Source organism: Somniosus microcephalus, chromosome 2 (genome assembly GCF_052327205.1).
Source record: "Somniosus microcephalus isolate GS21.2 chromosome 2, FLI_Smic_1.0, whole genome shotgun sequence".
NCBI classification, from domain to species: domain Eukaryota; kingdom Metazoa; phylum Chordata; class Chondrichthyes; order Squaliformes; family Somniosidae; genus Somniosus; species Somniosus microcephalus.
This window is the reverse complement of record NC_140988.1, coordinates 205,774,710-206,063,067: the sequence shown is the minus strand read 5'-3', so window position 1 is coordinate 206,063,067 and position 288,358 is coordinate 205,774,710. Positions and strand designations below refer to the sequence as shown.

Sequence of the window (288,358 nt, the reverse complement as noted above, 5' to 3'; positions counted from 1 at the left end):
TCCTGGTGACGTCACTCTTGGATTACTTTTTACCTCTCTCCCCTGCTGTTGAATTGGTCCGCCTCGCCTCACCTCACTGCTCACCCCCAGGTCCGATGCTGTGGTTGGGCCTCGGGTCGCTGCCGGTTTTAAGCTCCGCCTCGCCTCACCTCACTGCCCTCTCCCAGGTCCGATGCTGTGGTCGGGCCTCGGGTCGCTGCCAGTTTTAAGTTCCGCCTCGCCTCACCTCACTGCTCACTCCCAGGTCCGATGCTGTGGTCGGGCCTCGGGTCACTGCCGGTTTTAAGCTCCGCCTCGCCTCACCTCACTGCTCACTCCCAGGTCCGATTCAGGTTCAATAGAAGCCTAAGATGCCGGCTGGATTTGATCAAGCCAAACATCAGAAGGGACGTGGAGAACCGGCAATTTCAAGGCATGAATGAAAGGCCAACTAGAACCTTCCAGATAGGTCAACAAGTTTTGGCCTGGGACTACCGTACCGAGAAATGGCAGCCTGGAACTATTTGCACACGACTAGGACCGCTGATGTATACCGTGGACATTGGAGAAAGCATAATAAGGCGCCATGCTGACCAGATCATAGAGTCATCCGAAAAGGGACAACCTACACCACAACTCAATACGCCTAATGATGAAGCAGAGATACCCATAGTATCTACCTCCGATCCGGTGATACTGGAACCAGATGAACCCGACACTGGCATTCAAGCCGAATCGACCTTGCCAAAAGAACCTACGACACCACCAAAAACTACTACACCACCGAGGCGTTATCCGGACCGAGTCAGGAAGCCTCCAGAGAGACTGACTTATAATTGATTAACTGCAGCAAATGTGTAGATTATTGTTCTTGTAACATATTAATTAATGATTACTTAAAATGTTATGTACTGGTTGTCTTGTGATGAAATATGCCATTCATCACTCATCTGTATTCTCTGTGTGTGATTGTGCCTGTGACTGTGGTTTAGTTTCAGTTTCATTTCCCTTACCTCAGTTCCATTTCCTCACCTGTATTTTATTGTGTGTAGGGCTCCGCCCATACCTGGCCCCTACTTAAGCAGGCCCAGCGTGTCTCACATCCAGTACAGCCGACCTCTGGATGGGAGACACTTCTCCACTGTGTGTTACCTTCTAAGTTAATAAAAGCCTTGCTTTGTTCAGTTAACATTGAGTCTCGGATTTATTGAGGCACATCATGTCTAAAAGGGGAGGATTTGTGGTCTATGTGCCTTTAAGAGCCCCCTGTGTACTGTAATGCCGGTAATGGCCACTCGGGCTATATAAGCCTGTATAGTGTCTTGTATCTGTTAGTTCACCTCCAGACTTTGTTCAGTAAACACCTGTGAAACCAACTCCTGCATTCCGTGTCTCCATTAACACATGGATACAACACCAATGAAATGTCCTATGGAACAGGGAAGTGTTATCGCTGCGGCAGAACAACACACGACCAGAAGGATTGTTGGTTCAAGGACCAAGTGTGCAGAAAGTGTGGAAAAGCAGGACACATAGCAAGAGTCTGCAGGTCTGAGAAGAAAACCAACAGCAAGAAATCCCCACAGGAGAAGTACAAAAAGGTACACAAGATGATGGACAGTAGTTCAGACGAACAGAAAAGTGACACAGACTCTGGAAGCAAGGAGCTGGGTTGTCTGAAACTGCATAAGGTAACCAAAATGGAGGATCACCAGACTATCTGGGTTACACTCAAGATAGACGGAGTGCAAGTGAAAATGGAATTGGACACAGGATCAGCCCTAACAGTCATAAACCAAAGGGACTACCAGCGGCTATTTTCACATATACCCTTGAAAGCTACAGAGATTGTCTTGAAGACGTACACGGGGCAAAAAGTCTACCCCAAAGGAAAAATAAGGGTGAAAGTGATATACAAAGACCAGGAAATACCTAAAATGGACTTATATGTATTGCCAGATGGAGGACCACCACTGCTAGGACGTGAATGGATCCGGAAGATACAATTAGATTGGCATTCCATACAGGCACTGAAGGTTGAGGCCAAAAAGGATGACGATGTCACACCTGGACGACTGTCAAAAATGCTAACTGACGCAAAAGGAGTGTTCCAGGAGGGACTCGGAACACTATAAGGCATAACAGCAACGATTAAAATAGAGGAAAATGCAAGCCCAAAGTTTCTTAAGGCCAGACCAGTGCCTTATGCGATCAGACCAGCCGTCGAAGCAGAGCTGGAAGGGTTGGAACGTTCAGGAGTACTGTCTAAAGTAGACTGGAGTGAGTGGGCTACACCCATCGTTCCTGTAATGAAGAGGTCATTGAGTAATACGCCTGGGGAACCAAAGAAGGTCCGCATCTGTGTGGATTTTAAGGTGACAGTGAACCCATTCCTTCACACGGTACAATATCCGCTTCCACGAATTGAGGATATTTTCACCTCGCTATCTGGAGGTAAACGCTTCACCAAAATTGATCTAGCCCAGGCGTACTTGCAAATGGAGGTAGAAGAAGCCTCGAAACAATAGCTCAGGATCAACACTCATAAAGGTCTCTATCAATACAACCGGCTGGTGGTTGGGGTAGCATCGGCTCCGGCTATTTGGCAAAGGGCGATGGATCAAGTCCTGCAAGGGATTCCAGGGACCCAGTGTTATTTGGATGACATCCTGGTCACGGGCGAAAATGACAGTGATCACCTCGCCAACTTGGAGAAGGTGCTCACCAGATGAAAGGAATATGGGCTACGAGCTAATCGCCACAAGTGCGAGTTTTTCCAGAATCAGATCTCGTATTGTGGCCATCGATGAAGAGGGGTTACATAAGTCCCCTGAAAAGATTGAGGCAGTAGTCAAGGCTCCAGCACCGGAAAATGTGTCACAACTGAGGTCGTTCCTCGGGCTGGTAAACTACTACCATAAGTTCTTACCAAATTTGTCCACGGTATTACACCCACTGAACACCCTACTGCAAACAGGGGTACCATGGAAGTGGAATGACGAACGTAGACGAGCTTTCCAGAAGTGTAAAGAATTGATCACATCAGAAGAGGTGTTGGCCCATTTCAACCCAGCACTACCAATTCGTTTGGCGTGTGATGCATCACCCTATGGTATTGGAGCGGTGCTGTCGCACAAATTCCGAGACGGGTTGGAGAGGCCAGTAGCCTTTGCGTCTCGGTCACTAACCTCAGCCGAGCGCAACTACGCCCAGATTGACAGGGAGGCCCTCAGCCTAGTATGGGGAGTAAAAAAATTCAACCTCTATCTGCATGGGCAGAAGTTCACCTTGCTGACTGACCACCAACCATTTGTCTCCATCTTTAATCCTAAGAAGGGCGTGCCAGTAATGACTGCAAAGCGGTTACAAAGATGGTCCCTGTTTCTAGGGGTGAATCAATATGAAATAGAATATAAAGGCACGAAACAGCATGGAAATGCTGATGGGCTATCACGCCTGCCACTGCCTACTGTGGAGGAAGCACCAGCAGTGGATCCTATCGAGATATTTTATTCGTCAATAATTGAACGATTGCCAGTAACGAACGCGGATATAGAGAAGGAGACCCGCAATGATCCGACACTGACTCGGGTATATGAATTGACGGTGAGGGGATGGCCAACACATGGCGACTCACTGTTGCCAGCATTCTCATCCAGAAGAGAACAGCTGTCAGTATGCTAGTGGACAGTGATGTGTGGATCCCGAGTGGTGATTCCACCCAAGTTAAGGGAGAGAGTGCTAAATGAGCTTCATGAAGGTCATCTGGGAGGGGTGAAAATGAAAAGCCTTGCTAGGGCTTATGTGTGGTGGCTGGGGATCGATCAACAAATCGAGGACCTAACCAAGAGCTGCTCAGGATGCCAGAAGGTCCAGAATGCACCACCACATGCCCCTCTACACCCATGGGAGTGGCCCTCCTCTCCATGGCAACGGGTTCAAATTGATTTTGCTGGTCCATTCATGGACTCAATGTTCTTAATAGCAGTGGATGCTCACTCAAAATGGCCCGAGGTAATAAAAATGTCCTCAACCACTACAGAGAAAACGATTGCAGTCCTACGGACCATATTTGCCAGGAACGGCTTGCCAGAGCAGATTTGCTCTGACAATGGACCACAGTTTGTGTCTGAAGAGTTTCGGAAATTTATGAGAAGGAATGGGGTAAGGCATTACACATCCGCCCCGTATCATCCAGCCACAAATGGATTGGCTGAGAGGTTCGTACAAACCTTTTAAAAGGCGATAAAGGCCATGTGCGATGATGAAATTCCACTACAGCATAAGGTGGACAATTTCCTATTAGCCTACAGAAATGCGACACATGCAGTCACCAACCAGACCCTGGCCATGATGTTCTTTTACCGAAGGTTGAGATCTCGTCTGGATTTGCTCAGACCAAATGTGCGAAGAAATGTTGAGGATAAACAATTCCAGCACATCAATGAGAAGCCGACAAGGAGCTTCAATGTAGGACAACCAGTCTTGGCCCGTGACTACCGAACAGAGAAATGGCAACCCGGAACGATATGCACAAGGCAGGGGCCATTAATGTACACAGTGGATGTCGGGGATAATATTATGAGATGCCACGTTGATCAGATCTTCGCGTCACAGGAGCGAGTCAACCCCATGTCTCGAGTACCTGGGGATGAACCCGACATACCGGTAGCATCTACCTCCGAACCAGTAGCAGTGGAAACCGATGAACTAACCGACGAAAAGGGGCCAGAATCGCCTCCACACCAAGAACAAGAACCTCAGGAAAGGCGCTATCCCGAAAGGATCAGGAAGCCGCCCCAAAGACTGAATCTATAAATGGACTATTGTTGTTTAATGTACATGTTAAAGTGTTAATTGTTATTTGAATATTATGGGTACTGCTAATCTAAAAGGGGAGGAATTGTAATGTATGTACCTTTAAGAGAGAACTACTTTTACAGCTCCTGTATACTGTAGTACTGGCAGTGACCACACCTGTATATAAGCCTTGAGCATGCCTCTGTACCCCCAGTCTTGAGACTACCCTTCTCCAGTAAATACCTGTTGATTGTTAAGTTACAGCATCCGTGTGGTTATTGAAAAACATCATACTCTCAGAATCACGGATCGAACACCCGGCCCTTACACTCCCCCCCTGTTGATACTAAACTTGATTTAAGTATCATCCTGATAAGGTGAGCAAAATTTCCGACCCTCCATAGTCAACCTTCTCCTGTAATTATCTATCTAAGATACCCTTGTCATATGCATTTCCCATTCTGTAAAGATGTAGTATACATAAGCATACATAGAATAAATTACAGTCGTTTACACACATCCAAGCACGGAGGGGGTCCGACACCCCTGCACCACTTGGTACACATCATCTTTATTACAAACAACACGCTGAACATCTTTATTAAAAACAATAAAAGAACATTAAAAAAACAACAATCTTTAATCAATAATACAAACAGCAAATTCAAACAGGTGTATCTCCCTCCACCTTAACATAATGTTCCTTCCAAGTCCTTTGGTTTCAGAATTCCAGTATCTGACCCACTCCCCTGCACTGAGTGCATACTAGGCACAATACTATCCCCAACTGGAAAACCAGAGAATGTGGGAAGCCAGTCTGATCCACGAAGGGACCTCTATATTATTGAAAATGTTCCACCAGGGTGGGATTACAATGTCCAATATCTTAGCCCCTATCTCTACTGTTTTCTGCTCCAGAGTGTAAAAATGTTTCTGTGAAACTATAACTGCTTTGAGTATTTTGGTAAGATGTTCTGGGAGAGGGGGAATTTCATAGCCGAAATGCGCTACATACTTTTGCAGGTTCGTAAAATTCTCCTTTACACTGAGGTGAACAGTGGAGGGTTCAGGAATGGGGAGAATTCGTTCCTGGGCCACTTGAACTTCCGCCTCGGGTTTAAAGCAGAAGCTGCTGTCATTAAACAGACACCAGCTATGCTGTCCATGCTGGTAGTGGGACGCGCCTGTGGTGACACAATATGTCCCACCTCCTATATATGCTACCTGCGGGGGAACATGGCCTTGTGCCATTGCCTCCATGGTACAATTTATAGGTTTCACGCCAATAGCTCTGAACCTGCACTGCAGTTTTGAAAAGGCGTTCAGGTGCTAGGGACACAGGATTATGTGTGCTCCCCGGCTCCGGCACCCTGAGAGGTCAGTACCTGTCATAGCATGCTCCCACTTAATGACGTAAGGTGGGACCACTGTGAAATGAATGTGTGCACCCCCTTGAATGACTCCAATGTTCTCTACCCTATATACCGGTGCGGATTGGGCTATCCTACCCAAGACCGGCATCCTAACTACTATACCCATAATGGTGTGGTTAGAGCGTCCACAATCCACTGGGACTGGGTAGGCTCCAGAAGGTAGCCGGAGTTGGCACGAGCTTAATGCATTCTCAAATGGATGGAGGACTGCGAGGTGCTTGTTGCTGATCCAGGAGGGGACTAAACCCTGTTTTAGGTCCTCCAGGTTACTGCGGCCCTTGCCCAGCAACCACGCCCCGTACAGCACACACACCTCGTTCTGCGCAGCCTGGTCAGAAGCATTTCTCTCCTCCCTTATGAGGGCATTTACAGCCTTTGCGTGCTTCTCCAACTCCGCTATAATCTCTTTTAAATGGACCGTCATGGCCTGATCCTCATGTAACTCTGAGCCCACTACCTTGTTCTCATCCATTAGGATTTTCTTTAACTGTGTTTTTGAACCGTTTATCTAGGTCTGTAATTCTATGTCATCCAAACTGTTGATGACAGAGGACCCAGTGTTAAACGCAATAAAAACATCATTCCATGCTCCCCTTCTTTGTCTCCCTACATTACCCAAAAACTCATGGGGTGTGCTGTACAGTTCGGTTTTGTCGACATTGGCGAAATCGAACTCATAAAACTTTCTGAACATCTCCTTTAATAGGGCCTGGTATAGCAGCTCTGTTTCTTTGGGGCACCACTCTGGTAAGTGTACCTCAGTGAGGTTTAAAATCACGGAGGTTACCGTGTAGTGTACCCCCGGTACAGCACCTGATACGTAGGCACTAGTACCAGCCCATTCCCTGGTCCTTTGGTGGTGGCGGGGCACCCTTCCTTGTGTGTCCTCGCTGCCTGGGTCGTGGGCAGGGGCGGGTTACAAGCTCAGTGGCATTGACTGGGATCGGGGAGCATGGGACCGTGCACGCCTTCAGACTGGTATCCCACTTCATCCCCTCCCCGGCGTCTTGTCCCTGCCGGTGGAAAATGATGGATATGCCTGCGGGGCAGACCCTCTCTGACCCCCACATACAGACAAAAATCCCTTGATCCTGTTCCCACCACTTGTCCCAGCACACACTTAATCCCCCGCGAGTCCCTGTAATCGTCCGGTGGATATTGTTCCCCAACCGTTCCCACTCGACTGCGGGGTCTTTCATATCTTTGCTCAGCTTTCTGAGCCACCACCAGCTATCCAAAGGAATGTGTCACTTGCACGTTAAACATACACGTTTCCCTACGGTGACGCTGACCCTTGTGGTGACGACCTGTACCCTGGGGCACAGGAGGGAGGCCTCCCTGTACGTGAACCCGGTCTGGCTGGAGTACTGAGACGAATTGGACCCCAGCCACCCTGGCCACCTTCCCTCGTGGACATAGACGGCGGTCTCCTCCACGTCCCGTTCGCCGCTTCCGTCGGTCACTATAGGTGCTCTCTCTCCTGAGCACCCATAGGTGTGGGAGTCCCCCACATCACCTCGCTTTCCAATGCTCAGTCCTATCAGGGCGAGTAGGATTACGCCCCCCTTCATCCTGAAAGTCCTTCTGCAACAGATACAAAAACATACAGCCAGGTCCCCAAGAGATTCTCTGGCTTGGGTGAAGCATAGTCGGGTCTCGCGACCTCGACTCAAATACACACACTCTTAGCAGATTATTACTTATTTAAAACTACCCATCACCTTACTTAACTTAAGCTAAACACCCAAACTTAAGCTAAATACATAAACTTAAATTACCTAAACTATGTATATTCGCCGCCTATTCTCCGGGCGGCCAGCCTAATCCCTGTTAGGGCTGCGGCACACCGCTCCCTTCAGTGTGGCCGCACTGTCCTTCACTTCCGGTCCCTCGCAGCCTGCGGCTGCTGGCTGGGGTCCTCTGTCTTTGGACTTACCCCTGACTCGGGAGGCTGCCCCTTTAAAATGGGGAGCCGGTGACCAGGGTTTCCTTGGCTGGGGCGTCCGTGCGGACCTTCTAGGGACTTTAGCAGGTGGAGTTTTCTTGGCTGGTGGGCCTTTAACCCGAACCGCTGTCCCCTCCGGTGCGGTCTGTGGGCTTACCACTGCCGCTGGCCGGGGATCTTCTTCCTCAGGCTTTACATTTCCCGAACCTGGGCTGGGGGCAGGTAACTCTTCGCAGCCTGGTGCTGCAGGCTGAGGGTCTCCGCCCCCAGGTCCCAAACCTGGGTCCGGGGCGGGGTCTTCGCCCTCGGGTCCCTCCTCCTCTAAGCCTGGGTCAGGGGGTGGGGTTTTCGCCCTCGGGTCCCTCCTCCTCTAAGCCTGGGTCAGGGGCGGGACCTTCGCCCTCGGTTCCCTCCTCATCTGGATCCCAGAAGAGTGGAGGAGTGTCCCAATCGGTGGGCGGGATGGCCCCTCCCCTTAAACAAGCCACAGCGCCTGCCTGTGCAGTCAGTGAACTTGTTCCCACTGCAGGCTGAGGATCTCTATCCTCAGACCTTACCCCAACTGGCTGTTTTCTCTTTTCAGGTTTAAACAGTTTACACTGATTAATATAACTAGCAGCCTGTTTCAAAGTCTCGTCCACTGCCCCGAACGGGCCTTTTATGGACTCCCCATTCTCTTTCCTTACCAGGACGGTCCTACAGATGGGTTCTTGGGCTTGGACCTGCTTTAAGTCCGGGGCCAAAGCTACCCCCTGTGTGCCTCCCTTGTCCCAGATTGCGGCTACCGGGCCTGTTCTACAGGGATACCAGAACTCTCCTTCCCAGGCCCCCTGCTTGGCCACCTCATCGGTCTTTTGGTTACCCTCCCACGTGGTAGGGAGAGATCCTAAAACTATGGCCAAAAGTTTGGCCATTTCCCCAGTCTGCTCTTTCCCTATGAATCCCATTGGACTAAATGGGACCTTGTTAGACCGGGGTGAATTGGTCGGGTCTTCCGAATGGACCACCGTGCTGGAAGCTCCAGTGTCCACCGAATATCTCCCCTGCACCGTCTCCACCCACATCTTAACACAGGGCCTGCTCCCCTCATCGTTTTCAAGGGGATACTTATCGACAGGATGCGCTGGTTCTAGTCAGGGCCATGGGTCGGACGGGGCTGAGGGGGTCAGCGCACCTATAGTGGCTGCTACCCTTCCCTGGCCAGTCAATATGGACCTCATGACATCCAGCACTGACTCGACCGCGGCGGGAGGGATCCCTGCCTTTACCTTTTGGGCTGGGGCTGCGGAGTTCTTTCCCTTGTTGTCTTTCCAAGGGTTTTTGCACTCCTTCCTCCAGTGACCGTCCTTCCCACACCCGTAGCAATTCATCTTTGTGTTGGGGGGGGGTTATTCCCTTCCTGATGCCACTCTTTCCTACCCGGTCCAGGTTTTACCTCATGCCCCTTCCCCTTGGGTGGGTGTGCATCGGTTCCCCTACCGTTTTTATAGGCTAGGGTCAACTGTCTGATCACCGTAAGTTCGGTGGTCTGGGGATTCTTGGGGTCGAACCAGACTTCCGCCTTGGCCCGGACCTGTGGCAAGCTGTTTGCCACCAGGCAACGGAGCCAGTGGGCCAGTGGATCCCCGTTCAGGAATGCCCGGTACACCGGCCATAACCTGTCCGCGAAGGCTTGCGGGGTTTCCCCTGCAAGCTGCACCATCTTCTCCACACAGGAGAAAGGACTTCCCTTATTCATCCCCATGGCCTCCAGAACTTCATCCCCGAGCTCCTCATACCCGCCCTGCCCCCTCTTACACTCGTCAGAGAGGGATTGGAGGAGCCTACTCTCCAGGGAGAATAGCAGCATTTTGGCCTGCTCCGCGCTATCGCAGTCGTTGACGCTGGCTGCCTGCTCTACTTCCCTGAAGTGGATCGAGGGGTCCCCTTTTTCGGAGAGCTTAGGGATATAGCTCACCATAGCCCTAAGCTGTTGGGTGCTATAGGGTAATACGAACTGTTTTTTTAGGGGTCCCTCATTGTCGCCATTGACGGGTGGGCCGAACCTCCGATGCCGGGCCGGGCACATTGGTCCCGGCTCCGGCCTCTCTGGCGGCGGTTGCTCCACCTCCACTCCCACCTCTGACTCCGCCCCCCCTTGCCGACAGACCTCGCTGAAACCTGGCGCTACGGGTGGTGATCGTGAGACCTCCTGTTCCCCAACCGGGTTGTCCCTGGGCACTACCAGTGATGTTTGAACTGTCCTCCCCTCGTTTCCCATAAAATCCGCCTGGCCTGCCTTCGGGCTTATGAGGCACACCATGCCTTTTGCCCACCAGGGCCAGGCTCAGATTCTCTATCTGTTCCTTGCAGGGGCCATGATCTGCATCTTCAAACCCCTGTTCACTCGCTAGCTTGTAAGCTGCCTTTACCTCTTTTACTTTCTCCTCCTGCTCTCTAACTTGCCTTGCTAGGCGGGCGTTCTTTTCCCGCAACCTTAACTCATTACCCTTGGCTTCGGTGACTTGGTATTGTAGGTATTCCAACTGGGCCTTATGTTCTCCCATTAAATGCAACCTCTCCTGATTCAGGGCCTGCAATGCTACCAGTAACTTTTCCCCTGCTAGAGCAATATCCTGGATCTCCAGGGCTGACTCCTTTAACTCAGCTGCCTGTGCTGCAACGAGCCTGTCCAAAAGCTGGACCTGCTTTTTGAAACACATTAGCCAGACTGCCTTCTCTAAGGACTTCTTGTGTTCCCTCCCCTCTGTCCACTTAGCTGCTGCATCTACCGGACGCCCAGCCCTTAACAGAGTGGTGATCCACTTCTTTGTGATATTCACCTGCTAAACACATAATCCAGAAATCCTTTCCTCCATCATGGTTTGCTCATCCGAACCATTGTCTACTGTATCGCACCTCTGTTGCCGGAGTCCTGCCATGGTCGCCATTTCTGTAAGGGGTGGCGTGTTGTGCCCAGTCAGCTTCGCCTCTGACTGTCCTTTGAGCAGTTCGAATCGCTCCCACACCCCTGGGTTCTAGACACCGGACTTAGGTACAGGCGGCGATACAGAAAATCGAGTAGACAAGTGGTTTGCTGTAAGAAAACCAACATTTTATTAAAAGCAGAATAAAACAATCTTATGAAAATGACTGGTATGAAAAATACAGGCATAAACAATTACACTTATATGGGAATGGGGAACACATGGCACATCGAGGGAAGACAACTACATTAAACAATCCCCTTATCCTTATACCACCCCCTATACCTAACTAGATTAAGCTATGAGGGGCCAGGAATTCATGCTCACCAATCCAAAACCTGTTGCTTAAATGGTTATGAGTTTTGAGGTCCGCTCCCGCTGTCCTTTGGGGTACCCCGTCGCCACGTGGTCTCAGGGCGCGGCGTTGAAGCTGTTGATGCGAAGCACCCTCCTTTTTCCTCAGCTACCATCATCATCTCGTCACGATGGGTTTTCTTCTTCTTCTCCCTCGGGCGGTCGGCGGCGGTAATGTTACAGTCGGGGGTCGATTGGCGGTCTTTATCGTCTAAAAGATTTTACTGCCCATGCTTCGAACGCCAGCTTATTCGTACTGTCCCCGCATGCAATGCCAACTTATTCACCAAACGCCAGCTTATAACTAGGCGTTTGGTTTTTCCCAATGCGTCTTTCTCTGCCCTTCTCTGCTTTTATTCATTTACCGTCTTCTTCATCTCATCTCATCTCGTCTGCCCGTTTGTGGCCTGTGTGTCCTGTGTGGTTTTGAACTCGGGTCTCGTTCTCCTCCCACGTTTGGCCCCGGTGTAATGGGCGTCCTTGGTTGTTGAGCGGCACGGGGAGTGAGAAGAGAGCCCGCCACGAGGCCAGGGCATGAGTATGAGCAGCAGCAGGCCAAAAGCCAAACGATGAGAGGCCAGAGCAAGAGGGCGATTGCTACTGATGGGCCTACAATTATACCCGTTCTTCAACTCCTTATCTGCGCGCCAAATCAGGTCAGTCCTTTGTTTAACTTTTGGCGGGCTTTTTTAAATGATTACAACCATTTACTTTAATGACTTTTGGAGTGGTTGTCTCTGGGTCTAATGGCCCCGATGTCATGGTTGTTTGTCATGGATAAGACTTAATTGTCACCATCCTGACTTGATGGCTACTGTGAGCTGTTACCGATTAAATATGCAGAAATCTAGTGGCCTCGATTCTAGGCCCATTCTAGCTTGATCTATTCCAAGTCGAATGAATGCGTATTCTGTGTTTACTTTGTCTGGCTGGCTCCAGAGAGCCCTTTTCACAGATTCCTGCATTTTAAGTTTCGTCTCCGGGCCTGCCTGTCTGCAGAGCCTTGCTTTAAAAATACTGTCGGTTTTGGTCACGAGGTTACAGAAGCCATTTTGGGTACCCTGTTTTTAATAATATGTCCAAACAGGGTCCCTTGATCCATAATTTGGGGAGTGCGAGAATTTTGATAACCCTGCACTTACAACCCTAAGCAGATTGGTCAGTCAGGAGATCCTTTTAGAGATTAGAATCCAAAGCCTCCCCAAGTAGAAGTGGAAGCATTCATGGTAAAGGCACTTCTCGTACCTACAGCCTCACATATGTCAACCTATAACACTTGGAAAAGCTGAAAAACAGCTTCAAAGAAGTGGACACAGCTCCAAAAAGCTGATAACACAACAAACAATCTACAACTGAGAAATATCTTTGAATAAAGGTTAATGACCAACACCACAGTGTCAAGGTGAGTAAATTGAATTGCCTTTGATTACATTGGATTGCAGGATTTTTATTAGCCTTTTGGGGTCACATCCCACAATTCAGTTTGTTTTCTGATGAAATCTGAAGCTTCATGTATGGCTTCATGTATGTCATATGAATAGAATTAGTGGAGTGCGGTGGAGGCAAGGGGGGTGGCGGGGGGTTGAATTTGTCATGGCTTAAGCTGCAGCTCACCCAGGATTTAATAAACTAAAGTACACAGAAGTGTGATTTTTGAAGTGTGGGATTTAGAAATCTTTGAAGGGAGAAATGAGTTCTAGTCGTGCAAAATCTATTTTCCATTTGCTCTGGAGGCATGCTCCCCCAAGGAAATTTAGATTTTTAGCACTTTTTGGGTGCATTTGCCAGTATTGTAATCTATACTGTGGATCTGTTCAACCAGCTTTCCTAGAAAGGAAGTTACTTCATTCCATTAAGTTCTTTAATAACGAAGCAGATGGTAAGAGATAAAAGACTTGTGTACTTCGCAGAAAGTAACTGCAATGACAATCCATAGCTGCTCATAAGCTCCAGACAGGAGGTGATTCATCCCAAACTAATGCTGGAGGACCAGTTCTCCATCTACTATCTGTTCTTTCATCCACCTTTGGAAAGCAGGCCCAAAAACATTTGTTTCCCGAGACAACTAAGGAGTGGCGCTCAGCATGCAGGATCTCTGCCCTGCACCTGCTGAACTTTCATCAACCTCCGTCACTGTTCACCCTTCAGCATTATTATCAAAGAGCCGACACAGGTACGACGGTCCGAGTGGCCTCCTTCTGTGCTGTATGATTCTATGATTAGTTTGTAAACCCCTTGAGAATCTGTAGCCCAAGGCCTTTGAGGGCATTCATCCTGAGTAAATCCACAATTTTCTCCTTGCATTCAATGTAAGATTTTAGCTGCTTTGCTCCATTTTGTTCATTGTTTCATGGGTGAGTTTATCATTTAAACATAAGAGCATGTCGATTCAGACAAGGTCTTTTGGCTCACAGAAATTCCGACCTGCAGTATATTTTGACAAGCATAATGTCATTTGCATAAACCTTACCATTTGCACTGATGTTATTACTTGCTACATCTCTGCAAACATTTTGGAGTCTAAGTACAGTGTTTTTTTGTACATTGTCTTTAGCAACTGTGACTTTCCTTCATCTCTATAAATGTCCTCTGCGGCTGCGTTACAGAAATATTATTTCATTGCTTTACTGCTGTTTTTTCAGCTATACAACTTTTTCTGTGCCTCCCACCAGGTCCTCATAGTAGTGCAAATGGAGTTCACATTCTCTCGGATATATTATCATGCTGGTTGCCTCTGTAACATATTAGGAGGATCTGCTTGCACCAAAAGGAATTCTGTTTCTCCATAATGCAGTTGGCAAAGGCATCATGGGAAAAACCAAGCTTTTTAAACTTGGCACTCGGTAATTTTGCAAAAATGTTGCAAGCTCCACAGCTGGATTCACTTTTTCTGTTATTTAATTGGCCTATCAGTTAGGTAGCTCATTAGCAGCTTAAGAATTGTTCAATTATTACATGTATATTGTGATTGGTTGCTTTTGTAGTTCTCATTAATGAAATTCCATTCCACAAAATTTTAATATTGCAAAACCATGCATTCCAGCCATCAATAACAATGACAACAAAAAAATTAACATTTTTTAAATGAAAATCTAGCAGCCAAAAATCTATTCGGGGTTAAGTTGGATAATGGGTGTAGAGATCACGGTACGCGATTAACCCACAACTGTTCATAGAATGGTTACAGCACAGAGGAGGCCATTCGGCCCGCCAGCCTATGCTGGCTCTCTGCAAGAGCACTTCAGCTAGTCCCACTCCTTTCCCTGTAGCCCTGCAAAATTCTTCCTTCAGGGACTTAATCAATTCCCTTTTGAAAGCCACAATTGAATCTGCCTCAACCACCCTTTCAGGCAGTGCATTCCAGATCCTCACCATTCGCTGTGTTAAAAAGTTTTTCCTCATGTCGCCTTTGGTTCTTCTGCCACCTCTGTGACCTCTGTTTCTCAATCATTTCCACCAATGGGAGCAGTTTATCTCTATCTACTCTGTCTACACCCCTCATGATTTTGAACATCTCTATTAAATCTCCTCTCAACCTTCTTTGCTTTAAGGAGAACAATTCCAGCTTCTCCAGTCTATCCATGTAACTGAAGTCCCTCATCCCTGGAACCATTCTTGTAAATCTTTTCTGCACCCTCTCTAAGGCCTTCACATCCTTCCTAAAGTGCGGTGCCTGGATTGGACACAATGAGGGTGATTTTGCCAATGGAGACGTGCTGAGGCGGGACTGCTGCTTGTTGGCTTTTAGTCCCGCCTCCATCAACGTCCGGCCAACCCACGCTATTTTCCCTTCATTGACCTTGTTATGCCCGCCCAGCGGGTTTCGCAGGCCCATTAAGGGAAAGCTGGTGACAGAGATCGTCAGCGTATGACATTTCATCTGTCAAAAATTTTTGACAGATGAATTGTCATCGTTTGACAGCTTTGACATTCTCTGTTGTTTGGCGAGTCCTTGTATTCAAGACTCACCAAACCTATTTCCTGAGCAGAAATCAGATGGCTGGTACATCGGAGAATGCAGCAGCCATTCTGTCATCTCTGCCGTGGAGATGCCCGAGCCTCTGGATCCCCAACGATTGAAGCCTGCAGGAAGAAGCAAAGGTAAGGAAACTTTTTCTAAGACTTTTCACTCACCTCTCCACACTTGCACCCATCACTCACCTCCACAGCGCACTTTTCAACCCCTCTGGCCCCCGCAGACCCACTGCTCGCCTCGCTGACCCTGGTGGGATTTCCCGACATCAGGAAGCCCGCACATGTGTTGGAAAAATGAGGGTAACAGTTAAGTGGCTGCAATCTCCTTCCCGCCTCGAGGTGACAGGTCCCAGCGCGAGTCGGGGACCCGCATCCTGTGAAGATGGCACGGAGGCGGGTTGGGGGGGCGGGTTCGGTACCCGCTCCCAGTTTCTGCCATTTTCCCGGCAGTCCCGCCTCTATACCCGCCTCCCCAGGGCTGGCAAAATTGCCCCCAACACTACAGTAGAGGCTGAACCAATGTTTTATACATGTTCATCATAATTTCCTTGCTTTTGTACTCAGTATCTCTATTTATAAAGCTCAGGATTCCGTAAGCTTTTTTAACTGCTTTCTCAACCTGCCCTGCCACCTTCAATGATTTGTGCACATATATCCCCAGGTCTCTCTACTCATGCACCCCCTTTAGGATTGTATCCTTTAGTTTATATTGCCTCTGCTCGTTCTTCCTAACAAAATGTATCACTTTGAAATTTTCGTCGTTAAATTTCATCTGCCACGTGTCCGCCCATTCCACCAGCCTATCTCTGTCCTCTTGAAGTCAATCACTATCCTCCTCACTGTTCACTATACTTCCAAGTTTTGTGTCATCTGCAAATTTTGAAATTGTGCCCTGTGCACCCAAGTCCAAGTAATTAATATATAACAAGAAAAGCAGTGGTCCTGGTACCGACTCCTGGGGAACACCACTGTATACCTTCCTCCAGTTCGAAAAACAACCGTTCACCACTACTCTGTTTCGTGTCACTTAGCCAATTTCGTATCCATGCTGTCACTATCCCTTTTATTCCATGGGCTTCAACTTTGCTGGCAAATCTATTATGTGGCATTTTACCAAACATCTTTTGGAAGTCCATGTATACCACATCAACCATATTGCCCTCATCAACCCTCTCTGTTACCTCATCAAAAAATTCAATCAAGTTAGTTAAACACGATTTGCCTTTTACAAATCCATACTGGCTTTCCTTAATTAATCCACACTCATCCAAGTGACTGTTAATTTTGTCCTGGATTATCATTTCTAAAAGCTTCACCACCACTGAGGTTAAACTGCCTGGTCTGTAGTTGCTGGGTTTATCCTTACATCCTTTTTTGAACAAGGGTGTAACATTTGCAATTCTCCAGTCCTCTGGCACCACCCCCATATCTAAGGAGGATTGGAAGATTATGGCTAGTACCTCCGCAATTTCCACCCTTACCTCCCTCAGCATCCTAGGATGCCTCCCATCTGGTCCTGGTGACTTATCTACTTTAAGTATAGCCAGCCTTTCTAGTACCTCCTCTTTAGCAATTTTTATACTATACAGTATCTCAACTACATCCTCTTTCACTATGACTTTGGCAGCATCTACTTTCTTGGTAAAGACAGATGCAAAGTATTAATTTAGTACCTCAGCCATGCCCTCTGCCTCCATGTGTAGGTCTCCTTTTTGGCCCCTACCCCTCCTCTTACTATCCATTTATTATTTATATGGATTCCCTCTTATGTTAGCTGCTAGTCTATTCTCATATTCTCTCTTTGCCCCTTTTATTTCCTTTTTTACTTCCCCTCTGAACTTTCTATGTTCAGCCTGGTTCTCACTTGTATTCTCAACCTGACCTCTGTCATACGCCCCCTTTTTCTGCATCATCTTACTGTCTATCTCTTGCATCATCAAGGGAGCTCTGGCTTTGGTTGTCCTACCTTTCCCCCTTGTGGGAATGTACCTCTACTGTACCTGAACCATCTCTTCTTTAAAGGCAGCCCATTATTCGATTACAGTTTTGCCTGCCAATCTTTGATTCCAATTTACCTGGGCCAGATCTGTTCTAAACCCATTGAAATTGGCCTTCCTCTAATTAAGTATTTTTACTCTGGATTTCTCCTTGTGTTTTTCCACAGCTATTGATACTATGATCACTGTGTTCATTGTGATGCAGGCAGCAAACTAAAGTTGTGCTGCCTGCTGCTTTATATGATTGCTGCATGCAACCAGCACTCCCCGCTCTGTTCATTGGCTGCACGCATCAGCAGGAGGCCCAATATCACAGGTTGCTAGCACTACATAAAAGCAGCCTGCACCTCTTAAAGGGGAGGTGGATTGTGGCTGGAAGAAGTGGTGGGAGTCATTTGAAAAGTGAATCTGTGCTGTGATACTTTGAGGAATGGCTGAACATGCGAGAGAGCATGCACCAAGGTTTTCTAACAATGCACAGGAGGTCTTGGCACAAGACATGGACAGAAGAAGAGGCTTCCTGTATCCACAGGGTAGCAGGAGACCCTCCGGACATATGCTCAGAAGGCAGTAGGAGGAATTGCGGTGGAGGTCATTGCCAGAAGAATAGCTCCAAGATCATGGATGCAGTGCAGGGAAAGGTTTAAAAATCTGTCACGAGTTATCAAGGTGAGTGAGTTCAACCTCCAAATGGTATTTCCTACTAACTGCATCAGTAGCCTCATCCACTGCTCAATCACGATACCCCATCTCCCACCTACCAACAATCTCTATTAATCAGTACACAACCCTTCCATTCATTTGCTTTACCTCACCCTCACACACTTAGCGCTGTTGCAAGCCTCTCACCTACAACACACAGCTCACACACACTGGCAGCAATTCAACCATGAATGCCACATCACCCAAACATGTTGCAGGGCACTCACTGACACACTTCCCTCTTTCTCGCAGGAGAAGGTGGCGCATAACAGGAGGCATCAGGAAAGATCTGGAGGAGGACAATCGCTCCGGCATGCTTTAACACCCATGGAGGAGATAATGTTGGCTATCATGGGAAGGGTTATCGCTGAGGCCTTGGCCACTGGTGGCGCTGGAGGGATCGTTGATGAGGGTATCTGCTACCTAATCACTCTTCTCTCTTCCCACTTCTCTGTCATCCCACAATCTCTTCAGACTCACAAGCAACAGAAAGTGTAAGCAGACACTTCTTAATTTCTCCTCTCCCCTCTCCACAACCCTCACCACAGCCCAACCCTTGTCATTTTTACATTTCAGATGCCAAAAACTGGAACTTCCCAGTCAGAGGAGGAAGAGGAAGAAGACAGTGAAGATGAAGAGACACCATCACTCGATCTTACACTCGCAGCAAGCAGTTCAGAGGCTGACACTGCATGTATTTTTGAGACTAGGATAGAGTAGGGATCTGCACATGGTGAGAGGCACCGGACACAAGTGCGCAGGGGCCAGGGTGGGGGGAAAGGATCACGCAGGTGCCAACTCGCTGGAACCCGAGGTTGCACACTAGTTCTACTGCAGAGGACTCAGATGAGGACTTGGATGGGTCAGGCTACAGAAGAAGGCTGATGGGTGTACATAACAGAGAGGCCGTAAAACGTGGAAAGTGCGGCTGAGAGGAGTGGCTAGAAAGCATGGCAGGAGCGGCTGAGAGGAGAGGCCATAAAATGCAAGAGGAGTGGCTGAGAGAAGAGCTATAAAATGCAGAAGTAGCGGCTGTGACATGAGGTCACTTCGTGTCACAGGGAAGAATCTGAAATAAAAGTACTGAATCTGAAAAAGTGACCTCAGAGGAACAGTGGAGCCCAAGGGATTACAGCTAAGTGTTTAATTTATTATATAATTAAGATCAGTGTTTAACTCATTAGATCTAAGGGGTTAAAAATAAGTAAATAGAGGATACTAACATTAAAGGGTTCTGAAAGTCATTAAATTAAAATCTGATTATATATATATATATATCTATATATATAAATCGGTACTTCTGTCTGTCATTCTGTCATTCTGTCTGTCATTCTGTCATTTTGTCATTCTGTCTGTCATCGCCTGTGCGTCTGGCGGGCTATGCGCTCGAAAGTTACAGGGCGTACCTACGCGCGCGTTACCTCCAAAGAAAGCTTACGCTTCCGAGACAGTTTTAAGCGTATTTAAGTTTCGGCCGGGCTAAAATCGCACCCGCGGTATCCCAAAAACCTTCAACGTTCCGCTCATTAGCATCTCATTATCCGCTCATTAGCGACAGAGTGACCTCGAGGTCGACCAATCGTACGGCGGCTTGCTGCCGCGTGCGGCTGGGCCCTCCTACGGTCGAGTGACGGGACGATTGACCAATCCTACGCTTTGGTGACCTGACGGTCGACCAATCGGTGCGTGTGTGGGCGGGCCTTATCGTTCTGAACCGAGGTGAGTCGCCGCCATCTTGCTTCCATTCTTTTTCCTGCTTTCTGCGTCTTTCTTTTCTAATATACATTTCCAGCAAAATAAAAATCAATAATTAAATTCTTTCAAAATAAATCACTCATTTGTAAATATTTTATCTAACCTGAACATTCTTTTTCCTACCATTGCCAGTTTTTTTCTTAGGCCTCAAAGCCTGTGCCTTTCTTGCGCAGCCAGTCCCGAGCTAGGTGATTACGCTTCTACTAAGCTCCTCACCGCCACCCCCCCCCCCGCCGTGTCACATTACCCAGGGCAACGGGGTCAGCCACGAGGGTCAGGGTGCGCGCGCAGCAGGAGCAGGTGAGACGCGGTGTCTCTGTTCCGCGCTCGGCGGGGGGGGGCGGCGGGGCTCGGCTGCCGGCCGTCTCTCAGAGCCGCAATCGGGCTCGGCCGCCGGCCATCTCTCAGAGCCGCAATCGGCCTCGGCCGGGGGGGGGGCGGGGCTCGGCCGCCGGCCGACTCTCAGAGCCGCAATCGGGCTCGGCCGGGGGGGGCGGGGCTCGGAGAGCGGGGCTCTCTGCCGGGGGGGGGCGGGGCTCGGAGAGCGGGGCTCTCGGCCTGGGCCCCCCCGCCCCCCCTTCCCCTTCCCGCCCATCCCCGCCGCCCCCCCCTTCTCCCCCCGCCCCTTCCCCCCCTTCCCCCCATTCCCCCCCGCCCCTTCCCCCCTTCCCCCCCGCCCTCCCGCCCTCCATTCCCCCCCGCCCTCCCTTCCCCCCGCTCTCTTCGCCCCACCCGCTCTCTCTCTTCCCCCCCAGTCGCTCTCTCTCTTCCCCCCAGTCGCTCTCTCTCTACCCGCCAGTCGCTCTCTCTCTACCCGCCAGTCGCTCTCTCTCTTCCCCCCCAGTCGCGCTCTCTCTCTCTCTTCCCCCCCAAGTCGCGCTCTCTCTCTCTCTTCTCCCCCCCCAGTCGCTCTCTCTCTCTCTCTCTCCAACAACAACATGCCCTCCGGCCGCACTGACCGCGCATGCGCCGGCCGCACTGACCGCGCATGCGCCGGCCGCGAGAGCCCGCTCCCGGCGCCGGCTGCCGCTCAGCATTCCCGCTCTGGCAACGGCACCGGACCTCAGGTAGGCAGGGGGAAGGGCCGGAGAGAGGGACAGAGGGGAGCGGGGGAGGGAGGGACACAGACAGGGGAGGGGGTGGGGGTGGGCGACGGGAGGGGAGGAGGGGAGCTGGAGGGGAGGAGGGGAACGGGGGTGGGGAGGGGAGCGGGTGGGCGAGGCGAGGGGAGGGAGGGAGGGAGACAGGGGAGGGAGGGATAGGACAGGGAGAGGACATGACAGGGAGAGGGGGGACACACAGGGGCAGGGAGACCAAGCGCCCCAAAATTGCCCTCGCGCCCCAAAATTGCCCTCGCGCCCCAAAATTGCCCTCGCAACGCGGGGCTCCCCAGCTAGTATAGATATATATCTTATATATATAAATCGGTACTTCTGTCTGTCATTCTGTCTGTCATCGCGTGTGCATCTGTCGGACTATGCGCTCGAAAGTTACAGGGCGTACCTACGCGCGCATTACCTCCAAAGAAAGCTTACGCTTCCGAGACGGTTTTAAGCGTATTTACGTTTCGGCCGGGCTAAAATCGCGCCCGTGGTATCCCAAAAACCTTCAACATTCCGCTCATTAGCATCTCATTATCCGCTCATTAGCAACAGAGTGACCTCAAGGTCGACCAATCGTACGGCGGCTTGCTGCCGCGTGCGGCCAGGCCCTCCTACGGTCGAGTGACGGGACCATTGACCAATCCTACGCTTTGGTGACCTGACGGTCGACCCGCGTGTGTGGGTGGGCCTTATCGTTCTGAACCGAGGTGAGTCGCCGCCATCTTGCTTCCGTTCTTTTTCCTGCTTTCTGCGTCTTTCTTTTCAAATATTCATTTCCAGCAAAATAAAATTGAATTTATTAAATTGTTTTAAAAAAAACTTCATTCATTTGTAAATATTTTTTCTAACCTCAACATTCTTTTTGCTACCTTTCCCCGTTTTTTTGTTAGGCCCTGAAAGCCTGGGCCTTTCTTGCCAAGCCAGGCCCGAGCTAGGGCTTCTGCTAAGCTCCTCACGCCCCCCGCACCCCCCCCCCATGCGTCACGTTACCCGGGGCAACGGCGTCAGCCACGAGGGTCAGGGTGCGCGCGCAGCAGGAGCAGGTGAGACGCGGCGTCTCTGTTCCGCACTCGGCTCCGGCGGGGAGGGGGCGGGGCTCGGCCGCCGGCCGTCTCTCAGAGCCGCAATCGGGCTCGGCCGGGGGGGGGCGGGGCTCGGCCGCCGGCCGTCTCTCAGAGCTGCAATCGGGCTCGGCCAGGGGGGTGGCGGGGTTCGGCCGCCGGCCGTCTCTCAGAGCCGCAATCGGGCTCGGCCGGGGGGGGGCAGGGCTCGGAGAGCGGGGCTCTCGGCCGGGGGGGGGGCGGGGCTCGGAGAGTGGGGCTCTCGGCCTGGGACCCCCCCGCCCCTTCCCCCCCCGCACCCCCTTCCGCCCCCCCCCGCCTTCCCCTTCCCCCCCGCCCCCCCTTGTCCCCCCCCGCCCCCCTCCCTTCCCCCCTGCCCATTTCCCCCTCCCTTCCCCCCTGCCCATTTCCCCCTCCCCCGCCCTTCCCCTCCCCCCGCCCGCCCTTCCCCCCCCTTCCCCCCACCCGCCGGCCCTTCCCCCCCCCGCCCTACCCCTCCCCCCCGCCCTCTCTTCCCCCCCATTCGCGCTCTCTCTCTCTCTCTCCCCCCCACCCCAGTCGCTCTCTCTCTCTCTCTTCCAACAACAACATGCCCTCGAAAAAGCCTCGGCACCGCCGGGCACGTCAGCTGGTCTATATATATAAATCGGTACACCTGTCCTTCTGTCCTTCTGTCTGTCTGTCTGTCAACGCGTGTGCGACTGGCGGGCTATGCGCTCAAAAGTTACAGGGCGTACCTACGCGCGCGTTACCTCCAAAGAAAGCTTATGCTTCCGAGACGGTTTTAAGCGTATTTACGTTTCGGCCGGGCTAAAATCGCGCCCGCGGTATCCCAAAAACCTTCAACATTCCGCTCATTAGCATCTCATTATCCGCTCATTAGCGACAGGGTGACCTCGAGCTCGACCAATCGTACGGCGGCTTGCTGCCTCGTGTGGCCGGGCCCTCCTACGGTCGAGTGACGGGACGATTGACCAATCCTACGCATTGGTGACCTGATGGTCGACCAATCGGTGCGTGTGTGGGCGGGCCTTATCGTTCTGAACCGAGGTGAGTCACCGCCATCTTGCTTCCATTCTTTTTCCTGCTTTCTGCGTCTTTCTTTTCAAATATACATTTCCACCAAAATAACATTGAATTTATTAAATTGTTTTTTAAAAAATCACTCATTTGTAAACCTAACCTGAACATTCTTTTTCCTACATTTCCCCGTTTTTTTCTTAGGCCTCAAAGCATGCGCCTTTCTTGCCCAGCCAGGCCCAAGCTAGGTGATTGCGCTTCTGCTAAGCTCCTCACCCCACCCCCCCGCCGTGTCACTTTACCCAGGGCAACGGCGTCAGCCACGAGGGTCAGGGTGCGCGCGCAGCAGGAGCAGGTGAGACGCGGCGTCTCTGTTCCGCGCTCGGCGGGGCCCGGCCGCCGGCCATCTCTCAGAGCCGCAATTGGGCTCGGCCGGGGGGGGCGGGGCTCGGCCGCCGGCCGTCTCTCAGAGCCGCAATCGGGCTCGGCCGGGGGGAGGGCGGGGCTTGGAGAGCGGGGCTCTCGGCCGGGAGGGGCGGGGCTCGGAGAGCGGGGCTCTCGGCCGGGGCGGGGCGGGGCTCGGAGAGCGGGTCTCTCGGCCGGGGGGGTTGGGGCTCGGAGAGCGGGGCTCTCGGCCTGGGCACCCCCCGCCCCTTCCACCCCCCCTTCCGCCTCCCCCCACGCCCCCGCCCCCCCCATTCCCGCCGCCCCCCCCGCACCCTCTCCCCCCCGCCCCCCCTTCTCCCCCCTGCCCCTTCCCCCCGTTCCGCCCCGCCCCTTCCCCCCCCATTCCTCCCCGTTCCCCCCCGCCCCTTCCCTTCCCCACTCTCCCCCCCGCCTCTTTCCCCCCTTTTTCCCCCCTTTTCCCCCTTTCCCCCCCCTCCCTTTCCCCCCTTCCCTTTCCCCCCTTCCCTTCCCCCCTTCCCTTTCCCCCTTCCCTTCCCTTCCCCCCTTCCCTTCCCCCCTCCCATCCCCCCACCCTCTTCCCCCCACCCGCTCTCTCTCTTCCCCCCACCCGCTCTCTCTCTTCCCCCCACCCGCTCTCTCTCTTCCCCCCACCCGCTCTCTCTCTTCCCCCCCAGTTGCTCTCTCTCTTCCCCCCCAGTCGCTCTCTCTCTTCCCCCCCGTCGCTCTCTCTCTTCCCCCCCCGTCGCTCTCTATCTTCCCCCCCAGTCGCTCTCTCTCTTCCCCCCCAGTCGCTCTCTCTCTTCCCCCCCAGTCGCTCTCTCTCTACCCCCCAGGCGCGCTCTCTCTCTCTCTTCTCCCCCCCACCGCCCCAGTCGCTCTCTCTCTCTTCCAACAACAACATGCCCTCGAAAAAGCCTCGGCACCGCCGGGCACTCCAGCTAGTCTATATATATAAATCGGTACTTCTGTCTGTCATTCTGTCATTCTGTCTGTCATTCTGTCTGTCATCGCGTGTGCGTCTGGCGGGCTATGCGCTCGAAAGTTACAGGGCGTACCTACGCGCGCGTTACCTCCAAAGAAAGCTTACGCTTCCGAGACGGTTTTAAGCGTATTTACATTTTGGCCGGGCTAAAATCGCGCCCGCGGTATCCCAAAAACCTTCAACATTCCGCTCATTAGCATCTCATTATCCGCTCATTAGCGACAGAGTGACCTCGAGGTCGACCAATCGTACGGCGGCTTGCTGCCGCGTGCGGCCGGTCCCTCCTACGGTCGAGTGATGGGACGATTGACCAATCCTACGCTTTGGTGACCTGATGGTCGACCAATCGGTGCGTGTGTGGGCGGGCCTTATCGTTCTGAACCGAGGTGAGTCGCCGCCATCTTGCTTCCATTCTTTTTCCTGCTTTCTGCGTCTTTCTTTTCAAATATACATTTCCAGCAAAATAAAATTGAATTTATTAACTTCTTTTAAAATAAATCACTCATTTGTAAATATTTTATCTAACCTGAACATTCTTTTTCCTACCTTTGCCCGTTTTTTTCTTAGGCCTGAAAGCCAGGGCCTTTCTTGCCCAGCCAGGCCCGAGGTAGGTAACTGGGCTGCTGCTAAGCTCCTCACCCCCCCACCCCCCAGCCGTGTCACGTTACCCAGGGCAACGGCATCAGCCACGAGGGTCAGGGTGCGCGCGCAGCAGGAGCAGATGAGACGAGGCGTCTCTGTTCCACGCTCGGCGGTGGAGGGGCGGGGCTCGGCCGCCGGCCGTCTCTCAGAGCCGCAATCGGGCTCGGCCACGGGGGGGGCGGGGCTCGGCCGCTGGCCGTCTCTCAGAGCCGCAATCGGGCTCAGCCGGGGGGGGGCGGGGCTCGGCCGCCGGCCGTCTCTCAGAGCCGCAATCGGGCTCGGCCGGGGGGGGCGGGGCTCGGCCACCGGCCGTCTCTCAGAGCCGCAATCGGGCTCGGCCGGGGGGAGGCGGAGCTCGGAGAGCGGGGCTCTTGGCCTGGGCCCCCCCCGCCCCTGCCCCCCCCTTCCTCCACGCCCCCCCTTTATCCCCCCCGCCCCCCCTCCCTTCACCCCGCCCCTTTCACCCCCTCCCCCTCCCTTCCCCCCCTTCCCCCCACTCCTCCCTTCCCCCCTCCCTTCCCGCCCCCCCTCCCTTCCCTCCCTCCCCCCCTTACCCTCCCCCTCCCTTCCCCCCCTTCCCCTCCCCCCCTCTTCCCCCCACCCGCCCTCTCTTCCCCCCCAGTCGCTCTCTCTCTCTCTCTTCCAACAACAACATGCCCTCGAAAAAGCCTCGGCACCGCCGGGCACTTCAGCTAGTATCTAATAAATGGGAGTTGAGGAAATAATAAACGAAGTTAATATAAAAAAGACAAAGCTAATTAGTTACAAATTAATCTGAAATCAAGCTAAATCGAAACATCTAAATATAATCTAGATCTCAAGTAATTATATTATATCTAGAACTAAAATAATACAAATAAATAATAAATAAAAACTAGAAATGGCAGTGTAGGTTGTGTGACACGGCAGTAATATGTGAAAGTTTGTGGACAGCGAGACTGTCCCGGATACACAACATCTGCAGTAAATGGCCTAGAAATTGGCCCACTTACCACCACCCATTTGCAGAGTGATCTGGTCTAAAAATGGCAGCTGCCACTCTCGTGCCCTTCTGTGGCCATCTTGGTGAGTGCCTTAGCGCTGCCGATAGCAACGCTGGCCCTGGAGATGTAGATTAAGAGAGGGTGACGTCAGTCGGCGTGCAATGCCGATTTAACATCCGGAATGCTCCTTACCTTGGCGGGTCCGGAGCGGCCGGAGTCCGTGGCGTGTCCTGACCCCGCTGCTGGCTCCATCCCACTGTACAAAATGAACTTACCTTAATGGCCAGCCCAGCACGTTATCTGGCCCAATGAGATGGAGCGGGCCTGGTGATGTCTCTCCTGACGCGTTTTAAGTCGGGATCCTTAAAGTGACCCTGGCCACATTACATTTTAAGTTCAATCTATCATAGAGGGTATTGAATCTTTACTGTACAGTCATATAATAAAAGTTACATATGAGTGAAAAAGAAATATTTAAATAAAATTATTAAGTAATATGACTCCATCTCTCTTAGGCAGTCCCTCGGAACGGAGGACGACTTGCTTTCACATTAAAAATGAGTTCTCAGGTGACTGATGAGTCCAATGCGGGACCTACAGTCTCTGTCACAGGTGGGGCAGATGGTGGTTGAAGGAGTGGGTGGGTGGGGTGCTTTGGTTGACGTTTGCTCCTTGCGTTGCTTGCACTTGGCTTCTGCATGCTCCCAGCGAAGAAACTCGAGGTGTTCGGCACCTTCCCAGATGCTTCTCCTCCACTTTGTGCGGTCTTGGGCCAGGGATTCCCAGGTGTCAGTGGGAATGTTACACTTTTTCAAGGAGGCTTTGAGGGTGTCCTTGAATCATTTCCTCTGCCCACCTGGGGCTCTCTTGCCGTGTCGGAGCTCCAAATAGTGTGCTTGTTTTGGGAGTCTTTATCGGGCAATACGGACGATGTGACCCGTCCATCGGAGCTGATCGAGCGTGGTCTATGCTTTGATGCTGGCCTGAGCAAGAACATTGACATTGGTGCGTCTATCCTGCCAACGGATTTGCAGGATCTTGTGGAGGCAGCGTTGGTGTTACCTCTCCAGTGCTTTGAGATGCCTGCTGTACATGGTCCATGTCTCTGAGGCATACAGCAGGGCAGGTATCACTGCTACTCTGTAGACCATGATCATTTAGTAATATGGCTCCATCTACAAATATGATTGAGCACATAATTAAAAAAGTACATTAATTTGGAAGTTATTGGTGCTTTAGTCACAAATCTATAGACTTTTGTATCAGTAACTGGTACAAATAAATGATGTGTGTGTATATAGGTAAGACATAAAATTAAGAAGATTTTAAATGTAATTGTAAAGGGGTGGATTTACAATCTTATGCAAGTTCAGTGGAACAGCTGCGGAATCCCTGACAAACAGTGTAAGTGGTGCTTACAATGTGTTTCTGGGATTTCTGCAGCTCTACCATTGAAGTTAACAATGGACAAGTGAGAGAACCTCCATGGAAATTCATCCTAAAGTCTCAGACTGAAAAATTAAATTAGTCACATTCAGGGTCTGAAAGCAAATTGAACCAGTGGAATGAGTGATGAGAATGAAATTGTTATGGTTGCTGACTTGATTTTATTAATGTGTAACTGGACAATCACAGTATACTATGAGAAAAACCTGACCAGAAATAACACAAACATTTATTGAAATGGTATATGTCATTTTTTATTGTGCAGATCAATTCACTGCAATTACTGTTCAGTTGGAAGGCAACAGCCAAGAATGGTCGATGACAAATTAACATTTATCAGTAGCTTTTCAAAGTAGAACAGAATCTCCATCAATCGGTTAGCTGATGTAACCAACATGTTTTTATTTTGCTGAAAACACTCAGCAGGCCAGGCAGCATCCATGGAGAGAGAAACAGAGTTAACGGTTCAGGTCTGGGACCCTACATCAGAACCGTTAACTCTGTTTCTCTCTCCAAGATGCTGCCTGGCCTGCTGAGCGTTTCCAGCATTTTCTATTGTTATTTCAGATTTCCAGCATCCGCAGTACTTTGCTATTGTTTTTATTTTGGTTTGTTTCCCATGCTGTCAAGTAATCAGCTAGAGCAATGGCCACGGAATTTACACCTAGTTCGTGGTTCCCGAGCTGGGTGAATCCCGTGGCCAAGCAGGGAAATTTAAAAAGTAGGGGGAGAAAGGCTCTTCAGTACCTGTAAAGTACCTCATAATGATTTCAATTGGGTCCCCCGCCACTGCAGGTCGGGTCGGCTCCATGCTGAGACGTGCCTGTGGGAAAGGCAAATCGGAGCAAGTTGACAGCGGGTTCCCGACCCACTGTCAAAAAAAACCTTTCCCACCAACCTACCACCAATCGCACCTGCTACCACCATGGAAAATTCAGCCCAATGGCACCTCAGTGAACTTGAACCTTAGCACTGAGTTCAGCGCTGGGTCCTAAACTCGCCATGAAAACCCAGCGTTCAGCAGTGACAGACGCTGTCAGCACCTCTTAAAGGGACATACACAACTTTCAGGTAAGTTTGCAGTTAAGTTTCTTTTCTTTCCAGTTTTGAAGAAGGGTCCAACCCGAAACGTCAACTCAAATTTCTCTCCACGGATGTTGCCTGACCTGCTGAGTTTTTCCAGCATTTTCTGTTGTTATTGCAGTTAAGCTTTTGGAATGGATTTTTTTTATTTTATTGAAAATGTTTTTTAAGGTGGAATATGCTTAGAGGCGCAGGGCAAGGCTAGAATACTCAATGAGAACTTTGTATCGGTGTTTACTAAGGAGGTGGATGCTGACAAAATAATCGGTAGAAGTGGAAAAGGTAGAAGCACTGGAAGGGGTGAAAATTGAAAGACAGGATGTGCTAGAAAGGCTGGGTATGCTTAGAGTGGACAAGTCGCCTGGTCCCGATGGCTTGCATCCCAGGTTGCTAAGGGAGTTGGGGGAGGAGATAGCGGAAGTGCTTGCCATAATTTTCCAATTTTCCCTAGATGCGGGAGAAGTGCCTGAGGATTGGAAAGTGGCAAATGTGACACCATTTTTCAAGAAAGGGTGTAACGACAATTCTAGTAAATACAGGCTGGTCAGTTTAACATCAGCGGTGGGTAAATTTTTAAAAACATAGAAAATTGGAGCAGGAGTAGGCCATTCGGCCCTTCAAGCCTGCTCCGCCATTCAATATGATCATGGCAGATCCTCTATTATTTTTCCTTGATTATTGTTAGAAACAATAATAAAGGAAAAAATTAACGGGCACTAGGAGAGATATAAGCTAATTAACGAGAGCCAACACAGATTTGTAAAAGGCAGATCATGTTTGACTAATCCAATTGAATTTTTTGATGAAGTAACAGGGAAGACTGATGAAGGGAATGCAATGGATGTTGTCTACATGGATTTTAGGAAGGTGTTTGAGAAAGTACCACATAGAAACCTGGTTAACAAAATTGAGGCTCATGGAATAGGTGGGTCAGTGACAGCTTGGATAAGGAATTGGCTTAAGGACAGAAAACAGCGAGTTGTGGGAAATGTCTGTTTTTCAGACTGCAGGATGGTGGACAGTGGTGTTCCCCAAGGGTCAGTGCTGGGGCCACTGCTTTCTTTGATATATATAAATGACCTGGAAATTGGAATACAGAGTAGAATTTCTAAATTTGCCGATGACACCAAACTTGGGAATCTGGCAAACAGTGAGGATGATACCAATCGATTGCAACAGGACATAGAAAGGCTAGCAGAATGGGCAGACAAGTGGCAGATGGAATTTCATACAGAGAAGTGTGAGGTGATGCATTTTGGCAGAAGGAACAGCGAGAGACAATATACACTTAATGGCACAGTTTTAAAGAGTGTGCAGGGACAGCGGGACCTGGGAGTTAATGTGCATCGGTCCCTGAAGGTGGCAGGACATATTGAGAGAGTGGTTAACAAAGCATATGGGATCTTGGGCTTCGTAAATAGAGGTATTGAGTACAAAAGCAGAGAAATTATGCTGAACCTTTATAAAGCGCTGGTTAGGCCACAACTGGAGTATTGCATCCAGTTCTGGTCACCACACTTTAGGAAGGATATGAATGCCCTTGAGAGGGTGCAGAGTAGATTTACCAGAATGGTTCCGGGGATGGGGGATCTTTGCTACAAGGACAGGTTGGAGCAGCTGGATTTGTTTTCATTAGAGCAAAGGAGAGTGATGGGTGATTTAATAGAGGTGTACAAGATTATGACGGGCTGTTCCCACTAGTTGATGGTACTGTAGGAGTCTACGTACTCCTAGCAAAAAATACTGAACTCGGAGAGGTTCAACAGAAAAGGTTTAATTGTTGAGACTGCATGTTGAACACAAAATGGCGTCAGAGCCTACACCAAGTCCGACTGCCTTTCATCAGTCCACAGCTTCGACTGCCCCTCCCCCGCTCTGGGCTTAACTATGTTGCAGATCGAGCTTCTTAAAGGTGTGATCCTTCTTAAAGGCATGACGCCTGATTTGTAGTCTACGGACTGAAAAGCGGATTGTGTCCTTTCTGTGATCGGTACGCCACAGTACAAGGGCTAGGGGGACACAGATTTAAGGTTTTGGCAAGAGATATAGGGGGGATGTGAGAAAAAACTTTTTTTACGCAGCGAGTGGTGAGGACCTGGAACTCGCTGCCGACAGAAGTGGTGGAAGTGGACACACTCAATGTTTTCAAGGGGAGACTGGATAGGGATTTGAGGGAAATAAACTTGCAGGGCTACAGGGATTGAGCGGGGGAATGGAACAGACTGGATTGCTCTACAGAGAGCCGGCACGGATTCGATGGGCCGAATGGCCTCCTTCTGTGCCATTATGACTCTATAACTAAGTGTGCAGGGAGTGCAAGGAGCGCTGCTGAATGCTTGAAAGGGCTCGGATGGTAAAGGAAGGCCTCTGAGAAGACAGAAAATCCTGGAAATCCTCAGCAGGTCAGGCAACATTTGTGGAGAGAGAAACAGACTTTACGTTTCAGGTCGTGATGCTGTCTGACCTGCTGAGTATTTGTAGCATTTTATGCTTTTATTTCAGATTTACAGCATCCGCTCGCAAAGGGAAGAGGAAGATGCAAAAGAGGAAGATGCAGAGAGGAGGAAGCAGAAGAGGAAGAAGCAGAAGCAAAAGAGGAGGAAGACAAACAGGATGAACGGAAGGAAAGATACAACCCAGACAGCCCCTTTCTGGCCGGGATATCTGGGATGGAATCATGCACCTGCAGTACCAGTAACCACAACCCCAATTCCCCTTTCAATATTTGTCCCGCACCTCACCTTCCCTCTGTTACTGACCATCACAGCGTCCTCTTGACCACAGTCCTGAAATACCACCACAAAGTAAACTTTCCAATCCAACTGTATACATCTATCCAGCCACTATGACGTCAAGAAATCAACTAATCACCCTTATGCATTCTCTTAGTGACTGTCTTGTGTGTGCCTTTGCCTATCCTATGGAAGAGCCAGGATGGATTTGTAAATGATAGGTCATGCCTGACGAACTTGATTGCATTTTTTGAGGAGGTGACTAAAGTAGTGGGCAGGGGAATGTCTATGGATGTTATTTATATGGACTTCCAGAAGGCATTTGATAAACTCCCACATAAGAAACTGTTAAGTAAGTTGAAGCCCATGGAATTGAAGACAAATTATTGACCTGGTTAGGAAATTGGCTGAGTGGCAGGAGACAGAGTAGGGATAATGGGCAGGATGTGGCTCATGATGTCCCACAGGGATCTGTGTTGGGGCTTCAACTATTCACAGTATTTATTAACGACTTAGAAAGCCACAGATCTAACTTTGCTGATGGCGGCATTGTAGGCAGAGTAGATGAAATGATAAAATTACAAAGGAATATTGATAGATTAAGTGAATGGGCAAAACTGTGGCAAATGGATTTCAATGTAGGTAAATGTGAGGTCATCTACTTTGGACCTAAAAAGGATAGAACAGGATACTTTCTAAATGGTGAAAGGCTAAAAGCAGTGGATGTCCAAAGAGACTTGGGGGTCCAGGTACATAGGTCATTAATATGTGAACAGGTACAGAAGATATTATAAAAAGGCGAATGGAATGCTGCCTTTGTATCTAGAGGACTAGAATACAAGGGGGTAGAAGTTATGCTGCAGCAGTACAAAGCCCTGGTTAGACCACATCTGGAGTACTGCGAGCAGCTCTGGGCACCACACCTTAGGAAGGATATATTGGCCATGGAGGGAGTGCAGCGTAGGTTTACCACAATGATACCAGGACTGCAAGAATTCAATTACAAGGAGAGATTACTCACATTAGGATTGTATTCCCTAGAATTTAGAAGGTTAAGGGGTGTTTTGCTCAAAGTTCAAGATATTAAGGGGAGCTACATGGTTTTTAAAAATTTGTTTATGGGATGTGGGTGTCGCTGGCATGGCCAGCATTTATTGCTGATCCATAATTGCCCTTGAGAAGGTAGTGCTGAGCCGACTTCTTGAACCGCTGCAGTCCGTGTGGTGAAGGTACTCCCCCAGTGTTGTTAGGTAAGGAGTTCCAGGATTTTGACCCAGCGACAATGAAGGATCGCAATATATTTCTAAGTCAGGATGGTATGTGACTTGGAGGTGATGGTGTTCCCATGCGCCTGCTGCCCTTGTTCTTCAAGGTGGAAGAAGTCGCGAGTTTGGGAGGTGCTGCCGAAGAAGCCTCGGCGAGTTGATGCAGTGCGTCATGTAGATGGTACACACTGCAGCCACGGTACACCGGTGGTGGAGAGAGTGAATGTTTAAGGTGGTAGATGGGGTGCCAACCAAGCGGGCTGCTTTGTCCTGGATTGTGTCACGCTTCTTGAGTGTTGTTGGAGCTGCACTCATCCAGGCAAGTGGAGCGTATTCCATCACATTCCTTACTTGTGCCTTGTAGATTGTGGAAAGGCTTTGGGGAGTCAGGTGGTGAGACACTTGCCACAGAATAACTAGTCTCTGACCTGCTCTTGTTGCCACAGTATTTATGTGGCTGGTCCAGTTGAGTTTCTGGTCAATGGTGACTCCCCAGGGTGTTGATGATGCGGGATTTGGCGATGGTAATACCTTTGACTGACAACGGGAGGTGGTTAGACTCTTGGTTGTTGGAGATAGTCATTGCCTGGATCTTCTGTGGCACGAATTTTACCTGCCACTTATCAGCCCAAGCATGAACGTAGTCCAGGTCTTGTTGCATACAGGCACAACTGCTTCATTATCTGAGGAGTTGTGAATGGTGCTGAACACTGTGCAGTCATCAGCGAACATCCCCATTTCTGACCTTATGTTGGAGGGAAGGTCATTGATGGAGCAGCTGAAGATGGTTGGGCCTAGGACACTGTCCTGAGGAACACCTGCAGTGATGTCCTGGGGCTGTGATGATTGACCTTCAACCACCACAACCATCTTCCTTTGTGCTAGGTCCGACTCCAGCCAGTGGAGCATTTTCCCCCCGATTCCCATTGACTTCAGTTTTACTAGGACTCCTTGAAACCACACTTGGTCAAATGCTGCCTTGATGTCAAGGGCAGTCACTCTCATCTCACCTCTGGAATTCAGCTCCTTTGTCCATGTTTGGACCAAGGCTGTAATGAGGTCTGGAGGAGAGTGGTCTTGGCGGAACCCAAACTGGGCATCAGTGAGCAGGTTTTTCGTGAGTAATTGCCACTTGATAGCACTGTCGATGACACCTTCCATCACTTTGCTGATGATTGAGAGTAGACTGATGGGGCGGTAATTGGCCGGATTGGATTTGTCCTGCCTTTTGTGGACATGACATACCTGGGCAGTTTTCCACATTGTCGGATAGATGCCAGTGTTGTAGCTGTACTAGAACAGCTTGGATGGAGGCTTGACAAGTTCTGGAGAACAAGTCTTCAGCACGATAGCTGGGATGTTGTCGGCGCTTGGGGCCTGTAGCCTTTGCTGTATCCAGTGCACTCAGCCGTTTCTTGATGTCAGGTGGAGTCAATCGAATTGGCTGAAGACCGACTTCTGTGATGTTGGGGACCTCAGGAGGCCAATATGGATCATCCACTCGGCACTTCCGGCTGAAGATGGTTGCAAAGGCTTCAGCTTAGTCTTTTGCACTCACTTGCTGGGCTCCACCATCATTGAGCATGGGGATATTCATGGAGCCTCCTCCTCCCGACTGGATGTGGCAGGACTGCAGAGTTTTGATCTGATCCGTTGATTGTGGGATCGCTTAGCCCTTTCTATAGCATGCAGCTTCCGCTCTTTAGCATGCATGTAGTCCCGTGTTGCAGCTTCCCCAGGTTTGCACCTCATTTTTAGGTACACCTGGTGCTGCTCCAGGCATGCTCTTCTGCACTCCTTATTGAACCTGGGTTCGGCCCCTGGCTTGATGGTAATGGTAGTGAGGGATATGCCGGACCATGAGGTTACAGATTGTGGTGGAATACAATTCTGCTGCTGATGGCCCACAGCGTCTCATGGATGCCCAGTTTTGAGCTGCTGGATCTGTTCTGAATCTATCCCATTTAGCACGGGGGTAGTGCCACACAACGTGGAGGGAGTCTTTAGTGTGAAGACAGGACTTTGTCTCCGCAATGACTGTGCGGTGTGGTCACTGCTACTAATGCTGTTATAGACAGATGCATCTGTGACAGGTAGATTGGTGAGGTCGAGGTCAAGTAGGTTTTTCCCCTCATCTTGGTTCTTTCACCACCTGTCGCAGGCCCAGACTGGCAACTATGATCTTCAGGACTTGGCCAGCAGTGGTGCTATCGAGCCACTCTTGGTGATGGACATTGAAGTCCCCCATCCATAGTACATTCTGTGCCTTTGCTGCTCTCAGTGCTTCTTCCAAGTGTTGTTCAACATCGAGGAGTACTGATTTATCAGCTGAGAGAGAGGGCGGTAGGTGGTATTCAGCAGGAGGTAGCCTTGCCCATGCTTGACCTGAAGCCATGAGACATGGGGTCTGGAGTCAATTGTGAGGACTCCCAGGGCCACTCCTTTCCTCCTGTATACCACTACCCCTGGTGGGTCTGGACATATGCAGGACCTACCCAGGGATGGTGATGGAGGAGTTTGGGACACTGGCTGAAAGATATGATACTGAGTGTATGACTATATCAGGCTGTGGCTTAACTAGTCTGTGGGACAGCTCTCCCAATTTTCACACGAGTCCCCAGATGTTGCTGAGGAGGACTTTGCAGGGTCGACTGAGCTGGGAGTGCCGCTTCCCCGTCTTCTTCGCCCAGCACCTTCCCGTGCAAGCGAAGGAGATGCAACACCTTATACCTCCCCACTTCCCACTGTCCAGGGCCCCAAACACCCCTTCCAGGTGAAACAGCGATTTACTTGTACTTCTTGCAATTTAGTATACTGTATTCGCTGCTCACAATGTGGTCTCCTCTATATTGGGGAGACCAAACGCAGATTGGGTGACTGCTTTGTGGAACACCTCCGTTCAGTCCGTAAGGGGGACCCTGAGCTTCCGGTCGCCTGTCACTTTAATTCACCGCTCCACTCCCATTCAGACCTCACCATCCTCGGCCTCTTGCATTGTTCCACGGAAGCTCAGTGTAAGCTCGAGGAACAGCACCTCATCTTTCGATTAGGCACTTTACAGCCTTCTGAACTCAGAGTTCAATAATTTCAGATCATAACCCTGGCCCCGATCATATATATATTTTTTATTCACACTTGTTCTGTTCTTCTCCCCCACATGGCAGCTGTCTGTCATTCTGCCAGCACAATTTACACTTCATCAAGAGCCATCCTTTGTTTCTTAACCTGTTCCATTACCATCTCCTTTTGCCTTGAATATCTCTTAATGGCCTAGAAATTCAGTATAGCCACTTTTGGGGCGGTAAAGTCAGGCGGCCGCTAAAGTTTGCGCCCGGCGCAAAGTCGCGCCCCCTTCGCCGATATTCAGTCGCAACGCCCCAAGAGGTTGCTGCTGCGCTAAAACAGGCGATGCACGACTATCTTTAGGCGCTAAGCCGGCAGTGCTGAGCGATACCACCGAGGCCAGGCGCAGCGCAGGTGCGGCGAGTTTTTGATTGACGGCAGACACTCTGGCGCCGGTCAGCTCTTAAAGGGGGAGGGTGGATTTGTTTGCCTGCCACGCCCTGCACACTGCAGCCCTCAACCTAGGCCTGACCACTTCAGCTTCACCTGTACAACGCCCAGGACTATGGAGAAGGCCAGGGAGAGAGCGCAGCGCTTCAGCGACGGTGACCTGAGGGTGCTGGTTGGCGGAGTGGAGCGCAGGCGCCATGTTTTGTACCCAGAAGGTGGCAAGAGGCCGCTGCCCAGTGCCTACTGGAAAGCCTGGAGGGAGGTGTCCAACAGGGTCTCTTCCAACAGCGTGGTTGCCAGGACTGCTGTGCAATGCCGGAAGAAGTTCAACGACCTCACTCGGGTTGTCAGGGTGAGTACCCTTTCCAGTGTCCTCCTCATCCTTGCATGTGCACCTCACATTATGGGCAAAGGGACCTGAAAGCCCTAATGGCCAGCCCTCATCCAGCAGCTATGGGACTGGCATAAAAATCACTTGCACATTCAGCACTTTACACACTGTCCAAGCTATTCGACCATGGGAGGCAGTGCAGACAAGATCAGGGCTACACACTGTCCAAGCTATTCGACCATGGGAGGCAGTGCAGACAAGATCAGGGCTACACACTGTACAACTATTCGACCATGGGAGGCAGTGCAGACAAGATCAGGGCTACACAATGTACTTAGAGGCCGTCCTTTCTCTTGCAGGCCAAGGTGGCGCACAACCGGCGCAACCAAACTGAGACCGGGGGAGGCCGTCCTGACATCAAAGAGCTCTCCGACCTCGACCAGCGTGTGGAGCGCATTATGGGAGGCCGGCTGATTGGCCCCGTCGCCACTGGAGATGCCGACCCTGTTCTGGGCACCAATGGTAAGGGCATGACCTTTTGGACCTCTCTCGTTCCACTTGCGCATCAGATCAGCATCCTTTGCCACTGTCCGACCAATGCGGTGAATGGCACCACTCATGCCTCCCTCGCTGCCGCCCTGTCCTCACTCTAAAGCTACTCTTGTGCCTTCCTGCTTTCAGATGGTGAATCGCCAGGTGAGGAGGCGGGCCCTCAAGCTGCCACTGTCAGGCCTTCGGAAGACGAGGAGGAGGAAGAGGAAGCCGGCCCATCAGTGCCACCCTCAGCCGCGCCAGCCCATGCCGATGTAGGGAACACGTCTTCCCTGGAGGGGAGCCGGGGGGAAGGGTCGGAGGAGAGTGAAGCTCCGGGGCCCAGCGGCCTGCAGCAACACGGGAGGGGTGGGGAAGCTCGGCGGACTTCTCCCCAGAGGGTGAGTGCGGCCTCCAGTCCTGCGACGGTCAGCGCAGAGGAGGTGCGCCTCCTAGAGCAAATGGCCGTCCAGGCTGAGCGCAGGCACACTGAGCTCATGGCTGCAGTGGCACGGATGCCTGACTCCATAGAGTCACTGGCAAGGAGTGTGCAGGAATTCGGGTCAGCACAGGCCAGGAGTCTGCAACAATTCAGTGCAGCACAGGCCAGGAGTCTGCAACAATTCAATGCAGCACAGGCCAGGAGTGTGCAGGACATCAATGCAGCACAGGCCAGGAGTCTGCAACAATTCAGTGCAGCACAGGCCAGGAGTCTGCAACAATTCAATGCAGCACAGGCCAGGAGTCTGCAGGACATCGCAGCAGCACAGGCCACGAGTCTGCAGGACTTCACGGCAGCACAGTCGGCTTCTAGCCAAGTGCTCAGTCGTGCCGTCCATTCACTGGCTGGTGTATTGCGGACACAGACCAGGGCCACACGGGCACTAACTGCTGCCACCCTCGCTGGATCAGCCAGGCCTCGCCAGGGCACTCGCCGCGCAGCAGCAGCCCAGCAATCTGTCCTTCAGCTGTTTGCTGCGCATGCTGCACTGCTGGCCCGTGCGAGTGCCAATGTGTCAGGCGACCAGCGAGCATCTGCGATCTGCCAGGTTGCCACCATTCCTGCAGCCGACACTGCCACTCCGCCATTGCAGCTGCCACGAGCTGCTGGACAGACTGCTGCCGCCCAGCCACAGTTGGAGCAGTCAGCAGCCGGCCCCTCCAAGGCCAGAGCTGGTGCAGGCCGACCCCCAAGGGCATCTGCCGTCTCGCCATCTGCCCCTCAGCAGCCTTCCCCCAGCCTTGCTGCAGCCACTGGGCTCCCATTGAGGAGCAGCAGCAGGGCGGTCAGAGGCCAGGCAAGGATGCGCAAGGCATCGCCCTCGCAGGGCAAAAAGTAGAGGTATGCACAAATGCCTGGTGCTTGTTGGAAGGCCGACACTTGTGCAGTTGTTTGGGTGTAAGGCCGAGACTGGTGTCTATCTGTTTTTGTGTAAGGCCGAGACTGGTGTCTATCTTTATCTGTGTAAGGCCGAGACTGATGTCTTTCTTTCTTTTTGTAAGGCCGAGACTGGTATTTTTGTGTTTTTGGAGGGGGCTTCGCCACATGAGCATGTAATGTGGGAAGGGCAGAGGTTTTCAATAAATTTTTGTTGTTAAATTGCAGTGTGCATGGTTTTTTGGTTAAGTCCTGGTTGCCCTGCTCGGCTGAGGGCTTGTGGAGTGGCTACATTCATCTGCTGACATTGGCACAAGCCAGTCCCTGAGAGGGGGCCTAGAACCGACGTTCAATAAGCCGGCGACGGGCGGCCCTTGCACTTTGTGCCTCCCTCCTGTGCTGGTCCTCCTCCTCCTCCTCCTCCTGCTCCTCCTCCTCAGGTGGTCCTCCAATGTGTGGTGGCAGTGGCTGAGTCCTGCGGATAGCCAGTGTGGTAAACCACTGTTATCGTTCACAACCGTTCACTATTGTTACACTGTTGTTATCACTACACAAGGTTACCTCTTGCCACGCACGCTGTTATACCTAGGCATACCTCAGCTGACTCCGCCCATGGCTCCGCCTGCATGCCCAGGTATAAAGGTGACCGCTTGGCTAGTATTCTTCCTTGTTGGAACCGATCACCCACGAGGGTGGGCTCTGTTATTTAGCCAATAAAACCCTATAGTTACTATCTTAACTCGTCGCTTTTCTTGGAATGAATTGATAGGCATGTCAATTTTATTGGCTAAATTTTGAAATGACTGACCAGCCCCAGCAGCCGACTTGGCTGTGAGCCCTCCGACCGCCGTACCTGGATCTAAACCCACAGGCAGCAAATTCAGCCCTCGACTTCGATCACTGGCTGAGCTGCTTTGAATCCTACCTGGCAGCCTTCGGCGTGCCATCGGAAGCCGACAAACTAAGAGTTCTGACCGCCCAGGTGAGCCCTAAAGTATTTGCACTCATCCGGGACCTTGATACATACGAGGAGGCCCTCGACCTGCTAAAAGAGCAGTACCGGAGCCCAGTAAATTCAATGTATGCCAGACATCTCCTAAGATCCCGCTCGCAACAGCCAGGAGAGTCTGTAGATGAATTTTTACGGGCGCTACCAACACTCGGCAGGGACTGTGACTTTAAAGCTGTATCGGCTGCACAACATTCTGAAGGAAATATCCGTGATGCCTTCGTGAAAGGCCTTCGGTCCGACTACTCACGGCAAAGACTGCTTGAATCAAAGGACCTCGACTTGAAAGCAGCTACAGCCCTCGCTCGCTCCCTGGAAGTGGCCCATCGGGACCTCGAGGCGTACTCCGGGTACAGTGCTGCGCGACCGTGGGACTCGGGCCCGACTCCGGCCGCAATACCCCTCGCACCGCTGCCCCTGGGACCTACTACGGCGTCGGTGTCCTGGAATCGATCGGGACCGCCACCCCCGGGACCTGCTGCGGCAGTGGAGCCCCGCGATCGGGCCGCCAGCTACTATTTCTGTGGCCAGGCGAGACATCAAAGGGCACGCTGCCCTGCAAGGAACGCGACCTGCTCCGGCTGCAGAAAAAAAGGCCACTTCGCGAACGCCTGCAGAGGGAAAGCCACAGACGCCAGCAGTGCCTCATGTGAGTTGTGGGGGTGGCCATCTTTGATCAAGGCCACAGACACCAGCAGTGCCTCATGTGAGTCGTGGGGGCGGCCATCTTCTCCGCCATTTTGTTTGCCGCACTCGGCCGCCATGTTGTCTCCAGACCTGACCACCGCCTCACCTGCCGACGACAGCAGCTCACTCAGCCATACACTGGCCTCCGTCACGCTTGACCAAGCTCTCCCGCATCATCTGTCCAGGTCCATGATGGACATCGAGGTAAACGGCCACGCCACGACCTGCCTGTTCGACAGCGGGAGCACGGAGAGTTTTATTCACCCAGACACGGTGCGCTGCTACTCCCTCACTGTCCGGCCAATGCGCCATCGGATCTCAATGGCGTCGAAGTCCCATTCAACAGACGTCAGCGGATACTGTGTGGTGACCCTGTCGGTTAGGGGCACGGAATATAAAAACTTTAAACTTCTCGTCCTGCCCCAACTCTGCGCTGCCATCCTACTAGGGCTGGATTTCCAATGCCACCTCCAAAGTGTCACTTTGGCATACGGTGGACCCCTCCCCCCACTCACAGTCTACAACCAGCAGTTTTTAAACCGCCCGCCGCATACCACCTGCGGCCTCTCCACTCTCAAAGTCCCGCCCCCCTCCTTGTTCGCTAACCTCACCCGCGACTGTAAACCCGTCGCTACCAAGAGCAGGCGGTACAGCGCCGGGGACAGAGCTTTTATTAGCTCTGAGGTGCAGCGTCTCCTGAAGGAGGGCATCATCGAGGGGAGCACCAGCCCCTGGCGTGCCCAGGTCATAGTCGTTAAGACCGGCAGTAAAAACCGCCTGGTCATCGACTACAGCCAAACCATAAACCGGTACACCCAGCTGGACGCATATCCCCTCCCCCGCATATCTGACATGGTCAACCAGATTGCACAGTACCGGGTATTCTCCACCATCGACCTTAAGTCGGCCTATCACCAACTCCCTATCCACTCTGAGGACCGCCAGTATACCGCCTTCGAGGCGAATGGCCGCCTCTACCACTTCCTTAGGGTTCCCTTCGGCGTCACCAACGGGGTTTCGGTCTTCCAAAGGGAGATGGACCGGATGGTTGACCAGAACGCGCTGCAGGCCACGTTTCCTTATCTAGGTAATGTCACCATCTGCGGCCACGACCAGCAGGACCACGATGTTAATCTGGAGAAATTCCTCCGTACGGCCCAACGGCTGAACCTCACTTACAATAAGGAGAAATGTGTGTTTAACACCTCGCGCCTTGCCATCCTCGGCTGCGTAGTAGAGAACGGAGTCATCGGCCCCGACCCCGAAAGAATGCGCCCCCTCATGGAGCTTCCCTTTCCCCACTGTCAAAAGGCACTGAAGAGAACCCTGGGGCTCTTCGCTTACTATGCCCAATGGGTGCCCAATTATGCGGACAAAGCCAGACCCCTCATGAAGTCCACCTCCTTCCCCCTGACAGCAGAAGCATGCGCAGCCTTCTCCCTCATAAAAGGAGACATTGCGAAGGCCACAATGCACGCAGTGGATGAGTCCATCCCTTTCCAAGTGAAGAGCGATGCATCCGACTTCGCCCTAGTTGCAACCCTTAACCAGACGGGGAGACCTGTGGCCTTCTTCTCAAGGACCCTCCAGGGCCCTGAGATCCGACACTCTTCTGTCGAGAAGGAGGCCCAGGCGATTGTGGAAGCAGTACGACGCTGGAGGCATTACCTGGCAGGCAAACGATTTACCCTCCTCACCAACCAGCGTTCGGTTGCTTTTATGTTTAATAACAAGCTGAGGGGCAAAATCAAGAACAACAAGATCTTGAGGTGGAGAATTGAGCTCTCCACCTACGAGTACGATATCTTGTACCGGCCTGGTAAACTCAACGAGCCCCCTGATGCTCTATCACGAGGTACATGCGCCAACGCGCAAGGTGATAGACTGCGGACCCTCCACAACGACCTCTGCCACCCCGGGGTCACTAGACTTTACCACTTCATTAAGGCCCGCAACCTGCCCTACTCCATCGAGGAGGTCAGGACCATGACCAGGAACTGCCAGGTCTGTGCCGAATGCAAACCGCATTTCTATAGGCCGGACAGAGCAAACCTGATCAAGGCCACCCGCCCCTTCGAGCGCTTGAGCATCGATTTTAAGGGGCCCCTCCCGTCCTCTGACCGTAATGTGTACTTCCTCAACATTATTGACGAGTACTCCCATTTCCCCTTCGCCATCCCCTGCCCAGACATGACCAGTACCACGGTCATCAAATGCCTGAATGACCTCTTCGCCTTGTTCGGGTTCCCGAACTATATACATAGTGACCGGGGCTCATCCTTCATGAGCGAGGAACTTCACCAGTTCCTGCTCGCGAGAGGTATTGCTGCGAGCAGGACCACCAGCTACAACCCCCGGGGGAACGGCCAGGTGGAAAGAGAGAACGCGACAGTTTGGAAGGCCGTCCTCTTAGCCCTAAAGTCTAAGGGCCTCCCAACCTCTCGCTGGCAGGAAGTCCTCCCGGCAGCGCTCCATTCCATCCGGTCACTGTTTTGTACCGCCATTAACGCCACCCCTCATGAGCAAATGTTCGTTTTCCCCCAGGAAGTCGACTACGGGAACCTCGCTACCAACATGGCTGACTTCTCCGGGGCCCGTCCTGCTGCGGAAGCACGTGAGGACCCATAAAATGGACCCCCTGGTCGAGAGGGTGAACCTCCTGCACGCCAACCCCCAGTATGCCTATGTGGAATACCCAGACGGGCGGGAGGACACAGTCTCCTTGCGAGACCTCGCACCCTCGGGCACCCCTGAGACACCACCATTATCCCCCACCACTCCCCTAAATCCAGCTCCTGTAGGCGGCATGCCGGAACCCCAGGGGCCTTCGTCGACCACGCAGACACCAGCATTAACATCGGATACTACACCACCGCCGCCGCTGCTGCGCCGGTCAGAAAGGCTTACGAGGCCTCCTGATAGACTGACATACACGAACTGGTAGTACACTTCACCCCGCCGGACTCAATTTTAAACAAGGGGTGAGTGTGGTAAACCACTGTTATCGTTCACAACCGTTCACTATTGTTACACTGTTGTTATCACTGTTTACACTGTTGTTATCACTACACAAGGTTACCTCTTGCCACGCACGCTGTTATACCTAGGCATACCTCAGCTGACTCCGCCCATGGCTCCGCCTGCTTGCCCAGGTATAAAAGGTGACCGCTTGGCTAGTATTCTTCCTTGTTGGAACCGATCACCCACGAGGGTGGGCTCTGTTATTTAGCCAATATAAACCTATAGTTACTATCTTAACTCGTCGCTTTTCATGGAATGAATTGATAGGTATATCAGCCAGGTTGTGCAGCATGCAGCAAACAACGACGAAATGGGAGACTCGCTCCGGTGAATACTGCAGTGCTCCCCCGGAACGATCGAGACAGCGGAACCGTTGCTTCAGGACGCCGATTGTTTGTTCGATGATGTTCCTGGTCGATTGATGGCTCTCGTTGTATCGCTCTTCAGCAGGGGTGCTGGGCGCACGGAGCGGGGTCATCAGCCAGGTACACAAAGGATAGCCTTTGTCCCCGATAAGCCATCCTCGTGGGTGAGGCTGGGCCTGGAACATGTCTGCCACAGAAGTCTGTCGGAGGATGAAGGCACCGTGGCTGATGCCTGGAAAGCGGGCATTGACAGCTAGGATGAGCTGCCTGTGGTCACACACCAGCTGTATGTTCAGCGAATGGTAGCCCTTCCAGTTGCGGTAATCCTCGGCATTCTCCAGAGGTGCCCGCAAAGCCACATGCGTGCAGTCAATGGCGCCCTGCACCATGGGGAAGCCCGCGAATGCTGCAAAGCCCATTGCATGCTGTTGCTGCTTGGCAAGGGCCATGGAGAAGGAGATGAACTGACGTCTCCTTTTGAAAAGGGCATTGGTCACCTGGCGGATGCAGCAATGCACGGCGAACTGGGAGATGTTGGCAATGTCGCCAGTAGCGGCTTGGAAGGAGTCGGTGGCATAAAAGTTGAGAGCCACCGTCACCTTCACTGCCACCGACAGAGACGTCCTGCACCTCAGCTGTGGCTGCAGATCACCGGCAAGCAGCTGGCAGATCTCTGTGACCACCTCCCTTCTGAATCGCAGCCTCCGAACACACTGCTCCTCAGACATCTGGAGATAGGAGAACTGCTGGCGGTATACCCTGGGTGGGTAAGGCCTCCTTTGCCGACGCCTGCTGCCCCCTCTCCGTCTAGCCAGGGCTGCCAGTCTCTCATGGCGTCTGAGTCCTTTGGATGTAATTGAGAAAGCCAGCGTTTACACCCATTGCAGCCCCCATAATATGCTGGCAAACAATGAGATGTCAATGAAGGCAAAAACTTTTTGAAAGCTGTGGCCTGAAGCCAGAAGTACCTGTCCAAGTGTTGGGCCAAAGCAGAAAGCTATCTACCTTGGTCTCTCTCCAAAGATCCGTTTCGCAAGAAGGTGTGCTGCAAAATGGCAGCGTTTTATATTGCAGGATGAGTGCCCTTTAATTTGCCCGTTCCACTTCACAGTCGCTAGGGGCGCCAGGCGCACAATGGGGTGGCGTGACTGAAGTTCCGGTTGGGGGCGCACAAAGGGCGTTGCACGAGGAAATGATGTCATGATCTGCGCGCACAGCTGAGAGCGCGCAAAGACTTTGCGCCGCCGCTAAATCTCTAGTGAAGTTGGGGCGAGGCGCAGTTCGCGCTTCGCCCGGGCGCAAGCCGCCTCGCGCCCGGAATCTACTCCTCCTAAGGCGCTAATGGCTGGCGCAACCAACTGAATTTCTAGGCAAATGTCTCTTAATCTCTCCTGCCTTCTATCCTATCACAGGCCTTCCCTTTTTTTTTCTTTCATCCTCTCCCCCATTTCCCAGCCACTACACTTGCTTAAAAATCTGTTCCATTTCCTGCTTTTTTCCAGTTCTGACGAAAGGTCATCGACCTGAAACGTTAACTCTGTTTCTCTCTTCACAGATGCTGCCTGACCTGCTGAGTTTCTCCAGCATTTTCTGCTTTTATTTGGGAGTGCCGCTGCTGTCTCATATGGAGTTCGATCGCAGATCAGCCATTGAATGGAAGAACAGATTCGAGTGGCTAAATAGCCTACTCCTGTTCCTATGTTCCTATGGTGATCAAGAGAGTCCAGGAGAAATATATCCCATTGAAAAGCAAGAATAAACAATGTCACACCGTGGATGAATAAAGAAATAGGACAAAATTGAAACTAAAGAAAAAGGCATACACGAAGTACATAGACAATAAAGGAGAGGATGACAAAAGAGAATAGGAAAAGATTAGGAAAGAAGTCAAAATCAATTAGGAAGGCAAAGAGAAACTACAAAATCAAATTATCAAGGAATATAAAAAGAAATAGTAAAGTATTCTACAGACACATAAATAACAAAAGAGAAATCAGGTTAGGGATAGGGCCGCTAAGGGGTGCACATAATAAACTCACTGGTAATGACAGTGAAATGACAGAAATATTAAATAATTACTTTGCCTCAGTATTTTTGATCAACCTGCCATGTGGGACCTTGTCAAAAGCCTTGCTAAAATCCCTAGGGGGGAGAAATTGGATAGCGTTCCTTTTGGAGCCCCATCAAATGCACTACCCTCATCGACCCTTCTCGTTATCTTCTCAAAAAATTCAGTCAAGTTAGTCAGACATGACCTTCCCTTAACAAATCCATGCTGACTGTCCTTGATTAATCCATGACTTTCTAAATGATGATTTATACTGTCCCTCAGAATTTTTTCCAATATTTTCCCACCACCGAGGTTAGACTGACTGGCCTGTATTTACTCGGTCTATCCCTTTCTCCTTTTTTAAACAATTCTTCTCTTATTAGGCAGTCCCTTGGAACCGAGGATGACTTGCTTCCACATTAAAAATGAGTTCTCAGGAGACTGATGAGTCCAATGCGGGACCTACAGTCTCGGTCATAGGTGGGGCAGACGGTGGTTGAAGGGGCGGGTGGGTGGGGTGCTTGGGTTGACGTGCGCTCCTTGCGCTGCCTGCGCTTGCTCCCGGCGAAGAGAGTCGAGGTGTTCGGCGCCTTCCCGAATGCTTCTCCTCCACTTTGTGCGGTCTTGCGCCAGGGATTCCCAGGTGTCGGTGGGGATGTTACACTTCTTCAAGGAGGCTTTGAGGGTGTCCTTGAAGCGTTTCCTCTACACACCTGGGGCTCGCTTGCCGTGCTGGAGCTCCGAGTGGAGCACTTGTTTTGGGAGTCTTGTATCGGGCATGCGGACAATGTTACCCGTCCATCAGAGCTGATCGAAGCTCTGACCACGCTCAATGCTGGGGATGTTGGCCTGAGCAAGAACACTGACGTTGGTGCGCCTATCCTGCCAATGGATTTGCAGGATCTTGCGGAGGCAGCGTTGGTGGTACCTCTCCAGTGCTTTGAGGTGCCTGCTGTACATGGTCCATGTCTCTGAGGCATACAGCAGGGCAGGTATCACTGCTGCCCTGTAGACCATGAGCTTAGTGCCGGGTTTGAGGTCCTGGTCTTCAAACACTCTCTTCCTCAGGCGACCGAAGGCTGCACTGGCACACTGAAGGCGGTGTTGGACTTCGTCGTCGATGTCTGCCCTTGTTGACAGTAGGCTCCCGAGGTATGGAAAGTGGTCCACGTTGTCCAAGGCCTCGTCATGGATTTTGATAATGAGGGGCAGCACTGTGTGGCGGGGGTTGGTTGGTAGAGGACCTTTGTCTTACGGATGCTTAGTGTAAGGCCCATGCTCTCGTAAGCTTCAATGAAGGTATTCACGATGGTTTGGAATTCGACCTCCGAGTGAGCGCAGACACAAGCATCATCTGCATACCATAATTCGACGACAGAGGATAGGACGACATTGGATCTGGACTGGAGGTGACGGAAGTTGAACAGTTTCCCGTTTGTTCTGTAAATTAGCTCCACTCCAGTGGGGAGCTTACTGAGGGTGAGATGGAGCATTGCAGCAAGGAAGATTGAGAAGAGTGTTGGTGCGATGACACAGCCTTGCTTGACCCCGGTTCGTACGTGAATTGGGTCTGTGGTGGAACCGTTGGTCAGGATCATGGCTTGCATGTCGTCGTGAAGCAGGCGGAGGATAGTGACAAACTTTTGAGGGCAGCCGAATTTGAGGAGGACACTCCATAATCCCTCACGGTTGACAGTGTCGAAGGCCTTTGTGAGATCAAAGAAGGCCATGTACAGTGGTTGGTGCTGTTCCCTGCATTTCTCTTGTAATTGACGTGCAGTGAAGATCATGTCCATTGTGCCCCTTAGTGGGCAGAATCCGCATTGCAACACTGGGAGGAGCTCTTCGGCCACTGGGAGAAGGCGATTGAGGAGGATTCTTGCGATGATGATTTATACTGTCCCTCAGAATTTTTCCAATAATTTTCCCACCACCGAGGTTAGACTGACTGGCCTGTTTTTACTCGGTCTATCCCTTTCTCCTTTTTTAAACAATGACACAACATTAGCAGTCCTCCAGTCCCCTGGCACCACACCTGTAGCCAGAGTGGATTGAAAAATTCAATGCATGTTCATGATGAGGCAGAAACCAAAATGTTGATTTTGCAAAGCTAATGGCGGAGCGACACAACTCAGGCAGCAACTTTTGGATATTTGAGTTTAACCACGCATCTGCCTCTCGCCTGAAGTTGCTGTACCACCTACGCATAAATAACAGCGAGCGCCATTAGCCTCATCATTATTTTGACAGCAAATTCTAGCCCATAGAGCTGAAATCCTGCCACACTGAGGGCTGATTTCAATGGCTGCTGCTTTCCTACCCCACTGCACGTAAATGACAGCGAGTAGGCATGTGTTACAGCAGTGGCCAGTTTCCCTCTCCAGTTGTCCCTGGTTTGCCTCCTAAAAAGAACTCAGTGGAAGAGGTGCTGAGGCCTGCTTATGATGGGTCAGTGCTGCTGCAGAGCTGAAGGCGCAAGGGACCTGAGCAAGTGGCAGGTATGGTTTTAAGAACTTATTTAAATCTTTTTCAAGAGTTTCTTAAAAACAAGTTTAAACACAAATTTAAAGTTTAATCTTGCAGACTGGACCTCAGGAGCCAACTCATGCTTCCCCCATTCCTCCGCTATGATAATGAATAAAAGAATAATCAGGAGGAGCCCAGCAAAGATGCCAGGCTGAACAGGCATGTTAGGGGGCTCTGGCCCTTACCTGTGGTTACTCATGGCTCCTTGTCTGCAGATACAGGCGGGGCTACATCACTGTGATCTCTCAGCAGTGCTGGAGAAGGCTGCACTTCCATTGTGGAGCAATAACGGAGTTGTCCAGCTACCAGACAGTGGCAGGCACAACTCATGGCAGACTGTCAGCTGAGTAAAACCTGTGCCCACTGCCAAATGAGTCCTGTCATCACAGCGCCCCTTTGGCAACAAACTCAACTTACTCACTTGCTGACACGCAGCACTCCTACAGGACTATTAGGGCTCCAATTTGAAAATCATTCCCCAAATCCACCACATAGGCATAAGAACATAAGAATTAGGAGCAGGAGTAGGTCATATGGTCCTTCGAGCCTACTCCACCATTCAATAAGATCATGGCTGACCCTCAACCTCAACTCCACTTTCCCACCCGATCCCCATATCCCTTGATTCCCTTAGAATCGAAAAATCTATCTATCTCAGCCTTGAATATACTCGATGACTCAACATCCACAGCCCTTTGGGGTAGTGAATTTCAAAGATTCACAACCCTCTGATTGAAGAAATCCTCCTCAACTCAGTATTAAATGGCTGACCCCTTATCCTTGCCCTAAATCATTCTGCACATATCCCAGTGACAAAATCATATCACTGCAAAAAATATGACTACCTTTGCACTGTTGAAGATCATTGTGCCTCCCTTTGGTGCCCACTCTTGTGTTCCCATTCAATCCTAACCTCCTACTTCTCTTATAGTGGCAGGAGGTTCTGAGGTGGCTGACTGATGATTTGCAGCAGGAGCCTTCGGGATTGAGGTGGTACCGCTTTGTCACTGGTTGTGGGCCATTTCCCCTTTAAGAAGCCGTCGGAGTGCTATTATATGGATTCAGGTTTCAGAAGGCATTCCTTATGGGGATTGAGAACAAGTGCTGGTATTTTTTTTTCAGCCTACCTCTTATTTAAATCTGGTAGTACTTGTTACAACTCATCAACTACATGATAAATCCATTACATTCATTAACCACAAACAGCTTTAAGATTAACAGTACAAATACAATAATACATTTTTTCAGACAAAACAATGTCAACAATACAGGTACCCATAGTAAAAAACAATACATACCAGTCCTACTGACAATCTAGTAACTCTTCATTTTTGCTTGGTATAACCTGTTGTCCTTTTTTTTAAATGTTAGCATTCAAGTACAATAGTACTTATACAACTCATCAGTTACATAGTAAATCCATTACATTCATTGACCAATTATGGTCACAAGTGCTGGTAATGAATGTGATACTTCCATTGCATTCCTGCATGTTCAGCTGTGAATAAAGGAGCACTTGCAGGAGAAGGAAAGGGTATGAAGGCAACGATCTGGTAAATTGCAGATGGTGTTCAACACAGTATGATTTCACTTCAATGCGAACTTTGCTGTCAGGCACTGTGACACAAATTATGCAGATTATGTTTACAAACAGAAAAATGTTTACCAAACACCTTTCATTAGGATATTACCCCTTTAAGTAGACTCCACTGTATTTCCAACCCCCGTTTACGAGAGCTGTGCCCAATTATCACATATCTGCTTAATTAGATCCTAATCAATTAAATTGGATTCTGAGCAATGTTCCACCTTAAATTTGTCAAAAATGAAAATATAACTTTTTTTTAATAAATGCATCACTTGTTTTTCTGAAGGTCAATTAGTTTAAGTCGGGTTGTTTAATTTCTCACAAATAAATTGGACATGTAAATTAATGTGGTGGCTTTCTAATGAATCAATTAACTTAATAACCATCATCATGTAAACTGAATTGGGAAAGGATGGCACACCATGGTCGCAGACACAAAGGTTGTCATTGGTGACTTTGAACAAGGCAGTTGCAGTGCATTGGGTAGGATGGAAACTGGACTGCGGAGATTTGAATAGGATTGACTGGTAGAAATGAATATGTAGGTAGGTGAAAACAAGTCTGAGGACTTTAGAGAGGAAAAGGTTGTTTAAAATATGCTAGTAGTTTGTAAGAATTCGCAATAATTTACAGTTCTGAAGATTAATTTTTTTGATTAAAGAATCCCTGAGCGTTGTGCTTTTAAATTTCCAGGGATAAAAATGGCTGTCACACCCCATGGCCGAAGACAAAGGACTTGGAAAGCAGCTTTCTGTGTCTGGGAGTAAGGTTCAATGGAGCTACCAATCAAAGAGGTGTCCCCACCCCCCCCTGCAGCAGGACAATCGATGCCTGTTTACAAAACGTTCTACAATGTTGACTCTAAGATGGAGTGCTTGAAACTGCCAGCATGAACAAAGGAACTTTGTTTGCTAAGCACTCAAGACTGTCAATCAATTGTGGGTCCAGATGACCACAGGACAATGCTTTGTTTACAAAGCAATTGAATGCTATTAGCATTTGTTTGTATATTGAGTGGATACATCTAAACTGCAGAAGAGACTTTTGGATCTTGAATGGGAACCATTTAAGAACTGAATGGGTTTAAATCACCTAGCATTCTGGACAATAGAGCAGTTGTATTTCCCTTTTGTTTTAGCCCAGGTGAACTCCGGATGTGGGCGGGATCATTTCGGCCCCACAGTGCAGACTCTAACCCAGTCCAACCACTTTCAGTTAGCCAATCACAGCTTTTCTCTTGTGAATTGGAACTTTTTGGGCGCAAATTTCCCAGACAGGCAAACAGCAGAGGGGGGAGGGGGCTCACAAGGTATATATGATAGCTCCTGAGAAGCTGTCGCTTTCTCTTTACTTCCTGGGACCAGAGGTGAGCAGGGTGTTCTGACTCCTCGGCAAGGCAACCTAGCAGTAGTTTAGGGTGGTGATTTAAGGGTAATTGCTAAGATTGTTTAAGTAACATTGGAGCCATTGTATCCCTCATTTTCACTGTCTGCAACCCCCTGTTATATAGTTTTACTGTAATTACTGTGTTTGTGTGGTATAGTTTATTCTTTTGATTGTAGTTTATTTAGGTAATAAAACTTGATTTTTCTCTCATCCAAACCACTTGTCCATTTTAATATCATTAATTATAAGTTCCTCCACTCAGAACTGAAGGAGGGGTAGCGATTCAAAACCGCTGTTTGTAAATTGGTTTAGAGTGCAGCAGCAAAAGGCTGCTGACCAGGTGAATTACCGTAAACCAGGTAAAAGGTTGGAATTGGTCAGAGCTCAGAGGCAAAGGCTGCTGGCCAGGTAAATTACCATAAACCAGTTAAAAGATGCCCCCCTTACAAGTTCGACAGGATGGAGGATCAAGATGGCTTTTTTGAGGCGGGATTGACACTGGGAGTCTTGAAGGACATTTAGGGAGATGCTGAGGAAATAAAGCCATTGACAATGGGCCCAATAATAACTCAGAGCCAGGAAGGGAGTGAGGGGAGGATTTTTTTAAAATTTTATTCGATCCTGGGATGTGGGTGTGGCTGGCAAGGCCAGCGTTTATTGCCCATTTCTAGCTGCTCTTGGGAAGGTGGTGGTGGTGCTGGTTTCCCACAGGTCCTGCCGCATTTAATGGCAGGACCTGTTTTAAATGATCTTAACAGGCTTCCCGTCCGATAGCCAGTCACATTCACAGAAAGTAGCTCGGGAGTGGATGGGAGGGAGGTCCCACATCACGGGGGAGGGGATGAGGGGACTCTGACATCACGGCACGGGGAGGTGGAATTCAGACATTGTGGGGGACGGGGGGTCAGGACATTGTGGACAGGAGATCAAACATCGTGGGAGGGATCGAACATTGGGTCGGGGGATCAGATATCGGTGGTTGGGAGTCGACTGAAATTGGGGGAGGGGGAAATCGGATATCGCGGGGGGTGGGATCTAACATCACGGGTGTGGTCGGACATCTGGCAGGTGGGTGGGGGTGCAGAGAAATGTTTCAGGTCGATGCTCTTTCATCAGAACTTTTTCTTTTCTTTTTTACTCTAAAATTTCCAGTGACTAATTTATGTAATATCATAAAGAACAGAAACCCCAAACCTGGTCTGGACTATTTAGTCAGTTTAGTACTGATCGAATCTTGAGTTCAATTTGTTTCGACGTATATTTTGGAAGTATGTAAAATATATCAAAGTTCAGTCTTAAGTGGTATTAGAAACTAAATTATTTTAACAAAGCAAATTGTGGAAATTGTTCTGATAATTAACAACCTGTTTTTAATGTCTTCAGTAGAATGGTATCTTACGCTGTGAAATATTGAGCACATTTTGGAAATCTACACCATAGAGAAAATGCACAAGACCTATTAGCATACGTAAATAAGCAGATTTCCTGCGTATTGCTTTTCAAGTAGAGAGATCTAATTGCATATGAAAGTTTATTTTCTACGTGGGCTAGTCATATCCAGCTTGATAACCATTTTAGCATATATCTATATATGACTGACTTTCTAGTGCGATCCATAAAGCTGCAATATTCAAATGTGGATATCCTTCCATAAACTACAATTTTACTTCATTCCTGATGTAATAATATTAAGTGGGAAAAAACACTTTACCTAAAGATCATTTAAACTGCTTGTAAATAATTCTACTAGTGACAGTCATGTTAGGAGAATCTATTAGTAAAGCAATTAACCACTAAGTAATGTTTTCTTGAACAATAACATGACTAATAGATAGCTTATGTATGCAAGCTGTGTTTAGCATCAAACAACATAGCTTTTTTCTTGCCAATTCTCTCCCTTCCACTCTGGAAGATACGCTCATTGCCAACAAATTTATTGATGGGGTCCTTCAACAGGCGTTAGGCCCCAATTTACATATTTAAGGGGCCTAACATAAAAAAGGGCCCCACGATCAGGTGTAGGTCATCCCACTGTTAAATTGGTATGCTTTGCGCCCATTTTACACCCGAAAGACGGGCGCATCAATAACAACAACAACTTGTATTTATATAGCTCCTTTAACGTCATAAAATGGCCCAAGTTGCTTCACAGGAGCGTTATCAAACAAAATTTGTCACAGAGCCACATAAGGAGATATTAGGACAGATGACCAAAAGCTTGGTCAAAGAGGTAGGTTTTAAGGAGCGTCTTAAAGGAGGAAAGAGAGCTAGAGAGGCTAAGAAGTTTAGGGAGGGAATTCCAAAGCTTAGGGCCTCGGCAGCTGAAGGCACAACCACCAATGATGGAGCGATTAAAATCGAGAATGCGCAAGTGGCCAGAATTGGAGGAGGGCAGAGATCTTGGAGGTTTATAGGGCTGAAGAAGAACATAAGAACATAAGAAATAGGAGCAGGAGTAGGCCAATCGGCCCCTTGAGCCTGCTCCACCATTCAATAAGATCATGGCTGATCTGATCCTAACCTCAAATCATCTATCACTCTCCATCCCACCCGAGCCCATGTGATCTCCCGGGAGAGGCGAAAAACCAGATAAAAAACCCAATGGCCAATTTGGGAGAAAAAATCTGGGAAATTCCTCTCCGACCCATCTAGGCGATCGAAAATCTTCCAGGAGATCACTCTGTCCCTATATTTTCTACAGTACTTACCTTCTGTAAAGGCGATCTCCACCCCAGCCAGGAACAGCAATAAAACCATCTCCTGAAATCTAACACAGAATTAGAACACAAGAAGTAGGAGCAGAACCAGGCTACATGGCCCCTGGGCCCGCTCCACTTCCCACAGGGCCATGACCATTCCGAACCTAGACTCATGTCCAATTTCCTGCCCGCTCCCCGTAACCCTTAATTCCCTTTACTTCTAGGAAACTATCTATTTCTGTTTTAAATTTATTTAATGATGTAGCTTCCACAGCTTTCTGGGGCAGCAAATTCCACAAACCTACCACCCTCTGAGTGAAGAAGTTTCTCCTCATCTCAGTTTTGAAAGAGCAGCCCCTTATTTTAAGATTATGCCCCCTAGTTCTAGTTTCACCCATCATTGGGAACATCCTCACCGCATCCACCCGATCAAGCCCCTTCACAATCTTATATGTTTCAATAAGATTGCCTCTCATTCTTCTGAACTCCAATGAGTAGAGTCCCAATCTACTCAACCTCTCCTCATATAACCACCCCCTCATCCCTGGGATTAACCAAGTGAACCTTCTTTGTACTGACTCGAGAGCAAGTATGTCTTTTCTTAAGTATGGACACTAAAACTGTATGCAGTATTCCAGGTGCGGTCTCACCAATACCTTGTATAACTGCAGCAATACCTCCCTGTTTTTATATTCTATCCCCCTAGCAATAAAAGCCAACATTCCATTGGCCTTCTTGATCACTTGCTGCACCTGCATACTAACTTTTTGAGTTTCGTGCACCAGGACCCCCAGATCCCTTTGTACTACAGTACTTTCCAGTTTCTTGCCATTAAGATAATAACTTGCTCTATGAACTTTGGCAGGAAAAATCATAACCTCACACTTTCCAGTATTGTATTCCATCTGCCAAATCTCTGCCCACTTACTTAGCCTGTCTATGTCACTTTGCAGGTTTTTTATGTCCTCCTCACTCACTACTTTCCCTCCCATCTTTGTATCATCTGCAAACTTTGATATGTTACACTCGGTCCCTTCCTCCAAATCGTTAATGTAGATTGTAAAGTGTTGGGGACCCAGCACTGACCCCTGCAGAACACCACTAGTTACTGATTGCCAGTCTGAGAATGAACCATTTATCCCAACTCTCTGCTTTCTGTTAGAGAGCCAATGCTCCACCCACGCCAGAATATTAACCCCAATCCCGTGATTTTTTATCTTAAGCAATAATCTTTTGTGTGGCACCTTGTCAAATGCCTTTTGGAAGTCTAAATACATTACGTCCACTGGTTCTCCTTTATCCACCCTGTATGTTACTTCCTCAAAGAACTCAAGCAAATTTGTCAAACATGACTTCCCCTTCATGAAACCATGCTGAGTTTGTCCTATTAAATTATGTTTATCCAAATGTCCCGTTACTGTCTCCTTAATAATGGACTCTAACATTTTACCAACCACAGATGTTAGGCTAACAGGTCTATAGTTTCCAGCCTTCTGCCTACTACCCTTTTTAAATAAGGGTGTTACATTAGCAGTTTTCCAGTCTGCCGGGACCTTTGCTGAGTCCAGGGAGTTTTGGAAAATTATTACCAATGCATCCACAATCCCTACTGCCACTTCCCTCAAGACCCTAGGATATAAGCCATCAGGCCCAGGGGATTTATTCGGCTTAAGTCCCATTATTTTACCAAGTACCACTTCCTTAGTGATTTTAATCGTATTTAGCTCCTCTCCCCCTAGAGCCCCCTGTTTGTCCAGTGTTGGGATATTCTTAGTGTCCTCTACCGTAAAGACGGAAAGGTTACAGAGATAGGGAGAGGCGAGGCCATGGAGGGATTTGAAAACAAGGATGAGAATTTTCAAATGAAGACATTGCTTAACCGAGAACCAATGTAGGTCAGGGGTGATGGATGAGTGGGACTCGGTGCACTCTATACCAATTTCTACCCTATTGAATCCTTGCTGGGTACTGAATCCTGTTACTTCATCCAAGTGATCATTATTCACTTGTAAGCCTTGACAGTGAAGGACCGATTTTGTGAATTTGAACTCCTAGTGTCGAGCCTTGCCTACCCTGAGCACATTTTGAGAAATCACAAGTGCTCTTCCCTTGATTTTCTGTCCATTGACCTTAATGGACAGAAAATCATGGGAAGTAGCCCAGAATTTCCCAATATGCAGCCAACAAATCAGCCCTGAGTCTCAGAAGATTATTTGACTGCTAAGGGAAATCACAGCTAAGCCAAATCTTGTTATCACCTGTATTCACAAACATGCACTTATATCAGAGTCGCAATCAAGACCAATTTTTCCTTCCCAAACTCTAGCTAGCTAAGGTCAAGTATAACACACTCATCATCATCCTGTCTGAGATCTACTAACCCAGCACAGAGCTGTGATCTTACCTGGGACCTTTCTGGTCTGTGTAGTCAGCAACTGGATGCATTTTCTGGCCATCAGGGTAGCCTCCCTCACTGGCATCACCAGCATAAAACATCTCCAGGTCAGACAGTACTTACTGAAAGAAAAAAAATAGTTTCAGTGAATACTTTGAGGGTGATTCCACAATCTTGCTCTCGCAGCAAAGAATCAATGGTTACAAGGAACACGGGTCGGAGAAAGAGCTGCAACATTGTAATCGGCTTTCTGTTGGAAATGTTGGATTGTAAGACCACCCCTTATGTTCAAATTTCTAACATAAAATTTTGAGACATTACTCCTGAAGAAAAACCTGTAATTCATAAAGCATTCAGTTATTAGATGATTTTTATAAAATTTACCTGTATCACTCCTCATTTCCAATAGTTCATTTTTTTATTGCATGTTTTAAAATCTCATTTTGTATATAGAACGAATCTGAGCTGGCTTAAACTATTGGATGGATAGGGCCAGAATTCAACCTTTTGTTTAACAGTTCAGACATGGGACAGGTACTGTGGGGAAAACGTTAAATTTGAGCATAGAATCTGGTCCAAATGGAGAGATGCTCACAAGACCTAGGGTGGCAGAAAATCATAATTATAAACAAGAGTACCCTGTTAAAGGTGTGATAAGTGTTAATGATTGTTAAACAACCTCTCTGGCACTGAACATGAACAATTCAAGTGTGGATTCTCAACCCTTCAGGTTTTGAATTTTTTGGGGAGATTTTAAAAATAAAACCTTTTAAATTTAGAATTTTTTTCTTATATTTCCTTTCTGTATCTTTCTCCTCTTTCCCTTAATGCAATCTTTCTTTCCCTCTCTTTATTTCTCTTTCTGTACCTGATTTACATTGAATTCTCCCTCTCAGTCCTTGCATTGTTTTTTTCCCAATCCTTAAATCTCATTGTTTAAGGAGATATCCTGTTGGTTGCCCTCTTTAATCAGGTCCCTGATGGCCTGTTTCCCTCGCTGCGCCATTATCAGCTGGCACTTTAAACAACTTTAAGGGCAAAAATATTTTGAGGTGAAGAATGCAGGGGAACATCTAACTAATGGCAAATTACATTAGATGCCCTGCTACAGCAAAACGGGGCTCATTGTCTCCCCAACCCAATTTCCTCTGTTCTGTGCTCCAGGATTTAAAATCAGACAGACAACCCGGCATCGACCTGAAGATCATAGCTGCCAGTCTGGGCCTGCGGAAGGTGGTGAGTGAACCAAGATGAGGGAAAAACCTACTTGACCTCGTCCTCACCAATCTACCTGTTGCAGATGCATTTGGCCATGACAGCAATGGTAGCAGTGACCACCGCGCAGTCATTGTGGAGACGAAGTCCCGTCTTCACACTGAGGGCTCCCTCCATCGTGTTGTGTGGCATTACCACCATACTAAATGGGATAGATTCAGAACAGATATAGCAGCTCAAAACTGGGCATCCATGAGACACTATGGGTCATCAGCAGCAGCAGAATTGTATTCCATCAAAATCTGTAACCTCATGGCCCGGCATATCCCTCACTCTACCATTACCATCAAGCAAAGGGACCAACCCTGGTTCAACAACGAGTGCAGAAGAGCATGCCAGGAGCAGCACCAGGCGTACCTAAAAATGGCGAGCCAAACTGGGGAGGCTGCAACATAGGACTACATGCATGCTAAAAAGTGGAAGGAGCATGCTATAGACAGAGCTAAGCGATTCCACAATCAACGGATCAGATCAAAGCTCTGCTGTCCTGCCACATCCAGTCGTGAATGGTGGTGAACCATTAAACAAATAATGGGAGCAGGAGGCTCTATGAATATCCCCATCCTCAATGATGGTGGAGCCCAGCACGTGAGTGCAAAAGTGGAGGCTGAAGTGTTTGCAACCATCTTCAGCCAGAAGTGCCGAGTGGATGATCCATATCGGCCTCCTCCTGAGGTCCCCACCCTCACAGAAGGCAGTCTTCAGCCAATTCGATTCACTCCTCGTGACATCAAGAAACGGCTGAGATCACTGGATACAGCAGAGGCTATGGGCCCCGACAACATCCCAGAATCATGCTGAATACTTGTGCTACAGAACTAGCCGCACGTCTAGCCAAGTTGTTCCAGTACAGCTATAACACTGGCATCTATCCGACAATGTGGAAAACTGCCCAGGTATGTCCTGTCCACAAAAAGCAGGACAAATCCAAACCAGCCAATTACCACCCCATCAGTCTACTCTCAATCATCAGCAAAGTGATGGAAGGTGTCATCGACAGTGCTATCAAGCAGCACTTACTCACCAACAACCTGCTCACTGATGCCCAGTTTGGGATCTGCCAGGATCACTTGGCTCCAGACCTCATTACAGCCTTGCTCCAAACATGGACAAAGGAGCTGAATTCCAGAGGTGAGGTGAGAGTGACTGCCCTTGACATCAAGGCAGCATTTGACCAGGTGTGGCGTCAAGGAGCCCAAGTAAAACTGAAGTCAATGGGAATGGGGGGAGAACTCTCCACTGGCTGGAGTCATACCTAGCACAAAGGAAGATGGTTGTGGTGATTGAAGGTCAATCATCACAGCCCCAGGACATCACTGCAGGAGTTCCTCAGGGCAGTGTCCTAGGCCCAACCATCTTCAGCAGCTTCATCAATGGCCTTCCCTCCATTATAAAGTCAGAAGTGGGGATGTTCACTGATAATTGCACAGTGTTCAGTGCCATTCACAACTCCTCAGATAATGAAGCAGTCCATGCCCGCAAGCAGCAAGACTGGGACGACATTCAGGCTTGGGCTGATAAGTGGCCGTTAACATTTGCGCCACACAAATGCTAGGCAATAACTATCTCCAACAAGCAAGCTTCTAACCACCGCCCTTTGACATTCAACGGCATTACCATCGCCGAATCCCCCCTCCATCAATATCCTGGGGAGTCACCATTGACCAGAAACTTAACCGGACCAGCCACATAAATACTGTGGCAACAAGAGTAGGTCAGAGGCTAGCTAATCTGCGGCGAGTGTCTCACCACCTGACTCCCCAAAGCCATTCCACCATCTACAAGGCACAAGATGGAATACTCTCCACTTGCCTGGATGAGTGCAGCTCCAACAACACTCAAGAAGCTTGACACCATCCAAGACAAAGTAGCCCACTTGATTGGCACCCCATCCACCATCTTAAACATTCACTCCCTCCACCACCGGTGTACTGTGGCTGCAGTGTGTATCATCTGCAGCAACTCACCAAGGCTTCTTCGGCAGCACCTCCCCAACCCGCGACCTCTACCACCTAGAAGAACAAGGGCATCAGGTGCATGGGAACACCACCACCTCCAAGTTCCCCTCCAAGTCAAACACCATCCTGACTTGGAAATATATCGCCATTCTTTCATGTCTTCCATTCTTACAGTCCGTAAGGATGACCCCAAGCTTCCAGTCGCCTGTCATTTTAATTCACCGCCCCATTCCCACTCAGACCTCACTGTACTCGGGCTCTTGCATTGTTCCACGGAAGCTCAGTGTAAGCTCGAGGAACAGCACCTCATCTTCCGATTAGGCACTTTACAGCCCTCCGGACTCAATATCGAGTTCAACAATTTCAGATCATAACCTCGGCCCCTATTACATTTTTACTTATTTTTTATCCACACCTGTGTTTTGGCCCTTTCCCCCCCCCCCTTTTGTCTCTCCCACATGGCAGCTGTCTCCCATTCTGCCAGCACATTTCACACCTAATCTAGAGCCGTCTTTTGTCTCCACTTGTCCTATCACCATCTCATCTCGTTTTGAATACCTCTTAATGTCTCTTCACTTCTCTTTTGTTCTCTCCCAGCCTGGCCTCTTAATCTATTTCATTTCCTGTGCTTTTCCAGTCTTGACAAAGGGTTTGCCCTGAAACGTTGACTCTATTTTCTCTCCATGGATGTTGCATGGCCTGCTGAGTTTTTCCAGCATTTTCTGTTGTTATTTCGGATTTCCAGCATCTGCAGTATTTTGCTATCATGCCATTCTTTCATCGTCACTGGGTCAAAATTCTGGAACTCCCTCCCTAAGAGCACTGTGGGAGTAGCTTCACCACACGGACTGCAGCGGTTCAAGAAGGCGGCTCACCACCACTTTCTCAAGGGCAAATAGGGATAGGCAATAAATGCTGGCCTTGCAAGCAACGGCCACATCCCAGGAAGAAATTTAAAAAAGGATCATCTGAAAATTGGTGGAGTCCTGCATAAAACTGTAGCCCTTAAAATGCATGGTTATACTTTCTGAACTGTTTCTATTTATCTCTTTTTTGATACTGTTTCCAGTCTTTCTATTTTCAATTTAGGGATGGAAACCTGCTGTCCTTACCCGGTCTAGCCTACAAGTGACTCCACTTGACTATATATGGCATGGTTGACTCTTCACTGCCCTCTGAATTGGCAAGCCATTCCATTGTATCAAACCAACTAGGGATGGGCAATAAATGCTGGTCTTGCCAGTGATGCCCACATCTTGAGAATGCATAAAAAAAGACAATTTGGTGATTTTTAATATTTTAGGTCAATTTGAAAGGCAATTTCAATGTTTTTATTTAGGTTTACAATATTGTTTACTGACCTCTGCAAATCTTAATCGCCTTTAGGACACAACTGATATAATTTACCAGTAACTCTATTGGCTAATCTTGTTATCAGTTGCTTTTACAATTAATCAAAGGAATTTGGAAAATCTGTTCTTGCATCTGTTTTGAATCTGGTTGAACCTTTTTAAGTTATAAACACATATGCCTCGGTGGCGAGCAAAACCATCCCTTTGTCCCATTGTTCCTTTTTATGCAGAACACTGTTAAATATATAGAGAATGAAATGGTTTGTGAAGAAAATGATGCCCTTAAACAAACATTCTAATTGTTAGAGAATGTATTGGCTGGCAAGCATTGTACAATTCGAGAGTTAATGGGCTGTACAATCAGAATATATCTAAGATGCAAATGATTCTGGCACTCAACTAATGCAAAGGTTATTAACTCCCCACTGATGATGTTATTTTTTTTCTCTGTTGGAAACTTACGTGACATTTTATTCTAAGGGAATTTTTCTCCTTTCCTCCCCACTCTTTTGGCCACTGAATTGCACTCCCCGCTGTCTACAAATGCAAGCAGGTGAAGAGTCACGCAGAGGCTGCTATTCAGAGATAATCCCTTTTCAAATTTCACTTCCTCCACAGTCAATTACATTTACCATCTCATAATTTTTCCATAACACAGCATTAATTTTCCTTTAAATCTCTTATGACTCGTCTTCCTGTGTGCTTATCTGACATTTCTTAATGACAACAGATAACCATGATAAAGATACATTTTGGCCTGGGAAAAGGGGAAATCTGAGGTAATTTAACATGCCTAATTGTGGGTAGTTAATAATAATGCTGTCAGTATTCCTATACTTACATAAAAACATAGAAACATAGAAGATAGGAGCAGGAGTAGGCCATTCGGCCCTTCGAGCCTGCTCCGCCATTCAATGAGATCATGGCTGATCATCCAAATTCAGTACCCTGTCCCTGCCTTCTCCCCATATCCCTTTAGCCTTAAGAAATATATCCAACTCTTTCTTGAATATATTTAATGAACTGGCCTCCACCGCCCTCTGTGGCAGAGAATTCCACAGGTTCACCACTCTCTGGGTGAAGAAATTCCTCTTCATTTCAGTCCTAAATGGCTTACCCCTTACCCTTAGACTATGACCCCTGGTTCTGGACTCCCCGGCCATCAGAAACATCCTTCCTGCATCTAGTCTGTCCAGGCCTGACAGAATTTTATAGGTTTCGATGAGATCCCCTCTCAATCTTCCAAACTTCAGTGAGTATAAGCCCAATCGACACAATCTCTCCTCATACGTCATTCCTGCCATCCCAGGTATCAGCCTGGTGAATCTTCGCTGCATTCCTTCCATGGCAAGAACGTCCTTCCTCAGGTAAGGCGACCGAAACTGCACACAATACTCAAGGTGCGGTCTCACCAAGGCCCTGTACAACTGTAGCAAGACATCCTTGTTCCTGTACTCGAACCCTCTTGCTAGGAAGGCCAACATACCATTTGCCTTCTTAACCGCCTGCTGCACCTGCATGCTTACCTTCAGCGACTGGTGCACAAGAACACCCAGGTCTCTTTGCACTTCCCCTTCTCCCAATCTATTGCCATTCAAATAATAATCTGCCTTCCTGTTTTTGCCACCAAAGTGGATAACCTCACATTTATCCACATTATAGTGCATTTGCCATGTTTCTGCCCAATCACCCAACCTGTCCAAATCGTACTGGAGTTTCACGACATCCTCCTCACAGCTTACCCTCCCACCCAGCTTTGTGTCGTCTGCAAATTTGGAGATATTACATCCAATTCCCTCGTCCAGATCATTAATATATATTGTGAACAGCTGGGGTCCTAGGACCGATCCTTGCGGTACCCCACTAGTCACTGCCTGCCACTCGGAAAACGACCCGTTTATTCCAACTCTTTGCTTTCTGTCCGCCAACCATTCCTCTATCCAAGTCAATACCTTGCCCCCAATCCCATGTGCCTTAATTTTGCACGCTAATCTCTTATGCGGGACCTTATTGAAAGCCTTCTGAAAGTCCAAATACACCACATCCACTGGTTCTCCCTTATCTATTTTACCAGTTACATCCTCAAAAAATTCCAGTAGATTAGTCAAGCATGATTTACCTTTTGTAAATCCATGTTGACTTTGTCCGATCCTGTCACTGCTTTCCAAGTGCTCTGCTATTACATCTTTTATAATAGACTCTAGCATTTTCCCCACTACCGATCTCAGGCTTACCGGTCTATAATACTTACAATATTAACTATTCGTGGTATGCCTTCATTGTTCATCTTAAGACCTGGTCTCAGAAAACTGTCCTCGGCCATTACAGTTTTAATTTTCTAATGGCTCTAACCAGAGAATGGTGCTTTGATGTTATACCTGGATGGATCCCATTTTACCTGTCAGAATGAGCAAAGCTATCAGTGAAAAGTCATCATTTATTGGGCTGAAATCAACTCAAATTTTCAGGAAATGTATTATTCCAGATAATTTGCTCCACCTAATCTTGTGCACAATATACTAGAAACAACTTGATTAATTACATTTTTATTACAAGCGCCATCTTAATAATGATGTTGATGTTTGGCACTCTTGCCTCTGAGTTAGACAGATTCAAACCCCACTCCTGAAACTGAGCATATATTCACGGCATCATTGGAGGTGCTGTCCTCTGGATCAGATGTAAACCAAGGTCCTATCTACTTGTAGTTTCACGTGCACTTTAAATATCCCGTGATATTATTGGAAGAAGAGCAGAGAGTTCTCCCAGTGTCCTGGTCAATTTTCTTCCCTCAACTGAAATCAAGAAAAACATATTGGGCTAGAAATTCTTCTGGGCCCATTTCCATTTCCATTTGGAAAACCGAGGCAACAGTAACCAATTAACGGGAACGTAGCATAGTGGTTATGTTACTGGATTAGTAATCCAGCGGCCTGGACTAATGGTTCGGAGACGTGAGTTCAAATCCTGCCACGGCAGCTGGGGAATATAAAGTTCAATTAATTAAATAAATCTAGAATAAAAAGACCATGAAACTATTGGATTATCATAAAAACCCATCTGGTTCACTAATGTCCTTTAGGGAAGGAAATCTTCCATCCTTGCCTGTGTGTGACTCCAGACCTACAGCAATGTGGTTGACTCTTAACTGCCCTCTGAAATGGTCCAGCAAGCCACTCAGTTGTAAAAAAAAAAGCTACTAAAAACAATAAGAATAAAACCAAACAGACCACCCGGCATCGACCGCAGCACTGGCTATGGAGGCGACAATGGCGCATCTAGGACAGTCGATCCTGCAAAGTCCTCCTCACCAACATCTGGGGACTTGTGCCAAAATTGGGAGAGTTGTCCCACAGACTAGTCAGCCAATGTCCCAAACTCCTCCATCACAATCCCTGGGTATGTCCTATCCCACCGGCAGGACATACCCACCAGGGCTGGCGGCACACTGGTATACAGTTAAGAAGGAGTGGCCCTGGGAGTCCTCAACATTGGCTCTGGACCCCATGAGGTCTCATGGCTTCAGGTCAAGCATGGGCAAAGAAGCCCCCTGCTGATTACCACCTACCGCACTCCCTCAGCTGATGAATCAGTATTCCTCCATGTTGAACAACACTTGGAAGAAGCACTGAGAGTAGCAAGGGCCCAGAATGTACTCTGGTGGGGGACTTCAATGTCCATCACCAAGAGTGGCTCGGTAGCACCACTACTGCATGAACTGGTCGAGTCCTGAAGGACATAGTGCCAGTCTGGGCCTGCGACAGGTGGTGAGAACCAACATGAGGGAAAGACCTACTTGACCTTGTCCTCACCAATCTACCTGTCGCAGATGCATCTGTCCATGACAGCATTGGTAGCAGTGACCACCACACAGTCATCGTGGAGATGAAGTCCCGTCTTCACACTGAGGGCACCTACTATCGTGTTGTGTGGCACTACCCCGTGCTAAATGGGATAGATTCAGAACAGATCTAGCAGCTCAAAACTGGGCATCCATGAGGTGCTGTGGGCCTTCAGCAGCAGCAGAATTGTATTCCACCACAATCTGTAACCTCATGGCCCGGCATATCCCTCACTCTACCATTACCTTCAAGCCAGGGCACCAACCCTGGTTCAATAAGGAGTGCAGAAGAGCATGCCAGGAGCAGCACCAGGTGTACCTAAAAATGCAGCGCCAACCTGGGGAAGCTGCAACACGGGACTACATGCATGTTAAGCAGCAGAAGCAGCATGACATGGACAGAGCTAAGTGATCCCACAACCAACGGATCAGAACAAACCTCTGCAGTCCTGCCACATCCAGTTGTGAATGGTGGTGGACCATTAAACAACTAACGGGAGGAGGAGGCTCCATGAATATCCCCATCCTCAATGATGGTGGAGCCCAGTATGTGAGTGCAAAAGACTAAGCTGAAGCGTTTGCAACCATCTTCAGCCAGAAGTGTCAAGCGGATAATCCATATCTACCTCTTCCGGAGGTTCCCACCACCACAGAAGCCAGTCTTCAGCCATTTTGATTCACTCCACGTGATATCAAGAAATGGCTGAGCGCACTGGATACAGCAAAGGCTGTGGGACCCAACAACATTCCGGCTGTCATGCTGAAGACTTGTGCTCCAGAACTAGCTGCGCCTCTAGACAAGGTGTTCCAGTACAGCTATAACACTGGCATCTATCCGACAATGTGGAAAACTGCCCAGGTATGCCCTGTCCAGAAAAAGCAGGACAAATCCAATCCAGCCAATTACCGCCCCACCAGTCTACTCTCAATCATCAGCAAAGTGACGGAAGGTGTCATCGACAGTGCTATCAAGCCGCAATTACTCACCAATAACCTGCTCACTGATGCCCAGTTTGGGTTCCACCAGGATCACTCGGCTCCAGACCTCATTACAGCCTTGCTCCAAACATAGACAAAAGATCTGAATTCCATAGGTGAGGTGAGTGTGACTGCCCTTAACATCAAGGCAGCATTTGACCGAGTGTGGCATCAAGGAGCCCTAGTAAAACTGAAGTCAATGGGAATCTGGGGGAAAACTCTCCACTGGCTGGAGTCATACCCAGCACAAAGGAAGATGATTGTGGTTGAAGGTCAATCACCACAGTCCCAGGACATCACTGCAGGAGTTCCTCAGGGCAGTGCCCTCAGCCCAACCATCTTCAACTGCTTCATCAATGATCTTCCCTCCATCATAAGGTCAGAAGTGGGGATGTTCGCTGATGACTGCTTAGTGTTCAATGCCAATCGCAGCTCCTCAGATAATGAAGCAGTCCATGCCCGCATGCAGCAAGACCTGAACGACATTCAGGCTTGGGCTGATAAGTGGCAGGTAACATTCGCACCACACAAGTGCCAGGCAATGACTATCTCCAACGAGCGAGCGTCTAACCATCGCCACTTGACATTCAACGGCATTACCATCACTGAATCCCCCACCATCAACATCCTGGGAGTCACCATTGAAGCATGACACCATCCAAAACAAAGCAGCCCACTTGATTGGCACCACATCCACCACCTTAAACATTCACTCCCTCCACCACCGACGTACCATGGCTGCAGTGTGTACCACATACATGGTGCACTGCAGCAACTCGCCAAGGTTTCTTTGGCAGCACCTTCCAAATCCACAACCTCTACTACTTAGAAGGAAAAGGGCAGCTGGTGCGTGGGAACACCACCACCTCCCAAGTTCCCCTCCAAGTCACACACCATCCTGACTTGCAAGTACATCGCCGTTCCTTCATCATTGCTGGGTCAAAATCCCAGAACTCCCTCCCTAACAGCACTGTGGGAGTACCTTCACCATATAGACTGCAGCAGTTGAAGAAGGTGGCTCACCACCTTCTCAAGGGCAACTAGGAATGGGCAATATATGCTGTCTTTGCCAGCGACACCCACACCCCATGAGCGAATAATAAAAAAATTAAAAAATCCCCACCATCAACATCCTGGAGGTCATCATTGACCAGAAACTTAACTGGCCCAGCCACATAAATACTGTGGCAATAAGAGCAGGTCAGAGGCTGGGAATTCTGCAGCTAGTGTATCACCTCCTGACTCCCCAAAGCCTTTCCACCATCTACAAGGCACAGGTCAGGAGTCTGATGGAATACTCTCCACTTGCCTGGATGAGTGCTGCACCAACAACACTCGAAGCTCGACACCATTCAAGACAAAGCAGCCCGCTTGATTGGCACCCCATCCACCACCTTAAACATTCACTCCCTCCACCACCAGTGTACCGTGGCTGCAGTGTGTACCATCTACAAGATGCACTGCAGCAACTCGCCAAGGCTTCTTTGGCAGCACCTCCCAAACCCGCAAACTCTTCTACCTAGAAGGATAAGGGTAGCAGGCGCATGGGAACACCACCACCTCCAGTTCCCCTCCAAGTCACACAACTTCCTGACGTGGAAGTATATTGCCGTTCCATCATCGTCGCTGGGTCAAAATCCTGGAACTCCCTCCCTAACAGCACTGTGGGAGGACCTTCACCACACAGACTGGAGCGGTTCAAGAAGGCAGCTCACCACCACCTTCTCAAGGGCAACCAGGAATGGACAATAAATGTCGGCCTTGTCAATGATGCCCCCAAGAATGAATTTAAATTTTTTTTGGCTCAGAGCAGGGAGAGCTAGAACGATGTACATATTTTAAAAAATATTGTGGAAGCTTCATCAGCTAAGCCTCATTGAGAAATTTTAGCCATTGCAGTTTTTCTACAATATCAAAGAAAAAGAATGAGATTGAAAATCTGAAACAAAACAGAAAGTTATGGAAATCTGAAATAAAAACAGGACATGCTGGAAATACAGAGCTTGTCCGTCGATATCTAAAGAGAGAAAATACAAAGGAGAGGAATTCTAGTGGCACCCTACTGCTCCGAAGGTGAGTGCAACAGGTTGGTGTGGCCAACGACCTTGATACCTCGATACACTGACTCCATATTCAAACAGCAGCCCTGCCATTAATTTATTTCACAGAGTAATGTTCTTGTAGAATAGGATCCCACCAAAAGCAGTTAATTGTGTACTAATTAACTCCTTTAATAAAATATTGAAGAAATATCTGTTTCTGAATAACTTGACATTTATAAGGACAGAAACAAACATATATTATCAAATACACTGTCAAATAAGTTTGTTTATGAATTGATGGCACCATGGATGAGTTACATATGGAATATAACTGGTGGAATTAATCTGCCTTTTGTCTTTCAGGATGCTAACTAAATTGCTGTGTATTTGCCAGCATTTTCTCTTCTAACTTCAGATTTCCGGTATTTGCTATTTTTTCTTGTTTTATTTGTTTGGTTACTGCTGGGTTTGGATGGAAATGTCACAGAGATTTATCTTCTTGGAGACTTGGAGATTTACCTGTGATTGGTTGCCTCCCTGAGGAGGCTGAATGGGTTGATGTAGCTCATCTGTCAACTGACTCTGTTGTGACAGGAAATCCACATGCAGTCAGTCTGCTCAGCTAACAAGCAACCGGTAAGGGAATGTAATACAAGAGGGAAAAGAGCAAGGTAAAAAGATTAGACATATACAAATTTTAGTGTTATCTTAGATCATAGAAATAGTACGGAGCTACAAAATGCACTTTATTACAAGAAAACAATTTACTTTCAATGGGAATGTAATAGAAATTTAAACGTGTCAGCTGTGGCTCAGTGAGAGTACTCTCGCCTCTAAGTAACAAGGTCCGAGTTCAATTTCCACTCCAGAGATTTGAGCACCAAATCTAAGCTGACACTCCAGTGCAGTACTAAGGGAGTGATGTACATAACAACATAAAAATAGTACTGTCGGAGGTGCCACCTTTCGTATGAGACGTTAAACCAAGGTCTCGTCTTCCTCTCTCAGGTGGATGTAAAAGATCCCATGGCACTATTCGAAGAAGAGCAGGGAAGTTCTCCCACTGTCCTGGCCAATATTTATCCCTCAACCAACACCAAAAATAGATGTTCTGGTCATTTATTTAATTGCTCTTTGTAGGAGCTTGCTGTGTACAAATTGGCTGCCGCATTTCCTACATTTTAACGATGACTACACTTCAAAAGTATTTAATTGGCTGTAAAGCATTTTGGGATGTCCTGAGGTCGTGAAAAGTGCCATATAAATGAAAGTCTTTTGTTAAATGATCTTTACATCAAACTCCTCATACACTATATGCAGTAGAAATTAAACTTATCCAAATTGGTGTTCAGTGCACTAGGTTGTGCACAATATGATCAATCCAGTGGCTAACCCTGTAGCTAAAAAGAACAAAAACAATACTTTATCCACCATTAATGTAATTTACTCCTTACACATTTTGGGATTGTGGCCAATTAGCCATGGAAGAAGCTTGGTGTAATTTAAATGAAAACAATGAAATTAAGTCAAAGTTAGTTTAGAAAATATTTTTGGTTTAAGCCATAATATGTTATATAATATGTACTGAAGGCAATGGGGCTGCCTGAAAGGACTTAATGACAGGTAATTGCAATTTAACAAGCTGCTAAATTGCCCAATATAGCCGAACCACTTACAATGGTTTTGGAATTGACTTGTATGATAATGGGAAATGGTTAGCACCATTTGCCCAATATAGGTGCTGTCCAGGGTGAAAGAGTTAAAAGAGCTAAAATAAAGGAATTAAGGAACCAAGCATATATCCAATGTACATGTCCCATAGGGAAGTATGGTGGAATGTGGCCAAATGGTCAAACTGTCAGCTGCTACCTGAATAATGGGCACAAACTGTCAGCTAATAAGTGAGGAATGTGGTAAAGATAACATATGGGATCACAGGACTATGTAACGGTCAAAATGTACACACAGGTCACAAGAATTTGCACCTGAAATCAACTGCATGATGTAAGCCACGACTTAGAACAAAAAAAGGTACATAAGTCAGGGGATCTTAGCGATCGGAGAGCATTCATCCCAGCATGAGTGTCTCCCCTGTCGGCTTGTAAATAAAGTTGCTTTACTGAATGAACCTCCAGACTCCAAGTGATTGATTGGGAATAAGGCGGACGTCGACCCTTTATATCAGAGAGTCCGTCTCGGGGAGAAGAAGCTCTCCCGATTACCCTTACACAGGGTAAAGGGGGACAGTATAAGTGGTGGGGGCAGTAATTCTATTCTAGAAAATCTGCTGAGAGAGGCAGCCAGGCATTCCTTGAGATAGAGCTGGTCAGATCCAAAGAGGGACAGTGTGGCACTTTTGTTATTTTCTGTGCTATGAGGAGGTTTAGTGAATTCATTCCAAATGAGGTAAGATTTAATATTCCTCTGTATGTTCACTTAATGAGGAGAAACTGATGTTGATGATGGAGGCCTGAGGCTCGCTACAAATTAGGCCTCTGGCCTCTTTTCCACAATGCCAGTGAGCTGTGGTGCCCGGGTGTCCCGATGCAGCTCAATGGTCGAGTGCTTCATAAAATAAACCAGCTTAGATGCTGAGCCAGCATGCAGGTAAATCCTTGGGGGTGGATGGTAAGTGAATGGAACAGGGCGAGCATGGGCTGAAAGCGGTCCGCAGTATTACTGTGGAGTACTCCTGAGTCTCCTGACTCCACTTTAAGGTAAGTGAAAGAACAAAAACTTAATTCTTCTTTGGGAGCCTCCGGTGCTCACTTTATGGATGGCTGGTTAGGTCACGGTCGGCCCAGAGAAAGGGAGCAAAGCATGCACGGTGCACGCTCCACCCAGTTTTTGCCACCAGAGTCCTGAAACAGGTGTTTTGCCCCTTATAAGCATGTGCAAGAATGAACCCCCTGCTTTAGGCTAACGCACCTGGCACTTCCGGGGGGATTGGAAGCTAGAGACCATGATTGGAAATTGACCCCTTCAATATGAATTTTGCGCCCAAAAAACAGATACGATGGGGACCAATTTCTGCCCTACCAAGCGGAAAAGAGATCTGTTTGTTGATTTACATTTGACTTCATCCAACTAAAGTGTGAATTAATCTGCCTTTTGGAAGATTGGAGAAGTGCTCATGGAGGTACCTATGAAATTATAGTATTCATTTTATTTAATAAGGGGGTTCCATTGTTATGATAGCCCAGGTCACATGACTAGATATTGGGCAGTAAAGGTAAACACCTGAACATAAGGACACAGAATCTGTTTATAGGAGAGAAGAGGGATGTTGAGCCCAGGGAATATCTCATGTTGACACCTGCTTATGCCAAACATATCATATGACAAATAGTCTTAACACTGCTTTTACTAATCATATAGTGTGAAAACTATTTTCATTTACTTAAGTGCACCAATCCTGCTTGTCCATTTACGATAGCAAAATACTGCAGTTTTGAAAAAGGGTTTCAACCCGAAACGTCGACTCTAATTTCTATCCACGGATGTTGCCTGGCCTGCTGAGTTTTTCCAGCATTTTCTGTTGTTATTTCTGCTTGTCCATTTGTCCAGTTGAGACACAACATTCAGAAAATTTGGCACCTTAATTTGGCACCTATTTTGTCATGATCAGTAATTTTCTGTACCCCACTATTTCCCTTGTAATCTGTGTCCTTTTATTTTGTATATTTTCTTATGTACACAAAGGACTGAACCCTCCAAGAAATAATGGGCCTGAAATGACAGTACCTCTGACAGCATATATTATTGGAAGCCTTCAGAATGACCCCGCAGGTTCCAGGCTTCCACATGCGCTGCGCATGCGTGAAAACCCGAAACTTGCAATCTGTCAAGTTTCGCTTGGACAGATCCTTCGCACCCGCTACTAAAACACCTTCACTGGTGCAGAGTTGGGTTATTTGCCTAACTACTGCCCAGCGAATGCCCACAAAACCCTTATGCCTGGTAAAAGCAGGCGTAAGGCCTTCTTTTATCAACATTAGGGTTCATATAAATGTTAAAATAACATTCTTTAAATGATATAAGCATACAGATATATTTAAAATTAGTTTACGTAAATTTTGGCCTGCTTCAAATGTATTTTTCAAAAAATTAAATTTTTATTTTAAATGCTTAATTAAAGGGTCATTAATTAATTTTGAATGTGTGAGCATTTGTTTTTATTTAAGTGCTGTGAATTTTTCTTTATTTGGGGATTCCTATTCATGCTTATGGGGATTCCATACGTAAATGGAATCCCCATAAGCATCCTAGGAATCCCCCTTTTTGATTGGTTGGCCTGGCCCACATGATCCCAGGGACGCTTGTGAACTGCCTGCGCCCCTGGGATCCATGGGCCTTTACACTGGCGTACGCCTGTAGGCCTAGGACCGCAAGAGTCTGAAGCTCCGAGACACCAAGTAAGTTCGTAATTTGTTGCGGTTCGGAGGCATATTCTTCTGGTATGCCTCCGACCACAAATTCAGGGCCAATATTGAGACAACTCCACTACAGCCAAACATTTCTTTATGCACACTCAAATGTGTGCGTACTGGATAGTAATTACTTAACGTTTACATTATTTATTGTTTCAACACAACAGAAAATGTGTGTAGGCCTGTGTTCCCAAGTACTTCTCCAATTTACCCAATGATTTGAGATGATTTCAGAGGCACTGTTATATAATGGTTTCAAAAGTCATACTGTGCCCACATCAACAATACTAAAAGAGCTGTTCTACAATGTGTTTTAGAAATCAACATGGTTGTTTCCAGTAAAGTTCAATTTTGCTTTCCCCAATCAATACAATAAGCCTTTGCCTGTTCTGTAAAAGAAACAAAGAAAGAAATGTAACTTTGAGCCAGCAAGATGTTGTGTCAACACAAAGCTAAACCAGACTCACAGAAGGCCTGTTATGAAACCTCACAGACTGAGAATCTGCAAAGACTGAACCAATCCAATTTGTTGTCTGCAGACTCTGTATACCTTTCTTTTACTTGATTCGCTTTGTCATCCTGCCAGGTACATTTATCTTCAGTGTTTCCAGTATTCAGTGTTCCATCCTTCCTAAAACTATAATTCATAATACCTTCCTATGCTTTATCACTCAAGGAGGAAACATTAATGATTTCCAGTATGTTTTCTAATATAATTTCAGTATTCATTTTGCTCTACTTTTAAGATGCGGATATTTCATGCACAAATGGAGAATTAAAAACTCTCCAGTGTGCAACTGTGGCCACCCAGATCAGACCATGGAACATATAACGACTCTGCCCGATTCACAAATATGAAGGAGGCACCACAGCGATACACTCTGCTACTCCTGACGCAAGTATCTGGCTTAACCACCTAAATGTAAAATTATAGTTGTTGCTCTACATCTACATCAGCCATACAAAGTAGTAGTAGTGAAGTCTTATATACATTTGGTGGGGGAGGGGAACATTTTCAGAGGAGGTATTGCTGATAATGAGTTTTCTACATCATAGGTTAGAAGGAAAGTGACCAAAAGGATATGAATGTTGTCTATCTACAGCCACCAGCTATCGTTTTTGAGTAAATGAGTATGCTACTGTAGAAGGTTTTAAAAATATCACCAGGTGCCTGTCAAAATGGACCAGAAGGATCTATAACAATAATGGGTAATTGCAATAAAACCCAAAAAGGATGATTGAAGTTTAAAAAAAAAAGATTTCCAATAAAATACCTCAGAAAAGAAAATGGGCAAAGTGCCTTCAGCATTCTTACACAAATCAGATGCATTTCCTCCTACATTTTGTTGTTTCCCGTATGGGGATTATCGACAGGTTCCTTCATTTGGAAATCATTGTGGGTGTCCATGCCACTAGGGGCACATCTCGGGCACCGGCCTTGTTCCTCAAGTTGCAGTATATGTACCTGGGCTTAGGGGGAAGGGTTGTTGGCTGGGACCCCCAAAACAGCCTGCAAATCCTTACACGACTTCACACTTGTCTCCAAGGGAAGAGTTTGAAGATACAAAAACAAGAACCCTGCCCTGCATTACAACAGTGACTACACTTTGAAAATACGTAATTGGCTTTATTTCTTTTACTCCAGTGGTACAATACACCAAGTGAGATATTGGACAGCTTAGCAGCTCAAAGACATCTGACAAACAAACCAGACAGTCCTCCTTACATTAGATTGAGTCTGAAACAGAGGCCGGTACATGATGTAAAAGAGAAGCTATATCTCAGAAAAAGCCAAACAGGCTGTGTTCTACAATAAGAGTACCAAAGAGCTGTCAGAATTCAGCCAGTGGAAAAAGGGAAATGGCTGTCAGTAAAATTGCAACACCAAGTGGATATAAGCTGCGACAACATGGAACTGAAGACCGATGGCGCTTAGCATCTGGAGATATCTGCAGAAAACATAACCGCCATTTAAGGAGAAGCATGAGTGTCCACTTACACAATCTGGGCTTGATTTTGTCAATGGGGAGCTTTTGGAGGCGGGACTCCCACTTTTTGGGTTGTAGTCCTGCCTCCATCGACTTGTGGCCAACCCACGCTATTTTCCCTTGATTGACCTTGTTAAGCCTGCCCAGCGGGCTCAGCAGGCCAATTAAGGGACACCTGGTTACTGATGACATCAGCGATTGACATTTCATCTGTCAAGCGCTTTTGACAGATGAAAAATCAGCATTTGACAGCTCTGTGAAGCTGTCAGACACTGACAATCTGTCTTCTAACTTGAGTCCTACTCAGACTCAGTTAGATAACTCTCCAGACCAGAAAGCAGAGGCTGCAGCTTTTGACAGTTCAGCGGCCATTCTGCTTTCTGTGCCGGTGAGCTGAGGGACTCCCGAGAACTGTAGGAAGGAAGCCTGCAGGAGAAAGTAAAGGTAAGTAAAACTTATTAAAACACTTTACACTTACCTCACACTCTGCACACATGCACCCATCACTCACCTGCACAATGGACATCTCGACCACTCCAACCCCTGCAGACCGACAGTCCGCCTCGCTAACTTGGCATGGTTCGGAGCTGTCGGACAGTCCACACTTCAGGGCTAAAAATGGGGATTAGGCCAGAAACTGCCTGTTAACTACCTGTTAACAGGCAGTTAATTGGCACTAATCCCCTTCCCGCCTCGGGGAGGTGGCTCCCAGCACAGGTCGGGTACCCGCCTCCTGGGACATTGGCACGGAGGTGGGTTGGGGGCGGGATGGTTTCCTGCCCCCTGATTCTGCAATTTTCCCACCACTCCCACCTCCAAACCTGCCTCCTCAGGGCTTGGAAAATCGAGCCCTCTGTATCACAAGTGGAGCTGCCCAGCGAGCCCACAGTAAACAAACCACAGTCACAATACAAGAACAGAACGTGGTCGGGAGCCAACGGAATAGTGAGGCATGCAGCTAAATTGGAACTTCTGATGAAAAAGGCTCCCATCAACATTGTGAATAACAAGGCTCCTTCTCTAGCAATAGCAACAGCAATGACTTGTATTAATATATCGCCTTTAAAGTAGTAAAACATCCCAAGGCGCTTCACAGGAGCATTAGCATCAAAATTTGACACTGAGCCACGTAAGGAGATAATAGGGCAGATGATCAAAAATTTGGTCAAAGAGATAGGTTGTAAGGAGCATCTTAAAGGAGGAAAGAGAAGTGGAGAGGTTTAGGAAGGAATTCCAGAGCTTAAGTGCCTTGGCAGCTGAAAGCACAGCTGCCAATGTGGAGCGATTAAAATCAGGGATGCTCAAGAGGCCAGAATTGGAGGAGAGCAGAAATCTCAGAGGGTTGTAGGGCTGGAGGAAACTAGAGTTTAGAAGAATGAGAGGGGAACTCATTGAAACATATAAAATTCTGACAGGGCTAGACAGACTGGATTCAGGGAGGATGTTTCCCCTGGCTGGGGGATCTAGAACGAGGGGTCACAGTCTCAGGATACGGGGTAGGACATTTACGACTGAGATGAGGAGAAATTTCTTCACTCAGGGGGTGGTGAACCTGTGGAATTCTCTACCACAGAAGGCTGTGGAGGCCAAGTCACTGAATATATTTAAGAAGGAGATAGATAGATTTCTAGACACAAAAGGCATCAAGGGGTATGGGGAGAGAGCGGGAATATGGTATTGAGATAAAGGATCAGCCATGATCATATTGAATGGCGGAGCAGTCTTGAAGGTCTGAATGGCCTACTCCTGCTCCTATTTTTCTATGTTTCTATGCATAAAGGAAGGGGCAAGACCATAGAGGGATTTGAAAACAAGGATGAGAATTTTAAAATCGAGGCGTTGCTTAGCTGGGAACCAATATATGTCAGCAAGCACAGGGAAGATGGGTGAACAGGACTTGGTGCGAGTTAAGACATGGGCAGCAGAGTTTTGGATGACCTCAAGTTTACGTAGGGTAGAAGGTGGGAGGCCAGCCAGGAATGCGTTGGAATAGTCAAGTCTAGAGGGAACAAAGGCATGGATGAGGGCTTCAGCAGAAGGTGAGCTGAGGCAGGACTGGAATTGGGCAATGTTTCAGAGGTGGAAATAGGCGGTCTTAGTAATGGCGTAGATATGTAGTAGGAAGCTTATCTCGGGGTCAAATATGACACCAATGTTTTGAACAGTGTGGTTCAGCTTCAGAAAATTGCCAGGGAGCGAGGTGGAGTTGGTGGCAAAGGAACGGAGTTTGTGGCGGGGGCTGAAGACAATGGCTGGAATTTTCCTCTAAAAAAAATTGGGTGTGTTTGGAGTGTGGGGGCAGTTAATGGGATTCCCAACCTGATCCTGCCTCCAACCCGCCCACTTCCGGTTTTGCTGGAGGCGGGACAGGGGCAGGATGGGAGTGGGGTGGAGGGAGGGGGCGGTGAGCAACCAACCCACTCCCAGGGGGCATTACCTCAATTTAAATATTGTAATGAGGCTGGAAGCCTCTTTTTCCCCATCCACTTTGTGTTTAAATGCCTGTGGACGGGTTTCACACAATTCTTCAAACCCAGCAGTTAAACCAAAATGGGGACTGCTGCATCCAGGAGGTAAGTGGATTTACACCTACTTCCTGGATCTAGGATCCCTACCTAACCCATCCCCCATGATCGGAGAGCCCCCTCACGAGGCCTTCCCAGGCCTCCCCCCGCCCCCACCCAGACCTCCCAACAATGATGATGAGACTGGCCACAATCCTCTGGTGGTCGGACTCGATCCTCTCTCTCCCCCTGCCGATCCCTGCACTGATCTCCCACCCCCGCTCCACCCCAGATCCTCGGCAGAACTCCCCACCCTCCCATGAACCCTGGCCGACACCCCGCGCGATCCTTGGCCGATCCCCAACCCTGGCCGATTCTCTCCCGCCCCTCACGCTCCCTGACCCTGGCCGATCCTCTCCACTCGCCCCCCATTCCTGATCCCTGCCAATTGCTGACCACTCTCCTGATCCATGACCCGGCCAATCTTCTCCCCCCCCACTACTGATCCCCGACCCCTGCTGATTGCCGACCCCCCTCCAATGATCCCTCCCCCGGACTGGCCCCTCACTTCTGAGGCCTACCAGCCCGCAGTGAGCCAGTCTCAATCTGGCTGGCTGCAGGCAGGAATCCGAGGCCTCACATTCAAATCAGGTTCTGCTGTTAAAGTCGGCAGGGCCTGCAGGAAACCCGGCCTCCCAGATTTCCCGCCTGCTTCGGATGCCCCCCGCCCCCTAACCCGCCCCCCTTGAGAAAATTCCAGCCAATGGCTTTGGTCTTCCCAATATTTAGTTGAAGGAAATGTCTGCTTGTCCAGAACTGGATGTCGGAAAAGCAGTGTGACAATTTAGAGAAAGTGGAGGGGTTGAGAGAGGTGGTGGTGAGGATTGTTGGAACAGTGTGTAAAGTCACTAAGATGAAATCGTTGTTATGTTTGAACTGTTGGGCTTTATGATCAATATAAATTTAATTTCTATTGATAAAGTGCTCTTATTTAAATGTTTTTTCTGTTGAGGAGGGGAATGTGTCAATTTTTATGTAACTTTCTATCCATGGTCAATACAAGAACCATTTTTACCACTTTATTCATTCATGGGATGTTTGCATCACTGGCAAAGCCAGCATTTATTGCCCATCCCAAATTGCCCTTGAGAAGGTGGTGGAAACCCACCTTCTTGAACCGCTCCAGTCCATGAGGGGAAGATACGCCCAAAGTGCTGTTACGCAGTGAACTCCAGGATTTTGACCTGGTGACAATGAAGGAACGCCGATATATTTCTAAGTCAGGATGCTGTGTGACTTGGAGGGGAACTTAGAGATGGTGGTAATTTTTTGGGGGATTTTTGCCAGCCCTGGGAGGTGGGTATGGAGGTGGGACTGCTGGGAAAATGGCAGACACTGGGAGCGGGTATCGAACCCACTCCCAACCCGCCTCCGTGCCATCTTCCCAGGAGGCGGGTCCCCGACTCGCGCAGGGACCCGTCTCCTCGAGGCAGGAAGGGGATTACAGCCACTTAACTTAACAGGCAGTTAAGAGGCTTATCCACATTTTTCCAACACAAGTGCAGGCTTCCCGACGTCAGGAAACCCCGCCAGGGTCAGCGAGGCAAACAGTGGGCCTGCGGGGCTGAAAGGGGTCGAAAAGTGCGCTGTGTAGGTGAGTGATGGGTGCAAGTGTGGAGAGGTGCGTATGGGAGGTGAGTGACAAGTGTTAGAAAAAGTTTCCTTTCCTTTGCTTCTTCCTGCAGGCTTCAATCATTGGGGATCCGGAGGCTCCTCATCTCAACGGCAGAGATGACAGAATGGCTGCTGCATTCTCCGATGCAGCAGCCATCTGATTTCTGCTCAGGAAAGAGGTTTGGTGAGTCTTGAGTACAAGGACTCAATAAAGAAGAGAGTGTCAGTGTTTGACAGCTTCTCAAAGCTGTCAAACGATGACAATTCATCTGTCAAAATTTTTTGACAGATAAAACGTCATACGCTGACGTTCTCTGTCACCAGCTTTCCCTTAATTGGCCTGCTAAGCTTGCAGGGTGGGCTTAACAAGGCCAATCAAGGGAAAATAGCACAAGTTGGCCGGACGTCGTTGTGGATGGGACTAAAACCCGACAACCAGCAGTCCCCCCCCCCAACGCATCCCCATTGGTAAAATCCAGCCCTTTGTTTTTATTTCAGATTTCCAGCATCCGCAGTATTTCACTTTACTATCTGCAGTACTTTGTGCAGTCAGTGGGGTAGATATTAGTATCGCATCAGCCACTTTTCGGGAGTAAAACAGGCACAACACTAACAAATTTAGCAGTGGGATGGCCCGTGCCCAATCTGCGCGTGTATTCGGGCCGATGCTAAGTTTGGCCCAGATGGCTCCCTGAAACAGGCATTTGGCCTCTTGTATATGTTAATTAGGGCCTAAATTTGTTTACGATTAGAGGAGCAGCGGCTGGCAACAAGAGTTTTTTTTTAATATAATATTTTTAAAACCTTCCTGTTGCGCCAGGAAGAGCCGGAGTACTACCCGACTCCACAGTCACCCTCCACCCTGTAGCCCACTGAAACCCTCCTCCCAGAACTCACCTTCGGGCCGCTGCTGGTGAGGCAAGTGGCCCGACATTCGTAATCTTCAATGTGCGAGCTGCCTGTGGAGGCGCAACAGGCGCTGGCAACTCGCATGTAAAAGATTAATGAGGCCCGAGGACCAATTTGGGGCCAGCCTCAGGCCTCCTATTTGGAGTGTGCACTGCCTGTGCACAGTCAAGTCTCTGCTTGAAAATGAGCCTAAATTAATTTGTACCTCAGTATGTTTCGATCAGATACGAAAATTGAATCCTGACCCAGTTAAAATAACACAACTATCTTTGATACTGGAAAGCAACTGCACTTTATGTTCTAAAAAACAGTCGGGTTGATTTTCCAAACAAGCCCTCCCAGCGAGAAGCAGTGCTTGGAGGGAGTGCTGCCCAGGAAATTGGGAGTGCGCAGGGATTGATTTTCCATCAGTTCATTTAAATGGATGGAAAAATCAGGGTTTGCAGGTCCACAATTTTCCAAACAACCCTCACAATGAACGTTGTTCATTACCAGGCAAAATCAGCTACATAGTGCAATATAATTGTGAGACTTTGCCAGGAAAGTAATCAAGAGTGAAATAATACTCTGCTACTGGCTGTGCTCTGCCTGCTAATAAAGGGTGGTTGAATTGGAAAAGTTGTTCCATTCCCCAAATATTAATAGCCCTCATCTCAATGAGCACACTGACCTGGGAAAGGGTAAGGAATGGCACAACAGGGGAGAGTGGGCTCCAAGATTTTTGGATACATAGGCCGAAATTTTAATCTGGAAGCAAGTCGGGAGGGGGTCAGGGGGTGGGTGCGGGCTAGAAAGCAGTCGTGAAACCCAGAAGAACCTGTTTCCTGCAGGCCCTGCCAAATTTAGCGGCAGGGCTTGCTTTGCATTTCAAACCTCTGTTTCCCACCCACAGTCAGCCAGATGAACAAGTTGGCTGGCTGTGGTCGAGTAGGCCTGCAGCACTAGGCCGTAGAGAGGAAGAAGGGCGGGATCGGGTGGGGGCCAGGGCAGTTGTCAGGGGCCAGAGGAGGATCATATGGGGGGAGGGAAGCGGGTCTGACCGGAGGAGGATCAGGGCGGGGGGAGAGAGGATCGGGGCCAACCGGAGGAGGATTGGGAGGGGGGGAAGCATCTTGGCCGACCGGATAAGGATTGGTGGGGGAAGCATCGTAGCTAGCCAGAGGACCATCAGTGGGGGGAGGGAAGTATCAGGGCTGGAGGGGGGAGTCGGGAAGGCAATTGGATTACGCGTGGGGGGATCGAAAGCCTTGGGGGGGTCTCCGGTCACAGGGGGTGGGTGAGGTAGGGACGCTGGATCCAAGAGATAAGTGTTAAGGGATGTAAGGGGTGGTGTGGGGGTGTTGTTTGTCAGCTTCACCTCTGACTCCTTTGAGCGGTTCGAATCGTTCCCACTCCCTTTTGTTCTAGACTTTGGACTTATTTGGGAGTTGCAATAAACTTGCAACAGACACCTTGGTTAGTCAAAAGAAATCAGATCTTTATTTTGAGACAGGAAAATATACAATACAATAAAACTTATACTTTAAAAGGGTGGGGAACACTCGGAAATAAGTGAGGGAGAACTACAATACACACAAACTCTTACCCTCCCAACCCCACTACACTAGCTAGACTGGAATCCAGAAGACCAGGAAATGCTGACCAAAACGACTTCCTTGACAGATGTAGAGGTTCGCGATTTCGGGATTCTCTCTAGTTGTGCCGGTTAGGGCCTGCCGTACTTTGGACGTGGTAGAAGACTGCACCTGCGTTGGGTCTTCAGTTTTGGGTTTATCCGAAGATGCGGTTAGTCGTGCGGTTGGATCTATCGGGTAAGTACCCAATTTTCTTTGGTTAGGGCTAGTTTTAGGGTCTTTTATGTCCAAATCTTACCCAGGGGTAAGTCAGACTAGCCTGTAGAGTGGAAACAAGTCTTTGGTTCGTGAGTTTTTCAGCGGTTGGTTTCTTGTTGGTCGCAGTGGCCCAATGTTACCTGGTTGGTGGTAATATTGGCGGTTGTTGGTTTCTGTAGGCCTTTGGTTACCGCGATCTCTGTTTTTCTTTCTTCCTTCGAGTCTCCGATGATGATCTCTCTCTTGAGCTGGTTGGCTGAACTTGAACCTCTGTCTCCTGAGCTGACTCGAACCGGTGACGAAATTGACTGTGCTTTTCTCTCGACTGTACTGTTGAACAGAAAAGGCAGGCCTCAATTATACGAATTTGGGGCCTGGCTTATCTGACCGCCAAATCTCGGGTATCTTTGTTAAATTTGGCGGGCTCGTTATTTTTAATGTGTTTTAAAACTTTAACGAGCTTCGGGGATGGCCCATCCAAACTTAACGAGTTTAGGGAATGGCTCATCTAAACTTAATCGGCCTTTAACTTTCACATGTTTGCACATTCTCCCCGTGTTTGCGTGGGTATCCTCCGGGTGCTCCGGTTTCCTCCCACAGTCCAAAGATGTGCGGGTTAGGTTGATTGGCTATGATAAATTGACCCTTAGTGTTAGGGGGATTAAATACGTGGGGTTACGGGGATAGGGTGGGATATGTGTTGGTGTAGGGGTTACGGGGATCGGGTGGGATATGTGTTGGTGCAGGCTCGATGGGCCGAAATGGCCTCTATCTGCACTGTGGGGTTTCTGTGATTTCTGTGATTTAACTGGTTTCGGGATTGCCTTGAAACCAGTTTAAAATGCAAAAGGTTTGTCAATCTCTTTAAATTGACTTTGGACTGTGGTTTGCTTGAGGTAACCTGCAGGGCTAGTGTTCCTTCCTTTGTATTCCAGGGGACATGTCCTGTTTAATCAATATCTGGTTCTGCGAATTCTTGGCGGGAAAACAGGCTTCATTGTCCTTATGTAAAACAGTGGCGGCCCTGGACATTCCTTAGACAGTCCAATATCTAAACCTTGGTGGGCCACCCCGCCTCCCCGTTGTTCCAGCCTTTTGCAAGCCTGAACATAGAAACATAGAAACATAGAAGATAGGAGCAGGAGTAGGCCATTCGGCCCCTCGAGCCTGCTCCGCCGTTCAATGCGATCATGGCTGATCATCCAAATTCAGTACCCGGTCCCTGCTTTCTCCCCATACCCCTTGATCCCTTTAGCCTTAAGAAATATATCCAACTCCTTCTTGAATATATTTAATGAACTGGCCTCCACCGCCTTCTGTGGTAGAGAGTTCCACAGGTTCACCACTCTCTGGGTGAAGAAATTCCTCCTCATTTCTGTCCTAAATGGCCTACCCTTTATCCTTAGACTGTGTCCCCTGGTTCTGGACTCCCCGACCATCGGGAACATCCTTCCTGCACCTAGTCTGTCCAGTCCTGTCAGAATTTTATACGTTTCAATGAGATCACCTCTCATTCTTCTAAACTCCAGCAAGTACAAGCCCAATCGACCCAATCTTTCCTCATACGTCATTCCTGCCATCCCAGGTATCAGCCTGGTGAATCTTCGCTGAACTCCTTCCATGGCAAGAACATCCTTCCTCAGATAAGGCGACCAAAACTGCACACAATTCTCGAGATGTGGTCTCACCAAGGCCCTGTACAACTGCAGCAAGGCATCCTTGTTCCTGTACTCAAACCCTCTCGCTACGAAGGCCAACATACCATTTGCCTTCTTAACCGCATGCTGCACCTGCATGCTTACCTTCAGCGACTGGTGCACAAGGACACCCAGGTCTCGTTGTACTTCCCCTTCTCCCAATCTATTGCCATTTAGATAATAATCTGCCCTCCTGCGTTTGCCACCAAAGTGGACAACCTCACATTTATCCACATTATATTGCATCTGCCATGTTTCTGCGCAATCACCCAACATGTCCAAATCATCCTGGAGTTTCTCGACATCCTCCTCACAGCACACACGCCCACCCAGCTTTGTGTCATCTGCAAATTTGGAGATATTACATCTAGTTCCCTTGTCTAGATCATTAATATATATTGTGAATAGCTGGGGTCCAAGGACCGATCCTTGCGGTACCCCACTAGTCACTGCCTGCCACTCGGAAAACGACCTATTTATTCCAATTCTTTGCTTTCTGTCTGCCAACCAGTTCTCTATCCAAGTCAATACCTTGCCCCCAATCCCATGTGCTTTAACTTTACACGCTAATCTCTTATGCGGGACCTTATCGAAGGCCTTCTGAAAGTCCAAATACACCACATCCACTGGTTCTCCCTTATCTATTTTACCAGTTACATCCTCAAAAATTCCAGTAGACTAGTCAAGCATGATTTACCTTTTGTGAATCCATGTTGACTTTGTCTGATCCTGTCACTGTTTTCTAAGTGCTCTGCTATTACATCTTTTATAATGAAATCTAGCATTTTCCCCACTACCGATGTCAGGCTTACTGGTCTGTTATTCCGTTTTCTCTCTACCACCTTTTTTGCATAGTGGGGTAACATTAGTTACCCTCCAATCCATGGGTACTGTTCCAGATTCCATCAAATGGTGGAAGATGATTAGCAATGCATCTACTATTTCTAGGGCCACTTCCTTAAGTACCCTAGGATGTAGATTATCAGGCCCTCGGGATTTATTGGCCTTCAATCCCATCAATTTCCCTTACACCATTTCCCTACAAATACTGATTTCTTTCAGTTCCTCCCTTTCATTAGACCCTATGTTCCCCGGCATCGCTGGGAGGTTATTTGTGTCCTCCTTTTTGAAGACAGAACCAAAATATGTATTTAGTTGGTCTGCCATTTCTTTGTTCCCCATTATAAATTCCCCTGATTCTGACTGCAAGGGACCTACGCTTGACTTCACCAATCTTTTTTCTCTTCACATATCTACAAAAGCATTTACAGTCAGTTTTTATGTTCCCTGCAAGCTTACTCTCATATTCTATTTTTCCCTTCTTAATTAATCCCTTTGTCCTCCTTTGTTGACTTCTAAATTGCTCCCAAGCCTCAGGATTATTGCTTTTTCTGGCCAATTTATAAGTCCTCTCCTTGGATCTTATGCTATCCCTAATTTCCCTTGTTAGCCACGGTTGAGTCACCTTTTTTGTTTTATTTTTGTGCCAAACTGGGATGAACAAATTCTGTAGTTCATCCATGCGGTCTTTGAATGTTTGCCTTTGCCTATCCACCGTCAACCCTTTGAGTGACATTCCCCAAACAATCCTACCCAACTCGCGCCTCAGACCATCGTAGTTTCCTTTAGTTAATTTATGACCCTAGTCTCTGAGTCAACTACTTCATTCTCCATCTTAATGAAGAATTCGATCATATTATGATCGCTCCGACCCAAGGGGCCTCATACAACATGATTGCTAATTAATCCTTTCTCGTTACATAATACCCAGTCTAAGATGGCCTGATCTCTGGTTGGTTCCTCCACATATTGGTCCAGGAAACCATCCCGTAAACACTCCAGGAATTCCTCCTCCACAGTATTGTTACTAATTTGGTTAGCACAATCTTTATGGAGATTAAAGTCACCCATGATAACTGCTGTGCCCTTATTGCACGGATCTCTAATTTCCCATTTAATGCCATCCGCAGCCTCAGCATTACTGTTTGGAGGTCAATATACCACTCCCACTAATGTTTTCTGCCCCTTGGTATTTCTCAATTCTACCCATACAGAGTCCACATCATCAGAGCTAATATACTTCCTTACAATTGTGTTAATCCCTTCTTTAACCAGTAATGCTACCCCAGCTCCATTTCCTTTTTTGCCTATCTTTCCTGAATATCAAATACCCTTGGATGTTGAGTTCCCAGCCTTGGCCATCCTTGAGGCACGTTTCCGTAATCCCAACCAAATCATATTTGTTTACCTATATTTGCGCAGCCAATTCATCCACCTTATTACGAATGCTCCTCGCATTAAGACACAAAGCCTTCAGGCTTAATTTTTTAACGCTCTTAGACCTATTAGAATTATTATTTACTGTGGCCATGTTTGAATTAAACCCTTGATTTCTCTGACTGCGACTTTTGTTTTTCTTCTTCCTTTCTTTTGCTTTTATCCTTGTTTCCCTTTCCTCTGTCCCCCTGCTCAGGTTCCCAAACCTCTGCCATCTTAGTTTAAACCCTCCCCCAGAGCACTAGCAAACTCACCCCCTAGGACATTGGTTCTAGCCCTGCCCAGGTGCAAACCATCCGGTTTGAACTGGTCCCACCTCCCCCAGAACCGGTTCCAATGTCTCAGGAACTTGAATCACTCCCCCTGGCACCATTCCTCTAGCCACGTATTGATCTGAAGTATCCTTCTATTTCTACTCTGACTAGCACGTGGCACTGGTAGCAATCCTGAGATTACTACCTTTGAGGTCCTGTTTTTGAATTTACCTCCTAACTCCCTAAATTCCGCTTTTAGGACCTCATCCCTGTTTTTACCTATATCGTTGGTACCTATATGCACCACGAGAACTGGATGTTCACCCTCCCCTTCCAAAATGTTCTGCAGCCGCTCTGAGACATCCTTGACCCTTGCACCAGGGAGGGAACACACCATCCTGGAGTCTCGTTTGTGGCCGCAGAAATGCCTATCTATTCCCCTTACAATTGAATCCCCTATTACTATAGCTCTACCACTCTTTTTCCTCCCATCCTGTGCAACAGAACCACCCCTGGTGCCAGGAAGTTGGCTGCTGCTGCCTTCCTCTGATAAGCCATCCCCCCCAACAGTACTCAAAGTGGTGTATCTGTTTGAGAGGGGGATGTCCACAGGGTACCCCTGCACTACCTGCCTGTGCTTAGTACTCTGCCTGTTGGTCACCCATTCCCTTTCTGCCTGTCCAACCTCTACCTGTGGTGTTTCCAACTCACTAAACGTGCTATTCATGGCGTCCTCAGCATCGTGAATGCTCCAGTATGCATCCAATTGCAGCTCCAGCACCGCAATGCGGTCTGTCAGTAGCTGCAGCTGGATACACTTCCTGCACACGTAGTTGTCAGGGGCACAGGAAGTGTCCCTGAGTTCCCACATAGCGCAAGAGGAGCATATCACGTGACCGGGCTGTCCTGCCATGACTTACCCTTTAATTAATTGAAATTAAATTAAATCAAATCAATCCCACCAATTACACTTCAGTTAAATGGCTTACCAACAGTCCCCGCTACACCAGCGAGACCTCAGTAACTATAAACCACAGAGTTAAAGTTTAAAAAGAGAGAAATACTCACCAACCAATCACTTACCTGCTTTCTGGTGACGTCACACTTTGATTACTTTTTACTTCTCTCCCTCCCTCTGAGCTCGGAGAATGCAGATTAGTACGCCTACCTGGTCTCGGAGCCACTTTTAACCGCCGCCGCTCAGCCGCCTCGTCCCTCGCAGGTCCGCCCGCCTGCCGCCGCTGCTCTGAGGTCTACCTGGTCTCGGAGCCGCTTTTAACCGCTGCCGCTCAGTCGCCTCATCCCTTGCAGGTCCGCCCGCCTGCCACCGCTGCTCTGAGGCCTACCTGGTCTCGGAGCCGCTTTTAACCGCCGCCGATCAGCCTCCTCATCCCTCGCAGGTCTGCCCGCCTGCCGCCGCTGCTCTGAGGCCTACCTGGTCTCGGAGTCGCTTTTAACCGCCGCCATTCAGCCGCCTCCTCCCTCACAGGTCTGCCCGCCTGCCGCCGCTGCTCTCTTTTAAACCAGCCAAACTTCCTGGAATTTTTATTTTAAATCCCTTTTGCCCATTAACTCTTTAAAACAGTTCAAAAGTCTCTTCCTTAATCAACTCTTTGAAATCTTCTGTTTGGCCTAACCACACTTTTACCACTTTTTCAAATTTCTTCCGTGATGTTCCCAAAAATCATTTAAAAAATGACTTTCTTTGTGTTCTGGGGTTGTGCAGAAATTTTCGAACCTTACAGGGACTTACCTCCTAGATCCAGCAGTCCTCACCTTACTTTAGATGTCAGGTTCCCCAAGGCCTGCAAAACCCGACCAGCCAGAGTTAAATTGTAATGGTGGTTAAATATGAGGCATGCCACCCTCATTATAATATTTAAAGAGGCTGCCCCACTGACCACCCACCCCCCCCTCCCCCCACCCCCGCGCCTCTGTTAAAACCGGAAGTGGGCGCGTTGGAGGCGGATTGAGTGTTTTTTTAACACTTTAACCTCCCAACCTACCCCTGTTTTGGGGTTAAAATTCTACCCTGACAGGCACCATTTTACAAGAGCTACTCATGTCCTTGGGCTGAGAAAATCCTGGAAAACTTTCACTTGAATATTCTGCCACCCTGTGTCAGCTGTGAAGTATTACACATGAGCAACAGATTATTATTGTGTTAAATTTCTCAAATATTTCATGATGGTATCAATGGATTGCATAACTCACAGTGCGGACCTGAGCGGGAGCAGAGGCAGTGGGAGTGGCGGCTTAAAGGAGCACCAGAGAAGGCCCAGGACACAGCATGGACCTGAGCGGGGGCAGAGGCAGTGGGAGTGGCAGTTTAAAGGGAGCACCAGAGAAGGCCCAGGACACAACGCGGACCTGAGTGGGAGCAGAGGCAGTGGGAGTGGCAGCTTAAAGGAGCACCAGAGAAGGCCCAGGACACAGCGTGGACCTGAGCAGGAGCAGAGGCAGTGGGAGTGGCAGTGTAAAGGGAGCACCAGAGAAGGCCCAGGACACAGCATGGACCTGAGCAGGAGCAGAGGCAGTGGGAGTGGCGGTTTAAAGGGAGCACCAGAGAAGGCCCAGGACACAGCGCGGACCTGAGTGGGAGCAGAGGCAGTGGGAGTGGCAGCTTAAAGGAGCACCAGAGAAGGCCCAGGACACAGCGTGGACCTGAGCAGGAGCAGAGGCAGTGGGAGTGGCGGTTTAAAGGGAGCGCCAGAGAAGGCCCAGGACACAGCATGGACCTGAGCGGGAGCAGAGGCAGTGGGAGTGGCAGCTTAAAGGAGCACCAGAGAAGGCCCAGGACACAGCATGGACCTGAGCGGGGGCAGAGGCAGTGGGAGTGGCAGTTTAAAGGGAGCACCAGAGAAGGCCCAGGACACAACGCGGACCTGAGTGGGAGCAGAGGCAGTGGGAGTGGCAGCTTAAAGGGAGCACCAGAGAAGGCCCAGGACACAGCGCGGACCTGAGTGGGAGCAGAGGCAGTGGGAGTAGCTGCTTAAAGGAGCACCAGAGAAGGCCCAGGACACAGCGTGGACCTGAGCAGGAGCAGAGGCAGTGGGAGTGGCGGTTTAAAGGGAGCGCCAGAGAAGGCCCAGGACACAGCATGGACCTGAGCGGGAGCAGAGGCAGTGGGAGTGGCGGTTTAAAGGAAGCACCAGAGAAGGTCCAGGACACAATGTGGACCTGAGCGGGCGCAGAGGCAGTGGGAGTGGCGGTTAAAAAAAAAAAGGAGTGACGTCACAGGACAGCAGGTAGGTGATTGCTTGGTGAGTATTGCAGCTCTTTTGCTGTCTGCTATGTATTATGTGTTCTGCTCCCACCTGTGGTGGCGCTGCCACAGCAGATAAATGGTTGGGTTTGTTCTCTTGGTTGTTTTTGTTCTCTTTTGTTTTGTACTTTCTCTGGAACTTTCCTTTTGAATAAAGAAGCAGCATGTTTGCAATCTCAGGATTCTGAGCACTAATTGTGTTTAAGTATAACGGCACAGGTACAGATACAACAAAGTGGTGATGAGGATGGGATGAATCTGCGTTGTGGGAACTTTCTTGTTTTCGACTACAAAACACACGGAACAGAGATTGCAGCATTACATTAACGTTACGAGTGCAGTGAGTAAACAGAAATTAAAATTTGAAACGTGAGATGGCTGCTATATTCAGAAACATCGGTGCTTTTGATGAAAATGTTGAGCAATGGAGCGCTTATATGGAACGTTTTGACTATTTTGTTTTGGCGAATGCGGTGGCAAACGATAAGGTCGTGCCTATCTTTTTGAGTATAATCAGAGCAAAGACATTTAATTTACTGCGCAGCCTTGTACAGCCAGTTCAGCCAGGAACTAAAACATTTAACAACTAGTGGAAATGCTTGGAGCACATTTTTCACCGAAACCTCTGGTTATTGCTCAGAGATTTAGATTTCACAAACGGAATCAAGAGGAGGGGGAAACAGTGACTATGTTTGTTGCTGCTTTGAAAAGGTTGTCAGAACACTGCGAGTTCAAGGAGGTGCTGAATGACACCATTAGAGACAGACTTGTGTGTGGTCTGCAAAGTGCAGCCACACAGAAACGCCTTCTTACTGAGGACAACCTTACTCTTGAAAAGGCCTTTGAAGTTAGTGTCTCTATGGAGATGGTGGAAAAGGAGGCTCACCAGTTGAGTTCAACAGGGAGAGTTCACAAGGTGTCATCTGAACCTAAAGGTGCGCAGAACGGCACATGTTACCGTTGTGGAAAAACGGGCCATCACGCTAATGACTGCTGGTGTAAGGAGCTGGAATGCCGAAACTGTGGCAAAAAGAGTCACATTGAACGTGCCTGTAGAGGTTAAAAAAAGAACAGACAGAGCTGGGAAGCATGAAAACAAAATATCTGTATTTGGACAAGGGAAGAAAAAGAGTGTTCATTCAGTGCAGCATGATGGAACAAGCAAAACAGAGGGGAGCGATACCTCTGAGGAGGAAGAGGTGCACATACTGACGGTTGCAGGTGGTCCAAATGGCTACTGGGTGTCACCACTGGTGGAGGGACAATCAGTGCAGATGGAAGTGAACACAGGTGCGGCTGTGTCCCTTGTTTCAGACACTGTCTACAACAAAATGCTAAAGCACCTTACCCTTCAGCCAACAAACATTGTGCTAAAGACGTATACCGGCGAACCTGTGGCCATGAGAGGCGCCATTGAGGTGACAGTTAATTTGAATGGACAGACTGCGAAACTGCCACTATATGTGGTAAAGGGAAACTACCCATCTCTACTGGGATGTGCGTGGCTAGAGAAAATCACGCTGGACTGGCCTGCAGTCCGCATGATGTCAAAAGGGGAGTCAGGTCTGACTGCAGTTTTAAACAAACATCCAGAACTCTTCAATGGTGAATTTGGGAGCATGAAAAAGGTCACGTGAGACTGAACATTAAACCTGACAGCAAGCCGAAGTTTCACAAAGCCCGACCTGTACCCTATGCAATTAGGCCAAAAGTTGAGGCTAACTTGGAGGCCTTAGTCGAGAATGGAGTCCTGGAGCCTGTGAGCATGAGCAAATGGGCCACACCCATTGTTCCTGTCCTGAAAAAGGATGGATCTATTCGAATCTGCGGGGATTTTAAAGTGACTATTAACCCGGTGTTGTCTGCAGAACAGTACCCTCTTCCCCTCATTGGTGATCCCTTTACGGGCCTGGCCGGAGGGCAAAAGTTCAGCAAAATAGACTTATGCCAGGCTTATCTACAAATGCATGTCGATGACAAATCAAAGGAGTTGCTGACAATTGTGACACACAAGGGGCTATATAGGTGCTGCCACCTTCCGTTTGGAATTCCGTCGGCTCCTGCTCTATTCCAAAGGGCAATGGATCAGATTTTGAGTGGACTGCCAGGAGTCCAGTGCTACCTGGACGACATCCTTGTCACTGGGACAAATGAGGAGGATCATCTTCGAACTTGGATGCGACACTACAGCGACTGAAAACGTATGGACTCAGAGTTCGTAAGGACAAATGTGAATTCTTTCAGTCTTCAGTTGAGTACCTGGGGCATGTGATTGACGCTACTGGCCTGCACAAGGTACCATCAAAGGTCAAGGCGATCATGGAGGCCCCAGCACCCCAGAATGTGAGCCAGTTACGTTCATTCCTGGGGCTACTTAACTACTATGGAAAGTTTATTCCAGACTTAGCAACATTGCTGAAGCCACTACATCAGATGCTATGTCAAGGCAAACCATGAAAATGGACTGAACTGTGCAACGAAGCTTTCGCCCAAGCAAAGAAAGCATTGCTGAAGTCGGAGATCCTGACACACTTCGACCCAAAGCTACCCGTGCAGTTAGCATGTGATGCATCACCATATGGTGTGGGAGCAGTCATATCCCACATCAAGCCTTCTGGTGAAGAGAAACCTATCGCCTTCGCATCACGCACTTTGAACAAGGCCAAGAGTAACTATGCACAGATTGAGCGCGAGGCCTTGGGAATCATTTTTGGAATTCAAAAATTTCATCAGTACCTGTTTGGGAGAAGGTTCACACTCCTGACGGACCACCGTCCATTGACTTCAATCTTCGGGCCCCACACCGGAATTCCGTCTCTTGCTGCAAGCAGGATGCAAAGGTGGGTTTTACTGTTGTCGGGACACACATACGACATCAAATATCGCAAATCAGACTTGCACGGCAACGCAGACGGTCTCTCGAGGTTGTCCTTGCCTGTTACACTGCCAGAGCCTCGTCTGATAGATATCTTCTACTTCAGACAAGTGGAGGGAACACCTGTCACTGCAACTCAGGTGCGAAGGTACACCCGCAATGATCCAGTCCTGTCTGAGGTAATGGGTGATGTCATTCGAGGGAGAGCTACAGGAGATTGTCCTAGTTTGAAACCTTATGTTTCAAAAAGAAATGAGCTCTCCGTCCAGGCAGGCTGTCTTCTCTGGGGACACCGTGTCATCATTTCGCCACCTCTGAGGGAACCTATACTGCAACAACTTCATACAGGCCACAGTGGGATGGTTCGGATAAAGGAAATGGCAAGAAGCTACTTCTGGTGGCCAGGTCACGATGGAAATATTGAAGAGAAAGCCAAAACATGTTCCCCGTGTCAAAGGGGGAATGTTCCACAGCTGGCAACCCTACACCCCTGGGATTGGCCTGAAGAAGTGTGGCAGCGCGTACATGTGGACTTCGCCGGTCCTTTCGAAGAGAAGATGTTTATGGTGGTTGTGGACGCTTGTAGCAAGTGGCCAGAGGTCGCTGTGATGAGGTCTACCACGGCAGCGAAAACAATTGAGAAACTTGGTGATATGTTCAGTCATTATGGCTCACCGGAACAACTCGTAAGTGACAACGGTCCACAATTTGTGTCACAGGAGTTTGCAACCTTCCTGCAAGTGAATGGTGTCCAACACATCATGTCTGCGCCCTACCATCCCTCTACTAACGGCCTGGCAGAAAAGTTCATGCAAACTTTGAAGCACACCTTGAAGGCATCGCAAGGTCAGGACTCAATCCACCAACGTCTGTACAGCTTCCTGTTGTCCTACAGGAACGAGCCGCATGCCACAACCAAAACTTCCCCCACTTCGCTCATGATGAAGAGGCAGTTGCAGACAAGTTTTGACTTACTCAAACCTCCAAGGACAGAGCAGGTTGTCCAACGTCAACAACAAGCTCAAATTGAAAGAGAGAGAAAAGAGCCAAGGAGAGATGGTTTCATCCTGGAGAGCACGTCCTAGCTCGAAACTACAACACTGGACCGAAATGGGTTCCTGCTACGGTGATCGCGCAGGCGGGCCCTGTGTCTTACATGGTTGAGACTGCTGAGGACGTTGTCTAGAGAAGACATGCTGATCAACTGTTGCTAGGAGCAGAGACAGCCACAGAGGCTCCCATGGCCGGTTGGCCTGAACTGTTTCCGGATGATACCACAAACCAGCATCCTTTGCCACAGTGCTCTTCTCCAACACAGGAAGTCAAAGAGACTGTTCCACCTGTGCAAACTCCTGACTTTCGACTGACAGAGGCACCTTCTCCATCCAGGCCTGTGTCTATGCCTACTGCTGTGGAAGCCAGCGATGACCGCCGGTATCCTCTCAGAGAGCGGCAGCCTCCAAGACGCTTGGATCTGTAGGCTTAGCGACTTACCCACAAGACTGGGGCAGAATAAACCCCAGGGTAAAGTCAGGGTTTGAGGCAGTCTATCTCTACCCTTGGTTAGTTGAGTGCATTGAAAGTAACTTACCTGTTGAGGAATAATGTGGACATTTCATTTAAGAGGGGAGGAATATGTTATGTATTATGTGTTTTCCTCCCACCTGCAGTGGCGCTGTCACAGCAGATAAATGGTTGGGTTTGTTCTCTTGCTTGTTTTTGTTCTCTTTTGTTTTGTACTTTCTCTGGAACTTTCCTTTTGAATAAAGAAGCAGCATGTTTGCAATCTCGGGGTTCTGAGCACTAATTGTGTTTAAGTATAACAGCACAGGTACAGACACAACACTGTCTAGGTTTGGTAAGTAGATTAAATTCAGAACTGGGAAAGTATCAACTACTATAACTTTATTGAAGTAATAACTTAATTTTTAGTTTTAATTGTTAATTTAATTTAACAGTAAAAATAATTGTTTAAATAAATACTGTAACTAATTATATAAATGAAATAAGCTTAGATAGAGATGGCAGTGCAGGTGGTGTGTCGTAACTGCAGCATGTGGGAGTTGGTGGAAACCAATGAGATCCCGAGCAACCACATCTGCGGTAAGTGTCTGCAGCTCAAGTAACTCGGCTCAGAGTTGTTGAGCTGGAGTCTGAGCTGCAGACATTGCGATGCATCAGGGAAGGGGAGAGTTACCTGGACACTTTGTTAAGCAATACTTTTGAAATAGTCAATAGTCGGGGACAGGAGGGTGTATTTGCGAGTCAGGAAGGTATGGGGACCCAGGATGTAGCGATGGAGGAGCCTTTGACCTTGTCCAATAGGTACGAGGTGCTTGCTGCCTGTATGGATGAGAACAAGGACTGCAGGGAGGATGGGCAAACTGACCACAACAGAATGGTACAGGAGGAGTAAAAAGGAATGTGGTCATTGTAGGCGACAGTATAGTCAAGGGGATAGATATTGTTCTCTGCAGCCACAAACGGGAGCTCCAAAGGTTGTGTTGCCTGCCCGGTGTCAGGGTTAAGGATACCTCCTCATGGCTAGAGAAGAACTTGGAGTCGGAGGGGGAGGATCTAGTTTTCATGGTCCACATTGGAACCAACGATGTAGGTAGAACTAGGAATGAGGTTCTGCTGAGGGAGTTTGAGGAGCTAGGATCCAAATTAAAAAGCAGAACCTCACAGGTAATAAACTCTGGATTGTTACCTGAGCCACGTGCAAATTGGCATAGGGACAAACAGATTAGAGATTTAGATGTGTGGCTCAAAGAGTGGTGTAGGAGGAAGGGGTTTCAGTTCATGGGACACTGGCACCAGTACCGGGGAAAAAGGGAGCTGTTCCGTTGGGATGGGTTCCACTTAAACCGGGCTGGGACAAGTGCCCTGTCAAACCAAATAACTTGGGCAGTAGACAGAGCTTTAAACTAATGAAGGGGTGTGAGAGGATTTAGGAAAGAGCAAAGTTAAAAACAGCGAGAAAAATGTCAAGGCTCTGGAGCAGAGTTGAGTTTTGGGTATAAATAAGCAGTGTGGGTCAGGAAGAGAGAGTAACAAAGGTAATAAGGCATCAGTGACGAAGGTGGCATCAGAGCAAAATAGAAATAAGTCAAAGCTAAATGCACTATATCTGAATGCGTGAAGCATTCATAACAAAATAGATGAATTAATAGCGCAGATAGAAATTAATAGGTTTGATCTAATAGCCATTACGGAGATGTGGTTGCAAAGTGACCAAGGTTGGGAACTAAATATTCCAGGCTACTTAACTTTTAGAAGAGATAGGCAAAATGGAAAAGGAGGAGGGGTAGCCCTCATAAGAAAGGATGGGTTAAAGACAGCAGAGAGAAATGATCTTAGCTCCGAAAATTAAGAAGTAGAATCAGTTTGGATGGAGCTAAGAAACAGCAAGGGGCAGAAAACATTGGTGGGAGTTGTTTATAGGCCCCCAAACAGTAGTTGTAATGTAGGGCAGAGTATAAATCAGGAAATTAGAGCCGCATGTAACAAGGGTAATACAATAATCCTGGGGGAATTTAATCTACATATAGACTGGGCAAACCAAATTTGCAGTAATAGTGTCAAGGACGAATTCATGAAATGCATACAAGATAGTTTTCCAGATCAGTATTTTGAGGAACCAACTAGGGAACAGGCTATTTTAGATTGTATTCCTAGTATTGTGCAATGAGAAAGGGTTAATTAATAACTTTGTAGTAAAAGAGCCTTTAGGGAAGAGTGACCATAATATGACAGAATTTTATATTGAGATTGAATGTGATTTAGTTAAATCCGAAACTAGGGGTCTTAAATCTAAATAAAGCAAACTACGTAGGTATGAGGGGCGAGTTGGTGAAGGTAGATTGGGAAACTACATTAAAAGGTATGCCGGTAGACAAGCAATGGCTAGCATTTAAAGAATGAATACATAATTAACAACAAATATACATTCCTTTAAGGCACAAATATCTCACAGGAAAATTGGTCCAACCGTAGCTAACAAGAGAAGTAAAAGATAATATTAAATCAAAGGAAGAGGCTTATAACGTTGCCAAAAAGAGAAATAAGCCTGAGGATTGGGAGGATTTTAGAATTCAGCAAAGGAGGATCAAGAAATTGATTAAGAAAGGGAAAATAGAATATGAGAGTAAACTAGTGAGAGACATAAAAACAGAATAAAATCTTCTATAGGTATGTAAAAAGGAAAAGATTAGCGAAAGTAAATGTGGGTCCCTTACAGGCCGAGACCGGAGAAATTATAATGGGGAATAAGGAAATGGCAGAGAAATTAAACAAATACTTTGGCCACGATTTTACCATTGGCGGCAGGTTGGAGCCGGGTTGGCTGGTCGGTGGGTTCTGGTCCTGCTGCTGGTTTCAGCCGCTCTGAATTAACTATTTTCCCTTAACTGGGCTTATTAAGCCCGTCATGTGTGTTAACCGGCCCAGTCAGTGAGTTCGGATCTGCTGCTCACCTCTGCTGATGTCTTCCATTCAGCTGCATTTAAGGGGCCCATGTAGCCTTGTGGTTTTTCATTCATATTCTGATGCTCTCAGTGTGGCAGATAGCAAAATGACTGCTTCAAGAGCAAAGGCCTCTCCAAGATTCGATGATGACTCCCTCCATGTTCTTGTGGAGGGAGTGAGAGTGCGCCAAGAGGTACTGTTCCCCTCAAATGGACAGAGGAAGCCTCCTCAGTAAATCAAGGCAGCCTGGCTGCAAATTGCTGAGGAGGTGAGCGCCAGGTCTTTGTGTTCACGTACCTGGGTTCAGTGCCAGAAAAGGTTCAATGACCTGCTACGCTCAGCAAAAGTGAGTATAACATCACACTTACCTTCAATCTGCTCCCCATCTCCTCTCATCACCAGCACTCTGCATTGTCAACCTACTCCTGCACATCCCAATTTACCCTTACATCCCTTGCACCCTTAACCATCCCTCCCTCTCTATGTACAGAATCACGCCACCATTCTACTATGCACCCCTCACACTCGCTCTCACACTGTTATGCAATGACAACAACTAGCAACGCACAGGGAGGGCCCTTGGTATTGGCATCTCACTCCATCTTTGTCTCCCTCTAAGCATCTATGTTATGGATTCTCTACACATTCTCACTCAAACTCCACTTGTGTCCCTCATTGCAGGAAAAGAGAGCCCACAATCAGAGGGAGAGGGGCAGGACAGGAGGAGAGCCACCTTCCATGGCGCACTTGACTACCGCTGAGGAGGCTGCTATCGACATCGTCGGAGGTGCTGAGGAGCTGGAAGTGGGGGATGGAGAGACGGGTGCAGTAGAGCAAACTGGTGACAGAATAGATTTGCAACCCTCTCATTTAGATTGCATGAGTGACAGACATGGCATCTGATGTTCATACAGATTGAGTTCTGATCATCTGCACAATTGCATGTGTCTGCTACGTTAATATCACATGTCTAACTCATGCCTTTACCCCCCCACAGGACCATCGAGAGCCCCCCTGCCCACTGTCCAGGAGGAAGAGCCGGAAGACTCCTCAGAGGAAGCTGCAACCTTTGAGGGCGCAGTGTCAGCAGAATTCAGCGCACCCAGCACCAGCACTGAGATGCACACCTCGGTGGGTCATTCGCGAGATAGATTAGTGTTATCACCTGGTGTATCACAGATCACAAGTAAGCATCAGCAGATGGTGGAGACAAGGACAGCAGTGGAGAGTCCTCGTCGGAGGCCGCAGGGCACTCCTAGCTCTCTCAGCTGCATGTGGAACCTGTGCCTATGGGGCCATCTAGAAAGAGAGCAGGCTGGAACTTCAGCAACAAGTACAGGAGTCTCTGACGGGGTTTGCAACCACGGTAACTGCGAGTGTGCAGAGAATGGCGGAGTCAATCTCAAACATAAGCAATGTGGTGATGCACTCAATGGCGAATGTAGATGCCGCCATGGAAAGGATGGCAACCTCCATGAAGGACATAAATTGCCAGATGCAAAAGAACATGGTGACTCTTCTAAATAGATGGTCTGCTATGGAGTATAGATGGGCATCTATTGAGGAGAGGAACCAAAGGTACATGGATGTTTCTGTTAAGAGAACTGTCAGAACAGAGACGGGTCCTCATGGCCCCACTGGTGTTCAGCAAAGTGCTCTCCAGCTACTTGCTAGCAGTGAAGTGCGGATGATCCATGAGAGGAATGTTGGTGGTCGACAACAAGGAAGTGTGGGCTCCTCTCCAAGCGCTCACACTCCTATGCCACTGCGTTAGCCCTCGTTCAGTGCCCCAGATTCCTCACCCAACTGAGATGGCCATCTCAGTCCCTACACAGCCACAGGAGGAGCAGACTGTTGCCAAGCCCTCCTAGGTTCCCAAACCCAGAGAACACCCGCCAAAGGTGTCAAAGCAGGTGCAGCATGAAAGTGAGCAAGGTGCCTCAACATCTGCTGAAGCCACAGGGGAAGCACCATGTAGAAGCACGCATAAGAGAAAGTTAACATACATATAGTCATAAGGGTAGTCACTTGGGTGTTTTGATCTAATACAAAGTGAAGATTCTCATTGTTATTTCAATTGTAATAAAGAAATGCGATGGCAAAGATTCAAAGAGTTGGCCTATGTGTGTCCAGAAATGGAAGTGTCACAGTGAGGGGTCAGGGTGCCTTTCATCTGTAATGATGGTGGTGAGAGTGATAAGAACCCACAGTTTACTGTACAGATGCTGTATGGTGTGTTAAGAAGGTCGGCCAGACACCCATTTCCATGTGGTAGCCACATGTGTTTGCTTTGTAAACTTACGCGAATCTGCTCATGGCCAGCAATGTACTCGCGTGCTGGTGGAACTGGCACATCCGCCTCCACAATGTCTTCCTCCTCTGAGGAGGAGGAGGAGGCTGTGCACTGAGCCACTTGTTCCTCAGGCAGCGGTAAGCCATGCTGCTGTGCGATGATGTGCAGTGCATCGCAGACCACAATGATTCTGGAGACCCTGGCTGGTGAGTACTGTTGGACAACACAAGATCTGTCGAGGCATCTGAATCGCATTTTGAGCAAGTCGATGGTTTGCTCTATGATGCTTCTGGTGGAAATGTGGCTCACATTGTAGCGCTCCTCGGCTTCATTTGATGGCCTCCTCATCAGTGTCATTAGTCACATCTTCAGGGGATAGCCCTTGTCTCCAAGTAGCCATCCATAAAGTTGGGTTGGCGGATTGAACAGCTGAGGCACAGTAGACTGCCGCAGGATGAAGGAGTCATGGCAACTGCCAGGGAACTTGGCGCAAACATGCATGTTGTTCTTCTTGTGGCTACACAGCAGCTGGACGTTAAGGGAATGGAAGCCCTTGTGGTTGACATACAGCTGGGTTGTGATGGGGTGCCCTAATGGCCAAATGTGTGCAGTCTACGATGCCCTGCACCCTTGGGAAGCCTGCCATATTTGCAAAGCCAACCGCATGCGCGGTTACACTTGCTTTATCCGTGGAGAAGTGAATGTAATTGTGCGACTTTGCAAAGAGGGCATCGGTAACCTGCGTGATGCAAGTGTGTGCAGCTGACTGGGAGATGCTGCTGATGTCTGCTGCTGATCCCTGGAAGGACCTTGAAGCAAAAAAGTTGAATGCGGTGGTGACTTTGACAGCCACTGGCAAGGCATGTCCACCTGCTCCTCTGGGATCCAGGTGTTGGTGTAGCATTGTGCAAATGTCAGTGACTACCTCTCGCAAAAGTCTCAGCCGGAACTTTGGCAGTGCTGCTCACTCATGTCCAGGAAGCTCATCCTCGGCCTGTAAACCCTGTGTTGGGATTATCTCCTGCGGCGGGGTGCAGCCCTGCGCTGACGCCCTCTGCCCTGTGCAGCATCAGGTGGCTGAGCAGGAGGTTGCCGCTCCTGTTGTTGCTGCTGCTGTTGTGCCTGGTCCTGCTGCTGCCGCGGCTGCTCTTCCTCTGATTCTGAGGACCAGAATGAGAGGGTATAAATGGTTCCCATTCCGCTAGTATCTATCTCAGTTGAGGAATATAAGCGCTCAATCACTGTGGGGAGAGGGTTTTCCAAGGAGGTCACAGTGCATATGGATCTCAGCTTAAACACTTACAAGTTCAATAGACCTGCAAAATATGTTCTAAAACCTCAAAACACAAAATTCTGGCAGCTGAAAGTCAGCCATGTTACAGGTCTGCTTTTATGCTGCAGGAGCAGCTGTCAAGAATTCAGGTAGTTCCTGAACCCGGCACAATCAGCTGGCATGTTTTGCGAATGTCCTAAAATGGGAAGAACCAGTTAAAATGGGATTATGTAGGCAGTTAACAAGCTGTTAACTGCCTTAAGTGCCTCTCCCGCTGCTTGGTGTCGGGTCTGATCGGGACTCGCAGACCTGACACTTTGCAAAGTTACGTGGAGGAGGGATGGAAGCGGGTTCACAACCCATCATCAAACATTGAGACTTTTACTCCTGACACGCCTCCAAACCCGCCCTCTGAGCACCGGCAAATTCATGGCCTTTGTGTCTGTCTTCACGGAAGAAGACATAAAAAACGTCACGGAAATAGTGGAGAACCAAGGGCCTGGCAAGAATGAGGAACTGAAAGAAATTAGTATTAGTAAAAAAAATAGTACTGGAGAAATTAATGGGACTGAAAGCCGATAAATCCCCTGGACCTGATGGCCGACATCCTTTGGGGTTTGAAAGAGGTGGCTATAGAGACCGTGGTTTGTCATCTTCCAAAAGTCCATAGGTTCTAGAACAGTTCCCGTAGATTGGAAGGTAGCAAATGTAACCCCACTATTTAAGAAAGGAAGGAGAGTGAAAATGCGGAACTACAGACCAGTTAGCCTGACATCAGTAGTAGGGAAAATGCTAGAATCTTTTATTAAGGACATGGTAACAGGGCACTTAGAAAATAATAAAAGGATTGGGCAGAGCCAACACAGATTTATGAAAGGGAAATCATGTTTGACAAATCTGTTTTTTGAAGTTGTAATTAGTCGAATAGATAAGAGGGAACCAGTGGATATGATGTATTTGGATTTTCAGAAGGCATTTGATAAGATGCCACATAAGAGGTTATTAAACATATTCCTCATCATTTGTGCTAAACAACAGGAATGCCCGGCATTGCTGAGGCACAAATGATGAGGAATATGTTATTGATGTTTTCCCATCATTTACATGTATATATAACATGCCCATATTTGGGCAGACACTTTGTACACCCAACATCACTTCAAGGTGCAAATGCCAGAAGTGGCAGGCGTTTGCATGGAGCAGCCAGAGTGGATCCCAAAGAATTTTCACCCCCATTCTGCTTGAGTTATGCCTGGGAGCTGACATAAGACAAGCAGAAATCTAGGCTACTTTATCTTGCTCGAGATGGGATGAGCAATAAATGCCTGCCTTGCCATTGACGACCAGATCTGCCATGATCTAATTGAATGGCAGAACAAGCTTGAGGGGCTGAATGGCCTACTCCTGTTCCTATATTCCTATGACCACCTCCCGAGACGGAATAAAAAGAAAGATAGGATTTGGATTATGCAACTTAAGTTATTGTGAGCTGGAAAGAGAGTAGGTGAGCAAAGTCCTACACCAATTAATATTGCAGGCAATAATGCTCATGTTCCAATTTCATGCTTCAGGAGCGGAATGTCTCATACTGGGAGCGGATATTGGAAAATCGGGCAATAATTTGTTGCATTTAACTCCCTGGATTGTTATTTTTTGGTGTGGAGGACACAATTTTTGCATCTTTAAATTATTTGTTTACTCCAGATGTGTACAGGATTGGTCATTGCTACTGCAAAGGAGCCTGTAGCAAAATTCTGAGGACAGGAATTTCTTTAGCGTTCCTATTGTGCTCCATGGTTTACATGAGGAAAAGGAGATGATGAAGGTACAGCAAATGTAGGTGCAAAGGTAGCTGAGGTGTTATATCTGTACCTGTCACTGCCTCAGGACATGTAACCACAGAGCCATACTCTCATAATTGCTGATGTCAAAGGAGACGGGTCTTTGCCTCACAGAGAGGATATCACTGAACTTTTCCATTTGCTGCAGGCTGATACGTCGTCAAATCATAGAAGATAGAGGGCATTTCCCATTGCTGTGAATGTTCCCACAGCATTTGGCTTTTATGCTGCAGCATCCTTCTAAACTACCACCACATCAGCCATTTGCGACATTTCTCCAGGGTTTCTGCTAAAGTAAGACCAGGAGATCGGAGAACCCCTGCAGAAATCCCAGCATGGCAACGTTTACCTGGGGCAACACATTCACCCACTTTCACTGTGGAAAGCAAGTTTCAACTGGACAAGGCACAGAGCGCAGTGCCCCAAAGGAGATCAGAAAGGCCTATTGTTCATCAATTACTGTCTTTTAAAAGAAGGCCCAATAGGGTACAAATCATGAAGCTAAGGGATGCCATAGGCTGGAGCTCTAGGCCAGTGCTTGCTGTTCATTCACAACCACCTCCACCTTCTCATCCTCACTTGTGAATTCTGCTTCACCCATTGCTCCCATTAGTTTGCTAAAAAGCATTTGCGTGGCTGGAACTGGCAGGGCACTCATTTTAAGCTCTAGACTCAATTCAATAGAGACAATTCAATAGAAGAAAATGTAATTGTTTTTCCTCATCTTTGATGTTTCCAGAATTGATTTTACAAACCCTGCTGCACTGTGTAGATAATCAAAATACTCCAATTACATGAGGGCACATTTATTAATTTGACACAGTCCAGGCACCAGTAATAGAACAGATAGCAGTGTTAATGCTCAAAGCTGAAACAGAGCATGAGGCAGAATCTAATCATCTTACATTATTAATATTTTTTAAATTTCCTAATAGTTGCATATATTTGTCTTAAATACTGTGGTTGATCATTTTTCTTTCTTTAAATTTTGTTATTTATAGAGTTGAATATAAAAACTTTAAATGATTATGTTTTAAAGAAAGAAAGACATACATTTATACAGCGGCTTTCACAACCACTGGATACCTAAAACGCTTTACATAGAAACATAGAAGATAGGATCAGGAGTAGGCCATTCAGCCCCTTGAGCCTGTTCCGCCATTTAATGAGATCATGGCTGATCATCCAAATTCAGTACCCTGTCCCTGCTTTCTCCCCATGTCCCTTGATCCCTTTAGACTTAAGAAATATATCTAACTCCTTCTTGAATATATTTAATGAATTGGCCTCAACTGCCTTCTGTGGTAGAGAATTCCACAGGTTCACCACTCTCTGGGTGAAGAAATTCCTCCTCATCTCTGTCCTAAATGGCTTACCCCTTATCCTTAGACTGTGACCCCTGGTTCTGGACTCCCCCGCCATAGGGAACATCCTTCCCGCATCTAGTCTGTCTAGCCCTGTTAGAATTTTATAAGTTTCAATGAGATCCCCTCTCATTCTTCTAAACTCTAGTGAATATAAGCCTAATCGACTCAATCTCTCTTCATACGTCATTCCTGCCATCCCAGGTATCAGTCTGGTGAAACTTTGCTGCACTCCATCCATGGCAAGAGCACCCATCCTGAGATAAGGTGACCAAAACTGCACACAATACTCAAGGTGTGGTCTCAACAAGGCCCTGTACAACTCCTAGCCCCGATCCCTGCGGTACCCCACTAGTCACTGCCTGCCACTCGGAAAAAGACCCATTTATTCCAACTCTTTGCTTCCTGTCTGCCAACCCCCAATCCCATGCGCTTTATATTTGCACGCCAATCTCTTATGCATGGCCTTATCGAAAGCCTTCTGAAAGTCCAAATACACCACATCCACTGGTTCTCCCTTATTTATTCTACCAGTTACATCCTCAAAAATTCCAGTAGATTAGTCAAGCATGATTGACCTTTTGTAAATCCATGTTGACTTTGTCCGATCCTGTCACTGTTTTCCAAGTGCTCTGCTATTACATCTTTTAAAATGGACTCTAGCATTTTCCCCACTACCAATGTCAGGCTTACCGGTCTATAATTCCCCATTTTCTCTCTACCACCTTTTTTAAATAGTGGGGTTACATTAGCTACCCTTCAATCCATGGGAGCTATTCCAGGATCTATAGAATTTTGGAAGCAATGCATCTGCTATTTCTAGGGCCACTTCCTTAAGTACACTAGGATGTAGATTATCAGGCCCTGGGGATTTATCGGCCTTCAATCCCATTAATTTCCCTAACACCATTTCCCTGCAAATACTGATTTCATTCAATTCCTCCCTCTCATTAGACCCTATGTTCCCCAAAATCATTGGAGGGTTATTTGTGTCCTCCTTTGGAAGGTTATTTGTGTCCTCCTTTGTGAAGACAGAACCAAAGTATGTATTTAATTGGTCAGCCATTTCTTTGCTCCCCATTATAAATTCCCCCGATTCTGACTACAAGGGACCTGCACTTGACTTCACCAATCTTTTTCTCTTCACATATCTATAGAAGCTTTTACAGTCAGTTTTTTATGTTCCCAGTAAGCTTACTCTCATATTTTATTTTCCCCCTCTTAATTAATCCCTTTCTCCTCCTTTGCTGAATCCTAAACTGCTCCCAGTCCTCAGTTTTGCTGCTTTTTCTGGCCAATTTATATGTCCTCTCCTTGGATCTTGTGCTATCCCTAATTTCCCTTGTTAGCCACGGTTGAGTCACCTTTTTTTGTTTTATTTTTATGCCAAACAGGGATGAACAAATTCTGTAGTTCATCCATGCGATCTTTAAAGGTTTGCCATTGCCTATCCACTGTCAACCCTTTAAGTAACATTCCCCAATCCATCCTAGCCAAATTGCGCCTCATACCACCGTAGTTTCCTTTATTTAAATTCAGGACCCTAGTCTCTGAGTCAACTACTTCACTCTCCATCTTAATGAAGAATTCTAGCATATTATGATCGCTCCGACCCAAGGGGCCCTGCACAACAAGATTGTTAATTAATCCTTTCTCATTACATAATACCCAGTCTAAGATGGCCTGATCTCTAGTTGGTTCCTCCACATATTGGTCCAGGAAACCATCCCATATGCACTCTAGGAATTCCTCCTCCACAGTATTGTTACTAATTTGGTTAGCCCAATCTATATGTAGATTAAAGTCACCCATGATCACTGCTGTGCCCTTATTGCACGCATCTCTAATTTCCTGTTTAATGCCATCCCCAACCTCAGCATTACTGTTTGGGGGTCTGTATACCACTCCCACTAACGTTTTCTGCCCCTTGGTATTTCTCAGTTCTACCCATACAGATTCTACATCATCAGAGCTAATATCCTTCCTTACAATTGTGTTAATCTCCTCTTTAACCAGCAATGCTACCCCAACTCATTTTCCTTTTTGCCTGTCCCTTCTGAATATTGAATACCCCTGGATGTTGAATTCCCAGCCTTGGCCACCCTGGAGCCATGTCTTCGTAATTCCAATTACATCATATCCATTTACATCTATTTGCGCAGCTAATTCATCCACCTTATTACGAATGCTCCTCACATTAAGACAGAAAGCCTTCAGGCTAATTTTTTTAACACTCTTATTCCTTTTAGAATTATTATTTACTGAAGTCCTGTTTGATTTACATCCTTGATTTCTCTGCCTTCCACTTTTGCTTTTCTCCTTCCTGTCTTTTGTTTCTATCCTTTCTACCCTTTCCTCTGTCTCCCTTCACAGGTTCCCAACCCCCTGCCATTTTAGTTTAAACCCTCCACAACAGCACTAGCAAACACTCCCCCTAAGACATCGGTCCCAGTCCCACCCAGGTGCAAACCGTCCAGTGTGTACTGGTCCCACCTTCCCCAGAACCGGTTCCAATGTCCCAGGAATTTGAATCCCTCCCCCTTGCACCATTCCTCTAGCCACAGTCAGTGATCAACTTTTTGAGGTGTAGTCACAGTAGTAATGTAGGAATTTACAACTTAAAGAAAATAACAAAAGCATAATTGAGCTGCTTTAGCAAAGGGTTGTTTTATTTTCAGTATGGCAGAAGAGCATCACATGCATACAACTCCAGTATTGAAATGGAATTGAACCATTATAAATCACTGAATGAGTACGGGAATGGTAGCATAGTGGTTATGTTACTTGGACTTGTAATCTAGAGGCCTGGACTAATGATCCAGAGACATGAGTTCAAATCCCACCACGGCAGCTGGGGAATTTAAATTCAGTTAATTAAATAAATCTGGAATAATAGATAGTATCAGTAATGGTGACCATGATTGTTGTAAAAACCCATCTGGTTCACTAATGTCTTTACCTTACCTGGCCTAGATGTGACTCCAGACCCACAGCAATGTTGTTGACTCTTAACTGCCTTCTGAAATGGCTGAGCAAGCCACTCACAGTTGCACACAACTGCTATGAAAAACAATAATAAGAATAAAACCAGACAGACCATTTGGCAATGGCTTCGGACACAACAATGGCTCACTCAGTCCAATCGACCCTAACATCTGAGGACTTGTGCCAAAATTGGGAGAGCTGTCCCACAGACTAGTCAGGTGCAGGATTCTCAAAATTCCCACATTTCCCAAGTTATTAAATAAGGGACCCTGAAGGACAAGTTATTCAATAAAGGAACCCTGAAGGACAATGGCTTTTGGACTTTATGACAAAACCTGCAAGGTTAAAGCAGGGCCCTGAACACAGCATGTCAATTTCAAAACTCAAAACTTGACATGCCCGGGCCTGTGGGAGACAGCTTTGAATTGTTATTTCAAAACCAGACAACTAAAGGAGACAGAACACGCATTTGTCCCTTTAAAACTAATCAACTCAGGAAAAGACTTAGGGCTAGATTTTCAGTTGCTTGCGCCAGCAGTTAGCGCCTTAAGAGAAGTGATTTTCGGGCGCTATGCGTGTAGCGCCTGGGCGCAGCGCAGTTTGCGCCCCGCCCCAAATTAAGTTGCCCGTTAGCGCCGGCGCAAAGTTTAGCGGCCGCCCGGATGCGCGCGCAGAAAATGACGTCACATCCTCGTGCAACGCCCTTTGGCCGCCCCGAATCCAAACTTCAGTCGGACCGCCCCATTGTGCGGCTGGCGTCCAGAGCGTTTGTAAAATGGAACGCAACACACCCTGGGGAGCGCAAATTAAAGGGCACTCGTACAAAAGGCACTCTGCATGTGTTGTGTGGAAGTAAGCAGGGTGTTGTTGTGAACGGTCCATTTATGTTTCCGGGCACCAATCATTCTTCCTCCTCCTCCTCCTCCTCCTCCTCCTCCTCCTCCTCCTCCTCCTCCTCCTCCTCCTCCTCCTCCTCCTCCTCCTCCTCCTCCTCCTCCTCCTCCTCCTCCTCCTCCTCCTCCTCCTCCTCCTCCTCCTCCTCCTCCTCCCGTTTCCCCCCAGACTTTGCATTTGAAAAAAATACATGCACCCTTCCCCTTTAAGAGCTCACTGGCACCAGAATGTCTGCCGTGCGCTGCGCCCGAGCTCGGGTGTTGCGCTCTCCACCGCCGGCTTAGCGCCTAAAGATACTAGTGGAACGCCTCTTTTAGCGCTCCACCAACCTCTTAGGGCGAAGCCACTGAATTTCCGGCAACGGGGCGCTACTTTGGGGCGGGCGATAACTTCGGGCGGGCGCTAAGCTTAGCGCCCGCAAACTGTCTATACTGAAAATCTAGCCCTGTATCTTGAACAAACCTAAAGCCCATCAAGACTATGCATATATAATTGCTTACAGTTCGAACTAGCTACCAAGCCAGGAAGATACCGATTTACATTATGCATAACAAACACCGAGACATTAAAAACCATTTAGCAACGGGACAACCGGCCAAAAACCATAATCACCTTAACGAGCACGCCAAAAATAAGACAAAGAACTAACCCTGATTTGGCGCGCAGATAACAAACTCAAAAACAGTATAATTGTAGGCCCACCGGTAACCAAAGATGCGGGCAGAAGCTTACAGGACACGGGCATTCAACCGGAAGGCTCACGGAACATCACAGCGAGGGCACACGGTGGGGCAGGCTCGACCGAAGACAACAAGGCCGCAACCACAGCCTTACACGAGGACTGACCATGAGCACCGCGGTAACAAGAGGGCCGGGTAAACCATACCTTCAGATCATTACCACTGCACAGGTAATGATCTAGGTCACCACGACCAAGCCGACACTGAAGACCACCAACCGAACACCAACCGCAACAAAACTCGATGACCAGACCACCACCGGAAGAACAAAACCCGAAGTTTTCCACTCTACAAGCTAAAGTACCCAACAAAACTTTATTCCCTATTTCTAACTAAGGAAAGAAGGTACCTACCAGACAAATCCACAACCGCGCCCATACCGCATCAGCGGACTCCACTCAACTGAAGAACCTTCGCAGGTTCTAAGACTGGGACCACGTGGCAATGGCAGGCCCCAAAGGACACAAAGAGTGAACCCCAAAAATGCAACCGGCTTAACTGACAGGATTTGAACTGTCAAGAAACCCCTATTGGTGAGCGTAATCCCTGGTTCTTTTTAGTACAATTTAGTTAGTTATTGGGGGTGGGACAAGGGTAGGGGGATTATCAATGTGATTTTCCCTCATTGTGCCGTGCGTTCCCCATTCTTACTTAAGTGTACTCTTGAATGTTTGTAACTACTCCAGTAATCTAAGTGTATAATTTTGTTGTGACTCTAATAAACACAGTTTTCTTGTACCAAACCAGTTGTCTACTCCAATTTCGTATCGCAGCCTGTACCTAAGTCCGATGTCTAGAACCCAGGGGTGTGGGAGCGATTCGAACTGCTCAAAACAGTCAGGGACAAAGCTGACTCAACATACCACCCCCTACACAAGCAACAACCTGACATAGTCACACTCACAGAATCATACATTTCAGCCAATGTCCCAGATTCCTCCATCACCATCCTACCGGCAGGACAGACCCACCAGAGAGAGTGGCACAGTGGTATACAGTCGGGTGGGAGTGGCCCTGGGGGTCCTCAACATAGGCCAGGAAACTTCCTGCTGATTACTATCTACTGCCCTCCCTCAGCTGATGAATCAGTACTCCTCCATGTTCAACGCCACTTGGAAGAAGGACTGAGGGTAGCAAAGGCACAGAATGTACTCTGGGGGGGGGGATTTTAAAGTCCATCACTACTGAGCTGGCCGAGCCCTGAAGGACAAAGCTGGCAGACCAGGACTGCAGGTGGTGAAAGAACCAACACAAGGGAAAAACAGAGTTGACTTCATCCTCACCAATCTATCTGTCACAGATGCATTTGTCGCTGACAGCATTGCTAGCTAGCAGTGACCACTGCACAGTCCTTGTGGAGATGAAATCCCGTCTTCACGCTGAAGACACCCTTGATCATCTTGTGTGGCACGACCACCGTGCTAAATGGTTTAGATTCGGAACAGATTTAGCAGCTCAAAACTGGGCATCCATGAGGCACTGTGGGCCATCGGCAGCAGCAGCATTGTATTCTACCACAATCTGTAACCTCAGGGCCTGGCATATCCCTCACTCTACCATTACCATCAAGCCAGGGACCAACACTGGTTCAATGAAGAGTGCAGACAAGCATGCCAGGAGCAGCACCAGGCATAACTAAAAATGAGGTGCCAACCTGGGAAAGCTGCAACATGCATGCTAAACAGCACAAGCAGCATACTATAGACAGAGCTAAACGATCCCACAATCAACAGATCAGATCAAAGCTCTGCAGTACTGCCACATCCAGTCGTGAATGGTGGTGGGCCATTAAACAACTAACGGGAGGAGGTGACGCCATGAATATTCCCATCCTCAATGATGACAAAGCCCAGCACATGAGTGCAAAAGACAAGGCTGAAGTGTTTGCAAACATCTTCAGCCAGAAGTGCCGAGTGGATGATCCATATCGGCCTCCTCCTGAGGTCCCCCACCCTCACAGAAGCCAGTCTTCAGCCAATTCAATTCACTCCACGTGATATCAAGAAACGACTGAGTGCACTGGATACAGCAAAGGCTATGGGCCCCAACAATATCCCGGCAGGCGTGCTAAAGGCTTGTGCTCCAGAACGAGCCACGCCTCTAGCCAAGCTGTTTCAGTACAGCTACAACATTGGCATCTACCTGACAATGTGGAAAACTGCCCAGGTGTGTCCTGTCCACAAAAAGCAGGACATATCCAATCCGGCCAATTACCGCCCCATCAGTCTACTCTCAATCACTAGCAAAGTGAAGGAAGGTGTCATCGACAGTGCTATCAAGCAGCCAATACTGACCAATAACCTGCTCACCGATGTTCAGTTTGGGTTCTGCCAGGACCACTCGGCTCCCAACCTCATTACAGCCTTGGTCAAAATATGGACAAAAGAGCTGAATTCCAGAGGTGCGGTAAGAGTGATTGCACTTGACATCAAGGCAGCATTTGAAATGTGTGGCATCAAGGAGCCCCAGTAAAATTGAAGTCAATGGGAATCAAGGGGAAATCACTCCACTGACTGGAGTCATACCTAGCACAAAGGAAGATGGTTGTGGTGGTTGAAGGTCCATCATCACCGCCCCAGGAGATCGCTGCAGGAGTTCCTCAGGGCAGTGACCTAGACCCAACCATCCTTAGCTGCTTCATTAATGACCTTCCCTCCATCATAAGGTCAGAAGTGGGGATGTTCGCTGATGATTGCATAGTGTTCTGTGCCATTCACAACTCCTCAGATAATGAAGCAGTCCATGCCCGAATGTAACAAGACCTGGACAACATTCTTGCTGGGGCTGATAAGTGACAAGTAACATTTACACCACAAGTGGCAGGCATGACTATGTCCAACAAGAGAGAGTCTAACCACCGCCCCTTAACATTCAACGGCACTACCATTGCCGAATCCCCCACCATCAACATCCTGGGGGTCACCATTGACCAGAAGCTTAACTGGATCAACCACATAAATACTGTGGCTACAAGAGCAGGTCAGAGGCTGGGTATACTGCAGCGAGTGTATCACCTCCTGACTCCCCAAAGCATAGAAACATAGAACATAGAAACATAGAAAAATAGGAGCAGGATTAGGCCATTCGGACTTTGCCTGCTCCGCCATTCAGTATGATCATGGCTGATCCTCTATCTCAATACCATATTCCCACTCTCTCCCCATACCCCTTGATGCCTTTTAGGTGTAGCAATCTATCTATCTCCTTCTTAAATATATTCAGTGACTTGGCCTCCACAGCCTTCTGTAGTAGAGAATTCCACAGGTTCACCACCCTCTGAGTGAATAAATTTTGCTTCATCTCAGTCCTAAATGTCCTACCCCATATCCTGAGTCTGTGACCGCTCGTTCTGGAGCCCCCAGCCAGGGGAAACATCCTCCCTGCATCCAGTCTGTCTAGCCCTGTCAGAATTTGATACGTTTCAATGAGATCACCTCTCATTCTTCTAAACTCTAGTGAATACAGGCCTAGTCGACCCAATCTCTCCTCATATGACAGTCCTGCCATCCCAGGAATCAGTCTGGTGAACCTTCGCTGCACTCCCTATATGGTAAGTATATCCTTTCCTAGGTAAGGAGACCAAAACTGCACACAGTACACAAGGTGTGGTCACACCAAGGCCCTGTATAACTGTAGTAAGACATCCTTGCTCCTGTACTCAAATTCTCTTGCAATGAAGGCCAACATATCATTTGCCTTCCTAACTGCTTGCTGCACCTGCATTTTTGCTTTCAGTGACTGGTGTACAAGGACACCCAGGTCCCTTTGTACATCAGTATTTCCCAATCTATCACCATTTAAATAATACTCTGCTTTTCTGTTTTTCCTACCGAAGTAGATAACTTCACATTTATCCACTTTATACTGCATCTGCCATGTATTTGCCCACTCACTCAACTTGTCTAAATCGCCTTGAAGCCTCTTTGCATCCTCCTCACAACTTACAATTCCACCTAGTTTCGTGTCGTCAGCAAACTTGGAAATATTACATTTGGATCATTGATATATATTGTGAATAGCTGGGGCCCAAGGCTGATCCCTGCGGTACCCCACTAGTTACCACCTGCCACCCCAAAAAAGACCCATTTATTCCTACTCTCTGTTTCCTGTCTGTTAACCAATTTTCAATCCATGCCAGTATATTACCCCCAATCCCATGTGCTTTAATTTTACACATAACCTCTTATGTGGGACTTTATCAAAGGCCATCTGAAAATCCAAAAACACCACATGCACTGGTTCTCCCTTATCTACTCTACCAGTTACATAGTAAAATGTCCCAAGGCACTTCACAGGAGTATTGTAAGACAAAAAGTTTGACACCGAGCCACATAAGGATAAATTAGGGCAGGTGACCAAAAGCTTGGTCAAAGAGGTAAGTTTTAAGGAGCATCTTAAAAGAGGAAAGAGAGGTAGTGAGGCGGAGAGGTTTAGGCAGGGAATTTTAGGAGGCCAGCCAGGAATGCGTTGGAATAGTCAAGTCTTGAGGTAACAAAGGCATGGATGAGAGATTCAGCAGCAGATTAGCTGAGGCAACGGCAGAGATGGGCTATGTTACGGAGGTCGAAGTAGGTGGTCTTTGTTATGCTGCGGATATGTAGTCGGAAGCTCATTTCAGGGTCAAATATGACACCAATGTTGCGAAAAGTGTGGTTCAGCCTCAGACAGATGTTAGGGAGAGGGATGGAGTCAGTGGCTAGGGATTGGACTTTGTGGCGGGGACCAAAAACAATGGCTTCGGTTTTCCCAATATTTATATTTCTGTTCATCCAGAACTGTATGTTGGACAAGCAGTCTGACAATTTAGAGACCGTGGAGGGATCGAGAGAAGAGGTAGTGAGGTAGAGCTGGATGTCATCCGCATACATGTGGAAACTGACGCTGTGTTTTTGGATGATGTCGCCAAGGGGCAACATGTAGATGAGAAATAGGAGAGGGTCAAGGGTAGATCCTTGGGGGGCACCAGAGGTAATGATGTGGGAGCGGGAAGAGAAGCCATTGCAGGTGATTCTCTGGCTACGATCAGATAGATAAGAATGGAACCAGGCGATGCAGTCCCACCCAGCTGGACAATGGTGGAGAGGCATTGGAGAAGGATGGAGTGGTCAACCATGTCAAAAGCTGCAGACAAGTCAAGAAGGATGAGGAGGAATAGCTTACCTTTGTCACAGTCACAAAGGATGTCATTTGTGACTTTGATGAGAGCCGTTTCGGCACTGTGGCAAGGGCGGAAACCTGATTGGAGGCATTCAAACATGGAATTGCGGGAAAGATGGGCACGGATTTGGGAGGCGACAACACGTTCAAGGACTTTGAAGAAGAAAGGGAGGTTGGAGATGTGACGGTAGTTTGCAAGGACGGAGGGGTCAAGGGTTGGTTTTTTGAGGAAAGGGGTGATGACGGCAGATTTGAGGGAGAGGGGGACAGTACCTGAAGAGAGAGAACCATTAACAATGTCAGCTAACATGGGAGCCAGAAAAGGAAGTTGGGTGGTCAGCAGTTTGGTGGGAATAGGGTCGAGGGAGCAGGAAGTGTGTCTCATGGACAAGATGAGCGCGGAGAGGTCATGAGGGGAGATCGGGGAGAAACTGGAGAAAGATGTGCATTCAGCGCAAGGGCAGGGGGGGACCTTAGACGAAGTTTGGCCCAGTGGACTAGGGGAAGGAAGGGAAGTGGCAGAGGCAGCTGAACAGATGGTCTCAATCTTAGAAGCAAAGAAGTCCATGAGCTCCTCACACATGTTATCGGAGGTGAGGGTGGAGGAGACAGGGGAGAGGGGTTTAAGAAGACAGTTAGCATTAGAGAAAAGGAGCCGGGGTTTATCTTTACATTCCAGAATGATTCTGGAATAGTGAGCAATTTTGGCAGACGAGAGCAGGTCCCGATAATGCTTTATGTGGTCCAGCCAGATCTAGCGGTGAATGGCTAAACCAGTTGTCTGCCATATCCATTCAAGTCTGCGTCCCTTGGACTTAAGGGAGCAAAGATGAGAGCTGTACCGGGGGAACGGCCAGGGTGAGAGAGAGCAATTGTTTTAGTAGGAATTAGGGCATCAAAGGTGGTGGTGAGGGTAGGTTGAGCAGATCAGTGGCTGCAGAAATGTTGTGAATGGAGGGCCAGATGCTGGACAGTTGGGATTTCATAAGTGCAATTGTAAGAGAGTTGGGAGAGTTTTTTCCAGGGGCGGACATGGAAGGAAGTAGGGTTGGGGGTTGATGGGAGGGGTATGTGGGTGGAGAGCGATATGTGGAAATGGTCAGAGATGGCGTTATCTGCAATTGACATAATGGGAGTAGCGAGGCCACGTCTGTTGGCAAGGTCGAGGGGATCGCCGTGAATATGGGTTGGGGAGTTTACATGGAGGGAGAGATTAAGGTAGGATAGGAGGCTAGTGAACTCAGTGGAGAGAGAGCATGATGGATTGAGATGGAGGTTGAAATCACTGAGGATGAGAAGTCGTTCGGTGCAGAGGCTGAGGGAGGAAAGCAGTGAAGATATCTCAGTAATACAATTTTTATGGTACTTGGGTGGGCGGTAGAGAACGAGAATGTTAAATGTGAGGTGAGAGGGGTGAAATAAGATGAGATGCTCAAAGGAGGAGAAAGTGCTGGAGGAATAGGGGAACAGAGCAAGGTGTGATTTGGTGATGAGAGGCACACCGCCACCACGGCGGTCTGAGCAGGGCAAGTGGTGGAAGGTATAGCCAGGTGGGGTGTCATCACTCCTCAGCCAAGTTTTCGTCAGGGCCATGACATCGATGCAGTTATACACGATAAGCTCATGGATGACAAGGGCCTTGTTTGCAAGTGAACGGACATTTTGGAGGGAGATGCGGAGAGGGTCGGTGATGGCTGACCCACTGCCAGCATCCATAGGCTCAGCGGTGGGGGGGATGAGTTGGACAAGGAGGAGATTGGCAAGATTTGCCCCCAGTTGGCACACTGGGCAGGAAGGTCAGCGAGAGAGTAGGATGGGACAGTTGGGGTTGCTGCTCGTAAGGAGGCAGCAACGATTGCCTCGATGGGCCCTTCACACTATGCCAAGAGAGGAACAGAGGGAAGCTGTAGGCTTATCCAAGAGGGAGTCAAGCCTGGGACAGCGGCAGGAGAGTAGGAAGGTCAAGGAGTAATGAAGGATTGGGGTAGGGATTTGGGAGGGCAGAGTATCCGAGAGAGGAGAGATGAAAGGAGGCATGACGACAAGAGAGTGTGGTCAGGGAAGGATAGAGAGAAAAGGAAAATAGGGGGAAAAAGTAGAATGGTTCGGGTCCAGAGCGGCAGCCAAAGTGCGCACGTAAATGGGCACGGGAATAGCTCAGGTTACATAGGCCTGTTTAAATGTAATAATTAATGGAATACATATTCCTTGGTATCAGGGAATAGGTTGGGGAAAATAATAGGGAGACCAGGGTCAAAGTCAAAGGTCCCATGGAAGGACAAAGCCGACATAAGCAGGATGGGGCCAGTACGGAACATCGATGAACCATTGTCCAAAGAAGGTGAGTGAAGTCCAGAAGCTTATTGAAGGGTAGAGAGTTCGAGGATGGAGATTGTTGCTGTAGGAGGAATGAGAGTCAGTAGCGATGCAGAAAGATGATGATGGCTAAATTGACGCAAGTTGGAGGTCACCGTAAATCAAAGTGGCGGATAAAAAGTAAAACCAGGAGCCAGTGACCAGCAAAGCTGAAAAACGGTAGAACGAATCACCGGATAGCAATTGCTACTTACAAGCCAGCAGAGTTGAAAAACCAGTAGAACCAGTACAGCAGAAACACAGCCAGAAGTTTAAAGGTAAAGATCTTTTTGCAGCAGAGATAGAGACACAGCAGTTAAGTCTTACGGTGTAATCCAATGCAGAAACAGAGGGCTGGATTTTGTGAATGGAGACGTGCTGGAGGTGGGACTGCTGCTTGTCAGGTTCCAGTCCCGCCTCCATCATGTTCCGGCCAACCAGTGGGATTTTCCCCTGATTGACTTTGTTAAGCCTGCCCCACCGGCTCAGCAGGCCAATTAAGGGGAAGTCACTGACAGAGCACGTCAACGTCTGATGTGCCATCTGTCAAGACTTCTTGAAAGAAGAAATGTCAGCTTTTGACAGCTCTGTGAAGCTGTCAAACACTGACATTCTGTGTAGTTTGATGAGACCTTGTGTTCAGGACTCATCAAACCTTTCAACTTTGTAGAAAGCAGATGACTGTTGGTTCGGAGGATCCAACAGCCAGTCTGTGGAATCTAAAATGGAGATGTCGGAGACTCCGGAGCCACAGCGGCTGAAGGCTGTAGGCAGAAACAAAGGTAAGTGAACATTTTCTAACACTTAGCACTCACCTCACATCCTTACCACTCCACACTTACACCCATCACTCACCTCTACATCTCACTTTCAGGCCCCTCTGACCCCCTCTGACCTCCTACTCGACTCCTCCACCCCAGCGGGGTTCTCCGAGGTCAGGAAGCCTTCACCTGAAAAGGTAAAATGGGACTAACCTTTTTTCTGCCTGTTAACTACCTGCCTCGAGGAGACGGGACCCGGTGCACGATGGCTTCCCGCCTCCTGGTAAAAGGGTATGGAGGCGGGCTGGGGGCGTGTTTGCCATCCACCCCCACTTTCTACAACTTTACCGGCAGTCACGCCTCTATGCCCGCCTCCTTGGGGCTGAGAAAATCCAGCTCATAGTGTAATCCAACATAGTTCAAAGCAGAAATGTAGTCTGGATATCCAGAGAAGTCCAGATCGGAAACCAATTTGACAAAATAATTCCGCAGTGACTGAAAAGCACCACAAGGACTGCAGTGGTTCAAAAAAGCAGCTCACCACAAGCTTCTGAAGGGCAACTTGTGATGGGCAATAAATGCTGGCCTTGCCAGCGATGCCCACATCCCAGGAACAAATAAAGAAAGAATGAGTGTGCAAGAGGCAATTATCCAGTCAAAGGGCAAAGACTTGACTTTTACAATTTGGAATATTTATTAGTTGTGTAAATAAGCTAATACAATTTGTGATTGGGAATTTGGGGCATTTTATGACATTTCTAAATATTTACAAAATTCTAACATGCCTGATTGAAATTTATGGGTGTAAAACAGGAACAGATCATACCAATTTAGCAGTGGGACGGCCTGCACCCAATCTGCGCAGGCGTTGGTCCCACTGCTAAACCCGTGGTGCCCTTTTATTAGGCATCCCGGGTAGATGCCTAAAACAGGTATTAGGCCTCTTAAATATGCAAATTATGGCCTGAACGCATGTTGAAGGACCCCATTCAGCAATTAGTTGCTGATCAGTGGAGCAGGCATTGAACTCACAGTGAGAAACATAGTGGCTAATTGCATAACTCAGCAAACAGTCAGCATTTCATCAATCTCTTTATGATTGCAGGTAAAGAAATCCCACAATAGAAGGGACAGTTTGTAAACTGGAGGGAGCTCAGCAGATTGCAAGCCCTTGACACGTCTTCAAGAACTGACCCTGAGCATAGTGGGCTGTCACTCCGTGATCCGCACTCGAGAAGGACAAGCAGGTGGTATGCTATCCTTTGCTCCTGGCTATAAAACTCTTCCACATCCTTCATCTCCACAAGGATAAGCAGAATTTCCAGAAGAATGCCCATGCTCTTGACATGGTGATGTTGCCAAGTTCAGGCAAATTATCTTGGGCGATAGGAGAGGAAGATTTAAATTCAAACCAAAAAAAGATCCAATCTAAACAAACTATGAGACAACACAAGTGCAAAGCAAAGAAAGCAAAACACGCACAAAAAATAACTTCCAGAAATCACAGCAAAGGGTCAGCTTTAAGAATATTTCTATTCGCTGTGGGCCTGTGGGAGTGTGTTTTGCTGCAACTATTGAGAGGGCGTGCTACTGGCCTCTCACCAATGGTGCGATGCATCAGAATTCCAGGGACAACAATGGTATGCTACAAATCAATCAAATTAAAGGCACAAATGAGGCTTGCTCCATGGTACAGGGCAAGCCTCCTGTGCCCATCCAAGATCCAGTGAAAAATCCAGGGCAGTACGTTTAAGATACAAATTGGACACAATGGGGGCGATTTTAACCCATCAGGTGGTAACAGGGTGAGCGATCCTGTTGCCTTCCCGCCTGTCCTGATATTAACCTGCTCTTTTTAGCAGAGGAGTAGGGCACCCACCCGAAGGTCCTGCTTTAAATATGCAGATCAAGCTACGGTGACATCATCAGTCTCCGACCTCAATCTTAACCCCAAGCCTACATGGGGAAGTCCTCGTGGCTTCCCTGTCAAGCCAAACCTATTGGAAAGAGGCGCCAGGGCCAGAGTGTACTTTAATTTCTATTTTGTTTCCTTGTGGGCCAGGAGGAGCAGGACTGTGTAATTCCACTATCCTGTGTAATCCTGTGATCCTGACTGCTCCCGCGGGCCCTACAAGGAAACCCAGGTTCGGGCAGAGTCTTGCATCATTTAAACAAGATCCAGCCGTTAAAATCGTCCGAGCCTCGCTTCGACAACTTCTTCCTTGCCCCCCACCCCTGCACCGTTCCCACTCTGGGGTTAAAATCACCCCATTTGCTTCTACCCGTGGTTTTCTACTCCCTCTATGCACCACTGGTGCACAGGAACTGAATTTCAGGCTCCTAACCACTGGCAACACTTGTTTTTTGCATTTAATGAAAAATTGCACTCAGAGAGATTGTCCTTCAGATTTAATTAAACATTCCCTAAGTTTCCTTAGGCGATGCAGCTTAGTGTAACATGCCAGTTGATATGCTTTTTAAGTATAGTTCACACTTGATGGTTCTGGACCCTTTAATACATTCTCATTAAATATTGTTGGGACTATTTAGAGTGCTTATATTCCTGGGTCTCCCCTTCTTTCTGTGTCTACCTCTTTGTTACTAAATGCCATCATTTATAATCTTCATTTCATCATTTCCATGACCAGCAGTTTGTTCAAAGCCCATATCACAAATTAATTAAGATGCAAACCTAATAAAATAATTAAAAACAACTTTAATATAGAGAAAGAAGCAGAACTGTATTTGTAAATAAATATGGAATGACACAGCCTAATATATTAGCAGAAAATACATGTCATGCGATGAGGATTATGGAAACTTAATCATATGTGGCAGAACCAACACAATTTACTGGTCACTGCATCATGTATAAATAAGGTAATCGCAACACTAATCTTTGGTTTGTCTTTATACAGATATGTATCTTTGTTATAGAATGAGGTGACAAATATTAAGTACTTTCTGAAAATCAAACTATCGGCAGAGTCTGCATGTTAGTTCACCAAAGCACATGTACTACAATTTATAGTAATTCAATCCAAATGCTGGTTAACACATTCCTAACTGACACCTTGGAGTTGTCATGCACAGCTACACTCAGAACTACATATGATCTGCTGTGGAAGAAACATAAAAGAAATAATTCTAGAACAATAAACAATTTAGTTTGGTTTACATATACTTCCTTTGGAAACTTGCCCTGTTCTCTTGAGTTCACCAAAAGCTTTGTTACAAACCATCTTTGTGTCACCACTTACCGAATATATTGTTTGCTTAATGCCAAGGATGCGAACTCAGGCAAGGCATCACTAATTTTATTTGAAGATCAGGATATGTTTTCTGACTGTGCACTCTCAGCATAAAGCCTCACCCACCAGGAACTCATGTCAGGAAGTCACACTCGTGCTGACCCTGTTTTTCCATCCATTCATTTTACTGGATAGGAAATCATGGGCTGTATGCACAACATTTACTGATATGCAGCCAAGGCTCCATATTGGGAGTGTGCAAGCAGAAAATTTACCTTTATAAAAGTTTCATTGGGCCTCCCTGCTGTTTTCTCATCCAGACTCCTATTTTGACCATAATTCCGCTGCTAAATCTTCTCTTCCGCATCTTTTCAAATGTCGGGAAAGAATCTGTATTTTATCTGCGGATAATGGCAGATTCTTTTTCCACATGTTGAGAAGTTTGAAAATCTGATCAGTTAAATCATCAGGATTGGTCAGCCTGACCAGTTGAATGGCACTGCGTCGAATTCGAAGGGATGTCACAAGCAATGTGGCATCTTCCTCAGAAAGTTCTGAAGCCACCCAGTAAAGCATATTCTCAGACGTTGTTTCTGTAAGTTCAAGAGATCAGACACCATTAAAAATCAGGATAATTATGCAGGTTCCAGCTGTATCCTAAATTTTTTGTACCTTCTAGAATATTGATATCATTGCATCCACTTTAATTACATTCATACTTCACCATAATGCAAGTGCCATCCTGGCTTGATCAAATAATCTGTTTTTTGTTATGTTGGTTGAGGGATGAATATTGGCCAGGACACTGGGGGTAATTCCCCTACTCTTCTTTGAAATAGTGCCTTGGGATCTTTTGCATTCTCAGAGAGCAGATGGGGCCTCAGTTCAATATCTCATCCAAAAGACAACATCCCTAACAGTGCAGCACTCCCTCAGCACTGCCTGGAGTGTCAGCCTAGATTTATGTGCTCAAGTCTCTGGAGTGGGACTTGAACCCACAACCTTCTGACCCAAAGGCAAGTGTGCTACCAACTGAGCCACAGCTGACACAAAAAGCAAAAAAATATACTTTCTATCAGACCAAGCCTTGGGCTATAAGCAAAAATGTATTTAACCTTGAAAGGTAAATGAACAGTAGTGAATAGAAACAGTGCATTTCTACTAATTACAAACTTTACTATTCTCAAAATGACAAAGATACTTCTCCTTCACTTACCATCAACATAAAATTGATCCTTGAAACTTGGCTGCTGCAGAGCCATTGATCTACCCTTGTCTTTCTGCTTGCTTCTCACTGGTTAGTTGACTGCAGGCAGCAAAGTATAAATCCACAATCAGAAGCTCCTGATCACAGAACTGTCCAACTAAGAGTCACTGATCCTACACTTTCAGGGACCCAACTCACATCTTCACTGCAGATACAATTTTCAATCAAAACCACTACCCCCAAAATGACCCCAAATGTTAATCCTGTTGGTTTATGGATTGCATGGAATGGGTTGATTCAATGATCTGCAAGCACCAAATCCACTGGCTATGATTTTCCTTACCTCGGCGGGTCTGGGGCGGGCGATGTTGGTGGCGGGTTGCAGCCCCTCTGCTGGCTCCATCCCGCTCTGGAAAATGAATTTACATTGATAGGGCTTTTTAAGCCCGCCCAGCGTGATTCAGCAGCAGAGATGGTGGCAGTGTGGACCTGGGAGGAGCAGTGAGGCAGCAGTGGCAGTATAAAGAGAGCCTGAGGCGCAGGTAGGCCCCACAGCAGCAGCAGCAGCGGCAGAGCGGACCTGGGAGGAGCAGCGAGGCGGTGGCGGTGATACCAATTCAGCACCAGCAGAATTTTCAAAGACTGACGTCAGAAGTCAAAAGTGACGTCAGCACAAGGGGAGGGAGCTGATTGGTGAGTATCTGGTAAGTGTTTATACTTGGCTTTCTTATAAAGTTTTAAGTTTATTTCAGCTAGGTTAGTAAATAGTCTGTTAATTAGAGCTATGGCAGGGCAGCTCACACCCATGGAATGCACATCCTTTGCCATGTGGGAAGTCCTGGACACCTCCCGTGGTCTGGACGACCACATGTGCGGGAAGTGTCATCAGCTACAGCAGCTCGAGCACTGGGTTATGGAGCTTGAGCGGCGGCTGCAGTCACTGCTGTGCATCTGCGAGGCAGAGAGCTATGTGGCTAGCACATTTTGGGAGGTGGTCACCCTGCAGCTTAAGAATGTGCAGGCAGAGAGGGAATGGGTGACCGTCAGACAGAAGAGGAGGACCAGGCAGGTAGTGCCTGAGCCCATCTTGCTCACCAACCATTATTTGGTGCTGAGTACTGGTGAGGGAGATAGTTCCTCTGGGCCAGAGCCAAGTCCACAGCACCATGGAAGGCTCAGCTGCACAGGGTGGGGAAGAGGAGAGGGAGAGCAATAGTGATAGGGGATTCAATAGTTAGGGGAGCAGACAGGCATTTCTGCGGCTGCAGACGTGACTCCAGGATGTGTAGGAGTTCGCAAAATTCCCCTATTTTCCCTGAAGATCGGAAATATTCCTGGAGTTGGTTAATTTCAAAGAGGTTTGAAAATGGCCGTCAGAAAAAGACATGGCCAACAGAGACAATGGGGCTTAAAAGGCAGCTTGGAGTATGTCTGTGGAAAAGTTGGAGGATCAAATACAGTGGCAGTCAAAGACCTGCCAATCAAAGGGAGTTTCCCTCTCAGAAGCAATCGATGTTGTTTATTGACATAAGGGATTACAACCACTTGAGACTAAACTGCAGAACAATCAGCTTCTGTTTACACAGTAGTTTTAACCCATTCAAACCCCCTACACACAAAATGAGGTACATTGAACTGTGGAAAGGACTTTTTATATGCAACAGTTTAGGAATGACTGGGTTTTGAATCACCCAATTCTGAACAATAGGGCAGTTGGATTCCCTTTTATTTTAGCCCAGGTGAACACCGGATGTGGGTGGGTACACTTCGGCCCCAGAGTGCAGACACATTAAACCACTCCAACCACTTTGAATCAGCCAATCACAGTCCTTCTCTTGTATATTGGGGCTTTTGGGCATGAATTTTGCACACAGACCTTTTCAGCGCCAAACAGGAGTTGGCAGGATATAAAAGATAGCTCCTGAGAAGCTATCTCTCTCTTACTTCCTTGGACCCCAGGTGAGCAGGTTTTCTGACTCCTCAGCAAGGCAACTGTAAAGTCCGTGCCTCAATCATACACGGACTTCAGGAGAACAGTTTAACAGGTACTTTATTGAACAAGAGGCAGCTTGAAATTGAAACTACAGAAGCCTGCTAGGGCCTTTTATACAGGGGTGGTCACTGCCGGTACTGCAGTCTAAGACCAGTTATTCCCTTAAAGGTACATACATAACAATTCCTCCCCTTTTAGATAAACAGTACATAACATTCATTTAACAACTAAATAATAACTAATTACAATTACAATTTTCTCAGTAATATATACATCAACTGAAATAGTCATTTATAAGTTCAGTCTTTGAGGAGGCTTCCTGATCCGGACTGGATAGCGCCTTTCTCAAGTATCCTGTTCTGGTGGTGGAGTCAATTCTGGCTCATTGTCATTGGTTGGTTCGTCAGCTTCCAATACCCCTGCTTCTGAAGTAGACGCAATCTGTACTTCAGGCTCATTACCAGGTGCACATGCTTGTGGTACAGGTTTGGCTTCTTCCTGTGACTCTAGAATCTGGTCAGCATGGCGTCTCACGATGCTCTCTCCAACGTCCACTGTGTACATTAGTGGTCCCTGCTGTGTGCATATCGTGCCTGGCTGCCATTTTTCTATTCGGTAGTCGCGGGCCAAGACTGGTTGCCCTATCTTGAAGCTCCTGGTTGGCTTCTCATTTATGTGCTGGAACTGCTTATCCTCAACATCTCGTCTTATGTTTGGTTTGAGCAAATCCAAGCGACATCTTAGTCTCCTGTTAAAAAACAGTACGGCTGGAGTTTGGTTGGTTACTGCATGTGTTGCATTCCGGTAAGCAAACAGGAAGTTATCCACCTTCTGTTGCAGTCGTCATTATACATTGCCTTTATGGCCTTTTTTAAAGGTCTGAACAAACCTCTCAGCCAATCCATTTGTGGCTGGATGATATGGGGCAGATGTGTAATGTTTCACCCCATTATTCTTCAGGAACCTCCGGAAATCCTCAGACACAAACTGTGGGCCATTGTCGGAAGAGATCTGTTCTGGCAACCCATTCCTGGCGAAGATGGTTCTCAGGACTGCAATAGTTTTCTCCGTGGTGGTGGAGGACATTTTAATGACCTCTGACCATTTCGAATGGGCGTCTACAGCAATTAGAAACATTGAGTCCATAAATGGACCAGCAAAATCAATGTGTACCCGTTGCCATGGAGATGAGGGCCACTCCCATGGATGTAGCGGGGCCTGTGGTGGAGCGTTTTGGACCTTCTGGCATCTTGTGCATCTCTTGGTCATATTCTCGATTTCTTTATCGATTCCCGGCCACCACACAAACGCCCTGGCTAGGCTCTTCATTTTTACCCCTCCCAGATGACCCTCGTGAAGCTCATTGAGTATTCTATCTCTCAACTTGGGTGGAATTACCACTTGGGATCCACACATCAAGGTTCCCCGGCACACTGACAGCTGTTCCCTCCTTGGCGAGAATGCTGGCAACAGTGAGTCGCCATATGTTGGCCATCCCTTCACTGTCAAATCATAGACCCGAGAGAGTGTCAGGTCATTTCGGGTTTCCTTCTCAATACTTGCGTTTGTAACAGGCAAACATTCGACTATGGTTGCATGGAATATCTCCACAGGGTCCACTGCAGGTGCTTCCTCCACCGTAGGCATCGGTAGGCGTGACAGCCCATCAGCATTTCCATGTTGTTTCGTACCTTTGTACTCTATGTCATACTGATGTGCCCCTACAAAAAGTGACCATCTTTGCAGCCGTTGCTCCGTCATCACCGGAACGCCCTTCTTTGGGTTAAAAATTGAGACCAGGGGTTGATGATCAGTCAGCAGGGTGAATTTTTGCCCGTGCAGATAGTGATTGAACTTCTTCACCCCCCACACCAGGCTGAGGGCCTCCCTGTCAATCTGGGCGTAGTTACGCTCGGCTGAGGTTAGCGAGCGCGACGCAAAGGCTATTGGCCTCTCTGAACCGTCACGGAATTTGTGTGACAGCACCACTCCAATTCCGTAAGGTGACGCATCACATGCCAACCAAATCGGTAGTGTTGGGTTGTAGTGGGCCAATACTTCTTTTGAAGTGATTTGGCATTTACATTCCTGAAAGGCACGCTTACACTCATCACTCCATTTCCATGTTACACCAGTTTGAAGGAGGGCATTCAGTGGGTGCAGAATAGTAGATAAATTCGGCAAGAACTTATGGTAGTGTTTCACCAACCCGAGGAACGACCTCAGTTGCGACACATTTTCTGGTGCTGGAGCCTTGACTACAGCCTCAATCTTGTCCGGCGACTTATGCAACCCTTCCTCATCAATCATGTGGCCACAATACGAGATTTGTCTCTTGAAGAACTCGCATTTGGGACGGTTGGCTCGTAGCCCATATTCCTGCAATCTCGTGAGCACCTGTTCCAGGTTGGCAAGGTGTTCATTGTCATTTTCGCCCGTAACCAGGATGTCGTCCAAACAACACTGGGTCCCCGGGATCCCTTGCAGGACTTGTTCCATTGCCCTATGCCACAGAGCCGGGGCCGATGCTACCCCAAATACCAGTCGATTGTACTGGTAAAGGCCTTTGTGAGTGTTTATCGTGAGGTATTTCCTAGATACTTATTCCACCTCCATTTGTAGATACGCTTGAGCCAGGTCAATCTTTGTAAAACGTTTCCCTCCAGATAGCGAGGCGAAAATATCTTCTATCCGCGGAAGCGGATACTGTACTGTGTGCAGGACTGGGTTCACAGTCACCTTGAAGTCCCCACAGATGCGAACCTTCCTTGGCTCCCCAGGCGTGCTGCTCAATGCTTTCTTCATTACAGGAACGATGGGTGTGGCCCACTCGCTCCAGTCCACCTTAGCCAGCACCCCCGAACGCTCCAGACTCTCCAGTTCAGCTTCCACAGCTGGGCGTATCGCGTATGGCACCGGTCTGGCTTTGAAAAATTTTGGGGTTGCGTTATCCTCGATCTTTATGGTTGTCTTTACTCCTTTTAGAGTCCCAAGTCCTTGTTGGAACACCTCTTCTGCGTCAGATAGAATTTGTGACAGACGTCCAGGTGCGACGTCATCATCTTTTTTGTCAGTCACAGTTAGTGCCAGAATGGAATGCCAATCCAATTGTAGTCTTCGGATCCATTCACGTCCCAATAATGGTGGTCCTCCATCTCGTAGTACATACATGTATAGTTTCTGTGTTTCCTTTCCGTTATATTCAACTGGCACCCTTATTTTTCCTCTGGGGTACACCTTTTGCCCCGTGTATGTCTTCAATACAATGGACGTGTCCTTTAAGGGTATGTGTGAAAATAGCCGCTCATAGTCTCGTCGATTCATGGCAGTTAGGGCTGATCCTGTGTCCAATTCCATCTTCACTGGGGACCCTGCTATCATGAGGGTGACCCAAATGGTTCGGTGATCTTCTTTTGCGATCACGTTGTGTAACTTTAAACAACTTAGTCGCCTGCTCCCTGAGTCCTTATCACTCTCCTGATCTTCTGAACTACTATCTGTCAGTTTCTTTACTTTCCTGTACTTGTACTTAGTAGTTCTTGTCGTGTTGGTCTTCTTTCCCGACCTGCAGACTCTTGCTATATGTCCCATTTTCCCACATTGCCTGCATATTTTGTCTTTAAACCAGCAGTCCTCCTGCTCATGGGTTGTTCTGCCGCAGCGATAGCACTTTTCGGCTCCATACGCCATTTCGTTAGCGCTGTACTCTTGTGGTTTCTGTTGTATTTCCGCAACTCCCCATGCTGCTGCTTTGTAGGATACTGCCATGCTGAAAGCCTGTTCTAGCGTCAGGTCCTTTTTTGAAAGTAGTCGTTTCTGGGTTCCTTCACTCTGGAGCCCGCAGACAAACTTATCCCGTAAGGTGTCTGCCAGTCCTGCTCTGAACTGGCAGTGCTTCAATAACTTGCGTAGTTCCGTAAGATAGTCAGCATTGCTCTCATCTTTGTGCTGGTTTCTTTTATGGAACTTGAATCTTTCTGCTATCAGCAGTGGTGTAGGGCTTAGATGTTCCTGTAAGATATGAACCATCTCCTCAAAACTTTTCTCCATTGGTTTAGCTGGGGTAATTAAATTCCGCAATAGGCCGTACATACTCGCACCCATCAGATTTAATAATACCGACGCCCTCTTTCCATCAGCCACCTCATTTGCCTTGCAGTACACTTCAATTCTTTCCACATACGTGGTCCAGTCTTCTACCTCGTTGTCGAAAGCAGTGATACTGCCACTTTTCGGCATCTTGGGCAATTTAAAATGGCGCCTCCCGCGCAGGGGTGGTCACTACCGGTACTGCAGCCTAAGACCAGTTATTCCCTTAAAGGTACATATACAACAGCAACCTAGTAAGGATTTAGGGGTGGTAATTTAGGGGAAATTGCTAAGATTGTTTAATCAACATTGTAGCCATTAATCCCTCATTTATGCCATCTGCCTTCCCCCATTTAAGCAATATTACTTTAATTACTGTGTTCGTGTGGTATAGTTTAAAATTTGATTATAGTTTCTTTAGTTTAAATAAAGTTTGACTTTCTCACACCCAGACCAGTTGTCCGTTTTAATATATCATTAATAATAAGTCCTTCAGTCAGAACTGGAAGGTGGGGTAGCGATTCGAAACCGCTGCTTAAATTGGTTTACAGTGTAGCAGCAAAAGGCTGCCTGACCAGGTGAATTACCGTAAACCAGGTAAAAGGTTGGAATTGGTCAGAGTGCAGGCAAAGCTGCCTGACCAGGCAAATTACCGTAAACCAGTTAAGAGATGCCCCCTGCTAATTGCCAACCGCGGCAGGACTGGAAGCAGTTCTTGATATGATAGGTGGTCTGGATCTGGAGGAAGCATCAGCTCTTGCTTTTCTTGCTTTTATTCTGTGGGCAGTCCTGCGGAAGGTAGTGGCAGTGTGTAAGCTGGCCTATTACAGTATAGGTGTCCAGGTTAAAGAGGCCAAGAATCGAGAGTCCCAGCTTGAAAAATGCCAGGCAGAGATAGAGCGCCTTGTGCAGGAAGTTACTGAGGCTAGAGATAGCGAGATGAGACTGCGGGAATAAAATGTCTGCCTCATCTCAGAGGTTACAGAGCAGGAGGTAAGGGTTAGGGAAGTAAAGGCAGCTTATAAGCTGGCCTGCAACCAAAGGTTTAGTGAAGCAGATCATGGCCCCTGTAGGGCAGAGATAGAAAGCCTTAACATGGCTTTAAAGGGAACAAAGGGGATGATTTGCATGATTGGCCCGAAGGCAGGTCAGCCGGATTTGACCAGCAGCCCAAATCAAACCGCCTCACAGGCAACACCCAGGGAAATGCTGGCTAGCGAATTAGAGATCCCAAGACAGCAGCCCACAGCTCCGGGTTTTGAGGAGCTCTGGCAGCAAGGAGGGGTGGACAATAGGGTGGTAGGAGAACGCCAGCAGGTCCCGCTAGGCAGGCGGGGACCAGGACCAGTGTACCCACTCCAACAACGGAGTTACGGTCTGCCCGTGAACGATAATAACCCAGGGGCTGTTCAGAATACCTATCTGGTACCCTATGATACCCAACAGCTCAGATGTATGGTGAAACATATTCTCATGCTCTCTGAAAAGGGAGACCCCTCAATGCACTTCCAACAAGTAGACCAGGCAGCCGGTGTTAACAGCTGTGATGATGATGAGAAAGGCAGAATGTTGCTTTTCTCTGTGGATAGCAAGCTCTATCAGACCCTTTCAGATGAGGCTAAGAGAGGGCAGAAGGGTTTTGAGGACCTGAAGGAGGAAATAGTGGAAGCCATGGGTGCGAACGACGGCAATCCGTTCGATTGCGTAGGGAAAACCCTGCAGAAAGAAGGGGACACCCCACAGGCATTTGCAGACAGGCTGTGCCACAACTGAACCAGCAGCAGCAGACCCAATGGCTTCGTTGCCTGGTGTCCAATTGCCTGCCCCAGATAAAGGTAAAAGCTGATACCTGGTTTGACTCCCGAGACCCCCTAGCAACCGAAGAGACTGTAATCCGGCAGCTCATGGTAGCATACAGAAATGGGAGAAATAGTGAGACCCCCTAGCAAAAGGGTAAAGTCCATGGGGTTAAACCTGGGGCTCGATATCAGAAAGAGTGGTGCCAGGAGGGGAGCCGTCCCTCCCAGAACAAGGTCACTTGTTACAGGTGCGGGGAGGATGGCCACTGGTGCAGGGATTGGATGGCCACTGGTGCAGCGATTGTAAAAAGCCTGGGAGAGACGATAAAGCCAGGACCCCCACAGTCCCAACTCAGAGGGTAGAGACAGGAATTTCCCCCGCCTCAGTCGAGTCGCTACTGGAGGCAATGCGGTCTCTCCTGACCAACCAGGGACAGGTGGCAGCCATCAATGGTGCTGCAGCCCCCTCGCCCACCTCTGCCTCCCCACAATGACTGGCCGATAGGCTGGTCAATGAGGGTGCACATGCAGGCACTTTCTGGGACCCATATGAGTCCGGGCCAGTGGCAGTGATTACAGGCAGGGAGGGGACACAGGGAAAATCAGGAAAATTGTATAAATTTAAGCAAACAAGTTCAAGTTCACAGCCTGTAAAGACAGGCACTGTGGCTTGTTTCCAGGGAAAAGTTGTCCAGTCCACAAATTGGGACACTTCCCCGCCCCAGTGGGACCTAAAATTTGGCCAAAGCTTAAATTCGAACCAAAGTTTAAATTTAGAAAAGTTAGTTGGCTCAGAAACAGAGAAACAGCAGCCTGGGATTAGAAATCAGCAGGCTGCTGCCCATCCATTCACAGAAGATCGCTTGGAGACTGCCTGCGCATGCGCAGTCGCTGGTCTGGAGGCAGGAATTCCCCAGCCTTCTGAACAGGAGGTTCACGCAGGCGCAGTCGCGCGCCTGAGGGGAGAGGTTTCTCAGGACCAGGTTCGCGCAGGCGCAGTCGTGCGCCTGAGGGGAGAGGATTCCCAATATCAGCTATGCGCAAGCGCGGTTCCCCAGCCCATACCCCAAGCGGCTCTTCCTCAGTTTTCCTGCACAGGCGCAGTTGCATGCCTGAGGGGAGAGTTTTGCCAACAGGAGGTTCGCACAGGCGCAGCCGCACGCCTGAGTGGAGTGGTTTCTCACCGGGTTCTCGCAGGCGCAGTCACGGACTCGAAACCCCGAGCGGCTCTTGCTCACTGTGAGGCCAAGCGCACAGGCATAGTCGGCCATTTAAAGGTCCCCGCTTCCCAACATATACGCGCAGGTGCAATAGCCTGCTTGGAAGACCCAACGGTTCTTCCTATCCTTTTCAAATGAATCAAACGTGCAGGCGCGGTTGCCTGTGAGAGTGTAGCAGTTCCCTGGCCCTTTGAAAAGATTGTCCGCGCAGGCGCAGTTGCCTGCGGGACCCCAGCGGCTCTTTCTAAGTTTTCCCGCGCAGGCGCAATCGCCTGTTTGAAGCCAGAGGCTTCACAGCCTCTGCCGCGGGACTCCAAGGATGAGGTTTGCACAGGCGCAGTTGCCGGCAGGACCACAGTGGCTCTTTATCAGGAGGTTTGCGCAGGCGCACTCGCCTGCTTGAATACAGAGGCTTCACAGCCTCTGCCGAGGGACTCAGGGGAGGAGATTCGCGCAGGCGCAGTCGCCTGTTTAAAGGGACCAGCTTCCCAGCCCGCTTCTAGGGTGGTCCCCTCCCATGATGTGGGACCCTGGGGAGGCAGGGAGAGCAATTCCTCTTGCAGGGGAGCTGGGAACAGGTTTTGCACATGGGGAGGAAGATTTCCAGCCACCAGCAGCGGGTGGTGAGGGAATACCTGCCCCCAGCACAGGAGTGGGCAGGGAAAAGGAGACAGACCCAGAGTACCGGCAGGCTGCCAGGTATCTTATACAGTCCAGGCTGTTGGCACCAGGGGGAGAAGGTTACCAGCCAGCTAGAGCTGTGACCCAGGCTCAGGGTCCGTCAGCCAACGTTTCCCCCACAGAGACGCCCCTCAGATGGTCTCAGTGGGCCCACAAGCCCAAGAAGAGGTGGTCACCAGGGTACCTACCACAAAGAGCAATCTCCCAAACCGGGGAGAAGCGCCAAAGGGCAGATGTCCCCAACCAGCAGCAATAAGCTGCGAGGGACCAGAGGCAGGAGGCAGTCCAGCTTCGCTGTAGCCAGCAATAATCTGCGACAGTGCCAGAGATTAGCCTGGCCATCTGGAGACGGGCGGCATTTGTATTATAGCTATGTGTGTATATAGCTTGCTTTAAGGTATAAATTGTAAGTTTAGAATTAACTATTGTAGTTTAAGTTAAAGTTTAAGTTTACAAGTGTGCCAAATGTTTGTATTTTTGGTCCGAGGTTGAGGGACCCGACCACGCCTCCACCTAAGGCAGCAGGTCAGTCAGAGACCTGGCTGCATGTCCTTTTAAGCTTTTGCAGGAGATTGGACAAAGAAGCAGCCCTGTTCGCCCAGCCTGAGCTGGGCATTGAATGAAGATATGGATACAAAATGTTGGGGATCACCTCGCCACTGGACAAATCCAGAGGGAAACCCCGCAACGACCTTCGGGAGAAACCGGACAGGGTCCAGAGGAACTTGCCTACTCCTCCTATGCAGAAGAGATTGCCCCAGCTTGGTGGGGCATGGCCCCAACCCAGCACTATCCTGACCAAAGTTCACTTGCGGGAGACCTCGCTGTTGAGGAGTCATGGTGGGGAAGCGCAGGTGCCTTGTCAGATAGGGACGCGTTCCCCAGGAGTGGGTGGTGATGACCCGGGAAAGATTGTAAAGGGGAGGGGGAGACCCAAGAGTCGCGTGGGTGCATTCAGGGAAGGGAGGAACTCACCCGGGGGCCCACGGGCAAAGTTAGAGTGGAAGTGTGGCTGGGGAGGATGAGTGGGTGGCCGGATCTGGGATCCAAGTGTGAGTGTGGGGCCAGGGAGAGCCACCACACAGGCACCCATCATTTTCTGCAGCCAGTCGAGGGAAGATGGGAGGGGGAGGGACTGGGAGTCACGATCCCATACTCCCCAGTCTCGGTCTGTGCCAAGGTAAATTTAAACATGAGGGGTACCCCGCCTCCACAAAGGGACAAGGGAACGGCTCGGGGCTGGCGGAGCAGGCTGGTCTGTAAATCCATTCTGCATGTTTTAGAAGTTTAAGACCATCAAAGGGGGGCGGAGGAACATTTACTGCCTGGGTGGGAGGAGCAATACCCACTCGAATTTCGTGACTCATCATTGGCACGTGATGGTCGGGGTTTGTTTAAGCATGTTGTTCAAGATTTTTTTTTTGTATTTTGTGTTACAGCCCCAAGTTGAGCAGAGGCGTAGGATCCTCTCCATGCTTGGGATCATTTTGTGATGACTCTAAGTTGAGCAGAGGCGTACGACCCTCTCCGTGCTTGAGATCATTTTGATTACATTGTATAGCTAAGATTGCAACATTTTGTAATAAGTTATAATGTAATAAGTGATTGTAAATTTTGATTGCATTGTATAATGTAGCAAGTGATGCAGGGTTATGAGACCCCTTATTGTAAAGTGATGTATCTGTAAGATGCCTACCGTACCACGTTTTTTTCTTGAATTTGAGGGGAATAGACGGGACGGGGATCAGTGGTAGGTAGCTGTTAGGTAAATACAGGGGATGGTTGTTTGTCGGGGGGTCAGAAAATTTTGCTCACTCCTTTGAGTGGATACTTTAATCAAGTTGGGAGTATCAAAAGGGAGGAATGTAGGGGTTTGCAAAATTCCCCTATTTTCCCTGAAGATCTGAAATATTGGTCCACATCGTGGACGAAGAATTGGGTGATGTGCAATGTTTTAAAATGTGCCCAGAACCGCAAAAGGCTGCATTGAGATGGACAGCACGTGGACAACACTGAAATCAAGGAGTTCTGTGGAAAAATTTGCACACTTTAAGACAGTACATTTTAATAAAATTTCTGGAGTTTGGTAATTTCAGAGGTTTGAAAATGGCCGTCAGAAAAACACATGGCCAAAAGAGACAATGGGGCTTAAAAGGCAGCTTGGAGTATGTCTGTGGAAAAGTGGGAGGATCAAATACAGTGGCAGTCAAAGACCTGCCAATCAAAGGGAGTTTCCCTCTCAGAAGCAATCGATGTTGTTTATTAACATAAGGGATTACAACCACTTGAGACTAAACTACAGAACAATCGGCTTCTGTTTACACAGTAGTTTCAACCCATTCAAACCCCCTACACACACAATGAGGTACATTGAAAATGTGGAAAGGACTTTTTATATGCAACAGTTTAGGAATGACTGGGGTTTTGAATCACCCAATTCTGAACAATAGGGCAGTTGGATACCCTTTTGTTTTAGCCCAGGTGAACTCTGGATGTGGCCGGGTACACTTCAGCCCCAGAGTGCAGACACATTAAACCACTCCAACCACTTTGAATCAGCCAATCACAGTCCTTCTCTTGTATATTGGGACTTTTGGGCGTGAATTTTGCACACAGACCTTTTCAGCGCCAAACAGGAGTTGGCAGGATATAAAAAGATAGCTCCTGAGAAGCTATCTCTCTCTTACTTTGCTGGACCCCAGGTGAGCAGGTTTTTGGACTCCTCAGCAAGGCAACCTAGTGTGGAGTTAGGGGGTGGTAATTTAGGGGAAATTGCTAAGATTGTTTAATCAACATTGTAGCCATTAATCCCTCATTTTGCCATCTGCCTTCCCCCATTTAAGCAATTTTACTGTAATTACTGTGTTCGTGTGGTACAGTTTAAAATTTGGTTATAGTTTCTTTAGTTTAAATAAAGTTTGACTTTCTCACACCCAGACCAGTTGTCCGTTTTATTATATCATTAATTATAAGTCCTTCAGTCAGAACTGGAAGGTGGGGTAGCGATTCGAAACCGCTGTTTAAATTGGTTTACAGTGTAGCAGCAAAAGGCTGCCTGACCAGGTGAATTACCGTAAACCAGGTAAAAGGTTGGAATTGGTCAGAGTGCAGGCAAAGCTGCCTGACCAGGTAAATTACCGTAAACCAGTTAAGAGATGCCCCCCTACAGATGGTATGTTGCCTCCCTGGTTCCAGGGTCAAGGATGTCACTGAACGGCTGAAGGGCATTCTGAGGGGGGAGGGTGACTAGCCAGAGGTCATTGTCCTTATTGGTACCAATGGCATAGGCAGAAAAAGGGATGAGGCCCTGCAGGCAGAGTTAAGGGAGCTAGGAAAGAGGTTAAAAAGCAGGACCTCAAAGGTAGTAATCTCTGGATTACTACCAGTGCCACGTGCTAGTAAGTACAGAAATAGGAAGATAGAGCAGATGAATGCGTGGCTGGAGAGATGGTGTAGGAGGGAGGGCTTTAGATTCCTGAGAAATTGGAACCATTTCTGGGGGAGGTGGGACTTCTACAAGCCAGACGGGTTGCACCTCAATGGTAACGGGACCAATATCCTCGCGGGAGGGTTTGCTAGTGCTGTTGGGGAGGGTTTAAACTAGCTTGGCAGGGGGATGGGAACCTAAGAATAGAGTCAGAAGGAAGGGAAGAAAAACTGGAATTGGAAAACAAAAATGTAGAAAGTAAATTGGAAGGACATAGGAATCAAGGGCTAGGTAGTAGTCAACAAGGAGGTTTGAAAGCTGCTAAACCCCTTAATACTTCCACTCTCACTATGTTTATTTCTTCTTACCTTCCCGGAGAAACCTGTAAAAGAAACAGAAGTTCCAGGCATATGCGCTGCCTCTCCGGCGCACGCGTTCGACCTGTGAACCCCTTCTTTCAAGGGAACAGAATTTCTGGTTTCCCGCGCATGCACAGTGCATGCACGAAACCGGCACTTTCATTGGCTCTACGCGTGAGTACCCAGCGCATACTCACCCGTGGGGACCCAAATTTCTGGCCCATTAAGTGTAAGAGGATAACTAAAGAAAGGGTAGGGCCTATTAGAGATCATGAGGGTAATCTGGGTGTGGAGGCGGGAGACGTCGGTAGGGTTCTTAATGAATACTTTGCATGTGTCTTCACAAAGGAGAGGGGCGAAGCAAACATTGTTATCAGGAAGGAGGAATGTGAAATATTAGATGAAATAAACATAATGAGAGAGGAAGTATTAAGGGGTTTAGCAGCTTTAAAAGTGGATAAATCCCCAGGCCCGGATGAAATGTATCCCAGGCTGTTGAGCAAAGCAAAAGAGGAAATAGCAGAGGCCCTGACCATCATTTTCAAATCCTCTCTGGCTTCAGGTGTGGTGCCGGAGGACTGGAGGACTGTGAATGTGGTACCCTTGTTTAAAAAGGGAGAAAAGGATAGACCGAGTAATTACAGGCCAGTCAGCCTAACCTCAGTGGTGGGAAAATTATTAGAAAGAATTCTGAAGGACAGGATAAATCTTCATTTAGAAAGACATGGATTAATCAAGGATAGCCAGCACGGATTTGTTAAGGGAAGGTCGTGTCTGACAAATTTGATTGAATTTTTTGAGGCGGTAAGAAACAGGGTAGACGAGGGTAGTGCATTTGATGTAGTGTATATGGACTTTAGCAAGGCTTTTGATAAGGTTCTACATGGCAGACTGGTCACAAAGTTAAAAGCCATGGGATCCAGGGCAAAGTGTCAAGTTGGATTCAAAACTGGCTCGGAGGCAGGAAGCAGAGGGTAATGGTTAATGAGTGTTTTTGTGACTGGAAGGCTGTTTCCAGTGGGGTTCTGCAGGGTTCAGTACTGGGTCCCTTGCTTTTTGTGGTATATATCAATGATGTATCAATAGTGTTAGGGGGATTAAATACGTGGGGTTACGGGGATAGGGTGGGATATGTGTTGGTGTAGGGGTTACAGGGATCGGGTGGGATATGTGTCGGTGCAGGCTCGATGGGCCGAAATGGCCTCTATCTGCACTGTGGGGTTTCTGTGATTCTGTGATTCTGTGATCTAGACTTAGGGGGTATGATCAAGAACTTTGCAGATGATATTAAAATCGGCTGTGTGGTTGATACTGAAGAAGGAAGCTGTAGACTGCAGGAAGATATTAATAAATTGGTCAGATGGACAGAACAGTGGCAAATGGAATTCAATCTGGAGAAGTGTGAGGCAATGCATTTGGGGAGGGCTAACAAGGAAAGGAAATACACATTAAATGGTAGGACACTGAGTAGTGTAGAGGAACAAAGGAACCTTGGAGTGCATGTCCACAGATCCTTGAAGGTAGCAGGTCAGGTAGATAAGGTGGTTAAGAAGGCATACGGAGTGCTTGCCTTTATTAGCCGTGGCTTTGAATACAAGAGCAGGGGGGTTATGCTTCAACTGTATAAAACACTAGTTAGGCCTCAGCTAGAGTACTGCGTGCAGTTCTGGTCACCACATTACAGGAAAGATGTGACTGCACTAGAGAGGGTACAGAGGAGATTTACAAAGATGTTGCCGGGAGTAGAGAATCTAAGCTATGAGGAAAGACTTGATAGGCTGGGTTTGTTTTCCTTGGAACAGAGGAGGCTGAGGGGAGACCTTATTGAGGTGTATAAAATTATGAGGGGCCTAGATAAAGTGGATAGAAAGGACCTATTTCCCTTAGCAGAGGGGTCAGAAACCAGGGGGCACAGATTTAAGGTAATTGGTGGAAGATTTAGAGGGGATTTAAGGGGAAATTTCTTCACCCAGAGGGTTGTGGGGGTCTGGAACTCGCTGCCTGAAAGGGTGGTAGCGACAGAAACCCTAACCACATTTAAAAAGTACTTGGATGTGCACTTGGGATGCTGTAACCTGCAGGGCGACAGACCAAGAGCTGGGAAGTGGGATTAGGCTGGATAGCTCTTTGTTGGCCAGCGTGGACACGATGGGCCCAAATGGCCTCTTTCCGTGCTGTAACTTTCTATGATTCTATGATTCCCGGCCCAATTAGAGGAAGTGGGTCTGGTGTCATCAGCCGTTTTCTTAAAAGGACCTTGGCCACCTTATTTTTGACATTTGTGCTGTCAGTGTTTTACAGCATTGAAATACTGCTAACATTGACAATCACTGCACAGGGGTGCAGGGCTACACCCAGGTTCTCCTATGACTCCTTCCATATGCTTATGGAGGGAGTCACAGCATGCAGGGAGGTCCTCTTCCCTTCCCATGGGTGGAAGACACCTCCCCAGGAGACCAACACAGCCTGGCTGCACATTGCAGAGGAGGTCACAAGCAGGGATGTCACCAGGAGGACCTGGGTGAACTGTTTGTTCATACTGATGATAGGTTAGGAACCAAGGTAAATAATTTTAAAATTAGGAAATAATGGCATATCTAGTAAGCTAATGACAAGTTATTTGGTTACCTGGTCATGACTATCTGCTGGAACCTTTCTGTAGTTTAGCTAATGCTGTAGCACATTTTGCTTTCCAAACAGTGCTGTGAGCTAACACCAATTTTTAGTGCCTTGGCTAGAATCACTAAGACCGCCTATTTCCACCTCCATAACATCGCCCAATTCCCCCCCCGCCTCAGCTCATCTGCTGCTGAAACTCTCATCCATGCCTTTGTTACCTCTAGCCTTAACTATTCCAATGCACTCCTGGCCAGCCTCCCATGTTCTACCCTTCATAAACTTAAGATCATCCAAAACTCTGCTGCCCGTGTCCTAACTTGCACCAAGTCCCGTTCACCCATCACCCCTGTGCTCGCTGACCTACATTGGCTCCCGGTTAAGCAACACCTCGATTTTAAAATTCTCATCCTTGTTTTCAAATTCCTCCATGGCCCCTCCCTGTCTCTATAATCTCCTCTAGCCCGACAACCCTCCGCGATATCTGTGCTCCTCCAATTCTGGCCTCTTGAGCATCCCCGATTTTAATTGCTCCACATTGGCAGCCGTGCTTTCAGCTGCTAAGGCCTTAAGCTGTGGAAGTCCCTCCCTAAACCATTCCGCCTCTCGACCTCTCTTTCCTCCTTTAAAATGCCCCTTAAAATCTACCTCTTTGACCAAGCTTTTGGTCATCTGTCCTAATATCTCGCTATGTGGCTCAGTGTCAAATTTTGTTTTATAACGCTCCTGTGAAGCACCTTGGGATGTTTTACTACATTAAAGGCACTATATAAATACAAGTACAAAAGCAAAATACTGCGGATGCTGGAAATCTGAAATAAAAACAGAAAGTGATGGATATACTCAGCAGGTCAGGCAGCATCTGAGGAGAGAGAAACAGAGTTAACGTTTCAGGTCGATGACCTTTTGTCAGAACTGGGAAAAGTTAGAGATGTAACAAAGCCAGCGACAATGGGGAGGGAAGGAAAGAACAAAAGGGAAAGTCTGTGATAGGGTGGAAGGCAGGGGAGATTAAAAGACAAAAGGGATGATGGTGCCAGGCAAAAGGGGGTGGTAATGGGACAAGTAAAAGAAACAAAAGATGTGTCTAGAGGAGGTGTAAATAGGAATAGCAGAATCATTATAAACTGGTGCTGCCCCAAAAAATGGGGGCAATGTTTATGTTCTGAAATTGTTGAACTCTATGGTGAGTTCAGAAGGCTGTAAAGTGTCTAATTGAAAGATGAGGTGCTGTTCTTTGAGCTTATGTTGAGCTTCATTGGAACAATGTAGTTGGTCGAGGACAGAAAGATCAGAGTGGGAGTGGAGAGGAGAATTAAAATGGCAGGCGGCCAGAAGCTCAGGGTCACGTGTGTGGACAGAATGGAGGTATTCTGCAAAGTGGTCACCCAATTTGTGTTTGGTCTCCCCAATGTAGAGGAGACTACATCGTGAGCAGCAAATACAGTATACTAAATTGAAAAAAGTACAAGTACAAGGAAACCTGAGACCTGATTTAGAAGAAAGATGGGCATAATTATCAGGTTAAGGAAATAAAATGTATTTTGTATTAGAGGATTAGAGAACAGAAGGTTTGGGAGAATGGCACAGTGAAAAAAACAGGGGAGCCTGACAATATGTTTGGAAATAAAGGGAGTGGTTTAGATTATGAAATGGGAAAAAGGCAGCTGAATTTTGATTTTCTGGCTGCATGGGGCTGGAGGGAGAACCCACGGGGACATTCCATCCTAATGTACTAAATACAACTGCTTTTACCACATAACATTTATTAATAATTCACAGAAACAATGGTCTGGAATTTGCAGTGGATAATAATGCCGAACTAACAGCGTTCACCGTTATTATCCCTTTGCAACTGACCGCAACTTCAGGATATAGCGCATGTGCATCTAAATGCAGAAATCCTGAAGCTGTGGTCAGTCATTCACTACTCCGACACTGGCTGCGCTGTGGTCCCACCCGCGTCCCCCAAACCCAGAGCCGGCAATCAGTGAAACTGGTGAAAACTTGGATTTTTCCGCAGTAATATCGCTGTTAAATACCCCATTAAATGTTAGGCCTTGTTGGATTAGATGTAACTGGGGTTTTAACAGTGTATTGACTACTAAATAAACATTATGGCCCTGAAAATCTCATTTTAATTTTGTGGAGTGTCAAATTTCTCCATTATAATAAAAATTACAATTTTTAAAGCTTGTTCATGATATTTCAGGTTCTACCTTATCCCCATGTGAGAGCCCCAATCATTCGCTTGCTTTCTGTAACTTTTTTTAAAAAGTCTGGATAAAAGCAGCTGCTCTCCTGGTTCCCTGTCTGTTAGAATTCTGCAATGTGATTGGCTGCTTGGCATCACAGCAGGGAATTCCCACTACAGAGCGCTGAAATCACTTATGCCCCGAAAAAGGTCAACTTCTCGCCACAGAGATCGCGGGATCTCTGTGGGCAGCTTTCTTCGGGGCCAATGGCGATCGCTTTTGCTTCGCCGTTGACCGCAAATTACCAGCCATTTTCTTTGCCTTCGTGACATTTCTCATATGCTATTACCTTTAGTGTCCAACAGGATCTTGAAACAAAGACACAGGTAATCTCATTAAGTTTAATAAACAATGGTTGAGAATTTCCTCAGAACTGCTCCTGTAATGCCAGCGGAGCGAGAGATGGCTCAGAGAAATTTCCCACCCAATAACTTCTTTTCTTTACCTGGTGAAGTAACTTTGTTCACACTTGTTGAGCGACTAAGAACCTTTTCTCTCTATAATAAAAACAGAGAATAAAAGAATAAAAAAGGACAAAAGATAAAATTCAGCAAAAGTGAAACTAAATTGCTGTAGAAATTGTCTTTAAAAAAAAAATCCCCTTAATCTTCCTTTCCTGAAGGCAATTGTCCTGTCCTGAATGTTGCATCTCTACATTGCAATAGTTACTGCAACAGTCAAAAAATATCTTATTGCCTGTGAAATGCTTCAGGGTCTTGTGTGGCAATGAAAAACGTTATATAAATGCAAGTTCTTCTTTCTTTCGTTCTTGACACTCATATCTGAGATGCTTGGAAGAAGTAGAGAAGGATGCCATGCAGTTAGGCTGCCCATGCATTGGTACACGCACGCCCATATCTGCAGACAGAATTAACCAGATCTCATTTTGGCCAAACATTATCACAGCTGGACATACCAGCTCTGTAATTTGGTTGTGGCAGCAGGTCCGATGGCACAGATATGTGGAGGCCTGACTGTTTTAAGAACATAAGAAATAGGAGCAGGAGTAGGCCATTTGGGCCCTTGTGCCTGCTCCGCCATTCACTAAGACCCTGTAGCTCAAATATCTGTCTATTTCAGCCTTGAATATTCTCACTGACTCCGCCTCCACCGCTCTCTGAGGTAGAGAATTCCAAAGAATCGCAACCCTCTGAGAGAAAAAATTCCTCCTCATCTCCGTCTTAAATGGGCGACCCCTTATCCTGAAACTATGCCCCCTAGTTCTAGATTTCCCCACGAGGGGAAACATCCTCTCAGCATCTACCCTGTCAATCCCCCTCAGAATCTTATATGTTTCAATAAGATTACCTCTCATTCTTCTAAACTCCAATGAGTATAGGTCCAACCTGCTCAACCTTTCCTCATAAGACAACCCTTTCATCTCAGGAATCAACCTAGTGAACCTTCGCTGAACACCCTCCAATGCAAGTATATCGCTCCTTAAATAAGGTGACCAAAACTGTATGTATTACTCCAGGTGTGGTCTCACCAACGCCCTGTACAGTTGTAGCAAGACTTCCCTACTTTTATACTCCATCCCCCTGGCAATAAAGGCCAACATTCCATTTGCCTTCCTAATTACTTGCTGTACCTGCATGCTAACTTTTTATGTTTCATGTACGAGAACACCCAGATCCTTCTGTACCGCAGAATTCTGTAGTCTCTCTACATTTAAATATTTTGCTTTTCTATTCTTCCTACAAAAGTGAATAACCTCACATTTTCCCACATTATACCCAATCTGCCAAATGTTTGCCCACTCACTTAACCTATCTATATTCCTTTGCAGACTCTTTGTGTCCTCCTCACAACTTGCTTTCCCACCTATCTTTGTATTGTCAGCAAATTTGGCTACAGTACACTCAGTCCCTTCATCCAAGTCATTAACATAGATTGTAAATAGTTGAGGCCCCAGCACTGATCCCTGTGGCACCCCACCAGTTACCGTTTGCCAACCGGAAAATGACCCATTTATCCCAACTCTTTGTCGAGTGATTCTTCAGAGGCATCCCAATCACAGTATGTCATGCTTTACTTGGTGCTGTATGAATGAAGACATGCCAGGCTGAAATTCATCCAATAACGCCTGATTAGCTGCACCCGTCCATGATGCCACCAACCATATTTACGGACAGCTTTGCACTTTCTGGGCAATAATAGAATTGTGTTCAAATGACCCAGCTCAGCAGAAAGCCGGATGCAGAGCTGTACCATATAGTGTAAGGATGCGTTCACCATAGGGCTGGTACAGGTCAAGCGCAGCCTCAAGGCAGCCTCTCCTTCCCCCCAGGCATGTCGCAATGAAGAATTATGGAGATCGTATCATGGAGCAGCACAATGGATGACGCCCTTCACAATAACCCTATGCAGCACCATTTTGACATCACTAGCCCTCAAATAGGTGGTCAAATGCTGAGCTACACTGTTACTTGCCTGTAGAGTGATTCTGGCACTTTGGGTTTCCTTCACCTTAGTTTTTGCCAGTGAGTTCCCAATCCTCAGTGTCTTCTGCCTTGAAAAAGGCAGCTAATAGGTTGAGATGCCTTTCCAAAGGCTTTCAGAATTTTTGTCACCATATTGTGATACTTCCTTTTGATTGTTTCCCTCCATTAAAATTTCACTTACAACATCAACTTTCATTTATATAGCGCCTTTAACATATTAAAACATCCCAAGGCGCTTCACAGGAGTGATCACCCCCATCACTAGTGTGGTTTCTACTGCTGCTCAAATCTGCACCTGGATCTGTAAATAATCACAGACGTGGTTTCATCTGGGAAATTTGAGTGCAAATTACAAGAAAAGGGTGGTTGAGTGGGACCAGCTGAAGTGTACTTGCAGAGAGCTTGAATGGGCTCGATGGGCTGAATGGCCTTCTTCCATGCTGTAACTGTTAAGTCTGTGTGTTCCAGTTGTATTAAGATTAATTACTGACACAGACTACAAGAATAAAGTTCAACAGGTCTTTACTAGTTGGAGGTCAGGACTATACTAAATACAATATCACTACACAGTACTTATATACCAGTGGTCACCACCGGTATTACGTATACAGCAGCCAGAGAAAGTAGTACATCTCTTAAGGTGGAACAGGCTTAAGTTCTCTTAAGGTGGAACAGGTTACATACACCACAATCCTCCCTTTTTAGCTTAACAGTCATATCCCCATTTAACATAACATCATAACATATATACATATATAACTTCAGGTATAAACAGTTCAAAGGTTCAGTCTCTCAGGAGGCCTTCTGATTCGGTTTGGATAACGCCTTTCAGTGGTCTCTGATTCTTGTTGCTGAGGTGACTCTTCTTGTTGGTTTCCTATGTATTGGACGTCATCATCAGGTACAGTCCCTGCCGAGGTAGATGCTTCAGGTTCATTAACATCTTCCACAGTTGTCTCTGTCGCAACCATGGGTTCGACCCTTGCTCTTGATTCTACCAGTTGATCCGCATGACGCCTTATCACATTGTTACCAATATCTACTGTGTACATCAGAGGTCCTTGTCTGGCCCGAATTGTTCCGGACTGCCATTTTTCGTTTCCATAGCCCCTTGCCAACACTGGTTGTCCTACGTCGAAACTTCGAGTGGACTTGTTATTAATATGCCGGAACTGTTTGTTTTCCACTTCCCTCCGCACGTTTGGTTTTAACAAGTCCAACCTGGACCGCAACCTCCTGTTATAAAACATCATGGCAGGACTTTGGTTAGTCACTGCATGAGCGGCATTTCGATATGCCATTAGGAAATTGTTCACCTTGTGTTGTAACGGAACCTGATCATCGTTCATGGCCTTTATTGCCTTTTTGAATGTTTGGACAAATCTCTCGGCCAACCCGTTTGTCGCCGGATGATATGGGGCAGAGGTATAATGTTTCACCCCATTCTTCTTTAAGAATTTTTGGAATTCTTCCGACACGAACTGTGGTCCGTTGTCCGAACATATCTGTTCTGGCAATCCGTTCCTTGCGAATATTGTTCTTAACACCGCAATTGTCTTTTCTGAAGTAGTGGTATTCATCTTGATCACTTCTGGCCATTTGGAATGTGCGTCCACCGCAATTAGGAACATGGAGTCCATGAATGGACCAGCAAAGTCAATATGTACGTGTTGCCATGGGGCTGAAGGCCATTCCCATGGGTGTAGCGGTGCGATCGGAGGTGCATTTTGCACTTTTTGGCACCCAGCGCAGCTTTTTGTCAACGCCTCTATCTGTTGGTCAATGCCCGGCCACCATACATAAGCCCTAGCAAGACTTTTCATCTTAACTCCCCCCAGATGACCTTCATGCAGTTCCTTTAGAACTCTTTCCCGTAACTTGGGAGGAATAATCACTCTTGTCCCGTACATCAAAGTACCATGGCAGACGGACAGCTGGTCTCGCCTTGCCGAGAATGCCGGTAACAGAGGATCACCATGTGTTGGCCATCCCTTCACTGTCACCTCGTAAACTCGGGACAGTGTCGGGTCGTTCCTGGTTTCTCTTTCAATACTTGCATTGGTGACTGGTAAACACTCGATGATGGTCGAATGAAATAACTCAACAGGGTCAACTTTTGTCGTCTCTTCTGCTTCAGGTAGTGGCAGGCGCGACAGCCCATCAGCATTGCCATGCTGCTTTGTACCTTTGAATTCTGTTTGATATTGATGTGCCCCTAGGAAAAGGGACCATCTCTGGAGTCGCTGTGCTGTCATCACCGAAACACCCTTCTTAGGGTTAAAAATGGATACCAACGGCTGATGGTCTGTCAGAAGTGTGAATTTTTGGCCCTGCAGGTAATGATTAAACTTCTTCACTCCCCATACAAGGCTGAGAGCCTCCCTAACGATCTGCGCATAGTTGCGCTCAGCAGAGGTCAATGATCTGGATGCAAACGTGACTGGCCTTTCCGTGCCATTTGGCAACTTGTGTGAGAGTACTGCCCCAATACCATATGGAGAAGCATCACAAGCCAACCGAATAGGCAGTGTCAGGTTGAAGTGAGCCAACACTTCCTCTGAGGTGATCAATTCTTTGCTTTTGCGAAATGCCTTCTTACAGTTTTCGTTCCATTCCCATGGTACCCCCTTCTGTAAAAGAGCGTTCAGCGGGTGCAGTACCGTGGATAGATTCGGTAGAAACTTATGGTAATAGTTAATCAATCCCAGAAACGACCTCAACTGAGAGACATTATCCAGAGCGGGAGCCTTTACAACTGCCTCTATCTTGTCAGGAGACTTATGAAGCCCCTCCCGGTCAATGACATGACCACAGTACGAGATCCGCTTCTGAAAGAACTCACATTTCTGCCGATTAACTCTAAGTCCATACACTTTCAGTCTGTTGAGCACCAGTTCCAAGTTTGCGAGGTGTTCTTCATCACCATCACCTGTAATCAGAATATCGTCCAGGTAACATTGTGTGCCTGGAATTCCCTGTAATACCTGCTCCATGGCCCTCTGCCAAATTGCCGGAGCCGACGCCACTCCAAAAACCAGCCTATTATACCGGTACAAACCTCTATGCGTGTTGATCGTGAGGTACTGGCATGACTCTTCTTCAACCTCCATCTGCAAGTACGCCTGCGCCAGGTCTATCTTGGTGAAGTGTCTCCTGCCAGACAACGAAGCAAAAATATCCTCAATCCGCGGAAGCAGATACTGCACCGTGTGAAGCACCGGATTAACGGTGATCTTGAAATCTCCACAGATGCGAACCTTCCCTGGTTCTCCTGGCTTGTTGCTCGAAGGACGTTTCATAACGGGAACAATTGGCGTAGCCCACTCACTCCAATCTACCTTAGACAGTACACCTGAACGTTCTAGCGCTTCCAGTTCCGCTTCTACAGTAGGTCGTATTGCATAGGGTACCGGTCTGGCTTTGAAAAATGTTGGTTGTGCATGTTCATCAATCTTGATGTTTGCCGTAATTCCTTTCAGTGTTCCCAGTCCTTGCTGGAACACCTCTTTAGCATCATCCAATATTTTGGACAATCGTTTAGGTTTGACATCTGTTTCCCCGGAATCTACCGTTAGTGCTTTTAAGGAGTGCCAGTCCATATTCATTTTCCTAATCCACTCCCGTCCCAGTAGTGGTGGACCTCCTTCAGGTAGCACATATAAGTCCATTACTTGGCTTTCTTCGCCCTTGTGGACCACTTTTACCTCTATCTTTCCGATGGGGTACACTCTTTGCCCCGTGTATGTTTTCAATATAATCTCCGTATCCCGTAAGGGAATATGTTGGAATAACCTTTTGTAATCTTTCTTATTCATGACCGTCAATGCCGATCCAGTGTCCAATTCCATCTTTACTTGGACTCCTGCTATCTGAAGAGTGACCCAAATTGTCTGGAGATCTGCATCCTTACCAACGTTGTGTACTCTTAAGCTACCCATTTCATTACTGCTAGCGTCTGAATCTGACTTCTGTTCGTTCGAACTGGCCTTTGTCACCTTGTGCACCTTTATGTATTTCCCTTGCGGTGACTTTTTGTTGCTGGTCTTCTTTCCTGACCGGCATACTTTAGCTATGTGGCCAAGCCTGCCACACGTTCTGCATTCTTGGTTTTTAAACCAACACTGGTTCTGGTCGTGTGTTGTCTTCCCACAACGATAACATTTTACAGCACTCAAACCCAATTTATTTGTACTGAGTTCCGGTGACCATAGCTGCATTACTGCCGTGCCTCTCGCTGCGGCCTCGTGCACTGCTGCCATAGTGACCGCTTTCTCAAGCGTCAGCTCATTCTCCTCGAGCAGTCGCTTTTGTGTATCTTCTTTTAATAATCCACACACAAATCTATCCCTTAGCACGTCTGTCAGTCCCGTTCCAAACTGACAGTACTTTGCCAGCTTACGCAATTCCTTTAAATATTCAGCATTGCTTTCATCCTTCAGCTGCCTTCTGCTGTAAAATTTAAATCGTTCCGCTAGCATCAGCGGCGTGGGGTTTAGATGACTTTTCAGGACAGTAACAATCTCCTCGAACGTCTTATCCGCCGGTTCATCTGGTGATAAAAGGTGTTTCAATTGCCCGTATGTCTTCGCACCCATTAAGTTCAATAAAGTAAGTGCTTTCTCTGCATCTGGGATTTTATTTGCTTTACAATAATTTTGTATGCGTTCTACATACATGACCCAATCTTCGATGTCGCCATCAAAGGTATCAATGTTCCCATGTTTAGGCATCGTTGCAATTTATTTTATCCCAAGATGGCGGCTTCCCGCTCTTGTCTTCGTCCTCCGCCTACAAAATGGCGGTTTTCCCGCGCTTGGCGGTCTTCACCCACTGGCTGCAATGGCGTTTGGCGTGCCGCTGCTGCTCCCCTTTCCCAGCGGTTAGTAACTCCCCCGACGCTGTCTCCGCTTCACCGCGGCTCCCTCGGGCATTCGCGCTTCCCCGATGTCGTGCCTCGCAGCCCTTCTTGCAGCCCGGTTATTAGCACCGGCTTCGTTCGCCTTCACCGCGGCTCTCGCGCCTTCAGTCGCCCCAGATGCTGCGCCTTTTTGGCCCGAAAGCGGCCCGGCCCTTATCACCAGCCGCGATCGATGTCCCCGCACTGCGCCTTTCGGCCCGAATGCGGCCCGGCCCTTATCTCCGGTCGCGATCGATCTCACCGCCCTTATTCCTCCGTCTTCCTCCCCCCATCTGTACAGCCAACGTGGCCGACTTTCTGCTCGCGTCGCTGACCGGCTTACCCAGCACCGAGGTAGAAAGAAGATAGCTGACTGCCGCTGATGGAGGCTTCGAGTTCAGGATGTCTTCTGCACTCCGGGTTCTCGATGCCTGCCGCGAGACGTGTCTTCCAGCAGGGTGATGAGGGTGGATGCCTCTCTTCGACGCCCGTTCTGTGGACGAAGCCGCCGTGGATATAAACTGCTGCAGGGTAAGAACCGGACTCGTCGCCACTGTTAAGTCTGTGTGTTCCAGTTGTATTAAGATTAATTACTGACACAGACTACAAGAATAAAGTTCAACAGGTCTTTACTAGTTGGAGGTCAGGACTATACTAAATACAATATCGCTACACAGTACTTATATACCGGTGGTCACCACCGGTATTACGTATACAGCAGCCAGAGAAAGTAGTACATCTCTTAAGGTGGAACAGGCTTAAGTTCTCTTAAGGTGGAACAGGTTACATACACCACAGTAACCATTCTATGATTCTACCTTACCATCCTGGCAGGATTAGGATCAGTTCTTAAGCATTTTCACCTGCCTTACAACAGTAGCTGAAAATCGGACCTGGTGACTCATGTTAAAAAAGAAAAAAAAACTTGCACTAATATCGCACCTTTTACAGCCTCAGGATATCCCAAAGTGGTTCACAACCAAATTAATTGATTTTTGAAGTATTGTCACTATTGTTTTATATGCAAACGCAGCAGCCAATTTGTGCAATGCAAGGTCCCACAAACAACAATGAACATAAGGAAAGGAGATGGCCATTTCGCCCCTCGAGCCTGTTCCACCATTTATTGAGATCATGGCTGATCTGTGACCTAATTCCATATATCTGCATTTCCCTCATATCCCTTAATACCTTTGGTTAACAAAAATGTATCAAGTTCAGATTTAAAATTAACAATTGATCTAGCATCAATTGCCATTTGCGGAAGAGAGTTCCAAACTTCTACCACACTTTGTGTGTAGAAGTGTTTCCCAATTTCACTCCTGAAAGGCCTGGCTCTAATTTTTAGACTATGCCCCTAGTCCTAAACTCCCCAACCAGCGGAAATAGTTTTTCTCTATCTACCCTATCAGTTCCCCTTAATATCTTTAAAACTCTGATCAAATCAATGCTTAACCTTCTAAATTCTAGCGACTACAATCCTAGTTTGTGTAATCTCTCCTTGTAATTTAAGCATTGGAGTTCAGGTATCATTCTGGTAAATCTGTGCTGCACTCCCTCCAAGGCCAATGTATCTTTCCTAAGGTGTGGTTCCCAGAACTGCTCACAGTACTCCAGGTGTGGCATAGCTGTAGCTGTAACATAACTTCTACCCCCTTGTATTCTAGTCATAGAGTCATAGGGTCCGATTTTGTGGATTGTGTGGGAAATGGTCGGATTCCCCGAATGTGGGGTTCTGACCCGAAAAAAAATGGGTCAGCCAGCTGCATGCAATTTTCTCTCAAGTGGCCAATTAATTTCCAGCGTGTGGCCAGCCTTGCTAATTGTCCATTTCTAGTCAGAAAGCCCCACAGTATGATGTCATCATTCATGGTGCTTTCAAGGTCCACAGCAAGCATTGCTTCCTCTGTTGGCTTCCAAACGAACCTTACAGGATGGCAGAGGAGCCTGCAGTAGCTGTGGCCAGTGCCAGAGCCCGAGCTGCCTCCAAATTCGACGAAGCTTCACTGCAGGCATTATTGGATGGGGTTAGGGCCCACAGGGAGGTCCTCTTCCCTAGGTCAGGCAGGAAGAGAGGCCTCCCACTGAGGCCAAGGCTGCATGGATGCAGGTGTCAGCAGATGTCAACTCGAATGTGCATGTAATCTTGGCATCACATCTCTAACTCCTTCCTCTACTCCCCCACAGGACCATCCAGAGCCCCCGTCCCCACTGTGGAGGAGGAAGAGGCTGTGCAGCCAGACTCCTCAGAGGAAGCTCCAACCTCTGAGGGTGTAGCGTCAGCAGAAGTAAGCACACCAAGCACCAGCGCAGACACTCACATCTCGGGGGGACCTTCGGGACATAGAGTAGTGTTTATCGCCTGGTGTTTCACAGCTCACAAGTGAGCCTCAGCAGATTCTGGAGACAGGGACAGCAGTGGAGAGCCCTCGTCGGAGGGTGCAGGACTCTGCCAGCTCAGCTCAGCTGCGCTGCATGTCGACCCTCTGCCTCTGGGTCCATCCGCAAGAGAAGAGGTGATGGATCTCCATGCACAGATGCAGGAGTCTCTGGCAGGTTTTGTCTCCAGGGTCGCTGTGAGTGTGGAGCGAATGGAGGAGTCCATTGCGAACATGAGCAGAGCATTTGTGGAGTCATTGGTGCATGAACACAGCACCATGGAAAGGTTGGCAACCTCCATGAAGGAGCTAACTCGCCAGGGTTCGGAAAACATGGTGAGTGCTCATAAGAGAATGACATCTCTTGAGGAGTGTTGGCCATCTATTGAACAGAGAAACCAGACCTTCATGGAAGTCCTTCTGAGTAGGACTGCCAGTGCAGATACGGGTCCCCATGGCCCCCTAAAGCACAGCAAGGTGCTCTCAAGCTACTTCCAAGCGCTGGCCCCTTCTGGCCTGTGCAGCTTCAGGTGAGTGAGCAGCAGCCTGGTGCTCCTGGTGCTCATCCTGCTGTTCCTGGTTCTGCTGCTGCCGCCTCTGCTGCTGGAGATCCTCTAATGGCAAGAAGGGAAGGAAAAAAAGGCGTCCCATGCTTCTGGTAGATGTCTCCACTGAGGAAGTGCTGAGTGAGGGTGGCAAGAGGGGCTTCCCAGGAGATCACATTGGAGAAGTGTGTGAGGCTCCAACCTTCCACAGCTGTGCCTAAGCCTTGAAGAAGTAGCCCCAAGCCTGCAACAACAAGGTCGTTCAACATACAAATGCTCTCCGATTAAATCGCAGTTTTCCCGAATGACCTGCAGCTGAGAGCAAGCAAGCCGGCAAGCTTCAAGCCAGGTTTCATCAGCGAGGTTCCCCGCAGGCGTGTTTAGCATGGGGAACCCCTGAAAATCGCAAGGGCCCCTTAAAATGGCATTAAACATGCCAATAATTGGTGATTAGGGTCCCGCCAGCCAGTCCCGCCAGCGGCGGGCGGGACTGTTTGGGTCGCAGAGAAACGGCGGTCCGAAAGTCGGACAGGGCGGGGAATCAGGCGGGGGGGGGGTCGTGACCCCCTATTTCTGTGATTTTCGGCCCCCGCCCGCCTGAAAACCCGCCCGACGGCTGGTAGAATATTGGGGCCATAGAGTCATAACGGCACAGAATGAGGCCATTCAGCCATCGAGTCCGTGCCGGCTCTCTGTAGAGCAATCCAGTCAGTCCCATTCCCCCGTTCTATCCCCATAGCCCTGTAAATTTATTTCCCTTAAGTGCTTATCCAGTCTCCCCTTGAAAACATTGAGTGTCTTCACTTCCACCACTTCCGTCGGCAGTGAATTCCAGGTCATCACCACTCGCTGCGTAAAAATGTTTTTCCTCACGTCCCCCTGTATCTCTTGCCCACAACCTTAAATCTGTGTCCCCTAGTCCTTGTTCCATCAACTAGTGGGAACAGCCTTGCCACGTCATAATCTTGTACATCTCTATCAAATCACCCCTCAACCTCCTTTGCTCTAATGAAAACAAATCCAGCTTCTCCAACCTGTCCTCGTAGCTAAGATCCCCCATCCCCGGGACCATTCTGGTAAATCTCCTCTGCACTCTCTCAAGTGCCTTCACATCCTTCCTAAAGTGTGGTGACCAGTACTGCACGCAATACTCCAGTTGTGGCCTAACCAGCGCTTTATCAAGGTTCAGCATAACTTCTCTACTTTTGTACTCAATACTTCTATTTCTGAAGCCCAAGATCCCATATGCTTTGCTAACCACTCTCTCAATATGTCCTGCCACCTTCAGGAACCTATGCACATTAACTCCCAGGTCCCTCTGTCCCTGCACACTCTTTAAAACTGTGCCATTAAGTATATATTGCCTCTCCCTGTTCCTTCTACCAAAATGCATCACCCCACACTTCTCTGTATTAAATTCCATCTGCCACTTGTCTGCCCATTCTGCTAGCCTTTCTATGTCCTGTTGCAATCAATTGGTATCATCCTCACTGTTTGCCACACCCCCAAGTTTGGTGTCATTGGCAAATTTAGAAATTCAACTCTGTATTCCAATTTCCAGCTCATTTATATACATAAAAAAAAAGCAGTGGTCCCAGCACTGACCCTTGGGGAACACCACTGTCTACCATCCTCCAGCCTGAAAAGCAGCCATTTTCCACAACTCGCTGTTTTCTGTCCTTAAGCCAATTCATTATCCAAGCTGCCACTGACCCACCTATTCCATGAGCCTCAATTTTGTTAACCAGCCTTCTATGTGTTTGTCGAACGCCTTCCTAAAATCCATGTAGACAACATCCATTGCATTCCCTTCATCAATCATCCCTGTTCCTTCTTCAAAAAATTCAATTAGGTTAGTCAAACACGATCTTCCTTTTACAAACCTGTGTTGGCTCTCCTTAATTAGCTTAAACCTCTCCAAGTGCCCATTAATTTTTTCCTTGATTATTGTTTCTAAAACTTTACCCACCACTGATGTTAAACTGACCAGCCTGTAGTTACTACAATTGTCCTTACACCCTTTCTTGAATAATGGTGTCACATTTGCCACTTTCCAATCCTCAGGCACCTCCCCCGCATCTAGGGAAGATTCGAAAATTATGGCAAGCCCTTCCGCTATCTCCTCCCCAATTCCCTTAGCAACCTGGGATGCAAGCCATCTGGACCAGGTGACTCATCCACTCTAAGCATATCCAGTCTTTCTAGTACATCCTGTCTATCAATTTTCATCCCTTCCATTGCTTCTACCTTTTCCACTTCTACCGATATTTTTTCAGCATCCACCTCCTTAGTAAACACCGATACAAAGTACTCATTGAGTATTCGAGTCTTGCCCTGTGCCTCTAAGCATATATCACCTTCTTTGTCCCTAATAGGCCCCACCCCGCCTCTTACTAGCCGCTTACTATTTACATGCTGGTAGAAGATTTTTGGGTTCCCTCCGTGTTGATGAGCTGGAGTCTGAGCTTCAGACACTGCAACACATCAGGGAGGGGGAGAAGTACCTGGACTCTGTGTTTCAGGAGGTGGTCGCACCTATGAAGTTAATTAATTCAGATGTAGCCCATGGTCAGGGACAGGACGGTGTGACTACGAGTGAGGCAGGTACGGGGATCCAGGAGGTAGTGTTGGAGGAGCCGCAGCCCTTGCTCTTGTCCAACAGGTTCGAGGTTCTTACTCCCTGTGGGGACAGGAGCAGGGACTGCAGGGAGGATGAGCAACCTGACCACAGCACCGTGGAACGGGGGGCCTTTGAAGAGGGGGGAGTAAATAGAAATGTTGTAGTGGTAGGGGATAGTATTATTAGGGAGTTGATAGATACAGTTCTCTGCAGCCGAGAGCGAGAGTCCCGAAGGCTGTGTTGCCAGGGTTAAGGACATCTCCTCTGGGCTGGAAAGAAACTTGCAGTGGGAGGGGGTGGATCCAGTTGTCGTGGTCCATGTTGGTACAAATGACGTAGATAGGACTAGGAAGCCGGTTCTGTTAAAGGAGTATGAGCAGCTAGGGGTCAAATTAAACAACAGAACCTCAAGGGTAATAATCTCTGGATTATTACCTGAGCCACGAACGAATTTGGCTAGGGCAAATAAAATTAGAGAGTTAAATGCGTGGCTCAAAGACTGGTGTGGGAGAAATGGGTTTTGCTTCCTGGGACACTGGCACCAGTACTGGGGCAGGAGGGAGCTGTTCCATTGGGACGGGCTTCACTTGCCCAGTGCTGGGGCTAGAGTCCTGGCGAATCATATAACAAGAGCTGTAGAGAGGGCTTTAAACTAACTAGTGGGGGGGAGGTTCCTAGAGTGCAAAAATAAAAATGGCAACAGAGAAGGTCATAGACTTAGGTAGCAGTGGGGAAATTAAAAACCAGAGCGTGTCAGGAAGGGGCAGAAGGTATGGAGTAAAAGGTAAAGTAATAATAAGGGCAAAAGCAGGAACTAAGTGTCACAAAACATATTTGAAAGTTCTCTATCTGAATGCACGTAGCATTCGTAACAAAATAGATGAGTTAATGGCACAAATAACTACATATGGGTATGATCTTGTGGCCATTACAGAAACATGGCTGCAGGGTGACAATGACTGGGAATTAAACATACCAGGTTGTTTAACGATCAGGAAGGACAGGCAGGAAGGAAGGGGAGGTGGGGTGGCTATGTTAATAAAGGAAGGAATCACTGTAATACAGAGAAATGATATTGGGTCAAAAGATTAGGATAATGAAACAGTTTGGGTGGAGATAAAGAATAATAAGGGGAAAGAAACACTAGTGGGCATAGTCTATAGGCCTCCGAACAGTTGCAACTCTGTTGGACGGAGTATCAATCAGGAAATAGTTGAGGCTTGTAATAAGGGAACATCTATAATTATGGGGGATTTCAACTATCATATTAATTGGACAAATCAAATTGGGCAGGGCTGCCTTGAGGATGAGTTAATTGAGTGTATTAGGGATGGGTTTCTTGAGCAGTATGAAACGTACCGACCAGGGGGCAAGCAACCTTAGATCTGGTCCTGTGTAACGAGACAGGATTAATTAAAAATGTCCTAGTAAAGGATCCCCTTGGAATGAGTGACCATAACATGGTTGAATTCCATATTCAATTAGAGGGTGAGAAGGTTGGATTTCAAACAAGCGTGCTAAGCTTGAATAAAGGAGACTATGAGGTATGAGAGCGGAATTGAGTAGAGTGGATTGGGAAAATAGATTAAAGGGTAAGACGATACATGATCAGTGGTGTACATTTAAGGAGTTATTTTACAACTTCCAAAAAATATATATTCCACTGAGGAGAAAAGGGTGTACAAGAAAAGACAGCCATCCGTGGCTAAGTAAAGAAATTAAGGATAGTATTCGACTAAAAACAAGGGCATATAAGGTAGCCATATCTAGTGGGAGGATAGAGGATTGGGAAAACTTTAAAAGACAGCAAAAAATAACAAAAAGATTGATTAAGAAAGGTAAGATAGATTATGAAAGTAAATTAGCAAAATATATAAAAACAGATAGTAAGAGTTTTTATAGTTATATAAAAAGAAAAAGGGTGGCTAAAGTAAATGTTGGTCCCTTAGAGGATGAGACCGGGAAATTAATGGTGGGAAATATGGAGATGGCAAAAACACTGAATGAATATTTTGTATCAGTCTTTACAGTAGAGGACACTAAGAATATCCCAACACTGGACAAACAGGGGGCTATGGGAGGGAGGAGCTAAACACGATCAAAATCACTAAGGAAGTGGTACTTGGCAAAATAATGGGACTCAAGGCGGATAAATCACCTGGACCTGATGGCTTACATCCTAGGGTCTTGAGGGAAGTGGCGGTAGGGATTGTGGATGCATTGGTAATAATTTTCCAAAACTCCCTGGACTCAGCAAAGGTCCCGGCAGACTGGAAAACTGCTAATGTAACACCTTTATTTAAAAAGGGCAGTAGACAGAAGGCTGGAAACTATAGACCGGTTAGCCTAACATCTGTGGTAGGTAAAATTTTTGGAGTCCATTATTAAGGAGACAGTAACAGGACATTTGGATAAACATAATTTAATAGGACAAAGTCAGCATGGTTTTATGAAGGGGAAGTCATGTTTGACAAATTTGCTGGAGTTCTTTGAGGAAGTAACATATAGGGTGGATAAAGGGGAACCAGTGGACGTAGTGTATTTAGACTTCCAAAAGGCATTTGACAAGGTGCCACACAAAAGATTATTGCTTAAGATAAAAAATCACGGGATTGGGGGTAATATTCTGGCATGGATAGAGGATTGGCTATCTAACAGAAGGCAGAGAGTTGGGATAAATGGTTCATTCTCAGACTGGCAATCAGTAACTAGTGGTGTTCCGCAGGGGTCAGTGCTGGGTCCCCAACTCTTTACAATCTATATTAACGATTTGGAGGAGGGGACCGAGTGTAACATATCAAAGTTTGCAGATGATACTAAGATGGGAGGGAAAGTGGTGAGTGAGGAGGACATAAAAAACCTGCAAGGGGACATAGACAGGCTAAGTAAGTGGGCAGAGATTTGGCAGATGGAATACAATACTGGAATGTGTGAGGTTATGCACTTCGGCAGGAAAAATCGTAGAGCAAGTTATTATCTTAATGGCAAGAAACTGGAAAGTGCTGAAGTACAAAGGGATCTGGGGCTCCTGGTGCACGAAACTCAAAAGGTTAGTATGCAGGTGCAGCAAGTGATTAAGAAGGCCAATGGAATGTTGGCTTTCATTGCTAGGGGGATAGAATATAAAAATAGGGAGGTTGTAGCGGTTCGTGTAGATCGCCACTAAATAAGAGAGTTTGACTTCGACGTACCAGAAATAAGTTGTTTATTTACAGGAACAGGCTAATTACATCAGGTAAGATGGCAGGTAAGATGGCTGACTGTAGGAGCACCGTGGTATAGGTCTTGTCCCAGCGGGGACTCCACGAGGACTGAGTTCGCAGTCCAGTCGGGAGCGTGATGACATCATCGCGTTTGTGTTGTGACGTCATCATGTTGTTCGCGTTTCCCGTGCTTAGGGCGTCACGTAATGTGCGTCGTTGCGTCACTGGCCATTGAGGCCGAAGTTGGGAGGCTGGGCTGTGCCGGTGCTTGCCATGGGAGCGGAAGATCGCGTCGCTCCCGTCGGCTGGCCGTTGAGGCCGAAGACGCTAGGCCGGGCTGTGCCGGCGCACGCACATCACGTCGTACGTGACGTGACGTCAGCGCGCTAGGGCGCGTCTTAAAGGGGCAATGGCCCCAACAGGTAAGTTAAAAGGGCAATGGCCCCAAAAGGTAAGTTAAAGGGAATTATGTGTCTTTATGTAAGGTACAACCAGTGGTACTGCCACATGGGCCCCCCCAGAATTCGCTTTAACGAAAGTCCAAGAATGAGATGGTCTGACTCCATTTTGTGTTCAGCATGCAGCCTCAACAGTTAAACCTTTTCTGTTGAACCTCTCCGAGTTCAGTATTTTTTGCTAGGAGTACGTAGACTCCTACAAGGTATTGCTTCAGTTGTACAAGGTATTGGTGAGACTGCACCTGGAATACTGCATACAGTTTTGGTGTCCATACTTAAGAAAGGACATACTTGCTCTCGAATCAGTACAAAGAAGGTTCACTCGGTTAATCCCGGGGATGAGGGGATGGACATATGAGGAGAGGTTGAGTTGATTGGGACTCTACTCATTGGAGTTCATAAGAATGAGAGGCGATCTTATTGAAACATATAAGATTGTGAAGGGGTTGGATCAGGTGGATGCGGGGAGGATGTTCCCGATGATGGGTGAAACTAGAACTAGGGGCTGCTCTTTCAAAACTGAGATGAGGAGGAACTACTTCACTCAGAGGGTGGTAGGTCCATGGAATATGTTGCCCCAAAAAGCTGTAGAAGCTACATCATTACATAAATTTAAAACAGAAATAGACAGTTTCCTAGAAGTAAAGGGAATTAAGGGTTACAGGGAGCGGGCAGGAATTTGGACATGAGTCTAGGTTCGGATCGGTCATGGCCCTGTGGGTAGCAGAGTGGGCCCAGGGGCCGTGTAGCTTGATCCTGCTCCTATTTCGTGTGTCTAATTCTGTTAGATTCAGGAGATGGTTCTGTGATAGTAGTTTGGCGGTTAGGATCAGATCAACCATGATCTTATTGAATGGCGGAGCAGGCTCGAGGGGCCGATTGGCCTACTCCTGCTCCTATTTCTTATGTTCTTATGTTCTTATGTTTACGTTAACTGCCATTCTACTCTCATATTCTCTCTTTGCCAATCTTATTTTCATCTTCACATCCCTTCTCAACTTATTGTATTTGGTCTGGTTCTCCCTTGAAGAATTCACTTGACATGCATCATACACCCTCTTTTTTTGTTTCATCATCTTCTCAATCTCCCTCGTCATCCAAGGAGCCCTTGCTTTGGTTCCCATACCCTACACTCTTGTTGGAATGCACCTAGCCTGTACTTGGAACATCTCCTCCTTAAAGATGTTTTGTTCATTGTTCTGTTACAGTTTTTCCTGTCAGTCTTTGGTTCCACTTTACCCTGGCTAGATCCTTTTGCATGCCTTTGAAGTTAGCCCTATTCCAGTTTAGAAGTTCCATTCTAGATTCTTCCTTGCTCCTCTCCATTGCTAATCTAAATCTTATGATACGATGATCACTCATAGCTAAGCGTTCTCCCACAGACACTTGGTCGACCTGGCCCACCTCATTCCCCAGCATAGATCCAGCAATGCCTCCTTCTTAGTTGGGCCAAGAACACACTGGTCAAGGAAATTCTCCGGAACACATTTCAGAAATTCCTCCCCTCCTTTCCCTTTACCCTAGCATTATCCCAATCGAAATTTGGGTAATTAAAGTCCCCCAATATTACCACTCTATGGGGGAAAAATTCAGTATCGCCCCGTTTGGGGCGCCATTATCGGCCGTGCGCAAATTTTAGCGCCTGGCGCTAATTATCGCCTCCGACTGCAAACTTGGCTTTCATCGCCCGTGGAGGTGATTGGAGCGCTAAATCCGGTGCTACACACCTGTCTTAAGGCGCAAAGGCCGAGGAGCGAGGCGCTAACTCACAGCGCGGGCGCAGCGCTGGTGCTGTCAGTTAGCGATGGAACACAGACACACTGGCGCCGGACAGTTCTTAAAGGGGTGGGTCGATCTTCCTCTCCAGCCACACCCTGCTCATTGGAGCCTTGAATCTCGGCCTGGAGAGACCTGTGCCTAAATCCTCCAGCCAAGGACTATGGAGAGGGTGAGAGAACGAGCTCAGCGTTTCAGCGAGTGGGCCTTGGATGCCCTGGTTGGCGCGGTGGAGCACAGAAGATAAAGGGCTAGATTTTCAGTATAGACAGTTTTGGGGCGCTAACCTTAGCACCCGCCCGAAGTTAGCGCCCGCCCCAAAGTAGCGCCCCGTGGCCGGAAATTCAGTGGCTTCGCCCTAAGAGGTTGGTGGAGCGCTAAAAGAGGCGTTCCACTACTATCTTTAGGCGCTAAGCCGGCGGTGCAGAGCGCAACACCCGAGCTCGGGCGCAGCGCACGGCAGACACTCTGGTGCCAGTGAGCTCTTAAAGGGGAAGGGTGCATGTGTTTTTTTCAAAGGCAGAGTCTGGGGGGGAAGACATGAGGAGGCGGAGGAGGAGGAGGAGGAGGAGGAGGAGGAGGAGGAGGAGGAGGTGGTGGTGGTGGTGGTGGTGGAGGTGGTGGTGGTGGTGGTGGCCGGAAACATAAATACACCGTTCACAACAACACACTGGATCCTTCCACACAACACATGCAGACTGCCTTTTATAATGCAGGAGGAGTGCCCTTTAATTTGCGCTCCCCAGGGTGTGTTGCGTTCCATTTTACAAACGCTCTGGACGCCAGCCGCACAATGGGGCGGTCCGACTGAAGTTTGTATTCGGGGCGGCCAAAGGGCGTTGCACGAGGATGTGACGTCATTTTCTGCGCACGCATCCGGCCGGCCGCTAAACTTTGCGCCGGCGCTAACGGGCAACTTAATTTGGGGCGGGGCTCAAACTGCGCTGCGCCCGGGCGCTACACGCATAGCGCCCGAAAATCACTTCTCTTAAGGCGCTAACTGCTGGCGCAAGCAACTGAAAATCTAGCCCCTATGCTCTTCCCTGAGAGTGGCAGGAGGCCTTTGCCGTGCGAGTACAGAAAAGTGTGGAGGGAGGTGGGTCAGAGAGTGTCCTCAAGCAAAATGGTGCTCAGGACCCATACTCAATGTCGAAAAAAGTTCAACGACCTCACTCGGGTCGTCAGGGTGAGTGGCTTTTTTTCAATACCTCTCCATCCCTCCATCTCAACCTCACTCTATGGCCAGAGGATCTTAAAATCCCAATGCCCAACACTCATCCAACACCTATGGCCCTCTCATGAAACAGACATGCACATTCCACACTTTGCATACAGTAAGGGCTATTCACCTATGGGAGGCACATCAGGCAAGACCATGGCTGCATACAGTAAGGGCTATTCACCTATGGGAGGCAAGACCATGGCTGCATACAGTAAGGGCTATTCACCTATGGGAGGCACATCAGGCAAGACCATGGCTGCATACAGTAAGTGCTATTCAGCTATGGGGGGCACATCAGGCAAGACCATGGTTGCATACAGTAAGGGCTATTCACCTATGGGAGGCACATCAGGCAAGACCATGGTTGCATACAGTAAGGGCTATTCACCTATGGGAGGCACATCAGGCAAGACCATGGCTGTATATTTACTCAGATGCCGTTAATTTTCTTGCAGGCCAAGTTATCTCATAATAGGAGACAGCAGCAACGGATGGGTGGAGGGTGGCCTCAGCTGCAACTCCTCAGCGATCTTGAGGCGCGCATCCACAGGATTGTGGCAAGCCAGGTGATCGGTCCCGTCGCCCCTGGAGAGGCCGACCCCGTTCTGGACAGCAATGGTAAGGTCATAACAACAGAAAATGCTGGAAATACGCAGCAGGCCAGGCAGCATCTGCGGAGAGAGAAACAGAGTTAACGTTAACTCTGTTTCTCTCTCCACGGATGCTGCCTGGCCTGCTGAGTATTTCCAGCATTTTCTGTTGTTATTTCAGATTTCCAGCATCTGCAGTATTTTGCTATTACAATGGTAAGGTCATGACCTTTTTGTCCTCTCTCCTTCCACTTGTCCCTCACAACACCAGCCTTTGACACTTTCAATCCAACTTACTAAATCGATGCACTCATTCCTCACTTACTGCCCCCATGCCTCTCTTGTACCTCCCTGCTTTCAGATGGTGATTCACCAGCTGAGGAGACTGGTCCTCAAGCTGCCAGTGGGAGTGAAGCTGCAGGCGAGGAGGAAGAGGAAGCCAGAGCATCAGCGCCACCCTCTCCCGAGGAAGCCCATGCCCACACTGGGAACACGCCTTCCCTGGAGGGGAGCAGGGGGGAAGGGCCTGATAAGGGTGAAGCACCAGTGGGCTGCAGCAACATGATGAGGGTAGGGAAGCTTGGGGGCCTTCTCCCCGGAGGGAGAGTATTCCAGCGAGTCCTGCTGCACTGGACGCAAGGAGGAGCGGCTCATCGCTGAAATGAACACCCAGGTGGTGGACATGCACACTGAGCTCATAGGTGCAGTGGGAAGCGTGCCCGAATGCATTGAATCACTGGCAAGGAGTGTGGAGCACTTCACTGTAGCACAGGTGGATGCCACACTAAAGCTTAGTGCTGCAATTCAGTCACTGGCTGCCATCACCCCATCTCAGACTGCTCTCATGCAGACTCAGATTGATGCCACGCAAGCACTGACTGCTGCCATCATCGCTGGTTTGGACACATTTCCCCGGAGCTCTCACCACGCCGCAGCAGGCCAGCAATCTGTGCTCCAGCAGATTGCTCCGGATGCTGAAATGCTGCCCCGTGGGAGTGCCAGTGTGTCGGTCAAGCAGGGAGTTGCTGCCCTCTCTCAAGGTGACAGCATTCCTGCTGCCACCACTGTCACTTCTCCATTGCACTTGCCACTGCCTTTAGACCAGACTGCTGCCGCCCATGCAGAGTTGGTGCAGTCTGCAGCTGGGCCCTCCAGGCCCAGAGCTGGTCGAGGCCGTCCTTCAAGGGCACCTGCAGTCTCAGGTTCTGACAATAAGCAGCCTTCCAGCAGCCTTGCCGCAGCCACTGGGGTCCCATTACAGAGGAGCAGTAGGGTGAGAAGGGGGGTAAGTGTGCAAGGGAAGGAGATCACCCTCGAATGGCAAAAAGTAGGAGGTGTGAGAAAATGTTGGTCAATTTTTTATTAAAGGCCGAGTTTCGTGTTCAAACTTTTGTTTAGTGTTTTGGACATTATCTCCAGGTTGTGAGAACCAGTTATGTTAATGACTGTTTTTTTGTGTTTCTTTCTATTAGTTAGTCATGAAGAAATGACACACACAGAGTTTGTAAAATAAGTAAGTTTCTGTATTCAAAATTTACATGTTTGGTCTTTGGAACCATTGTTGCCTTGGCCGGCTTAGGGGTTGCGGGTTGGTTTCATTCATGTTGTTTTCAATGGCAGAAGCCATTTCCTCAGCAGGGGCCTAGAAGCGGCTTGCTATCAGCCGTTGATGGATGGCCCTTCCAGTTTCAACATTGTGGGCCTCCTTCCCGCCTTGGTGCTGCTGATGATCATCCTCCTCCTCTTCCTCCTCCTCTTCCTCCTCCTCCTCTGGTGGTGCTCCAAGGCCTGGTGGCATTGGCTGGGTCCTGAGGATTGCCAGTTTATACAGCATGCAGCACACAACTATGAAGAGGGAGCCTCACTCAGGGGAGTACTGCAGGGCTCCTCCTGAGTGGTCCAGACAGCGGAACCGTTGCTTGAGCACGCCAATTGTGTGCACAATGATGTTCCTGGGGGCGAGATGGCTCTCGTTGTACCGCAGCTCAGCAGGGGTGTTGGGGGTACGGAGCGGTGTCATCAACCAGGTGCACAGTGGATATCCCTTGTCCCTGAGAAGCCAACCACTTGGGTGATGCGGTGCCTGGAAAAGTTCTGCCACAGCAGTCTGGCTTAGGATGAATTCATCGTGGCTGCTGCCAGGATAGCGGGCATTGACAGCGAGTATCAGCTGTCTGTGGTCACAGACCAACTGGACGTTTAAGGAGTAGAATCCCTTTCAGTTTCGGAAATCCTCTGCATTCTCATGCGGTGCATGCAATGCCACATGCATGCAGTCAATGGTGCCCTGCACCATGGGGAAGCCCGCTATCCTCGCAAAGCCCAATGCGTGTTCATGCTGTTTGGCCCAGGTCATCGGGAAAGAGAAGTACTGTCGTCTCATTTTATAGAGGGCATTTGTGACCTGGTGGATGCAGCAATGGACCGCGAACTGGGAGATATTGGCGATGTCCCCAGTAGCTGCTTGAAATGAACTGGTGGCATAAAAGTTCAGAGTCACTGTGATCTTCACTGCCACCGACAGAGATGTCCTGGTCCTCAGTAGAGGCTGCTGATCTGGATGCAGCAGGTGGCAGAGCTCAGTGACCACCTCCTTGCTGAAGCGCAGCCTTCGCAAACACTGCTCCTCAGACATATTAAAGTAGGAGAATTGTTGGTGAAATACCCTGGGAGGGTAAGGTCTCCTGTACAGAGGCCTGTTGGCCCTCCTCCATCTGGCCATGATTGCCACTCTCTCTCTGCCTCTCTGTGGCCTCTGAATCTGCAGGCGCAGGATGATGCCCCCAATCAATGCAGCCCCCATAGTCTCTTGGCAATCAAAGTAATGAAGGTCAAAAACAAAAGTACCTGCAAAGTGATGCTCAGTAGCCAAAACTACTTCACACAGCATTGACTCTATGCAGAAGTTACTCTTTCTCTCTCTCAGAATCTCTCTCTGCCAGAACAAGTGGTACAAAAATGTCTACCACAGAAAAAGCCAGGAAGAGGCCACGTTTAAATAGCACTCCCCCGCCCAGCCCCACAGCGACTGGGAAATGTTCCAGTCTACCTGTCGTTGCTTGTGCCAGGTGGAAAGGAGGGTGACCCCACTCAATATCCGGTCCAGGGCACCACAAGGGCGTTGCACGCTCGAATGACGTCAAGATCTGTGGGCGCAGGAGATCGGGGCGATACTGTTTAGCGCCGCCGCAAAATGTCTGGTCAATTTCGCGAGCGGCGCAGATATCGCCGCGCCCGGGCGCTGTTGCTTTACGCCCCATTAGCGCCCTCTTAAGGCACTAACGGGAGGCGCAAACCAACTGAATTTTTCCCCCTATAGCTCTTGCATGTCTCTGAAATTTCCCTGCAGATTTGCTCCTCTACCTCCCTCTCACTATTTGGAGGTCTGTAGAATACCCCCAAAAGCATGATCAAATCCTTTTTGCTCCTCAACTCTAACCAAATGGACTCTGTCCTTGTCCCCTCAAAAACATGCTCCCTTTCCAACACTACAATGTCTTCCTTAATCAGCACTGTGACCCTACCTCCCTTTTTTCCTTCCCTATCTTTTCTGAACACCTTGTACCCTTGAATATTAAGTGCCCAGTCCTCACTGTTTTGAAGCCACGTTTCCGTTATTGTCACATCATACGGCTAATTGTGCTTGTAGCTCACCAACCTTATTCACCACACTTTATGCGTTTACGTACATGCATTCTAAACCCATTTTTGAATTTTTCGTAGTCTTTCTTAGTCTGCTCCTATCTAATATGGTGCTACTTCTGCCTCCAGCACTACCTTGCCCTCCAGTGCCATCCAACACACTCACTCTTCCATGCACCCCATTCCACCCCTCCACTCCTACATGCTGGTGCCCATCCCCCTGCCAAGCTAGTTTAAACCCTCTCCAACAGCACTAGCAAACCTCCCCATGAGAATATTGGTCTCGGCTCTGTTGAGGTGTAACCTGCCCGGCTTGTACAGGTCCCACCTTCCTTAGAAATGGTCCCAATGCCTCAGGAATCTAAAGCCCTCCCTCCTGCACCATCTCTCCAGCATTCATCTAGAAATAAAGGCCAGCATTCCATTAGCCTTTTTGATTATTTTCTGTACCTATCCATGACATTTAATAATCCCTGAGCCCCAAATCTCTTTGGACCTCCACTGTTTTTAGCTTTTCACCATTTAGAAACTACCCAGTTCTATCCTTTTAGGTCCAAAGTGAATGACATCACATTTTCCTACATTGAAATCCATGTTCCACAGTTTTGCCCATTCACTTAATCTATTAATATCTCTTTGTAATTTTATGCTTCCATCTGTGCTGCTTACAATGCCACCTATCTTTGTGTCATCGGCAAACTTGGTTTTGTGGCTTTCTATCCCATCATCTAAGTCATTAATAAATACTGTGAATAGTTGAGGTCCCAACACAGGTCCTTGCGGGATACCACTAGTCACATTCTGCCTGTTAGAGTACCTGCGCATTATTATCCCTACTCTCTGTTTCTTGCCGCTCAGCCAATTTGCTAACCAGATCAATAATTTTGCTTCCAATTTCATGAGCATGAGTTAAAGGAATAGTTGATCTGTTTTTCATGGTGTAGATTGAGGGATAAATGTTGGCCAGGACACTGGGACAATTGCCCTGTTGGGGCATAGCCCTTTAGTACGTCATCTAAATGGCTATTCTAATGTGTGAGCCTAGATAATGAGTGCCAGCAGGCAGTGGTAGGAGTATCAATAGACTGTCATTTGACTTTAGGGCATATTACAACTGAACCTGATCCTCTCCTTATACAACTTCCACAAGCAGATATTTTTCAGCAGGAGTCACTTGGGGCAGGATTTTAACTCAGGTGCGGGATGGTGTCATGTTATCCGAATTTCGTGTTTCCCACACGAATCTAAATGGATGTGGGAGATTGATGCAATTTTAACTTAAGTGGCCAATTGATTTGAATGTGTGGGAAGCCTCTGCAAATGGGTTTTTCATGACTGAAAGTCCCCTCCGATAACGTCATCATTGCTGCTGCATTTAAGGTCCACAGCAAGCCTTGCTTCTTCTGCAGGCTTCCAAGCTTTCTCCATTTGGTGTCAGAGGGACCTGCAGGAAAGGTGACAAGTGGGAGGCCAAGATCAGCTCCTCATTTCGATGAGATAACCCTGCAGGCATTGGTGGATGGGGCTAGGGCCAACAGGGAGGTGCTTTTCCCTTCCTCAGGGAGGAAGAGGCCGCCCAAGCACACTAAGGCAGTGTGGATGCAGGTGGCTGAGGAGGTCAACACCTTGGGAGTCAAACGACGAACCTGGATTCAGTGCCGGAAAAGATTTCATGACCTTCAGCGCACTTGAAAAGTGAGTATGAGTTTCCCATCACCCTCAATCTGACCCCCATTGCCTTTCCTCACCAGCACTCAGCTTTACATAAGAACATAAGAACATAAGAAGTAGGAGCAGGAGTAGGCCATACGGCCCCTTGGGCCTGCTCCGCCATTCAATAGGATCATGGCTGATCTGAATCTAGACTCACGTCCACTTCCCTGCCCTCTCCCTGTAACCCCTAATTCCCTTATCTGCTAGGAAACTGTCTATCTCCATTTTAAATTTATTTAATGTTGCAGCTTCCACAGCTCTCTGACGTAGCAAATTCCATAGATTTACTACCATCTGAGTGAAGAAGTTTCTCCTCATCTCAGTTTTGAAAGGGCAGCCCCTTATTCTAAGATTATGCCCCCTAGTTCTAGTCTCACCCATCAGTGGAAACATCCTCACCGCATCCACCTGATCAAGCCCCCTCACAATCTTATATGTTTCGATAAGATCGCCTCTCATTCTTCTTAACTTCAATGAGTAGAGTCCCAACCTACTCAACCTTTCCTCATACGTCAACCCCTTCATCTCCGGAATCAACCGAGCGAACCTTCTCTGAACCGCCTCGAGAGCAAGTATATTATTATGTCCGTGTGTAATTAAGACACGGACTGCAGGAGCTGGTTACAACAGGTGTTTACTGAGTGGAGACAAAACTGGAACTACTATGCAAAGTTACTACACAGGCTTATATACAGGGGTGGTCACTGTATTGATTTCTATGTGGGTTCAATGACAACACATTCATGAAAGAGAATGTCTTTTAATCTTAAGTTTGTTCATCTAAGTTAACAGCATTACAGGAGACACCATGTTAGAGATCCATCTAAAACGAAACTAAAACTAAACTGCTTCTCTCGCATGCCCTCTGCTGGTAAGGCATAAATAATCAAACAGGCAAATACCATCACTATTTGCTGATATCATTACATCTCCCTTTCTTAAAACAAAAGTAATTTACTTTTATCTAACAACATGTTTTCTTTGTATTACTCTGCATTTTAACTGTAACACTTAATGAACTTACATTATCATTATCATTATCATGGTTTTTTAACCTTGTTTTGTGTGTTCACATGAAATATGTAAATACACTAGAACTTGAAGAAAGAATAAGATAACATTACTTCCTTCTATAACAAGAGTCCTTAAACTTGCTCAATGTGTCTCTCAGGAGGCTTCACGTGTCTTGAGGATTTTCTGATTGATTGTCCTTGAATCTGAGTTGTTGCCTCCGATGATGGTTTCTCAGCTGTGTGATCAGGTTGTTCAACAGTGTCAGTCTTTTGACCCGCTGTGGCTGGTCTCATGAGAAGATCCTGACGGTTTCTTCTCAGAACAGCACCCTCATCTGTCTGAATGGTGTATGATCTTGGTTGAACTTCACTCAGGACAGTTCCCTTCTGAGTCCATATGTTTGTTTTGTCTTTGAACCTTACTTGGTCACCAGTGTGGAGTTCAGGTAGGTTTTGTGTTCCTCTGTCATAGTAGTACTTTTGCTTTTCTTTCTGTTGTTCTTTGAACTTCCTCACTTTCTCCCCTCTTTTGTTTTCAGGAGGTTCTCCAGAATGGGTAGGTTTGACCTTAGCAGACGTCCCATCAGGAGTTGGGCTGGTGACATACCACACTCGAGCGGCGTTGTGCGGTATACAAGCATGCTCTGGTAGAACTCAGTTCCACTGTCTTTTGCCTTGTACATCAGTCTTTTCACTGTCTGGACTGATTTTTCCACTAGTCCATTGGACTGTGAAAAGTGAGGACTTGACGTTGTGTGGACAAAGTCCCACTCTTTGGCAAAGTGTCGGAAACTTGCATTGTAAAACTGGGGTCCGTTGTCTGTGAAGACCTCGCTTGCCACGCCATGTCTGGAGAATATGGCTTTCATACATGTTATCACAGCATCTGCAGTGGTGGTGTACAGTCTACAAACCTCTGGATACAGGGAGTAATAGTCTGTGACTACAAGATAGTCCTTCCCTTGACATACGATAGGTCAGCGCCTACCTTCTGGTAAGGTCTGTCTGGCACTGGGTGTGGCTTTAGTGGTTCTACCGGATTGCTTGCTCGATATTTCAGGCATATTGTGCAGTTTGACACCTCATTTGTCACATCTTGGTTGATTCGTGGCCAGTACATCACCTCTCGTGCTCTTTTCTTACACTTTTCGATTCCCAGATGTCCTCCATGGATCCTTTTTAGCATCTCTTTTCTCAGACTCTTTGGGATAACTATTTTACTTCCTTTGTAGATGATGTCTTCGACCACTGATAGTTCCGCCCTGCAGTTCCAGTACTCTGCCATGTCAGGTGAGCAGTCTTGCTTCATGTTGGGCCATCCATCCAAGATGCTTTTCCTCAATCGTCTCATTGTTTCATCTTTGTTTGTCTCAGTCTTTATGAGCTCCATTTTTGCATCTGCTATGGGCAGTGCACTTGTGATCATGTCCACGTAGGCGTTCACTTTTTCATCCATTTTGGTGTTTGCGGGCTCACTTGGGTCAACAGCTCTGGACAACGTGTCTGCTGTATACATCAGCTTACCCGGAGTGTACGCAACATTCAGTGTATAGTGTTGCAGCCTGATCATCATTCTTTGTATTCTAAGCGGACAGCTATTTAGTGGCTTTTGGAACAATGCAATCAAGGGCTTATGGTCAGTCTCTACACTGATTGCTTGTCCTGCCACAAACTGGTGAAATCTTTCACAGGCATATGTGATGCTGAGCAGCTCCTTTTCTATTTGAGCATATTGCGTCTCCGCGTCTGTCATTGAGCGCGATGCATATGCAATAGGTTGCCAGTAGTCATATTTTTGCAGAAGAATGGCACCGAGCCCACTCTGTGATGCATCTGATGATATCTTGATGGTTCTCGTTGGGTCATAAAACCTCAGAACTGGTTCCTCTGTGAGCAGTTTCTTTAGATCGCTCCATGACTTCTCATGCTCGTGATTCCATTCCCATTCTATGTTCTTTTCAGTTAGTCGTCTCAGTGGAGCCATCTTTTCTGAGAGGTTGGATATGAATTTACCCATGTAGTTGATCATTCCATTAAACCTCTGCACGTCCTTTTTGCATTGTGGCTTTGGCATATTCTCAATGGCGGACATCTTTCTGGGATCTGGTCTGATGCCCTCACTGCTAAGGATATCTCCCACGAATGTTGGTTCTGTCACCCCGAGCTGGCATTTCTCTCTATTCAGCTTCAGGTTTGTTTTCCTTGTTGCTTCCAGCGTTTTTTTCAGTCTCTCGTCATGCTCAGTTCTCGTGGTTCCCCATACTATGATGTCATCCATTGATGTATCAACTCCCTCCAGGTGCTCATAGATCATATGGATAGTTTTGTGATACACTTCAGGAGCTGAGGCAATGCCAAATGGTAACCTTAGGAATCTGTATCTGCCAAATGGACTGTTGAACATGCACAGTCTTGAACTTGCCTCGTCCAGTTTCATCTGCCAAAATCCTGATGATGCATCTAACTTGCTGAAATACTTTGCATTTGCAAACTGTGACATGATTTCCTCACGTGTAGGAAGCTTGAAGTGCTCTCTCTTTATTGCTCTGTTTAGATCTCTTGGATCCAGGCAAATTCGGAGCTTTCCATCCTTTTTGTCCACAACGACGAGGGAACACACCCACTCAGTTGGCTCATCTATCTTCTGAATCACGTTCAGGCTTTCCAACCTGGTCAACTCTGCCTTCAGTTGCTTTTGAAGAGCAAACAGAACTTTTCTGCATGGATGTATGACCGTTGGCATACTTTTATCTACTCTGATCGTGTGTTCTCCTGGAAGGCAGCCTAGACCCTGAAATAGGTCATTGTACTCTTCCATGAGTTCATCATAGACTGTCTCTCCTTCGCTTTCCACAACGAGGACTCTCTTTACCAGGTTCAGTCTCTCACAGGCTTTTAAACCTAGTATGGCTTGCACATCCTTTGGCACCACGATTAATGCTAGCGTGAGCTCTCTGTCCTTGTGTGTCACTTTGACAATGCATCTTCCTTTCACTGGTATATTAGTACCTGAATATCCTGTCACTTTCACTTTTATTCCATGTATCTTTGGTCTGGGTCTAATTTTCTTAAAATCAGTCTCTGATATCACATTAACTTGTGCTCCAGTATCCAATTTAAATGGAATGTGTATGTCATTCACTTTTAGTGTCAACATTCAGTCTCTTTTTTCTTTTTTGTTTTCAGACACAACATCCACATAGAACTCCTCTATCTCGCTTTCATCTACTGCATGGACCTTGCTTTGTTGCGCTTGGTTCTTACAGCAACGGGCATAATGGTTGTTTTTGTTGCAACTATTGCATGTTTTACCATATGCTGGACACTTTTTTGGTGGATGCTGTGTACCGCATCGACTACATGACTTTCAATTGCCCCTTACATTTTTGTTCGCTGGACACGCCTCTTTTTTCACATTGGCGCTCTTTTTGTTAAACGGTTTGTGTCCGTTCTTACTCACTGCATCCACATTGCAGCTACTGTCACTGAACAGCTCCTTTGCCTGCGACTTCACAATCTCTGTAGCCCTACACAGTGCTATGGCTTTTCCCAGGTCTAGATTTTGCTCTCTTAGCAGTCTTTCCCTTAGACCATTATCTGGAATACCACACACCAGTCTGTCTTTTATCAGCGAATCTGTCAGTCCCCCAAATTCACACGTTTTGCTTCTGTTTCTCAGTTCAGTCACATACTGATCAATAGTCTCTCCCGTTTTCTGTACACATGTGAAAAATCTGTGCCTCTCAAACGTCACGTTACGTTTAGGTATGCAGTAGGCCTCAAACTGTTCCATTATTTTATCCAGCTTCACTTTGTCTCCCTCAGCAGCGAATGTGAAGTTATTATACACCTCCAGCGCTTCATCACCCATGACATGTAAGAACACTGACGCTTTCATTTTATCACTTTTCTCGTCAGCTCCGATTGCCGCTAAATACAACTCCAAACATTGTTTGAATCTCCTCCAATTTTCAGCCACTTTACCTGTCAACTGAAGCTTCACCGGTGGGTGTAAACCTTCCATTTTTCACTTCGTTAGCTATTCTCCAATGGTAAGTAACGATGTTCTCTTTTGGCTTGCTAATATGTGGAGAGCTGATTTCGCTGGATAGCTTGCTTGCCAGATCTCGTCGAGTTGCTAACTTCAGATTTTTCCTCTTCATCTCTTTCAATCACTTCTTCTGACACCATGTATTGATTTCTATGTGGGTTCAATGACGACACATTCATGAAAGAGAATGTCTTTTAATCTTAAGTTTGTTCATCTAAGTTAACAGCATTACAGGAGACACCATGTTAGAGATCCATCTAAAACGAAACTAAAACTAAACTGCTTCTCTCACATGCCCTCTGCTGGTAAGGCATAAATAATCAAACAGGCAAATACCATCACTATTTGCTGATATCATTACAGTCACTACTGGTACTGCAGTATACAGGGGCTGCAGGATATAGTTCCTTCTGCAAAGTACATCCTCCCCATTTAACTAAACAGTACATAACATTCGATTAATAATTAAATAACATATTTATAATTACAGTTGCTAGATACATTATCTGAAGTTAAACAATTATAAGTTCAGTCTTTGAGGAGGCGTCCTGATTCTGTCTGGATAACGCCTCTTTGGGGTATCCAGTTCTTCTGGCAAAGTTGATTCGGGATCAACGTCGTTGTTCGGTTCATCTGCTTCCAATATCACCGATTCTGAGGTAGATGCCATTGGTACTTTGGTTTCATCACCAGGTGTATCGGATCGTGGTGTGGAATTGACGGTTTCCAGTGACTCTAGAATCTGGTCAGCATGGTGTCTTACAATGCTCTCTCCAACGTCCACGGTATACATTAGAGGTCCTTGCTGTGTGCACATCATTCCTGGCTGCCATTTCTCTGTGCAGTAGTCCCGGGCCAAAACTGGTTGACCTATCTTGAAACTCCTGGTTGGCCTTTCATTCATATTCTGAAACTGCCTGTTCTCCACATCTCTTCTGATGTTTGGCTTAACCAAATCCAAGCGGCATCTTAGTCTTCGATTGAAGAACATCATGGCTGGAGTTTGGTTGGTCACCGCATGTGTCGCATTCCAGTAGGCAAACAAGAAGTTATCCACCTTGTGTTGTAGGGGTATGTCTTCATTACACATTGCCTTGATAGCCTTCTTGAATGTTTCAACGAACCTCTCAGCCAATCCATTGGTGGCTGGATGATATGGGGCGGATGTGTAATGTTTAACACCATTGTTCTTTAAGAACCTCCGGAACTCTTCAGACACAAACTGTGGTCCATTGTAGGAGCAAATCTGTTCAGGCAGCCCATTTCTGGCGAATATGGTTCGTAAGACTGTGATAGTTTTTTCTGTGGTGGTTGAGGAAATTTTTATTACCTCTGGCCACTTTGAATGTGCATCCACCGCAATTAAAAACATCGAGTCCATAAATGGACCAGCAAAATCAATGTGCACCCTTTGCCATGGAGCTGAGGGCCACTCCCATGGATGTAGAGGGGCTTGTGGTGGGGCGTTTTGGACCTTCTGGCATCCTGTACAGCTCTTGGTCATCTCTTCGATTTCTCTATCGATTCCTGGCCACCACACAAACGCTCTGGCTAAGTTCTTCATTTTTACCCCTCCCAGATGACCCTCATGAAGCTCATTGAGCACTCTATCCTTCAATTTGGTTGGAATTACTACTCTGGATCCACACATCAAGGTTCCTCTGCACACTGACAGCTGTTTTCTTCTCGGCGAGAATGCTGGCAGCAGTGGTTCGCCATGTGCTGGCCATCCCTTCACCGTTAAATCATAGACCCTGGAGAGTGTCGGGTTATTTCGTGTTTCCGTTTCTATGTTTGCATTCGTCACAGGTAGACATTCGACTATGGTTGAGTGGAATATCTCCACAGGATCCACTGCAGGTGCTTCTTCTACCGTCGGCAACGGTAGGCGCGACAATCCATCAGCATTCCCATGCTGTTTAGTTCCTTTGTACTCGATGTCATATTGGTGTGCCCCTAGGAAAAGGGACCACCTCTGTAGCCGTTGTGCTGTCATTATCGGGACGCCCTTCTGAGGGTTGAAAATGGAGACAAGAGGTTGATGATCAGTTAGTAGAGTAAATTTCTGACCGTGCAGGTAGTGATTGAACTTCTTCACCCCCCACACCAGGCTCAGGGCCTCTCTGTCAATCTGGGCGTAGTTACGCTCGGCTGAAGTTAACGAGCGTGACGCAAAAGCTATCGGCCTCTCTGAACCATCAAGGAGTTTATGTGACAGTTCCGCTCCAATGCCGTAGGGAGACGCATCACACGCCAGTCTTATCGGTAGTGATGGGTTGTAGTGAGCCAATACTTCTCTTGAAGTGATTAGGTCTTTACTCTTCTGAAAGGCCCGCTTACATTCATCGCTCCATTTCCAAGCTACTCAGTTTGTAGTAGGGCGTTCAGTGGGTGCAGAATTGTGGACAAATTCGGCAAAAACTTATGGTAGTAATTCACCAATCCGAGGAATGACCTCAGTTGCGACACATTTTCAGGTGCTGGAGCCTTAACTACCGCTTCAACTTTGTCAGGGAACTTATGTAACCCCTCTTCATCAATCACGTGGCCACAATAAGATATCTGTTTCTTAAAAAACTCACACTTGGGGCGATTGGCTCGTTGCCCGTGTTCTCTTAGTCTAGTGAGCACCTGCTCTAGGTTGGCAAGGTGTTCACTCTCATTTTCACCTGTCACTAGGATGTCGTCCAAGTAACACTGGGTCCCCGGAATCCCTTGCAGGACTTGTTCCATCGCTCTTTGCCATATCGCCGGAGCTGATGCTACTCTGAATACCAGTCGATTATACTGGTAAAGACCTTTGTGAGTGTTTATCGTGAGATACTTCCTAGAGGATTCTTCAACCTCCATCTGCAAATATGCTTGTGCTAGGTCAATTTTTGTAAAACGCTTCCCTCCCGATAGTGAGGCGAAAATATCTTCTATCCTCGGAAGAGGATACTGTACTGTGTGAAGGATTGGGTTCACAGTCACCTTGAAGTCCCCACAGATGCGAACCTTCCTTGGCTCCTCAGACTTATTGTTTAATGTTTTTTTCATGACAGGAATGATGGGTGTCGCCCACTCGCTCCAGTCTACCTTAGATAACATGCCTGCATTCTCCAGATTCTCCAGCTCTGCCTCGACAGCTGGGCGAATTGCATATGGTACCGGTCTTGCTTTGAAAAACTTGGGGATTGCATTCTCTTCTATTTTTATCGAGGCGGTTATGCCTTTAAGAGTTCCCAGTTCTTGATGAAATACCTCTTTAGCATTAGCTGAGATTTCTGACAATCGGCCAGGTGTGACGTCGTCATCCTTTTTACCAGCCACCGTCAGTGCCTGAATGGAGTGCCAGTCTAAACTTACCTTTCTGATCCATTCACGTCCCAATAACGGTGGTCCACCATCTTGCAGTATGTACAGGTACAATTTCTGTATTTCTTTGCCGTTGTATTCGACAGGCACCCTTATTTTCCCTCTGGTGCATACTTTCTGCCCCGTATACGTCTTCAAGACAATGGATGTCTCTTTCAAGGGTATGTGTGAGAATAGCCGCTCGTAGTCTCGTCGATTCATGAAGGTCAGGGCTGATCCTGTATCCAATTCCATTTTGACTTGGGACCCTGCTATCGTGAGGGTGACCCAAATGGTTCGGTGATCCTCTTTCGCGATTACGTTGTGAAGTTTGAGACAGCTTAGTCTCTTGTTCCCGGATTCACTATCGCTCTTCTGGTCTTTGGAACTACTGTCCGTCATCTTTTGTACTTTCCTGTACTGTTCCTTAGTAGCCTTTTTGTTGTCGTTAGTCTTCTTTCCAGACCTGCAAACTCGTGCAATGTGTCCCATCTTTCCGCATTGCCTGCATATTTTGTCCTTGGACCAGCAGTCCTTCTGGTCATGGGTTGTTCTGTCGCAGCGATAACATTTTTCAAATCCCCGTGTCATTTCATGGGTGCCGTATTCCTGTGGCTTTTGCTGTATTTCCGCAGCTCCCCTTGCTGCTGCTTCGTACGATACTGCCAAGCTGAAAGCCTTATCCAGTGTCAGCTCTTTCTCTGAGAGTAACCTCTTCTGGGTTCCTTCACTCAGGAGTCCACAGACAAATTTGTCCCGTAGAGTGTCTGTCAGTCCTGCTCCAAACTGGCAGTGCTTTGATAGCTTGCGTAGTTCCGTAAGGTAATCAGCATTGCTCTCATCTTTATGCTGATTTCTCCTGTGGAATTTAAATCTTTCTGCTATCAGCAGCGGTGTAGGATTTAGGTGTTCCTGTAGGATATCAACAATTTCGTTAAAACTCTTCGCCATCAGTTTGGCTGGAGTGATCAGGTTCCGCAATAGGCCGCACGTTCTTGCGCCCATTAAGTTTAGTAGTACTGATGCCTTTTTCTCATCGGCTACTTCGTTTGCCTTGCAATATACTTCGACTCTTTCCACATACGTGGTCCAGTCTTCTATTGCATTATCGAAGGCAGTGATATTGCCAGTCTTCGGCATCTTGGAAATCTAAGATGGTGTCTCCCGCGCTTTGCCTTCTTCCCCGATTTAACAAAATGGTGCCTCCCTCGCTTTGCCTTCTTCCCCGCTGGATTAAGATGGCGCCTCCTGCGCTTTCTCTCTTCCCCGCTGCTGCTAGCGCTGTTGCTGGCGTTTTTATGCCTTGATGGCGATGCCCTATGGTCTTCGCGCACTTCCCCCCGCGCTGCTGCTAACGCCGCTCTCCGCGGTCCCCGTGGCAAACTGCAGCTCCTCGCGGCTTTCTGCACTTCTAATTTCTTTTATTTTCCCGTCGTCAGAGCAAACCCTACGGGACACTTTCCTCCCTCTTATCGGGTCTGTACGCTGCCCGGCCTCGTAGCACTGGCTTTGCCCTGTGTGCTCCACCCTCTCTCTCTCTCTCCTCTTCCCAACAACACTGCTCAGCCCCGTTGAAAAGCCACCCGATCGAGCTCTAGCCCGCCACAGCCCAGGAAGGTTCAGTGTACTACCTGCCATCAGCCCGATTAGCTGGAACACCATAGACAGGATAACCAAGCCCCGCTCTCGACAGCCTCTCCTGCAATCTTCAAATCCGATGAATCAGATGCGGTTGCCCACGGTCGACGCTCGTTTCTGCTGTTTGTTTTTTTTTCTTTTGTTCCATCTTCCTTCTGGCCTCGACCTCTGACAACTTCGCTTCAGGGATGGATCCCCATGAGGTGCTGCAGACTGTAGGTAAGTTCGGATCTGCTCGTCGCCAACATTATGTCCGTGTGTAATTGAGACACGGACTGCAGGAGCTGGTTACAACAGGTGTTTACTGATTGGAGACAAAACTGGAACTACTATGCAAAGTTACTACACAGGCTTATATACAGGGGTGGTCACTACTGGTACTGCAGTATACAGAGGCTGCAGGATATAGTTCCTTCTGCAAAGTACATACACTACATATATCTTTTCTTAAATATGGAAACCAAAACTGCATGCAGTATTCCAGGTGTGGCCTCACCAATACCCTGTATAACTGCAGCAAGACTTCCCTGTTTTTATACTCCATGCCCCTTGCAATAAAAGCCAAGATTCCATTGGCCTTCCTGATCACCTGCTGCACCTGCATACTAACTTTTTGTGTTTCATGCACCAGGACCCCCAGATCCCTTTGTACTGTAGCACTTTGCAGTTTCTCTCCATTTAGATAATAACTTGCTCCCTGATTTTTTCTGCCAAAGTGCATAACCACACACTTTCCAACATTATATTGCATCTGCCAAATCTCTGCCCACTCACTTAGCCTGTCTATGTCCTTTTGCAGGTTTTTTATGTCATCCTCACTCACTGCTTTCCCTCCCATCTTTGTATCGTCGGCAAACTTGGATATGTTGCACTCGGTCCCTTCCTCCAAATCGTTAATATAGATTGTAAAGAGTTGGAGACCCAGCACTGACCCCTGCAGAACACCACTGGTTACTGATTGCCAGCCCGAGAATGAACCATTTATCCCAACTCTTTGTTTTCTGTTAGATAGCCAATCTTCCACCCATGCCAGTATATTACCCCCAATCCCGTGATTTTTTATCTTGATCAGTAATCTTTTGTGTGGAACCTTGTCAAATGCCTTTTGGAAGTCCAAGTACACTACATCCACTGGTTCCCCTTTATCCACCCTGTATGTTACGTCCTCAAAGAATTCAAGCAAATTTGTCAAACATGACTTCCCCTTCATAAAGCCATGCTGACTCTGTCCTATTAAATTATGTTTATCCAAATGCTCTGTTACTGTTTCCTTAACAATGGACTCCAACATTTTGCCAACCACAGATGTTAGGCTAACTGGTCTATAGTTTCTTGCTTTTTGTCTACTTCCCTTCTTCAATAAGGGTGTTACATTAACAGTTTTCCAATCTGCTGGGACCTTTCCTGAGTCCAGGGAGTTTTGGAAAATAATCACCAATGCATCCACAATCCCTACTGCCACTTCTCTCAAGACCCTAGGATGTAGGCCATCAGGTCCGGGGGATTTATCCGCCTTAAGTCCCATTATTTTACCGAGTACCATCTCCTTAGTGATTTTAATTGTGTTTAGCTCCTCCCCCCCCCCATTGCCCCCTGTTTCTCCAGTGTTGGGATATTTTTAGTGTCCTCTACTGTAAAGACTGATACAAAATATTTGTTCAGCGTCTTTGCCATCTCCATGTTCCCCACCACTAGTTTCCCGGTCCCATCCTCTAAGGGACCAAGGTTCACTTTAGCCACCCTTTTTCTTTTTATATAGCTGTAGAAACTCTTGCTATCTGTTTTTATATTTTTTGCTAGTTTATTTTCATAATCTATCTTCCCTTTCTTAATTAATCTTTTAGTTGTTGTTTGTTGGCTTTTAAATGCTTCCCAATCTTCTATGCTCCCACTAGATTTGGCTACTTTATGGCCTAGAAATTCAGTTGTTTGCGCCAGCCGGTAGCGCCTTAGGAGGAGGAGATGTTGGGCGCTAGGCGGCTAGCGGCCGGGCGCAGCGCGATCTGCGCCTCTCCCCAACTTCACTAAAGATTTAGCGGCGGCGCAAAGTCTTTGCGCGTGCTCAGCTGCACGCGCAGATCCTGACGTCATTTCCTCGTGCAATGCCCTTTGTGCGCCCCAAACCGGAAATTCAGTGGCGACGCCCTATTGTGCGCCTGGCGCCCCTAGCGACTGGTGGAGGGGAACGGTTCTCAGTCGATGTGGGGTGCGGGGGGCGCAAATTAAAGGGCACTCCTCCTGCAGTAGAAAAGGCAGCCATTTTGCAGCACTCCTTCTTTTTGAGAGATGGATCTTTGCAGAGAGGCAAAGGTAGAGAGCTTTCTGCTTTGGCTCAACACTCACACAGGTACTTGTGGCTTCAGGCCACAGCTTTCCAATTGTCTTTACCTTCAGTGTCATATCATTGTTTGCAAACATATAATGGGGGCTGCAATGGGTGCAAACGCTGGCCTTCTCCATTGCATTCAAAGGGCTCACAGACGCCGTGAGAGAGTGGCAGTCATGGACAGACGGAGAGGGGACAACAGGCGTCGGCAAAGGAAGCCTTACCCACCCAGGGTATACCGCCAGCAGTTCTCCTATCTGAACATGTCTGACGAGCAGTGTGTTCGGAGGCTGCGATTCCGAAGGGCGGTGGTCACTGAGACCTGCCACCTACTTGGCGGTGATCTGCAGCCACATCTGAGGAGCAGGACGTCTCTGTCGGTGGCAGTGAAGGTGACGGTGGCTCTCAACTTCTATGCCACCGGCTCCTTCCAATCCGCTACTGGGGACATTTCCAACATCTCCCAGTTCGCCGTGCATTGCTGCATCCGCCAGGTGACCAATGCCCTTTTCAGAAGGAGACGTCAGTTCATCTCCTTCTCCATGGCCCTTGTCAAGCAGCAACAGCGTGCAATAGGCTTTGCAGCATTAGCGGGTTTCCCCATGGTGCAGGGCGCCATTGACTGCACGCATGTGGCTTTGCGGGCACCTCTGGAGAATGCCGAGGATTACCGCAACCGGAAGGGCTACCATTCGCTCAACGTCCAGCTGGCGTGTGACCACAGGCAGCTCATCCTAGCTGTCAATGCCCGCTTCCCAGGCAGCAGCCACGATGCCTTCATCCTGCGCCAGACTTCTGTGGCAGACATGTTCCAGGCCCAGCCTCACCCACGAGGATGGCTTCTCGGGGACAAAGGCTATCCTTTGTGGACCTGGCTGATGACCCCGCTCCATGCGCCCAGCACCCCTGCTGAAGAGGGATACAATGATAGCCATCAAGCAACCAGGAACATCATTGAGCAAACAATCGGCGTCCTGAAGCAACGGTTCCGCTGTCTGGATCGTTCCAGTGGAGCCCTACAATATTCGCCGGAGCGAGTCTCCCATTTCGTTGTCGTGTGCTGCATGCTGCACAACCTGGCTATCCGCAGGACTCAGCCACTGCCACCAGAGATTGGAGGACCACCTGAGGAGGAGGAGGAGGAGGAGGACCAGCACAGGAGGGAGGCACAAAGTGCAAGGGCCGCCCGTCGGCGGCTTATTGAATGTCGGTTCTAGGCCCCCTCTCAGGGAATGGCTTGTGCCAATGTCACCAGATGAATGTAGCCGCTCCACAAGCCCTCAGCCGAGCAGGGCAACCAGGACTTGCAAAATAAAGCATGGGCAGTGCGATTTAAGAACATTTATTACTTGGAAACCTCTGCCCTTCCCACATTACAAACTAATGGAGAGAAGCCCCCTCCAAAAACACAAACCGAACAGTCTCGGCCTTACAAAAAAAAGAAAGACACCAGTCTCGGCCTTACAGAAACACAACTGCACCAGTTTCGGCCTTTCAACAAACACAAAGCCTTTGGCCAGACCTTCTACTTTTTGACCTGCGAGGGTGATGCCTTTCGCATCCGTGACTGGCCCCTTCCCGCCCTGCTGCTCCTCCTCAATGGGACCCCAGTGGCTGCAGCAAGGCTGGGGGAAGGCTGCTGAGGGTCAGGTGGCGAGACGGCAGATGCCCTTGGGGGTCGGCCTGCACCAGCTCTGGCCCTGGAGGGGCCGGCTGCTGACTGCTCCAACTCTGCTTGGGCGGCATCAGTCTGTCCAGCGGCTGGTGGCAGCTGCAATGGCGGAGTGGCAGTGTCGGCTGCAGGAATGGTGCCAACCTGACAGATCGCAGGTACTCCCTGGTCACCTGAGACATTGGCACTCGCACGGGCCAGCACTGCAGCATGCGCAGCAAACTGCTGAAGAACAGCCTGCTGCGCTGCTGCTGCGCGGTGAGTGCCCTGGCGATGCCTGGCCGATCCAGCGAGGGTGGCAGCAGTTAGTGCCCGCGTGGCCCTGGTCTGTGTCCGCATGACACCAGCCAGTGAATGGACGGCACGACTGAGCACTTGGCTAGAAGCCGCCTGTGCTGCCGCGAAGTCCTGCAGACTCCTGGCCTGTGCTGCACTGAATTGTTGCAGACTCCTGGCCTGTGCTGCTCCGAATTCCTGCACACTCCTTGACAGAGACTCTATGGAGTCAGGCATCCTTGCCACTGCAGCCATGAGCTCAGTGTGCCTGCGCTCAGCCTGGACGGCCATTTCCTCTCGGAGGCGCACCTCCTCTGCGCTCACCGTCGCAGGACTGGAGGCCGCACTCACCCTCTGGGGAGAAGTCCGCCGAGCTTCCCCACCCCTCCCACGTTGCTGCAGGCCACTGGGCCCCGAAGCTTCACTCTCCTCCGACCCTTCCCCCCGGCTCCCCTCCAGGGAAGACGTGTCCCCATCATCGCCATGGGCTGCCTCGGCTGAGGGTGGCACTGATGGGCCGGCTTCCTCTTCCTCCTCCTCGAATTCTGAATCGCTGACAGTGGCAGCTTGAGGGCCCGCCTCCTCACCTGGCGATTCACCATCTGAAAGCAGGGAGGCACAAGAGTTGCTTTAGAGTGAGGACAGGGCGGCAGCGAGGGAGGCATGAGTGCTGCCATGCACTGCATTGGTCGGACAGTGGCAAAGGATGCTGATCTGAGGCGCAAGTGGAAAGAGAGAGGTCAAAAAGGTGATGCCCTTACCATTGGGGCCCAGAACAGGGTCGGCATCTCCACTGGCGATGGGGCCAATCAGCCGGCCTGCCATAATGCGCTCCACACGCTGGTCGAGGTCGGAGAGCTCTTTGAGGTCAGGACGGCCTCCCCCGGTCTCACGCTGCTTCCTCCGGTTGTGCGCCACCTTGACCTGCAAGAGAAAGGACGGCCTCTAAGTACAGTGTGAAGCCCTGATCTTGTTTGCACTGCCTCCCATGGTGGACTGGCCCTGACAGTGTGAAGCCCTGATCTTGTCTGCACTGCCTCCCATGGTGGACTGGCCCTGACAGTGTGAAGCCCTGATCTTGGCTGTACTGCCTCCCATGGTCGAATAGCTTGTACAGTGTGTAAAGTGCTGAATGTGCAAGTGCTTTTCATGACAGTCCCATAGCTGCTGGATGTGGGCTGGCCATTAGGGCTTTCAGGTTCCTTTGCCCATAAACTGAGGTGCACATGCAGGGATGAGGAGGACACTGGAAAGGGTACTCACCCTGACAACCCGAGTGAGGTCGTTGAACTTTTTCCGGCATTGCACAGGAGTCCTGGCAACCACGCTGTTGGAGGTCACCCTGTTTGACACCTCCCTCCAGGCTTTCCGGTAGGCGCTGGGCAGCGGCCTCCTGCCACCTTCAGGGAACAGAACATGGCGCCGGCGCTCCACTCCGCCAACTAGCACCCTCAGGTCACCCTCGCTGAAGCGCTGCGCTCTCTCCCTGGCCTTCTCCATAGCCCTGGGCGTTGCACAGATGAAGCAGAAGTGGTCAGGCCTAGCTTGAGGGCTGCAGTGTGCAGGGCGTGGCAGGCAAACAAATCCACCCTCCCCCTTTAAGAGCTGACTGGCGCCAGAGTGTCTGCCGTCAATCAGCAACTCGCCGCACCTGCGCTGCGCCCGCCCTCGGGGGTATCGCCCCGGACCGCCGGCTTAGCGCCTAATGATAGTCGTGCATCGCCTGTTTTAGCGCAGCAGCAACCTCTTGGGGCGATGCGACTGAATATCGGCGAAAGTGGCGCGAAGTTGCGCCGGGCGCAAACTTTAGCGGCCGCCCGACTGTAGCGCCCCGAACGTGGCTATACTGAATTTCTAGGCCTATATGCCTTTGTTTTCAGTCGGATACTATCCTTTATTACTTTACTAAGCCACGGATGGCTGTCTTTTCTTTTACTCCCCTTTTTCCTCAGTGGAATATATTTATCTTGAAAGGTGTGAAATATCTCCTTGAATGTAGACCACTGCTCTTGTACCGTCTTACACTTTAATCTGTTTTCCCAGTCCACTTTAGTCAATTCTACTCTCATACCTTCATAGTCTCCATTATTTAAGCTCAGTATGCTGGTTTGAGATCCAACTCTCTCACCCTCAAACTGAATTTGGAATTCAACCATATTATGGTCACTCATTCCAAGGGGATCCTTTACTGGGACATTTTTTATTAATCCTGTCTCATTACACAGGACCATTACACTCTTCCTCCACATCCCACTTGACACTGACATCCATGCACCTTTACCAGTTCCCTCTCTCTCTATGCTCACATTCACATAACTATTTGACTATGTAGCCCTCACACTCCCTATCACTCTGATGCTATGAAAACAACTGACAACACACAGGGAGGGCCCTTGGTCTTGCCACCTCACTCCATCTTTGTCTCCTTCTAATTATGTATGCTATGCAATCTCTACACTCACTCCTTCATTCTCACTCAACCTCCACTTGTGTCCCTCATTGAAGGAAAAGAGAGCTCACAACAAAAGAGAGCAAGCAAGGACAGGAGGAGGGATAGCCTCTATAGTCCACCTGACCCCCTGGGAGGAGGCGGCACTCAAAATAGTGGGACTGGAGGATGATGCGCACATGGGGGACAGACAGACGGGTGCAACACAGCAAGCTGGTGAGAGAAAAGTTTCCCATCTCTCTCTTTGACATTGCATGAGTCGCTGATAATGATTGTAAAGCTCTAACAGATGGACTTATGAGCATCTGCAAAAAGCTATGTGCATGTAGCCTTGGCATCACATCTCTGACTCTTTCCTTTACTCCCCCACTGGACCATCACAAGCATCTGTCCCCCTTAGCCAGGAAGAAGAGGCTGAGCAGCCAGACTCCTCAGAGGAAGCTGCAACCTCTGAGGGCGCAGCATCACCAGAAATCTGCGCACCCAGCACCAGCGCAGACACTCACACCTCGGTGGGACCTTCGGGACATAGAGTAGTGTTGTCACCTGGTGTATCACAGCTCACAAGTGAGCATCAGCAGATTGTGGAGACAGGGACAGCAGTGGAGAGTCCTAGTCGGAGGGCGCAAGACTCTGCCAGCTCAGCTCAGCAGCATGTTGACCCTGTGCCTTTGGGTCCATCCATGAGATCAGCGGTGATGGAACTCCAGGAACAGATGCAGGAGTCACTGGCAGGTTTTGTTTCTAGGGTCACTGCAAGTGTGGAGCGAATGGAGGAGTCCATAGCGACCATGACCAGAGCCTTTGTGGAGTCATTGGTGCATGAAGGCATCACCACGGAAAGGGTATCAACCTCCGTGGAAAGGATGGCTACCATAGAGGAGAGGATGGCTACGGTAGAGGAGAGGATGTCTACGGCCATGGAGGAGCTTAGTCGCCAGGGTATGGAAAACATGGTAATTGTTCAGAATAGAATGACATCTCTTGAGGAGCGATGGGCATCCATTGAACAGAGAAACCAGACCTTCATGGAAGTCCTTCTGAGTAGGACTGCCATTGCAGATACGGGTCCCCATGGCCCCCCTGATGTGCAGCAAGGTGCTCTCCAGCCACTTGCAGGAGCTGAAGGGGACCTGACCCATGAGAGGGAGGTTGGTGGCAGACCTCAAAAAAGTGGGGGCTCCTCTCCAAGTGCTCACACTTCCATGCCACTGCAGAGCCCTCGGTCAGAGCCCCACCAGAGTCCACACCCAAGTGAGATAGACGTCTCAACTCCTGCACAGCCGCAGAGCAGCAGACTGTTGACGAGCCCTCACAGGCTCGCCACCCCAGAGGACACCCGACAAAGGTGTCGAGACAGGAGCAGCAGCAATGTGAGCAAGAGGCCTCCACATCTGCTGAAGCCACAGGGGAGGCACCACATAGGAGCACGCGTAAGAGGAAAATTCTGCGCAAATAGTCACAAGGGTGGCCACTTGGGTGCAATTTTGTGTTTCCTGCAAAAATGCCATCACTTCGGTAATGTACATAAAATTTCTGACGGCAAATGGTGCAGTTGTATCATCTGTCATTTCACTAGTGGGACTTCCACATTGAGGGCTTAGGCATACTTGCAACTGTCAGTATGCTGGTCAGAGTGCTAGGAATCCTCTGGTTCTTGGCCATTGTCAATGCTCAGGTAAGAAGCTGTGAGGCAAAAGTGTTTGTTTGACTTGGCTAAGCAAATCTGGCCAGGCTGAGTGCATCCCTTGCATCCCGGGCAGCAATGTTGTCACGCGCTGGCGCCTTCTGGCCTATGCATCTTCAGGTGGGTGACTAGCAGCTTGCCGCTCCTGTTGATGCTCCTGCTTTTGGTGCTGCTGTTGCTCATGGTTCTGCTGCTGCCGCGGCTGGTCTGCATCTATATCTGATGTCCAGGAGGAAAGGAATTAAATGTTTGCCATGCTTCTGGAATATGCCTCAGTTGTGGAAGCGCTTAGTCAAGGTGGGGAGAAGGGTTACCCAGGAGGTCACACTGGAGATGGGTGTGAGGCTCCAACCTTCCACAGGTGTGGTTAAGCCTTCTAAAAGTTGCCCCAGACCTGAGACTACTAAGTCCTGCCACCTGCAAATGATGGCTGATCAAATCTCCTCTTTAATGGTTGACCTGCAGTTGATAGTCAGCAATCCAATAGTGCTCCCGCCAGGTTTCACATTTGTGTTTCCCACCAGGCGTGTTTCATGTGGGAAAAGGGTTAAATTCACAAGGGCCTTTCAAAATAGGATTATAGAGGCCATTTAGTGGTTGTTAAGGGCCTTAACGACCAGTCCCACCTGTTGGATGCGGGACGGAGTCGGGACCATCAGACACACCTGAGTTAAAATTGCTCGGATTCGGGAACGAGGCGGGGGAGGTACCGCCCGCCAGTTTTTGCAAGTTTAACCCCCCGCATGCCTCCAGGCCCGACTCCACGGCTCAATGAAAATCGAGCCCTTGAACTCAGTCAGGATTCGAAACCTGTTGTCTTCCTTTTGATTGTAGCTTTTCTAACTGACATCAGCTGATGCAGCACAGCCCAGGGATCAAACCTGAGAGTTTCCTAATCTATTGCAGAATGTTAACATGACTGATGAATATGAAGATCCAAATCCATTTTTTTCTGCTTATATGTATACCGTCTAAAGTAAGAGTCAATGGGCTAGAAATTGGTTGGTTTATCGTCATCCATTACCGCCATAAACAGGTGAAAAGTTGGCGGCCACCGCTCTTCCGTCAGCTGGTGGCGGGTCCCACGGTGGCCGCCATTTTTGGGAGGCCAGCAGCAGTGCCGATAACAGAGATCACGAAATATCATTGCAATGAAGCAGATCATGACGTCAGTGAGTGTGCAACGCTCACTTGACGCCCAATCTGCGAGTTTGGAATTTGCCGCTCCACTTATCGGCATACTTTCTGTACGATGAGCTGAGCAAGCGTTGACAAGCAGGAAGGAGGCTCCAGCAGCGGCAATTAAAGGGATCATCAGCAATCACTTGCACCTGTCATGTTTGTTCAGTTTGACTGGCTCTGTGCAACTTTCTGCAACTCCAACAGCTTTATAAACTTACTGCGAGGTTCTAAGGTGACATGGAGTGCTGTTGCAAGTGCAGAATGCCTTCATTCTCATTTAAAGGCTTCGGATCACAACACTTGCTCACAGTCATGGGGGCTGTACTGGCAGTCCACCTCATGCTCAACAATCTTTGGGAGAGGGAGCAGAAGCAGCAAAGAAGACGAGAAGATGCTTGCAGAGGGAGGAGGAGGAGGGCCAGGAGGGCTCTCAACAGGAGGTCTTACCCACCTAGGGTCTTCCGAGAGCACTTCTGTTACATACATTTAAGCGAGGAGCAGTGTATTTGGAGGCTATGCTTCACCAGGAGGTGGTCTCAGAACACTGCCATCTCCTGCAACAAGACCTGCAGCCTGAGAGCAGGATGAAAGCGGTTCTGCTAGTAGCAGTCAAGGTCACCGTGACCCTCAATTTCTTTGCCAACGGATCCTTCCAGTCTGCAGCAGGAGACATAGCTAACATCTCACATTTCACCATCCATCACTGCATCCGGGAGGTCACTGAGTCACTGAGGCTCTCTACACCAGAAGAAAGGACTATGTTATCTTCTCTTTGAGCACAGAGAAGCAGGACGAGCGCGCATGTGGTTTTGCCAGGATAGCGGGCTTCCCCATGGTGCAGGGTACCATCAACTGCACCCACGTGGCTTTGCGGGCACCGTATAACAATCCTGAGATCTTCCTTAACCACAAAGGATAGCACTCACTTAATGGGCAGTTGGCATGCAACCACGCCCAGCAATTCCTTATGGTCAATGCTTGCTAACCTGGCAGCAGCCATGATGCCCTCATCCTGCATTCTGTGCCAGCAATCCTCCAGCCACCACAGCAAACTCAAGGGTGGCTGCTTGGAAACAAGGGCTACCTGCTCTGCACCTGGCTCATGACTCCCCTCTGCAAACCCACCACTCGTGCCCAGCACTCATATAATGAGAGCCATGCTGCCACCAGGAATGCATCGAGCAGACCATCGGGCTACTGAAGCAATGGTTTCACTGCCTTGACTGCTTGGGAGGAGCCCTTCAGTATATGCCGGAGCAGGTGTCCCATTTCGTGGTGGTCTGCTGCATGCTGCACAATTTGGCCATCATGATGGTGCAGCCCTTGCCACCAGGGATTGTGGGACCACCTTAGGAGGAGGACAAGGGAGAGGAGGATGAGGAAGAGGACAAGGAGGGAAGGAAGAGGCAGGCAGCAAATCCCCCTTCCAGCTGGGCTGTCCGTGATTGCCTCATCAGATTCCGATTCCAATGAATGAAAACCCAGATCACCATTGCTCACCACATCCCCATCATACCGTCCTTCTGTCACAGAATGTCACAGAATATCACAGCGTTCTTCTGGGCACAAAACTGAAATGAGAGACACCACAGAAGATTCCAAACAAAATGAACAAAATTGCCAAAAATCACTTCACAAATATTTACAGTAACAATTCACCCTTGTACAATTCCTTAGTGCTTGTCACTCGGGTGCACTTTCCTGGCCTAGTGCTCCTACAAAGTGCTCCCCCAGTGGCTGCAGCATGGCTGGTGGAAGGCTGCTGACTTTCCATGGGGGAGACTTCAGATGTCTTTGCAGGACGACCTCGAGCAGCTGTGGCCCTAGAAGCCCTAGCTGCAGACTGCACCACCTCAGCATGGGCGGCAGCAGTCTTGGCTGGCTGGCTGACAGGTAACTGCAATGGCAATGGTGGAGTGGCAGTGGTAAGAACAGGAATGCTATCATTCTGAGAGAGGATACTAGGGTCCTGCTCCATTGACCCCCTGCCACTCTCCTAGGGTGGCGCCTCAGCATTCCTAGCAATCTGTTGGAGCACAGATTGCTGGACTGCTACGACACCCTGCAAGCCATAGGCCAACTGTGGTAAACCCAGCCATGATGGCAGCAGTCAGAGCTTGGGTGGCATCAAGCAGAGACTGCACGGTCTTTTCGATAGTCTTCCATCATTTCCAACCTGGAAATCCTGGGCTCCACGCTCTGCGCATAGCCCTATGCAATGTTGGAGGCAGACACCTCCACGCTCCTTGACATTCCCACGAGGCTCTCTGGAAGGCTTGCCATTGCACCTTTCAATTTTGTGTGCATGCCCATCACCCTTCTTCTGAAGGCCGCCCCATCGATGTCCTTATCTGAGTCCTGTGCAGCAGAACTCTCGCACGAACTCAAATTCTGTGGAGCTGACCCCCAAGCTATCCTTTCCCCCTGGCCTTGCTGCTGCCCACTCGTGCCCGGTGCCTCACCCTGTGTAGATCCCACTTTTACACTAGCCTCTAAAGTACACATAGTGTCAGTTTCTGAGTTGGTGTCTGCAAGTGACAGATGCTGCGACGCTGTGTCTTCTTCCTCCTCTTCTTCTCCCCCCTCACTCTCATGCATCACCTCAGGGACAGGCTGCTCCGGTGCATTTTGTTGACTATCTGAAAGCAGAAAGCCACAAGAGTCAGGTTATGATGAGGGGAGGGTGGGTGGAAGCAAAATATGCATGCATACAGCATCAGTGAGAAGAAATTGTGGGATGAGGGGGAAGTAAGATGTGAGAAGGAGGATTAGGAATGACCATACCGTTGTTGTCCCCAAGGGGTTCAACCTCATTGGTTACCACGACCTCTATGATCTGCCATCCAATTATCTCCAGACCCCTACCCTCCAGCTGGCTCAGGCTCTGGATGAGAGCCTCATTCTCCTGGCAGCTGTGCGCCACCATGGCCTGCAAGAGAAAGAGAAGTGTGTGAGTGAGTGTGGTGCAATGTGTTTGGGTGATGTGCCTGTCATGGTGAGTAGATGACATTGTGTGCAAGGTGTGAGATGTGGGTGTGAGTGTTGCAGCAGTGGTAAAGTTGTGAGGGTGAAGTGAAGCAATGATGGTAAGGCATGAGTGGTGATAGCTAGAGATTGTTGGTAGGTGAGTAATGGAGCTGTGGTGCATTGAGCAGTGTGTGAGGCTTGTGGTGCAGATGGTGGGATATGGCATTTGCTGAAGCCTTCAGTCACCTTGACCACTCATGTGAGGTAATTTGCCTTCTTTCTGCTCTGGATGGCCGACCTTGGCACAACAGCCTGGGCAACTAACTCCTGCCACATCCTTCAAGAGGTGTGTGGCGAGGGTTTCGATCCAGCCTGTGGGAAGAGGACAGCCTGCCTCCACTCTACAGCCATAACCAGTGCCTCCAGAGCTGCGTCAAAAAATCTCCGGGCTCACTCCCTTTGAGGACACTCTGCCATGGCTTTGCAGTTCCTTATTGTTCCTTATTCTTTCTTCTTCTTCTTCTTCTTCTTCTTCTTGCAGTTGCAGTTGAAACTGGCTTGAAAATGAGGTGCTGTAGCATGAATGCTCCTCCCCTTTAAGTACTAAAAAAAGCCCATGCCACACATGACTGGGAATTAGACTGGCCCCAATATTAGTCCACCTGTTGAGCATTAAGCCAATGAGCAACAGTTTCAGCACTGAAATCAAGACTATAATCATGTTAATGAGGACCGAGCATGAATTTTATATCCTACCTAGACCATTTTGAGGTGGCACAGCTTACAACCTTTAGGCTTTAACACTGCCCATTTCATGGCTATATCCAATTTCTCGGCCCATGAAAAGTGCTTGCAAAGATAGTGGGCTGGATTTTCATTGGGTCATGGAGGCGGGATTGGAGGCGTATGGGGGGTTAAACTTGCATTAACTGGCGGGCGGGCACAACCCTGCCTCCATCCTGCCTCCAAGCAATTTTAAATCATTTGTGTCTAGTGGTCCCGTCTCCGTCCCACCTCCAAGAGGCAGGATAGGCTGTTAAGGCCCTTAACAAGCACGAAATTGGCTCTATAATGCCATTTTGATATGCCTTTGCGATTTTAACCCTTTTCCCACGTGAAACACGCCTGCTCTGAAACACGATGGTTAAATCTGGCGGGAGCACAATTAGATTGCTGACTCTCAGTTGCAGGTCAACCATTAAATAGTAGATTTGATCAGCAAATATTTGCAGGTGGCAGGACTTTGTAGTCTCAGGTCTGGGGGAACTTTTAGAAGGCATAACCACAGCTGTGGAAGTTTGGAGCCTGACACCCATCTCCAGTGTGACCTCCTGGGAAACCCTTCTCACCACCTTCACTCAGCGCTTCCTCAACTGAGGCATATACCAGAAGCATGGGAGCCATTTATTTCCTTCCCTTCTGGGCATTAGATGAGGAAGAAGACCAGCTGCGGCACCAGCAGAACCAGGAAAAACAGCAGCACCAACAGCAGCAGCACCAGCAGGAGAGCCAAGCTGCTGCTCACCCACCTGAAGATGCACAAGCCAGAAGGGGCCAGCGCATGGAAGCCCGTCAGCGCAGGAGATACCCCCCAAACAGGGTCTACAGACACAGGGTCAGCTACCTCAACATGTCTGAGCAACAGTGCCAAAGGCAGCTCCAACTTTCGCAAGAGGTAATGGGTCACATCTGCGCAATGCTGCAACAATACCTACAGCCCAGACGATCAGGTGGACAACCCTTACCAGTGGCCGTCAAAGTCACTACCGCACTCAACTCTTTTGCCTCAGGCTCCTTCCAGGGATCAGCAGCAGACATCAGCGGCATCTCCTAGGTGGCCACACACAAATCCATTACGCAGGTATCCAATGCCCTCTTTGACATCGCGCACAATCACATCCATTTCACCAAGGATCAAGCAAGTGTCACAGCGCGTGCGGTTGGATTTGCTAATCTGGCAGGATTTCCAAGGGTGCAGGGCCTCGTTGACTGCACACATGTGGCCCTTAAGGCAACCCATCGTAATCCAGGTATTTTTGTCAACCGCAAGGGCTTCCACTCCCTCAATGTTCAGCTGGTGTGTGACCACAGGAAGGAAATTTTGGATGTTTGTGCCAAGTACCCTGGCAGTTGCCATGACTCCTTCATACTGCGCCAGTCTAGTGTGCCTCCGCTATTCAGTCTGCCAGACCAACTTAACGGATGGCTACTTGGAGACAAGGGCTATCCCCTGAGGACGTGGCTAATGACGCCATTGAGGAGGCCATCCAACGAAGCTGAGGAGAGCTACAATTCCAGCCACATGTCCACCAGAACCATAATCGAGCAAACCATCGGTTTGCTGAAGATGCGCTTCAGATGCCTGGATAGATCAGGTGGAGCCCTGCAGTACTCAGCAGCAAGGGTCTCCAGAATCGTCGTGGTTTGCTGTGCACTTCACAACATGGCACAGCGTGGTGGCTTACAGATTCCTGAGGACCAAGTGGCTCCTCACATATCCTCCTCAGATGAGGAGGAGGAGGAGGAGAGCAAAAACGAACATCTTACAGAGGCCCATCAACCAGCGGCAGCAGTATGCGAGATCATAGCTGCCCGGGATGCAAGGAACGCACTCATCTTGGCCAGATTTGCTTAGCCTAGCCACTCAAGCACTTCTGCCTCGCAGCTTCTTACCTGAGCATCGACAATGGCCAAGGACCAGCTGATTCCTAGCAATTTGACCACTGTTGCCTCACAGCGCCAGGGACCCGGGTTCGAATCCGGCCTCGGGCGACTGTCTGTGTGGAGTTTGCACATTCTCCCCGTGTTTGCGTGGGTTTCCTCCGGGTGCTCCGGTTTCCTCCCACAGTCCAAAGATGTGCGGGTTAGGTTGATTGGCTATCATAAATTGACCCTTAGTGTTAGGGGGATTAAATACGTGGGGTTACACGGATAGGGTGGGATATGTGTTGGTGCAGGGGTTACGGGGATCGGGTGGGATATGTGTCGGTGCAGGCTCGATGGGCCGAAATGGCCTCTATCTGCACTGTGGCGTTTCTGTGATTCTGTGATTCATACTGACAATTGCAAGTAATCCTAAGCCCACAATGTGGAAGTCCCAGTCACGAAATGACACACACCACAACTACAGCAGTAGCCATCAGATTTTTTATTTACATTATTCATCTGATGGCTTTTCCACATAAAACATCAAATTTCACCCAAGTGACTACCCTTGTGACTATTTGTGCAGTATCATTCTCTTACGCGTGCTCCTACATGGTGCTTCCCCTGTGGCTTCAGCAGATGTGGAGGCCCCTTGCTCACTTCCCTGCTGCTCCTGTCTCGACACCTTTGGCGGGCGTCCTCTGGGGTGGCAAACTTGTGAGGGCTCGCCAACAATCTGCTGCTCCTGCGGCTGTGCAATGGTTGAGATGCCAATCTCAGTTGGGTGTGGACTCTGGTGGGGCTCTGACCGAGGGCTCTGCCGTGCCATGGAAGTGTGAGCGCTTGGAGAGGAGCCCCCAGTTCCATGACGTCTGCCAGCAACTTCCCTCTCATGGGTCAGGTTCCCCTCAGCGCTTGCAAGTGGCTTGAGAGCACCATGCTGCACATCAGGGGGGCCATGGGGACCCGTATCTGCACTGGCAGTCCTACTCAGAAGGACTTCCATGAAGGTCTGGTTTCTCTGTTCAATAGATGACCATCGCTCCTCCAGAGATGTCGTTCTATTCTGAACACTCACCATGTTTTCTGCACTCTGGCGACTTATCACCTCCATGGAGGTTGCCATCCTTTCCATGTTGATGCGTTCATGCGCCAATGACTCCACAAAGGCTCTGCTCATGTTCGCTATGGGCTCCTCCATTCGCTCCTCACTCGCAGCGACCCTGGGTACAAAACCTGTCAGAGGGCTCGATTTTCATTGAGGAGGCGGGTAGGAGGCAGGACTACAACTTTCGGGGTCGTAGTCCCGCCTCCATCGAGTTGCAGCAAACCCATGCGATTTTGAATTGATTGACCTTGTTGAGCCCGCCCAGCGGGCTCAGCAGGCCAATTAAGGGCCACCCGGCAACAGGTGATGTCACAGATTGACATTTCATCTGTCAAGACCTATTGACAGATGAAATATCAGCGTTTCACAGCTGTTTGAAGCTGTCAAACAGTGACAATCTGTACTCTAAGTTAATTTCTTCCTCGCAGGATGATTTAGAGATCGCTCCAGAACAGAAAGCTGAATGCTGCAATTTTTGACAGATCGCAGGCATTCTGATTTCTGTGCCGGTGAGATGAGGGACTCCCGAGACCTGAAGGAGGGAAGGCTGTAAAGGTAAGTAAAACTTCTTTAAACACTTTAAACACACCAAACGCACTTACCTCTGCACTCATGCACCCATCACTGACCTGAACACCAGACATCTCGACCCCTCCAAGCCCTTCAGCCCGACGGCCCGCCTTACCAACTTGGCGTGGTTTGGAGCCGTCGGGAATTCCACACTTCAAGAATGAAAATAGAGATTAGGCTAAAAACTGCCTGTTAACAGACAGTTAATTGGCACTAATCCCCTTCCCGCCTCGGGGAGGCGGGTCCCAGTGGGGTCTGGTACCCGCCTCCTTTGAAACTGGCATGGAGGCGGGTTGGGGCGGGATGGGTGCGTGCCCCCCCCGATTTCAGGATTTTAACCCCCCACACGCCTCCAATCCCGCCTCCACGGCCCAATGAAAATCCTGCCCAGAGACTCCTGCATCTGTTCCTGGAGTTCCAGCACCGCTGATCTTATGGTTGGAGCCAGAGTCAGAGGGTCGACATGCAGCTGAGCCGAGCTGGCAGAGCCCTGCGCCCTCCGACTAGGACTCTCCACTGCTGTCCCTGTCTCCACAATCTGCTGATGCTCACTTGTGAGCTGTGATACACCAGGTGACAACACTACTCTATGACCCGAAGGTCCCACCGAGGACAGGAGGGCCACCCTCAGTAGCCCACCTCACCCGCTGGGAGGAGGTGGTCCTGGAGATCGTAGGCGTGGAAGACGATGCGCAAGTGGGGGACGGACAGAGGGGTGCATCACAGCAAGCTGGTGACAGAATAGTTTTCCATCTCTCTCATTGACATTGCATGAGTCACTGATCATGATTCTGAAGCTCTAACAGATGGATAAATGATCATCTGCAATATGCAATATGCATGTAACCTTGGCATCACATCTCTGACTCTTCCCTTTACTCCCCCACAGGACCATCGCAAGCACCCATCCCCACTAGCCAGGAGGAAGAGGCGGATTACACGACCCCAACCCGCCCCTGAATTAAAATCCAGCCCAGTATTTGTGTACACTAATGTTATGTAGAGTATTGAAGGCTCTATATACAGCGCGCCCTTTAAAAAAAGAATAACAGTAGAAAAAAGAAACTAAAGATAGAAAAAAAGAATGATGAACAAAAGAATATAAAAATTAACAAAGTTCCTTATTCTGACATTATCACAAATGATGGCCATGTTTCCCCCTTCATTCCCGATTATGGTGAAAGCATTTCTAATGATATCACCAGGTAAAACTAGCACTGAGTCATCATCATATGTATAAATTAGTGCAATGAACATTATACTTGTTATTGTAGCTTACCTTGGGCAATGTTAATGTTAGTTTGCATACAGGCCTGTACTGCTGGTTATCAACCATGTGGTAAGCCCTGTCCCATAGCTTGGTTAGCTCTTCTTTGGTTATTTTGTAAAATATTGCCATTCCCTTGTACTGAGGAGAGGAGAAGTTGGCAAACTCATCCACTTCAGTCAGATTAAGCTCCAGTCTGGTTTTCCGCTGAGAGTGGAATATTAATTGATATCCTTGAGTCATATCTTGGTCACTGCCTAAATCAAGATGTAAAGAAAACTTTATATAAATTTTATGATTGGCTGTGAGCTAACTGATGCTCAGTTTGGGTTCTGCCAGGACCACTCTGCTCCAGACCTCATTACAGCCTTGGTCCAAACATGGACAAAAGAGCTGAATTCCAGAGGTGTGGTGAGAGTGTCTGCCCTTGACAACAAGGCAGCATTTGGCCAAGTGTGGCATCAAGGAGCCCTAGTAAATTTGAAGTCAATGGGAATCAGGGGGGAAACTCTCCACTGGCTGGAGTCATACCTAGCACAAAGGAAGATGGTTGTGGTTCTTGGAGGTCATTCATCTCAGCCTCAGGACATCGCTGCAGGTGTTCCTCAGGTCAGTGTCCTAGGCCCAACCTTTTTCAGCTGCTTCATCAATGACCTTCCCTCCACCATAATGTCAGAGGTGGGGATGTTCGCTGATGATTACACAGTGTTCAGTTCCACTTGCAATTCCTCAGATAATGAAGCAGTGTGTGCCTGCTTACAGCAAGACCTGGACAACATCCAGGCTTGGGCTGCTAAGTAACATTTGTGCCACACAAGTGCTAGGCAATGACTATCTCCAACAAGAGAGAGTCTAACCACCTCCCCTTGACATCCCCCACCATCACCATCCTGGGGGTCACCATTGACCAGAAACTTAACTGGACCAGCCAAATAAATACTGTGGCAACAAAAGCAGGTCAGAGGCTGGATATAATGTAATGAGTGACTCACCTCCTGAGTTCCCAAAACCTTTCCCCCCTCTACAAGGCAGGAACTGGATGGAATACTCTCCACATGCCTGGATGAGTGCAGCTCAAACAACACTCAAGAAGCTCAATACCAAGAACCTCCCAAACCCGTGACCTCTACCACTTTGAAGGATAAGGGCAGCAGGCACATGGGAACACCATCACCTCCAAATTCCCCTCCAAGTCACACACCATGACTTGGAAATATATCGCCATTCCTTCATCATCACTGGGTCAAAATCCTGGCACTTCCTCCCTAACCGCACTATGGGAGTACCACAGACTGCAGCGGTTCAAGAAGGCAGCTCACCACCACCTTCTCAAGGTCAGTTAGGGACAGGCAATAAATGCTGGCCTTGCCAGCGACGCCCACATCTCAACCACCACCTTAAACATCCACTCCCTCCACCATCGGCACACTGTGATTGCAATGTGTATCATCCTCAAAATGCACTGCAGCAACTCGCCAAGGCTTCTTCTGCAGCACCTCCCAAACCCGTGACCTGTACCACCTAGAAGGACAAGGGCAGCAGGCACATGGGAACACCACCACCTCCAAGTTCCCCTCCAAGTTACACACCCTCCTTACTTGGAAATATATTGCTGTTCCTTCATCGTTGCTGGGTAAAATCCTGGAACTCCCTCCCTAACAGCACTGTGGGAGTACCTTCACCACACGGACTGCAGCAGTTCAAGAAGGCATCTCATCATCACCTTCCCTAATTAATTAAGGATGAGCAATAAATACTGGCCTTGCCAGTGATGCTCACACCCCATGAATTAATAAATAAAATGTTTTTTATTTAATAAAGTTTGATATGTATATAATTAATTGCAGAGCTCTATCTCTGGCCATGCTAGTGCACAAAGGAAAACAAAATTTCACTAAAACATTTAATTTCTCCGTAGCAATCAGCCCATATTTTGAACTTGTTGTTTGATTCATTGAACTAAAAAGTGTTTTACAAATGATTATACAGCCACCTCCTTATGGTTTGATAGCATTACTGTTCTTTATAGAACATTCAATAATAGTCAAGAAAAATAGAAGTGTCACTGTTTACTAATGTCTGTTCTTCTCGTGTTTCCTTCAGTAGTTTACACTATCTACTTAGCATTTGCACATCTCACACAAGCAAATTTCAATCCATTTCTATTTCTACAAATTCAGTTACGTCACATGGAATTTACTTGACTCAAGTTTTCTATCACAATGAACAAGACCAAGAAAGAGGGCAGGATGCGAAGCATTGGTGGGAGTATTTAACAGACCTTCCCTGTGATGGCTTAACGGAATTATTTGTATGTGTGGATGTGCGGGTTAGGTTGATTGGCCATGACAAAAAATTGGCCCTTAGTGTTAGGGGGGGATTAAATACGCGGGGTTACGGGGATAGGGCTTGTGTGGGATGGCTGTCGGGTGTAGGGACTGGGTGCTAGGGTTTGGGTGGTCAGCCATGATCTCGTTGAATGGCGGAGCAGGCTCGAAGGGCCGAATGGCCTGCTCCTGCTCCTATGTTTCTATGTTTCTATGTTTCTATCTGAGGGGCCTAGCAAAAGAAAAATGTGGTAATAATGGGACATTATAACTTGTATATAGATTGGAAGATAAGAAACAGCACAAGTACAAAAGAGAACAGATTTATTGAATATATTTCACATAGTTTGATAAAGCAATATGGCTCCGAAATGCCAATCGGTCCACTCTGCCACAACAAGAGCAACAGAGCAGGCTGATGAGGATGGGGCAATTTGCATATTGAACGTCGGCCCACCATTCCAGTAAGGAGATATCAGCAGCGCCTGCTCCGATCTGCCAGCAACAAAGTCAAAGCTGTGTTGCACCACTCCAAGGAGGCCCAGGAAGGGCTCAGCCAAAAGGTACAGGGCTAGAAATTCAGTAAGGCCCCGCCAGCTTTGCGGCCAGTTACCGCCCAAAGAGGGCTTCTGCGCCAATAGAGGAGTTTGCGCTGATATTCAGCGCAGCGGTAATGGCGGCGGTAGCCGTTAGCGCTGCGCCGGCACCGATGACGTCATCGGTGTGCGCAGTGCCCCGGTTCCGCCCCGATACCGGCCCGACCCCCATATTTAGTTGCGGCCGCCTCTTCCGCAGCGGCCGCAAACAACGTTCTGCAACCGTGGCCGTCCTGCAGCCTTAGTGGCGCTGGTTAAGGTAGAGGTGCGGCCGGCCGCTTTTTCGGCGGCCGCCTGCCCGCACCTCCTTCCCCGGCCTCCTCCACCCACCCCCCCGCGGCATTGCCGGCTGCTTTCCGCGAGCCCGGCACTTCTCCGTGGTGCCGGGCTCATTTGCCGGCACTATCAAGCGGCGATCTCCCCGTTGCAGGCACCTCCCCCTTAAGAGAAGGAGGAGGCCTGCAGTACCGCAGCCTGCCGCTCCGCAGCGGGTGGCGCAGCGGCACCTACAGCGCTGAAATTCAGTTTCAGCGCCCCAAGCGGGGGCGGGCACACCCTGTAATAGCGCCCGGTTCCGACTTGGGGCGCAGAAACTGAATTTCTGACGGTCGCAACTGGCCCTGCGCACAGCGCTAACTTTTGGGCGCAAGCGAGCTGGCGGGGCCTTACTGAATTTCTAGGCCACATTCTTTATATCTTCATCTCCCAATAGTACCAGCAGGATACTTATTGAAGTGAAGGACACTTCTGGGATTGATTACCTTTAATCTGAAGAATTTTGGGGCCTTGCCTGGGCCTCGGTGGGACTGATACCAGCTTTCAGCTGGCTTGTGTTTCATTGAGGCCTTAAAAGGGCATACTGGGTGCCATTCCAGGGGGAGCCCAGACACTCCCAAGATATGCCTCCTTGACATAAGAGGGGCAGGCAGAAGATTCGCCCTTGCTCCACACCAAAATTTTTCCTGAGGGTGGAATCTCACTCAAACGAGGTTTGGCCCCATTTTCTGGTTGCCTGATTGGAGATCCTTAGTTTTGATTGAAATTTTGGAGCTGATTTCTTCAACTTGACAAAGGGAGCACACTTGATGTAATTATGATAATTAATCAGAAATTGTTATTTATCTGTTAGTAATTGAGTAGTTTGGAAATAGTGACCAAGGCATGGTTGAATTCACTAACAGGCTTGAAGGAGAAAAAGAAGGGCTGCAATTTGATCACAAATAAGAACATAAGAACATAAGAAATAGGAGCAGGAGTAGGCCATTTGGTCCATCAAGCCTGATCCACCATTCAACAAGATCATGGCTGATCTTGTAACTCAACTCCATTTTGCCGCACTATCTCCATATCCCTTAATTCCCTTCATTATCAAAAATGTTATCAATCTCTGTCCTGAATATACTCAACGACTGAGCATCCATAGCTTTCTGGGGTAGAGAATTCCAAAGATTCACAACCCTTTGAGCGAAGAAATTTCTCCTCATCTCAATCCTAAATGGCCTACCCCATATTCTGTGACTGTGACCCCGTTTTCTAGATTCTCCAGCCAGGGGAAACATTTTCCCAGCATTAACCCTGTAAAGCCCCTTAAGAATTTTATATGTTTCAATTAGATCCCCTCTCATTCTTCTAAACTCTAAGGAATATAGGCCTAGTCTACTCAATCTCTCCTCATAGGGCAATCCCCTCAACCCAGGAACCAGTCTAGGGAACCTTCACTGCACTCCCTCTAAGGCAAGTATGTCTTTCGTTAGGTAAGGATACCAGAACTGTACACAACTGGTGTGGCTTCACCAATGCCCTGTGTAATTGTAGTAAGATGTCTTCACTCTTATACTCCATTCCCTTTGTAACAAAAGCTAACATACCATTTGCTTTCCTAATTGCTTGCTGTACCTACATGTTAACTTTCTGTGATTCATGTAGAAGGACATCCAGGTCCCTCTGAGTGCAAACATTTCCCAGTCTCTCACCATTCAAAAAATACTCTGCTTTGTTGTTTTTCCTACCAAAGTGAATAACTTCACACTTCCCCACATTGTATTCCATTTGCCATGTTCTTGCCCATTCAGTCAACCTGTCTATATCTCTCTGCAGCCTCTTTGCGTCCTCCTCACAGCTTACTTTCCCACCTAACTTTGTATCATCAGCAAACTTGGACATGTTACACTCAGTCCCTTCATCTAAGTCATTAATATAGATTGTAAATAGCTGAGGCCCAAGCACTAATCCTTGCGGTACCCCACTAGTTACAGCCTGCCAACCTGAAAAAGTCCCATTTATTCCTACTCTCTGTTTTCTTTCCATTAACTAATCCTCAATCTATGCTAATATATTACCCCCAATACCATGAGTCCTAATTTTGTGTAATAACCTCTTGTGTGGCACCTTATCGAATGCTTTTTGAAAATCCAAATACACTACATCCACTGGCTCCTCTTATCCAACCTACCAGTTACATCTTCAAAAAACTCTAATAGATTTGTCAAACACGATTTCCCTTTCATAAAACCATTATGACTCTGCCTAATCATATGATTTTCTAAGTGCCCTGTTACCACATCCCTAACAATAGATTCTAGCATTTTGCCTACTATTGATATCAGGCTAACTAGCCTATAATTCACCATTTTTTCCCTTCCTCCTTTCTTAAATAGCGGAGTTATGTTTGCTACCTTCTAATCCTTGGGGACTGTTCTAGAATCTAGGGAATTCCAGTGCATCCACTATCTCTGCAGTTACCTCTTTTAAAACCCTAGGATGCAGGTCGTCCGGTCCAGGGGGTTGTTGCCACTTAGTCCCATTAATTTCTTCAGTACTATGTCTTTACTTATACTGATTTCTTTAAGTTCCTCATTCTCTCTAGACCCTTGGTTCCCCATTATTTCTGGATTTTTTTTGTGTCTTCTATCGTGAAGACAGATACAAAGTATTTGTTTAATGTCTCTGCCATTTCTTTAAAGCCCATTATAATTTCTCCTGTCTCTGGTTCTAATGGGCCCACATTTAATTTCACTAACCTCTTTCTATTTACATACCTATAGAAACATTTACAATCTGTTTTTATGTCTCCTGTTAATTTACTCTCATATTCTTTCTTCTCTTTCCCTCCTTTGCTAAATTCCAAAAATCCTCCCAATTCTCAGGCTTACTATTCTTTTTGGCAACATTATAAAACTCTTCTTTTGATCTAATACTATCTTTAACTATAACTATAAGCCTGACATCGGTAGTGGGGAAAATGCTAGAGTCCATTATGAAAGATGTAATAGCAGAGCACTTGGAGAACAGTGACAGGATCGGACAAAGTCAACTTGGATTAACAAAAAGTAAATCGTGCTTGACTAATCTACTGGAATTTTTTGAGGATGTAACTGGTAAAATAGATAAGGGAGAACCAGTGGATGTGGTGTACTTGAACTTTCAGAAGGCTTTCGATAAGGCCCCGCATAAGAGATTAGCATGTAAAGTTAAGGCACATGGGATTGGGGGAAAGGTATTGACTTGGATAGAGAACTGGTTGGCAGACAGGAAGCAAAGAGTTGGAATAAACGAGTCTTTTTCCGAGTGGCAGGCAGTGACTAGTGGGGTACCGCAGGGATCGGTGCTAGGCCCCCAGCTATTCACAATATATATTAATGATCTAGACGAGGGAACTAGGTGTAATATCTCCAAGTTTGCAGATGACACAAAGCTGGGTGGGCGTGTGTGCTGTGAGGAGGATGCCGAGGAACTCCAGTATGATTTGGACAGGTTGGGTGATTGGGCAGATGCATGGCAGATGCAGTATAATGTGGATAACTGCGAGGTTATCCACTTTGGTGGCAAAAACAGGAAGGCAGATTATTATCTGTATGGCAATAGATTAGGAGAAGGGAAGTGCAACGAGACCTGGGCATCCTTGTGCACCAGTCACTGAAGGTAAGCATGCAGGTGCAGCAGGCGGTTAAGAAGGCAAATGGTATGTTGGCCTTCGTAGCGAGAGGATTCGAGTACAGGAGCAAGGATGTCTTGCTGCAGTTGTACAGGGCCTTGGTGAGACCACACCTTGAGTATTGTGTGCAGTTTTGTTCGCCTTATCTGAGGAAGGATGTTCTTGCCATGGAGGGAGTGCAGCGGAGATTCACCAGACTGATACCTGGGATGGCAGGAATGATGTATGAGGAGAGATTGGGTCGATTGGGCTTATACTCGCTGCAAGTTTAGAAGAATGAGAGGGGATCGCATTGAAACTTATAAAATTCTAACAGGACTAGACAGACTAGATGCAGGAAGGATGTTCCCGATGGCGGGGGAGTCCAGAACCAGGGGTCACAGTCTAAAGATAAGGGGTAAGCCAGTTAGGACAGAGATGAGGAGTAATTTCTTCACCCAGAGAGTGGTGAACCTGTGGAATTCTCTACCACAGAAGGTAGTTGAGGCCAATTCATTAAATATAGTCAAGAAGGAGTTAGATATATTTCTTAAGGCTAAAGGGATCAAGGGATATGGAGAGAAGGCAGGGACAGGGTGCTGAGTTTGGATGATCAGCCATGATCTCATTGAATGGCGGAGCAGGCTCGAGGGGCTGAATGGCCTATTCCTGCTCCTATCTTCTATGTTTCTATGTTTCTATGTTTCTATTATCCTTCTTACATGCACTTCTAATTTCCTGATTTATACTTTGCCCTACATTACAACTACTGTTTGGGGGCCTATAAACAACTCCCACCAATGTTTTCTGCCCCTTGTTATGTCTTAGCTCCACCCAAACTGATTCTATGTCTTGATTTTCAGAGCTCTACTGTCTTTATCTCATCCTTTATTATCAGGGCTAACCCTCCTCCTTTTCCATTTTGCCTGTCTCTTCTGAAAGTTCAGTATCCTGGAATATTTAGTTCCCAACCTTGGTCACTTTGCAACCATGTCTCCGTAATGGCTATTAGATCCAACCTATTAATTCTGCGCTATTCATTCAGGTTTTGAGCGTAAACAAGGATAACTTTGAAGAGCTGAGGAAGGGATTTACTGCAGCATGATTGGAGAGATTGCTAAAAAGCACAAAATTGCTGTTTCAGTTTCAAAGGACAATGTTTGAAATGACAACATGTCCTTTTCTCTCTACAGATGCTGATTGACCTGCTGTGTTTGTTCAGCATTTTTTTTTTGTTCGCATGAAATTGGTAATCTATGGAGTAATAGTGGAATACTCCATAATAGATTATAAATCAAGTACATAATGTTGAAAGTACTTTCAGGGTGATGCTACCATGGTCTACAAAATGCTTAAGATCAGTTAGAAGAAAAGAACAAGGCTTATGTAAGGGTAGAAAAATATTGAATGAGGATTTTAGAAAGCAAGAAAAGGAGAGCAAGAAAATAATAAGGGTACAAAATAAGAGTGGATAAAACTTGCAAATGGTATCAACTATAACAGCAAAGGTAAATTAAGAAAACAGTGGTAAAGCAGATCCCATTAAAAATATATTTAAGTATGACAATACTAGAGAATAAGGACTTGGCAAAACTGTGGGAAAGGAAAAGAAAAACTAGAGATAGTTCTGCACAAAGTCACCATTATTATTGGTAAAATATTGCACACACTGTGTTGGAATGATCTGAAAACTAAGTCCAAAATGTTATTGCATAACTTAACGGGTCAGAAATTCCAGGCCAGAAGCGTGAGTACGGTCGGCTTACTCACACTTCTGGCCGTTGGAAATGCCGGCGTTCAGCATGAACAGCGCATGCGGGGAACGCCGGCATTTCCAGACCTCGAGCGCGTGCGACTGCACAGGCAGCGCTTGCGCAGTGAACTTCGTGGATTTCATTCATGAAATCCGTGAGGTTAAGTCCTTAGAAGTTACACTTGAAAAAAGCAAGTGTAAAGTTGTTCATTGGCTGCGGAGGAAGATATATTATATCGTGGAGCTTTTGAAATGCAATATTTTTGTTTGGGAAAGGGAGGGAAGTTATTTTAAGAAATTTTAAGTAAGTTTAAAAGTTTAAATTTTTTTTTTAAAAGGGTTTTCAGAACGGTAGGTAGAAGGAGCAATTGTGGCTGTGTGAATGGAATGTGAGAATGAGTTATGTATGTATGTCCACATATATTCCTTTACGTATATGTATGTATGTTTTATATTCCTTTACTAATGTGTATGAATGTATGTTTTTAATTATGATTTTCCAATAAGTTACTTTCTCTGAAAGTCATAATTAAATAATACATTCATACACATAAGTAAAGGAATATATACATAACACGCAAAGGAATATATACAGACATACATACTTTCAGAAGCTCCACGATAAGAAATATCTTCCTCCGCAGCCTCTGTAGCAACTGTACCCATGCTTTTTTCATGTGTAAGTTGTAATGACTGGACCTCACTGAAAGCATTAATGAAAGCGGCGAATTATACTGCGCACGCACTGCCTGTGCAGTCGCACGCGTTCTGCCTCTGAACCCCTTCGTTCAGAGGACAGGAAATGCCGGTTTTCCCCACATGCACTGTGCATGCTGAAAACCGGCATTTCATCCGGCCAGATGCGTAAGTACCCCGACCGTACTAGCGCATTTGGAAGGGAATTATTGGGCCAACATTTTACATGTCAATAAAATAAAAAATTTAACACTTGCACGACTTGCCCCTTCGCATCTGCGACTGAGGGTCCAAGGAGGTGCATTGCGCAAGAGGTCATCATCGGACATATCCTCACACTGTTCCCTTTGGGGAACTGTATGAAGTGGTGGAAGGAGTTATGGCCGTGATTAACGCTCATTCCGTGACCGTAACCATCTTTGAACCAGCCATTAGGGTGGTTAGTCCTATGGCGGGAGGGTTTTACGGGCTCCCACAACCCATCTGAGGGGGTGGGGCCACCAACACCCACGGACGCAAGTATCCCGCTGGATGTCCACCCAGAATTTAAAGTTGGAGCTCCGACTCCACTTGCCGGGACTGTCTGGAGTGGGGTTCAAAACCCTACTCCTTCTGGCCCAGCGGCGGGTATGCTTACTGCTACGCAAAAGGCCCACTCCGCACAAAAGGTGGCACCCATACGTTTCCTGCGCCTTTTCCCTCCCCGTGACTGGAGCCCTATGCTGCCATTTCACGTTGCTAATCGGATTGGGCCTTTGTCATAGCGGTAGGATCCCCGCCGCTGGGCCAGATCAGGGTAGGGTTTCGAACCCCGCTCCAGACAATCCCGGCAAGTGGAGTCGGAGCTCCGGCTCTAAATTCTGGGTTGACATCCAGTGGGATATTTGCGTCCGTGGGTGTGGGTGGCCCCCCCTCCTTGTATAGCTTGTGGGAGCCCGTAAAACCCTCCCGCCATAGGACTAACCGCCCTAATGGCTGGTTCAAAGATGGTTACGGTCACGGAATGAGCGTTAATCACGGCCATAAATCCTTCCACCACTTCATACAGTTCCCCAAAGGGAACAGTGTGAAGACACGTATGACGACGACATTGCTAAATAAATAAATGGAATTAAAAAAATTCTTTTAGGGCTTTTAAAAGTCTTGAAATTGCTTTAATTCTCTTTAAAACTACTTCAGATTACTCAAAATAATGTAAACATTTTAAAAAGTTTATAAAAGTTACCAAAATCTTCAAAAAACTTCCAAAAACCTATTTAAACTGCTGCTTTGCATGTAAAAAAGCAAAGCAGCTTGACAGAAACATTGGGGGCGTGTCCAGTTAAACTGAGACCTCAAGGGGCGTGTCTCACTTACACTGCACGCTCCTGGGTCCGCGCTGGCTGCACTCCTGGGCGGCATGACGTCATACGCTGCCCGGGAATGTGCTTTCTATTTCTCCAAGTTCAGGCGTCCCAGAAGCTGATCGGCAGGAGCGCGGGGTAAGTGCAAATACGGGGCTTGCACGCGCTGCAAGCCCCGTTCTGGAATTTCTGGCCCAATATTTCAAATCACTGACTAAATATCCAAAGTGGAATTTAAGTCTATCTCTTAATGTGCTTTGGCATTGACAAGGGAATTTCATAGGGTAGAGGAACAAAGGTTAACGTTGAAAAAAATGCAAGACATAAAGACCTTTTTGGATGCTTAATTAAAACAATCACGTGTTAAATGGAGCCTAAAAAAAAACCTAAAGGCTCTGTACTCAAAACTTTACCCAATATTTTCTCCTTTTTGATGCTGTCACACCCTGAAGAAGGGAGGGATCATCATGGCAAAATGAAGACAAAACAAATGTGCAAAATACCTTTTCTGCAGCATTGCTTTGTTTTTACATATGGAGAATGGGGGAGGTACTAGAGAGCTGCCAGTATCTGTGAAACTGCTCCCAACATGAGATAGTGCATTCAGGAATGGAGGGGAGAAAGTTGGGAAAAATACACATATAAAGATAAAATAAATATTCCATATCTGGAAACCTGGCTACCAGAATTATTAGTAACGCACCTAATGATTTAATGTTGCCACAAAGCTTGAGTATAAGCTGTTCGCCCTCTCTCATTGGAAACTCTTCAGATGGCTCTGGTGGGCCTTTGTATCCCTCCTCACGCAGCTTAACCAATTCCCATTGTAAATCTTTGGAAGGAACCATCTGGACTACAATGTGGTGGAAATTGTCTCTTCTGTGATACATAATAACATTAACCATGGTGAATTGGATTGTTTCTTCCAGTTCATGTATGAAAGGAATCAAGTAGATACTATCCACTGAAGATGACAAGCGAAGGACGATAAATCTGTTAAAGGAAAAAAAAATTTGCAAGACAGTACAGTATTACGAATTATACAGCAGCAAATATTTTGCATTATACACCTCTGGTCCTCCCTGTCACATGATATCATCCAGTTTCATAAGTGTCTTAACCCCTTTCTGACAGAAGTCATAATGAAGACTGTCATAGCAGACCACAGCAGATGCTATTGCATGCAGACTATTGAGAAGCACAAGAGCAACCTACTGCTCTGTTTTATATACTTGGTTGGAGTAAGTTACAGGCTGTAGAACAATCTTTGTAGCTTATGTTTATTTTATTATAAGGACGCCCATTTTACACACCGCTTGATTTTACCTTTATTTTTGGTCCATTTAAATTAATGTATGGAAAATTGGGTTGCAGGCCAGTAATTTCCCAACAAGTACTCACTATGAGTGTTACTTTTTGCCAGGAGTGACCAATTGAGGAATCAGCTGTCATGATTCATCACACATAGGATTACATAGGATTACATAGGATTACATAGGATATACGTCACAGAAACAGGTCATTCGGCCCAACCAGTCCATGCTGGTGTTTATGCTCCATTCGAGCCTCCTCCCGTCTTTCCTCATCTAAATCTATCAGCATAACCTTGTATTCTCTTCTCCCTCATATGCTTATCATAAGCCTTTCCTTAAATGCATCTATACTATTTGCTTCAACCTGTGGTAGCGAATTCCACATTCTCACCACTCTTTGGGTAAAGAAGTTTCTTCTGAATTCCCTATTGGATTTCTTGGTGACTATCTTATATTGATGGCCTCCAGTTATGCCCTTCCCCACAAGTGGAAACATTCTCTCTGTATCCACTCTATGAAAATTTTTCATAATTGTAAAGACCTCTATTAGGTCACCACTCAGCCTTCTTTTTTCCAAGAGAAAAGAGACGCAACCTGTTCATCCTTTCCTGATATGTATACCCTCGCATTTCTGGTATCATCCTTGTAAATCTTCTCTGCACCCTCTCCAGTGCTTCTATATCCTTTTTATAATATGGTGACTAGAACTGTACACAATACTCTAAGTGTGGTATAAACCAAGGTTCGATACAGGTTTAGCATAAATTCCCTACTTTTCAATTCTATCCTGTAGGATTCTCAAAATTCCCACATTTCCCAAGTTATTAATAAGGGACCCTGAAGGACAAGTTATCAATAAGGGAACCCTGAAGGGAATGGCTTTTGGACTTTATGGCAAAAACTGCAAGGTTAAAGTAGGACCCTGCAGACAGGATGTCAAGTTCAAAAGCTTAAAACTTGACATGCATGGGCCTGTGGGAGACATCTTTGACTTGTTATTTCAGAACCAGACAACTGGAGGAGACAGATCATGCATTCTTCCCTTTAAACAAATCAACCCAGGAAAAAGGCTTAATCTTGAACCAGCCTAAAGCCCATCAAAACTCTGCATAAATAATCGCTTACAGTTCGAACTAGCTACCAAGCCAGGAAGACACCGATTAACATTATGCATAACAAACACCCAAGACATTAAAAGCCATTTAGCAACAAGACAACCACCCAAAACCCAGTTAAGGTGAATGGCTATAAACACCTTAAGGGGCCTGCCAAAAATCGGACAAAGAACTAACCCTGATTTGGCGCGCAGATAAAAACTCAAAAACAGTGTAACTATAGGCCCAACGGTAACCAAGGAGTGCATCTTCATTCAAAAGCCAACAGGAAGGCTCATGCAACATCACGGCGAAGGGGCACGGTGAGGCAGGCTCAACCGAAGACACCAAGGCCACAACCGCAGCCCTACACGAGGACCGACCACGAGCACCACGGTAACAAAAGGGGCCGAGTAAACCATACCTTCAGATCATTACATGAGGGACGATAAATCCCCAGGGCCTGATAATCTACATCCTAGGGCACTTAAGGAAGTGGCCCTAGAAATAGTAGATGCATTGCTGGTCATCTTCCAAAATTTGATAGACTCTGGAACAGTACTCATGGATTGGCGGGTAGTTAATGTTACCCCACTGTTCAAAGAGGTTGGTAGAGAGAAAATGGGGAATTACAGACCGGTAAGCCTGACATCGGTAGTGGGGAAAATGCTAGAGTCCATTATAAAAGATGTAATAGCAGAGCACTTGGAGAAAAGTGACCGGATCAGACAAAGTCAACATGGATTTACAAAAGGTAAATCGTGCTTGACTAATCTACTGGAATTTTTTGAGGATGTAACTGGTAAAATAGATAAGGGAGAACCAGTGGATGTGGTGTATTTGGATTTTCAAAAGGCTTTCGATAAAGTCCCGCATAAGAGGTTAGCGTATAAAATTAAGTGATATGGGATTGGGGGCAAGGTATTGACTTGGATAGAGAACTGGTTGGCAGACAGAAAGCAAAGAGTTGGAATAAATGGCTCTTTTTCCAAGTGGCAGGCAGTGACTACTGGGGTACCGCAGGGATCTGTCCTTGGACCTCAGCTATTCACAATATATATTAATGATCTGGACGAGGGAACTAGATGTAATATCTCCAAGTTTGCAGATGACACAAAGCTGGGTGGGCGTGTGTGCTGTGAGGAGGATGCCGAGAAACTCCAATATGATTTGGACAGGTTGGGTGATTGGGCAGAAGCATGGCAGATGCAATATAACGTGGATAAATGCGAGGTTATCCACTTTGGTGTCAAAAACAGGAAGGCAAATTATTATCTGAATGGCAATAGATTGGGAGAAGGGGAAGTGCAACGAGACCTGGGCATCCTTGTGCACCAGTCACTGAAGGTAAGCATGCAGGTGCAGCAGGCAGTTAAGAAGGCAAATGGTATGTTGGCCTTCATAGCGAGAGGGTTTGCGTACAGGAACAAGGATGTCTTGCTGCAGTTGTACAGGGCCTTGGTGAGACCACATCTTGAGTATTGTGTGCAGTTTTGGTCGCCTTATCTGAGGAAGGATGTTCTTGCCATGGAAGGAATGCAGCGAAGATTCACCAGGCTGATACCTCGGATGGCAGGAATGACGTATGAGGAGAGATTGGGTCGATTGGGCTTGTACTCGCTGGAGTTTAGAAGAATGAGAGGGGATCTCATCGAAACTTATAAAATTCTAACAGGAGTAGACAGGCTAGATGCTGGAAGGATGTTCCCGATGGTCGGGGAGTCCAGATCCAGGGGTCACAGTCTAAGGATAAGGGGTAAGCCATTAAGGACAGAGATGAGGAGGAATTTCATCACCCAGAGAGTGGTGAACCTGTGGCATTCTCTACCAAAGAAGGCAGTAGAGGCCAATTCATTAAATATATTCAAGAAAGAGTTGGATATATTTCTTAAGGCTAAAGGGATCAAGGGATATGGAGAGAAGGCAGGAACAGGGTACTGAATTTGGATGATCAGACATGATCTCATTGAATGGCGGAGCAGGCTCGAGGGGCCGAATGGCCTACTCCTGCTCCTATCTTCTATATTTCTATATTACCACTACACAGGTAATGATCTAGGCCACCACGACCGAGCCAACACCGAAGACCGCCAACCGAACCCCAACCACAACAAAACTCAACGACCAGACCACCACCGGAAGAACAAAACCTGAAGTTTTCCACTCTACAAGCGAAAATACCCAATGAGAAAAGTGGGTACTCACCAGACAAATCCACAACCGCGCCCAAACTGCATCAGCGGACTCCACCAAACTGAAGAACCTTCGCAGATTCTAAGACTAGCACCACGTGGAGATGGCAGGCCCCAAAGGACACAAAGAGCAAACCCCAAAAACGCAACCGGCTTAACTGACAGAATTCGAACTGTCAAGAAACCCCTATTGGTAAGCATGATCCCTAGCTCCTTTTAGCACAATCTAGTTAGATATTGGGGTGGGACTAGGGTAGGGGGATTATTAATGTGATTTTTCACTCGTACCGTGTGTTGCCCATTCCTAATCAACTGTACTCTTGAATGTCTGTAAGTACTCCAGTAATCTAAGTGTAACTTTTCATTGTTATAATTTTATTGTGGCTCTAATAAAACACAGTTTTCTTGCACCAAACCAGTTGTCTACTCCAATTTTGTATCGCAGCCTGTACCTAAGTCCAGAGTCTAGAACCAAAGGGTGTGGGAGCAATTCAAACTGCTCAAAACAGTCAGAGGCAAAGCTGACTCAAAACACCACCCCCTACAATCCCTCTAGAAATAAACCCAAGTGCTTGGTTTACTTTTTTATGGCCTTGCTAACCTGCGTCGCAAATGTTCGTGATTTGTGTATTTGTACTCCTAGATCCCTTTGTTCCTCTACCCCACCAAGACTCGCACCCTCCACATAAGTGGCCTCCCTATTCTTCCTACCAAAATGTAATACCTCACATTTATCTGTGTTGAACTTCATTTGCCAATTATATGCCCATTCTGCAAATTTATTAATGTCCTCCTGTAACTTGTTGCAGTCCTCCTCAGTATTGACTATCCCCCCAATTTGGTGTCATCTGCAAATTTAGAAATTGTGTTTTTGATTCCAAAGTCTAAATCGTTAATATAAATTGTGAACAACAGTGATCCCAGCACTGCGCCTTGTGGAACACCACTACCCACCTTCTGCCAGTGTGAATAGCTACCCTTTACCCCTACTCTCTGCTTTCTGTCCTGAAGCCAGCCAGCAATCCATTCTGCTACTTGTTCCCTGACTGTGCATTCTCTGACCTTGTTCATCAGTCTGTTATGGGGTACCTTATCGAAGGCCTTTTGAAAATCCAGATCCACACAACTCATTCTTTCCCAGGATCTCAAAAATATAGAGCTCCTTACATCTCTCAGTCATCCGTCTATAAACTACAGCCTTTTAAAACTCAAGCTTAGCATCATCTAAAAAGTTCTTTCTCAGTTACCTCAAATTCTCTCACTTTTTACATTGGGTGGTATCCTGCACAATCCTTGCCTTTGATTTCCCAATTAAAATAATACCTTTATATCAGGAAATCACTTCAACATTGTAATGCCTTTGTTACCTCTAGATTTGACTATTCCAATGCACTCCTGGCTGGCCTCCCACTTTCTACTCGAAGTAAACTTGAGGTCATCCAAAACTCGGCTGCCCGTGTCCTAACTCGCACCAAGACCTGTTCAACCATCACCCCTGTGCTCGCTGAGCTACATTGGCTCCCGGTTCAGCAACGCCTTGAATTCAAAATTCTCATCCTTGTTTTCAAATCCCTCCATGGCCCCGCCCCTCCCTATCTCTGTAATCTCCTTCAGTCTCACAACCCCCCCGAGATATCTGCGCTCCACTAATTCTGCCCTTTTGAGTATCCCTGATTATAACCGCTCAACCTTTGGTGGCCGTGCCTTCTGTTGCCTAGGCCCTATGCTCTGGAATTCCCTGCCTAAACCTCTCCGCCTTGTTACCTCTCTTTCCTCCATTAAGACGCTCCTTAAAACCTACCTCTTTGACCCAAGCTTTTGGTCACCTGTCCTAATTTCTCCTTATGTGGCTCGGTGTCAAATTTTTTCTCTTTTAATACCCCTGTGAAGCGCCTTGGGACGTTTTATTCTGTAAACGGCGCTATATAAATACACGTTGTTGTTGTTGTTGTAATGCTGTCCAGGATGATTGAGAATTCACAAAAGCTGGTAAAAATAAATAGTTGAAACAGAGAAAATCATAGAAGAAACCAAAAAATAAAATAAACTAGACTCAAAAAGATAAGCCACGAATGAGCATATTCTGAAACAAAATCAGAAAGTGCCAGAAATGCAGAGCAGGTTAAGTAGCACCTCAACGAGAAAGACAAATGACAAAACTGATGTTCTTTTCATTGGATGTTCTTATTTAGGGTCACATGCAAAATGTTAATCCTCAGTTAGCCAGCTATGCATTTTTAGCACTTTAGATTTTTACTGGAGTAGAAACATAGAAACATAGAAGATAGGAGCAGGAGTAGGCCACTCGGCCCCTTGAGCGCACTCCGCCATTTAATGAGATCATGGCTGATCATCCAAATTCAGTACTCTGTCCCTGCTTATTCCCCAATCCCTTGATCCCATTAGCCTCAAGAAATATATCTAACTCCTTCTTGAATATATTTAATGAACTGGCCTCAACTGCCCTGTGTGACAGAGAATTCCACAGGTTCACCACTCTCTGGGTGAAGAAATTACTCTTCATCTCAGACCTAAATGGCTTACCCCTTATCTTTAGATTGTGACCCCTGGTTCTGGACTCCACTGCCATCGGAAACATCCTTCCTGCATTCTAGTCTGTCTAGTCCTGTTAGAATTTTATAAGTTTCAATGAGATCCCCTCTCATTCTTCTAAACTCTAGCAAATATAAGCCTTATCAACCCAATCTCTCCTCATACGTCATTCCTACCATCCCAGGTATCAATCTGGTGAAACTTCGCTGCACTCTCTCCATGGCAAGAACATCCTTCCTCAGATAAGGTGACCAAAATGGCACACAATACTCAAGGTGTGGTCTCACCAAGGCCCTGTACAACTGCAGCAAGGCATCCTTGTTCCTGTACTCGAATCCTCTCGCTATGAAGGCGAACATACAATTTGCCTTCTTAACCGCCTGCTGCGCCTGCATGCTTACCTTCAGCGACTGGTGCACAAGGACACCCAGGTCTCGTTGCAGTTCTCCTTTTCCCAATCTATTGCCGTTCAGATAATAATCTGTCTTCCGGTTTTTGCCACCGAAGTGGAAAACCTCGTATTTATCCACATTATACTGCATTTGCCATGCATCTGCCCAATCACCCAACCTGTCCAAATCATACTGCAGTTTCTTTGCATCCTCCTCACAGCACACACGCCCACCCAGCTTTGTGTCATCTGCAAACTTGGAGATATTACATCTAGTTCCCTCATCTAGAACTTTTATATATATTGTGAATAGCTGAGGTCCTAGCACCGAATCCTGCGGTACGCCACTAGTCACTGACTGCCACTCAGAAAAAGACTCGTTTATTCCAACTCTTTGCTTCCTGTCTGCCAACCAGTTCTCTATCCAAGGCAGTACCTTACCCCCAATCCAATGTGCTTTAACTTTGTACGCTAATCTCTTATGCGGGACCTTATCGAAAACCTTCTGCAAGTCCAAATACACCACATCCACTGGTTCTCCCTTATCTATTCTACCAGTTACATCCTCAAAAAATTCCAGTAGATTAGTCAAGCATGATTTATCTTTTGTAAATCCATGTTGACTTTGTCCGATCCTGTCACTGTTTTCCAAGTGCACTGCTAGTACATCTTTTATAATGGACTCTAGCATTTTCCCCACTACCGATGTCAGGCTTACCGGTCTATAATTCCCCTTTTTCTCTCTACCACCTTTTTTAAATAGCGGGGTTACATTAGCTACCCTCCAATCCATGGGAACTATTCCAGAGTCTATAGAATTTTGGAAGTTGACCAGCAATGTATCTACTCTTTCGAGGGCCACTTCCTTAAGTACCGTAGGATGTAGATTATCAGGCCCTGGGGATTTATCAGCCTTCAATCCCGTCAATTTCCCTAACACCATTTCCCTACAAATATTGATTTCATTCAATTCCTCCCTCTCATTAGACCCTATGTTCCCCGACATCTCTGGGAGGTTATTTGTGTCCTCCTTTGTGAAGACAGAACCAAAGTATGTATTTAACTGGTCAGCCATTTCTTTGTTCTCCATTATAAATTCCCCTGATTCTGACTGCAAGGGACCTACGCTTGACTTCACCAATCTTTTTCTCTTCACATATCTATAGAAGCTTTTACAGTCAGTTTTTATGTTCCCTGAAAGCTTACTCTCATAATCTATTTCCCCCCTCTTAATTAATCCCTTTGTCCTCCTTTGCTGAATCCTAAACTGCTCCTATTCCTCAGGTTTGCTGCTTTTTCTGGCCAAATTATGTGTCCTCTCCTTGGATCTTATGCTATCCCTAATTTCCTTTGTTAGCCACGGTAGAGTCACCTTTTTATTTTTATTTTTATGCCAAACAGGGATGAACAAATTCTGTAGTTCATCCATGCGATCTTTAAATGTTATCCACCATCAACCCTTTAAGTAACATTCTCCAATCCATCCTAGCCAACTCGTGCCTCATACTGTTGTAGTTTCCTTTATTTAAATTCAGGACCCTTATCTCTGTGTCAACTATTTCACTCTCCATCTTAATGAATAATTCTATCCTAATGTGATCGCTCCTCCCCAAGGTGTCTCACACAACAAGATTGCTAATTAATCCTTTCTCATTACATAATACCCAGTCTAAGTTGGCCTGATCTCTAGTTGGTTCCTCAACATATTGGTCCAGGAAACCATCCCGTATACACTCTAGGAATTCCCCCTCCACAGTATTGTTACTAATTTGGTTAGCCCAATCTATATGTAGATTAAAGTCATCCATGATAACTGCTGTGCCCTTATTGCACGCATCTCTAATATCCCATTTAATGCCATCCCCAACCTTAGCTTTACTGTTTGGGTGTCTGTATACAACTCCCACTAACGTTTTCTGCCCCTTGGTATTTCTCAGCTCTGCCCTCACAGATTCCACATCATCAGAGCTAATATCCTTCCTTACTATTGCGTTAATCTCCTCTTTAACCAGCAATGCTACCCCACCTCCTTTTCCTTTTTTCCTGTCCTTCCTGAATATTGAATACCCCTGGATGTTGAATTCCCAGTCTTGATCACCCTAGAGCCATGTCTCCGTAATCCTAATTATATCATAACTGTTTACAGCTATTTGCGCAGCTAATTCATCCACCTTATTACGAATGCTCCTCGCAATAATACACAAAGCCTTCAGGCTTGATTTTTTAACACTCTTAGTCCTTTTATAATTATTATTTACTGTGGCCCTGTTTGATTTACACCCTTGATTTCTCTGCCTTCCATGTTTGCTTTGCTCCTTCCTGTCTTTTGCTTCTATCCTTGCTTCCCTTTCCTCTGTCTCCCTGCACAGGTAAACCCTCCCCAACAGCACTAGCAAACACTCTTGTTTAAAAACATGTTCTTAGATCACAGTCAACCTACAACAGTTTCGTACCTGTCGAGATGTTCAGCAATTTCAAATGCAACTAGCCCATTTTGCACATCTTTCACAGTTACATTGTCCATCATCAGCCATCCCTCATCCTTGGATTTAAATCCTAACAGTTTTAAAGATTCGTTGATTGTCTTTCCATGTATTTTTACAGGGGCACTTGTTGACCTATAAATGGACAAGTGACAATGTAAATATTTAAAATAGCATTGGGGGTATCAAATGTACTTTATTTTATAATTGCTATTATTTTGAAATATAAAAGTAATTTCATCAAAGCTGTATTTCTTCGGTCTGTTTCACAGCTGCATAATCGTGTATGTGGAAAGCATTTGCAGCTGTTGATACCAGGGTATAGCAGTTAATCTCTCAATTTACCGAATTCGATGACTGCTGCTTCTCTGTACCATGGCCGTGGTTGCTCGAGCATGGTCTGTTTCGTCTCCTAATCTCTTCTTGCCTGGGTTTGGTGGGCAGGGCAGAGTGACAGTAATTGATTTCCGAAACTGCTGAGTTGATGGATGTTTGATATGAACAAGGGGGCTGGTAGAGATTATGGGATGGTATATATCTTGTCTTGATTTCATTCCAGACAACAGTGTTGAATCAATTGGCTGAACCTATGAGAACAAATAGGTAGCGCACAAGTAAATAATCTGGCACATTTTCAACCCTTTTTTATTTCTGAGGCAGGAGAGGACAGTTTCTGATCGATTTTGCCCAATTAACACGGTGTGAAGTAGGCAGCACCAATCGGAAAAAATGCGTGGAGATCCATTGCCGCTCATTTAGTTCCCCAGCCAATTATTCAGTCAGCTACCTTTTTCGGATCAGAATCAGCAGCCAGTTTTCCGTTTATTATATTCACCAGTATTTTCTATGGGAGTTCTCCCTGTTTCTCACTGTAACGTAGGCAGTGGATCGCAAAAACACTGAGAGACACATAAACAAAGTTGTGGTGGGAAATCACAGAACCCCCCATGGAAATTCTACCCCAGTAAATTTTACACTCCAATGCCATTGATTAAACTTCCACATAATTTATTGTATTTATGTCTGTATGGTGTTTAGTCATCTGGCCACTCATATAAAATGGGTATCCAGGCTGTTGCATGCGGAAGTACAGTTAAGAAGCCCTATATTAAGATTTGTAGTTGCATTTTGATGCTGTTTCTGAAATTATTTACAATATCAGGCCTTCCCGACCACCAGCAAGGTAAATGCGGGGGGTGGGGTGGGCGGTCCTGATCGTGGAGGGTGGACGTCCTGGGCTTGTAGCATCCCAGATTATTTTTGTGGGGCCCAGAGGAGAGCTCCTGCTCCTTCGGACCATACAAAAATAATTCCAAACTTACCTCAGTGGCCTCTACAGCTTCATCGCCATGGAGCTGTTCAGAGTGAGCACAGCGCACAAACCAACCAGTTCTGACCTAAAATGGCAATCGGGGTGCTAGGACCCCACTTTGCATATTAAAAGGGGCCTACTGCCTGAGACAGGTGAGTGCTTTGGGCTCCCAGTGGTAGGTCCCTTTCAAATTATCACTGGCCTCTTCATCGGTTTTAACAGGCCGGTAAAACTATCGACCACATTTTGAGACCAGTACCATCCTGTTAACACCAGGAGATAGTAGCGGCGATTGACCCGCTTGATCTCTCTGAGAATGTTATAAAGTAGATTGTGGCAGTCATTATGACATAAATTACTTAGTCTTTCAGAAAATTTTTGATAAAATTCTACATGCAAGACTTCTAGGGGGAGAAATTTGGTATCGCCCCGTTTGGGCTGCAATTATCGGCTGGGTGCAAAGTTTAGCGCCTGGCGCTAATTATCACCTCCGACTGCAAACTTGGCTTCTATCGCCCTTGGAGTTGATTGGAGCGCTAAATCAGGTGCAACACACCTCTCTTAAGGCGCTAACGCTGAGGAGCGAGGCGCTACCTCAGAGCGCTGGCAAAGCTCATGTGATGTCAGTCAGCAATGGAACACAGACACACTGGCGCCGGCCAGTTCTTAAAGGGAAGGGTTGATCTTGCTCTCCATCCACACGCTGCTCATTGCAGCCTTGAATCTCGGCCTGGAGAGACCTGTACATCAAATCTGCTGGAAAGAACAATGGAGAGGCCCAGGGAAAGAGCTCAGAGTGCAGCCCCCAGAGTCTCTTCTAAATCGATGCAAGGAAGGGCAAATCAAAATGAACCAGCAAAGTGCTGCTCGGTACCCAAAATTCCTTCACACGTTGAATCTCTCCAGAAGTTTCTCTCTCTCTCTCAGAATGCATGGTGCAAAAATGTCGCTGACAAAAAAAGGCAGGAAGTGGTCACCTTTAAATAGCGCTCCCCCAGTCCCTTCCTGGCTGCAAAACGTTCCCCTCAACCTGTTGTTGCTAGCGGCAGGCGGAAAGGCAGGAGGCGCCACTCAATATCCGGTCCGGGGCGCTACCGGGGCGTTGCACGCTCGACTGATGTCACGATCTGTGGGCGCAGGAGATCGTGGCAGTAGTGTTTAGCACCGCTGCAAAATGTCTGGTCAATTTCACGAGCGGCGCAAACATCGCAGCGCCCAGGCGCTAGTTGCTTTGCGCCCCATTAGTGCCCGCTTAGGGCGCTAACGGGAGGCGCAAAGCAAGCAAATTTCCCCCCCCCTAATTACACTAAAAGCCATGGGATTGCAGATAGGATATAGGACTGGATAAGAAACTAGTTAAAAATAGAAAACTTTGTGAGAGGTCAAAGGGAGACATACTAAGTAGTGTAATGAAGAGTAAGTTAAAAAATTCAGTAAAGGCATCTTTACTGAGAGAGTCATAAAGGTCTGGAATAATTGCCAGGCAGGGTAGCAGAGACAAAAATATTTGGGGTTGATTAAAACAAGAGTTCAATGTGAGAGTTAGACTGCTAAAGGGATACATTTCAACAGGATAAATGGCCTTTGTTCAACCCTGGGGCATAAGGGGGAGGTACCTTAATTTGCATTCTAGGCTGATGGTTGTGCCATGAGAAGGGCATCTAGGGTGACCGCCTTTGTAAGGGGGCTGAATTTAAAACATTTTAAAAACATTTTTCATTTTCTTCTTTGGAGGTACAGGCCACAATATAAACCTAGGCACTCAGATGGGGCCCAAATATGCCAATTGGCAGCCTGTTCCCACCAGGATTACTGCTACAGATGATATGCCAAATCCGTCTGAAGTAGGGAGGTGGAAACTCCAGGCACTGGACAGGCGGAAGGTCCACCCCTTACGAAGCACACAAAGTCATTGACTTAAGGCCTGGAACAGGTGTATCCAGCCAAGTTTTCAGACCTTCCGGTGCAGTCCCATGAAGTTATGGTAGTTGTAAACCAAAAGGGCCACAGTTTTGGGCCCCAATTACTTTAAGACTACTCTTAGAAAAGCTCTAGTTGGACTTTTAGTCTGCCTGGCTAGACTTTGTAAAAATACAAAGAAGGGAAAACTTACCTAACTGCCCATATTAAAAAAATGGCCTTAAAATTCCAATCAGGTCCAAGGTATAAGTGAGACAGTAAATTGGTGGCCTGGGGCAATTTAGTCCTGGATGAGGCCCAATAAAGGCCCAAAATGTAGTCTAGGTAAAGGTAATCAATTCTCCAGAATCGATTAGCTTCCAAAAATTCTTCACTGGCAGCTTAAGTTATTTAAATTTTACCCTTTTGTTGGGGATCCTTTCCTGCATTGGGGAGCAAATTAAGTCAAGGTATTGGAAGCTTTCTAGTATCCATGAAACCATACAACAGCATGATTCACTGGGGTATATGTTTGTCTTCATCACCTAGACAGCAATCTGGCGGAGTCAGATTGTCATCTATAGACCTCGTCTGATTATCATTCCATTAAAATCAATGGAATAAATATCAAACAGGTTCTATAAAGGGCGGGTGTTCTGCTCTGTCAGATTGCTGTCCAGACGATGAAGACAAAAATCTACTCACTATCTTCAGGAGAGAAGTAGAACAAAGAGGAAAAAAGTGGGAGGAAAAATGTCAGTTGGATAATTCTCCCCTACCTTCGATTGAACTACCACAGGAGCACTGAATGATCCAGGGAGGTAGTTCATTGTAATTCTTGAATCCATGCTCAACTTCAAGGCTAAACCTTTTCTAGGTACGGTAAATGTTTCTTTTCTTAAGCAGGACACAACTGAAAAGATACCAAGTTTATATATCTTAACCTCTGCGCATGACCCCTAGATAAAGAAAATAAAGTAGTAATTAGGGGAAACAAAATGTTATTTACATGTTTAAAAAGAAAGCTATTTTGAGACTGGTCTGTACAGATGATACTAAAAACCTGACTAATATTTTCACTGATGACTGTTTACCAACCTTGTGTCCATCGTACATTCCCTCCAAGGAGATAGGACTCATATAACTTGAATGTGGTGTGGCATCTGACACCTTTATCATAATGTCATGATAATTCCCCCAGTAGTGTGCAGTGAATGGTATAGCAATCCTGACAGGAAATGGAATCTTTATCCTGGTGTCTGCACACCGAATGCTGATCACATTGCTAACCAGTTCTTCGCCATCATTTACAACCATTGAGCTCCTATCATTGATTATTTTGCACAAGAGTTTTTGGGCTATGATAAAAGGCGCTGTGATGTAACAGGCAATTTGAGGATCATCTTCATCATCCAATTCTGCAAGAAGTCTTAAAAACAAACAGAAAGAGAAGCTTGTTATCCTATGTTCTTCTATTGTTTAAAATAATGGCTATGACTTTTCATCTTCTCTGGGACTGACACTAATATATGTACAAACTATATTATAGAAAGATAGAAAAATAGGAGCAGGAGTAGGCCATTCGACCCTTTGAGCCTGCTCCGCCATTCAATATGATCATGGCTGATCCTTTATCTCAATACCATATTCCCGCTCTCTCCCCATACCCCTTGATGTCTTTTGTGCCTAGAAATCTATCTATCTCCTTCTGAAATATATTCAGTGACGTGGCCTCCACAGCCTTCTGTGGTAGAGAATTCCAGAGGTTCACCAGCCTCTGAGTGAAGAAATTTCTCCTCATCTCAGTCCTAAATGTCCTACCCTGTATCCTGAGACTGTGACCTCCCGTTATGTTTCTTCCTTTGTCTAATTTTCAAAAGGCATTCGATAATGTACCAGAGTAGGCTCATGAAAAAGTTGAATTGGCTAAAAAATAGAAAGCAGAGAGTCAGGATAAAGGGTAGTTATTCAGATTGGAGGAAGGTAGAAAATGGTGTTCCACAAGGATCAATTCTGGGACCACTGTTATTCATAATTTACATTCATAATTTGGATTTCAGAACAAGTAACTCGATATCAAAATTTGCAGATGATACTAAACTGAGGGGTAGCTAACACTGAGGAAGAATGCAACACAATACAAGAAGACATTAGAAAACTTGCAGACTGGGCAGTTAAGTGGCAAATGAACTTTAACATAGATAAATGTGCTTTGGTAGGAAAAATAGAAACATCAACTACACCTTAGAAAATAAGAAACTGAATGGGGTAGAAGAGCAGAGGGATCTAGGGATACAGGTGAACAAATCATTAAAAACAGCATCGCAGGTTAGCAAAGCAATTAAAAATGCTAACTAAGCACTGTGATTTATTTCTAAGGGTATGGAATTCAAGAGTAGTGAAGTTAAACTTGTTTAGGACCCTGGTCAGGTCACACGTAAAGTACTGTGTGAAGTTCTGATCTCCATACTATAAAAAGGACAGAGAAGCACTGAAGAAAACGCAAAAAAGATTTACAAGGATGGGACCAGAGCTGAGAGATTACAGCTATCAGGAAAGATTGAACACATTGGGGCTTTTTTCTTTAGAAAAGAGAAGACTTAGAGGTGACCTGATTGAGCTCTTTAAAATTATGACTGAGTTGGACAGGGCAGATGTGGAGAGAATGTTTTGACTTGTGGGAGAATCCAAAACCAGGGGCCACAAATACAAGATAGATACTAATAAATCCAATAGGGAAATAAGGATAAATCTCTTTACTCAGAGAGTGGTTAGAATGTGGAACTCGCTACTACAGGAAGGCAATATAGCTTAGATGCTTTCAAATGGAAACTAGACGAATACATGAGAGAAAGATATGCTGAAAGGCTGAGAGAAAGAAGATGGAATGGGAGGAGTCTTCTGTGGAGTATAAATACCAGCACAGACTAGTTGGACTGAATGACCTGTTTCTGTGCTGTATATTCTATGTAATTCTATATAATGTAATTCAATATTTTATAAATTGTTACTAACTGTTGAGTAATGAAACATGAATAACTACCCCGTAGTCATACTGCAAATATGAATGGTTTACAGGAACATTAATAAAAATACACAAATATACTTGCCAAATAAGCATTTACTTTTGGGCTGCACTTTACACTATAAAGTAGCGTCAGTGTGAAGCGGTTATAGTGGAAGTGCAGCCTGAATCTGAAGTCCGGGCCCAAATTAACACTGGAGCGAAGAGGAGTGAAAGTCTTCAGAGGAGGTGATCTCCCTTCTCCTGATTTGGAGTCATTTTGGGTCTGAATCATGTCCACAAGTTTAGCTGATGCTAACCATGTTCAGGTTCATACACTGGCATTCCCACACAAGTTGGATCTCCCAACATCTTCGACTGGCTAGAGTTACATATCTTCCCATTAAATCAGCAGCAGTCAGACAGGATTGTTTTTTAAGCTTATTTCAATGTAGCTGCAACTATATGCATGATGTTTCTACAATATGGTGATGTGAGAGAAGCTTGTGCAGGAGTGATTCGTTTGCTGTGTGAGGGTTTTTTGCATCATCATTTTGAAACAAAATCAGATTATTTGCATATAGTGTCGAGATAGTAACCTTTATATTTAGGTTGTGACCGGTATTAATGATCCGATTACACTCCTATGAAATGCTTTGAGGAATTTAAAGGTGTTCTCCCCTTGTCCAGTCTCTTCCCACCTACATCCGTGACTCTTCCGATGCCCTCCACCACTTTAACAGTTTCCAGTTTGCTGGCCCCAACCGCCTCCTTTTCACTATGGATGTACAATCCCTCTATACCTCCCCCCACCACCAGGATGGCCTGAGGGTGCTCCGCTTCTTCCTTGAACAGAGGCCAAACCAGTTCCCATCCACGACCACCCTCCTCCGTCTGGCTGAACTTGTTCTCACGTTGAACAACTTCTCCTTTGACTCCACTCACTTCCTCCAAATCAAAGGTGTTGCAATGGGAACCCACATGGGTCCTAGCTATGCCTGCCTTTTTGTGGGATATGTGAAACACTCTTTGTTCCAGTCCTACTCAGGTCTCCTCCCTCACGTCTTTTTCTGGTACATTGATGACTGTATCGGTGCTGTTTCCTGCTCTCGCCCTGAACTAGATAATTTCATTCACTTTGCTTCCAATTACCACCCTTCCCTCACCTTCACATGGTCCATCTCCGACTCTTCCCTTCCCTTCCTCGACTTTTCCGTCTCCATCTCTGGGGATAGGTCATTGACAAACATTCACTACAAGCCCACTGACTCCCACAGCTACCTGGACTACACTTCCTCCCACCCCACTTCCTGTAAGGTCTCTATTCCATTCTCCCAGTTTCTCCATCTCCGCCGCATCTGCTCTGATGATGCCACCTTCCATACCAGTGCTTCTGACATGTCTTCCTTTTTCCTCAACCGGGGATTCCCCTCTACAGTGGGAGACATGGCCATTGACCATGTCCGTTCTATCTCCCGCACTTCTGCCCTCACCCCTGCCCCTCCCTCCCGGAACCACGATAGAGTTCCCCTTGTCCTCACCTTTCACCCCACCAGCCTTCACATTCAACTGATCATCCTCCACTATTTCCGCCACCTCCAGCGTGAGCCCACCACCAAACACATCTTCCCCTCACCTCCCCTTTCAGCATTCCAAAGGGACTGCTCCCTCCAAGACACCCTGGTCCACTCCTCTATCACCCCCTTCCCCTTTGCCCGGCACCTTCCCGTGCAAATGCAGGAGATGCAACACATGCCCTTATACCTCCCCCCTTCCCACTGTCCAGGGCCCCAAACACCCCTTCCAGGTGAAACAGTGATTTACTTGTACTTCTTGCAATTTAGTATACTGTATTTGCTGCTCACGATGCGGTCTCCTCTACATTGGGGAGACCAAACGCAAATTGGGTGACTGCTTTGCGGAACACCTCCGTTCAGTCCGTAAGGGGGACCCCGAGCTTCCGGTCACCTGTCACTTTAATTCTCCGCTCCACTCCCACTCTTACCTCACCGTCCTCGGCTTCTTGCATTGTTCCACAGAAGCTCAGCATAACCTCGAGGAACAGCACCTCATCTTTCGATTAGGCACTTTACAGCCTTCTGGACTCAACATAAAATTCAACAATTTCAGATCATAACCTCGGCCCCTATCATATATATATTTTTTATCCACACTTTTGTTCTGTTCTTCTCCCCCACATGGCAGCTGTCTTTCATTCTGCCAGCGCAATTTATACTTCATCTAGAGCCATCCTTTGTTTCTTAACCTGTCCCATTACCATCTCCTTTTGCCTTGAATATCTCTTAATGTCTCTTAACCTCTTCCGCCTTCTATCCTATCACAGACCTTCCCTTTTGTTCTTTCATCCCCTCCCCCTTTCCCAGCCCCTACACTTGCTTAAAAATCTGTCCCATTTCCTGCTTTTTTCCAGTTCTGACGTGAAACGTTAACTCTGTTTCTCTCTTCACAGATGCTGCCTGACCTGCTGAGTATTTCCAGCATTTTCTGTTTTTATTTCAGATTTCCAACATCTGCAGTATTTTCTTTTTGTATTAGATTTAATAATGAGTAATGAGCCAAATTTAGTTAACAGCTGAACGGTGCGTGAACATTTATCCAATAGCAATCATAACATGATCGAGTTCAATGTAGCCTTTGAAAGGGAGAAACGTAAAACAGCTACTAAGATTCTAGATTTCAGTAAGGCCAACTTCAACGGAATGAGACAGAGACTGTCCACACTAAACTGGGCAAATCTGTTAATGGGTAAAATGACAGAAGGTCAGTGGAAGATGCCCTAACTATAATCTTCCAAAGCTCTCTCGATTCGGGAACCGTTCCTTTAGATTGGAAAATTGCGCCTGTCACTTTGTTATTTAAGAATGGCGAGAGAGGGAAACCAGGGACTTGTAGACCAGTTAGTTTAACATCTGTTGTTGGAAAATTACTAGAGTCTATAATTAAGGATAGGGTGACTGAACACGTCAAAAAATTTCAGTTGATCAGAGGGGGCCAGCATGGATTTGTGAAAGGTAGGTCATGCCTGATGAACCTGATTGAATTTTTTGAAGAGGTGACTAAAGTAGTGGACAGGGGAATGTCTATAGATGTTATTTATATGGACTTCCAGAAGGCATTTGATAAAATCCCACATAAGAGACTGTTAACTAAGGTAGAAGCCCATGGAGTAGCGAGCAAACCTGGTTAGGAAATTGGCTGAGTGGCAGGAGGCAGAGAGTAGGGATAATAGGTAAGTACACTAATTGGCAGGATGTGACTAGTGGTGTCCCACAGCGATCTGTGTTGGGGCCTCAACTATTCACAATATTTATTAATTACTTAGATCATGACATAGAAAGTTATATATATAAATTTGCCAATGACACAAAGATCGGTGGCATTGTAGGCAGTGTAGATAAAAGCATAAAATTACAAAGGGATATCGATAGATTAAGTGAATGGGCAAAACTGATTTCAATATAGGCAAATGTGAGGTCATCCACTTTGGACCTACAAAGGATAGAACAGGGTGCTTTCTAAATGGTGAAAAACTAAAAACAGTGGAGATCCAAAGAGACTTGTGGGTTCAGGTACATAGATCATTAAAATATCATGAACAGGTACAGAAAATAATCAAAATGGCTAATGGAATGCTGGCCTTTATATCTAGAGGACTAGAATACAAGGGGGTAGAAGTTATGCTGCAGCTATACAAAGCCCTGGTTAGACCACACCTGGAGCACTGTGAGCAGTTCTGGGCACCACACCTTAGGAAGGATATATTGGCCTTGGAGGGAGTGCAGCGTAGGTTTACCAGAATGATACCAGGACTTCAAGGGTTAAATTACGAGGAGAGATTACACAAATTAGCGTGGTATTCCCTAGAATTTAGAAGGTTAAGGGGTGATCTGATCGAAGTTTTCAAGATATTAAGGGGAACAGATAGGGTAGATAGAGAGAAACTATTTCTGCTGGTTGGGGATTCTAGGACTAGGGGACATAATCTAAAAATTAGAGCCAGACCTTTCAGGAGTGAAATTAGGAAACACTTCTACACACAAAGAGTGGTAAAAGTTTGGAACTCACTTCCGCAAATGGCAATTGATGCTCGATCAATTGTTAATTTAAAATCGGAGATTGATAGCTTTTTGTTAACCAAAGGTATTAAGGGATATGGGCCAAAGGCGGGTATATGGAGTTAAATCGCAGATCAGCCATGATCTCATTGAATGGCGGAACAGGCTCGAGGGTTTCAATGGCCGACTCCTGTTCCTTTGTTCCTATGTATGTTCCACAAAGCTGACACATGTTATGATGTTTCAGGCGTATCCTTCATATTATAATGATGCCTGACTTGAAGGATTCTGGAAAGAGGCGTTAAGGCCAATGTTCCCTCTAAGCTGCGGCTGGCGCAGCAATCGGGAAGGTACAGCACATGCTGCTCACAAGCTGTTCCCTGTAAGATACCGTGCGTGCACGGCCACGACTGCAGCAGCGCAGCAAAGTTAAAGGTACCATGAACAAACAAATAATTTAGAGGGGTCATTGTTCAAGGCCAAATTGCTTTGGCATTTCTGGCGGGTGAGGATGAACATTATGGCAGGGTTCCGTCCCTTTTCCTGCCTGTCAGATTTCTGGGCCATTTGTAGACAGGCGTATTTAAATGTGGGAGTCATGTCATACGACGTTATTTCTGAATTTACGCCCTTAGCAGTGCTGGGCATAAAGAATACCAGTGCATCCCTGGCATCCAGTGTAGCTTAGGGGTCAGAGGCTACTACACTTTTGATGTGCAGGCAGAGCAATCAACAGCAGCGGGGAAACCAGCCTATTAGACATAAGGATTTTGGAGGTTAGAATCGTAGATCACAGATACTTACAGCACAGGAGAATGCCATTCAGCCCGCTGTGCCTATGCTGGCTCTTTGAAACAGCAGTTGTGCTTAGTCCCACATTCCCGTTTTTTGTCCGCAACCCTGTAAGTTCCTCATGCTCAAGTACCTGTCCAACTCCCTTTTAAAATTATTTATGGGATTGGCTTCCACCACCTTTACAGGTAGCATGTTCCAGAACCCAACAACTCGCTGAGTGAAAACATTTCTCCTCATCTCCCCTCTAGATCTTTTTCCAATGATTTTGAATCTATGACCTCAATTATTAACCCACTCGCCAGAGGGAATAGTTGGAATTAACAAATATGTAACAAAAAAGTATAATGAAAATAATTACCCTTAAAAATGCATTTGCCTTGAGCTTTTATTAGTAAATCTCGTATTGAAATTTTGCCCCGTCTTAATTAATTGGAAGTGCTAAAATCTACGATAAAATGAAACATCGTATTCATGTTTATAGCAATATAGGCAAGCCAAAGGCTATGTGAGCCACTTTAACACCCAAGAACATTTTCATTAACTCGTATAGTACCAATGAAATGTAATTGAACTGGATTGAATGGTGCTTACTCTCTTTGGGACCAGCCTCTTGGGTCTTCAGTTTTCACAGCTTCACCTGCACATTCAGTAATCTCATTTTTATCATTTAATTTGATCATTTTTTTTTCATCAGCTCCACCAGTTTCTGACGCGGCAGTGAGATGAATTTCCTTACTTCCATCTTTATTACCAACTGACCCAGATTTTAAAGTTTTATCAGTGTCCTTGACTTTAGTGCTGCAATCCATTTCCTTTATTACTCTCTGCTGATCTTTCGTTTCATCTGGTGCCTGAATTCCAGGCTGGTTCTTCGCTCCCCTTTGGCCAGGAGAGCACACATTTGATGCCTGAAGATGTTCATCTTTGATCCCTACAATGTTTTCTTTCTCCGTTCCTTCATTTTCAACTGTTTGAAAATTGCTGGAGACTTGAAGACTGCTCCCATTTTCTGTTCCCAAGCTACGATTCTTATTATCAGAAAATAGTTGATTATTTTTGGAATTGCTGGGAGATGTTTGAAGGCTTCCTTCTTCTTTCCTGCTCTCCTCTCCTCCTGAATTTCCCTTTTGCTGGAAAAGTTCTGAGTTGGATAATCCCAGACTTTGTTCCGAGGCACAGGAAGTTTGCACATCCTCATTTGTGTGGCAGTTGATATTATACAGACTGTTTTCTGCACTTTTAAAACTTATGATAATATGGTTTAGAAAATTAATAGTCCTTCCCAGATAATTCAAATGAGCAGCACTTACTGTAAAAAGATAATTGTAAAAGCAAGAATTAATCAGACAATTAATGATTGCTCCCCGTAATAAGAACATAGAATCATAAAATGGTGCAGCACAGAGGGAGGCCATTTGGCCCATCGAGTCTGCACTGGCTCTTTCGAAGAGCAATCCAGTTAGTCCCACTCCCCCACTCTTCCACATATCCCTGCAATTTTTCTCATTCAAATATTTATCCAATTCCCTTTTGAAGGTTACTATTGAATCTGTATCCACCGCCCCATCAGGCAGTGCATCTAAATCCTAACCACTCATTGCGTAGTCTGTGAATTTCCATTTAGCTGCTCCCGCTCCTCCGCTGTAACTTCGCTGGAAGAATGGTGGAGCAGGATCAGCTCTTAGGAAATTCCTGGCCATACTTCCTTTTAGGAATAGGAAAAATCTATTTTCCCTGATAATCCTATTCCATTTTCATCAATCACAACTCATCTACACTCCCTCATCATATTTTTTCTCTGACAAGAAACAGATATATTTTGAATCTATTTATATTGTTCATCTCAATCACCTTTCGGGTAACTAATTCCACAAGTCTATTACCATGTGATTAAAAAGTAGTTCTGCCTGACTGCCCTCGTATGCCACTCCTGACCAATGTTCCCTATTAGTTGCTGGCCGCGCAGCTCTCTGCAGGTCCTGCACAGCCGGTGAGCTGGCTTTTGAACAGAAAAACCACGCATGCGTGGAATTTTGAATGGCCCGTGCAGCTCCTTAAAGGGGCCGCGTGAACCAAAAGAAAATTAGAGGGAACATTGCTCCTGACACTCAGTCCTTGTGTCAGCCTTGGCTCAATGGTAGCACTCTTACCTCTGTGTCAGAAGGTCATGAACTCAAGTCCCACCCCAAAGACTTGAGTACAAAACCTGGGCTGACATTCCAGTGTAGTGCTGAGGGAGTGCTGCACTGTTGGAGGTGCTGTCTTCTGGGTGAGATGTTAAACCAAGGCCCCAGCTGCCCTCTCAGGTGGGTGAAAGTTTCCCATGGCACTATTTCAAAGAAGAGCAGTGGCGTTCTCCCAAGTGTCCTGGCCATTATTTATCCCTCAGCTAACATCACTAAAACTGGTCATTATCACATTGCTGGTTGTGAGACCTTGCTATATGCAAATTGGCTGCTGTGTTTCTTACATACAACAACAATTTACATTTATATAAGCGCATTTAACAAGAGCGATATCAATAAAAACATTTTTGACACCATGTCACAGGAGGAGATATCAGGACAGATGACCAAAAGATGGATCAAAGAGATAGGTTTTAAGGAGGAGAGAGAGGTCGAGAGATGGAAAGGTTGAGGAAGAGAATTCCACAGCTTAGGGCCTTGGCAGCTGAAAGCACGGCCGCCAATGGTGGAGCGATTAAAATCGATGATGCTCAAGAGGCCAGAATTGGAGGATGCAGAAATCTTGAAAGCTTGTAGGGCTGGAGAAGATTACAGAGATAGGGAGGGGCGAGGCTATGGAGGGATTTGAAAATAAGGATGAGCATTTTAAAATTGAGGCATTGTCGGATCAGGAGCCAACGTAGGTCAGCGAGCGCAGAGTAAAACAATGACTACACTTCAAAAGTACTTCCTTGGCCGTAAAGCATTTTCTTTCTTACTTTTAGATTATAACATGTATTCCTTCACTAAAAAATGAAAAACAAACTGAGTATTATGAGCTGGTTGCTTGGTGTGGAACAGTATGTTGTAGTACCCAGAATGCTTTGGCCCTGTTTTTACTACCTGTTAGTCACAGAAGGGAGTTCAGAGAAGGAGGATATGAATGTCATAGAAACATAGAAACATAGAAGATAGGAGCAGGAGTAGGCCATTCGGCCCTTCGAGCCTGCTCCACCATTCAATGAGATCATGGCTGATCATCCAAATTCAGTACCCTGTCCCTGCCTTCTCCCCATATCCCTTGATCCCTTTAGCCTTAAGAAATATATCCAACTCTTTTTTGAATATATTTAATGAACTGGCCTCCACCGCCCTCTGTGGCAGAGAATTCCACAGGTTCACCACTCTCTGGGGAAGAAATTCCTCCTCATTTCAGTCCTAAATGGCTTACCCCTTATCCTTAGACTATGACCCCTGGTTCTGGACTCCCCGGCCATCATAAACATCCTTCCTGCATCTAGTCTGTCCAGGCCTGACAGAATTTTATAGGTTTCGATGAGATCCCCTCTCAATCTTCTAAACTCCAGTATAAGCCCAATCGACACAATCTCTCCTCATATGTCATTCCTGCCATCCCAGGTATCAGCCTGGTGAATCTTCGCTGCACTCCTTCCATGGCAAGAATGTCCTTCCTCAGGTAAGGCGACCAAAACTGCACACAATACTCAAGGTGCGGTCTCACCAAGGCCCTGTACAACTGTAGCAAGACATCCTTGTTCCTGTACTCGAACCCTCTTGCTAGGAAGGCCAACATACCATTTGCCTTCTTAACCGCCTGCTGCACCTGCATGCTTACCTTCAGCGACTGGTGCACAAGAACACCCAGGTCTCTTTGCACTTCCCCTTCTCCCAATCTATTGCCATTCAAATAATAATCTGCCTTCCTGTTTTTGCCACCAAAGTAGATAACCTTACATTTATCCACATTATAGTGCATTTGCCATGTTTCTGCCCAATCACCCAATCTGTCCAAATCGTACTGGAGTTTCACGACATCCTCCTCACAGCTTACCCTCCCACCCAGCTTTGTGTCATCTGCAAGTTTGGAGATATTACACCCAATTCCCTCATCCAGATCATTAATATATATTGTGAACAGCTGGTGTCCTAGGACCGATCCTTGCGGTACCCCACTAGTCACTGCCTGCCACTCGGAAAACGACCCAATTATTCCAACTCTTTGCTTTCTGTCCGCCAACCAGTTCTCTATCCAAGTCAATACCTTGCCCCCAATCCCATGTGCCTTAATTTTGCATGCTAATCTCTTATGTGGGACCTTATCGAAAGCCTTCTGAAAGTCCAAATACACCACATCCACTGGTTCTCCCTTATCTATTTTACCAGTTACAACCTCAAAAAATTCCAGTAGATTAGTCAAGCATGATTTACCTTTTGTAAATCCATGTTGACTTTGTCCAATCCTGTCACTGCTTACCAAGTGCTCTGCTATTACATCTTTTATAATAGACTCTAGCATTTTCCCCACTACCAATGTCAGGCTTACCGGTCTATAATTCCCCGCTTTTTCTCCACCACCTTTTTTGAATAGTGGGGTAACATTAGCTACCCTCCAATCCATGGGTACTGTTCAAGAGTCTATCGAGTTCTGGAAGATGACCAGCAATGCATCTACTATTTCTAGGGCCACTTCCTTAAGTACCCTGGGATGTAGATTATCAGGCCCTGGGGATTTATCGGCCTTCAGTCCATCAATTTTCCTTACACCATTTCCCTACAAATACTGATTTCTTTCAGTTCCACCCTTTCATCAGGCCCTATGTTCCCCGGCATATCTGGGAGGTTATTTGTGCCCTGCTTTGTGAAGACAGAACCAAAGTATGAATTTAGTTGGTTTGCCATTTCTTTGTTTCCCATTATAAATTCCCCTGATGCTGATTGCAAGGGACCTACGCTTGACTTCACCAATCTTTTTCTCTTCACATAGCTATAAAAGCTTTTACAGTCAGTTTTTATGTTCCCTGCAAGCTTACTCTCATATTCTATTTTCCCTTTCTTAATTAATCCCTTTGTCCTCCTTTGTTGAATCCTAAACTGCTCCCAATCCTCAGGATTATTGCTTTTTCTGGCCAATTTATATGTTGTCTCCTTGGATCTTATGCTATCCCTAATTTCCCTTGTTAGCCACGGTTGAGTCACCTTTTTTGTTTTATTTTTATGCCAAACTGGGATGAGCAAATTCTGTAGCTCATCCATTCGGTCTTTGAATGTTTGCCATTGCCTATCCACCGTCAACCCTTTGAGGGCCATTCCCCAATCAATCCTACCCAACTCGCTCCTCAGACCATCATAGTTTCCTTTATTTAAATTGAGGACCCTAGTCTCTGAGTCAACTACTTCATTCTCCATCTTAATGAAGAATTCGATCATATTATGATCGCTCCGACCCAAGGGGCCTCGTACAACAAGATTGCTAATTAATCCTTTCTCGTTACATAATACCCAATCTAAGATGGCCTGATCTCTGGTTGGTTCCTCGACATATTGGTCCAGGAATCCATCCCGTAAACACTCCAGGAATTCCTCCTCCATAGTATTGTTACTAATTTGGTTGGCCCAATCTATATGTAGATTAAAGTCACCCAAGATGACTGCTGTGCCCTTATTGCACGCTTCTTTAATTTCCCTTTTCATGCCATCCCCAACCTCCGCCTTACTGTTGGGAAGTCTATACACCACTCCCACTAATGTTTTTTTCCCCTTAGTATTTCTCAATTCTACCCATACAGATTCCACATCATCAGAGCTAATATCCTTCATTACAATTGTATTAATCCCTTCTTTAACCAGTAATGCTACCCCACCTCCCTTTCCTTTTTGCCTATCTTTCCTGAATATCGAATACCCCTGGATGTTGAGTTCCCAGTCTTGGCCATCCTTGAGCCATGTTTCCGTAATCCCAACCAAATCATATTCGTTTACCTCTATTTGCGCAGCCAATTCATCCACCTTAATACAAATGCTCCTCGCATTAAGACACAAAGCCTTCAGGCTTGTTTTTTTAACACTCTTAGACCTATTTGAATTATTATTTACTGTGGCCACGTTTGATTTAAACCGTTGATTTCTCTGACTGCCACTTTTGTTTTTCTCCTTCCTATCTTTTGCTTTTATCCCTGTTTCCCTTTCCTCTGTCTTCCTGCTCAGGTTCCCAACCCCCTACCATTTTAGTTTAAACCCCCCCGAACAGTGCTAGCAAACCTCCCCGCAAGGATATTTGTCCCGCTCTGGTTCAGGTGCAACCCGTCCGACTTGTACAAGTCCCACCTTCCCCAGAACAGGCCCAGTGATCCAGGAAACTAAAGCCCTCCCTCCTGCACCAAATCTTTAGCCACGCATTCATCTGCTCTATCCTCCTATTCCTGTACTCACTAGCAGTATGATTTGTTCGACTTATGCTGAGTGGTGTGATTTGCTTGGTCCTTTATTTTCTTTATATGTTTGTGGTGGATTATATAAGATTGTTTGTGAGTCAGCTATGTCATGGCAGTGAGCTCTTTATGTGAGGCTGATGTTATCAGACTGTTTACAGGCACGGTGAATAAGTTGCCACAGCTGCAACGAACACTCCCTTATGTTAAGACTGAGCCATACAACTGTTTAATGTAAACAATCAGTGGCTGAGGGACCGTAGTTTTGGGCAAGTTGACCTGGAATTTCCTGGTAGTTTCGCGTAATTACTGTGTAAGAGCAATTTTATGCCCTTTTTTTCCTAGGGACATTTACGAGTAACTGATTTACAGCAGAACATTGGTACCTGCAAACTTCCTTAATAGTTTGCGGCACTTCCAAGGCACGTTTGGCGAAACATCTCCTTTATATAACTCTGCCTCTGTGCTAAAGACCTGGATTTATATAAATAATGCGCTGGTGTAGAGCTACACTCAAAAATTTAGACGCTGCACAGCCCAAGGTTACCTGATATTGGCAGAACTGAAATTTGAGAGCGATATTCTTTGCGATTTAAAATAAAAAAATATTACTGAGACCTGCTCTATAATCAACCAGAGAAATTCAGGAGCAACCTCGTTACTCAGAATAGAAGGTTATGCTGATAGGGTTAGATGCAGTAAGGTGGGAGGCTAGTGTGGAGCATAATCACCGGCATAGACCTGTTGGGCTGAATGGCCTGTTTCTGTGCTGTAAATACTATGTAATGTAAAGTGCTGTCAGTTTCGGAGCACCCAAAATATTTTGATCGCTTTCACCCCACCCTCCAAACGCATTCAGGAGGACCAAACAGCTGGAATGACCTTCCCAATGGGCATACCCCCATTCTGCATAATACTGGAAGAGGAAGAGGAACAGGAGAGGACAAGAGGCTCTGAGAGTGCGGCACCATGGCAGGAGGTACTGACAGAGTGAAATCACTCATACAGCAACACATTGGCTGAGAAATTCCTCGGAGTGGGAGCAGCTTCGAGGAATTTCCCGGCCAATATCAATCAACAGTGAAACTACATCTGGTTGAGATGCTAACCTCAGAAGGTAATACTGAATAATTCAAACTTTGGCTTTTAGATACGAGTGGTTGGATGCTGTCAAAATTAACACCATGAAGGTGAAGTTGTGCAAATCCAGAGGAGGCCCAGTAAGATAAGTTTGTTTTGTCCAGGAGTGCCACTGCGGACCCCGAAAGGAAACTTTGGACCCCTCCTCCGACCGAGACGTTCCTACCCACCTACCCCCGCCTGTCCACTTACATTAGTACCGGCATGATTTTAATGGCTGGCTGTTCTGGTCAGGAAGTCAACAAGCTGCATATAAATGAGGCCGAGCCATTAAAATTGTCCGAACCTACCTGCTGCCGCTCCTGTGCAGGCACACCACTCGCTTTGCTGTGGTTCCATCGGTGAGTAAAGATCCAGGCATAGGTGTTTATTTTCTGAGTAGAATACACCATTTAAAAAATAGCTTATCAAGTATCTACAATTGAAACACAAGTGGGCAACAATTGATGGCACTGCATTTGTTCTTGTTTTACCAGTTTTTTTTGTTTCAGGATAGCTAAATGTGTTCCACAGGAAATCTCAGCATAATTCCTGTCGGCAAGATTGGCACAGAAACAAGCGTAAATTTCAGCGTAATTTCTGCATAAGTGCGATACAGGAAATTCCATGTTATTATCTCACAGAGCTGGATTAAATTCTGTCTTGTACATTGTGAGAGGACATGTATGTGTCAGCTCGGCTCAGTTGGCAGCACTCTCACCTCTGAGTCTGAAGGTTCTCAGTTCAAGCACCACTCCAGGTCTTCAGCACATAACCTTGACTGATACTCCAATGCAGTACTGATGAAGTGCTGTACTGGCGGAGATGCTGTCTTTCAGATGAGATGTCAAACCAAGGCCCCATCTGCCCTCTCAGCTGGATGTAAAAGTTCTTATGGCGCTATTCAAAGAAGGGGAGGGGCGTTCTCCTGGTGTGCTGGCCAACATTTATCCCTCAACCAACATCACTAAAACAATTTACTTGGTCATTTATCTCATTGCTGTTTGCGGCACTTTGCTACGTGCAAATTGGCTGGCGCATTTCCCTACATTACAACGGCGACTACACTTCAAAATGTAATTCATTGGTTGTGAAGCTCCTGAGGTTGTGAAAGTCACTATATAAATAAAAATTATTTCTTTCTTTCTATGTATCAAACTTGCGGTACTTATCAAAAATGATCTTACTGTAATCTACACATTCAGAGCATGCAAATTATTTCCCTACATTTTTGCATCTCTCATCTTTGACAGCTATTGCAGTGTTTCTGCTCTGATGTGTATCAATTGTTGTGTTTCATGGGTTTCTCCGGGTAGATTCTCTTCTGGGGCCCCTGACTGGTTGCCCAACAGTGCACCTCAAGTACGCCACAGCTGTTCTGGGCCACCTAAACAGAGCATTGTGGTTGGCTAGGAATGCAATACAAAAGTGTAGTGAGCCCTGTCCTTAAGCTTTATGGTTAGCTGCATGTTTGATAGGTGTTACAATCCATCAGCATGATTAAGAGTCTCCAAACCAAAACCCAATCCACTGAGAAATCGGCTGGTAAGAGCCATGGTTTAGGTTTCCCCAAGCATGCATAGGTGTACTGCTGTTGTTTAACCAGCTAAACTTATACAATTTGCTAGTACAGAGTACTGGTAAGCTTCCAGCTGCTTGTTCAGTTTGGAACACTTGTGACAGCATTGGCTATCTGGGTTGTCTGGAGCCAAGGGGGAAGAAACCTAACCTCCAGTGGCAGGCCTACCTCTCCAGGTCCTTCAATGAAACTGCCTGGCAACAGCACCCTGGTATAATGTGGACCTGCCTTGGTCAGGAATCAGATTACCAGGTCTGACAACTAAGATCAAACTGGTTCCAACCTTCCATCACCAAAGTGCCATCTTGGCGCCAACTAGTCAACAAAGCAACCCATTTACCTCCCCCACTACAAGAAATATATGCATATAAGTGGCACGGGTACAAGGGCAAGTAAAAATAAAGCAGTAGATCTCTGGATATACACATCTCCTTTTTCCTCTTCATGGTCTGTACTATGCAGGGTAAGTCAAATGTAGAGATGATAGAGGAGATCTATGGGGGTAGGCCAAAGGTCACAGAAGGGAGTGCACACAGAACATGCGAATGGCCCAGGACAGGAAAGCAGTGTGCACCTCTTACCTCACAGACACGGCGTACTTGAGGTGCACTGTCAGGCAACAAATCAGGGACCCCAGAAGAGAATCTACCCTGAGAAACCCACTGGCAATGAAACACAACAATTGCTTCACATCAGAGAGGAAATACTGCAATAGCTGTCAAACATGAGAGATGTAAAAATGTGGAAAAATAATTTGCATGCTCTGAATGTGTAGATTAGAGTAAGATCAATTTTGATAAGTACCACAAGTTTGAGGATCTGGTGTATGTATTGTACTGTAACGTGATATGCCACTTTGTAAACAAAGAGTGAAACATGAAACATAGTTATTCCATTTGTTATTACAAAAATGCTCTATTTTATAGTCTTGCTCTTACCTCTGTGGTTAGTGCTTGCTTGGTTCTGTTCACATAGTGCAGTAACTATTTCAGTTGTTGTTTGCAGTATCTCTTTTGCACTTTTGAACTTTTCCAGGAGTTCAGTGCTAATCTGTTTGCTTAGGAACAAAACTGTATCAAGATTCTGCTTAATGCCCTCTTCATCATTCTCATAAATGTTCCCCTTTTCCTGAAGCAAAGACTTGAGGACATGATTTCTTTGCTGAATCGAGTCAATAGTATTGAAAATGTTGTCTGGCTTTTCGTTTTCAACGTTTTCAAACTTGGCGAATTCCATACTTCACAGCCGATTGGAACTGAAGGCCTGAGGATCGGTGCCACCTTCTAAAACAGGGCCTCGCAAAAACATGAAACAACTATAACTTTAGTAAATTACTGTGTGATATCCACGAACCAAAGTGCCTCTTAATGGTTCCCTTTCTTGCTGTTGACTGTTGTGCTCTGCTTCCTGCAGATAAATGTTACCAAGGAGACTGGAAGGTGTGACACTTTAAAGTTTGGCTCTTGTTCTGATATTGGAACTTGAAGGCTCCGTAGATCAAAACAATATAGTTGAAAAGAGATATGCTTCCTTTCAAAGAAAAAAAAGAAGGAATTGTTAGTATTCTTATATAAACACAGCATTCAACCTGTACCCTTTGATAGATTGGGGTAGAAATTCAGACCCTTATGCTAGCAAGACGGGAGTAATTATGTGGGCACAATTACGAGGCAAAATTGGTCAAGGGCCTTCATTATCATTAAATAGGTGGGCTGCGAGCACTTGTAGCGCAGTTGATTGGCAACTCGCCTAATTGGGAGAGTGAGTATTAGGCGCTCCTGATGCTATTTAAAGGCAATGTTCAAGTCCTAAATTGAAGGTGCAGTTTGGCTGCAGGCAACCACAAAGCAATTCTGAAGATGGCAGGTCAAGGAGAAACTTAAAGGGCCTCCGTTTCTTGGACACAGCATTGGAGATCCTGGTGGAGGAGATCAGCAGGAGGATGGATGTACTCTTCCCACCAAGCTGCTCAGTGCTAGGAATATCGCCCCCCACCCCAGCATAGTGACCTAACCAGGATTCCAAAGGTGAGGTGAGAGTGACTGCCCTTGACATCAAGGCAGCATTTGACCGACTGTGGCATCAAGGAGCCCGAGTAAAATTGAAGTCAATGGGAATCAGGGGGAAAACTCTCCACTGGCTGGAGTCATACCTAGCACAAAGGAAGGTGGTTGTAGTTGTTAGAGATCAATCATCTCAGTCCCGGGACATCGCTGTAGGAGTTCCTCAGGGCAGTGCCCTAGGCCCAACCATCTTCAGCTGCTTCATCAATGACCTTCCCTCGATCATAATATCAGAAGTGGGGATGTTCGCTGATAATTGCACAGTGTTCGGTTCCATTTGCAACTCCACAAATAATGAAGCAGTCCGTGCCCGCATGCAGCAAGACCTGGACAACATTCAGGCTTGTGCTGATAAGTTGCAAGTAACATTTGCGCTACACAAGTGCCAGGTAATGACCATCTCCAGCAAGAGAGAATCTAACCTCCTCCCCTTGACATTCAATGGCATTACCATCATTGAATCCCCCACCATCAACATCCTGGGGGTCACCATTGACCAGAAACTTAACTGGACCAGCCACATAAATACTGTGGCTACAAGAGCGGGTCAGAGGCTAGGTATTCTGTAGCGAGTGTCTCACCTCCTGAGTCCCCAAATCCTTTCCACCATCTGCAAGGCACAAGTCAGGAGTGTGATGGATACTGTTCACTTGCCTGGATGAGTGCAGCTCCAACAACACACAAGAAGTTTGACACCATTTGGACAAAGCAGCCCACTTTATTGGTACCCCATCCACCACCTTAAACATTCACTCCTCTACCACTGGTGTACCGTGACTGCAGGGTGTACCATCTACAAGATAGAAACATAGAAGATAGGAGCAGGAGTAGGCCATTCGGCCCCTCGAGCCTGCTACGCCATTTAATGAGATCATGGCTGATCATCCAAATTCAGTACCCTGTCCCTGCTTTCTCCCCATATCCCTTGATCCCTTTAGCCTTAAGAAATATATCTAACTCCTTCTTGAATATACTTAATGAATTGGCCTCAACTGCCTTCTGTGGTAGAGAATGCCACCGGTTCACCACTCTCTGGGTGAAGAAATTCCTCCTCATCTCTGTCCTAAATGGCTTACCCCTTATCCTTAGACTGTGACATAGAAACATAGAAACATAGAAGATAGGAGCAGGAGTAGGCCATTCGGCCCCTCGAGCCTGCTCCGCCAATCAATGAGATCATGGCTGATCATCCAAATTCAGTACCCTGTTCCTGCCTTCTCTCCATATCCCTTGATCCCTTTAGCCTTAAGAAATATATCCAACTCCTTCTTGAATATATTTAATGAATTGGCCTCTACTGCCTTCTTTGGTAGAGAATTCCACAGGTTCACCACTCTCTGGGTGAAGAAATTCCTCCTCATCTCTGTCCTAAATGGCTTACCCCTTATCCTTAGACTGTGACCCCTGGTTCTGGACTCCCCGACCATCGGGAACATCCTTCTAGCATCTAGTCTGTCTAGTCCTGTTAGAATTTTATAAGTTTCGATGAGATCCCCTCTCATTCTTCTAAACTCCAGCGAGTACAAGCCCAATCGACCCAATCTCTCCTCATACGTCATTCCTGCCATCCCAGGTATCTGCCTGGTGAATCTTCGCTGCACTCCTTCCATGGCAAGAACATCCTTCCTCAGAAAAGGCGACCAAAACTGCACACAATAATCAAGATGTGGTCTCACCAAGGCCCTGTCCAACTGCAGCAAGACATCCTTGTTCCTGTACTCGAACCCTCTTGCTATGAAGGCCAACATACCATTTGCCTTCTTAACCGCCTGCTGCACTTGCATGCTTACTTTCAGTGACTGGTGCACAAGGACGTCCAGGTCTCGTTGCACTTCCCCTTCTCCCAATCTATTGCCATTCAGATAATAATCTGCCTTCCTGTTTTTGACACCAAAGTGGATAACCTCGCATTTATCCACGTTATATTGCATCTGCCATGCTTCTGCCCAATCACCCAACCTGTCCAAATCATACTGGAGTTTCTCGGCATCCCCCTCACAGCACACACGCCCACCCAGCAATGTGTCATCTGCAAACTTGGAGATATTACATCTAGTTCCCTCGCCCAGACCATAAATATATATTGTGAATAGCTGGGGTCCAAGGACCGATCCCTGCGGTACCCCACTAGTCACTGCCTGCCACTCAGGAAAAGAGCCGTTTATTCCAACTCTTTGCTTTCTGTCTGCCAACCAGTTCTCTATCCAAGTCAATGCCTTGCCCCCAATCCCATGTGCCTTAATTTTACACGTTAATCTCTTATGCTGGACCTTATTGAAAGCCTTTTGAAAGTCCAAATACGCCACATCCACTGGTTCTCCCTTATCTATTCTACCAGTTACATCCTCAAAAAATTCCAGTAGATTAGTCAAGCACGATTTACCTTTTGTAAATCCATATTGACTTTGTCCGATCCGGTCACTTTTTTCCAAGTGCTCTGCTATTACATCCTTTATAATGGACTCTAGCATTTTCCCCACTACCAATGTCAGGCTTACCGGTCTGTAATTCCCCGTTTTCTCTCTACCATCCTTTTTGAACAGTGGGGTAACATTAGCTACCCACCAATCCATGGGTACTGTTCCAGACTCTATCGAATTTTGGAAGATGACCAACAATGCATCTACTATTTCTAGGGCCACTTCCTTAAGTACACTAGAATGTAGATTATCAGGCCCTGGGGATTTATTGCCCCTCAATCCCATCAATTTCCCTAACACCATTTCCCTACAAATACTGATTTTTATCAGTTCCTCCCTTTCATCAGACCTATGTTCCCTGACATCTTTGGGAGGTTATTTGTGTCCTCCTTTGTGAAGACAGAACCAAAGTATGTATTTAATTGGTCTCCCATTTCTTTGTTCCCCATTATAAATTCCCCTGATTCTGACTGCAAGGGACCTATGCTTGACTTCACCAATCTTTTTCTCTTCACATATCTATAGAAGCTTTTACAGTCAGTTTTTATGTTCCCTGGAAGCTTACTCTCATACTTTATTTTCCCACTCTTAATTAATCCCTTTGTCCTCCTTTGTTGAATCCTAAAATGCTCCCAATCCTCAGGTTTACTGCTTTTTCTGGCCAATTTATATGTCCTCTCCTTGGATCTTATGCTATCCCTAATTTCCCTTGTTAGCCACGGTTGAGTCACCTTTTTATTTTTATTTTTATACCAAACAGGGATGAACAAATTCTGTAGTTCATCCATGCGATCTTTAAAGGTTTGCCATTGCCTATCCACCGTCAACCTTTTAAGTAACGTTCCCCAATTCATCCTACCCGTGTAGATGGTAAATCCATGTTGACTTTGTCTGATCCTGTCACTGTTTTTCAAGTGCTCTGCTATTACATCTTTTATAATGGACTCTAGCATTTTCCCCACTATCGATGTCAGGCTTGCTGGTCTATAATTCCCTATTTTCTCTCTACCACTGCACTGCAGCAACTCACCAAGGCTCCTTCAACAGTACCTCCCAAACCCACGACCTCTACCATCTAAAAGGACAAGGGCAGTAGGTGCATTGTAACATCACCACCCCCATATTTCCCTCCAAATCACACACCATCCTGACTTGGAAATATATTACTGTTCCTTCCTCATTGCTGGGTCAAATTCCTGGAACTCCCTACCTAACAGCATTGTGGGAGTCCCTTCACCACACGGACTGCAGCTTTCAAGAAGGTGGCTCACCACCACCTTCTCAAGGGCAATTAGGGATGGGCAATAAATGCTGGCCTTGCCAATGGCACCCACATCCCTTGAATGAATAAAACAAAAAGGGGAGGTCATGCTTTACCAACCTTATTGAATTCTTTAAAGAAGTAACAGAAAGGGTAGGTAAGGGTAAAGTAGAAGATGCAATTAACTTGGATTTCCAAATGGCCTTTGATAAGCTACCGCACAGTAGACTCATAACTGTGGTCAGAATATGTGGAGTCAGAGAACAATTAACAGAATAGATAGCAAACTGGCTACAAAACAGAAAACAGAGAGCAGTGGTTAAAGGTAGTTACTCATATTGGCGGATTGTGGCAAGTGGTATTACACAGAATCAGTGCTGGGACCACTACTGATCGTCATTTACATAAACTATTTGGACTCGGGATTTGGAAATACAATTATGAAATGTGTGGAAGGCACAAAATTGGGGGGTATAGTTAATGTCGAGGAGGACTGTAAGAATTCGCAATAATTTACAGTTCTGAAGATTCATTTTTTTGATTAAAAGAATCCCTGGGTGATGTGCTTTTAAATTTGAGAGGGATAAAAATGGCTGTCACCACATGGCCGAAGACAAAGGACAATGCTTTGTTTACAAAGCAATTGAATGCTATTAGCATTTGTTTGTATATCGAGTGGATACATCTAAACTGCAGAAGAGACTTTTGCACCTTGAATGGGAATCGTTCAAGATTTGAATGGGTTTTAAATCACCCAGTACTGGACAATAGAGCAGTTGTATCTCCCTTTTGTTTCAGCCCAGGAAGCTCCGGAAGACACATTAACCCAGTCCAACCACTCTGAGTTAGCCAATCACAGCTTTCTCTTGTGTATTGGATCCTTTTGGGTGGGGAATTTTGCACACAGCCCTTGCAAGGCAGAACGGCAGGACCTCACCAGGTATAAAAATAGCGGCTGAGAAGCTAGCTCTCTCTCTCTTACTTCGCTGGACCAAAGGTGAGCAGGGTGTTCTGACTCCTCAACAAGGCAACTTAGCAGGAGTTAAGGGGTGGTGATTTAAGGGTATTGCTCAGATTGTTTAAATAACATTGTAGCCATTGTATCCCTCATTTTCACCGTCTGCAACCCCCTGTTATATAGTTTTACTGTAATTACTGTCTTTGTGTGGTATAGTTTATTCTTTTGATTGTAGTTTATTTAGGTAATAAAACTTGATTTTTTTCTCTCATCCAAACCACTTGTTCCATTTTAATATCATTAATTATAAGTTCCTCCACTCAGAACTAAAGGAGGGGAAGCGATTCGTAACCGCTGTAATAAAATTGGTTTTATTGGAATTGGTCCTGCAAGTGGTCCAGCACGGTGGCATAGTGGTTAGCACTGTTGCCTCACAGCGCCAGGGACCCAGGTTCGAATCCGGCCTCGGGTGACTGTCTGTGTGGAGTTTGCACATTCTCCCTGTGTTTGCGTGGGTTTTCTCCGGGTGCTCCGGTTTCCTCCCACAGTCCAAAAATGTGCAGGTTAGGTTGATTGGCTATGATAAATTGACCCTTAGTGTTAGGGGGATTAAAATATGTGGGGTTGCGGGGATAGGGTGGGATATGTGTTGGTGTAGGGGTTACGGGGATCGGGTGGGATATGTGTCGGTGCAGGCTCGATGGGCCGAAATGGCCTCTATCTGCACTGTGGGGTTTCTGTGATTTCTGTGATTCTGTGAAGACCAGGAAAATTACTTTAAACCAGTTTAAAGAAGCCCCCAAACCCTTACAGACTGTAACAAAGTACAAGTAGACATTAATAAACTTGCAGAATGAGCGTTAGTTGTACAGATTATAATTTTAGATTGTTATTGAGGCTGAAATTAAGCCCATGTGCAGTTTATGGAAATGGAGTGTATTGTTTTCCTGCCAGGACACAAGTGATGTTAATCAAAAGTTTAGTCTTGATGTTCTCTATATACTGCTCAATTTTTTTTATATATCAAAATAATACACGTCAATCCTTACAGTACTTTAAATGAGCTAGCACTCCACTCATATTGTGTCAATGTATTGTGTTCTGTACACTAAACAAGAATCTTCAGAACTGTTTGTTCTTGTTATACTCGTACTGTGTAATTATAGCACACAAATTATTTATTTCTACATAAATATTTATGTTTATGTTGTGTTTGTACCACTATACACAACTAAATAAAATAATAAAGTAGCAGAGACTGAGAGTAACTTCAAGTGATCTTTACTGGGTAACTGGAACTTCGGCACTGACTATACAAATCCATAAGCGTCTGTTATGTACGCTCACAACTAAGGATGTACATTGTAAGGGGTTTTCTCTCTGAGATCGCAGAGGTTTCTCTCACCAGAGGCCTCTCTCTCTCTCTTTTGCACAGTGAAACCTTGAGTGGTTCGACCCACTTGCCCCTTAGGTTCTAGACACTGAACTTAGGTGCAGGAACTACAATGCAGAGAATACTCTTATAGACCAAGTTAAATGAAACGAAATGAAATTTTATTGCATAAGGAAAAACAAATCAGATGCAAGCAAATGAGGGGGTACATGGGAGGGAAAAACAAATCATAACAATACAGTACTAGCTAAAATAGATACAAGCATATTATACCTCACAACAGTCATCACAAAATGGGGAAACACACGGAAAATCGAGGGACAACAACTCATGTTAATTATACCCAAAATGACCACTCCCTTTAACCTATCTAGATCCGATTATGAAGGGCCAGAAACATGCTCACCAATCCAACTAGGAATTGCAAGGTTTTGAAACAGGTCTGCGTTTTGATCCTTTCAGGCATCCTGTCTCTTCGTGGTCGTTGGGCTGTGGGAGCAGCGGCTGCTCAGGCTGATGGCTCCTCTACTTCAGCAAGACGAGCGGACCCTCATCTTGTTCGCAGCTCATTTTTTTCTGTGCTCCGGCCCACGATGTGGTGGGGCGTTTCGCCCTCTCTTCTTCTCCTGGACTTTCTCCTCGTTTTGCAGCGGCCCCGTGGTTTTTGGTCGATGATCTCCCGACGAGTACCCCGGAGGCTGAACGCAAACTTGAACCACCTTCTTGACTCGGGAATGGTCGAGGCGTTCCCACTACCGACTTCTCTCTCTGGCTACGAGGTTTTAGCGTGCTCGTCTTCCAGAAGCATCTACAAGCTTCCTCCTAGATTCTCGATGGATCCCCAATGTCATCAGCTATCTGGGCGCTCAATTCTTCAACCAGCAACTGTAGCCCTGTCTTTTTCCCGGGATCCCCAATTATACTTCTCAATCAAGGCCTTATCTCCCACCTAATCAAGGTTGGTCTTTGTTAAACTTTTGGCAGGCTCATGGCACAGCGGGATAGTTATTATATTTAAACTGCTTTCGGGATGGCCGGTGATGGCCATCTCTGGTCTGGAATGACCTGCTAATGTTTTAATGTCTTCTTGATGTCCTTAATGGGTCCTTGATGCATTCTTTATGAATATGGAACTGTTCCCCTTTGTCTAGGTAAACATCTAGATGGCCTTTATCTACAGGCCGATCTGACTGGATCTGCATCCAATCTATATGTATGTGTATGTGTCTGGTTTCGTTCTCTCAGAAACGGCTTCCAGAACTTACTGTGGGTTGAATCCACAAAGGCTTTCTGGGGACAGCAGGAACCATTTTAAAGTGTTCAATAAGTCAGTCACAGGGTCTGGTGGCCATTTTGTGTGTCCCTTTTCTGGGCTTCTTTTAAAACAGTCTTTTTAAAATCAAGGCCTCTTCTGCCAGAGGACCCTTATAGTACAATATTAATTTTGCGAATTCTGCAACATCCGCAAAACAAAGTAGTCCCTTCAATGTTGTACACATTACACTTTCTCCCCCTTTAGTTTAATAGTATATTCATGCAAAATTTCTATAATTAACATACAGAGCCTATCTTTACAGTAACCTTTTTGTTTTCTTAAAAGTAACAAAAATAAAATTCCAACATAACATTTTATTTTGTCAACAACCCTTTTACAAATCAAGTCTCTGGGGAGGCCTCCTCTGCCTCTCTGGGTAACTTCTCTCCAGACTCTTTTGCTTTGGGGAATGACACTATACAGGTACAGTTGCATCAGATGAGCTATCAGCACAGGTAGAGCTCTCAGCTGTGGATGAGGCTGGTGCTGATGCTGATGAATCAGGAATGTCTGTTTCCATGTCAGGTGAGTCTGGGCGAGGTATAGGGGTGTTTTCACCTGAACATCCAGAATTTGGTCCACATGACGTCTCAAAACGTTCTCTCCCACATCCACTGTATACATCATGGATATTGTCCCTAGTTGCCACTTTTCCATCCGGAAATCACGAGCAAGAACTGACTGTCCCACACTGAAGCTTCTTGTTGGCTTAGCATTCAAATGTTTGAACTGTTTGTTCTCTACATCACGATGTACATTCGGTTTAAGAAGGTCCATGCGAGATCTCAGGTTCCTGTTCAGAAACATCATCGCTGGAGTCTGATTAGTGGCTGCGTGTACTGCGTTCCGATAAGCAAAGAGGAAATTGTCTATCTTGTGTTGCAGTGGTAGACTCTCGCTGTATATTGCTTTGATGGCCTTCTTGAAAGTCTGTACGAATCTTTCTGCCAAGCCATTTGTAGCTGGATGGTATGGGGCAGGTGTGTAGTGCTTGATTCCATTTTTCCTCATGAAACCTTGGAATTCGTCAGAGACAAATTGTCGTCCATTGTCTGTGCAGATTTGTTCTGGTAGGCCATTTCTAGTGAACATGGTCCTCAGAACTGAAATGGTCTTTTCAGATGTGGTTAATTTCATTTTAATGACCTCGGGCCATTTGGAATGTGCATCGACTGCAATCAAGAACATGGAGTCCATGAACGGTCCAGCAAAGTCGATGTGCACACATTGCCATGGTGATGAGGGCCATTCCCATGGATGGAGAGGGGCTTGTGGGGTGCATTCTGGACCTTTTGACATCCTGAGCAGCTCTTTGTCAGGTCTTCGATCTGTTTGTCCATTCCCGGCCACCACAGGTAACCACGGCCAAGGCTTTTCATCTTTACCGTACCCAAGTGGCCTTCATGCAGTTCATCTAGCACTCGGTTACAAAGCTTGGGAGGAATCACAACTCGTGAGCTGCACATCAGTGTTCTCCGACACAATGATAACTGCTCCCTCCTAGCTGAGAATGCTGGAAACAATGAGTCACCATGCGCTGGCCATCCCTTCACAGTGATGTCATAAACTTTTGGCAATGTAGGGCCATTGCGTGTTTCTCTTTCAATGAGGGAGTTTGTCACTGGTAGCTGCTCAACTATTGTTGTGTGAAATACCTCTGTTGAGTCAACTGTTGTAGTTCTCTCTGAAGTCGGCAGTGGTAAACATGACAAACCATCGGCGTTGCCATGTTGCTTGGTCCCCTTGTATTCAATGTCATACAGGTAAGCCCCTAGGAAGAGTGACCATCGCTGCAGCCGTTGTGCCGTCATCACTGGAACGCCCTTCCTTGGGTTGAAGATTGAAACGAGAGGCTGGTGGTCAGTTAACAGTGTAAACTGTTGACCATACAAGTAGTGGTTGAATTTCTTGACTCCCCACACAAGGCTGAGGGCCTCTCGGTCAATCTGTGCATAATTGCGTTCAACTGTAGTCAATGATCTTGAGGCAAAGGCTATTGGTCTTTCTGAGCCGTCTGGGAACTTATGTGACAACACGGCACCAATGCCATGGGGTGAAGCATCACATGCCAGTTGAATAGGTAAGGATGAGTCAAAGTGAGCTAGCACCTCTTCTGAAGTAATGAGTCTTTTACTCTCTTGAAAAGCTTGTTCACAGCTGTCACTCCACTTCCATTGTGACCCTGTCTGTAGCAGTGCATTTAGTGGATGTAACACTGTGGATAGGTTGGGCAAGAACTTGTGATAGTAGTTCACCAGTCCAAGATATGATCTCAACTGAGACACATTTTCAGGTGTTGGTGCATTAATCACAGCTTCAATCTTGTCTGGAGACTTGTGTAAACCGTCCTTGTCAATCACATGTCCACAGTATGAGATTTCCTTTTTGAAAAACTCACACTTGTCTCGGTTCGCTCGGAGCCCATACTCCCGTAACCTGATGAGCACCTGTTCGAGGTTGGAAAGGTGGTCGTTGTCATTCTTGCCAGTAATGATGATGTCATCAAGATAAAACTGAATACCTGGGATCCCCTGCAGGACTTGGTCCATTGCCCTTTGCCAGATTGCAGGAGCTGATGCTATTCCGAATACCAGCCGATTGTACTGGTAAAGGCCTTTGTGCGTATTTATTGTCAGGTACTTCTTTGATGCATCATCAATTTCCATTTGGAGATAGGCCTGGGCCAAATCAATCTTTGTGAAGCGTTCCCCTCTTGACAGGGAAGCAAAGATGTCCTCAATGCGAGGCAATGGGTACTGTACTGTGTGGAGGACTGGGTTAACAGTCACTTTAAAGTCTCCACAGATGCACACTTTTCTTGGCTTTCCTGGTTTTGTGCTGGAGGTTTTCTTCATCACTGGAACTATAGGTGTGGCCCCTTCACTCCAATCCACCTTGGACAGGGCCCCTAACTGCTCCAAGTTCTCCAGCTCTGCTTCTACTGAAGGGCGAATTGCATAAGGCACTGGTCTGGCCTTGTGGAACTTTGGATTTGCGTTCTCCTCAATCTTAATTTTTGCTTTCATGCCCTTAAGTGTTCCTATTCCCTTCTTGAACACTTCCTGAGAGTCAGAGAGTATTTGTGACAGTCTCACAGGTGTGGCGTTGCTGTCCTCCTTTACTGACACAAACAGTGCTTGGATGGTGTGCCAATCCAACTGTATTTTCCTGAGCCATTCATGTCCCAGAAATGGTGGTCCTCCATTTTCCACTACATAGAGGTTTAATTGCGGTATTTTTTTTTCTTTGTATGTCACGGTCACTTTTATTTTACCTTTGGGGCACACTCTTTGTCCTGTGTATGTCTTTAACAGTACTTTAGTTGGCCTTAGCGGTATGTGTGAAAACAGTCGTTTGTAGTCATGTACAGAGATCACTGTTAAAGCTGAGCCTGTGTCCAACTCCATTTTCAGCCTGACTCCTGCCACTTCTGGAGTAACCCATATTATTCTATGATCCCCTGTCTCTTTCACACTGTGTAGTTTTAGACAAACCAGATCCTCTTCCTCTGAGTCTGTGTCACTTTTTTCTTTATCTGAACTGTCTCCAGTCACATAGTGTACCTTCTTGTATCTATCTTTGAAAGGTTTCTTGTTTTCAGTCACTTGATGTACCTTTTTGTTACTCTGTATTGTATCAGTTTTCGGCTTCTTATTTGCTTTGCAGATTCTTTCAATGTGCCCTCATCTGCCACATTGTCTGCAGTCTTTATCTTTAAACCAACAGTCATTGTGGTCATGTGACATTTTGCCACAGCGATAGCACTTCTTTTCTTGTTTCAGTGACATTTTATTAGTTGAATATTCCAGGGATTTTTGTTGAATTTCTAAAGCGCCACGTGCTGCTGCTTCCATTGATATTGCGATACTCAGAGCCTTCGCCAATGTGAGGTCTTTTTCAGACAGGAGCTTCTTTTGTGTGCTTTCACTTTGCATGCCACACACAAATCTGTCCCTCAATGTGTCTGATAAGCCCACTCCAAATTGGCAATGTTCTGATAATTTGCGCAACTTTGCCAAATATTCAGAAATGCTTTCATTTTTGCTCTGGTTCCATTTATGGAATTTAAATCTTTCGGCTATGAGCAGTGGTTTGGGGCTTAAATGGTCTTGGAATGTGTCCACTATTTGTTTGAATGTTTTGTTTGCTGGCTTTTCAGGGGTTAATAAACTACGTAGCAGCCGTATGTCTTTGCGCCCATAACAGTCAGCAAAACAGTGGCTTTCTTTTCTACCTCCACTCCGTTAGCCTCACAGTACAACTCCACTCTTTCAATGTAAGTTGCCTAGTCTTCAATGCTGCTATCAAATGCTGCAATCGTGCCAATCATCGCCATTTTTTTTTTCCAAACCCGTTTTTCTTTCTTTACTAGTTAGCTAGCGTCATGCAAGTCCTGTGCACTTTTCACTTGACTTACATATCCCCTGCCTAGCTTAGCAAGAGTGCTCCGTTTTCTCTGCCTTCTCGCTCCTTTCTTCCAAGTTTCGGTGTCCTCTGGATGTGATGCCAGAATAGGAAGACGTAGGTTCATAATTCTCATTGCCAATTTGTTGTGTTTGTACCGCTACACACAACTACATAAAATAATAAAGTAGCAGAGACTGAGAGTAACTTCAAGTGATCTTTACTGGGTAACTGGAACTTCGGCACTGGCTATACAAATCGCTACGCGTCTGTTATATACGCTCGCAACTAAGGATGTACATCCACAAAACAAAGTAGTCCCTTCGATGTTGTATACATTACAGTTTAACTTGTAGAAATAGGTGTATTCCTAACCAAATCACCGAGGTCGACTCAGGAGAAACAATCCAATAAGTTTTTAATGAAGGATTTGATGAAGTACAGAAAACAACATAGACCGATGCAGGAGAGTCTTGGAACAGGTCTTACCCCAGTGGGGACGCCATGAGGACTGACTAGGCAGTCCGGAGGTTTGTGCGATGACGTCATCGCGTTTGCGTCGTGACGTCATCGTGTTGCTCGCGTTTCCCATGCTTGGGGCGTCACGTGACTTGCGTCGTGACGTCATCACATTTGCCCGCACTTAGGGCGGTCACGTGATGTGCGTGATGACGTCAGCGCGTTTACCCGGCACCCGGCACTGCAGCTGGCCATTGCGGCCGAAGTCGGGAACGGGAGGCCGAACCGGGCCGGCGGCGGGCGCGGGAGCGGGAGGCTGAACCGGGCCGGCGGCCGTCGCGGGAGCGGAAGGCCGAACCGGGCCGGCGGCCGTCGCAGGAGCGGAAGGCCGAGCTGGGCCAGCTCACGTCCTTAAAGGGGCAATGCCCAATACAGGTAAACTGTATGTACAAACATAGGTAAGTTAAAAGGGAATTATATACAGGTAAATAAGGGACAACCGGTGGTACCGCTACATGCGCCCCCCCAGAATTCACTTTAATGAACGACAAAGGTGAGGTAGTCCAACGAGCCAGTCCAAACGACTCCTGCAGTCTCGAGACGGAGACTGTTGGGTGGCTGGTGGTTAGGCGGACGATCGTAACTGATGTGCTGCAACGACGATGGGTGATCGGTGGTCTCAGCGGTCGTGCTGTCTGGACTTGGCGGGCGAGGTCGAAAGGTGCTGGTCGTGAGCGGATCCTTGTGTGCATCATGGTGAATAATACGTATCCAGCCATGCGAAGGATCGTGGTGTCATGGCAAACAAAACGCATTCAGCCATGCAAAAGACCGTAGCGACGTGTGACCTCTACAGCCCGTGGGCGAAACAGCTGCTTGGCAGGTTGGGCATACGCGAACCATGGCTCTGTTGATGTTGGAAAAAGTCCCCAGTCTGACGAAATCTGTAGGAATGACGAACGGGCGATCCAGGAGGACTTGGCGGGCGAGTTCCGTGAACCCGCCGACAGGTGAGCGAAATCTTCGGCAGTCTGGAACACACGGAACGGTGCCTGCCGTAGCATGAAGGTGGTAACACTAAAGAGAGTGAACCATTGCTGCGTTGATCAGTCGTCGTCGTACGTGTCTTCACATTGTTCCCTTTGGGGAACTGTATGAAATGGTGGAAGGATTTCTGGCCGTGATTAACGCTCCTTCCGTGACCGTAACCATCTTCGTACCAGCCATTAGGTTAGTTAGTCCTATGGCGGGAAAGTTTCACGGGCTCCCTCAATCCATACGAGGGGATGGGCCACCCACACCCACGGACGCAAGTATCCCGCTGGATGTCAACCCAGAATTTAGAGCCGGAGCTCCGACTCCACTTGCCGGGACTGTCTGGAGCGGGGTTCGAAACCCTACGTCTTCTGGCCCAGCGGCGGGGATGCTACCACTACGCCAAAGACCCACTCCGCGTTGATCAGTGATCGGTGATGACAGCAAATTTCACGTACCCGATCACGGCCGCGGAATGCCCGTTGGACCCGTAGTCGATGGTTGCAGCATCAGTAGATGTTAGCGTTTGTTGAGGGGAACATTGTAGCGAGGGCGGTAACGCTTCGAGTTGTTGTTGCTTTAGGGGGAACACTGCCGGGAGGGCGGCAACACTTCGAGTTGTTGTTGATTTAAGTAGAAAACTGCTGGAAAGGCGGCAACGCTTGCCGAAAAGAGCGGTAGAAAACACAACCAGCAGGCTGATGGGCTGGTGTGTCGCGGCGGGGAATGAGTCTTCGTTTTTCACGAGGGATGGGTCCTCGTGATTTGCGAGGGATGGGTCCTCGTGGGTCGCGAGGAGTGCGTCCTCATGGTTCGTGAGGAGCGAATCCTCGTGGTTCGTGAGGAGCGAGTCCTCATGGCATCTCCGCGGGGGCGCGCTCTGATCTTGAGGGCCCGAAAATCTGTGGAACCCGCGCTTGGAGGGATGTATACTTGCTGTTGCATTGGGAGATGTCGTGGAGACGGACGATCCGTGTGGTGGTAGAAATGTCGAATACGGAGACCATAAGCAGGTGCGTGGCCTGTGCCGCAACGATGTTCTTAGCGAACGGGGCTTCTACCTGAAGAAAGCATGAGGGCGGTTGCTGCTCCCTGTACTGCGGTAGCGACTGCGAAATGGCTGATGCTTCCATGGCGTGCTTCTTTTGTGAAAATTGTTGACAAAAATCGGGGTCCGGCTGCGTTACGTTCGTGAAAAATGGGCTCACCTCCAGGCTGCACTTCCTTTGCGAATACGTTCGCAAAGGCAGGGTCGCCAATGTAGGAATTGGTGTTCGTCGGTTGTTGTTCGCCGAGACGGGGTTCAGGCTGTGCGTGTCGTCCATGAAAAACGTTCATGGAGACGGGGTCACCAATGTAGGTGTTGGACGAATTCGGCTGTGCACATCGGTCGTCTTCTGTGAAGACGAGGTTCAGGCTGTGTGTTTCTTCCGCGAAAAACGTTCACGGATACGGGGTCACCAATGTAGGTTTTGATGAATTCCCGTCCTCACGTCGTTGGGTCACCAATGTAGGGATAGGTGTATTCCTAACCAAATCACTGAGGTCGACTCAGGAGAAACAATCCAATAAGTTTTTAATGAAGGATTTGACGAAGTACAGAAAACAACATAGACCGATGCAGGAGAGTCTTGGAACAGGTCTTACCCCAGTGGGGACGCCACGAGGACTGACTAGGCAGTCCAGAGGTTTGTGCGATGATGTCATCGCGTTTGTGTCGCGACGTCATCGCGTTGCTTGCATTTCCCGCGCTTGGGGCGTCACGTGACTTGCATCGTGACAGCATCGCGTTTGCCCGCGCTTAGGATGGTCACGTGATGTGCGTGATGACGTCAGTGCATTTACCCGGCACCCGGCACTGCAGCCGGCCGTTGCGGCCGAAGTCGGGAACGGGAGGCCGAACCGGGCCGGCGGCCATCGCGGGAGCGAGAGGCCGAACCGGGCCGGCGGCCGTTGCGGGAGCGGAAGGCCGAACCGGGCCGGCTGCTGTCGCAGGAGCAGAAGGCCGAGCTGGGCCAGCTCATGTCCTTAAAGGGGCAATGCCCCGTACAGGTAAACTGTATGTACAAACCTAGGTAAGTTAAAAGGGAATTATGTACAGGTAAGTAAGGGACACACGGTGGTACCGCTACAAACTATCTATTTTATTCATAATATTTGGTATTTTATTTATTCTTCTTGTACTTTCCCTTGTCAGGGGTGTGACAACCTATTTCTCAGCCTCCACCAATGCTGCTCTATAGCCAGCCACTATTACACATGATAAATAATGGCCCATGTTATTCGCCCTCTCATTTTCCTCTCTATATGAAAAAATACTGGAGACAAGGGCCTTGAAATTCCTGGTGCTGGAAAGGGCAGAAAGCAAGATTTCTTCCGGGGGCAGGGAACCAGGAATTTGAACCAGAACCCAGTTCTGCTGGGATTCTGTCCCATTGGCAGTGATTCTTCAAATTCCGGTGTGAATGTTCGAAGTGGATCTTCAGCCTGCAGTGTGTCAGGATGTCAATTATCATGGCAAGCAAGGTCCAAGGCTCCACTGAGAGCAAAGGCATTTTTGGCCATTTTTGTCGTCAGCCCAGAGGGTCTGGGCACACCTCAGGTGGAGCGGTTGCAGATTTGTTCTGGAGTCTATAGCTTCGGGCATGGTCGGACAGGGGTTCCGCTCCACCAGACCGTTAGAGTGGGCTCCCACAAAGTTCATAAAGTTACAAAGTGTTTTTATAAGAAATGATGAAAGAAAAAATGCAATTTATAGTGCAGATATGATTGTATGCAAATATCTGCACTGTCTGCAATGTCAGCGGAATAAAATATTTTGAATAATGGGTGAATTTTTAATATATTTGCGTCGTGGCAGAAATACATCTCCAAAAATCAAATCAAATCAAATGATCTAATATGCCGTTCCCATTTGCCATTGTCTCTGTTGAGACATGCCATAAAGAAATAATGCAGCGCATAACTGAAAATAGGTCCATTTTATTGGCTTATAATCCTCCGAATGCTGCCAGAATATATTGAACAATGCTACATTTTTTAATAAAATAAATCCTACCTTCAATTTTCAATGCTGCATCAGAAATAGACAACATTACTTCCTTTGCAAAACCATTCATTCCTTCTCACCCCTCTAAAATTCTCAGCTTCCCTTTGGCATGGACAAGATCCTGCCCAATTTGTATATTGCTTTGTGATATGTCTATTATGAGCCAGTTAAAAAGATTGTATAAAGTATCAGAGAAAGCACATATTCTATTATATACATTTGCTGTGATTTAATTGAAAGATAAAAAACTTTTAAATTAATTTCAATTATTTAATTTGGGATATGTCAATAAATTGTATCTTATTTTTTTTTAATGCATTTTATAAGTGAGATTCTGTCCGTTTATATGTGTGTTGGCACTTTTCTTGAAGATAGTATTGAGCATAGTTCCCTGCGACGATTACTACAAAAGTTCAGTTGCATCATTTGGTTGGTCTCTGGTTCTGCTGTCAGAAGCTGAACCCACAACCAGGGCTGGATTTTGCCAGCCCTGGGCAGGTGGGTTTGGAGGCGGAACTGCTGGGAAAATGGCAGAATCTAGGGGCGGGTACCCATCCCGCCCCCAAACCGCCTCTGTGCCATTTTCCCAGGAGGCGGGTAGCCGACCCACGCCGGGTCCCATCTCCTGGGGGCGGGAAGAGGATTACAGCCACTTAACTACCTGTTAACAGGTAGTTAACAGGCAGTTAACAGGATTATCCCCAGTTTTCCAGCTAAGACGCGGGCTTCCCGACGTCGGGAAACCCTGCCAGGGTCACCGAGGCGAGCAGTGGGTCTGCGGGGGTCGGAGGGGTCTAAAAGTGCACTGTGGAGGTGGGTGATGGGTGCAAGTGTGGAGAGGTAAGTATGTGAGGTGAGTGAAAAGTGATAGAAAATGTTTACTTACCTTTGTTTCTTCCTGCAGGCTTCAACAGTTGGGGATGCGGAGAGTCTCGCATCGCACCGGCAGGGATGACAGATGGCTGCTGCATTCTCCAATGCAAAAGCCATCTAATTTCTGCTCACAAAAGAGGGTTGATGAATCTTGAATACAAGGATTCATCAAACAACAGAGAATGTCAGTGTTTGACAGCTTCAACATTTTTGACAGATGAAACGTCATACGCTAACGTTCTCTGTAACCGGCTTCCCCTTAATTGGCCTGCTAAGCCTGCTGGGCGGGCTTAACAAGGTCAATCAAGGGAAAGTAGCGTGGGTTGGCCACAAGTCGATGGAGGCAGGACTAAAACTCGACAAGCAGCAGTCCCGCCCTCATTGCCAAAATCCAGCCCCCAGTGATTAGAATAATGCTATTCTCCAACACTGTGTACACGCTCAAGTCAAGGTGATGCAAAATCTAAGTGAGCAGTGTTAACAAAATGAAATTTGGAAAGGTTAATTAAAACTTAAAGGGGAAGAAATTCAGTTGGCTGCGCCACCCATTAGCACCTTAAGAGGGCGATAAGTGGGGCGCGAACCAGCTAGCGCCCGGGCGCGGCGATACCTGCGCCTCTCGCGAAATTGAGCGGACATTTAGCGGCGGCGCTAAACCGCAACGCCCACTCAGCTGCGCACGCAGGTCATGACATCATTTCAGAGTGCAGCGCCCTTGGGGCGCCCCGGACCGTAAATTCAGTGGCGTCCTCCTCCTTTCCGCCTGTTGCTCCCAACGACAGGTTGACTGGAACGGTTCCCATTCGCTGTGGGACTGGAGGGGCGCTATTTAAAGGGGGCTCTTCCTGGCTTCTTTGTGGTAGCCATTTTTGGACCACTCCTTCTGAGAGAGAGAGAGAGAGAGATTTGGTACCAACGACATAGGTAAAAAGAGGGATGAGGTCCTGCATCAAGAATTTAGGGAGCTAGGTAACAGATTAAAGAGCAGGACCTCAAAGGTTGTAATCTCTGGATTACTCCCAGTGCCACGTGCTAGTAAGTATAGGAATGGGAGGATAGAGCAGATGAATGCGTGGCTAAAGAGTTGGTGTAGGGGGGAGGGTTTTACTTTCCTGGATCACTGGGCCTGCTTCTGGGAAAGGTGGGACTTGTACAAGTCGGACGGGTTGCACCTGAACCAGAGCGGGACAAATATCCTTGCGGGGAGGTTTGCTAACACTGTTGGGGGGGGTTTAAACTAACTTGGCAGGGGGATGGGATACAGAGGGGAGCTGAAATAGGGGGGGATGTGCTGCCAATTATAGAGAAAAAAACAAGTCAGCTTGGTAGACAGGGCAAATATATAAGGGCAAGGCTGGATGGCATCTATTTTAATGCAAGGAGTCTTGCGAATAAGGTGGATGAACTGAAGGTGTTGATAAACACATGGGAGTATGATATTGTTGCTATCACGGAGACATGGTTGAGGGAAGGGCAAGACTGGCAGCTCAATATTCCGGGGTACAGAATCTTCAGGCGAGACAGAGGGGGAGGTATAAGAGGAGGGGGTGTCGCAATATTAATTAAGGAGTCAATTACTGCAGTAAGGAGGGATGATATATTAGCAGGGTCCTCTAATGAGGCCATATGGGTGGAGCTTAAAAACAAAAAGGGGGCAAGCACTTTGCTGGGAGTGTACTATAGGCCTCCAAACAGTCAGGGGGAGATAGAGGAACAGATATGTAGGCAAATCTCAGAGAAATGTGCAAATAATAGGGTAATAATAATGGGGGATTTCAACTTCCCCAATATTAACTGGGATAGTCAGAGTGTGAAAGGCTCAGAGGGTGTAGAATTCTTAAAGTGCATCCAGGAGAGCTTTTTGAGCCAGCATGTAGAAAGTCCTACAAGAGAGGGGGCGGTACTGGACCTAATTCTAGGGAATGTGGCCGGCCAAGTGGAAAAAGTGCTAGTAGGTGAGCACTTTGGTGATAGTGACCATAATATGGTAAGATTTAAGGTGGCCATGGAAAAGGACAGGGATGGGCCGGAAATAAAGGTTCTAAATTGGGGGAAGGCCGATTTTAATAGGATAAGGCAGGATCTGGCCAAAATGGACTGGGATCAGCTACTTGTAGGAAAATCCGCATCGGAGCAATGGGAGGCTTTCAGAAGGGAGATTGAGATCATACAATGGCAACATGTTCCCGTAAAGGTCAAGGGTGGTTCCAAAAACCACAGGGAACCTTGGATGTCAGGGGATATACGAGAATGGATTAGGAAAAAAAGGAGGGCTTTTGGTAGATACAAAAGGCTAAAGACGGAGGAAGCCCTAGAGGAGTACAAAAAGTGCAGGGGGATACTTAAAAAAGAAATTAGGAGATCAAGGAGGGGCCATGAAATAACACTGGCAAGCAAAATAAAGGAAAATCCGAAGATGTTTTATAAGTATATTAAGGGTAAGAGGATAACTAGGGAAAAAATAGGGCCCATTAGGGACAAAAGTGGCAATCTGTGTGTGGAGCCGAAAGATGTAGGAGGGGTTCTAAATGAATTTTTTGCATCTGTTTTCACTATGGAGAAGGACGATGTAGACATAGAAATAGGGCGGGGGGACTGTGATATGCTCGAACATATTAACATCGAGCGGGAGGAGGTATTGGCGGTTTTAGCTGGCCTAAAAATGGATAAATCCCCAGGCCCGGATGAAATGTATCCCAGGCTGCTGTGTGAGGCAAAGGAGGAGATTGCGGGGGCTCTAACACATATATTCAGGACCTCTCTGGCCACAGGGGATGTGCCAGAGGACTGGAGAACCGCTAATGTAGTACCATTATTCAAGAAGGGTAGTAGGGAAAAACCGGGGAACTACAGGCCAGTGAGCCTAACATCAGTGGTAGGAAAATTATTGGAAAAAATCCTGAGGGACAAAATTTGTCTCCACTTGGAGAGGCAAGGATTAATCAGGGATAGTCAACATGGCTTTGTCAAGGGAAGATCATGTCTGACTAATTTGATTGAATTTTTTGAGGGGGTGACTAGGTGTGTGGATGAGGGTAACGCAGTGGATGTGGTATACATGGATTTCAGTAAGGCCTTCGATAAAGTCCCGCACAGGAGACTGGTCAAGAAGGTAAGAGCCCATGGAATCCAGGGTGCCTTGGCACATTGGATACAAAACTGGCTTAGTGGCAGAAGGCAGAGGGTGATGGTCGAAGGTTGTTTTTGTGACTGGAAGCCTGTGGCCAGTGGGGTACCACAGGGATCGGTGCTGGGTCCCTTGCTGTTTGTGGTCTACATTAATGACTTGGATATGAATGTAAAGGGTATGATCAGTAAGTTCGCAGATGATACAAAAATTGGTAGGGTGGTAAATAGCGAGGAGGGTAGCCTCAGTCTGCAGGACGATATAGATGGGTTGGTCAGATGGGCGGAACAGTGGCAAATGGAATTTAACCTGGAAAAGTGCGAGGTGATGCACTTTGGGGGGACTAACAAGGCAAAGGAATACACAATGAATGGAAAGACCCTAGGCAAGACGGAGGGTCAGAGGGATCTGGGTGTGCAAGTACACAGATCCCTGAAGGCGGCGGAACAGGTGGATAAGGTGGTAAAAAAGGCATATGGGATACTTGCCTTCATTAGCCGAGGCATTGAATATAAGAGCAAGGAGGTTATGATGGAGCTGTATAAAACACTGGTTAGGCCACAGCTGGAATATTGTGTGCAGTTCTGGTCGCCACACTACAGGAAGGATGTGATCGCGTTAGAGAGGGTGCAGAGGAGGTTCACCAGGATGTTACCAGGGCTGGAGCGCTTCAGCTATGAAGAGAGACTGGGCAGGTTGGGTTTGTTTTCCTTGGAGCTGAGGAGGCTGAGGGGGGACATGATTGAGGTGTACAAAATTATGAGGGGCATAGATAGGATGGATGCTGAGGAGCTTTTTCCCTTAGTAGAGGGGTCAATAACTAGGGGGCATAGATTCAAGGTAAAGGGCGGGAGGTTTAGAGGGGATTTGAGAAAGAACTTTTTCACCCAGAGGGTGGTTGGAGTCTGGAACTCACTGCCTGAAAGGGTTGTGGAGGCAGAAACCCTCACAACATTTAAGAAGCATTTGGATGTGCACTTGAAATGCCATAACATACAAGGCTACGGGCCAAATGCTGGAATATGGGATTAGATTAGACAGGGCTTGATGGCCGGCGCGGACACGATGGGCCGAAGGGCCTCTATCCGTGCTGTATTACTCTATGACTCTATGACTCTATGAGACAAAGTGAGAGAGATTTCTGCATTGAGTCAGCGCTCGCTGAAGTACTTTTGGCTTCTGACCAGAACTTTGTAGTTGCTTTGCTTTTTCACCAGCATAACTTTGAGTGGCCACATACTATGGGGGCAGCAATGGATGGGAACGTCGTGCTTCTCCATTACATTGAGAGGGCACAGAGACGCCGAGAGAGAGTTGCAATCATGGCCAGACGGAGGAGGGCCAACAGGCGTCGGCACATGAGACCTTACGCTCCCAGGGTTTTCTGCCAACAGTTCTCATACATCAATATGTCTGAGGAGCAGTGTTTTCGGAGGCTGCGATTCAGCAAGGAGGTGGTCACTGAGCTCTGCCACCTGCTTCAGCCAGATCTGCAGCCTCAACTGAGGAGCAGGACGTCTCTGTCGGTGGAAGTGATGGTAACAGTGGCTCTCAACTTCTATGCCACCAGCTGCTTTCATTCCACTACTGGGGACATTGTCATTATCTCCCAGTTCGCGGTGCATTGCTGCATCCGTCAAGTCACAAATGCCCTCTTTAAAAGGAGACATCAGTACATTTCCTTCCCCATGACCCCGGACAAGCAGCAAGAGCGCACAATGGGCTTTGCAAGAATAGCGGGCTTCCCCATGGTGCAGGGCGCCATTGACTGCACGCATGTGGCTTTGCGGGCGCTGCAAGAGAATGCCGAGTATTTCCGCAACCGAAACGGGTTCCATTCGTCCAGTTGGTCTGTGACCACAGACAGCTGATACTCACTGTCAATGCCCGCTTTCCAGGCAGCAGCCACGATGCCTTCATCCTGCGCCAGACTTCTGTGGCAAACCTTTTCGAGGCCCTGGCTCACCTAGGAGGCTGGCTTCACGGGGACAAGGGCTATCCTCTGTGCACCTGGCTGATGACCCCGCTCCGTTCGCCCAGCACCCCTGCTGAAGAATGATACAATGAGAGCCATCAAGCTACCAGGAACCTCGTTGAGCACACAATCGGCGTGCTCAAGCAACGGTTCTGCTGTCTGGACCATTCCGGAGGAGCCCTTCAGTACTCACCTGAGCGAGTCTCCCACTTCGTTGTTGTGTGCTGCATGCTGCATAACCTGGCAATCCTCAGGACTCAGCCAATGCCACCAGACATTGGAGCACCAGCAGAGGAGGAGGAGGAGGAGGAGGAGGAGGAGGAGGAGCAGCAGCACCAAGACGGGAGGGAGGCACAAAGTGCAAGGGCCGTCCATCAGCGGCTTATAGCAAGTCGCTTCTAGGCCCCCTGTGAGGGAATGGCTTCTGCCATTCAAAGAACCTGAATGGAACCGTGCCGCAACCCCTAAGCCGGTCAAGGCAACAATTAGTTCAAAGAGCAAACATGCACATTCTGAATAAAGACACTTCTTTATTTAACAAACTGTGTACCCTTCCCGCATGACAAAGTAATAGGAAGAAACCCCCAAAAAAACAGTCAGTCATATAACTGGCTCTCACAACCTGGAGACAATGACCAAAACAGTAACAAAAATATGACCACGATCCTCGGCCTTCAATAAAACAACTAACAACATTTTGCCACACCTCCTACTTTTTGCCCTTCGAGGGTGATCTGCTTCGCTTGTGAGATTTACCCTTTCCCACCCTGCAGCTCCTCCGTAATGGGACCCCAGTGGCTGCAGCAAGGCTGGGGGAAGGCTGCTGAGTGTCAGAAACTGAGACTGCAGATGCCCTTGAGGGACGGCCTGGACCAGCTCTGGGCCTGGAGGGCCCGGCTGCTGACTGCACCAACTCTGCATGGGCGGCAGCAGTCTGTCCTACAGGTGGTGGCAACTGCAGTGGAGAAGTGACAGTGTTGGCAGCAGGAATGCTGTCATCCTGACAGAGGACAGAAACTCCCTGTTCGGCCGACACACTAGCACTCCCACGGGGTAGCACTGCAGCAGGCGGAGCAATCTGCTGAAGCACAGATTGCTGGCCTACTGTGGCGCGGTGAGGGCCCCGGGGAATCCTGCCCAATCCAGCGAGGGTGGCAGCAGTCAGTGCTCGTGTGGCCTCAATCTGCATCTGCATGAGACCAGCCACTGACTGCATTGCAGCACTTAGCAATTGCGTGGCAGCCGCCTGTGCTGTGCCGACGTCCTGGACAATCCTTGCCTGTGCTGTGCCGATGTCCTGGACAATCCTTGCCTGTGCTGCGCCGACGTCCTGGAGACTCCTTGCCTGTGCTGTGCCGAAGTCCTGGACACTCCTTGCCAGTGACTCAATGGAATCTGGCATCCTTGCCACTGCAGCCATGAGCTCAGTGTGCCTGTGCTCCGCCTGGGCGCTCATTTCAGCGAGGAGCCGCACCTCTTCTGCGCTCACTGTAGCAGGACTCGAGGCCAGACTCTCCCTCCGGGGAGAAGGCCGCCGAGCTTCCCTACCCCCCTTGTGTTGCTTCAGCCCGCTGGGCCCCGGAGCTTCACCCTCCTCAAACCATTCCCCCCTGCTCCCCTCCAGGGAAGACGTATCCCCATTATGGCCATGGGCTGCCTCAGCTGAGGATGGCACTGATGGTCCAGCTTCCTCCTCGTTGTCGCCTTCAGAATCACTCACAGTGGCAGCTTGAGGGCCCACCTCCTCACCTGGTGAATCAGCATCTGAAAGCAGGGAGGTACAAGAGTGGCTTTAGCGTGAGGACAGGGTGGCAGCAAGGGAGGCATGAGTGCTGCAATGTACTGATTTGGCTCGAAAGCGGCAAAGGATGCTGGTGTGAGGAACAAGTGGAAGGAGAGAGGTCAAAAAGGTGATGACCTTACCATTGCTTTCCATAACGTGGTCGGCATCTCCAGTGACGGGGCCAATCATCCGGCCTGCCTTAATCCGTTGGACTTCATGCTCCAGATTGGTCAGGGCTTGAAGGTGAGGCCGGCCTCCCCCGGTCCGTTGCTGCTGCCTCGTATTATGCGCCAGCTTGCCCTGCAAGAGAAAGGACGGGCTCTGAGTACAGTGTGCAGCCCTGATCTTGGCTGCAATGCCTCCCATGGTCAAATAGCTCTTACAATGTGCAGCCCTGACCTTGGCTGCACTGCCCCCCATGGTCGAATAGCCCTTACAGTGTGAAGCCCTGCTCTTGGCTGCACTGCCTCCCATGGTTGAATAGCCCTTACAGTGTGAAGCCCTGATCTTGGCTGCACTGCCTCCCATGGTCGAATAGCCCTTACAGTATGAAGCCCTGATCTTGGCTGCACTGCCTCTCATGGTCGAATAGCCCTTATAGTGTGCAGCCCTGATCTTGGCTGCACTGCATCCCATGGTCGAATAGCCCTTACAGTGTGAAGCCCTGACCTTGGCTGCACTGCCTCCCATGGTCGAATAGCCCTTACAGTGTGAAGCCCTGATCTTGGCTGCACTGCCTCCCATGGTCGAATAGTCCTTACAGTGTGCAAAGTGCTGAATGTGCGTGTGAGTTTCCTGCAAGAGCTATAGGTGTTGGATGAGGGCTGGGCATTGGGGCTTTCAGGACCCTTTGGCCATAAAGTGAGGTCAACATGCAGGGATGAAGAGGATTCTGAAAAGGGCACTCACCCTGATGACCCGAGTGAGGTCGTTGAACTTCTTCCTGCATTGCACAGCGGTCCTAGGCACCATGCTGCTGGAGGTCACTCTGTGAGCCACCTCCCTCCAAGCTTTTCGATAGTCGCTGGGCAGCGGCCTCCTGCAACTGTCCGGGTACAGGAGAGATTGCCTGCGCTCCACCACGCCAACCAGAGCCTCCAAGGCCCCCTCGCTGAACCGCTGCGCTCGCTCCTTGCCTTCTCCATGGTCCTTGGCTTAAGTATGTGGCAACAGATCTGTCCAGGCCGAGATTCAGGGTTCCGATGCACAGGGTGTGGCTGCAATTCAAGATCGACCCTCCCCTTTAAGAGCTGACCGGCGCCAGCGTGCCTGTGTGCAATCGCTAACTGGCCGCACCTGCGCTGTGCCCGCCCTCGGAGGTAGCGCCTCGCTCCTCCGGCTTAGCGCCTTAAGACAGTCGTGCAGCGCCTGTTTTAGCGCTCCAAGCACCTCCTGGGGTGAAGGAGGCCAATTTAGCAGTAGGTGGCGATAATTTGCACTGGGCGCAAAATTTCGCGCCCGGCCGATACTTACGCCCCAAACGGGGCGATACCGAATTTCTCCCCCAAAATGTTTTGCTCCTTAACAAGGGACTGTATCACTTTCAACAACATGATCAAATGGATATCATATATAATGGCCTGGAGTTTCCAGCAGCTTGCATTGGTTTTTTCACTCCAATTTGTCCGAAATCAATCAAAGCAGCGCAAAAAATCACGGACTTTTAAGCGCAAATTGCTTCCAGTGTAACTTGAGTTTCCGTGATCTTCTGCAATAGTTTAAAAAACATCATGCTGGCAGCTGGCCCCGCCCACAAAACTGGCCATGTCTCAGGGATGAATTAATCACCATTGGGAGTTTGCGCTAATTGCGCTCATTTGCAGGCCTTCGAGGAGGCTTTAAAAATTAAGCTTTTATTTAGGCGTAAGGACACTAATAGGAATGCTTTAAAAGCTTTTGAATATTATTTTTTAAGAAACTGACTACTGTACACCAATATAACTAGCAAATAGTTCTGTATAGTTTCTTTAAAGTCATTTTCAGTTATTTAAAATCAGGTTACTCAGGCGGTGGACTAGACACTGATTAAAATACTTATTTTTCAGCTATATTAATCAAACTGCCCCGAGTTACAACTCCTAAATATATCAAGGAATATTCTTCACAGCAAAAACATTTTTTTCTAAATTACGTTTTAAAACACTGCACGATTGCGCTGGTTTATGGCAGATTTTGTGTTTGGCGATATGCAAATGAATTTGAGCGGAAACTTGAGGAAAAAAATACTTCTCAAAACCAGTGCAATTTTGGAGGCAATTTGCACCCGGATTGCCAATTGCACCCAAAGTGGAAACTTTACCCCAATTTATTTTCCCAACCGTTTAATGATCAGACAATTGTGTACGATACATACCCAAAATTTTGATGAGGTTCCAGCGGGCAAGATATATTGGCTCACACGCAAAGTTGGAAGATTATCTCTTGTCTCTTAGGAATTGCGAGTAGGTGAACTTGGTCTTGGCCGACAGAGCAATATAGGTGATAGTCAATAGAAAAGAAAATCGGCAGGGTGTAAAATTGGCTCCCGATTCATTTATCGTCCATTTTGCGCTACGGCTGAAGCCCAATTTCACCCCCTAGAAGTCTAGATTTTCCTACGAGTAGCACCTTACTTGGGTGACTGGAAATGGAAAATGGGCTAAAGTCCTTCTCCCATTCTATGTCAGTGTAATTTTTAGGGGGCAAGCCTAATGGCAAAAAAGCACTGACCTTAAGAAGGTGTTTCATTTAAATTATAATTTGGAGGGTGTCAGCCCTGCATGCCATTTCTTGCCATTCTGGCATATAGGACACCAAACAAGAAGGGTTGGATTTTGCCAGGCCCGAGGAGGTGGGTTTGGAGGTAGTTGTAAAGTCTGTGGGTTGTTTAGTTAATTAATACACAGACTACCAGAGTAACTTAAAACAGGACTTTACTATTCGAAGGTCAGGGCGAATCTGCCCAATAAGTTCTGCCACAGCACTTATATACCGGTGTGGTCACCGTCGGTATTACAGTATACAGAAGCCAACAAAGTAGTGCCACACCTAAAATAGTTCTCTTAAAGGTGAACGGTTACATACAATAGTTTTCTTAAAGGTAGACGGATACATACACTACAATCTTCCCTTTTTAGCTTACAACATACTTAGTCCCCCATTAAACATAACATATATTCAACTTCATGTAAAACAATTCACAGGTATAATCTATGCGGGAAACAGTTTACAGATTCAGTCTCTGCGGGAACAGTTCACAGATTCAGTCTCTGGTCTTGACTCGGTCCGAACAACATCTCTGTGGTGTAGCCGGTTCACATTGCTAGCGTGACTCATCCAATAGTCTTTCCCTTGACTTAACAGCTTGAACTTCCGTCCTGCTGAATCAGCAGTGCTGACTTTTACAAACAGCTGGACTGCCTTGGTAATTTTTCCTACTTGCCAACTGATTTTGCTCCCTTCGTAGGGCCCACGTACATGATCTGGTAGAAGTGATAATGATTTAGATGGTTATCACCTTCTGCTTCGTCTTTTTCTTTTCTGCTTCTTGGAGACTCTCAGGGCTCCCTTATCAGCTGCCAGCTGTAGCGCCACCATCTCCCTATGTTCCTTAGACTTTAAGTGCTTCATCCTGATTTCTGCACTTTGGGAGTTTTCATCACAAGCTGGGCAGACCAAGTCCTCGTAATATTCCGTGTCACTCATCAGGTCATGGTAATATTCGGTGTCGTCCTGAACTAGTCTAGCGAGAGGGCCTGCTACTTTTTCCTTACCCAACTGGACGTTAGCCAACTGTTGTTCCCTCCCTAGACATCTTTCCTGAAGAGACTTCTTCATGCGTTCATATTCATCCTGCTCTTCCTGGGTTTCCTGCAAATCTTTCACTAATGACCTCATTTGTGATTTCAACACTTCCCCTTCCATCGGGGATTGATTGATCGGGCTATTCAATCCTTCTACTGGAGCAGCTGTTTCAACATTCTGTTGTTCACATAGACGTAATTCAGCGTACTTTTGGCATCCCAGTAAAATCTGTGTTGCAACCTCAGCTATTTCCATAACTTTTGAGAGCTCCGAACTCCTTCCCTTTGAAGATTGAAGCTCGTGTTCAGATTGTTCCCATTGCAGAGTCTTGTCCCTCAGCATATGAAGGAGTTGGCTGACCGTTAACTCTTCCACGGGAACACTGTGGATCAGAGTCTTCTCCATTTCATCCACCTTTTCCTCCAATGCTTTCACCTTCTTTTCCTCTTGTACTTTGGCTTTCAGCGCTCGGAGAAGTTACGCCTTGATGCTCTCTAGCTCATGTTCAGGGGCCATTCTTACAGTCTCTGTGTTTCTTACAGTTTCCTTTTCTTCCACTGAAAGGATTCCCAGTTGAATCTGTTCTTCAAGTTGTTGAACCTCGGTCATTGCTGCCTCATATTTGTCTTGGGTTTCCTTCAATATTTTTATGAGTTCTTGGACATCTTGTCTTTCATGTTCTGCCATGTCTTTCACCTCTAATTTCTCATCTATGGATGGAACTTCTACCGATGAGTCTGTCTTGGCCTTGAGCTCATCAAGAATTTCCTGCAGCCTTTGGACTTCTTGCTCATGTTCAACCTTTAGTTGCTCATATGCTTCTACTGAAACTAGCTTTTCGGAGGTTGCCGAGTTAATCCCCTCCAGGATTGTAGCCTGGGCCTGTTCATACTGTTCCTTCAACTTCTCAAACTCTGCTTGTAAGGAGTCGTAGAGAAGAACGGGAATAAAATCCTGGCTTCCTGAAGATTCCTCTTCATTTGCTCCTTCCTGCAAATATTCTAACTCCTGAACAGCATAAGGGAGATGTGATCGGTAATTGGTCCCAATGGCTCTATGGTCGCTCTCTGCTTGAGCTAGCTGCTTCTGTTGTCTTTCCAGATTCTCCCATTCGGTGTCATAGAACTTTTTCATTGTTTTCATCTCTTGTTCGAGACGGTAACTCACTTGTTCTACTTGCTGTCGTAATTTGAAATAAAGTTGAGTCCGAGCTCGGTGTTCGTCAGTCATGGATATGTCCGTAAACTGAACAGACTCAGAATTCTCTGTCAAACTATGTTGTCGTTGTTCGGTGGAGTTCTGTTCTGAAACTTTGTTCTTCTCTGGAGCATAAGCCTTTATGCATGCCTTCGTTCTTCCAACCTTAGTCGGCAAGTCCATTTTAGCCTTGTCTTTCATATTTGGGTTGGTCTTATCGTCATCCGTTTCAGAATCTGAGCTGATTGTCTGCACCGAGTCCTCACTCGTTATGGCTTTTAGATAGTGCCATTCCATGTCTATTTTCTTGATCCACTCCCGTCCCAGAAGTGGTGGTCCTCCCTCAGGTAGTACGTATAAGTTCATTCTTGGGTGTTCTTTACCCCCATCTCTCACCTTGACTCTTATCTTCCTCATGGGGTATACTTTATGCCCCGTGTATGTCTGCAATACGAACTTGGTATCTCTTAAGGGTATATGTGAGAATAGCCGGTGGTAATCCCTTCGATTTTTGACTGATAGAGCTGATCCAGTGTCCAACTCCATTTTCACTTGGACTCCAGCTATTTTTAGCATGACCCAGATAGTTTGTAGGTCAGCTTCCTTACTCACATTGTGAATTCTCAGACTGCCCAGCTCCTGGCCGTTTGGATCTGAGTCCGAATTCTGTTCGTCTGAACTCTTCTCAGCCACCTTGTGTACCTTGTTGTACTTTTCCTGTGATGGCTTCCTTTGGTTGTTGGTCTTCTTCCCTGACCGGCATACCTTAGTTATGTGACCCAGTTTGCCACATTTCCTACATTCCTGGTTCTTAAACCAGCATTGGTTCTGGTCGTGTGTTGTCTTCCCACAACGATAGCATTTTGTTGTACTCGAGGTAATTTGATCCACACTGAGTGCCGCTGCCTTTAGCTGCATTTCCGCAGTTCCCTTCGCTGCGGCTTCGTGCGATGCTGCAATAAGGACAGCCCTGTCAAGTGTAAGGTCGTTCTCTTCGAGTAGTCGCTTTTGCGTTCCTTCCTTTGACAACCAGCACACGAACTTGTCTCGCAATGCCTCTGTCAGATTCCCTCCAAACTGGCAGTGTTTCGCTAGTCTACGCAGTTCAACCAAGTATTCTGCGTTGCTTTCGTCTTTCTTTTGCGTTCTCGCATAGAATTTGAATCGTTCCGCCAACATCAACGGTGTGGGGTTCAAGTGATCCTTCAGAACAGTCACAGTATCATCGAAAGTCTGATCCGCCGGTTTAGCTGGTGCTAGTAGATGCTTCAAGAGCCCGTATGTCTTCATGCCCATCGAGTTTAGCAAGGTTATAGCTTTGTCATCTTCTTCTATTTTATTGGCCTCACAATAGATCTCAATGCGTTCCACATACGTGGCCCAGTCTTCTACCTCGGAATTAAAATCGTTGATGTTACCACGCTTAGGCATCTTCCTCTCTTCCTGATAACACCACGAATTATTTCTTTAAATTTTCTTTTATTTATTTTTTCCAAGATGGCGGTTCCCGCGAAAATGGCAGTTTCCCGCGCTTATCTTCTCTCCCCGCCCACTTCAATGGCGGTTCCCCGCTTCTGTCTTCTTCTCCGCCTAATGGCGGCTTCCCGCGTTTCTTCCCCTGGCGGGAGGGGTACACTTTCCCCACGGGCGACGGCCGCTGGCTTTCAGGTTCACAGCCTGCGCGTCAGCTTCAGTGCTTTCCCTTTTCTCGACAGGGCAACCGGCGCTGGGTACACCCCGTTGACGGCGAACAGTTTCAGCCGCTGGGCTGGCTCTCGCTCAGTTCCCCTTGATCGGCTCTGCCTCTCCCGCTCGCTCGGCTCCCAATTGCACCTCCCAGCCCTCTCGCAGTCCGGTGCTTCCCTCCCCGGCTGCGGCTGAGTTTTTATATCTTCCCGCGCCTACGCTCCCGGTCGCAGCGCTTCGTGGCTTCGGTCGCTGCCCGGCCTTTTTCGCCGGTCGCGGTCTAGCTGTCTCACGACGCCGTTGCGTCCCCAGCCTGTCTGTACCGCGGCTTCCTTGCTCCATGCTGCCCCAGTCTCAGCGCCTCTGGGCCCGACTTCTGTCCGGCTCCTTTCCCCCTCGACCGTGGTCGAGTGCACCGCCCTTATCCTCCGGTTATTCTTTTTACTTTTCCCTTACTCACAGTCACCGTGGCCGGCTTGCTTCTCGTGCTGATCGGCTCACTCCTCACCGTGGCAGAAGGGACAGTCAGTGCCTGTTGCTGATGGAAGTCTTTGTCTCTGAATTCTTCCTCCTTTCCAGCTCTGCAGACTCGAGTTTTCTCCCAGCAGAATGACGAGGGCGGTTGCCTCTTCTCGACGCTCGTTAACTGCTTCGGAAGTATTGTTGCCGCAGGGTACGATCGGACTCGTCGCCACTGTAAAGTCTGTGGGTTGTTTAGTTAATTAATACACAGACTACCAGAATAACTTAAAACAGGACTTTACTATTCGAAGGTCAGGGCGAATCTGCCCAATAAGTTCTGCCACAGCACTTATATACCGGTGTGGTCACCGTCGGTATTACAGTATACAGAAGCCAACAAAGTAGTGCCACACCTAAAATAGTTCTCTTAAAGGTGAACGGTTACATACAATGGTTTTCTTAAAGGTAGACGGATACATACACTACAGAAGTGAGCTGTTAAAATTGCAAAAAATGGCAGGTGGCTCCGATCTGGCCTCCAGCCCGCCTCTGATCAATTTTCCCAAAAGCAGCCATTCAGACTCCATTTCGATCCCGCCTCCAAGAGGCAGGATAGGCCCTTAAGGCCCTTAACAAGCACTTAATTGCCTCCATAATCCCATTTTGAGAGGCCTTTCTAACTTTAACACATTTCCCCCGTGCTGCACGTCTCCTCTGGAACACGTCAGTTAATCCTGGCAACCTCACAAGTGGATGGCTTACTAACAGCTGCAGCTCCACCATTAAAAAGGAATTTTCAACAATGATCATTTGCAGGTGGCAGAACTTTGTTTTTTCAGGTCTGGGAGAACTTTTAACAGGCCTACTCATTGTGGAAGTTTTGAAGCTGAGATCCATCTGCAGTGTGACCTCCTGGGAAACTCCTCTCCCCACCTTGACTGAGCGCTTCCTCAACTGAGGTATGTACCAGAAGCATGGGAACCATTTAATTCCTTTCCTCCTGGACATCAGATTCGGACGAAGACCAGCTGCAGCAGAACCCTGAACATCAGCAGCACCAACAACAGGAGCGCCAAGCTGCTGCTCACCCACCTGAAGCTGCACAGGCCAGAAGGCGACAGCGCTTGGAAGCACGTCGGTGCAGGAGATACCCCCAAAACAGGGTTTACAGACAGAGGATGAGCTACCTCAAAATGACTGAGCAGCAGTGCCAAAGGAGGCTCAGACTTTCGCGAGAGGTAGTGTGTGACATCTGCGCAATGCTGCAGCAAGACCTGGAGCCCAGAGGATCCGGTGGACTCCCTTTACCAGTGGCCGTCAAAGTCACCACCGCACTCAAATTTTTAGCTTCAGGCTCATTCCAGCGATCAACAACAGACATCAGCGGCATCTCCCAGGTGGGCGCACACACTTGCATCACGCAGGTAACCGATGCCCTCTTTGCCATCGTGCACAATTACATTAACTTCCCCAAGGATCAAGCAAGTGTAACCACGCGTGCGGTTGGATTTGCTAATCTGGCAGGCTTTCCAAGGGTGCAGGGTGTCGTTGACTGCACCCATGTGGCCCTTAAGGCACCCCATCACAATCCAGGTATTTTTGTCAACTGCAAGGGCTTCCACTCCCTCAACGTGCAGCTGGTGTGTGACCACAAGAAGGAAATTTTGCATGTTTGCGCCAAGTACCCTGGCAGTTGGCATGACTCCTTCATCCTGCACCAATCTAGTCTGCCTCTGCTCTTCAGTCTGCCAGACCAACTTTGCGGATAGCTACTTGGAAACAAGGGCTATCCCCTGAAGACGTGGCTAATGACGCCATTGAAGAGGCCATCCAATGAAGCTGAGGAGCGCTATAACTCCAGCCACATTTCCACTAGATCCATAATGGAGCAAACCATCAGCTTGCTGAAGATGCGATTCAGATGCCTTGATAGATCAGGTGGAGCCCTGCAGTAATCAGCAGCCAGTGTCTCCAGAATCGTCATGGTCTGCTGTGCACTTCACAACATGGCACAGCATCGTGGCTTGCAGCTGCCTGAGGTACAAGTGGCTTATCGCATAGCCTCCTTAGATGAGGAGGAGGTGGAGGAGGAGGAGGAGAAGGAGGAGGAGGAGGAGGAGAGCAACAATGAACAGCTTGCGGAGGCGCATCAACCAACGGCAGCAGCACGCGAGCACATTGCTGCCCGGGATGCAAGGGATGCACTCACCTTGGACAGATTTGCTTAGCCTGCCCAATCAAACACTTTTGCCTCACACCTTCTTACCAGAGCATCGACAATGGCCAAGAACCTACGGATTCCTATCACTCTGACCACCATACTGCCAATTGCAAGTCACCCTGAGCCCTCAATGTGGAAGTCCCATTTGCGAAATGACACAGCCAACAACTTCAACAGTTTGCCATCAAGTTTTTTTATCACATAAAGTCATGGATGGCTTTGCAGAAATAAACACACAGAATACCCAAGTGACTACACTTGTGACTACTTGTGCTTTATCTTCCTCTTATGCGTGCTCCTACGTGGTGCTTCCCCTGTGGCTTCAGCAGATGTGGTGGCCCCTTGCTCACTTTCTTGCTGCTCCTGCCACGTGTAGGTTTTTTTTGGCATGTGTGCCCAGTCAGCTCTGCTCCTGACTGTCTCTGAGTGGTTCAAATCACTCCACACCCCCTGGGTTCTAGACACCGGACTTAGGTACAGGCGGCGGCGATACAGAAAATCGAGTAGACAAGTGATTTGATGCAAGAAAACCAAAATTTTATTAAAAGGCTGAATAAAACACAATACTACTGAGAATTACTGGTGTAGTTACAGGCATAAAACAGTTACACTTATATGGGAATGGGGAACGCACGGCACATCGCGGGAAAACAATTACATTAACAATCTCATTATTCTTGTCCCACCCCCTATGCCTAACTAGATTAAGCTGTGAGTGGCCAGGAATTCACGCTCACCAATCCAAAACCTGTTGCTTTAATTGGGTTGGTTTTGAGGTCCACTTTTGCTATACTTTGGGGTATCCCGTCGCCACGTGGTCTCAGGGCGCGGTGCTGGAGTCATTTGTGCAAGGGCACCCTCCTTTTACTCAGCTAATGTCGTCATCGAATCGCGTCTTCATCTTCTTCTTCTTCCTCGGGCGGTCGTCGGCGGTAATGTTATGGTTGGGGGTTGGTTGGCAGTCTTTACCGTCTAAATGATTTTACTACCCATGCTTTGAACGCCAGCTTATTCTTCAAAACGGGGTTATACTGTCCATGCATGCAGCGCCAACTTATTCACCAAACGCCAGCTTATAACTAGGTGTTTGGTTTTTCCCCAATGCGTCTTTCGCTGCCCTTCTCTGCTCTTATCGGTTTACCGTAATTCTTCGTCTCGTCTCGTCTCGTCTGCTCGTTTGTGGCCTGTGTGTCCTGTGTGGTTTTGAACTCGGGTCTTGTTCTCCTCACGCGGTTGGCCCCAGTGTAATGGGCGTCCTTGGTTGTTGAGCGGCACAGGGAGCGAGAAGAGAGCCCGCTATGAGGCCAGGGCATGAGAACGAGTGGCAGCAGGCCAAAGCCACATGATAAGAGGCCAGAGCAAGAGTTAAGCAGGCCGAGTGATTGCCACTGATGGGCCTACAATTATACCCAATTCTTCATTCCTTATCTGCACGCCAAATCAGGTCAGTCCTTTGTCTAACTTTTGGCGGGCTCGTTTAAACTGATTACAGCCATTTATTTTAATGACTTGTGGAGTGGTTGTCTCCAGGTCTAATGGCCCTGATGTCCTGGTTGTTTGTCATGGATGAAACTTAATTGTCCCCATCCTGACCTGATGGCTACTGTGAGCTGTTACCGATTAAATATGCAGAAACCTAATGGCCTCAATTTTAGGCCCATTCCAGCTTGATCTGTTTCAAGTCGAATGAATGCATATTCTGTGTTTACTTGGCTGTCTGTCTCCACAGAGTCCTTGTCACAGATTCCTGCATTTTAAGTTTTGTCTCTGGGCCTGCCTGTCTGCAGAGCCCTGCTTTAAAAAATCCTGTCGGTTTTGGTCACGAGGTTACAGAAGCCATTTTGGGTACGCTGTTTTTAATAACTTGGCCAAACAGGGTCCCTTGATCCATAATTTCGGGGAATGTGGGAATTTTGAGAACCCTACACTCCCCCTTGTTGATACTAAACTTGCTTTAAGTATCATCCTGATAAGGTGAGCAAAATTTCTGACCCTCCATAGTCAACCTTCCCCTGTAATTACCTATCTAAGATACCCACGACATATGCATTTCCCATTCTGTAAAAATGTAGTGTACATACACATACATAGAATAATTACAGTCATTTACACACATCCAAGCATGGAGGGGTCCAACACACCTGCACCACTTGGTACACATACATCTTTATTACAAACAACACGCTGAACATCTTTATTAAAAACAATAAAAGAACATAAAAAAACAATCTTTAATCAATGATACAAACAACACATTCAAACAAGTGTATCTCCCTCCACCTTAACATAATGTTGCTTCCAGGTCCTTTTGTTTCGGAATTCTAGTATTTGACCTTTTCCCGTGCACTGAGTGCGTACTAGGTACAATGCTATCCCCAACTGGCAAACCACGAGAATGTGGGAAGCCAGTCTGACCCACAAAGGGATCTCTATATTATTGAAAATGTCCCACCAGGGTGGAACTACAATGTCCATTATCTTAGCCCCTATCTCTACTGTTTTCTGCTCCAGAGTGTAAAAATGTTTCTGTGAAACTATAACTGCTTTGAGTATTTTGGTAAGATGTTCTGGGAGAGGGGGAATTTCATAGCCAAAATGCGCTACATACTTTTTCAGGTTGGTAAAATTCTCCTTTACAGTGAGGTGAACAGTGGAGGGTTCAGGAATGGGGACAATTCATTCCTGGGCCACTTGAACTTCTGCCTCCGGTTTAAAGCAGAAGCTGCTGTCACTAAACGGACACCAGCTATGCTGTCCATGCTGGTAGTGGGGCGCCCCTAATATGTCCCACCTCCTATATATGCTACCTGCGGGGGAACATAGCCTTGTGCCATTGCCTCCATGGTACAATTTATACGTTTCGCGCCAGCAGCTCTGAACCCGCACTGCGGTTTTGAATAGGCATTCAAGTGCTGGGGACACGGGATTATGTGTGCTCCCTGGCTCTGGCAGCCTGAGAGGTCAATACCTGTCATAGCGTGCTCCCACTTAATGACGTAAGGTGGGACCGCTGTAAAATGAATGTGTGCACCCCCCTGAATGACCCCAATGTTCTCAACCCTGTATACCGGCGCAGGTCGGGCTGTCCTACCCATGACCGGCATCCTAACTACTATACCCATAATGGTGTGGTTGGACCGTCTACAACCCACTGGGACTGGGTAGGCCTCAGAAGCTAACCGGAGTTGGCATGGACTTAATGCATTCTCAAATGGATGGAGGGCTGCGAGGTGCTTGTTGCTGATCCAGGAGGGGACTAAACCCTATTTTAAATCCTACAGATTACTGCGGCCCTCGGCCAGCAACCACACCCCGTACAGCACGCACACCTCGTTCTGCGCAGCCTGGTCCGAAGCATTTCTGTCCTCTCTTATGAGGGCATTTACAGTCTTTGTGTGTGTGGTAAACCACGTTCACTATCGTATCACTGTTAGTAGTTAGCACTGTTCACCACTGTTCGTTATAACTGTATCACTGACCACTATTGTATCACGGTACGAGGTCGCCTCTTGCCACACTGCTATACCTGGGATGACCACTGCCGACTCCGCCTTGGCTCCACCCACCAGGCCAGGTATAAAGGTGAGCGACTGGCTGGTATTCCTCCTGCTTGGATCGGATCACCCACGAGAGTGGGCTCTGTTATTTAGTCAATAAAAACCTTTAGTCACCTTCGTAACTCTTCGCCTTTTATTGGAGGAATTGATAGGTATATCAATGTGCTTCTCCAGCTCCGCTATAATCTCTTTTAAATGGACCGTCATGGCCTGGTCCTCATGTAACTCCGAGCCCACTACTTTGTTCTCATCCATTAGGATTTTCTTTAACTGAGTTTTTAAGCCGTTTATCTGGGTCTGTAATTCTATGTCATCTAAACTGTTGATGACAGAGGACCCAGTGTTAAACGCAGTAAAAACATCATTCCATGCTCCCCTTCTTTGTCTCCCTGCATTACCCAAAAACTCATGGGGTGTGGTGTACAGTTCGGTTTTGTCGACATTGGCGAAATCGAACTCATATAATTTTCTGAACATCTCCTTTAATAGGGCCTGGTATAGCAACTCTGTTTCCTTGGGGCACCACTCCGGTAAATGCACCTCCGTGAGATTTAAAAATCACGGAGGCTACCGCGTAGTGTAGCCCTTGGTACAGCACCTGATCCGTAGGAACTAGTACCAGCCCATTCCCTGGTCCCTTGATGGTGGCGGGGCACCCTTCCCTGGGTGTCCTCGCTGCCTGCGTCATGGGTGGGGCACAAGCTCAGTGGCATTGACTGGAATCGGGGAGTATGGGACCGCGCACACCTTCAGGCTGGTATCCCACTTCATCCCCTTCCCGGCGTCTTGCCACTGCCGGTGGAAAATGATGGATATGCCTGCGGGGCAGACCCTCTCTGACCCCCACATACAGATATAAATCCCTTGATCCGGTTCCCACCACTTGTCCCAGCACACACTTAATCCCCCGTGAGTCCCTGTAATCGTTCGGTGGGTTTTGTTCCCTAACCGTTCACACTCGACTGCGGGGTTTCTCATATCTTTGCTCAGTTTTCTGAGCCAACACCACCTATCCAAAGGAATGTGTCCCTTGCATGTTAAACATACACGTTTCCCTACAGTGACGCTAACCCTTGTGGTAACGACCTGTACCCTGGGGCACAGGCGGGAGGCCTCCCCGTACGTGAACCCGGTCTGGCTGGAGCACTGAGACGAATTGGACCCCAGCCATCCTGGCCACCTTCCCTCGTGGACATAGACGGCGGTTTCCCCAACGTCCCGTTCGCCACTTCCGTCGGTTACTATAGGTGCTCTTTCTCCTGAGCACCCATAGATGTGGGACTCCTCCACGTCACCTCGCTTTCCAATGCTCAGTCCTATCAGGGCGAGTAGGATTACGCCCCCCTTCATCCTGAAAGTCTTTCTGCAACATATACAATAACATACAGCCAGTCCCCAAGAGATTCTCTGGCTTGGGTGAAGCATAGTCGGGTCTCGTGACCCCGACTCAAATACAGACACTCTTAGCAGATTACTACTTAATTAAAACTACCCATCACCTTACTTAAACTTAAGCTAAACACCCAAACTTAAAAATACCTAAACTTAAAATACCTAAACTGTATACATCCGCCGCCCATCTCCGGGCGGCCAGCCTAATCCCTGTTAGGGCTGCGGCACACCGCTCCCTTCGGTGTCTTTGGACATACCCCTGACTCGGGAGGCTGCACCTTTAAAATGGGGAGCTGGTGACCAGGGTTTCCTTGGCTGGGGCGTCCGTGGGGACCTTCTAGGGACTTTGGCGGGTGGGGTTTTCTTGGCTGGTGGGCCTTTAACCCGAACCGTCATTCCCTCCGGTGCGGTCTGTGGGCTTACCACTGCCGTTGGCCGGGGAACTTCTTCCTCGGGCTTTACCTCTCCCGAACCTGGGCTAGGGGCAGGTAACTCTTCGCAGCCTGGTGCTGCAGGCTGAGAGTCTCCGCCCCCAGGTCCCAAAACTGGGTCCGGGGCGGGGTCTTCGCCCTCGGGTCCCTCCTCCTCTAAACCTGGGTCAGGGGCGGGGTCTTCGCTCTCGGGTCCCTCCTCATCTGGATCCCAGAAGAGTGGGGGAGTGTCCCAATCAATGGGCGGGATGGCCCCTCCCCTTAAAGAAGCCACAGCGCCTGCCTGCGCAGTCTGTGAACTTGTTCCCGATGCAGGCTGAGGATTTCTATCCTCAGACCCTAGCCCAACTGGCTGTTTTCTCTTTTCGGGTTTAAACAGTTTACACTGATTAATGTGAAACCATTTGGTGCGCTGAGGCATCTTAACAGCGTATACCATGGGGCTGGCTTTGTCCACAATGCTGTAGGGCCCCATGTATAATGGTTCCAGACTCCCTACTCGGGCATAGTTCCTCACCATGACCCGATCCCCTATCTCCCACTCGTGCTGCTTTCGGGGTTCTAACAGCAATCGGTTTCTCTGATGCTGCTTTCCCATGTTCCCAGCCGCCTCCTCGTGGACCTGTATAAGGTGCTCGAAGAGGTTTCGGGTGAACCTGTCCCGGTTTGCCTCTCTGAACTGACCTTCTGTGAGCACTGGGGCGAGTACATGGGTGGGGGTCCGCATAACCCTGCCAGTCATCAGCTCGTATGGGGAGTACCCCGTGCTTTTCGACTGGCTGGCCTGGATCCCCATCAAAACCAACGGTAGGACCTCAGCCCATTTACGGGGCGAGTCCACCGTCTCCTTCCTCAACCTTTCTTTTAGGGTCCTATTAATTCTTTCCACAATCCCTGATGACTGTGGGTTGTGGGCCATGTGCCACTTCCCCTCGATGCCTAGCAGCATAAGGGTATTCTGCATCACCTGTCCGGTGAAGTGACTCCCTTGGTCGGACTCCACATACTGTGGTAGCTCCCACCGCGAGAACACTTCCCGGACCAGGATCCTGGCAGTACCCAGAGCTGTGGCTGTTCTGCAGGGGAAGGCCCCTACCCATTTCGTGAACACATCTACCAGGACTAGGCAGTACTTATAGCCTCCCTGGGCGGTGGGCAGGGGCCCGATGTAGTCGACCTGCATTGACTGCCATGGTCCCTCTACCCTCCTGGTCTGTCCCATAGGTACCTTCCTTTTGTGGGGGTCAGGGTTAATAGCAGCGCACACCAGACAGCCGGCGCAGAACTCGCGGACATCTTCCCTGAGTCCTGGCCACAATCCCGCCTGTTCCACCCGTTGCCAGGTGGTCTCAGGGTGCCAGTTGAAGGAATTCCCTCTGGTGTTGCTGCGGCACAACCCACTGTTCGCCCCGGAACAGCATGCCCTCTTTGACGGAGAGGGTTGCTGTGCTGTAAGGACCATCTACCCTTTTTCCCTCAGTCACTGCATGAAGGACTGCTTTGAGGACGGGGTCTTGGGCTTGGACCGTCTTAAGGTCCGGGGCTAAAGCTACCCCTGCACTCCCTTGGGTCCCGTCCCTACCTCTGACTGCTGCCATGAGTCTGGACCCATATGGGTCCCAGAAAGTGCCGGTGTGGGCACCCTCCTTGGCGAGCATGTCAGCCTGCTGGTTGCCTTGGCTGCGGGGTTCTGTGGAGGAATGGGCCTTCACCTTGTGAATGAAAACCTCCCCTTCCTCCCCCACTGCTGCTAGGACCTTTTCCAGCAGGGGTTTCACTGTGAGGGGTCTCCCATCGGCGGAGGTGTATCCGCGGCGGGACCAGATGTCCAGGTACTCCGTACATGAATTGTACGTGAACATGCTGTCCGAGCAAATCGTGTATGGGGTAGGGAAGATTTCGGGGTGTGTAACGACGTACACTATCACAGACAGTTCAGCCTGCTGGGCGCTCATGGTGCCGGGGAGCTTAATTGCCAGGGCAATGTTTGCCGCTGGGTCATAAACTCCACACCCCGTGAGACGCTCGCCAGCAGATACCGTGCTGGAACCGTCCACATAGATCTCGCGGCCTGTGGGATGTATCCAGGCCCGTAAACCTATGTTCACTTCCCAAACCCCTTCTATGGAACACCGGTGGGCTGTTCCAGGATATACCAGGTTGGCTGCGAGCTTTGGCTCGCAGAGACCCTTCACCTTAAGATCCATCTGTGAGAGGAGCAGTGTCCAGCGGGCAATGCAGGCACTGCTCACTGTTCCATCCTTCATCCTCCCATCCAGAAGCATCTGGGTGGGTGTGTGATGGGTGAGGAGGGTGATGGGAGAGGTGCCTCTGAAGATCAGTGATCTCTTCACAGCCCAATGTGTGGCCAAGAGGTGCCACTCACAGTTGGAGTAGCTCCTCTCCACATCCGTGAGTATGCTGGAGGAGTAGACCACCGGCCGCAGACAGCCGTGCCGCTCTTGGAGCAGCACAGCACTCAGGCTATCCCCGCTGGCTGCTACCTCCAGGAAAAACTCTTTCCCCCCATCTATGGCCCCTAGAGCTGGTGCGGTCTGCAAGTCCTTCTTGAGCCTGACAAATGCTGCCTGGCAACCCTCATCCCAAACCCACTCCACTCCCTTGTGTCGGAGTCGGAACAGAGGGGCTGCTGCAGCTGCATAGTCTTCAATAAAGTCCCTGCAGTACCCGGTTAGCCCTAGAAATGACCTCACACCCGTGACTGTGTTGGGGATGGGTAGCTCCTGTACCACCTCCCTCCTAGCCTTATCTGTGGCCCTTTCTCCAGCGCATACGGTCAGGCCTAGGAATTTCACCTCCTGCTGGCTGATCTGCACTTTCTTTGGGTTTACTGAGCCTGAGCAGCTCCAGCAGTTCGACCAGTAGTGGGGCATGCTCCTCTTTCGAATCTGTGAACAGGAGCAGGTCATCCACATACTGTACTAACTGTCTAGGCTGACTGAAATCCTTTAAACTGTTTGCCATGCTGTGATAAATCCATGTAGTGAAACAAGGAACTCGAAGAGGCGAGATATTAGAATTAGTCAGTGTACTTTATTAAACAACTGCATAACAAAAATACAGGCCTGCACCCTCCCATTCCACTTCCGCTGACCTTAACTAGCAGCAGCACTAGCTACAGCACCACCTGGTGGATAACCTTAATCAAAACATCCCAGATTACTATATTCCTCCCTCCATAAGATTTCAGTATGAATTTCTTAACAAACAACCATTCCTAAGGTTCACATAAAAAGTCTCCATTCACTATGTTCAATACTTGACGAATCTAACAGGTCAGTACCAATCTCTGCGAGACCATTGTGAACGTCTAACAGTAAAGTCCCTGCTTGTTTGTGGTGAAGCCACCAGCTGCTCCTGAGCAGTGCTCAGAGTATCTAACACTGCAACGATGGTTTCCTCTTGACGAATGGGTACCTGTGGAATTGTCTCTGTCCATGGTGGTGGCACCACAGATGCACTTGGATAACTGGGGGCAAACCTGTCCTCAGCCATTGCATCTGAAACCTCAATTTCAATTTCCCCTTGTCTGGTAAGTATCTGATCTACATGTCTGCATACTACCCTACCATCTCCCAACATGACCTTGTATGATACTGGACCTGTCATTGAGTCTATGAAGCCAGGAATCCACTTTGGTCCATAACTGAAATTCCTGGTAAGGATCGCATCTCCTTCTCCAAAACTTCGGCTCTTTGTTCGTTTGTCATGGTTCTCTTTTTGTTTGTTTTGTCTGTTTTCCATTTTCCTTTTTAGGTCTGGGTGGACAAGGTCAAGCGTGGAGCGTAGTCTATGACCTAATAACATCTCAGCAGGAGAGAGTCCTGTGGTGGATTGAGGTGTTATTCTGTAGCTGAACAGAACCCGTGACACTTTGGCTGCTAAACTCCCTTCTGCACTTTTTTTTATCATCTCTTTAAATGTTTGTACGGCTCTGAGACCAGGTAAGGCCTCACAGTGTCGGCGGGAATCTCGAGCGGCAGAGCGGGGCTATTAAAGTCCCAGAGACCAGGTAAGGCCTCACAGCGATGGCGGGAATCCTGAGCGGCAGAGCGGGGCTATAAAAGTCCCAGAGACCAGGTAAGGCCTCACAGCGTCGGTGGGAATCCTGAGCGGCAGAGCGGGGCTATAAAAGTCCCAGAGACCCAGGTAAGGCCTCACAGCGTCGGCGGGAATCTCGAGCGGCAGAGCGGGGCTATAAAAGTCCCAGAGACCAGGTAAGGCCTCACAGCGTTGGTGGGAATCTCAAGCGGCAGAGCGGGGCTATAAAAGTCCCAGAGACCAGGTAAGGCCTCACAGCGTCGGTGGGAATCTCGAGCGGCAGAGCGGGGCTATAGAAGTCCCAGAGACCAGGTAAGGCCTCACAGCGTTGGTGGGAATCTCAAGCGGCAGAGCGGGGCTATAAAAGTCCCAGAGACCAGGTAAGGCCTTGTAAGATTCGAAATTTTCCGTAATTTAATCACACAACAAAACAGGGTTGATAAGACAGTTTATTGACCAAGAGAAAGCTTATACAGAAAAACCTTTGATAAAAAGGGGCATACAAAATGGCCGCCTGACCTCGTGATCAGTTTCTGGGACCATTTGATTTCTGTTACTGCAAGCCAGACAGGCTTGTGGATTGAGGACAGTAAGCCCGCGAAAGCCAGTATCGGGAAACCGAAACTCAGGGAACTGAGCATACATATTAATTGGATTCTAAGTACAAGACAGTTTCAGGTAACAGGATGGGGCCCATCAAGAAATGGGCGGACAATTGAATGAACACTTAAACCCATTTACTGTACAAAGGAAAGACCGTTTAACAGCCATCAAGGGCAATCTCCAGACCGATCAATATGCGAACCGAGTTACGGTGGCAAAGTAAAAGACATTATCGGCCAGGAAGGCCAGTTAAGCTATCACCGGCTCCCGTTACAAGACAAAGCGCCCCTGCAGAGATTTCTGCCCGCCAAAAATATTACAAAGACTGGACTATGATTTGGCGGGAGATAAGACTGTCCCAAAAAGGTATAACTATGGATTGAAATGTCCATCAGAAGGCTTTTACGCTTCAGAACTTCGTCAGGAGCTTCGGAACTCAAACGGTTCTTCTACGGTACGCTTCTTCTGGAATTCAAGCTTCACCTCGGGTTTTCATTTCTTCAACGCACCGGGTCAGACTCTCCGGTTAAGACAGCACTTCGGTTTCGGGACGTGGTCGATGTTCGGCCAGGCAAGGCTCGGCCACGACGAGAAGACGACGAGGGTGGCCCGGGTACTTTTGTCGGGAGATCATCGACGACCCAGGCCGAAGAAGAAGACACCCTCAGGAAAACCGACGATCCAGGCCGGAGATAAAGGACATTCCGGGCCTAGCCCTCCAGGGCCTCAACATACCATTCGACCAGGGATCGGTGACTGAGTCCCCCATGGACATCCAGTTCTTCAACAACTTTTAACGGATTCAGTCATGACGAGTGCTCATCGAGGCTGTGTCCGCTGCCTCATCGCCTGAGAGAGAGAAAAACAAGCTGCGCCAGAAGTTTCCAAATCCACGTGACGACGGAAAGCTGTGCCAAAAGGGCTGCGAACCCCCTTTTTTGCGAATCTGAAAGTGGTGAGCATGATTCTGAGTTCCTCAAGTCGAAACTTAGTCTAGGTCTAAGGGAGGGGGTAAGGGTAATCATAATGTGTTTCCCCTTTTTCGATGTGCCGTGTGTTCCCCATTTCCATAGAGTTAAGTTTACAGATATGTGCATGCTTGTAGTTACATTAATCTGTGCTTATGACATGTATTTTATAATGCTGCAAACTGTTTAATAATAAAAGCATCCATTTCGTGCTATTCAACCTGGTCTATTGAGTTTTTCTCTGCAATACAGTTCCCTGCACCTAAGTCCAAGGTCTAGAACCGTAGGGGAGAGTGGGTCAAACCACTCAAGGGTAATTATTGCACGAAGCCTGGTAGGAGACCAGAACGAGCAAGAGAAGCCCCCTACAGCCTCAGTGCGTCGGCGGGAATCCTGAGCGGCGGAGCGGGGCTATAAAAGTCCCAGAGATCAGGTAAGGCCTCACAGCGTCGGCGGGAATCTCGAGCGGCAGAGCGGGGCTATAAAAGTCCCAGAGACCAGGTAAGGCCTCACAGCGTCGGTGGGAATCTCGAGCGGCAGAGCGGGGCTATAAAAGTCCCAGAGACCAGGTAAGGCCTCACAGCGTCGGTGGGAATCTCGAGCGGCAGAGCGGGGCTATAAAAGTCCCAGAGACCAGGTAAGGCGTACCAGTCTCCAGTCTGGAAGGAGAGAGGTAAAAAGTAATCCAAGGGTGACGTCACCAGAAAGCGGGTAAGTGATTGGTTGGTAAGTATTTCTCCCTTTTAAGCTTAAATCTCTTTGGTTTATAGTTTCTAAGGTGTGATATTCACCATCTAGAATTGGGGCAGAGGATATTTAAGAATAATATTAATAAATTTAATTAATTACATAGAATGGGAGATCAGGCGATGTGTTGCTGCTGCAATATGTGGGAGCTGGTGAACACCATTGATGCTCACAGTGATCACATTTGCAGTAAGTGTTGGCTGCTCGAGGAATTCCGGCTCCGTGTTGAAGAGCTGGAGTCCAAGCTTCAAACACTGAGACACATCAGGGAGGGGGAGAGTTACCTGGACTCTGTGCATCACGAGGTAGTCACACCAACTAGATTAATTAATTCAGATGTAGTCCGTGGCCAGGGTCAGGATGAATGTAAGAAGTCACACGACACCAGGTTATAGTCCAACAGCTTTATTTGAAATCACAAGCTTTCGGAGCGCTGCTCCTTCTTCAGGTGAAGTGGAGAAATGCATAAAGACACAGCTTATATAGTCAGAGAATCATGTCAGATGTTTACAGGTAACCTTTCCAACTGCCATTTATCACACCTCGGCAGAGAGATAATCACAGCAGTCAAAGGTGTGAATGGTGTCCAAACAGGTCAGTCAGGGAAACATTACATCAAAGAACAATGAGGTGGGGTCACAAGGGGTCAAATATTGCAGATGCTGGGGTCTGTATGAAAAACAAAAAAACAGACAAAAAACATTTTTTTTGGCTGGAAATCACAGCAGGTCCGGCCGCATCTGTGTAGAGAGAAAAAGCCAATGTCGACTCGAGTCTGGATGACCCTGCATCAGGTGGGGTTACATGTAGCGTGACATGAACCCAAGATCTCGGTTAAGGCCGTCCTCATGGGTGCGGAACTTGGCTATCAGTTTCTGCTCGACGATTTTGCGTTGTCGTGTGTCTCGAAGGCCACCTTGGAGAATGCTTACCCGAAGATCGGAGGCTGAATGTCCTTGACTGCTGAAGTGTTCCCCGACTGGGAGGGAACACTCCTGCCTGGTGATTGTTGCGCGGTGTCCGTTCATCCGTTGTCGCAGTGTCTGCATGGTCGCGCCGATGTACCATGCTCCGGGGAATCCTTTCTCTGACTATATAAGCTGTGTCTTTATGCATTTCTCCACTTCACCTGAAGAAGGAGCAGCGCTCCGAAAGCTTGTGATTTCAAATAAAGCTGTTGGACTATAACCTGGTGTCGTGTGACTTCTTACATTTGTCCACCCCAGTCCAACTCCGGCATCTCCACACCAGGGTCAGGATGGTGTGACTAGAAGTGAGGCAGGTACGGGGATCCAGGAGGTAGTGTTGGAGGAGCCGCAGCCCTTGCTCTTGTCCAACAGGTTCGAGGCTCTTACTCCCTGTGGGGACAGGAGCAGCGACTGCAGGGAGGATGAGCAACCTGGCCACAGCACCGTGGAGCAGGGGGCCATTCAAGTGGGGGGAGTTAAAAGAAATGTTGTAGTGGTAGGGGATAGTATCGTTAGGGGGATAGATAGAGTTCTTTGCAGCCGAGAGCGAGAGTCCCGAAGGCTGTGTTGCCTGCCCGGTGCCAGGGTTAAGGACATCTCCTCTGGACTGGAGAGAAACTTGGAGTGGGAGGGGGAGGATCCAGTTGGATGGTCCATGTTGGTACCAACAACATAGATAGGACAAGGAAGGAGGTTCTGCTGAGGGAGTTTGAGCAGCTAGGGGCCAAATTAAAAAGCAGAACCACAAGGGTAATAATCTTTGGATTATTACCTGAGCCACGAGCGAATTTGGCTAGGACAAATAAAATTAGAGAGTTAAATGCGTGGCTCAAAGACTGGTGTGGGAGAAATGGGTTTTGCTTCCTGGGACACTGGCACCAGTACTGGGGCAGGAGGGAGCTGTTCCGCTGGGACGGGATTCACTTGGCCAGTGCTGGGACTAGAGTCCTGGCGGATCATATAACTAGGGCTGTAGAGAGGGCTTTAAACTAACTTGTGGGGGGGAGATTCCTAGAGAGCAAATAATAAAAATGACAACAGAGAAGGTCATAGACTTAGGTAGCAGTGGGGAAATTAAAAACCAGAGCATGTCAGGAAGGGGCAGAAGGTATGGAGTAAAAGGTAAAGTAATAAAAAGGGCAAAAGCAGGAACTAAGTGTCACAAAACATCTTTGAAAGTTCTCTATCTGAATGCACGTAGCATTCGTAACAAAATAGACGAGTTAATGGCACAAATAATTACATATGGGTATGATCTTGTGGCCATTACAGAAACATGGCTGCAGGGTGACAATGCCTGGGAATTAAACATACCAGGTTATTTAATGATCAGGAAGGACAGGCAGGAAGGAAGGGGAGGTGGGGTGGCTATGTTAATAAAGGAAGGAATCACTGTAATACAGAGAAATGATATTGGGTCAAAAGATCAGGATAATGAAACAGTTTGGGTGGAGGTAAGGAATAATAAGGGGAAAAAAACACTACTGGGCGTAGTCTATAGGCCTCCGAACAGTGGCAACTCTGTTGGACGGAGTATCAATCAGGAAATAGTTGAGGCTTGTAATAAGGGAACATCTATAATTATGGGGGATTTTAACTATCACATTAATTGGACAAATCAAATTGGGCAGGGCTGCCTTGAGGATGAGTTCATTGAGTGTATTGGGGATGGGTTTCTTGAGCAGTATGTAACTGAACCGACCAGGGGGCAAGCAACCTTAGATCTGGTCCTGTGTAACGAGATGGGATTAATTAAAAATGTCCTAGTGAAGGATCCCCTTGGAATAAGTGACCATAACATGGTTGAATTCCATATTCAATTAGAGGGTGAGAAGGTTGGATCTCAAACAAGCGTGCTAAGCTTGAATAAAGGAGACTATGAAGGTATGAGAGCGGAATTGAGTAGAGTGGATTGGGAAAATAGATTAAAGGGTAAGACGATACATGATCAGTGGTGTACATTTAAGGAGTTATTTTACAACTTCCAAAAAAGGGTGTAAAAGAAAAGACAGCCATCCGTGGCTAAGTAAAGAAATTAAGGATAGTATTCGACTAAAAACAAGGGCATATAAGGTAGCCAAATCTAGTGGGAGGATAGAGGATTGGGAAAACTTTAAAAGACAGCAAAAAATAACAAAAAGATTGATTAAGAAAGGGAAGATAGATTATGAAAGTAAATTAGCAAAAAATATAAAAACAGATAGTAAGAGTTTTTATAGTAATATAAAAAGATAAAGGGTGGCTAAAGTAAATGTTGGTCCCTTAGAGGATGAGACCGGGAAATTAATGGTGGGAAATATGGAGATGGCAAAAACACTGAATGAATATTTTACATCAGTCTTTACAGTAGAAGACACTAAGAATATCCCAACACTGGACAAACAGGGGGCTATAGGGGGGGAGGAGCCCCCTTTTGGGCTGGGGCTGTGGAATTCTTTCCCTTGTCGTCTTTCCAAGGGTTTTTGCACTCCTTCTGCCAGTGACCATCCTTCCCACACCCGTAACAATTCATCTTTGTGTTGGGGGGGTTATTCCCTTCCTGATGCCACTCTTTCCTACACGGTCCGGGTTTTACCTCATGCACCTTCCCCTTGGATGGGTGTGCATCGGTTCCCCTACCATTGTTATAGGCTAGGGTCAACAATCTGATCGCCGTAATTTCGGTGGTCTGGGGATTCTTGCGGTCGAACCAGATTTCCGCCTTGGCCCGGACCTGTGGCAAGCTGTTTGCCACCAGGCAACGGAACCAGTGGGCCAGTGGATCCCCATTCAGGAACGCCCGGTTAGGTGCCCCCGGACAGGCACTCCAGTACACCGGCCATAACCTGTCCGTGAAAGCCTGCGGGGTTTCCCCTGCGAGCTGCACCGTCTTCTCCACACGGGAGAAAGGACTTCTCTCATTCATCCCCATGGCCTCCAGAACTTCATCCCTGAGCTCCTCATACCTGCACTGCCCCTTCTTACACTCGTCAGAGAGGGATTGGAGGAGCCTACTCTCCAGGGAGAATAGCAGCATTTTGGCCTGCTCAGCGCCATCGTAGTCGTTGACGCTGGCTGCCTGCTCTACTTCCCTGAAGTGGATCGAGGGGACTCCCTTTTTTGGAGAGCTTTGGGATATGGAGACAATACTTGCCAGAGACTCCTGCACCTGTTGCTGGAGTTCCAGCACCGCTCTACTTCTGGATGAACCCTGAGGCACAGGGTCGACATGCAGCTGAGCCGAGCTGGCAGTGTCCTGCGCCCTCCAATGAGGACTCTCCACTGCTGTCCCTGTCTCCACCATCTGCTGATGCTCACTTGTGAGCTGTGATACACCAGGTGACAGCTCTACTCTATCTCCCGAAGGTCCCACTGAGGTGTGAGTGTCTGTGGTGGTGCTGGATGCGCTGAATTCTGCTGACGCTGCACCCTCAGAGGTTGCAGCTTCCTCTGAGGATTCTGGGGGCTCAAGCTGTTCCTCCTGGACAGTGGGGAGGGGGGCTGTCGATGGTCCTGTGGGGGAGTAAAGGAAAGAGTTAGACATGTGAGATAAATGTTGCATGCACATTGAATTGTGCAGATGATCATAAGTCAATCTGTTAGAGCATTAGAATCAATATCAATTACTCCTGCAATGTCAATGAGAGAGATGAAAAACTATTCTGTCACCAGCTTGCTCTGATGCGCCTGTCTGTCCGTCCCCCACTTGCGCATCCTCCTCGACTCCCATGATCTCCAGGGCCGCCTCCTCTGCAGTTGTGAGCTGGTCTATTGCGGGTGGCCCTCCTCCTGTCCTCGCCCTCTCCCTCTTATTGTGGGCTCTCTTTTTCTGCAATGAGGGACACAAGTGGAGTTTGAGTGAGAATGAAGGAGTGAGTGTAGAGAATCCACCGCATAGATGCTTAGAAGGACACAAAGATGGAGTGAGGTGCCAATACCAAGGGCCCTCCCTGTGTGTTGTAAGTTGTTGTCTTTGCATCAGAGTGATAGGGAGTGTGAGGGCTGCATAGTCGAATAGTTAAATGAATGTGAACATACAGAGAGAGGGAATGGTTAAGGGTCCAGGGATGTAAGGGTCAAGTGGGATGTGGAGGAGGAGGTTACAAAGCAGAGTGCTGGTGATGAGAGGAGATGGGGATCAGATTGAGGGTCATGTGGATGGAATAGTCACTTTTCCTGTGCGGAGAAGGTCATGAAACCTCTTTCTGCACCGCAGCCAGGTTCTGCTGCACATTGATATGGCATTCACCTCCTGTGCCATTTGCAGCCATACAGCTTTGGTCTGTTGGGGAGGCTTATTCGCTCTTGCTCCCTCCACCAGAGCTTGGCGGGAGATCTCATCGAAACGGGGTGCACACTTTGGTCTGTTGGTTGACATGGTTGGAGCACGAATCCCTCAGAAGTATAATGCAAAAGTTGTAAGGCAGAAAATGAACTAAGGCTGCTTGCAGGCCTTAAATGCAGCTGCATAGATGACATCATCAGAGGCGAGTTTCAGCACCAAAATACTCATTGGGCCAAGGGTTCCCACACGCTGCAAATCAAGTGCCCAATGAGGGGAAAATCGCTCAATTGTCACGCCTCATATCGGAGGCGGGGTTGTGACACACCGACCACCTGACCCGCCCCCAGCCCGCCCCCTATGACAAAATCCAACCTGAAGTATCCCATTTAAAATGTGCAATCAAGGTTGGTAGGCGGCAGTGAGTGTACTGGAGGCTATGAAAAGAACACAGTAATGGAAAGATAAGCATATTTCAACCATGTTTTTAACTTTTACTTTTTGGGGTTTAAAATCGTGTTGACACTTAAGTTTCGATGAGTCTTTGTGCCAATTGTTTTAAATTATTCCCCCACCTCGCCCCCAACACCATAACTGGCACCAATGGGTTTCCCAATGGGAATCTCGGTAGCTGATATATCTGGAGGAAGAGGACAACCTATGGTGGGATGCCAGTCCCCACATACCTGCATCTGCAGCCAAAGATGGCCTTCTTTGTATCAAGGCTTCTGCATAGGTCAGGGGCCCAAGGAGGATTGAGGAGGTGGAGAGAGGATCGGGGCTAGAGCATCATGGGGAAGGGAAACATGGATCTAGGCCGGAGCATCGGTGGGGAGTGGGGAGAGAGGAATGGGGCCGGCCTGAGGATCATCAGTGAGGTTGGGGAGTCTGTAAAGGTAATCAGAGGCCTCGTGGGGAGGTCTCCGATCGTGGGATGTGGGTAAAGCAGGGATGCTGGATCTAGATCCAGCAGTCCTCACCATACTTTAGCTGGCGGGTTCTCCAAGGCCTGAGAAACCCGACCATCCAGAGTTAAATTTGAAATGCTGGTTAAATCTGAGGCACGCCAGCCTCATTATAATATTTAAATGGATGACCTGCCTCCTGGGAGTGGGTTGGCTGTCCGCTCCCCCATCCTGCCTTCGTTCAAACTAGAAGTGGGCGGGTTGGAGGCAGGTTGTGGTCAGGATTCAGTTTATTAACACTTTAACCTCCCACCTGACCCCAGCCCACCCGTTTTTTGGGGTTAAAATTCCCCCCAAAAAGCCAAGAAACATGGTGCAGAAATGGCCTCAAAACTGTTCATTGAATATATTAACTATAACCTTTAAATGTATTGGCCTGTACAGTCCATCTCCATTTCTTTTCTTTCCTGTCAATGTGCTTGCAGCATAAAGTGGGCAGAAATCCAGAATAATGGATCGCCAATCAATTTTCCACTCGGGTTTGTCTGATTTGCACCCAAATATTGGTTAAACTCTCGTCGAAATTCTATGCCCTTGTTTCTGAATTTATATTTGCGATTAACATCAGCAAGGATGGTAATACTATTGTACACAATAGTGAAAGAGGAGTATCTGAATCGGTGTCCCACTCTGTGCATATTGGTGCAGCATTGTAAACTCTTGTGGGGTTGGATTTGAAGCAGAGTAAAAGAATATAATCTATACTGAACCCATGCAATACCTAAACTGGAAGTGTTTCATGCTAGTAATAAGGGAAAAACAAAATGATCCATTTTCTCACCTCAATGAAACCAAAATTTAATTCATAGAAAAAAATTAAACAATTTGGAAACGATTTTCTTTGTTAATCTGGGCCTTCAGGTGAACATGTGCTCAGTGCCATGTCCTGAAGGGAGCATTTACTTTGCATAATGCGTTTGCTAAATTGATATACAATATCCAGAACACTGGTATAGTTTTTGTAATAAAAACGTGTTTATAGACAAACCTCTTTCTGTTTCAGAGGGCACTGCAGTTCCATCTACACCATTCAGATTCCGAATAACAAATTCAGTCTCTCAGTCTTATTCCCAAATCTAGGCAGCCAGAGCTCTATTTCTTAATTATCTTAGATAACTGAGAAGCATTCATATTGAAAATCCAATCAGCCCGATTTGTAATCCAAACATTAATTACTATGTCAAGGTTTCAAATGGCTGCCCAGTCAAAACAAAACAAAAGATGAATGTCAGACAGATAGTCCTCCATTACTATCCTTAAAAAGGAGCACTGTTTACTGCGTGATGTTTAGATAGTAACACATATGACATGGAGTTCTGAGACTGTAAGATGTAAAAGTATATATTGATCAATTTTGTTCCCCACACATAAAATACAAATAGTATATACAGAACACAGGGAGAGCTGTAATATAAAAAAGGAAAATATTCAGTGTTCAGACTTATTGACAAAATGTCAGCATGATAAAAGACTGATTTACTGAAGCATCAATTGAATAGAACTTCCAGTCCTGGAAGCTGGCAAAAGCAGCTTGTTTATAATGCTGCATAGTTGCTATAGAGATGAAAAAATTGCAAGTAAGACAGGAGGCTTGTTTGTGGGTTTTCAGAAGAAGGCCCTTTATCATTTGGTGAAAATGAGTACACTGTTTCCTTTTTCTTTTTTTATCTCCCCATGACTTTTCTCCTAGAGGGCTAATACTCACGTTCATTTATCCTAATTAAGTCAAGAGTGAAGGCTGACACACTCGGTGGCCTTCTCCACAATTGTCTTTAAAGAGACTTTTGTTGTAAAATGCAAGCTATTCTCATCAGTTGAATGTCTATACCATGGTACAATTTCTCCAAACCAGTTTGATTGACACTCCAGTACTGGGAGTAGCTTGAAGGTTGAGCAGCAGCCAAAATGCCCTGGTGCCAGTGGTCATGAGCATAGCTGCGGGCTTCCTGTTTCTGGCCTTCCCCTGCCTGATCCCAGCACAAGGGCTTGCCAGGAGACAGGCCTATGCTGGGTGGGGTCTGAGACAGGACAATTCACCAGACTCCAGAGAACTGGGAGCCCAGAGAAGAAAATCAGCCTATAGCACTCTATATTTAAAGAATACAATGTCAGAAATCTAGGAAATAGATATTCATTTTTATTTA

The 288,358-nt window shown here is 47.4% G+C and overlaps 1 protein-coding gene across 1 annotated transcript; it reads right to left on the bottom strand.

Moving 5' to 3' along the window:
* Positions 1–118,064: 118,064 nt before the first annotated feature.
* Positions 118,065–234,032, bottom strand: LOC147123185 (death domain-containing protein 1-like). The gene is made up of 14 exons (XM_085965589.1): positions 233,735–234,032; positions 233,601–233,650; positions 233,378–233,511; positions 231,712–231,769; positions 231,529–231,612; positions 224,296–224,732; positions 216,928–217,258; positions 216,609–216,788; positions 212,964–213,205; positions 212,589–212,753; positions 203,146–203,585; positions 191,977–192,221; positions 186,272–186,335; positions 118,065–119,235 (listed from the first exon to the last, which is right to left on the bottom strand). Exons 1-14 carry the CDS (start codon positions 234,030–234,032, stop codon positions 118,967–118,969), a joined length of 2,997 nt encoding a protein of 998 aa, XP_085821715.1. The 3' UTR covers positions 118,065–118,966.
* Positions 234,033–288,358: the final 54,326 nt, after the last annotated feature.

Excerpts from the sequence above, each read along its gene's own strand:
- LOC147123185 (XM_085965589.1), bottom strand. The coding sequence starts at position 234,032 with ATGGAATTCGCCAAGTTTGAAAACGTTGAAAACGAAAAGCCAGACAAC. Across the intron at positions 233,512-233,600 it reads ACCAGATCCTCAAACTTGTG|CTATTGCAGTATTTCCTCTC; the intron begins GTACTTATCAAA and ends CATGTTTGACAG. Across the intron at positions 217,259-224,295 it reads AGAGGCTGGTCCCAAAGAGA|ACTTCTTGCAGAATTGGATG; the intron begins GTAAGCACCATT and ends TTTGTTTTTAAG.